Source organism: Muscardinus avellanarius, assembly GCF_963383645.1.
Source record: "Muscardinus avellanarius genome assembly, chromosome: 2".
NCBI lineage: Eukaryota > Metazoa > Chordata > Mammalia > Rodentia > Gliridae > Muscardinus > Muscardinus avellanarius.
The window spans coordinates 86089928-86318983 of NC_137787.1; the positions used below are offsets into that span (position 1 = coordinate 86089928).

The 229056-nt window shown below is 44.5% G+C and overlaps 1 protein-coding gene across 1 annotated transcript; it reads right to left on the minus strand.

Annotated features, from left to right (window-relative positions):
• Nucleotides 1-30416: 30416 nt before the first annotated feature.
• Nucleotides 30417-189778, minus strand: KIF5C (kinesin family member 5C; the record flags this gene model as incomplete). The annotated part of the gene is made up of 25 exons (XM_080689585.1): nt 30417-30523; nt 31609-31825; nt 33688-33792; nt 36571-36642; nt 41699-41759; nt 41982-42083; nt 44012-44121; nt 45128-45204; nt 47464-47581; nt 49787-49975; nt 54673-54819; nt 57279-57485; nt 59597-59665; nt 70079-70254; nt 81810-81958; nt 101415-101563; nt 101914-102018; nt 104488-104612; nt 108963-109050; nt 109857-109912; nt 110181-110229; nt 113686-113790; nt 121452-121525; nt 129974-130064; nt 189653-189778. The coding sequence occupies 25 exons, from the start codon at nt 189776-189778 to the stop codon at nt 30417-30419; spliced, it is 2874 nt and encodes a 957-aa protein (XP_080545711.1).
• Between the last annotated feature and the right edge of the window lie 39278 nt (nt 189779-229056).

The window sequence follows — 229056 nt, forward strand, 5'->3', positions numbered from 1 at the left end:
GCGGCCGCGCGCTAGAGGACAGCGCGGCCACCAGTGCTTGGGAGTGCGAGGAGCCGGTTCCCATTTAGCCTGGCCGGCTCAGAAGACAACCGAGATGGAGGGTCGGACCCGACCTAGCAAGGTTGCGGTGGGGGTCCAAACCCTTGGTTTGTAGGATGTAGAATCAGAGAACAGAGACACACCCCCGCCCCCGGGATGAAGATGACGGGGCACAGGTGAGTTAGTTCAGAACTCAAGAGCTCAGGACTTTGGGGACCATTCCATCTCAGGTCCCCGCCCCTCAAATGACTCCCCCCCCCCTTGAAAATAATGTCCTTGGTTATAAATATTTCAGAGAGTGATGACCTCCTCCGCCCCGGACTGTAACTTCAGGAGCAGCAGGAACCTTGCGTGTCCAGTGTTGAATCTCCACAAAGCTGAACAAACCCAGGGCTGAGCAGGTGCTCAGTTGGTACCTGTAGACTCATGGAGGTGTGGCTGAGTCTCTGGAGTCCAGCCTCCTGCTGGTGCCCTGGCCAGACACCCCTCCTAGCTTATCATCCAGGAGCCCAGAGTCCAGCTGGGGGGGGGGGTTCAATTCACCCTGCCTCCCCACACTGCTGGCCAAGCAGCTGGCTTGAGGGAAGTCCACATTTCCCAGAGCACCTTGAAAAGTAGCTAAGCAAATCTTTAACTTTGGAAAATGTCACCAACACCCATATTCGGAAATAGAACACTGTCCCACCAACCTCACGCTGGTGGGAACACAGCCCAGAGACTGGGCAGTGGAGCCAGGATCACACAGCTGGTTCCAGAGCTGAGCCGGGGACCAGGTGACATCTCTAAAAGGAGCAGAGTGGCCTGGGCCCCCGAGGTGCTAGAGCCCTCAGCTGGGGAAACGTGGTTGGAAGCAGAACACCTGCAAAAACAGGCGTGCATCTGGTCCTCTGCCAGACCTCTGTACCAGACTTTCCAGGCTTCTCAGGTCACAGGTGACCCAAGCCACCAGCATTTACTGAGCTCCCTGATAGTTCCATTCAGCAAACAAATGGTATTGCTACACTACACACACACATGTGCACACTCATGCACACACACACACACACTATACACAGTGAGACATAAGGTGATGTATAATGCTGCCACTCACACATTGGTTTCATTTATAGACTCTTTAAAGAAATCTTTTCTGTACCAGGCATGGTGGCACAAGCCTGTAATCTCAGTACTTGGGAGGCTGAGACAGGAGGGTTGCAGGTTGGTGGCCAGCCTCAGCAACTTAGCAAGGCCCTCTGCAACTTAGTGAGACCCTGTTTCAAAATAAAAAATAAAATAGGGCTGAGGCTGTAGCTCAGAAGTAGAATGCCTCTGGGCATTCTCTAGTAATACACACAGAAAACACACACACACACACACACACACACACACACACACACACAGAAAAGAAGATGAGATGAGATGTGAAAAGAAAAAATAAGGAAAGGAAAAAGAAAAAATTCATTCTAAACCCAGTACAGGAAACTGGACAACTTTGCAGTTGCATGGAGAGCATCCCTGCATTTAGCTCTCAGGACAGATCAGGACACATCTCTCCGCTGAGGTGATGCCAGGGCCCAGCAGCCTGCCCCCACCCCCACCCCACACACACACACACATAGCCGGAGCAGCACTCTCTGTGTCGTCACTGGGTCTTTTGCTTGTTTCACATCTGGTACTACCACTGGCAGCGCACCCCGGGCAAAGCCAGCCTGGATGCCCCACCTAGGTGTCTGCTGCCACAGCTGCTGCTCCCTCCACCGCAGGTGGGAGACTGGGGTCCCAGGGCACAGGTATGGGAGGCCTGCCCTTTGGGACAGTCACTTGCACCAGCAGGTGGGGCCCAGCAAGGGAGTTGCTCGTCACACCCATGCAACAGGAGCCCAGCCCTGCTTCTGTGGTGCTTTCCATCAGCAGAGGACAGCTTGGATTGAGGATCCTCTGCTGTGTGTGTGATCTAAGCAACACCAACCCAGGAAAGCCTGAGACTCATCAGGAAGAAGCAAGTTCTGTCCTGGCGCACTCCCGTGCCTCGGTGCCTACTTACGTGGGCTCTCTTACACTCTGAATGTGCATGTGTCTGTCTGTCTTTCTGTCTCTCTATCCTGGACTTGCCGAATAGCCATGGGCATGTTCCTCAATTGTGCATTTTTCTCTCTTAGAAAACATGCAGCAACAAAATCAGACAAGCCCTCTGCCTGAAGGTCTTTGCTTGAAAGTGGTATCTGTAATATGAAGGCCTGATACCCTGGAGAGGTTAAGAGAAATGGTGCATGCAAAGTGCTTGAGCAAAGCATCAGCACAAAGCAACTGCTCAGTAAACGGCATGCCATTCGTGTGTCTCAGAGCCAGCTCATGCATGCTAGAAGTTAAAGTGCTAGAAAAGCCGGGTGTGGTGGCACAAGCCTGTAATCCCACTACTTGAGAGGCTAAGACAGGAGGATCATCGGTTCAAAACCAGCCTTAAAAACGCACTTAATAACGATTCTTAGTAACCTAGCAAGGCTCTGTTTCAAAATAAAAAGGGCTAAGAGTATAGCTCAGAAGTAGAATACCTCTGGGTTCAATTCCTAGTACCCCTCTCTCGGAGTGCTGGAAATAGGGACTAAACACTGGTAGACTTCTTAAAATTCTAGGTTGAATTAGTTAACTCTTGCAAATAACTGTTTGTTACTGTTCCCTGCTGGTGCCTGGGAAAATGATACTTAAACTAGGAAAACTTCAGTTTCTTCAGCATTTTATTTCTCTGATGATATGGCAAAAAATTATCCAAAGAGAATATAATCTAAAAAATAATGTGCCTGGGCACAGGGTATATATACCTTCCTAATGTTTCCTACTTTTACTTAAGACTCAATTTGTTCATATATGCTGTGTATTAACTTCTGAGCACTTTTTTTCCCCCAAGTACTGGGGATTGAATCCAGGGGCATTTTACCTACTAGCTACATCCCAGCCCTATTTTTTTATCCTTTATTTTGAAACAGGGTATCACTAAGGTGCAGAGGGCCTCACTAAGTAGCTGAGGCTGGCCACTAATCTGCAATCCTCCTGTCTAAGCCTCCCAAGTACTGGGATTACAAGCATGTGCCACCACGTCCAGCTTTCTGACCACATTTTTAGAGACAATGTATATAACATTCCTGGCACACAGTAGTACACAATAACTGTAGCTAATATGAGAGTGTTGCAGTGACATAGCCAGAAATTTGGGGGTGAGAAAAGGCCAAGAATCCAGATAAGAAACTGACAACCATTTTATTAGGCAGCCCAGAATTTAAATTCACTGACTGGAATCAGACTGTTTGATTGGAAATCTAACCACTATTTACAAAGTCTGTTAATCTCTTTATATCTCCATTTCCTAGATAATACTAGCACGTCACAGAGAAGCTGGTATATATGTTTGCAATGATAACCAACCCTAACCATTAGTGAGCAGCTACTTTGTGCCAGCCACGGTTCTAAATGCTTTCTCTTTTGAGCATTGACCTTAGAATAAGAATTCTCAATCAAGACCCTGCTCCCGGCAACTGAATTCAATCTTCTGAAAAATACACATGTTTTTTTGAAAGGGAAAATCTATAGTTGTCCTTAGGTTTGCAAAGCACTGTGGGTCTCCAGAACAGTTCGGAATCACTGCCTCCCAGGCTTAGCTGAAGGTTTTAGAGCAGGAAGACTTGTTAGAGACCATGCAGACCACGGTTCCCAAACAACCTGGAGGAGCGGATCACCATGGCACCTGCTGAGAACACAGACCTCTCATGGAAATTCTGACTCAGGAGCGCAGAGTGGTTTCTGAATAAGCACACCAGTGCTCCTCACCTATAGCCAAGCCTGGGAAACTGAGCCCGTCCACCCTTCAATCCCACAGGTGAGGGCACAGGCCCAGAGATCAGGACAGATCAGACACATCTGTCTTCCTTCTAAGCCAAGCCCAGAAGGAAGGAAGAGAAATGTCCCTCCTCCATCCCACCACGGTTCATACGAAGGCACTTTTACAATAAAAATCAGGCTTCTTTAAAGAGGAAAAACAAAAAGTATAGCCATATCTCTGTTTACCCTTTAAATTTCAAAGAAGCCTACAGGTTTCTTGAAAAATTGCTGACCAGAGAGAGAGAGAGAGAGAGAGAGAGAGAGAGAGAGAGAGAGAGAGAGAGAGAGAGGAGAGCTTTTTCTTTTTCAGTTTTTCTCTCTGTTTTTTCTGTTCTCTCTCTCTCTCTCTCTCTCTCTCACACACACACACACACACACACACACACACACACACACACACACACCACATCCAGTGTCACTATTTGAACAGCTGAGGCTATTCAGCTAACATGTTTAAGTGACATTCTATGAAAATGTAGACTTTTGTCTCACTTCCTTAATTCTTGGGCTGATTAGACACTGAGCGGGGGACTTCACAGGTGTTTCTGTGCATCGTCCTCAAGCCCTGTGAGCCCCACAGCGGGAACCACCTCTCCCTGGGCAGGGGCTGAGGCGGCCACTGCAGCCCTGCTGGTGATCAAAGACATCTTCCAGGGATGCCCAGAAATGCCAGCTCAAGAGTGATTAGACAAAGTCCAGAATCGCCTCTGTGACTCTCCCGGCTTGCCAAGGGCAACGAAGAGGTGTTTGTGTTTTGGATGTTACCAATGAGCATCCTGCTGTAGCAAAAAGTCAAAATAACCTTCCCAAAGGGTTTTGCACACACATCTCACGTATTAAGCCAGCAAGCAGAAATTTCAAGGGGACACAGTGTGGCGGCTCTGTTACCCTGAGAAGAAGAGAGTAAAGCGACACGGTGTCCCTCTCGGGTCTGATCTGACCCTGGGGCTGGGCAGCAAATCAGCTTTCTGCTTTGTATCTAAGTATTATCCTGTACACTCATGGATTGTGTGGGGCAGCATGAATTTTGTGCTTGCCCTCTTTCACTTGGGTTTCAAAGGAGACTGTGAAACTTAGGCTATCAATTTATGTTCTGCTCGCAAAATTGCAGGCTACAAAAATGCCCAAATGTCTTCTCTTGTTGCTGTTTGTTTGTTTGTTTGTTTGTTCACTTGTTTTGTGGTGCTTTAGATCAAACCTAGGGCTTTTCACATGCTAGGAGAGTGCACTGCCACTGAGCTACGCCCTGAGCCCCTGGTGTGGTACTTTTAAATTCAAGAAAGATGTCCTTAAATATTGCAGTTTACTTCTTACTTTCAAAGGCAACTCACACACATATTTGGTAGGTAAATGAGGGGCTGTTTTTCCATTTCTGTGTGGAGGAATTATTTGTGTTAACTAGCTGTTCTATCAATTGGCGCTACAGACCAGGCAAAATCCTTCCCCAGGACCTTTTCACCTGCCATCCTTCCTGATCGTGTTGTCCTCCAGATCTTGGCACAGACAGTGGCCTTCCCTGATCACTCGCTCAAAAGCAGCCCAGCACACTTGTTATTTTCCTCACAGTACTGGAAGGCACTGCATCCTTTTGGAAAGTGCTATTTGCTTGCAATTTGTCTCTGAGGAAGAGAAGACTCTATCTGGCCATATTCTCCACCCCTCCCTAGCTGTGCTGAGGACAAGGAAGGTGTTCAAACACTTATTGAAGGAATGAATGAGCGCCGACACTGCTGAAGAGGCCGTCGGCAGCCAACACGTGCAGATTTCAGCTGCCCTTGTAGGAGGCGGCATAAGTCTGCAAAAAACTCCCGTCTAGGGGCGCAGCTGGCTCTGAGCTCTGTCTCTATGACCCTCTTAAGCCAGGTGACTGGGTATGTCAGCCCCATGGTGAGGACTGTGGGCTCCGGAGCCTGCTCCACCGCTTCCTAGCTCTGTGATGCTAAACTCTCCATGCCTCAGTTTCTTCATCCTGTGCAAGAGAATAACAGTACCTCCCCCCATGCCTTGAAGAAGATTCCAGAATGTGCCCGAAGCACTAGCTATTATTGAGAGCCAATCAGAAAAGTTAGGGAACTTTTTGAGGCTTTGGTTCTTAAGGGAAGAGTGGGAGCTACTTGAACCCCACTTCCAAAGTCCATCCTGGACCACAAGATTCCTGGCACATCGTGCACACCCAACAATAATGGTGGCAAAACCTTTCCACGCCCTCGTGCCAATGCCTGCTCTAGGCACGCACGTCAGAAAGACTTTCGGTGTGGTGCCACCACGGCGCAGATCTTTGCATGCCACAGGCAGATGCAGCCAAATGAGCCCGAGTAAAGGGGATGTTCTGGGCTCAGTCTCTGCTGACAGTAAGCTTGGCGAAAGCAGTCACCTGACCTAACCGTGTAGAATCAAATGGTTCTCCGTGTCACCTTATCTTCTGCTAACTGCCAGATGTTCTCCGTTTCTTCTCTTCTGCTCTAGGTAGAACTCCCCAGTGTATTTGCTCAGTACAGTAAAGTGAAAGCCACCTTAAAGGCTCTATCTATTCACAACCCCTCCTAGGGAAATTTGGGAGAGGCATATGCTAGCAGCGCCCAACCCAGATGTTGAGTCAGGCAGAGGGCACTGATGGGGATGGGGAGCTGTGCTCTGGGGTGGAAACTAGCAATGTGACCTTGGACAAGTTACTTCACCTCTGGGGGTGGACTTGGGGTTTCTCATGGGTTTATGGTCTTAATGATGACTATAAAGCAGAGGCCACGATTATAGTCATTCCATGCTTCTGAGAGCAGGGGCCAGGGGAGGTCAGAGGGGCCAGCGCTGTGCAGGGAGTTCGTGGCGCTGGGGTAAGCTTCCAGTTATCTGGGCTTGTTGAAGAAAATAATCTTGTCTCCAATAGCTGGCAGAGGCTGAGTGTGCTTTTGTGTACAGCTTGGCTAAATGACTCCTGAGCGTCTCTAATCTGCCTTTGGGGAACCTGCTAAGCTCCCACAAAGATCCTACTGGGATTTGGTTTCTTAACATTAACTGTGATTACTGACTTCTGCCTCCATGTATGGGGAACTGCGTGGACTTGATTCATGACCCAGTGTCAGCACTGAGTCCTGCTGAGCCCTCGGTTGGAAAGAGCCCTGAGGCGGTGTGGCAACTAGCCTGAACCCCTACTCACTGCTATTACTCACAGGACCTGGCATATTCTCTACAGATGAAATAGCCCAACAACAGCTTCTCCTTAAGAGAAAAAGGAGAAAGTAGATGCAATGGGTCAACTGTGTCTCCACCCCCACCCCAGACTCATATGCTCAAACCTTTATCTCAGTGTGACTCAGTTAAGAGTTGAGTTCTTTGAGAAGGTGATTCAATCCATAGGGTGGTTCCCTGGAGAATAGGATTAGTGCTGGGTGTAGTGGTAGGTGCCTGTAATCCTAGTATTTAGGAGATTACACAGGGAGACTGTAGGTTCTAGAGCAGTCTCAGCAACTTAGCAAGACCCTGTTTCAAATTTAAAAAAAAATAGAGATTGAGGGTATAGCTCAGAGGTAGAATGCTCCTAGGTACAATCCCCAGTACCCACCAAAAAAGAGTGGGATTAGTGCCTTTACAAAAGGCACCCCAGAGAGTACTCTCCTCCCCTCCACTGTCAGGACACAGCGAGAGGTCAGGAGCCTGCCATTTGGAAGAAGTCCTCACCAGATCCCAACCACACCACCATCCTGACCTTGAACTTCCAGGCTCCAGAACTGTGAGAAACAAATACACTGTCTGTAAGCCACCAGTCTACGGTGCTTTGTTCTAGCAGCTCTGACTTAGACAGTGATAAAAATCAGCAACCTAAATAGAGGGCCACAGAGAGCTGATTTCACTGGGTGGCAATTCCCAATGTAACTTTTTTTCTAAACTAAATATTGGTAGTGACAGGTATAAGGTCCAAGCTGAAAATACCTTCTCCTTGGAAGTTTCTGATAATAGTAATCTCTTATATATAAATGGTACTGTTGTAAAAGGATTTCCTGTGATTCCTCATTTGATCCCCACAACACACTGTGAAGAACATCAGGCAATGGGCTAACTCGGGTGTGCAGATGTCTTATAGTCTCTGCATGGTTCAACTTGACCATGATCTCTTAGCTGGTCGATGGGAAGTTGGGAGTCCAGGTTCCAAGTCCACAGTTCTTCAGCTTTGAGCTTCTCGTGGATATCCCTGCCAAATAGCCCATACACCAGGGTATCTTGTTTTGACACATCCAGAAGAGGGCGCTGCACGGCAGCAAGGACACTGATGCTGGGAGCTGAGGCTGAAGGAGTTGCATCCTTCACCGAGATACCTGCCACCAGCTGTCCTTCCCTGGGTAGCACGTCAGAAACATCCTCAGAAGAGGCACAGAAAAAGGCAGTCCACAGTACAACAGCAAGCTGGCAAGGGACCTCACTTGTCCCCCTCCTTTCCGTGGTTGGACACGCATATGCACGTGTGGTATGACTGGCATGTTTACTTTTTCTAAACCTAAGGCTCTGAATTGAGATTTTATTAATCATTATGACAGGGCCAGTGCTGGGGTAGGGGACAGTTGTTCTCAACAGGGACCCACGAGCAGCCTCCTCAAGGCCTCACAGGTCCCTGGGGATTAGGGGACACTCATTTGGTGTACTCAGACCTGCCCTGGGAGCCCATGGAGGTAGGCCAACAGGGGACCGATGGCTTCTTAAGAAGCAGAGGTGATGTGTTTTAAGATGCAAATAGGAATATGGTTCTGAAAAGAACAAAATCAACAGGAGTAATAAGTGAGCTGCACACAATACACAGTTGGCAAACTGTGGCAGAAGGGGTTGCCGTGTCTCTTCCAAGTATGTTGTGTTTGAACAAGATCTGACCAGGACCAGGGCCCTGCTCAAATACAGAATTCCTTTAGAAGCCCCACACCTGAGTGCTCTCACACACTGAGCTGGGAGGCAGCCTCCTTCACTACAGATTCCTTTCTAGGTCAATCCGATCACCTATAAAGCGATTCAAATATGACTGTCTTAGAGTCCCACAAAAAGTTGCAAAAGTGTAAAGTTTGCTTACATTCCTTATAAAATGGGTAGATTTTTAAGACTTGTTGCTGGCTATGACATTATACATACATACATACACACACAAACACATATGTATACATATACACATATGCATACATATACATGCATGTATACATATATTATATAGGGTAGGTTTAAATCCCGGATCCTCTTCTTATCAGCTGTGAGACTGGACAAGCTACCTAACCTCTCTGTGCCCTTTCCTCATCTGTAAAAGGAAGATAATGGTGCCTACCTCATGGGTTATTAGAAGGATTAGATGGATTAATACATGTAAAGCACTTAAAACAGTGTCTGGCACCTCGCCAGAACAGCGTCTGGAAGTAATCGGCTGCTTGCTGCCACTTTCTGAGAATGTCAAGGTACGATGCTGTTACATGGCATCTGGAACATGTTTGTCAATGTCCCTAATCTCGTTTACATATTCTGAAGGAGTAAGATTGTACCTTAGAGGTGATTGGAGGGGAATCTTTTTGAAAAGCTATACTGTGAGAATCAGCTGCAGTCTGGTTACGGGGAAGGGCGGGGTTCTGAAAAGCACTAGAAGGGGCAAAGAGTCACCTGAGACTCTCAAACACAAAGTCCCTCTGCACAGGGGAACAGAGCAGATGGAGAATTCCAGCCTTTGCCATCTAGGGTGCTGCAAGTAGCAAGACCTCCAACAAGGGTGCCTGCAAGCTTTAAACTTATCTGGAGCCCTATCTAACTGCACAGCAATTGGTGTTTTCTTTGCAGACTGAAGAAAGAACTACCAAATGCCAAAGAGTAAGGAAAACTCCATGGCTCAGGATGCCTCTTTTCAAATGAACCCACATTTTCATCTGATATGTCACCAGAGATGCCTCCGACTTCTGTTCAGTGTCGTGTACATAAGACAAATTACAAGATGTAGCCTGTCATGCATGCCAGAATTAAACCTGCCATACACCTGTCAGTGGTAATCGCCTTTGCAGATTACCACCGCAGTTCACCCTGTCTCAGGGATGCTCCAGTTCAGTGTTTCCCAGGAAAAGCAAGGGCACAAGTCAGAGCTGGGGAAAACGGAGAAGCTCAACAGGCTTGCAGGGACTGTCAAGGCAGTCCTCCTGCACCCCAGAGCTCCCTGGGGCCACTTCCCATTGAGGCTGAGACCATAAGCTAGTTATTTCGAAGACTGGCTCTCCCATCGCCAACAAACTGGCTTAAGCCCAACTCATCCATCATATTGGGAATTTACTATGCAAGTCATCTTTAACAATCTTATAGTTGAAAACTGCCCCCTTTGAGTTTTTTGGAGAATAATTTCAAAAAAGATAGATAAAATATCAAAAAACACACCATTTGCAGTGCCCTCAGTTATACTTATAAACTATTCATTTGCCATCATCCTTCCCATTTTTAATTAACACAAAGAGAATTGCTGTTCTGGCTCTTAAGAAGCATTAGCCAAATCAGAGAGTGGGGGAGGGAAGGGGAGGGGAAGGGAGAGGAGAGGAGGGGAGGGGAGGGGAGGGGAGGGGAGGGGAGAGGAGGGGACTCCTTTTAAGAAATTGAATAAAATAGCAGCACAATTCACAATAGCCAAATTATGAAACCAACCTAGGTGTCTGGCAATAGACAAATGGGTAATGAAAATGTGGTATATATACAGAGTATATATACTTCACTCAGCCATAAAGAAAAACAAAATTATTTCATTTGCAGCAAAATGGATGGAACTAGAGAGACTGCTAAGTGATACCACCCAGTCTCAAAAAGTCACTCCCTTCCTTCTCACCTCCATGTTGTGAGGAGCACAGCTCATGTCCTCTCCCTCTTTCCACATCCTACCACCATGACATAAGATCTGTGGTCCCCAGCCTCACATGGACTGAGCCTGAAACCATAAGAAAATAAATCTTCCTTCCTCTAAGTTACATGTTGAATCTTTTAGCCTAGAGCTGTGGAGAATACTGACTAGAACAGCTATCTTTTCAGAGTTGAAGGGACAAGTGTCAATTTTTAGTTCCTCATTGAAAAAGAAATTAAAAGCATATAGTCAAGCAAAGTAAAAGAAGAAAAGGCCAAAGTCAACTTCGCTTGTGCTGTGTGCTGGAAGCTCTCAGGCCAGGAGACAGCTCCTCCTGACACCTTAAATGAGAGGTTTTCAGGATGATTCAGAGAAGGAAAAACAGACCAGCCAAAGTTTATTAAATTTTATTGTCCATTTGTAATATTTTTTCAAATTGTACAACATGCAGTCTGCCAGAGTATCCATACATCTTCATTTTAGGACCTAGGAGATAACCAAAATTTTCCACGGGCCAGGGGAGGGTTACTTCCAGATCTTTTATAACATGTACTACCATACAGCATTGTTAATTGATACAAACTGCCATCTCCCCCTCAAACCACCAAAACAAGTTTGTCCACAATATTTTTTAATGAAAGCTACTGTACAGATACATAAAGCCCAGAGAATACACATCTGCAGTACATGACACATTTTACAACTAGACAGATAAAATTCTACAGAATGCCCTGTTCCCCTTATATTTGCACACAATGAAAAATACTTAAAATCGGTACACAGTTTTTAAGTAAGCAGACTTCTTGGATTACTGCTTTTTTCAGCAGTTACCAGGCCCATATTCAATGCTCTTTTTAAAAAGTTTAAATTGTTAGTGTTAAATGAAGCAGATCTGGACTGTGATGGTTCCTTTCGCTTGCTCAAGATAACCAGAGTCGGACAATTAAGTGAAATCTTGCCCTGCCCTCTGCCAATGAAAAACTCCCCCCAATGTGTCCTGTACCTAGAGTCTGAATGGCCCCAGCCCTGCTAAGACATGCACTTGAAAGAGGAGCTTTTTAAGAGCGCTTACTTGCTTTTAGTTCTAGAAAGTGGAGCTCACAAGTCCCCCCTCTGAGTTCTGATGATGTCTTGGTCTTATTTTGACAGGAACAGCACTCCCTTGTGAGAACTTGAGGGCATCAAAAAGTCACTAAATGCTACATTCTAAACAAACCTTTTTGTCATCCCAATATTCTATAAATTCTGATTTTCTTTATTATCTGATTCTATTTTCCTTAAAAGTCTTAAGCACTCTAATTGTTCTGTCTCCTACCTGCCATTCAACAAAAGCAAACTGTACAGCATTTGAAGAGATGATGTGCTTACAGAATCCTCTAGAAACTGACCAAAATGCCTTTGGCATTAATATAGCTAAGGTCTCAATCACCTATCATCACATCTCACACAGCATTCCTCTAATTTAGCAATCCTCCATCTTGCAGGTAGAGGTTATCTGTACAAACCATCTGGCTCTTCTCTTATAGCATCAAAGAGTAACTTGCAAGAAGTAGCATCAAACAAAGTTATTCAGAGGAGAAATACGCACGCACACACACACACACACACACACACACACACAAACACACACACACACCAGCAAAATGTAGCATACAACCAAAAATATGACTATAAACTTGGCAGTTCAGACATGTGACTTTTATATTTAGAGTATAGGAGACAATAGTTTAAAAAAAGGAAAATTGGAGCTGGGTGTGGGCGCACACTTGTAATCCCAGTGCTTGGGAAGATGAGACAGGAGGATCACACAGGTTTGAAGCCAGCCTCTGCTACTTAGTGAAGCTCTCAGCAAATTAGTGGGACCCTGTTTCCAAACAAAATATAAAATAGGTCTGGGAATGTAGTCCGGAGGTAGAAAAGTCCCTGGGTTCCACTCCCAGTACCACACATACAAAGGAAAAGTGCATAAATGTTGCATTTTTAAAGTGGCCTAAGACCATCTGGTCCTCATATATAATAATTGGTTTATTATATAAAGTAATATTAGGGATCCATCTGAATAAACTCTATAATCCATTCCAATGATCTGCTTACCTCTTGGCACAGTGTAGAAAGTTAGATTCTCAGTCTTATAAAGACTAAAGCTAGATGAACTGACTGGCTGATCAGCAACTAGCAGAATTGTCTTTAAAAGACATCAAAGCCAACTTTCTCTGTGAATAGAGGTAAAGTGAATTTTGTAAGGCTCTTGTAAAGATCAAGTACTATGGAACTATAAGTGAATGCTTCTTTTTGAAACATGAAAGGGCCAAGTGATTCATCAGAAGTAGAAAAGGGGTATCCAGGGAAAAATTACTTTGAAAGGATCTTGAATAATCTATTTCATGATATATTAACAAAAGCCAAAAAGAAATAAAAAAGTTACTGACCTTTGTTCAACTTCCAAAGTGATACCATTGCCTAATGAATAATACTAAGTACTATGTATGACAATTATTTAATGGGAACCCTCTCCAAGACCGATGTTTTAGCTTCCTAAGTCAGAGGCAAACATGCTAACAGTGAGGTTCTAGTCAGTGGCACAGGTAATTACCTGATAAGGTTTGTAAAACTTGCCCTACAAGGATCCTTCTATCAGATTACAAACAGTGATCAAGCAAATATATTGGAAAGACACTGGCAACTAAGCCCAATAGAGTGAAAAAGAAAATGTAAACAAATGTAAAATGTCATCTTTATGAAATAAATACTTCCATAGAATTCATCCTCTTCTCTTCTCAAGTCTCTCAAAAACAAAGCACATGTAGACAGAAGTAACATTGCTTTGTTAGAGAAATTTGATACAAGATGATTTTTGGAAGTCAATGTACAGTCCTTAGCCCTTCACACACACACACACACACACACACACACACACACACACACACACACTTTAACTGCCTTTGACCCCCAAGGCCATGAGAAGGCCCAAAGTCTCCCCTGGCATAGATTCCATCCCAGCGGCGGCAGCGGCAGGAGACAGCGCCAGCTCACGCATCTTGGACATGTTCGATGGTATGATGGCTGCTTTTATAGAGACGGGTTGTCACTGATGTACCCTCAAATTTGTCAAAACAAGTAGCAGCACACATAATCAACTTACTTTAATCCTTGTCAGTTTCTGTGGAAACTTTACTACTTGAAAATGGATCCTTTTGACATGCCCAAATGGAAGTAAGGGAGTCAGCTTTAGATACGTGTATTTAAATACAGGAACAGCTAAATGTAAAAAAAAAAAAAAAAAAAAAAAAAAAAATCCATTTATACTGACATTTTTAAGTTGTGCCTAAAAGAAGATAAAGCATATTTGGTGCCAAACAGAGAATAATAAACAGTCCGCAATGATGGGTTAAGACAAAAATTCATTCATGGTCACTTATTGATAGACAGGCACAAGTTTTGTCAGTTATTTTCCCCCAAGGGCTTTCTTTTTCCACTGCTGAAATGGTGCTGGATTTCTTCAGCAACATCTCCTCAAGTTTAAAATGGTTCCCTAGAGAAAGAGCTCTCCCCTTCCGGCTCCAGAAGGATCAGGGAGGAAGCTGGGAGGGGGCAGCCCCGTCTCCACTCAGCATTTTCAATACTTCTGGAGGAGTGACGTTCAAATCCACAGAGACGAGTTGGCAGCAGGTTCAGTAGCAAGCAGCTTGGAGGTGAATTTTATGACTTTCTGCGTATACATACATGTGTTTGAATGAACAAAGTCTACATTGCTATTGTCAGATTGTTTTTTTCTGCCTTGAAGAAATTTGCTTTGCATTTGAACAGGTGCCATACTAAAAGGTGTACTGTACAGATCCAAAGATGTGACCAGGATATTTAAAATGCTCTTCTGGGGTAATTTGTTTTCGGAAAAGTGTTCAGAATGAAAATTTTTGAACCCTATAGCAGCACTGTTTTTGTTCCTTAAAAATATAAAGTAGTGTGTCTATTTTACAGGAAACCAGACAGTCGAGGCAGGGCATGGTCACCCGCCTCCGGGGCACTTGGTTGGTCCCCTCTAGGGAATGGCACATCAGGGTGTTCCGATGGGATGGTGGGCACCACAAGAGGAGGCGCCAGGCACCCAGAGGCCACCCCGTGCCCCAGAGGACCAGGCGGTGGCAACGGCTCTGGGTGGTACGCGGACCTTCTGCAATCATCTTCCCGTTTCTCAGAGAGAAAAGACGTCCAAGTACAGATCTGTACACACAGAAACTCTACACAGCTCAACATACCTGAAACCAGTGTACTGCAGATGGCTGGGGTAAGCAAGTGGAAAAGAAAATGGAAAATTGTGTAGGAGGAGGGGAAAAATAAAAGGATTGGTGATTAATATAGTCCTGGACATGCTACGTGGAGTCAGATCTGTTGAAAGAGAAGCAGAGAGAGAGGACACAGGAGTTAGAGAACACAGTAGAAATTCACTCCTCAGAGTCTTATTTTTAAATTCTATATTTTTAAAAGTAGAGCTGTCCAATACAAATATAAGATGAGCCACGTTTTATTTATTTATTTATTTATTTATTTATTTATTTATTTACTGGCACCGGAGGTTAAACCCACATGTATTCTACCTCTGAGCTATATAAAAGGATAAAACCTTTTTAAATTATTTTTTTGAAACAACGTCTCTAAGTTGCCTCAGCTGGCCTCAAGCCTGTGATCCTTCTACCTCAGCCTCCCAAGTACTGGGATTACAGTCACATGCCATCATGCCCAGCTGAGCTGCATATTTAATTTTAGTTTTTCCAGTGTAAAAAAAAAAGTGGAAAGAGGCTGGGCACAGTGGTGCATACCTGTCATCCTAATATCTGGGAGGCTGAAAGGATCAAAGGTTTGAGGCCAGCCTCAGAAACTTAGCAGGATCCTGTTTGAAAATGAAAATTAAAAAGACCTTGAGGTATAGCTTGAAGGTAGACTGTCCCTGGGTTCAATTTGCAGTTCCAAAGAAAGGGAGGGGAAAGGAGTATAATTTATGTAGTTTTATAATTTAGTATATTTTTGTAACAACTCAAATAGTAACATTTCAACATATAATCAACATTTCAATAGGTAATCATTTAAATCTAGAAATATTTTACACTACCATATTACTATTGAGAGATTTTTTTTTTTTTTCACTTTCTTTTTTCCTCCGGGACTTTGTTTTTTCTCTGGGAGTGTTTGCAATATGGTATTTATTTTTTTACTTTCAGCACATCTCAGTTGGGACTTAGCCACATTTGAAATGCTCAGTAGACACTTGTGGCTAGTGGCTAGCTTACTGGATTACACAGCCTCCTACTTTCTGGTTTTAAGTATTTTGTCCTGACAGGCTCAACATTCTCTTCTGAAGTCAGCATGTGCTGGCTTTAGAGCAGCACAACACGCTGTCTGGTCTCTCTGGGATCAGACAACAGTGCTCCTCCCAGCAGGTCAGGTAGGGCCCCTTGCCCAAACTCTCTCTATCCCAAAGGTTCTATTCAAAAGTTCCTCATTCCGAAGGTATATTCCATGCCCATGGGATAATGAAGTTCCCTGGTAGATCCCCTTTGATTTCATCTACTCCCCACTAAAGGATCATCTGGTCGTGGCCGGTGTCCAGGAGAAGAGCCTGGACCAGTCCTGATCCAGACATCAGTCAGAGGTCCCTTCCCCAGCCTTTGGACCTACTCCATAAATTCAGCTTTCAAAACACTGAAAGGTTCAACTCCCCTAACCCCCGCACCTCGGCTGAGAGCCAGGGTCTGTCTGGGAAGTGGGCTGTGGGTCTCTTGAGAGCTCACAGTGTTCTAGGGAGGAAAAGGAGAGGACATGAGGGGCAGCTGCAGCTCATCCCTGAGCAACCAACAGCGCTGCCTGGAACAGGAGGCATCACAGAAAAGCCCAACCGCTCCTTTGACTCCAAAGAACGGAACCCACACACAGACTTCCTGCTGACCTCCAGAGGGCTTCATCCAGCTGATGCTCAACTGTGGCACCTCTCAGACCCCACGGAGGCCCTCTCTCCCTGCTCCCCTCCCCTTTAATCTCCTGGCTTATAATCTTATAAGCAACCTCATATTTTATATAAATAAGCAGGGCATAAATTATAGATAGAAAAGCTCAGGATATAGAAAGAGGTTATAAAAGTAGATAAGAGCAAAGCAGATGAAAAAAAGAGAGAGAAGAAATATAGCAAAGATTAAGCAGGAAAAAAGAGAACAGCACATTCTTTTTAAGAATACCAACCACATACATGCACGCGTGCGCGCGCGCGCGCACACACACACACACACACACACACACACACACACTCCTCAGGGAACTCACTCACTTGGTACCCACCATTCCTGACTCAAACATTATCATCTCCCACAATTACCAAGCTGCCAAAGCCAGGCGTGGCGGTGCACACTTATAATCCCAGCATTTGGGAGGCTGAGACCAAAGGTTCATTTTCCAGCTTCAGCTACTTAGTGAGGCCCTTTGCAACTCAGTGAGACCCTGTTTCAAAATAAAGAATAAAAAATAGGGCTGGGGGTATAGCTCAGAGGTAGAATGCCCCTGGGTTCCATTCTCAGTACTGCAAAAGGGGGAGGGCTTGAATAATTCCACATGGTAATATTCCCTTCATTTTCAGAAATAAGAGAAAAAGATTAGTCTTTGGAAAAAGTGTTTAACATTTAGCCTTTCTGGTGGATTCCATAATTCTTGTTAGGCCTAGCAATGAAGAAGAAAAAGAAAAAAAAACAAACAGCCAAGTATGGTGGCATATGCCTGTAATCCTACTACTTGGGAGGCTGAGACAAGAAGATCACAGGTTCAAAGCCACCCTCAGCAACTTAGTGAAGTTCTTAGTAAGACCTTATTTTCAAATAAGAAAAAAAAGGACTGGTGGTATAGATTGGAGGTAGAATGTACCCTGGGTTCAATCCCTAGAAACACACACACACACACACACACACACACACACACACACACACACACACACAGAAACAAAAAAAACTAAAAGTATGGTCATTTATAATCCACCTTGAGCTGAAAAGCCAGTGGAACTACTTTCTGAATGCCTGCACTGAAGCCCCATTTTCTTCCTTGCAGGTTCTTTTGTTCAAGCACACTGTGCCCTGAGCACAGGGATGGTCTTCCTGTGCCTGGAGGCGGGAGGCTCTGGGCACATACCTTCCATTGTAGGATTATGGCTGGATGTGAAGACTGCAGGCAGGCCGTATTGACACAGTGAGCATTAGACACACAAACTCAACAGCGTGGCCTTAATAGCTCCAGCAGACCATGAAGTGACACGATTTCTACAGAAGGCCTTTCATTCGAGCCCCCTCTCCCCTGGTGTGCAAGATCCAGCATGTTTGGGGCTACCGGTTTGAAAGAAATGGAGAGCCACAGAGCAGCCCCAGCCTGCAAAGCACCTTTAGGAGACTAAGAGAGGAGGTCTAAGATTGTGATGGGTTGCTGAAAGGAAAGGCAGAGGATCCCACCAATGCAGGGTCCTGTCTACTATGAAGCGGGGTTCCTCTTTCTCTGAGTTAAGGATCACACTAGTACTGTCCTATTTTGGTCTTTCCATCACTGCCCCTGCCCACCAAAATGGGTTCCACTAGGATATTCCCTTCTAACTTCCCTATTATATCTAGATGTCTCTTTCCTCTGATAAGTTCAGGAGAGAAAATGGCTATACAATTCAAGTTATAGCCAGGCGTGGTGGCGCATGCTTGTAATCCCAGCATTTGGGAGGCTGAGACAGGAGGATCGCAGTTCACGGCCAGCCTCAGCTACTTAGTGAGGCCCTTCGCAACTCAGCGAGACCCTGTTTCAAAGTAGAGAATAAAAAAAGTAGGGCTGGGGATGTGGCTCAGAGGTAGAATGCCCCTGGGTGCCATCTCCAGTGCTACAAAATTACATAAATAAAGTTATATGGTTTATCCTCAAGAGAAGCCATTTCTGACTGCTCCCATCAAGAGAGGCTGGAGAATCTTGAGAACACTGGAAATCTGCCTCTGCTGACCCTCTCCTAGCCGGTTCAGAGAAGCCACTCGCCCGCCCACCCAATGACAGGGGACCGGACCAAATGACCAGCTAGTGTACTGGTCTTCAGACTTTGCCAAGCTGGGAATGGAAATTCAGAGTGGCAATGTGTGACCAGATGTAGAAGGAAATAAAATCACCTTTCTTTAGAAGGGGTGGGGAAGGCTGCAGAAAGGAGCTAATTATACATACACATTTTACAAGAAGTATTTAGAGATTCCAGCCCCCAACTTTGGTTTTGCAATGCTTACAGTGGATTTAGGCTTAATCCAAACAGTACATAGTTTTCTCATTTCTTTGGCCTTTCTACAACCCAATCCACATATTATAAGAATTACCACTCGTACTTTACTTATCACTGATGAACAGAAGCAGATTCATCTCACTGCAGCTTGGGTGTCTACTGTGGAGTTGGAGCTTGTGTTGCTCAAAATTTATGACTCTGAGAAACATGAAATCCAGAAATAGGAAAGTACAGCAGCCTGGTGCAGTATGGATAAAGAAATTCTTTCTTTTACTTTTTCTGGAGGGGAAAGGTTGTACCCAGAGGCATTCTACTTCCAAGTTATACCTCCAACCCTTTTTACTCATTATTATTATTATTATTATTATTATTATTATTATTATTATTAGTGGTGGTACTGGGGTTCCTGGAAGCCCTTCTACCTCCGAGCTACACTCCCAGACCTATTTTTTTTTTTTTTTTTATTTGGAAACAGGGTCTCTTAAGTCAGCGCGGCTAGCTTCAAACTTGCACGATCCTCCTGTCTCCGCCTCCCAAGCACGGGGATTACAAGTGTGCGCCACCACGCCTGGCTTTACTCATTATTTTGAAATAAGGTCTCACTAAGTTGCTAAGGGCCTCACTAAGTTGCTGAGACTGGTCTCAAACGTGTGATCCTCCTGTCTCAGCCTTCCAAGTACTGGGATTACAGATGTGTCACCATGCCTGGCAAAGTCAAGAGTACTTTCTTCTAGGTGCTCTGTGAGTCCTGGCTTTGGAGACAGGATGCCAGTTTCAGAGTGCCTGTCAGCACTTGTCCCTGACCTCTCTCGCTGCAGTCCCATTTCATCTATATCGTTATCATTATTACTATTTTGGTGGTACTGGAAATCAAACCCAAGGCCTTGTGCATGCTAGGCAAGCACTCTACCACTGAACTACATCCCAGCCCCTACTTCATCCATTTCTTTAGGCCTTTCCCCATGACCACTGTAACATTCATTAGTATTTTATAATTTATGATGGCATGATTTCCACCAGGTACTCTTCTAGGACATTTTTCTCTCGCATTATCTCACTCAATTCCCAGACAAAGCCTCTGACATTAATAATACTATGACCCTAAGTTCTCCATGCCACAGTCTTCTTAGCTGTTCATTGGCCAAGGATCTTGTGTGGGGTGATGATCTGGTTTCTGTTCAGATACTTCAATCAAAATAACACACAACAAGAGACAGCCAGGAAAATCCAGCTGCCACCTACTAAGCCAACATCAAAGAGGTTTGCAAAAATGTAAAGCAATGCCATTTGGCTACAGTTTTGGTTTTTTTAAAAAAATACTTATTGTTCATTAGAATAGCATTTATGGTAACATGTATAGGCTTACTATCTTTTCTAAATGAATCTGGCAGCATTTTAACTTTTGTTTTAATTTTACATGCATATGGATAAGTATAAACCAAAAGTATTAGAGCCCTTTAATGTCACTGATAATTTTAAAAAGTATAAAGGGTGCTAAGGCCAAGAACTTTGAAAACAGCTACACAGAAGACTGGAGATCTTGGTCCAGGATCTATCTCTAACAAGCGAGGGATCCGGACAGCTCCTCCCTCCTCCCTGGGATACAGAATGAGACCAGGTTGGATGATGCGGCCCACAGGGATGAGCACGGGATGAGCTCACAGGGCCCACAGGGATGAGCGCTCATTCTGTGCTGGCATCGTCTAAGCTTTAAGTTTGTACTAATGTGTTTAGTACAAATATAAGTAAAAATAGGTATCGACCACATTTTACAAAGGAGGACACTGCAGCACAGAGAGACAAAATGAATCACCTACTGTGTGAGAGTCAGGACTCAAACCCAAATAGGCCTGCTCCGGACTCTGTGCCTTCGATCAGCCAGCTACCCTGCCTGCAGCCATGTCTTCCCTCTATGCACATGCTTGTAATCCAGCCACTAACTGCTAGGATTTTCAAACAGCAACAGCAGGACGAACCACCCAGTGGTTAGATGTGGAGCTGAGGGCCCCACCGTGCCACTGCTGTCATCGAAGCCACTTGGCCTCAATCCCCAGTACTACACACACAAAACACACACACACACACACACACACACACACACACACACACACACACACACACACAAGCAACTCTTCACCCACTTTCCATGTGTGGTGTTAACCTACTTCTGCTAGGGACAGATGCACATCTTAGTATATATGATATTAATTATTCGTTATTATTTATTTTGACTGGGATGTCAAAACCAGGAGAAAGATCGAGTTGAACCCTGAACAATGGTGCAAGAGAAGTTGGATAAAGGTATTTTTATTTATTTATTTATTTATTTATTTATTTCTCTTTGGTGGTACTGGGGTTCCTGGAAGCCCTTCTATCTCCGCGCTACACTCCCAGACCTATTTTTACATTTTTATTTGGAAACAGGGTCTCCTAAGCCAGCGCGGGGCTGGCTTCGAACCTGTGCGATCCTCCTGTCTCTGCCTCCCAGGCGCGGGGATTACAAGCGTGCGCCACCACGCCCGGCCATGGGTAAAGGTATTTAAAAGAGAGACAAGACAGAGGACAGGGAGTGAGTCAGAGAAGCAAGCCGACCAGGCTCTAAACAAGTGAGTACCAGCTTGAGCCCAGCCTGAACCTAAGGACATGCCCCGGACCGGAGCAGGAAGGGCCATGTTGATAGAGGAAACTCCATTCTGCCTGGGGTGGAGGGAGAGGCATGGGGTAGGATTTAGAAAAGGGAGGAACGTTCTCAGTTTAAAGAAAGAGGAGAAGGCAGGTTAGTGGACCACATATTTAGGGCTTCAGCCAAGAATTGTGAATGTGTCATGATGGCCAGGGGCATTCAGGTGCTGGGTTAGGAAGCACTGACTTCCCTCTCTCCCATATAGCTGGCATTCCTTTGCTTGGGTGCTGCTTACAGTGACGAGATTTTCAGAACAAAAAAGTCATGTGTGCATCCCAAGTACATGGGTCTGGTGGGCAGACCGAGGCTTCTGAAGGAGGCAGACACACGGGCGACACGGGGCCCAGGATTTCAGGCCCTCGGTCACAGCTGGCCATGAAGGCAGCAAAAGGGAACAGGGTGGAAACCGGCAGAGCTTCACTACGTGTGTTTCTGTCCCACCGCTGGAGAAGTCAAAGATGTGATCCATATTAACAGCTGACAACAGAGACTCAATAAAGATCCCGAAGAAGTAAACCCTGAGGAAGGGCCACCCTTCAGTGACAGAGTGGCAGGCCTGGTCCAGGGAATGTCACCCACATCAGAGATGGAGGGTCACAACAGACACCTGGGCTTCTCCTCAGGCTGTGGAGCCCTGGTAACTTGGGGGATCCTGCGCACACTGTGGAAGGGGTGGCCCAGGTGGTTTTATTCATGCCTCAAAGCGTGAAGTCACAGTGGACAGGCACCGATTTGCTTCTTCAAATCAACTGGAAGGTCCTCAAATGCACTAAGTCCCTTTCTTTGGCACTGCTACTGTGAATCCTGATATTTTATCAAAGTTTATCAAAACTTTATTACATATACTATGACTTCTGAGCTTAATAGATGCTTTTTGTGTGTGTGTGTGGTACTGGAAATGGAACCCAGGGGCATTCCACCTCTGAGGTAAGCCCTCAGACCTATACTTATTCTTTATTTTGAAACAAGGTCTCACTGAGTTGCAAAGGGCCTCACTAAGTAGCTGAGGCTGTCTGCAAACCACAATCCTCCTGTCTCAGCCTCCCAAATGCTGGGATTATAAGTGTGCGCCACCATGCCTGACTCATAGATGCATTATTTACTTATTTATTTAGTTAGTTAGTTATTGTGGGTCATAGATGCATTTTTTTAAAATTAAAGTATAGCCGGGCGTGGTGGCGCACGCTTGTAATCCCCGTGCTTGAGAGGCAGAGAAAGAAGGATTGTGCAGGTTCGAAGCCAGCCGCGCGCACTGGCTTAGGAGACCCTGTTTCCAAATAAAAATGTAAAAATAGGTCTGGGAGTGTAGCCCGGAGGTAGAAGGGCTTCCAGGAACCCCAGTACCAAAAAAAAAAAAAAAAAAAAAAATTAAAGTATATCCCTCAAAATATCAGTCTTCATCTACATCAGCAAAGCGGAAGGCAGAATCTGGATCTTTGCTTCCTAAATTTTGTGTTTATCACCCTGAACATCTCAAGCTAGATAATGCGGGTATCCAGCTGACCTCGGTGACCAGGCATTCCCAGGCGCCTACAGCTTCCCACATGCTCTGCCGCGACTGTGTTGGCACAGCTTGTCGTAACTGCACTCATATTCCAGCCAAAGAGGAAAGAGCTGGACTCAGGAAATCGTGTGTTCCAGTCACATGAAGACAAGATGATAGGAAAGCTGCTCTGATCCTGCAGCAGTTTTGAGAGAGAATGGGCGTCAAAGAACTCAGCCCCGTCACGACACGCGGAAGTAAAGACGTGCCAAATGGCAAAGAGCAACATGCCCATCACAGGGCACTTAGCTCTTTGCTTTCAAAAAACGGCCATCTCTCATTAAATTATGCTAAGGTGGGAAGTTTGGGTTTTGGGTTTGTGGTTTTGTTTTCATCTAATTTCTAAGTCTGTGTTGACTTTATAGTTGTTTAAGATCTGTAAGAAGGGAACATAGACTTTAAATTTTGCAAATATTTAAAAATTATAACAAGCCGGGCATGGTGGTGCACACTTGTAATCCCGGCATTTGGGAGACTGAGACAGGAGGATCACAGTTCGAGGACAGCCTCAGCTACTACTTAGGCCCTTTGCAACTCAGTAAGACCCTGTTTCAAAATAAAGAATAAATATTATAATAAAATAATTGAAATGGATTCTGGAAACCTGTGAATATTTTACTCTTTAAAATACTCCAAGTTTGCTACATAATGGTCTAAATACAGGAAAACCAAAAAGAGAGGAGGGCGATTGCACCGCCAGTCTTTGCAGTCAAGGGCTCAGCAATGCCCCCCTGGCGCCATCTGGTGGATACATTTGAACTAGTCCCCATGGTCTGTCAAAGTGCTGCCAGGAAAGGGAGCTGATCTCCAGAGCCCTAGGAACCAGGGCGCTGCACAAATATTTAACTGAGTGTCTACATCAAGTGCAGGGCACTCAGCGGTACCTGAGAGGCCCATTTCACGCCTCCTCTGCTCTCAAGCCTGCATCCCTGCCTCTCCTCCTCCCTCCTGGCTGATAACTGGCTTCCTACTGCACCAGAAAACAAGCACTGTGAGGTGGAGCCCCATCTCAGCGCCCTGCACGCCCTGTCTCCCACCATCCTGCATCTGTACTTTCCACTTCTCCCCTCTGCTGGACCACCACCATCAAACCATTGATAAGCTATTTACATTCCATGTCCTCCATGTTTCTGCTCTCCAAATACGCCCCCCACGTATGTATGTAAAGCTGCCCGCTCCTTCCTTACCCCAACTCTCTAGTCCATGCTACCAGGACCCACTGCCCTCTCTATCGCAGCTGCTAAGATCACGTCCATCTGGCCCCTGTCACCCGGTCCCTGTCATCACCTGGCTTAGCCCACCGGCCTCTTAGGACCAGGTTTTCACTGGACCTCATGTCCTCCTTCCTGGGGCCACCACCTTTCTCTGACCTCCCCACTAACCAGTCCCCAGGCTGGTCTCACTCCCCTCCCACAGCTCCCCATTCTGCTGCCCCCTTCTCTGCATTACCTCCTCCAGACCCAAGATCTTAAACTCAGTCTGTGGGTCATAACCCCTTAAGGCTGGCCCCTCTCCTGAGCTCCAGATTCGTGGGTCCAACCTCCTATCAGCACACCTATTGGAGGGGGTGCTCCAGGGGACCCACTTGGGCAGAGAGATATTCTGCCCAAGAGTACACTCCCTCATAAACCTAACAGAAGCCAAACTCTCTCAGAAAACCTGCTCATCACCCAATTTTCTGTCATAGCTAAACAGAACCAATATTCACCTAACTGCCAGGGCCCAAGCCAGCCTAGGAACCACCTTTGATGACCGTCCTCCTTCTCCTCCTCCTCCTCCTCCTCCTCCTCCTCCTCCTCCTCCTCCTCCTCCTCCTCCTTTCTGTCTTAATCAGCCCTAATGGCGAATCTTACTCTAATACATGTGTCCACTCTGGCCACTTCTCCCCCCTCCTGCCATGACAACCAGCTGCAGGTATCTCCCAAAGTCGACTCCTAGCACTGCCCCCTCATTGAGCCCCTACTTTTATCTCACCTCATATCCAGAGTCCAGCTCACAGTGGCCTGCCCAATCTCAAACCAGATCCCATGCCCAAACCAGACCCAAGTGTCCCCACACATGTAGATCACAATCTAAACTGCTCCCCTGGGCTTCACAGGCCTCACTGATTTGGGCCCAGACCCTGCCCCAACAACTCTGATGAAGATGGTGTGTGCGGCCCACTGCGCTCCACCCAGCCTTCCTCTCTCCCTCGGCGTGCCTCATTCATCCCCCGATGCTGCACCCTGCACCTGAGACACTCTCCCCTAAGTGGTGCCATGGCTGGCGTCCTTCACCATTCTGTTCTCAACTCAAATGTCACCTGCTCTTCTAAAACAGTGTCTCCATCCCTATCGATATCCCTCAACCTGTTCTTTTCTCCAAAGAGCTTACCATTATTTGAAATCACCTGTTTCTTTTCTGTGCTCCCCACCAAGCATATTACTGCATCAGAACAGAGCCATCTCTGTCTCATCCACTGTTCAACCAAGTATGGGCAAGGCTCAACATGCCTCATCCCATTTGGCAGATGAGAAAACTGAGGCTGAAAGCTTAATCAAGCAACTTGCCCCAATGTCACATAGGAGCCAAACACCGAGGCCAGGCTGGAACCCAGGTCTGGCCAAGTACAAATCGCATGTCCTTAGCTTGCTGCAGTTTACTGTTCCAAGTCCAGCTCTGGGGCTTGAAAAAGATGCCTGGGGCAGCCCCCTGGATTTGAACCAGATGAGATCAAAGCCAGCATTATCGTGGACTCTGGATTTTTACATGTTGGCATCTTCACAGACTCTGAAACTCTGAGGATAAACTCATTTCAACTACATTCCTTGAACTCTGCGATGAAGCAGAAGAAAAGCAGAGAGATGCCAGATGCCACCCACATCGGGATACCCCACTCTGGCTCTGAAAGAGGGCCAGGAGAGTCAGCCATCCAGGTGGTTTCTGCCAGAGAAAACTTCAAAACAAGGCTCCCAAAGTTCAGGAAACACGATTGCACAAAGGTTTCAAACTCATCTAAGCACTGAACTTCCCATTGTTTTTTAAAAGAACGGTTTAGCATTTTTTACTTCTAATTATAATTCCCCACTTCATTAGTTACTATCCTTTTTTAATTAATTAATTAATTTATTTATTTATTTATTTTGGTGGTACTGGGGGTGGAGCCCTTCTACCTCCGGGCTACACTCCCAGACCTATTTTTATATTTTTATTTGGAAACAGGGTCTCTTAAGCCAGCATAGCTGGCTTCGAACCTGCGCGATTCTCCTGTCTCTGCCTCCCAAGCATGGGGATTACAAGCGTGCGCCACCACGCCCCGCCCGGCTTATTTTATCATTTTTTATTTTATCTTTTGTGGTACTGGTGTTTGAACCCAGAGGCATTCTACCTCCAAGCTACACCTCCAGCTCTATTTTATTTTTTATTTTGAAACAGGGTTGCACTAAGTTGCAGAGGGCCTCACTAAGTTGCTGAGGCGTGAACCTGTGATCCTCCTGTCCTAGCCTCTCAAGTATCAGGATTACAAGCGTGTGCCGCCACAGACAGCTGCTTTATAATATCTTTAGAAATAAAATAGGCAATACTTAAGAGGCTGAGATAGGAGGATCACAGGTTCAAGACCAGCCTCAGTAACTTGGTGAGTCTCTAAGCAACTTAGTAAAACCCTGCTTCAGAACAAAACATTTATAAAAAAAAAAAAAAAAGGCTGGGGGTGTCACTCAGAATAGTATGCCCTGTGTTCAAGCTCTAATACCAAAAAAATAAGTAAGTAAATATATAAACAAACTGGCAAATGTAAGTACAATGTTTTAATGAGTTCTGTGAGCAACTCTGGTTAACTGAACCTGAGAAGGGGATTGTAGGGACTCTGGTCTGCAGACAACTAGTCAGAACACAGGTCACAGCCTGGGCTTGGATCTGACATCTGAATGGAAGGTGGCTGTGAGGACCCAGCCCTTACCCTGGAGGTCTCATGCTAGTTCCAGGTAGATAGTGTCAGAGCAGGATTAAATTAAAGGAGGTCCAGCCAGTGTATGCTGGAGAACCTCATGGAAAAAATGTTGAGTCATTGTAAGAATATAAAAAACACTTTGGTTTTTCTTATTTCTAGTAAAAAAGAACATAAAGCAATATTTAGCAATTAACTATTGTGTCCCGAGTTCTGTATGACTCATCTACATTACCAACAAGTAAGTAACTGGGTATTGAACTCAGGGGCATTCTACTTATGAGATACACCCCCAGCCCTATTTTTATCTTTTTATTTTGAATCAGAGTCTCACTAAATTGTTGAAGCTGGCCTCAAATCTGCAATCCTCCTGTCTCAGCCTCCCAAGAACTGTGATTACAGGTGTGTACCACCATGTCTGGCTCCGGCATTTACTGAGCACATCTTATATGCCACGTAACTTAGAAGCAGAACCTCATTTAAGTTTCATATCAATGAACCCAGGCCAGAGGTTATCTCCATTTCACAGATGAGGAAACAGACTTAAGTAACTTGAAGAAAGAGGAAGATCTGGCACCTAAAAGCTCAGGTCCCTTGTCCAACGCCAGCCCTCTCAACCACAATGCCCTCCCCACAAGTGTTTCTACTCTGTGACACTGTGAGAAAGTACCCAGCTCTAGAAGCTGGGTGGAAGAGAAAGCGTTCAGAGGCTCCAATTTCAGGTCAAGTAATCAAGACCACTAGCAACACTTTAAGTATATTAAGAAATACATTGCCTCAGTGGGCGAAGCTGGCTCTGTCACTCTGAAGGTCTTGGAAGTCTCACCAGATGAGTGATTTTCTATCTTCAATATGAGAAGAGGCTATACTGATGATAAATGACCAATATCTGATAGTGTGTCCCTGACATAAAGTGTGGGCTGAGCAGATCCTTACCAGATTCCAGGAGGAAGGGAACTGTCCACTACACAGTCTCTGGGCCCAAGAATCTCCAGACCAATGTATCTATGCTCCCGCTCTCTGCGCTTTCATGAAATGAGCTATGTGTACATGGATGCCCAGCCCACTGCTGCATGTTGGTGTTCAGTAACTGCAGAGCATCGATTGCCCACCCCAACATCTGCTCTCCTTGACCTCAGTAAAGCAACATACTCTGCAGCGGTGCAGCTGGCTTAGAGACTACCTTACCCTGTCCCGGCCAGCCCTGCGGCTAGACGTGGCCACGTGTCTCCATTCTGGCCAGAGAATGGAGGCATCAGCTTTGCGGAGCTTCTGGGAAGCCTACTTAGAGGATGCCCACTCAGCCAGGAGGGCTGCAATGGTAGAAGTCATTTTGGTGACTGTGGGGTAACTTCAAGGATCGAAGGCACTTGCTGAAGATAGTAAGTCGAAAGTTAAGAGCTGATGTCGGTTGTCACTGTGGAGTTCTTTACCAATCATTAACAAAAAATCCTTGCCGGCTATGATGGCGCGCACCTTTAATCCCAGTACTTGGAGCTGAGACAGGAGGATCACAGGTTTGAGGACAGCCTTAGCAATCTAGCAAGGCTCTCAGCAACTTAGCAAGACTCTGTTTCAAAATAAAAAAGGACTGGGGGCATAGCTCAAAGGTAGAATGTCCCTGGGTTCAATCCCTAGTAACACACACACACACACACACCCTCAAATTTCCTTTATATGAGAAACATCCATCTTGGATAAGCCCATGGTTACTGTAGGATAGTAGGTCTCAATCTCTGCTGGATATCAAAATCACTTGGGGTTCTTAGTTAAAACATGAAGACCAGGCCCTATCCTGCTCTAGGGCTCCTGGCTTCTGCTACTAGGTGACGTGACAAAGTTGTTTGTCTGGAACTAAGAATTGCACCCAGGGCCTCACAAATGCTAAGCACATGCTGTATCACTGAGCTCCATCCTCCACCAACGTTTGGAAGCCACTGCTTTTAGACTTTTCTGTTTTGAGCCGCCCAACGTGATCTTCTGTACTCTGCAGGTACCAGCCTCAATACTGACAACATCCAAACAAGAGCCACTGTACAGCATCTGATTTCATTTTATTTCAGATTGGAAACTGAGGGTGGGTCGGAATGGTGAAGCCCACTGCCAAGACCACTCCCATCCAGCGTCTAGCTTAGGGCAGCTGGGGACCTGCTCTTGGCTGCAGCCTGCCTCGGCCTGCCCCCTTGTTCCCACTCTTCTGAGTACCCCTTAGCCCGAGGCAGCACAGGTGCAAGTTGTCTGGGCACAGCCCCTAAGTGTCCTCCTTGGAAGTTTTCAGCTGAGCCATAGCAATGCTGCCATGTCACCTGGGTGAAGGTTCCTCACCTTCACCCTCTCACCCTAAGGCTAAAAGACTAGAAGAGAAGCCAGTGTCTTCCTGAGCTGCTCCGGATCATCAAGGCTTCACATCGTGTAAGCTTGCCTGCCTGGTGAGCCAGCTCCCAAGGAGAGGCAGAGAATCCAAGGATAAGATCAGAACACCTCCTCCACTTGCGCACCCAAAGTCAGGATTTCCAATGTTTCCTGGCCATCCACTGTCTCCCAGCCCAAACAGGAACTTCCTTTTCTATTTTATCACAAAGAACATGATTTTGTTCTCCATATCCTCTGCCTTCTTTTTTTCTACAGCATATCACTTTTTGCTTCTTTTTGCTGATACAGGAATGTTGAGCCTGTGGGTTGTGGGCAGAGAGGCTTATAGATCACCACCTCAAAAAAAAAAAAAAAAAAAAAGTGGTCTGGACCCACCAATATGTAAATTGGCACAATTCCTAAGAACTTCATCTGTTGATTTCTGATTTCTGAATTTAAAAAGGTGCTCATTATCTGGTTCTTTCTTTAGAGTCAGTTCCAAAGCCACCTCCGACTTTTGTCTGCTCCGGGTACATGCTGTTGATAAACAGGCAGTGCACTTGTGGACATCAGCTGCAGCGGGAGGCCCACAGACAAAGAAGGTTCAGGTGAGTCACTCACCACACCTCACCTGTTCCTGAAGGTGATTAAGCCAGGCCCAGCTCAGAGTCCCATCCGGCCCAGCTGGCTTAGCTACAAGATCACAGGGCTCCAAACTCAGGTGAGGTTGGCCCCACTCTGCTCACCTGGAGCCCCAGGGCCCATCCTGAAGTCCAGCTAAACGCTTCTTTATTTAATGTCCATATGTATGTGGCTGACATGCCCACATGTGCTCTGGGAAGGCAACAAGGCTCTGCCTTCAAACAGACCTGGGACTCCTCCAAAGAGACACCACCCCAGACAGCAGGACTCACTCTGTATTTATTTCTGGTAGTGAGTGGAGTTTGAAGAGCCGCCTCCTCCCCCTCGGATGGCATGGACGGCTGTTGGAGATGATGCTGGGTAGTGTCCGGGGCGGATGGGTTTTGCTGTATCCAAACAACAGAGAGGGGAGAGAACAGAGGTCAGAAAGAACTGAAACAGTTACCCAGATACCTGTGGTTCACAGCTCCACCAAGAGGCAAAATGCTCACCAGAATTAAATGCCTACCCACCACCAGACCTTTCTGAAAAGGGCAGGTTTGTGTCCCTAGCGGTATAGTTAGGAAACCCAGGATACCCCAATATTTAAGGATAGACAGACACATACATCACCTTACTTCTAAATAATAAAAAATTTATAAGTGAGTTATGGAAAAATTAGAAACAAAAGATTTTGTTTTATGTAAGGTAGACCAATAGGTCCCCTATGGATTTCACAGGGATCTGTACAGACCTGAAAATGGACAAAGAATTTTACCTATGATGAGTTTTCTGGGACCATATGAACCAAAGCTTTCAATCAGTCTCAAAGGGTATGGAACTGAGTAAATGCAACAAATCACTAAGGTATTTTAAAACTAGAAACATAAAGTTGTTGGTTTACATTTGTTCAGCAATATCTGATGGGAAACAGTATCACATGTTATTAGAGATGTTTCAACTTAAAAGAAAATAAAGACTATTCTTAAATCCTTTTATTCCTCTGGCTTTATTCTGGCAACTATGACTCAGTAGCCACACCCTTATTTCCTACATGGGCAAAATGCCCAAATCTATACAAGTCTTGAAGGGCTGGGAACCCCAGCCCCTCTGCCAGCTCCTAACCACACCCCGCTCACTGGTGCCAGCCTGGCTCTTCCAGGTTATTTCCAAGTCCATGCTGGCAAACAGCTTTCTCTAAGGCTCTGCTATATCCAGCCTCCTTCATGGTCCTGCCTGGGGCGGAACACCCGGGGTCTTCAGGCCTTGCTGAGAAATATTTATGTGTAGCCAAAGACCTTTGCTTACAGCACAAGCTGGCTTCTCTGGCTCAGCTCAGAAGCTCTGGGCGCCTGACATTCCCAGTTTCCCAGGATGACCTGGAGTGCTATGAGGGCCAAGTGCTGGGGTCTCCACAGCAGCCCTCCAGATCAGCAGGGTCCTAGCTAAAGCCTCCTCCTGGATCCCGTCCTTCAGCGGTCCGAGCGCTCACCGATCTGGGCCGAATGCGCCCTCCGGGCCATGTTCTTGGCTCGCACGGCCTCCTTGATGCGATCCACCTCCTGCTGGTAGCGCTTGCGGTCACGCATGGCGTTCTCCTTGGCCTCCTTCAGCGCACTCTCCAGCGCCTTGACGCGCTCGGCGGTGGCACGGAGCCGCTTCTCCAGCTTGGGCAGCTCACAGCGCAGGTCCGCGTTATCCCGAACCAGCTGCAGCAAGAGCAGAGGGTGAGCGACGGGAGACTTTGCAGGACTACTGTGTGAAAGGCGCTGGCTCGAAACAGCCGCGGCTGGGCCACCGCCTCTACTAGGTGATCTTTGACAGTCCAGCTGCCCACAAACTCCGTGAGCAGTAAATGAAAAGATAAATGCTGCGCCCTGGGGCTCTAGTTTGCACATGTGAGGCGCGGTGTGCAAGGAGTTTTGGCACAGGGTGGAGGGGGCATGTTAAAATCCATATCTAGGAACTTTTAGTTTGGGGCAAGATTTACTTTTTACTTTCTCCTTTCTTCAAGTGTTTGTTAGGGAGGGTGGGAGACAGCATGAGCAAATTCACTACAAGAATGTCAGCAGGAAAGAAGCTGAGAAATGTGAAGACACTTCGAAAGCATTCAGGGAAACACGAGCGTATTTTAGAGCTCTCTGCAGGCTTCCTTCCCTGCGGGAACCACTGTCTACACTGGCACTGAGTCTGGATCCAGCCTTCAGCAGATCAGAGGCTAATAAAAAACAGGGGGGTGCTGCTTGCTTCCTCTTACCTAAGACCCACAAGTAAGAAACAGCAGGCTAGCCCTGGGTGGAGGGCGCGTTCCTGTGCCAGCACTGTTATTTCTTGCTATCTGACTCAGTGTATGTCATTTGACCACCACAAGCCTTGGGTTTGACATCTATAAAACAAAAACACTCCTCTATAGGGCCATTGCTGGGATCCAGGTGGATCAAAAAAAGTTTGAGAATCAAAGTGCTTAATCAAAGCAGCTACTGCTGAGTCTGACCTGCTTTGTTTACCCCAGCACCAGCTCCACTGCCTGGCAGAGAGTCGGCTTTTAATAAATATTCATTGAGTTCATGAATAAAATAATGAATTGCGAGGCCCTATTTCAAGTTGCCTGCAGTTTCTGCTTCTATATTTCTCATCAACAATTTGCTTGAATGACTTCAACCATGTTTATCCGTCATCCTCCCTCTGGGGGAAAAAATGCATCGCCAGCATTGTTGAAAAACACCTAACAAGTCAAAGAGAAATGACATCCCCTCGGCCATGTGGTCCAGACAGCTGGACGGTTTCCATCACCTCTCAGATCCTAAGGGGGAAAGAAAGCAGTCACGACTTCCCAGCCGTGAGCGAGGATCCAAGACAGATGACCTGCCTGAATCACTGGTGTGTTGGGACACAGTTGTCACTCTGTCTCTCTGGACAAACACCAGGGCATGGCGAGGATCCAAGAGGACACCCAAGATTGCAGGAATGGGGTGACAGAGACCTAGGGGTGCTGGTTTAGTCTCTGTCTTCCACTAGGGAATGGAATAGTCTGTTTCCTCAACTGTAAAAACAAAGGGGCCTGAAACAGCGAGTGAGTCCACATGACATTCTGTGGGGCCTTCAGGTCCACAGAGGCACATCGGAAGCATCAGAGAGACACTAGAGCCAGGTGGGGCCCACGGTTGTGTTAGAAGCAGGATAAAAAACAAAACACAGGATGCTGAATGCCTCACTCCCCAAACACGAGAGCTACTGCTCAATTCTCTACTTCTGGCTGCAAAAGAAAACAAAAAAAGTCTTTTATATATAAAGGAAGTTGAGGACTAAAGAATTTTTTTTTTTAAGACTGAATGTGGTTTTGTTGCCCAGGCTGGTCTCCAACTCCCAGGTCCAAGGGATCCTCCCGCCTGAACATCTCAAGAGCTGGGACTACGGGTGCATCCTAGCATGCCTGGCAAAGACTGCAGCATTTTAGAGAACCATTCCAGCATGCTCGCTCACCTTCTGCCTTCAACATCGGCGCCTCCTCTCCATGCTGTAACTGACCTGGCGAGCTGCTTCCCAGGTGGACGGGGGCTGAACTCCTTACCTGCTTATGCACCTTGGTGAGCTGCTCCAGGTTATTCTCCAGGAAGGAAATTTTCTGCTTCTGGGCAGCACTGCCTCCTCCATCGTCACTGTCCAGCTCCACACTCTGCATCAACACCCAGCAGCCGGTGGGTGCCCGCCACACTGCCGCCCGTCACCCCAGCATCATGCACGTGATGCGTTATAAACCCTCTACCCTCCCCCCACCCCAAAAACCCCTAATCCCACCAAAGGGTAGTCTGAAAGTATTCAGTGAATTTCCCAATTAATTTCTGTGGTTTGCACCAAAAGTGGTCTGAGAAGAAGCCCTGTAGTGGACTGGAAAAAGAAAAATACCTCCAGATCTGCTTCTGAAAGTTAAGATATAAAGATATAAAGATATAAGGATATAAAGATATCCTTATTTACTAACTAGGTATATCCTTAGTGACATATACCTCTCCTCTACAGGTGGGAAATGAGATTTTTTTTTAAAAAAAAAGTGTTTCAGCCAGGCGTGGAGGTACACGCTTGTAATCCCCGCACTTGGGAGACAGAGACAGGAGGATCGCGCAGGTTTGAAGCCAGCCGCGCTGGCTTAAGAGACCCTGTTTCCAAATAAAAATATAAAAATAGGTCTGGGAGTGTAGCCAGGAGGTAGAAGGGCTTCCAGGAACCCCAGTACCACCAAAAAAAAAAAAGTGTTTCAAAATTTAATAAGAAGAACCAGTATAAAAACTTCTAAGGCCCCAATTTGGTTTCAACCATCACAGAGGAAAGTCACCAAGCTTGTAAGCAGATGTCTATGGTCCTGCTAGGAAGTCCCAGTGGTCCTGGTTGTCCCTTCAGCTTCCGACTCTTATTCAACTCCTCAGTGACTCAGCCTTTAACTAGTCACAGCATCCAGGTGCTGGGTAAATCCTTGAAATGTATCAGATTTTAAAACTGGCAAAAACACCCAACTCCTGGCAAGCTGCGTAGCACAGAAAGACTGGGAAATGCATGTGCAAACACATCCTGGAGTTCAAAACTGGCGAAGCACGTTTGCTTCATGTGATTTAAAAGACAATGTTAGCCTTTCTTCTAAAGGTAGTAGCTTTATGATCATCTCTTTGGTTTAAACACAGGATCTCAAATTTGAGCCTATATTAGAACCCCGGAGGAGTGTTTGTTAAAACTCTCATTGAGGAGCCTCACCCCAAAACCTGATTCCCTGGACCTGGGATAGAGTCTCAAAATGTGTGTACTTAAATAAATTCCCAGGTGACACTGATACTGCTGACCAGAGGACCACACGCTGAAAACCACTGGCCTGAAAGTAGGTCATTCTAGAAAGTCTGATGCGATGAGTCAGGGAAATCTGATGTAGCCAGAGCCTCCTATGGCCATGGCCTCCACCTCCTCCCTGGGACTGTCTTCTCTTTGTCCTAAGCTCTGGCCTCGTGCTCTCATCAAGCTGTCGCCTCTGCAGCGGCCTCACTCTGCCTGGTCCAGGTGCATTTTGTTGACTGTGGTCATTGTCTACCTGCCCGACCTACCTGACTGCTGTCATTAAAGCCTAGAAATCCCCCCATTATTCTCTGCCTTCTTCCTTTATTTGCATTTCCAAGATTCTAATGTCACTAGAACCATGCTGTCAGCCCCTGCTCTGTACCTTAGCCGGATGCTCTGCACTGCCCAGAGCCCTGCTCCCTCAGCCCTCGCCAATGCCCTCTGCAGCTGCTCCAGCTCTCTCCTTGGGCTCCTCATCCTCCTTGGACTCCTCATCTCCCTTCCTCCTTCTCCACCAAGGACTGCGCCTCCACCATCACCGAGGATTCAAGCCATGAAATTCACTCCTTTCCACTGTCATACAGTTCTTTGCAAATACTTCCAGCTTTACCTCTTCCTCTTCTCCTCTTCTTCTTACCAAGCCTAGCATATCCATCCAAGTTATTAATTCTTTCTCCTGCCTCAGCCTTCCAAGTACTGGAACTATAGGCATGAGCCACCACACCAGGCTCAGGCTATCGATTTTGTTCCTCACAGACCTGGTTTTATCGATTGCTTCTTTTTACGATATTTGATGTCTTTGTTTTTGCTCCTTCGCACAGATATACACACATGCACACACACTCAGATGTGCCCACATGTACACACATCTCACACACCTCCCCTTAATACATTCTTCCAATCCTGCCACACCTTTCTTTGCTATGGTCCACTGCTCTTTGTCCATCCTTTTACACATCTTGAATGAGTAGCCCTCTGGCTGTCATTACCTCCTATCCCTCCCTTAAGTGTGTGCAAGCTGTCCTGGGGAGTCACTAGTCTCCCCAAGACCAGAGCGCAGCACAATGACCAAAATAACTCAGATGAAAATTGCCCACAGGTCTGGATCCCAAACTATCTCAAGCTCTTGCCAGCAGTATAGTCTGGGGCAGGTCATTCACCATCTGAGCCTCTCTATCTCTGCAGGACTGGAATACCAAGTGCCCATTACATGGGAAAGTAAAGAGGAGAGAAAGGAACTGAGACCTAGTCCCTGGAGGCCTTGTCATGTACAAACGGGAAGATCTCGCCATCCGTGGGGCCCTGCTGTCTAATGACAAGGCCTCTCTGCCCTTTTCTGCGCCAAGCGCAGTGGCTTCCATGCAGCGGGCCCAGGGTGGGGGCAGATAGATGTTCATCTGAAGTGAAGGGCAGAGAAAGCATTATGACTTTCACAAAGAAGGAAAAGTCAGATGGGAAAATGTTCCCAAGTCACTTCTGCCTCCAGCACATTCTTTTAATAACACTCTCTGTCATGAAGTAATTAATTTTTAAGTATAACCAGCCCTGATTTGAGCAAGTGATCTTTTCACTGAAATCTTTCTGGCCATCTTTTATGTTCATCTTAGACACATTCAGATAAAACAGAACTCACTTTTTTCACTCGGGTGGTCAGATCCTGGACAAAGAGTTTGCGGAGGTTATGGAGTGTCTGTAGCTCTCTAGACTAAAAGAGAAGATTTTTTTAAATGCCATTTTAATGAGAGAATACATTGAATTTATGAAACGTTTGCACCACATCAAACTTCTCCAACTTTTTGTTTGTTTATTGCCATCCTGGGGATTGAACCCAGGGCCTGAACATGCTGGACAAGCACTCCACCACTGAGCTCCAGCCCAGCCTCTAACTGTGTTTCAAGCCCACCGCTGAGGCAGTGGGCACAAGTGGTGGCTCTCAAGGGCGCCTCGAGGTGTAGAGGCTGGGGCTCAGACTGTGAACAAAAACATAGCCGCTCCTTTGGGACCATTTTTTTTAATCAATCACAAAAACTAAAAAGTTTTCTCACAAGAATTCTAGTAGGCTATATTGCATTAAAATAGACTCCTGAGCCAGGCACGGTGGTGCACTCTACTCTTGTAATCCCAGTACTTCAGAGGCTGACACAGGAGGATCAGGTTTGTGGACAGCCTCAGCTACTTAGTGAGGCACTCTAACCCTGTGAGACCCTGTTTCAAAATAAAAATACAGCCGGGAGTGGTGGTGCACGCTTGTAATCCCCGCACTTGGGAGGCAGACAGGAGGATCGCGCAGGTTCGAAGCCAGCCAAGCGGCTGGCTTAGGAGACCCTGTTTCCAAATAAAAATGTAAAAATAGGTCTGGGAGTGTAGCCCGGAGGTAGAAGGGCTTCCAGGAACCCCAGTACCACCAAAAAAAAAAAAAAAAAAAAAAAAAGAAAGAAAGAAAGAAAGAAATAAAAATACAAACTATGGCTGGGAGTGTAGCTTGAAGGTAGAATGCCCCTGGGTTCCATCACCAGTACTGCAAAAAAAGAAAAAAAAGGAAAAGAAAAAATAATAGATTCCTTTTCCCTTTTGTTTTCTTTTTATTTATTAAGTAAACATTACACACAATGCCAACGAGTTTAGAAGTTAGTCACTGCCGGGCGTGGTGGCGCACGCTTGTAATCCCTGCTCTTGGGAGGTGGAGACAGGAGAATCCTGCAGGTTCGAAGCCAGCCACGCTGGCTTAAGAGACCCTGTTTCCAAATTTTAAAAAAAAGTATAAAATAGGTCTGGGAGTGTAGTCTGGAGATAGAAGGGCTTCCAGAAACCCCAGTACCATAGAAAAAAAAAAAAAGAAAAAAAAGAAGTTAGTCACTATTTTTTTTTTCACCTTGACTGGCGGACATGTTCCTGCAGCCCATCTGGCCCAAGTCTACATGTGTGCTCACTTTACATCGCTGCCCTCTCAGATGAGGCCGTTTTTGGACTTTCCACCTTGTGGGACCCTGGGCAGGCTACCTAGACCTTCTGTGCCTCAAATTTCTTAGTTGTAACATAAAGATCAAAATAGTGATTACCTCATCGTTGGTGTCAAGAGATGACTCTTAGAAAACTCTTAGATTCTGGTACACAGTAAATGTTACTAGTATGAATTTATTGGTGCATATAATTTCATAATCTATGAGCCATTTCTTCATTGGTTTTTGTTGTTTCCTTTTATTGGTTTTGTTGTTTCTTTTTATTGTTGGTGTAACTTTCCCTGGAATAAGCCTATACTTTTTTTCATTTTTTATTCTTTTTTTCTTTTTTCTTTTTTGGTACTGGGGAATGAACCCAAGGTTATTCTACTACATCCAGCCCTTTTATTTATTTATTTATTTATTTATTTATTTATTTATTTATTTTGTGTGTGTGTGTGTGTGTGTGTGTGTGTGGTGTGGTACTGGGGATTAAATCGGGGCATTCTACCTCCGAGCTAAACCTCTAGTCCTTTTTTATTTTATTATTTGGAATTATTATTTGGAATAATTCCAAATTTATTATTCCAAACTTATTATTTGGAATTATTTCATTATTTGGAATTATTTACTAAGTTGCTGACAACCTCACTACATTGCTAAGGCTGTCCTCAAACCTGTGATCCTCCTGTCTCGTCCTCTCAAGTACTGGGATTATATAGGCATGAACCACTGCATCTGGCTCATTTAAAAAAAAAAAAAAAAAGAACATTCAGAATTAGATTACAAAGACAATGGTCTGATTCAAATCTGATGGTTTTTGCTAGCAAGATGAGAAGATTAAAATATGTTCCTTGGTTCAAATCTATAAGTATTTACTACATGAGATGTGTTTGTTCATTGCAAAGTATTTTTCTATAAGAGATAAAGACAGAATATTTTAATATAAATGTTTCAATTTGTCTAAATTGACCTACTCTACCTCAAAATGTTACGGACGCAGCTCACAATGCTCACATTAGAAAGAAAGAAACACAAAGCTATAGGAACATGAGGATTTTTGAAATGAGAGTTTTCGGTTAATTTTAGATCATATTACCGGGTCCAATTCTGCATTGAAATAAGAAGCACCTGAAGTCAACAACATCCTCAGACGAGATAAATTACTTTCTGCAGGAAGCCAAATGGGTCTGTTATTATGAATAATGTGCCGCGGTACCTGTCAGGGTTGAGTACCTCGGGGTCAGGTGGGGGGCATGTGTTCACAGCCGCGCATGCGCCGTCCCAGCCTGGCCAGAGTGAGGCCAGGCCCCGGGCCTCGTGCCTGGGACTGCTGGGATCTTATTCCTGATGAACTGTAATCACAGACCATGTGTGTCCAAGAAAAACACCAGCACACAAGAGAAGTGAGAAATGGTGCTCGGTCCAAGGGTCAGGCTTTTTTTTTTCCCTTTCTTTTTTTTCTTGGTGGTACTGGGGTTCCTGGAAACCCTTCTACCTTCGGGCTACACTCCCAGATGCCAATTTTTTTAAATATATATTTTTATTTGGAAACAAGGTCTCTTAAACCAGTGAAGTTGGCTTCGAACCTGCGCCATCCTCCTGTCTCCGCCTCCCAAGATCAGGGATTACAAGTGTGAGCCACCACGCCCGGGTCAGACATTTCTTAGTCCTGAGTTTGGCAACGCCCTAGTTTTGAGGAGGACTCAGCGAAGGCTGCCTGGAAGGGGCAGCCAGCCGGGGACCTTTAAAGGAGACAGTGTACATTGCTGCCCTTTATGCTGAGGCCTCACGTGGCCTCCTCATTCTCGCCGTCATACCCCCCTCCCCCGACTGCTCGTCTTCTCCCACTGGAGGCTGCCGCCCTCTCTGCAGAGGCTCGGAGTGGACAGTGCCGCAGTACACAGTGCGGGTGAGGCTAAGAGGTGGCAGGAGGAGGGCAAGGCCCAGCCCCAGAGCCTCACGTCCTGCTGCAGCAAGGACACCTGGATGGCACTCTGCCTGCACACACCATAGTGCCCGATGAGGTCCCACCAGCTCCAGCCCCAGGCGGCAAGCTCCATCCTGCCCCGCAAGCTGTCAAGGAGACAAGCCGTGCACCAGGAGGGAGGGCAGGGGAGGACAGAGAGCCTATCACTGGAGGTATTTGTGGCTCGGGGGAGGCTAAAGCAGCACAGACTGCAGGAGTCCAATTTGGATCCCAACATGTATATGTGCATGTGCGTGTGTGCATGTGTGTGTGTTTCATGGGTGAGAGCAGAGGGACGCTGAGCCACCGTGGCTGTGGGGCCATCCTTATGGGCAGGATGGGCACGTGTGCAAGGAGGGCGGCCTGTGAGAGCGAGTTCCTGTGGGCAGATCCAGATGAGTGTGCAGTCGTGTGAGAGTGTGTGGGAGAGAGGGAGGGGAGGAGGAGGGAGGACGAGTGGCCATAAGAGGAGGCGAGGCACATTCCACACTCAAACATCAGACGCAGCAAAAGAACTCGTTAAATATCCTGCACACGTCGTGCTCAGGAGTGTGAGTGTGAGCTTGTGCAGATGAGAGTGAGTGTGAATGGGCCTGTGAGTGGGGCATGTGTGTGGACAGAGCCGGGGGGTCCATTGATGGAAGGCATTTGTGCTAGGGCACACAGGTGACTTTGCCAGTGGGTGTGAGTGAAGGTGAGTGAGAATAAACTAGTATAGAGTGACCTGCTTAAGTGAACAACAGTGTGTGTGAGAGAGAGGAAAGGTGGGGCCATTTGTGTGCAAATGTACGTGTATGTACAGCGAGAGCATCAGAAGTCCTCGTGCATGGATGGCAGTGCAGGGCTATGTGTGCCTGAGCACACGTGAAAGTGTGGGCCTGTGGGAACATGTGTGTGCATAAGGGTGTGAGCAAGCTGTGGGTGTGAGGGAGACAGAGAAAGAGGTGAAGAGAGTAAAGGATCACAGGGCACAGGAAGAAAACACTTTGAAAGAGCTTTCATCTCTGGCTAGTGGGAATATAGTAAAACCCTAACATCCAATATTTTCCTGAATTTCCGCGGCGAGGGTGGCTGTAGGGGAGCCTGAATGGAAGCCACCGAGTGCTTCATCTACATCTCTTTTACCAGAGAAGTGATACCCATAACTACAGCCAGGACCTGCGGTGGATGCCTAAAACCACAGGTAATACTAAGCATATAAAGCTCACTATGTTTTTTCCTATGCATACATACCTACAGTAAAGTTTAATTTATAAATTAGGCACAATGAGAAACTAGCAACAACTAATGACAAAAGAGAATAATTATAACAATACACTGTAATTTTTTCAAGCCCCAGTGAATGCAGGAAACTGAAACTGTGGATAGAGAAATCACAGATGAGCAAATCACTGCCCACGATTCTCTGCCTCATTGCTACTGTGCCTCTCCCAGCTGAAGGCAAGCTTCCTAAGGCAAGAAACTTACCTACATTGTTTATTGACATATGCCAGCACCTAGAATAATGCCAGCTCTTGGTAGATGCTCAATAAACACCTTTGGAAAGTTGAGCAGGAGCCAGTCACCAAGGGCAGTGACTGCAGAATTACCGCCACTGACTTGCAACTCAGTTTAATTCTCACATGGGGCTTCAGGGTTTCAGCTCTAAGGATTTATTGATTGACTGACTGATTGATTCTGTCAAGAGCTGAGGAATGAATTCTGCAAATTCCACTTTCCCACAGGATGTTTTATGTCTAAAATGATACCCAAGGGAGGTGCATGCTGATAAGATTTGAGAACAAACAATTCAACAAATCATAAACTAATCAGGTCTTAGAGGCTGAAACAAGCCGGGAAACATCCTGACTCACCACCGTCTCCTCCAGCCCCTTCAGGTCCTCTCTGGCTTGCTCCCTCTTGTCATTGAGTAACCTGCAAAGCAAAAGGCTATCATAAGTTGCCAAAGAATTAGGTAGATCCCGTCTGCATCTATGGCAAATCAACAAAACAACCCAACAAGCACACCAGGTCCCGTGGCCTGTTTTTAAATTAGCCCCGTCGAACCATAATATTTGGGTGTCTGAATCACAAAAGCAGAGTTTTTAAGACCTCCCAGGGATGAGAGAAAATAGGAAATATTTAAAGGGTACTCACAGGAGCTTTTCTAGTTTCATCTCCCTCTCTTGGTCCTCTATTTTCAGCTTGTTATAATCAGAACTGAGCTTCTCCTGTTCCAGTTGCAGTTTCTGATTCAAACTGAAATTGAGAGGAAAAAGCAATATATTCCAAATCAGTCTGAAATTCTGAGTCAGCCGGCTAAAACTGTGGTTCTGTTCCAACCCCATTAGTTCAGTGCAATAAAGGCAGCAATTGGAGAGGATTTTGAAGGATCAGAGAACAACCTCACAGCTTCCTCCCTGCCCAAGTGAAAACTAATTTCTGGGGAGCATCTAGGAGGCCTGAAACAAAGGCTTTGAGGGTGTATTTATAGTTTTGCTTGTGTGCAAGAGCTTTAGGGGGGAAATAATGACATTGGAAAAGGGCCGATATTCTAAAATGGAGAAAGAGAGCTGCTTCGGAGGAACCCTGATGCCAGGCACTGGCTCCCGGAGCCTCCTGTGGCCATTTCAACCTTCCGTCCTCTGGTTGGATGTTCGGAAGACGCCCCAGGCCCAAATCCCTGGCGGATCCAGGGACAGTCCCTGCTTGGTGCCACCCTCCAGGAGAGGTTCCGAGAGGAGCCGAAGAGTGGAGGGCTCACTGCATACAGAAACTCGCCATCTGCTTAGTGGCATTTGGCCGGCATTTACACCAGCCCAGTACTCATAAACCTTTTGTACAGCCATTCCCAAGCTGCAATAAGGAAAAGGATTCTACACCACATAATGGGAAGGCCAGGCCCACGTGAAGGCTTCCCCACCTCCTAGCTCGCTCACCCGCCCTCCCTCTTTCTTGCCTCCTTCCTCCTCCTTCCCCCTTTCTTCCAGCTGAATATTTTGAGGGTGATTAATCAGCACGATAAGCATGGACCTGCACAAGTAGCCTGGAGGGTGGCCCTGAAGGAGAAGGGGAGAGGATGCCAAGCGCCTTCCTGGGTGGACAGTGTGCACAGAGCTGGTCACATCATCCGTCTCTGGCCACTTACCACTCTCCTCTCCCAACATCCAAATGCACCATGCAGGCGGCTCCCAGGCATGGAAAAGAGATCTGGATCAACGGTCTGGGGAATGAGACTCCTAACTCCAGAGTGATTTAACAATGTGATTTTTTAAAGTAAATAATTTAACCTTGCTTTCTATATAGAACTCTATTTCTTCATCTATGCAAAGTGGGAAGGGAGGGAACCTTGGTCTGGCACAGGTGGGGATCAGGAGCAGGAAATCGATGGAACCAAGGTATTCCAGTATAATCACTTTCTTTGTAATCCTATGGCTTTTATTTGGAGCTTTTAAAAACATTATTCTGCAGAGTTCAGAGATTGCCGGGAGGGCCCACTGTGCAAAAAAGTAAGACCCCTCCAGGAGGGGACCCCAAAGATGCTGTGGGTGAGGGAGAAGGGAAGGGTGGAAACCAGAGGGTGCTGTGGGGCAGGAGGCTCCCCAGGGGCTCTGACAAAACAAGAGTTTGGACACTCATGAGGATGGTGTCCCCAGAGTTAAACTGCAGTGATGCCACCCTGGCTGTGAAACCACAGGTCCCCAGGTCCCCGGGACCTTGGTAAGTGCAGATGCGATGGTGGAGGTCCCTATAATGTGTCCACATCACCAAGTGACTAGCTGCACAGTGACAGGTATGTATAGGCTAAACCCTGGGTCAGGACGTGTGTGTGTGTGTGTGTGTGTGCGCGCGCGTGTGTGTACTTTCATACAGTCTCCCCATCTCTTGGACCATGCATCTGCCCAGCTGAGTTGCCAACAGCATGATTCTACCCCTGGGGTGTGGGGGAGCAGGAGAGCAGCTGGGCCTGCCTACCACCTGCCCGGCCTGAGCCCCAGGAAGCTGGGCTCCAGATGGGAGAACAGACCTAGGAAGCAGCGTGGCCAGGTCACAGCATCACCAGGGTGGAGCGCAGAGCCACGGGGCAAGGAGAGCCAGCCCTTGGCTGAAGGCCATGTTCTTCCGCATGGGCCCAGGAAGACTGAGCCATGCCCATCCCCACAGCCACAAGCCCTTGGCCCACTCACTCCCGGATCTCATCAATGATTTTCTGCTTCTCCTCAATTTCGTCTCGAAGTCTGGACAGCTGCTTCTGGTGCGCTTCCCGGTGGCTCTCCATCTGCTGTTCCAGCGCCTTCTGCAAGCCAGGCCAGGAGACATGTGTCACCGTTCGTTGGCCCTCAGCCCACTCTGTGATGAGCCCTGGATCTCTATCTACCATCCCTAGCTGTCACATCCCCAAACTAAGGGCACTCATGCTCCCAGCACCCGACCTTGCTTTACTGGGACAACAAAGCCTAGGGACTGTAATAAAACCAAGTGGAAAAATGTATCCAGTGGCTAAAGAGAATGTTCTCCCCTGACCTACCGCCCACCCGCGCGGCACAGCCTCTCTGGCCAGGTCACTCAGAAGGCATGGAACTCTGGCTGCCCGAGTGGACTCAGACAAGCATGTAACCCCTGTGAGCCGCACTTGCTTCATCTGTCAGGTGCAGGTAACAGCCCCTTCTGCCCACTGCACTCTGGGAACAGGGCAGGGACCCACTGAGGCCAGGCGTGACTTTATTCTGGGTCAGGAGTCTGGAGCAGGGTCATGCTATGGCCGTGGCTCTATCTGTGAGCTTTTGTTCAGTGAGGCTCAGAGTCTGCCTCAAGTAGATCTAAATTCTACATTTCACATCTTATTCATCTAAGACTCCTATTTCCCAGTCATTTTTCCTACATTTTCCTCTTCTGATTAAAACATGGCCAGTAAAGATCTATATGCTTAAGATGGAAGCTCAGATTTGGAGCATGTCTTTGCAAAGGCTAAAGGGAGAAGTCTGCTTCTACTTAAAAGAAGAACGGACATTTCTTTACAGATGAACTCTGACAATGTGGCCCACACAGTGGTCTCCCTCTTCATCAGGATAGAGAAAATAAAGGTATTTATGCAACATAACCATCATCTGCAGACACCATGGCTATCTCCTGTCTGCACCAGGCCACACTGAGAACGATGATGAATGCCCAGCACAGGTCCCTCCCCTTTCACTCCTACAAGCCAGGCACAGGTCTGAGGACAACAGACTTTCCCGAACTAGAGAGTGCAGTCCAAACGCACCGTATGCACGCCTGGCTTGGTGGGAGGGAGCTGTACACACCTTCATTTCCTCAGCATCCTGCAGCCGCGTCAGGTGTTCCTTTTCCTTATCCTGGAAACTGACTTCATGCATTTTTTCTGTTTTGAATTTCAAATGATGAGTTAAGACTTAACGGACAGGACTCACCCCCAAGAGCAAACATTAATAAAAACAAAAGACAATAAAGCTGGAAACAGAGGGAAATATCAGCCTCCCAACATTAGAGTGAAACATCAATAGAGTTAAAGAAGTGCTTCCCAAAAGGGATTTATGCTAGAGACGGTGCTGTCCGACCTCTCCTGGAGCATTCCTTCAGGGTCTGGATCAGAGCTCTGGGGGACAGCAGTGACTGTCAGGGTAAAGGGGGGTACTGATTGCAAGCAAGCTGCCCCACCACTACAGCCTGGTCTCATCACCTCACACTTGGTGAGACTGGATTCCGCTCTGGCCTCGGGGGAGCAGCCCCCAAGGCCATGGACATAGAGGTGCTTTGCAGATTAGACAGCACCTCTTGAAGGTTAGGTGGCATTGGATTCCTGCCACTGCTAGAATTTCAAAAGAGCTAATTTACCTCCCATGGGGCAGCTGTTTATTTTCTGAGAATCTGGAGCAGGGAAACAATCTGAGGATGAGAACAAGGAAAATAGGAACATAACATAACACTTCCAGGATTAGACAGGAGGCCCCGCGTGGGGCCGAGTCTTTGCATGGCCCTCAGTGCCAGCACCTGGTGGGATGGGGAGCTGGGAGCAGGAAGCAAAAGGACTTAAGACAGTGACATTTAACTCATTATCTCTCTGTAGCCTGCTTCATTTTCTCTCAGCTCTTCTCCCCTCTGTTTTATTTCTATTCAGTGCTATCACTGCAGAAACCATGCACAAGAGAGAAAACTGCTTTTCTAAGTCTGGTCTCTTCTGGCCACCTCTGCTTCTAGCATTCACTCATTACCACATGAAGAAAACATTCCAAGGTCATAGCAGGATGGGGGATGTTCTCTTCCTTTCTTAATTTGCCTTTGCATTTAAAACAAGATCTATTTAGTAAGCAAGTGATTATATAACAACTACAAAAGAAATGAAAAAAGAATAACATGATCACCAATCCTACAACTCCTATGGAAATCAATTTTATTTTGAATATTAATTTTTAAGAACCCAAAGATCCTTTTTATTTTGGGGGGGTACTTGGGCTCCTGGAAGCCTTTCTACCTCTGGGCTACACTCCCAGACCTACTTTTTTAAGAATATCTTTATTTGGAAACAGGGTCTCTTAAGCCAGCGCGACTGGCTTCGAACCTGTGTGATCCTCCTGTCTCCGCCTCCCAAGCGCAGGGCTTACAAGCATGCGCCACCATTCCTGGCACATCCGTTTGTTTTTAATAATTACATCCACAATAAAGGTTAAATTTTATATTATGGTTTTTAACCTAAATTTACAGCACACCTTTATGCCTTTCATTTCCAAAGTAGAAAATCGTTCTATTAAAGTTTATTTAACTGTTAAATATTTAGGGTCTTTTCTTTCTTTTCTATTTTCATACTTCTGATCTAAAAATCTGCAATAAATATTTGGGATTTGAGGGTCCAAAGGTATGAAGATATGTTACAATTATTCAAATGGCTTTTTGAAGAGACTAATAATTTTCATTTCAAATTGCAATATGCATGTTTGGTCTCTCTTGTTGAATGCATATGTTCTTAATCCTGTACTTTTCTACATTTCAAGTGACTGTTCCCGCATCTCTGCTTCCATTTTTTCATATTTGTTAAGGACCTCTTATGTACTGGGTACCACCTGTCAAAGAAAAGCACTTATTCAAGGGTAAGGGTACCAGGTTAGCCATGGCAGAAGTCCAGACTTTATAGTAAGAGCAACAAAATGCCATGAAAGGGCAGGATGCACAGGCTTGGGCACAAGATAGAATCTGAATTTTAAAATCATCCCTCGGGATGCAACACAGTGGCTGGCTCAGAGGCAACGGGGATGGAGCCCCTTGGTCCATGCATGGAGCCACACTCCTCAGTTAGCCTGGACAGAGGCAACGGACACAAATGAGTAGAAGCAGAGGGGCTGTGGCAGGTGAGGGCCAGGCCGTGGTGACTGACTGGAAGCCAGGCTGGGGCGAGGAAGATGTCCTGACTTAGGTGGCTGAGTGGACTCAGAGAAAATGGAGAGACAAGCAAGTTAGGGTGGGAATAGTCTTCTACAGGGTTTTTCATTTCTTCCTTTTGTCTCTCAGCGATGCTCTTTTCTTTAGTAGAACTAGAAATGCTTTAATTGAGCAAAACTAATCACTGTGACTCCAGCCACTGATTTAGGCCATGTATCTGACATCTGCAAAGTAGTCAAATATTTACCTTGGGCTCGGAGCTTGGCCAGCTCTTCGCTGAGCGAGTCCTGGGACTCTTCCAGCTGCCTCCTCTTGTGTTCCATGTTCTGCATGTAGTCTGTCAAAGATTTGATCTTGGCTTCGTGCTTTAAACAAGAAAACAGAGCAAAAGGAAGAGTGAATGACTAGCAAGTACTCATCCAGGCTTGCCTGGGTCTGTCTGATGGGAGACTACAACGGAGGGGTTGTTCTGGTGTCCCTCTTCTGAGTCCCAACACCAAATGGCAAATATTTACAGAACAGTTATTTTAAAAGAATATTTGTTGGTGAAGAGGATGTGTGTAGATAAAGAAGGAACATTTCAGCTAGAAATATTCTGCCAGATTCCTTAGATCGTGATGTCAGAAAATTTAGAGCCAAGGTTTCAATTACTTTTGAACTCCAGGAAATAATGACTGAGTCTTTGTCTCTGTGTAAATTGTAGCAGAGTATAAAATCACACCCAGAGTATAAAATCAACTGCTCGTTGCTAATGCAGAGCGAGCTCTCTAAACCCCCACACATCCCCATCTTCTTACCTCTGATCTCACATCCCAAAGTTGCAAAGCACAGCATAGTCATAACTCAGGATTCTCATTTTCACTTAACTTTATGTAATTATACTTTCCAAATGGCTAGGTTTATAGATTTTTAAAATAGGAGCTGCATAATATTCTTCCATATAACATTGTTATTAGTCTATCGGTAGATAGTTGGGTAATTTATTTTGTTATAATGTAAAATAATCCTGTATTCAACAGTTTTTGCATATGCTTTTAATATTTTAAATCAGGAAATGTTAGTATCATATGAAAATTTTTCATTTTCATTACCTATGAAAAAGAGTGTAAGTAAAATTACTGGGCCAATACATAGTTTTTATGGTTTTGTATTTCTAAGGTGCCTTCCAAAAGGACTGACCAAACTGTACTTTGATCAACAATGTATGGGCTTATCGACTTCACTGTCAAATAATGGCACTGACTAATCTTTTCAATACATTTTGGCTTATTATGTTAGTTATAGAATAGAACCTGGTGGATCCATTTTAGACAAGGAGATTGGAGATGCTTCTATGATTAGATATTATTCTGCTTAAAAGCATATCAGAATGAAGTGGGTTTTTGTCTGCCTCTCAGTATTATTTGATGCACCAGCCCATGCTGGTATCCATTTCTCCCAAGCGACTGGCTATTTTCATGCCTGGCATGAGGCAAAGAATGGCACACGCCCGTAACACTCAACAGAAACCTTGAACCCAAACAGCAAGCTGAGGCATGAGGGGCAGCCCAAGGTACTGCTGTTTTCAGAAACTGCCTTACTAAAAAGAAAATGGCATGGCTATAGGAAGAAGAGCAGCCTTGCCCACTGAGCTATTGAAACGTGCCCTTGAGCTTGGAAACCCTCCAACCTTCTGGTTCTCACATACTTTGGTTTGAGTCCCAGCTCTCCCATCATTCACTGGCTGTGATGTATTTGGATAATATATTTCATCTCAATCTTAGTTTTCTTATCTGAAGAACAATACTAAAACCTTCCTAGCATATTTTTAAAATCCAGTGAGAAAATGCACATAAAGTGCATAACACAGTGTACAGCACAAGTAAATACTCAGTAAAATGTTTCAGCTGAGCATGGTGGTGCATGCCTGCAATTCCAGTACTTGGGAGGCTGAGACGTCTCAAGGAAGATCACAGGTTAGAGGACAGCCTCAACAATTTAGTGAGACTCTCAGTAATCTAGTGAGGCTCTCTTTCAAAGCAAAACAAAACAAAAATTTAAAAAGGGTTTGAAGATGTAGCTCAGAGGTAAATGCACCTGGGTTCAATCCCCAGTACCACACACACACACACACACACACACACACACACACACACACACGAAGTTTTTTGATACTATTACTAATAGTAGCAGCAGTAGTTTCTGTTTTACCATCTTAAATTGTATCTGAGGTGAAAATTAGAAGATATAGGAATGTTAGCTTAGCTGATAGTTTTAGAGATACTGCCCAATCTCATCTATAAATTACATATCCTATTTATCTCTCCATCTATGAGTAGGTAGAGATATGTAGATGATATATTCTTTAAAAGGAGAAGGGTCTCAGGGAATTCATGTACTTTATATCACAACATCTATTCTTAAGAATTAATGTAATGGCCTGGGGAGGCCATGCTTATGTAAAGCAAACAGCACCCTCTGTCCCTGTTCTACCGACTGTGCCTACTCCACAGCATCAGTGCCCGAGAGGCCACAACGGGAGCAGAACTCGAGAGGGCCAGGTGTGAACGGAGGAGGAAAGGGTGGCCCACCTGGGAGATGAGCAGCTGGCAGGCTGCCAGCTCGCGCTCGCTGGCATTCATTTTCCTGTTGGAATCCATCTGGGCGCTCTCGAGCTGTTTGCTGCGGTTCACCAGGGACTTGACCTCCGACTTCATCTTGCTGATGTACAGGCGCGCCATGGTGAACTCCTCCTCGATGACTCCATTCACATCTGCCAGCTGAGCACAGAAGGGGCACACTCGAATAGCACCTTCAGTTTCCTGGATCCCCTGATGCCTGACCACGGGTGCTCAAGATGTCGGCAGATTTCTGGCTAGGAATCTCTCATGGCAAAGCTAGCTGAAAATGATCTCTGAAAAGGACTATAGACAGATCCAATCCCAAGTTTTCTGAAACCTCGGGTGAAACTTCCAGTTGAGAACCTCTGCCAAATACAATCCTCAGTTAACCAAGTCTTTCATTACAATTGATTTTTTAAGATAAAAGAGACGGCATTAGAAGAAACAACACTGAAGAATTTTTAAAGGAGGTAACTTTGAATAGGTATTCCATTCAGTGCCTTACGCCTTTTATCTCCATAAAGGCAGTGCAGACTGATGTTCCTAAAGATCCTAAAGGCGCACCTTAATTGCTATAAAGATACAAATCAAAATTTTGATTTTGTTCTCCATAGTCTGCTAACTCAGGTACAGGTAGTCTAATCCCTTGAATGTTTCTACAAGCAACACCTAGATAGTCCTCAAATGGAAATTTTAATGAATAGAAACATACCATGACTTTCATTGCTACTAATCTACCTTCCGTGCCCTTTGATGCCTGCCCCTTCCAAGTAGACAGTAATCGTACTCATTATTTAAGACAATCTGAGAACAACACTCTAAATTGTCTAATCCCTTTAGAAGATAAGATGCTGACGGCATTCCCACATGATCTATATTTTTTTCTAAGTTGCAGCGCTCCACTGGAAACAGAAATTGAAACAAGATATTTGGGGACAGAAACCCATCTGCTGAGATGCAAACATGGTTTGAAAGGGCAATTGACCAAGAGTAAATAACTGTGTGTGCTTTGTTTAACCACCAGAGGGCAGCCTAGCACCTTGAGAGAAGACAAAAAGCGCTGTCCAGAATCCAGCCCAGAAAGACTGTCTACAATGATTTCAAGACAATGACCCTAACTATAAATTTGTTTCATGTTCCACTGTGCACTTTTACTACCCATTTGTATCATTACACCATCATTAACTTCGTTTAGCTGTTTTTTTCAGTAAACATTTGAGAGCTAGGAAGATGAAAATCAGGTATCAGCCCTAAAACCTAAAATTTTAGGTTTAGGTAGCAAACCTAAAATGGTTTGCTACCATTTTTTGGTAGCAAAAAATGAAGTACAATCTCCAGTCTGAAGCTTAGTTCTACCTTTCCATAAGAATACAACATCAGTGCTCACTAACAATGACTCTGACATCATCAACACAGTACAGAATCTATGTGGACAGCAAGAAAATCTACAAATATCAGCCATGACTGCAGGTTCCTGGAGGTTCTTGTTAAGCCAGGTATATTTCTGACTGCCAAAGATTTGCCTGTTGGCAGCCCTTCTCACTACATTCCTCTTATAGCCCGAGAGCGTGGAGATGTGCGGTAGAAAAGCCTGTGGTATTTAAGTTAATTTTGTTCCTCTGCCTTTGTCATCAACCCAGCATAGAACAAGGATGAAAAACACCTTTCTAAGCCTGCCCACGGGCATCCCATGCAGCACTCAGCTTCCGTAGGAAGGTAAAGAATGTCCATCTCTTCCATGTGGAACTCACGGTTAGCTACCCAAAGAAAAATGCTGCTGAGTCAAGAGCTCAGGCATCCTGGGAAGAGAAAGAACCCATCTTCTCCTCCAGGTCTGTCGAGGTAGGATACCTCATCTTCTGTGACCAGATACCAGGTAAGTTGGGGGAGTGTGTGTGTGTGTGTGTGTGTGTGTGTGTGTGTGTGTGTGCGTGAGTGTATGAAATGATGGGCTTCCTATAAGTGAGGAACCATTTCTTCTCCCACATTAGACCATAACTTCTGAAGCCTATTCTTATCCTAATAGGTCTTAAAGGAAGATTTAGAGTCCATGCTTGATGAGAATGAACAATACCCCAAATGGTTTTTAACTGTGATGTTTCTCACTACTGCAGAGGTCATATGTTTTTAGTGGTTCCCTGTTCAAGAGTTCGCATTAATTCCAGTACACTATAATTTCAAAAGTGACAACCAGAGTTTACTGCAGAAATGTTATTTATAACTCTCCAAAGGACTGCTGATGCCCGCAGCAACAGACATATGATCCAGCACTAATCACCAATCCAGCAGAAAGAGATCACACCACAAAACTAAACGAAAAGGCACTTACCCCACTTAATCATGAAAACAGATTTCTTTGATCTTATTTTCCTCTATGAAAAGAATGACCATATTAACGGAGTCATGACTAAAAAGAAAAGCACCATACCTATACCAATAAACGTAACTGATAGAGAAGTCACGTAACTTCTGAACTGATAACCTATGAGATTATGTGGGCTCATCTCGTCACTTTGAAAATTAGAGAAATGAAGCCATGGGAGCACAGCAACTCGCCCAAAGTCATCTCACTCCTTCCTTAGCTCTCATTGCACTAGCAATTAAACTAGAAGGGAAAACCCAAGCCAAAATGATTAAGAATAAGAAGCTGCATAAGAGTTATCAATGAAATCAACTATGGCATCCAAGGTCTGGGACCCAAAAATAATCTCAAAAGCATCCAACTGAGTATTTAAAAATAATCTCAATCATACTTCAGACTCCCAAAGGTAAGGACTCTTTTCTTAATGCCAAAGCACCCAGACACTCTTTGATTTCATTAGCATTTTTCATCTGCTCTATTTTAGAACTTAGCATAAAAATACCTTCCTTTATCCTTATCAGCAGCAGAAGTCAGCTTCCCATAAATCAACTCCACCTTCATATTGTGAGGGCCATTTAATCAGCCCAATGTCAGAATTTTATTGCTCAACACCAACATATGGTTCTAAATATTAAATCTTCAAATATAAAATCACCAAACTGGAACTTAATAAGATTAACCCTACAGTACCAGGCAATTCAGTGCTAAAATTAGATTCATTCACAAGGATTTATGAAATATTCTGTTACAATAGGGGTTCCATGAAAGAAAGATGACGTTTCAAAGAGGTCATTCGCTCTAAGCCTAGACCTGTTCTACCATCCACAGGCAGCTTTCTGTTTCCCAGAAATAGTCTATAAAAGGAAACCCAATCTTGGGAGCCTTTTCCAGTATTTAACAATCCTGACTCACAACCTGAGTGTTCCCACTTGGCAGATTGATGGAGAATTCAGGCTTTTAAAGACAAAAATGGTTAAGCTCAAAAAACAGTTTTAGGGATCTGTGCGGTAAAAGTTAAGCAATATGATACCATTCCCCAGCTCGATGAAATCAGCACATTTTTATCCAGGACTACTCTGTACAAGGCGCTGTGTAATTTTAAAGTAATGAGTACCAACATACCATCATGGTATTGACATAAAAATAGATCAATCAAACAGAACAGAGATTAGTATTGGCTCCACACACTTTGGAAGACCGATGGATATGTGTGTAATCATAGGCTTGGTGATGGTTTCAGGTGTGAAAACTTCTCAAACTATGTACTTCAAACATGTGAAACTTACTTTATGGAATTTATACCTCAATAAAGCTATTTTTTAAGATGTGTCTATAGCTTTGGTTAGTGACAAAAATGGCTCCTCAATATGGTGGCACACTGTCATCTGTTCCTAGCTGGTAATATTTTCATTCTCTTCCCTTGATTCCCAGCTCCTGGACCACTTTATACTACCCTCCTTCATTCTCCCCACCTCTCTTCCTTCCTTGATATCAGAAACTCCAATGTTAACAACCCCAGAAGATTAATGATGATTGGTTTAAGTCAATTATGGTGATTCTATTCTTCTTTGCTCTCCCAGCATCCCTTGCCTTTCAGCTTAGGGTGGTCATGTGATCCAATTCTGACCAGTGAGTTATAAGAGTATGTGTAATGAGGACTTCTGGGATATATTTCTCTGCTGGATGAAACTGTCAGTTCTTTTAGCCCAAATCCTGCCTGAGATGTGGTTGAGTGATGATGTAATGATTGGTACTCTGGTAGTTATCCCACTACCATGATACAGAATCCTAAGGATGTGAAAAGGGAACAGGCTGAGGACAGCAGAAAAACAGAGAAACAGGCTGGGTCCTTGCCATTATGGAGACACTTCACCAAACCACCACTATTTGCCTCTCACACCTTAACAAGCATAAGATTGTCCTGGAGGATCTTGGTAAGCTGCTGATTCTGAGTCAGGAGATAGGAGGAAGGGCTTCAGTGGCTGCACTGCCAATAAACTCCTGGGCAGCACCAATCACACCAATGACAAGAATCCTGACTTCTCACATCATGGATGATAAACACATGTTTGTTTCTTGAACCACAGTTAGAATCTTATTACTTTCCATGCAAGGCTTCCCTAATTCAGACTGAGTGGTTGGAAAATGTTCGCTACATTGGGTTCTTATGGGGGGAAAAAAATACTGTTCTGAGGCTAGAATTGCTGCCCAAGTTACTCAGTTCCAAATGTCTGTGACACTGACACAAGTCTGAGGAATAAAACAATTTACATAAAGCCAACCAAGATTTGAAGACATTCTCTAGATGTAAAAAGTGTATTATTTTTCTCCTCCTCACCCAAAGTCATTCAATTCTAATATTTCCGGCACGTGATCGATAGATATACTGCACAGTGCTGAGCACTGAGTACTTAAAAGAATTAAATGAAGAGCTGCTAACTCAGAATCACATCACGCTCTCAGGTAAAGAGGATAAATAAAAGAGCCGGCTTACAGTCTTCACATCGTTGGTGCCGATAATTCCACCTATCTCCCCCAGGTCCTTCAACAGCAAATTCAGAATCTCGGTTGCCCTCTTTTTCTGGTGGTTGCTAAGCTCTTGTAGCTGGCTCAGCTCTCTCTGTGTGGATGTCAGTGTAGTCTGAAAAACAAATTCCAACCACAGATTAAAAGGGCCGCCCATCAATTTCATTTATGCAATGTTGCAAATAATGAACACATGTGAGATGGAGTTCTTTTATCGTTTCTTGTAATGTCAATAAAGAGTCATTTTGAGGCAAATTGCAGAATACACTGCATTCTTTGATATAAAGAACTTCACATTAACACATCATATCATATGGTCTGATTACATGTCTATATATCAGATGACAATTTCCAGGTCAGTGAAATAAATGATTCAAAATAAATAATGCCAAAAATGGAGCCCTTTGATTGATAACATGTAATCACTTCATCCTACCCGCCAGATGTTCGGTTTCAGACCCCCTTGTATTAGCAGGGTCTAAACATATCTCCCAAATGCCATCACCTCCCAAACAAACCCTCTCCCTGGGCCACTTCCAAATTTCCACCTACTTGATAATAATAGATGGATCTAGAATAGATAGCCCAGAGGAACACTAACAAGTTTGAAGAACAACTTAGAAAAGTCTTCTAATCTTCACAGTGAAGCTGAATTAAACACTATATATCTTTCTTCAAATTTAGGTAAGTCCAACAATAGATAGCTTCTTAATATATAGAAAAAGTTCTCTTTGCCAAACTTTAATTCACCTTTTTTCCATGTTTCATGTATGTTACCAAAAGGTACACATTCTTAACTAACTCTCAGTATCAAAAGAATAGCCAACTTTTGGTGTCTTGGTATGAACTCAGCTAACAAAGAAACAATTTCCCTATCCTAAAGCTGTAGAGGTTAATTCAAAGACATTTATACAATTCTCCCACATGCAGTTATTTCACTAGAGCCTTTTTTAATGATCTGACTAAAAATAGCATGCTAAACCAGTCGAATAATACTGTGGTTTGACAGAAAATAAGAACTGTATTATGGAAAATGTTTCATTATTTTGAGAAGAAAATAATGCCAAAGACTAGTTAAAACAATCCTGGAGAAAACCCGAGGCAGAGAAAATTAAAGTCTCTTTCCCTAAGTGTCTCTGGAGAGGGGCTGTTTTGTTTGTTCATCTTGTTTTTTAAATCCACAGAAGCAGGCGTCGCCATCTTGGGAAGCCAGTAGAAAGCTCTCCCTTCGTGCACCTGACTGTGTGGAGCAAGCAGCCATTCCTGTCCGCTTTACAGCCCTCGGGTCAGCGCTTTCCTGTGCCATCTGCTGCCTCTCCTTGCCCAGGAGGACTGGATGTTTTCCACAAGGCGGGCTATCCACAACTCCATGACACAGGCCATTGGGCAAAGGTGCCAAGGGTAGCAGGTGATAGCCTCTCTCCACCATCCATTTTCCCAGTAGAAAAAGACACAACCCAATACCAGCCATCTCACCAATCATTCACTGGCCACGCTACCTGCCACTACCTGCTTGCCGTGCTAAACCTGGGCATCTTTTGCCAGGAGAATCTGAAAATAAGGAAATGTGCAAACTGAAGTACTGGCTTAGAATAGAACAGTAAACAAACAAGGACAGCTTGGTCCTAGACTCCTGAAGGAGATAGCTAGGACAAGAAGCTGAGGAAAGGGAAGGGATTTCATACAGGAATACGTAAACAAGAAGAATGGAATCCATACCTCTGGGGATCCCCCCATCTTGCCTGTTAATAACAAGCTTTGAGGTTTGTTGATATTGTAGGATCTGCACAAGCCCATGCTAAGTGCCGTTCATAAACTGTCGCTAAGCCCTCACGCCATAGCAAGAGCATGTTATTGCTATTTTTATAGATAAAGGGATGAATACTCAAGAAGCTTAAATGCTTCAGCCTACAAATTGTGAAGTCAAATTTTGAGGTGTGTGTGTGTGTGTGTGGGGGGGGGGGTACTGGGGATGAAACCTGGGGGCATTCTACCTCCGAGCAATACCCCCAGCCCTATATTTTTATTCATGTTATTTATTTTATTTATTTATTTATTTTTTTTTTTTTTTTGCGGTACTGAGGATGGAACCCAGGGGCATTCTACCTTTGAGATACACCTCCAGCCCTATTTTTTATTCTTTAATTCTGAAACAGGGTCTCACTGAGTTGCAAAGAGCCTCACTAAGTAGCTGAGACTGTCTACAAACCGTGATCCTCCTGTCTCAGCCTCCCCAATGCTGGGATTACAAGCGTGCACCATCACGTCCAGCTGTGAAGTCAAAATTTTAACTAGGACTTTTCTGGCTCCAAAGTCTGCACTCTGACTCTTCCCACAAGGCATCCTTGCTAATTTTATAAATTCCCTGGGTATAAAACACTTGTGATATGGAGCTCCAAGACAGGTAACTTTCACAAAGTATTTCAATAGCTGGAGGGACCTCAGAAAATGCATCTAACACTGAGGAAGCACTGAGGCACCTGCCTTCCTCTCCACCACCCATCAACAAACATCAGTACAATTTCAGGAATGGCAGCCATGGAAGTCCCACCCCCTAGGCACAAATGCTCCAACCGTTTTCTGGGCCAGCTCATCTGTCAGCTGCTCGTTGGCCCTGGTCTTGTCCTCCACTTCCTGTGACTTCTGGTCATAATTCACAGCCAGCTCCTCCAGGGCTTGAAGAACTTCTTTCACCTCGTCTTTGGCTGCCTCGTTCTCAATCTGCAGGCGCGTCAGCTCCTCCTGTATCTTCTCGTAGTCTCTTCTTGTGGAAGCTAAAAGCTGGGGAAATGAGACAACATGGAACTAGTGAATCTGTTTCTCAAATGCGTGTGGTCTGTGCTTTGTCCAAGATAAAGTAAGTTTAAAACCAGATACAAAAGAACCAGTTGGAAAAGCTCAGGATGACAGGAAACCCCACAGTGTATTACAGATGCTAAGTATCTTTAAATGTTATTTCAAAAATCTGTTCTCTTTCTTTCTTTGTTTAAAGCTATATATGCTTAAATCACAGAATGAATTAAACATCAAAAATCACTACATAGTGTAGCTGGGTGGCTATTACACATGTTAAACAAAAGACAGGAGAATCATTTCCATGAATTACAATAATACATATATAGCTTTAAAATAGCACCAGATTAAGCCGGGTGTGGTGGCACACTCTTTGCAACTCAGTGTGACCTTGTTTCAAAATAAAGAATAAAAAAATAGGGGTAGGGGGGTGGAGCTCGGAGGTAGAATGCCCCTGGGTTCTATCCCCAGTACTGCAAAGGAAGGAAGGAAGGAAGGAAGGAAGGAAGGAAGGAAGGAAGGAAGGAAGGAAGGAAGGAAGGGGAGGGGATCAATTTTTCTTAATGCATGTCATGAATGCTCTGAGGACCCAACCCAAACATTAACTCTTGTTAAAAGCAAATGCCTGGGTTTGTGCATAATTTCATTATATTTGTTTCTATTTTTATATTCTTGGGATTAATGGATATGCCATGATAGTATAGAAAAAGAAAAAATGGGAGCTGGGCATGGTGGCGCACACTTGTAGTCCCAGCATTTGGGAGGCTGAGACAGGAGGATCGCGGTTCGCAGACAGCCTCAGCTACTTAGTGAGGCCCTCTGCAACTCAGTGAGACCCTGTTTCAAAAGAAAGAATAAAAAATAGGGCAGGGGATGTAGCTCAGAGGTGCAATGCCCCTGGGTTCCATCCCCAGTACTGCAAAGAAAGAAAGAAAGAAAGAAAGAAAGAAAGAAAGAAAGAAAGAAAGAAAGAAAGAAAGGAAGGAAGAAAGAAAGGAAGAAAGGAAGAAAGGAAGAAAGAAAGGAAGGAAGGTTAGAGTTTGAACTATAACAAAAAGGAACTTTATCTCAGGCTTCTGTATGTTGGAAATGCACAGAAATAAGATGGGAGGCAGAGGGCAGGAAAACACCAACCAAGTAGAAAGCTCAATTGCAGTTAAGATAGAAATCAATTAAGCATGTGAGTCATTTGATTACAAAGGCAGAGACTGTCTCTCTGCCACGGAAAGTGTTTGAGTAGAGGGCAGAAGCACTGGAGAGACAAAGGGGAAGGAAATGGCTACAGAGACAGGCCCGCCCGAGGAGGCCTGGGCCCGGACATCAGCCCCAGCCACCTGCTAGCATTGCATCTGTGATCCAATCAGGAGCGTCTGAGCAATGGAGCAGAAAGCACCTTAAGGCACAAAAGAGAAAAATACGTAGACAGTCCTCAGCAAGGGAATTTCTAGTGGTTTATGTTTGATAGATTGGCCAGCTGTCCCTTTTTAGGTTCCTGTTTGTAAAATACTTGGCAAAACATAATGCAGTAAAGGCATTTACTGGTGAACTGAACACCATCAGGGAGAGACTGAAAACAATTTGCTTCCTTTTAAGTGCATGAAATATATGCTAATAGAGCACCAGGGCCCCTGTTCTCTTTGTTTTCCTCTTCTCTCCTTCTACTTTTGAATTTGTTTTTGTTGTTGTTTTTGGTTCCCTATGGGACAGCAGGAGGGCATGGTCTATATCAAAGCCCCAAGCTGGCTGATACGCAGAAGCAAAGGGACTTAAAATATCAGGACACCTTAGTGCTGGGGATGAGGAGGTAGAATCATCCTTGCTGGCCCAACTACCAAGACAGAGGTCTCTGTTTTTCCTGGACTAAGTATAACAGGTAGTTACTTACTTTCAAAACTCAGAGATCTACAAAGTCAGACGTTTATTTTCTAAATTTAACCAAAATCGGCTTTTAACAGGCTCTAAAAGGAAATCTACCAAGAAATTTCCACATAATTCAGTGATTATGAAAAATTATTTGCAAATTAAGTTTCTGGAACAAATAGCCACAACAAAGAGTAATAAAAAGAACTTTGTAAAAAAGAATTTATTGTATTCTTTACCTCATCCTGATCCAACATCTGTTGCTTTAGCTTTTCAGCCAGCTGGCTCTGCTGGTTAATTTCATCATCCTGAAATGAAACATCATGTTGACTTTTTTCTTTGTGTTAGTTATGTCATTTTTGATATCCTGGTCTCCCGACGATAGTCAGACCCCAGGATGCCAGCCATAACTTACTAATCTGGTGGAGGGGATAACATGGTGAGGCAGACTGGTTCTGGGCCTTGTTCAGTTAGCATACTTCTTCACCTATCTTTCTCAGCAGGTGAAACATCCATGTATTTTGGGAAATGGGATATACTACACATTCAACCCAAATACTGCTCACCCAGGAATCAGAGATCTATGAGTTGGGAACTGGAAGGGACTTTGGAGAAAACCCTCCTGATAAAAACACGTTAACAGTGCATTCCTAACTCAAAAAACAAAGGAGTGAATCTCTGTCCACTGGCACTGTGATACCTTAATGTCCACATTTTGTTAAACACATCAGTGACCAGCACTGCTGCCATGTGATCGGGAGGAAAGACTAGTATTTCTACATCAAGGTGTTTTACTTAGAGATTAGAAAAATATTGACTAGAGAGTTAATCTTGGGCATTAGCAGACCTTCCTCTTGATTGGAAATGATTTTTTCTTACCAACTTTAAAAAACAACTGAGTAGACAAAAGCCCCAGTGCTAGCTTTCCAGGCAGGCACTGAGGACCTTCACTCTCCTCACTTGCATTCCCTGCCACTGGCTGCTGCTGCCACAAAACCAACAATGTCAACTGCACAAGCAAACTCCTCTGCCTCTCCCTAGACACAGTCCACCCCGGTGCAGGCAAAGCAGCCAGCAATGATGCCTAACTGCGTAAGAAGGTCAGACTTGGCCCAATATTTTCATGATTGCAAATGGATTTTTAAGCACAGCCTGTAAAGAATGGCAACCTCGCTCCACATCTGCCTTCCCCTTAGGAACAAGAGAAAAGTCCTATTTGATGACACTTCTAGGGTTTACAACCCAAGCAGAAACAAATCCAGGTAAGTATTATTAGATTTCTCTTTGTGCCAGGTCCTACCAAGAGCCCATGATGTCTATTCTAAACCAGAGGTGGTGCAAGTCTGTAATCCCAGTACTTGGGAGGCTAAGACAGGAGGGTCACAGGTTCCAGGCCAACCCTGTTTCAAAAATAAGAAGGAATAGGTGTGTATCTCAGAGGTAGAATGTCCCCAGGTTCAATCCTCAGTACCAGAAAACAAAACAAAACAACAACAATAAAACAAACCTCTCTGTGCTGAGCTTTCTGCCTTTTCAGAGGTGAGGTAAGGGGGCGACTGGGGTGCTTGGGGCACAGAACCTCATTTTCCATGAATGGTCTCCAGCCTGTTTGGTGGTGTCTGTGTACGTGTTTCAATCAGGTTAACTGAGTGTTATGATTTGGATCTCGAATGTCCCCCCAAAATGCATGGATTGAAAAAGTGGTCCCTAAATGCAGTAAGGTTCAGAGGTGGGGCTTTCAGAAAATGACTAGATCATTTGGCTCTGACCTCACCAGTGGATTAATCCATTGATAGCTGGATAGACTATAGGAGGTGAAACCTAATTGAAGGAAGTAGGTCATTAGGGTCATCATTGGGAGGGTTTATCTTCTCCCCAGTCCCTTGGACATTCCTAGTATCTCTCTCTCTCTCTCTCTCTCTCTCTCTCTCTCTCTCTCTCTCTCCCTCCCTCCCTCTCTCCCTCCCCTCTCTCCTTCTTCCTCTCCCTCTCCCTTTCCCTATCTTCTCCCTCTCCTTCTTTCATTCCCCTTCTTGGCAGTCAGGAGCTGAGCAGCTCTCCTCCATCACACCTTCCACCATGATGTCCTCCCTCCCCTCAGGCTCACAGCAATGCAGTTGACTGACCACGGACTGAAACCATAGGTCAAAATAAACTTTTCCTCCTTTAAGTTGTCCTTGTCAGGTATTTTGGTCACAGCAATGAAAAGCTAATAAACTCAGCATCACAAAATAATGCTTTTCAAAGAGCAAGAACATTCTAAGATCAATACTACAGGCTATCTCCTTTTTCTTTGTATAGAAAATACTGTGGTCTCACGGTTTTGCTCAAAAAGATCCTATTTCCAATTAATTTTTTACACCAGTGTTTCTTCAATGGTTCTACAAGATACTGTTGAGTTTCCTCCTCAAATCAGATTACTGGCAGGAGAATCAGGGAAACTATACCAGGGTAAAACCAGAAAAAAAAAATGGTAATTCTCCACCAAGTGGCCTATTTTATGGGACATATTTTCTTTTCTACCTTATAAACTTAGCATGTCAGTTACCAAAAGCAATTTTGTATGTATGCTACTCAGCACATAAATATTAAACAACAACATAAAAGACCCAAGGAGTTTAACATCAGGGAGCTACCATCTCTCCCCTGGGGCAAACAAACAACCACTCCAAGCGATAGAAATAAGGAGGGAAGGGAAACGACAGAGTGAACTCTTTGTTCTCATAGTGTGCTCATTTCAAAGCCTGAAGATGCAGGCTTCCTTCCCCACCAGTGACAAGCTGAGATGCAGAGATTTTTAAGGTATAATGAAAAACCAAGGGACCCTAGCCTGACCTGGGAAGGATGAAGAAGAAAGATTGCATTATAAAGGACATGAATCAGTTGCCCTAGACACATTTCCCAAACTACATTTACCCTTGATTAAAGTAAGCTTCTAAGACTTACTATAGTCTGTTGTGATTCTTTTTTAAAAGACTCAAAACTTTCAGAATAAGATTTGCCATGCATTCTATATAAAGTCAAGTGCATCTCTGAGGAGACGTGGAAGCACACACACTCTGTTGTCGACTATAAAGATCTAGTTCATGAATAACATTTCAAAGCACTTTTCAGAAAGTAATTTTTAGTTGAACTGTCTTACATTTGAAACGAGTTGTTTCATCTTATAAACAAAGAACTGGTTGACCCAAGTTGTCAAAAAGTTACTGGTCACCTTTTATTATAAAGGTATTTCTGCTGCAATGGTAATCAGTGCTATAAAGAGTCAAATTATACTTCTACTCCAACCTATTTCCTCCCATAGTAGAATAGTATTGGAAAGGTGGCTAGAAACAGGAGAGAGACAATGCCAGCACTAATTTATTCGTTATAACTCTGCTTTCAGCCCCCACCTTGGCACGACCATCACCTTCAATGCCACAGATGATATGGCTTCTCAAAGCTCAAGTGAGTAAAACCCAGAAGAGAGAGATCAAAAAAGAAGTAACTAATATATATAGCATGCCTGCTTGTAATAGAGACTTTTTAACCCCACTGCAACCTTTTGAAGTGACAAACATGGGCCCTGTGGTGCCAATGAGAGAAGCACTATCAGCAGGGCACCAGCCCAGGGCTCAGCATCACTTGAGTCACAGTTCTGATGCCACAGTGTGTGCCTGCCCACCCCATGGCACTGCCCCAGGGAAAGAGCCCTCCTTAGACCCTTGAAACCACAGCACAGAAGGACAGAGGGGCAGCTGGGAGGAAATTGTGCTGTCTTCTTCCCATAGTACTCTAGGAAAGACTTACAGTTGACCAGTCCTCATTTAAAGAACTCAAGACAAAGTGGGATAATAACTGGACCAGGATTTAGAAGATCTAGAACCTCATTCCATCTCTGAAACTTACAGGTAATATGAACTTGGATAAGTCACATATTCACGCTGGGTTAATGTCTCACCTAGACCCAAACTCTTGAGCTCTACCATTCAATGGTCTAAAAAGATGTCATGTCCCAACTTGTATGTTCTTCAAGTGTTAAACCAGAAGCAAGGAAATATCTTCTAGAACCTTTGAGAGGAAACTGAAAATGACAGTTGATAAGGCATAATCAGACAAGCCATAGGCTGAGTTAGTAAGGCAGACTGCTAGTTTTTGTGCCTCCTAAGGCTGAGGCTTTAGGGCTCAGTTCTCTTCCACATCTCTCTACATTACCCTATGATGGGCCATAAGTGCTAACCTTGAACTGTATGCTTTACCAGGCTTTCAAAGCATATGCTATAAAAAATGACATAACAAAAAAATGCCCTAGGAAAACTGGATAGCCCTATGTATAAGAATATTGAAGTTAGATCCCTTTCACTCACCTTCCACAAAAGTCAAATCAAGATAGATCAAAGATGTAGGAATTAGACCAGAAACTCTGCAATTGCTAAAAGAAAATGTAGGGCCAACACTCCAACATTTGGTACAAGCACTGATTTCCTCAATGGAACTTTTGACTCTCAGGAAATAACGTCAAAATCAATAAATGGGATGGCATCATATCAAAAGACTTCTGCACAGCAAAGGAAACAGTAACATGAAAGCCTAGAGGATGGGAGGAAATCTTTGCCAGATACTCCTCCAGAAGAGGATTAATATCCAAAATATGCAAATAACTCAAAAAACTTTGAGTTCTTTGCCAAAAAACAATCCAATCACTAAATGGGCAAATGAACTAAACAGACATTTCTTAAAAGAAGCACAAATAGCCAACGAATATATGAAAAAAAGGTTCAAAACTTTTAGCAATCAGGGAAATGCAAATCAGAATGACACTGAGATTTTATCTCACTTCAGTTAGGATGGCTGTCATCAAGAATACAAATAATAACCGTTTTTGCTGGGGAGGATGCAGGAGAAAAGGAAATCTTATACACTGTGGGTGGGATTGTAAATTAGTATAACCATTACGAGTTCAGCATGGAGGCTCCTCAAAAGACTAGGAATGGAATCACTATATGACCCAGTCACATTACTTCTCAGTATTTATCCAAAAGAATTAAAAGCAGCATACTACAGCGATACATACATACCAATTTTTATAGCAGCATAATGCATGATAGCCAAATTATAGAACGAAACTAGTTGTTTATCAACAGACGAATGATAAAGAAAATGTGATACAGATAAAAGTCATTTAAAAATTATATCATCTGCAGGAAAATGGGCGGAAATGGAGAGCATTATGCTAAGCAAAATAGGCCTGACTCAGAAAAGCAAGGATTGTATGTTTTCTCTAATATGTGGAAGCTAGAGAGAAAAAGAAAAAAATGGGGGGGGGGGCAGCTATCTCATGAAAATAGAAGGGAGGCCAGTAGAGTAGAGGAAAGTAATCCAGAGGATGGAGAAGGGGAGGTGCTGGGAAGTGAAACTGACCAAATTATGTTCTGTGCATATACAAATATGTAACATTGAATTCCACTAATATGCATAATTATTATGCATTGGTAAAAAAATTAAGGGATAAAATAAAAGCAGATGCCCTCAGCTGGCCATCAAGAGACAGTGACCCCAGTGCCAGGTCTCCAGCCACCAAGCAAACTCCCGAGTCCCAGCTTGGTCATGTCTCCCAGCTCAGCTCTCATCACTACATTTCAGAAGCTGGATTTGAAGACTCTGAAGTTTTCCTCTAGGATCAATGAAAGCTCCTTCTGTCACCAAGGTAAATGATGCCAATTCCAGCCCTGGCAGGCATCTATTCATAGAAAAAAGAGCATGGAATCAGGTTGTCACCCTCAAAAGATTCTCTGTGGGTTACTAAAACTGAGCCCATCGATTCTAAAACTAAAAAAATGACACATGGTCTAACTTTCTGTTTAACAATAGAAGTTCTTTGGAGAAATCTAGAAATTGCAAACATTGTTAACTTACTATTGACCTCCTTCTCCTCCTCTTATTTTGTTTGATGTTTTACATAAAATACCTGGGTGGAAAAAGAAGGGTACAGTATGTCCTAAGTACAAAGGGCAAGTGACTCAGTTCTCCTGGGTGTGAATAGTCTATGAAATGTGTGCTCAGAAGGGCAGGGTGGCCCTGGTTTAATGTTGTGGTTTTAATGCAAACTCTCAGAATTGCTTCCTTAAGGCCACCAGTCACATTCAGCTTGCAAAGTGATAGGAGACTCAGCTTCACCCCCAAGGAGACAGGCCTGGAAGATTAATGGTAATGTTAGCATAACAAAGCTGTTTCCCCCACACCAGAGGAGTCCCCAAGCACACTGAGCTGAACCACAGCAAAAAAGATTCAATCAGACTAAAAATATCAGCAACCTTGATGAAAAGAACTAAAAGAATTTAGAATATTCCAAGGGCAATACGCCAAGATCACATAAAATACCAATTTAATTTCCTATGCCTCTGGGATTCCTACCTCGACCTTTATTGGGGTTGAATGATACATGTTCTTCAAGGTCTCTTTTCCTCTGTTGCAACATATGCGTTGACATGACTATTTGAGTCCCAAAAGTATACCACAAAATTAAACATCTCCGATTAGCATGTTCAAACTACTTCATTCGAGATGGGGCCCGGGTCGCGGGACTCTGGGCCCCAGGCCGAACTGCGAGTAGCACGCCAGACCCCTAGAGAAACCGGGCCCAGTAAGAAGCTGGGTTCTGGGCAGGGGTCGCGCGCGGGGCACGCCAGATGGGGCCCGGGTCGCAGGACTCTGGGCCCCAGGCCGAACTGCGAATAGCACGCCAGACCCCTGGAGAAACCAGGCCCAGTAAGACGCTGGGTTCTGGGCGGGGGTCGCGGGCTGGGCACGCCAGATGGGGCCCGGGTCGCGGGACTCTGGGCCCCGGGCCGAACTGCGAGTAGCACGCCAGACCCCTGGAGAAACCTGGCCCAGAACAGAAAAAGATAAAGAAAAATATCGGAGAGGAGGTAAGAAAGCCGTTATGGATGCCAGGACACTGGAGATGCAGACAAAACTTATCTAAATGCACTGGAACTTATGGAAAAATTCGCCGTGAAAGAGGACTGCTATTTCTCTATATTGTTAAGAATCTCAGACATCACATGTAAGGAGAGAGTTTAGCGGAGACCAAGGAGAAATGCAGTGTTGAAAGAGTTCTCCGCGATGGTGGTGGAGACTTGTATTCAGGAGAAACAGAAACCGGATCTTACCAACTTTATTTTCTTGGAGAAATTACACCAAATGTCGAATGCTACCATCACGCATGCTTAGGAACACTGGACAACATTCAGAGTGGAAAAAGAGCCTGGGAAGGATTTGAAACGGTGGAGGCAGTGGCAATGCCAGTGGCCAATACTCAGGGGAGGCAGAGATCTGATACATTACAACTGGAACCTTTGAAATAACCACAGAGACAGTGATCGGAACCTGCTGAGGGGTTAGGCGGGCGCCGGGGCCAGTGGCCGACATCGGAGCTTGCTGTGAGGCAAGGCCACTACTGAGGCCTCCATGGCCGGGATTGGAACCTGCAGAGGGGTTAGACCGATGCTGGGGCCAGCGAGGCCGGCATTGGAGCCTGCCATGAGGCAAGGCTTGTGTTAGGGCCTCCGAGGTTGGGTCCGGAACTTGCTGAGGGGTTAGGCCGGTGCTGGGGTCAGTGAGGTCGGCATCGGAGCCTGCCGTGAGGCAAGGCCAGTGCTGGGGCCCTGGAGGACAGGACCGGAGCCTGCTGAGGGGTTAGGCTGGTGCTGGGGCCAGCGAGGCTGGCATCAGAGCCTGCCATGAGGCAAGGCCGGTACTGGGGCCTCCGAGGTCAGGATAAGAGCCTGCCGAGGGGTTAGGCCGGTGCTGGGGCCAGTGTGGCCGGCATCGGAGCCTGCCGTGAGGCAAGGCTGGTGCTGGGGCCTCCGAGGCCGGGATAAGAGCCTGCCGAGGGGTTAGGCCGGTGCTGGGGCCAGCGAGGCCGGCATCGGAGCCTGCTGTGAGGCAAGGCCGGTGCTGGGGCCAGCGAGGCCATGATCGGAGCCTGCCTTGAGGCAAGGCCGGTACTGGGGCCTCCGAGGCCAGGATAAGAGCCTGCTGAAGGGTTAGGCCGGTGCTGGGGCCAGCGAGGCCGGCATCGGAGCCTGCTGTGAGGCAAGGCTGGTTCTGGGGCCTCCGAGGCCGGGATTGGAGCCTGCCCTGAGGCAAGGCCGGTACTGGGGCCTCCGAGGCCAGGATAAGAGCCTGCCGAGGGGTTAGGCCGGTGCTGTGGCCAGCGAGGCAAGCATCGGAGCCTGCCATGAGGCATGACCAGTGCTGGGGCCTCCAAGGCCGGGATTGGAGCCTGCCGAGGGGTTAGGCCAGTGTTGGGGCCAGCGAGGCAGGCATCGGAGCCTGCCTTGAGGCAAGGCCGGTGCTGGGGCCTCCGAGGCCGGCATCAGCCTGCCTTGAGGCAAGGCCGGTACTGGGGCCTCTGAGGCCAGGATAAGAGCCTGCCAAGGGGTTAGGCCGGTGCTGGGGCCAGTGAGGTCGGCATCGGAGCCTGCCTTGAGGCAAGGCCGGTACTGGGGCCTCCGAGGCCAGGATAAGAGCCTGCCGAGGGGTTAGGCCGGTGCTGGGGCCAGCGAGGCCGGCATCGGAGCCTGCCATGAAGCATGGCCGATACTGGGGCCTACTAGGCCAGGATAAGAGCCTGCTGAGGGGTTAGGCCGGTGCTGGAGCCAGTGAGGCCGGCATCGCAGCCTGCCGTGAGGCATGGCCGGTGCTGGGACCTCCGAGGCCAGTATCGGAGCCGGCCGAGGGGTTAGGCCAGTGCTGGGGCCAGCGAGGCCGGCACCGGAGCCTGCCATGAGGCAAGGCCGGTACTGGGGCCTCCGAGCCCGGGATTGGAGCCTGCCGAGAGGTGAGGCCGATGTTGGGGCCAGCGAGGCCGGCATTGGAGCCTGCCGTGAGGCAAGGCCGGTGCTGAGGCCTCCGAGGCAGGGATTGGAGCCTGCCTTGAGGCAAGGCCGGTACTGGGGCCTCCGAGGTCAGGATAAGAGCCTGTCGAGGAGTTAGGCCAGTGCTGGGGCCAGCGAGGCCGGCATCGGAGCCTGCCGTGAGGCAAGGCCAGTACTGGGGCTTCCGAGGCCATGATAACAACCTGCCGAAGGGCTAGACCGGTGCTGGGGCCAGCAAGGCCGGCATCGGAGCCTGCCGTGAGGCGAGGCCAGTATTGGAGCCTGTCGTGAGACATGGCCAGTGCTGGGGCCTCCTAACAGGGGAACGGAACCTGCCGAGGGGTTAGGCCAGTGCTGGGGCCAACGAGGCCGGGATTGGAATCCTGCCGAGGGGTTAGGCCGGTGCTGGGGCCAACGAGGCCGGCATTGGAGCCTGCCGTGAGGCTAGGCCGATGCTGGGGCCTCCGAGGCCGGGATTGGAATCCTGCTGAGGGGTTAGGCCGGTGCAGGGGCCAGCGTGGCCGGCATCGTAGCCTGCCGTGAGGCAAGTTCACTCCTGCGGCCTCCAAGGCCAGGACCAAAGCCAGCTTAGGGGTTAGACCGGTGCAGGGGCCAGCGAGATCAGAACTGGGGCCTCCCATGAGGCAAGGCCGCTGCTTGAGCCAGCGAGGTCTGGATCAGTCCACTGAGTAGCCAGGCCACTACTGGGACCATCAAGAGTGGGATCAGTACTTGCAACGCAGCATGCACAGAGAAATATCACAGAAAATATAAATCAGACGCTTCTCTTAATCAGCAATAACTAGGAGGAAAAGGGCAACAGGAAGAGGTTGAGCTATAGAAAGGGCCCTATAGTGAAGCAACTAATGTGACCAATCAGAGGGTATGTAATACTGGAGGACGGAGCCTCTTTAAAACGCAGGAGGTACATAAACAAATGTATCAAAGTAAATCACCAAAGAAGCGTGGGATGGAGGGAGGGGGAGGGAATGGGATGGGGGCTGGATGAGGGCTAATTGGATGATGCGTGCTTGTATATCCTCTCAAGTCTTGTACTCCAATGTGATTGATATATGACTATATTGATATATGACTATATATTTTTATTTAAAAAATAAATTAATAAAAAAAAACTACTTCATTCAATGAACTGCCTCTGAAAAGACCTCCACAGACAAAATGAGACCATCAGCCTACAATACTATTAGTTTCTCATCCTAGGGCCTTAGAACTAGATGATTAAATCACTCCTGAGTTCATAAGTCACCATCCTCGACCCTATCTGGGGCCACTGCAAAAGTTTCCAAGACATGAAGGATAGGCCCAGAAAAGAAAGAGACACATAGACAAAGGTCACACATCCCTTCTTCCATGTAATAACTGGCCCAGTTCAACTTCTAGAAGTGAAGACTCTACATTGAACTGCCTAAGGCTCTAGACCAACACCCTTTGCTTCCAATTAAACTTCCCTGAAAGTTTCTATTCTACACAAATTGACCCTCAAGTTCTCTGAGGGTCAGCATTAGGAAGACATACATCAAGATTGTCCTGCAGCTGGGCGTGGTGACGCACGCTTGTAATCCCCGCGCTTGGGAGGCAGAGACAGGAGGATCGCGCAGGTTTGAAGCCAGCTGAGCTCGTGCTGGCTTAGAAGACCCTGTTTCCAAATAAAAATGTAAAAATAGGTCTGGAAGTGTAGCCCGGAGGTAGAAGGGCTTCCAGAAATCCCAGTACCATCAAAAAAAAAAAAAAAAGAAAAAAAAAAAAAAAGACTGTCCTGCAGCCCTCCATCAGTTGCATGGGACCTGCCACCTTCAGTCTCTGCACCAGAGGGAGGGCTATTAACCTCTGGCTACCGACCTTATCATCCAGTTGTCTGTAGAGACTGGAGATCTCCTCATCATACTTCTCCTTCTCCTCTGTAGAGATGCCAGCCACAACAGGCGTGATGTTGTCTATGATGGGCGTGTTATCACAGGGCTCCAGGTTCTTCTGGTCCTTAGCACTGATCTGCTCATCCTCAGGCACGGCCTCTCCTGTAAAATACAGTCAAAGTAGAGTTGGGCACTAAAGAAATTGAGCATGTAAACCCTCCAGGAAGAATTCCAAAAATAGTCACTCCCAGTGAAAACTACGTAGAAGGTACAATAAATTAAGAGCTCTTTTACAGAGTTACGGTCTATCTTCTTTTTTTTTGAATGAGAAAAGGCATAGTTAATTGAACAAAGTTAGTCTAAGGAAGAAGACTGATCCTCCCTCTTGATGCATCACCTAACTCAACTAGTTCCACTAACCATAGAAGCTCTTAACTAATCTTAGCTCTTACAAGCAATGCCTCCAACTTTTTGCACATTGCTTTTGTTGAAATATGCTGGGGCTTTACCAGAATCTAGAGAATCCTCTCTAGTGACTGATTCAAAGGAAAACAGACCTCTAATGCATCCTAATTACCAATTAATTATGTTACTGTTTCATTAGTAGAAACAGCCAAATCAAGGAACACATTGCCATTGTTTAAACAGAACCCTGTAGGGCCCCAATCCTCCCAACCTGAGAATTGCTAGTGCCTCCAGGAAGCAGTCAGGGCTGCCTGGACCTGAGGACTCCAACTAGCACTGCACAAACACTTTCTACCACTGCGCTCTCCCCCAGGAAGTCAAAATTAATTGGCTCTGCTGGAGAGTTCAAATAGAATAATTTCTTGTGAAGTCAGGTAGTCCCGGTTAAAGAAAAAGCAGCTGATGTAGAATATCATGGAGAGATCCTACATACCACTCCTCAGCCTGCATGGCAGTGTTCTTAGGGCCTTCAGAGGAAGCACTACCAAATTTGACAATGCAAATTAGAAAAAAAGTGTAAGTCTTAAGCTGGCCAGTGGCCATTCCCAACAGCAAAATCACCTTGCAAATAAAGTGCATGAAATGGAGTCTATGAAAAGTAGAAAAGTACCTGGCTTGGGCTGGGCGTGCTGGCGCACACTTATAATCCCAGCATTTGGGAGGCAGAGACCAGAGGATTAGGGTTCGCGGACATCCTCAGCTACTTAGGGAGGCCCTTCACAATTCAGTGAGACCCTGTTTCAAAAATAAAAAGACTAAGCTGGGAGTAGTGATGCACACTTGTAATCCCAGAGCTTGGGAGGCTGAGAGAGGAGGATCATATAGGTTTAAAGCCAGCCTCACTCTCAGAAACTTGGTGAAACCCTGTTTCCAAATAAAGTATAAAAATAAGTCTGGGAGTTTAGCCTGAAAGTAGAAAAGCTCCTGGGTTCCACCTCCAGTACCACCAAAAAATTAAAAATAAAATAAAAAATAAAAAAGACTAAGCCAGGTGTGGTGGCGCACACTTGTGATCCCAGCATTCGGGAGGCTGAGACCGGAGGATCGCGATTCGCTGACAACCTCAGCTACTCAGTGAGGCCCTCCGCAACTTAGTGAGACCCTGTTTCAAAATAAAGAATAAAAAATAGGACAGGGGGTGTAGCTCGGAGGTCAAATGCCCATGGGTTCCATCCCCCAGACCTGCAAAAATAAAAATAAAAAGACTAAAAACTAGGGCTGGAGGGTGTAGCTCAGAGGTAGAATACCCCTGAGTTCTATCCAGAGTACTGGGAAGAAAAAAAAAGTGTACCTGGCTCAACTGAGTCTCTTAAGTATCTTCTTAAAAAGCAAACCAGAAGCAAACACACTTCTTGTAATGTTTACCATCAACTTCTCACTCATTTAATTCCAGCCAGGGAGCGTCTGCTGCGTTCTAAGCTTCCCCCAGGTTCTCAGCCCATAAAATCCATTTTGTGAAAGTTCCTCAGAAAAACTGCCTGGAGCTAGAGAGAAGTTTTTAAAAGATAGAAAAACTGGGATCCTAATCTCTGCCTTCCTTAGCGGTATGCATCATGCCTCAAGAAACCCACTTAATGCTACCCTTTAATTTCAACAAAACACTAAGTGCTAGCTTAGCTTTGGTGCTTAAGATTCCAGTACTTTGCTTGATAATCACAAAATGGTATGTGAACCCCCATGTCTAGTAAAATGAGCACAAATAGCTTCGCTTTTGTATAAGAGATCCACCTGAAGCAGCAACTTGAAGCAAAACCCAGAATAAACTATTGCTTTGCTGAACACAAAACTGAGTCAACCTTTTTTTCTTGTCTAGACTGTCTTACACCTAAGAATTTTCCTAAAATTATCGACCTGAAACAAAACCAGAATATCAGAGTAGTACAGTAGTCCTCTGAACTAAACCTCAACAAAATCAATATTTCCTTCAGTTCCAATTCCTGGCTTAAAACATCCATCAACAACCGTAGTGTGCAGATTGGACTCCATCCAATTAAAGGATCTATATTCCCAACAGCCTGCTAAATCCATGGGCTATAAAAGCAATAAGATGAATGGATAGATGGATACACAAATGATTCAGGATATATTCTCAACATAAACAACTCAAGCAATATGGAACAGACATTAAAACTTTAAACTCCTCCTTCCCCCTCCTTCTAATTCTATTCCTACCCCCAGAGAAATTCACTACTAACATAGCAAATGTCCTTCCTCTACGTGCTTTATGACAGCCAGGCGTGGTGGCACATGCTTGAAATCCCAGTACTTGGAAGGCTGAGACAGGAGGATCACAGGTTCATGACCACCCTCAGCTACTTAGTGAGGCCCTCTGTAATTTAGTGAGACCCTGTTTTTAAATAAAAAATAAAATCGGGCTGGAGGTATACCTTGAAGGTAAAAAGCCCCTGAGTTCAATCCCCAGTATCACACACACACAAAAACACTTGCTTCATGACTGAGTCTCCAATTTTTCTGATATGGCTTCTGAAATTGTGGAACAGAGCAATCCAGTGTACTGTGAATTTGTTCTCCCAGCTTAAGCTGTGCTAAGCCACAAAGCCACCAGACCAGGACCATACTATTTACAGGCCAAATCTCTCAATACAAAATATCCAGGATACAAAAATATCCCCAAAGAGACAAAGGCCCTGTGCTGTTCCAAATGGCCAAAGAAGCAGCGATATCAAAAAGTTGGGGTGAACTAACCAAAGAAGCAGTAATATAATATAGAATGAACTAATGAGCTACCTGCATGGTGTTTGGTGTGTTTGTTTGTTTGTTTGTTTGTTTGTTTGTTTGTTTTTTTCCATTTGGGCAGTCAGGGGCCAGGGATAAACCCCTATGACATTAGCAACAAGTGACCTGTCCTGACCAAAAGTCACAGGCCTGACTAGCCCTTAATCTGTGCTCTTCTTCCATTGAGAAACTATAGCATCACACAGAAGTAGGTGATGTCCCAGGTTACAAGCCAGGTGATTATGCCCCCGGGCAGCCTGAAATGATCAGTGGGCTCTCGTAAACATCTCCAGTGCCTTGGCAGGAGGCTAAAGCCACACCGCACCTTTTCATGGCTCTAATTAATCACAAGCACATCGCCTGCTTAACTTCTCCGGTTGCTTTTTGTAAAGGGGAGGAAATAATAATGCCTTCATTACCGAGTTGCTCTAAAGATAAATGAAGAGAGATGTGTAAAAAGCACAAAAGGTGTTATTGTTTAAAGTCCATCTCCTACCTCTTCTTATCCCTGACAAATGGGCAACATTTTAGACTTGGCAGATAAATAATTTTTACTTATTCTGAGATTAATGTTTCTAGTGTCTCCATAATACCTCTGTGGTTGCAGCTGAGTTCCAAAAATAAAACACAATAGAGTTATGCAAGTCCCTCTCAGATTTAGCTTTATTATTATTAAAACACTATTTGAAGCCCGTAGCCGACTTTCTGCTTTCTCTTGAACGGTCTGAATCAAAGCATCGACACGCCTCCCGCAAAGCTACATCTACACAGTGAGCTCTTGCCAGTTTGTATTCTAAAAGGTCAGGCAATCAGGATTTTTTTTTTTTCATTTGCAGCAGCAGCAGCAGCCATTCAGATTGAGAAGAACAAAGCAGCCAACACACAGAAACAAAAGCAGCAAAGCTCCTGCCCAAAGAGGAGCCCAGAGCCGGCTTCCCAGACACCACTGCCCTTCAAAGGACGGAGAAAATGACTTCCAGAAGCACTCCTGGTAACTGCACTGTCCGGCTCACAAAGACGTCCGGGGACTGTAAATTCCCAACACTACGCTAGACCTGACACCAGGCAATCTGTCTCCATGGCAATCTCACCACGTTCATCAAGAATATTCCCTCTACTGCAATGGACCAAGTCTCTGGAGAAGGCCCCTCGAGGTGCTTTCAGAAAGACTGATCGTAGAGGAAGACTGCTGCAAGCAAACCCCAGGGGAGTGACGCCCCAAGATCTGCTGGTGGGAGAAGAAAAGGGCCACCAAACCAAGATTAGCATCTATTTTTATTCTCCCTCTGTATTAAAAGCAGATTTCTCTTAGCCTGGCCCCTGAGGCTCATACCTGCTGTCTAGAGGGAAAAGCTTATAATACTGCAAAGCATCTGATTTTCTAGACTGAAAGCATCCCCCCCCCATCACAGACCTTCCCTTTTTCAAATAAGCATCCTGGCATTTACCATTGTCAGATGTAATTACCTTTAAGGACTAAAAAGATTCGTGTTTACACAGGAGCACTCATTTGGAGCATACCTCTAAGGCTTGCAGAGCATTCTAGTTATAAAATGAAAACCCCCAGAGAGCATAAGTAACAGTTCTACAAAAAAAGAAAAAAAAAAAACAAACAGAAATCCATCAATTGCAACTGATGAGAACGACAGACTAATCAAAAAGTCTCATTAGGTCTATTAGTTAAAAATTCTAAAATGGGTTTTTGGTTGTTGTTTTTTTCTTTCAAAACCAACCAAAAAAAAAAAAAATAGAAAAGAAAAGAAAACCATTAGACTGCCAGGAATTCATTAAAATTTCACACATGAAATAGCAACAAGCTAGTTATCCGTTTCCTATGTCGAGTCCCCAAAGCCTCGGGAGAACGTAGGAAGGTAATTGCGTTCCCTCTGCAACTCCGGGCAGAGATTTGCTGGTCACACAGCTTCCGCCAGAAACCACTGTAGATCTGGCAAACGAGGTGTTTTGTTTTAATACCAATTAAATAGGCCCAGTAGCAAATTTAATGCTAAGTAATTTCTATATCAAAGAAACGAAAAGGAAATCTTTAAGTTGCCAGATGGGTAAGAGCAGCTGGCTACAAGATGTCGTTATATAAATGTGAGGGTTTTTTTTTTAAATCACTCCTTTATGAGATTATTTTGCATACAAATAGCATCCTTCACCCTAGCTCTAAAAATACTATAAGCAGCTTAAGACCTCCTCTAATCCCTTCTAGAGTAATTTTCTAATAAACTGATCACCCAGGACCCCACACCCTCTTTACATTCATGGTCTCTTGAAAAGGCCACCTGGTTCTCCAAGCAGTCAGCGTTTCTATGTTTCTATTACAGTTTGGTTGTGCTCTCAAATGAAGGACGAGGGGCTAAGAAATTGGGTATCTCCAATGAAAGGCTCATTTCTGTGAATCTGCTATAACTGTGAATCGGAGAGAGGGGTAGCATCTTCTACAGAGTCCAGCCCAAAAGAACAAATGATGTGCCAACCAGAGTGCTCCCAAAGATCCAGAAAGCACCACATCCAACCAGAGGGTACAGATTCTTCAGTACCGAGCTGCGTCTGCTGGTCTGGCAGGTTTTGAACTTGGTGCTTTAGAGATGAACAATTCTCCTGCTCACTCTCATCCTGAGATGAAATAGATCTACATCCACTCTATGATCTATATTTAATTATTGAAGAGAAAGGTGCCTGCACGGACACACCAGATTGTCAACCCCCCACACTAGATTTTCTAGTCCTCCTTTTTCTGACTTAAACTCTTATTTAAAAGTTAGTCTCAAGCCGGGCCTGGTGGCGCACGCTTGTAGTCCCAGCATTTGGGAGGCTGAGACCGGAGGATCACGGTTCGTGGACAGCCTCAGCTACTTTGTGAGGCCCTCTGCAACTCAGTGAGACCCTGTTTCAAAATAAAGAATAAAAAATTGGCCGGGCGTGGTGGCGCACGCTTGTAATCCCCGCGCTTGGGAGGCGGAGACAGGAGGATCGCGCTGGTTCGAAGCCAGCCGTGCTGGCGTAAGAGACCCCGTTTCCAAATAAAAAAGTTAAAAAATAGGTCTGGGAGTGTAGCCCGTGGAAGTGCATCCCGGAGGTAGAAGGGCTTCCAGGAACCCCAGTACCACCAAAAAAAAAGAATAAAAATTTGGGCAGGGTGTATAGCTCGGAGGTCAAATGCCTCTGGGTTCCATCCCCAGACCCGCAAAAAAAAAGTCAGTCTCTCTCTCTCTCTCTCTCTCTCTCTCTCTTTCTCTCTCTCTCTCTCTCTCTCTCTCCCCTCCCTCTTCCCCTGCCCACAAACTGCCAGATTCAAATGATCAGAGCTGAGCATGTGTAAAGATTGGCCTGGAAGCCACAGGAATGACACACTCAGCACCTCTGAGCATCATGCCTGTAAACTCAGCTCTTCTTCCCCATCCTCCCCACAAGACTTTTTCTGAACGGTTGGAGAGACAAGGGTGACCAGGGTGCTGTGATTCACTCTAAATCCGTTCTCTCAATCTATCTCCATATATAGGACAGCTGAAGTCCTTTACACACATATGCTCAGCAGAGAAAGAGAGCTTTAGAAAGAAAAAACCAGTCCATTTTCTGGCCACTGCCCTGCCCCATCTACCGGTTCCTTAAGCAAATAGGTTAACATAGTCTCATGAGACCCAAGTACCAACAAAGCCTCTAGGTTTGATGAAAGTCTGGAGATTGATTGAATGAGGCCCACAAGGCATCATTAATAAATTGTGGTGTACATTTGTTGCTTTTTAGCCCCTGGACACCCATTCTCCTCACAGCACCATGACCACATCTTGAGGAATGACCCCCCTCAATCACATGCAGTCTTCATCAGACAACTTATCAAAGTGTCCTTTCCTTCCTCAGTCAAGGCTCCACCAAGCACACTATTTCTACTTCAATCCTGATTCTCTGATTCTCCAACATTATAATGCAAGGATGGGAAAAAAACATCTGGAGAGGAGCTATTCCAGGTGTGGCCCGGCCTCTTTGATTTGCTTCTGCTGATTTGTTGCTGTTGCCTGGACTAGCCTTAGCTTCCCACTGTCCGAGCCCAGTTCCTAAGCTACTGTTTGGACTCTGAATCCCTCATATCCTTCTAGTGAATTCTCTTTTGTTAAAGCTGACAGGGTAATTCCTATCATTTGCAACTCAAGGACCTCAGTCGGCACACCAAGGAACTGAACCTGGCCCAAGGCTCTCCTCGAGCCTTTTGTCACAGAAACAATGTGTGGCCCTCTGTAAGCACATGCGTGCCCAGAGCTGTCCTGCTTAATGCTGGGTCAGAAGTGGATGAAGGCCTGCTGCAGAGCATTCACTGCAAGTCACAGACCCTGTTCTGAGAATCAAGACTCAACTGTGCCCCGTGGAGGACACTGCCAGGCTGCAGGCTAAAGTGACCTACTGTGTAGCCAGCTGCGGCTCACTGAACACTGTACCGTAGACTGGGCGCTTCTAGAAAACACAGATTTATTTCTCGCAGTTCGGAGAAGTACTGGCATCCTTCTGGGTTGAACAGTCGGGTTCTGGTGAGGGCTCGCTTCTGGATTCGCAGATAGCACCTTCTCGTTATATCTTCACATAGCAGAGAGCAGAGAGAAGCGATGTTTCTTGGGACTCTTCTAAGAACCCCTAATCCTCAAGAAAGAATTGCCTCCCAAAGGCCCAACTTCCTAAAAACATCACCCTGGGGGTTAGGATTTCAACAGAGGAATTTTTAGAGAACACAGACTCTCAGTTTATAGCACACATTAAAACTAGGAGGGCTGAGGATTGGTACCAGTGGAGGTGGGCGGGGAAGAGGAGACGGCCTCTAAGCATGTAATAGACAGAATGACATTTGGTTTTTGTTGTTGTTGTTGTTGTTGTTGTTGTTGTTGTTGTTGTTGTTGTTTGGAATGGAAATTGAACCCAGGGGCATTCTACCTACCAGCTACACCCCCAGCTCCTTTTTTATTTATTTATTTTTTAATTTTGAAGCAGGGCCTTGCTGAGCTACTGAGGATCTTCCTAAGTTACTAAGGCTGACCTTGACATGTAATCCTCCTGTCTCTGCCTCCCAGGGCTTCCAGGCCCTTCTTTCTTTGGGGCAATACTTTTCACACACAACTTCCTGTCCTGCACACATGTCACTAAGTGGTAGCTCCATGTGTAGGCAGCACCAACAATAGAAACAGAATGAACTTGGGAGTCAGGCCCCCCAGTTTTGGTCTCTGCTCTACCACAGACTGATCCCTTAAAGGATCCATAAACTCTGGGTACCTCAAAAGCTTGAGGATAACACACCCCGCCCTGGAAACAGGACAAAAAGCTTGGTGTGGTTCATTGCCTGCAGATGTACGTCCACACATCATGGGATACGCAGCTGGTTCCTGAGGCAGCTCCGCACTCAGCTGGTGAAGGACCACTCCACCTCCTCTCACTGCCCTTCACTATCTTTCTTCCTGCTGAAGTTTATAGCACTAGAGGTACTCTGCATTTAAGAGGTCTCACTCTAAAGATAACCACCTTTCAAGTATATATGTTAGTATCGAGACCCCCACCCTCTCCTCCACTCTTCCATCTCAGTCCTTCAGTGGTGACATGTGATGGGGACCATGGGGTCCCTCAAGTCTCTCCCTCCTCTCTCCATGGTCCGTTTGGGCCTCACCCCCACCCATGCCTTCAATCACTACCTCTAGAAATGTGTGATGCCCAAATTCATTTCTTCGTTCAGGTCGTTCCTGAGCTCCAGAACCTCAGACCTGATTGGATAGGCCCCTGGACATGCCCTGGGAACCCTATTCTTCTCTCACCTCCCTAACCCCAGTCTGGTTCTTTTCCAGTGTTTCTGGTCACAGGGAATGGTTCTGATCTCCACCCAACTTGGCCAGGACAGAAAACTCAGAGCCATTCTTGATACCTCCCTCTCCTCACAGTCAATCCCCACCAAACCCTGATGGTTTTCCTCCTATATACCTCCCAGGTCCATTCATTTCCCTCCCTTCCACTGCCCTGTCTCTCAATTCAGCTGAAACCATCTCACCCCTGGAAGAACACCTGAGTTCCTTCTCTGCCAAACCCAACAGATCTTCAAAACTGCAAACCTTGGCGGGCGTGGTGGCGCACACTTGTAATCCCCGTGCTTGGGAGGCTAAGACAGGAGGATCGCACAGGTTCAAAGCCAGCCTGAGCTGGCTTAAGAGATCCTGTTTCCAAATAAAATATTTTTAAAAAATAGGTCTGGGAGTGTAGCCCGGAGGTAGAAGGCCCCTGGGTTCCATCCCAGGGGATGGAACAAAACAAAACAAAACAAAAAAACTGCAAACCTTGTCATATATTCTGCAGCATAATAAATACACTGAGTGGCTTCTTTTGCTTCCAAAATAATGACCAAAAGCAAGGACTTTCTAGCTGTTTCTAGGACCACTCCTGTCCACCCCTTGGTAGGACCTCCTACCAAGGAGGATATTCTTGGTACCCTCCAAGGACACCTCAGAATAGTGCTCCCCTACCCAGATCTACTGGTATTCACCTTCAGGGCCATTTTAAATTCAGCTCCTTCCACCCTCACCCATACCCACACCTATTTCTCCTAAACTGACTGATGTTTTTCTCAGATCTATTGTCTGTGGTGCTTATTCAAGGAGGCCTACACTGGCTGCTCAGTTGAGGTCAGGGTCTGGTTGCCCTAACTCTTGGCCCAATGTACTTTCCCTTCCTGGTATTCACCGTAGACTATCACCATGCATCCACTGATAGTGACCAGAGGCTACCTCCCTGTTCGGAGCACTGATCACGTCGGACCACCCACCCACCTCTCCTGAATCTCCAGCTCCTACATTACATACACATTTACTTAACATACCTTCCGTGCAGGTCTATGATATGGCAGAAATCACACCCTACTTTTCCCAAGTAATGTAACTTTAAGGGATTGTGCAGGATCTTACCAAAGGGCACAGAAAGCAGTAAACTTCTGAGCGAATGTGCAAGATGAATGAATTAGGACTACCAGTTATAAGAGGCCGAGCAGATCGGCTGCGAGCAGGTCAGAGTGCCCAAAAGACATGCTCAGTGTACAGCGAGAGAGGCAAAGCAAGCCCGGCAGAGCCCAGGAAGCAGCATCGGATGAGGGGTGGAGAACTGCATAGAGTTTGGCCAGAGATGGGAAAGGATGAAACACAATAAGTTTAACTGCCCAGGCCACAGGATTCCTAAGGCCCGCACCCCACACCCTTACCAAAAGGCTTTACTGAATGTCTCAGCCATCCAACAGGGAACTGACCCAAGAGGATTCCAGAAACAGAACAAACTTTCATAGAGCCACTACTCCCCATCTTCCGCCCACCCTTCCCTGCTCCCCTACTCCTGCCAGACTGAGAGAAATTGTCTGTCCCCAGCCCCAGGGGTTGAATTATTCACTTATTCCAGCATCTTTCACAACACATGCGCAGCTAAACTCTTCCGAAATGAGAAGAGTCCTGTTATTTAGGCTACTAGGTCATTTCTGGATCCCCTCTTGAAATCTTGTTTGCCACATAACTGTTTTTTCAATTAAACAGGGGCCCCACCCTTACTAGCAAGAAGGAAACAATCACAAGACGACCTGCTGCTCACTCTGCAGTTCCAAACAGATCCCGCACAACAGTCCCGGGCTCCCACACACACCCAGAGCAGAGGTCTGCTGCAGCACCTGAAATTAGTACTGATGACAGCAGCAGAGGATCAGAGGAACAACTTCCAACCATCCTCCATCCCCTGCGTGTGCACACACCAACCTTATTTCAGCAAAAAAAAAAAAAAAAAAGACTTCTACTTTCTAACCTCCGTCACAAAGCTAAAATCACTAAAATAGTTTGTCTGCACTTGGATCTGGAAACCCCTCTTAACGCCTCACCCACCGCCCGCCCACCTACTGCACGTCAGTTCCCGGAGATATTTTCTCCCAGTAGAACGAACCAAAGAGAATGTTTTGGGGAAAAGGAAAACTAGTCACGAAACGAGCCCGTGAGGCTCCATTTTAGCACAGGCTGGCTTCTCCGGGAGCCTCTATTTCTGGCTCTGAAGAAGCAGAACATGACAATGAGTTGGGTTAAAAAAAAAAAAAAAAAGCGAGTATTTGCCAGAGGTGACTTTTAACCCCAAAGCAACGATAAAATGCACCAGAGAAAATTGAGAGTTTTCATTTGTTAAAAGCAAATCTGAGCCGCAAAGTCTCAGGCCCTGTCCTCTCCACCTCAAGTATGTCTACAGAGAGGGAAGACTGGTGATAGAGGTCATCTCGCCAGGGACAGATTGAGCCGACCTTGTATATGGTCACTTGCCCACACTCCCAAAGCATGCCAGCCAAGTTGTGGGATAGAGGTGGGGCACTGCGCCAGAATAAGAAAAAACCCGCCTGTCCACACCGGCTGTTACGACGAGGCAGGACCATATTCTGCAATCACCTGATTTCCCAAGCACCTCTCAAGATGCCAATAGTCACGGGAAAGAGAAAGCACCATCCGTGCCCCCTTCCTCTCCATCTTCCTTACCGTTCCTCCACCTGTTTAGCTCCATCTCCAGATGCTGGATAACGTTCTTCAAAGTCTTGTTTTTTTCTTTCTCTTTTTCATATTTCTTCTTCCACTCTTCCGCGGTCAATTCCAAGTTCACAGAGACTGTATTCTTGATGGTCTTAGCTCTGAGGTTGAAAACAGAAGGGAAAAATCCAGATAACTACTTGCACTTGCTGAATCAATATAACTAAACCTTGGGTTCCTTTCATGTCCCACGACTGGTAGTGGGGGAGCGGGAGGAATCCTGGGACTCTCACCTTTTCCCTCCTCGCTGGATCAGGGGCCCTGCTACTCCTCGAGGCTCCGCACTCATCCTTTCCTTTCCTCCATCACATCCTGCCGGTCTCTGAATCCAATGGACTTTCATCCAGAGTGTCTCTCAAGTTCACCTGACTCCATTCCCTTCACCCCCATCTCAGTCTGTGTCCTCAGCCTTACTGAAGATGAGAGCTTTTCCCCTACATTCAGCATCCCCCTTTAAGCATCCTCTGCACCACAGATTCGTCTTCCTAGGGAGAGCTCCCTTCAGTTCAATAAACACTTGTTTGTCCTCTTGGGGCTTGGTGTTCTTATACCAGCCATAGGCAATGAAACGTCAGTTATCTCTCCTCTTCACAATTGGTACCTAGCGCCATCCCTGATGTGCTGGACGCATATCAACACCTACCTCATAGGTTAGGTGGGTCCCCTAGCCAAGCGAGGCTGGCCAGGTGACACCAAGCTCCCTGCCAAGAGCATACTGCCATCATAGCCAATCATCGCCATGCCAAAGCACAGGGTCCACTCTTCTCAGACCATCCCATTTTTTTGAAAGAAGCCAGAAATTCAGGGTTTTTTCACTTGTATTTCTCAGCTTAAGACAACTTTTAAAGCATAATAAATGGGATAAACATGTTTAATGGCTACCATTTTGGCGCTTCTAGTGTAAGGGTGTAAGATGCTGTAATCTCCTGGAACATCTAGACCTAGAGGCGGCCACAAGAATGAGACGTGCACAGTAACCGAAGGGCACAACCGGTGAGAGCAAATGAGCAGCGGTGTGCAGTGAGGGTGAAACAAAGACAGGGTTCACCTGGGCATGCACAGCAACAACCTCGAAAGCAGCCTCGTCGGGTTCAAAAGTACACTGATCACGACTGAATTCCACTTTGGCTTACTTCTTTAAAAAAAGGTAAAACTTCACTTAAAACTCTGTGACATCTATTTCACTCACTACTGACTTTTTCATTTTAAGCTCCACACATTTCTTATACTGTCATATTCGGCAGTACGATCTGATGTGTAATCCGGGTTAATTACGGTTTTTATAAAATGCATTCTGGTCATGATTTCTAACCTACCACGAGAAGTGCAGCCATCCTCCCCAGCACTATAGATGTCACTGCAGGAATTAATCCCTGCAACAGACAACTAAATAGCCCAACTGTCAAAAGAGGAGTTAAACGACCTCAATGCAAGATTCACTAAAGAATTAGTAGAATTCTCACTTCTTTTGCCAAGGCTGGAAAGCTGCTGTCCCCAGAAGTGTTTCAACTTTAATTTTTCATATAGCAACAATTTTATTACTACTTTAAAGTCTGTTCCAGTTTGACTCTCACCTCATCTTCAAATGTCCCCGGGCAGTGCTGTGGGGTGGTGCTATGGCTGTTTCTCAGATAAGAAGGGAAACACCAGCATCCATTAGCAGCTTAGTAAGTCAGAGAGTGAAAAATAACTCACAACTAAAATGCTGGTTGTCATTTAAGGATACACTTTGAGACTACTAACTTTATCTTCTAAATCATAAATTGTCCATTGATGATTCCAAATGGTAGCAGAAATTGAAAAGGTGAGCCTCTGCTCAGGCAGGTTTAGCCAGAGGCACATTTGGGGAGCAGACCTGGCCAGGTGGTCATGGGTGTGACTGTCTTCATTCTCAGCACTTTTCTTTTTCTTTTTTTCCCCCCTTTGGTGGTACTGGGGTTCCTGGAAGCCCTTCTACCTCCGGGCTACACTCCCAGACCTATTTTATATTTGTATTTGGAAACAGAGTCTCTTAAGTCAGCGCGGCTGGCTTCGAACCTGCGCGATCCTCCTGTCTCCACCTCCCAAGCCGCAGGGATTACAAGCGTGTGTGTGTGTGCCACCACACTCGGCCATTCTCAGCACTTTTCTAAAAGTTGTCTACAACAGTCTCTTTCTTCTATAGTAATCAAGGTCCCAGCAGGAAAAGATGACCTGCCCAAATTGCATAATTTGGAGAGAGCTTAAGAAAGGTATGGAAAAATGCTGGGAAATAACACGTGATAATGAGGTACCCGTTAGTGAGAGGAGGGGCCGTTATCACCCTACTGCGAAAGGGGCCCAGAGAGTGGGAGCCAGCACAAAAAGCAGTTTGGTGGGAACTCCAATAGCCTCTGCTCTAGGGAGTTGGCAAGGCTTCAGCGAGGGAGCTAGGAAGTAAGCAGCTGAGCCTCACTCTCCTCTCTCCCTTCCGTCCCCTGCCCACGTGCCTGCCTTTCCACCCAACTGGAGGCCAAAGACAAGGCAGCCCGTTGTAGCAGCCCAAACCAGTCATCCAACTAGGACACAGGACAGGGCAGGAAAGGTACAGAAAGACCCAGAAGAGGAGACAGAAGATATGTAGCCCAACTCCCACTGAGAATCTAAACAACAGTGGGAAACAAAGCCTCGCATGGTATTTTTCAAATAGGGCAGAGTGGCGTGCTCTTATCAAGGCAGAACATGAAAAATCAAGCCCACACTGATAGGGAAAGAAGTTAACTCTCTGAAAATTTTTTGCCACCTACTCCTCCAATAGAGGACTAATATCTAGACTATACAGAGAACTCAAGAAACTCAGTACTATGAAAATAAATAACCCAATCAAAAATGTGCAAGGGAACTAAATAGATACTTCATGAAAGAAGAAATTCAAATGGCCAATGAATGCATGAAAAAATGTTCAACATCATTAGCAATCAGAGAGATGCAAATCAAAACTACCTGAGATTTCACCTAACTCCAACTAGAATGGCAATCATTCAAAACACAAACAACAACAAATGCTGGCAAGGATGTGGAGAAGTGGGAACTCTAAAACATTGTTGTTGGGATTCCGAATTAGTGCAACCACTTTGGAAAACAGTATGGAGGATCCTCAGAAGAATGGGAACAAATCTACCATTCGATCCGCAATACCACTTCTGGGTATCTACACAAAAAAAAAGGAAACCAAACTACCAAACTAATGCATGTGTATCTATGTTCATAGCTGCACAATTCACCATAGCCAAACTATGGAAGCAGCCAAGATGTCCATCAAAAGATGAATGGATTACAAAACTATAGGATATATACACAATGGAATTTTACTCAGCCATAAAGAGAAACATAATTATGTCATTTACAGGGAAATGTATGGAACTGGAGATTATGCTAAATGAGATTAGCAACAAAAAATAAGAAATCAGATGCTTTCTCTAATATTCAAAAGCTAGGGAGAAAATGTGTTATAGGAAGAACTCTAGACAAAGAAGGAGATACTACAGATAAGCAAATAAGGTGACCTGAGGGGATGGGAGGGAGGAAGAGGTCTCTAATGTTCATGATGTATATTAACAAGCACATCAAAGTTAATCACTAAGCCAAACATGAGGGGGGAGCAGGAATGGGATGGGAATTGGGTAAGGGCTATTTGGGTGATGTCTGCATGTATGTCTCCACCATCTTGTACTCCATTAAGATGTATGACTGCAATGCTCCAATAAAAAGTTTTTTTAAAAAATCTCTGGAAATTGTCCTATAGATTTAAAATAATATCCCTCCCAATCTAAGGAGGTGTGTGTGTGTGTGTGTGTGTGTGTGTGTGTGTGCTTGTGTGTATAGAAATTAACAAGTTGATTCAAAACTTGGTAGTAGAAATTAAAAAGGCCAAGAATAGCAAGGATCATTTTGAAAATCAGTTTGAGGACAGCAATACTTACAAAGCCACAGTAGTTTAAAATGGTTACATAACCAGAAACTTTGGAGTAGAAACAAAATGGATTGTCCAGAAAGCCACTCAGACATATAGTCATCTGATTTGTAACAAAGGCCACAAAATACAGTGGGAAAGGACAGGTCTTTCAAAATATGGTACTAGGGCTCCATCATATATAGAAAATTCTATTCCATGCCAGGCATAGTGGCGCACACTTGTAATCCCAGAGTTTGGGAGTCTGAGACAGGAGGATCGTACAGGTTCAAAGCCAGCCTCAGCTACTTAGTGAGGCTCTCAGCAACTTAGTGAGACCCTTTTTCTAAATAAAGTATGAAATAGGTCTGGGAGTAGAAAAAGCCCCTTAGTGCCAAAAAAAAAAAAAAAAAAATTTTATTCCAGATGAATCATAGGATAAAAAAATAAAGCTTCTTGAAAAAAATAGAGAAGCATATCTTCAAGGCTTTGGGGTAGGCAAAGATTTCTTTTTTATTTTAACCTGGGGGATTCCATCTCTGAGTTGCACCCCTAACCCTTTTTTATTTTTATTTTTATTTTGAAACAGGGTCTTGCTAAATTTCTGCAGCTGGTCTTAAACCTGCAATCCTTCTGTCTCAGCTCCCAAGTACTGGGATTACAGGTGTGTACCACCATGCCCAGTTTAAGATTTCTTAAGTAGAAAAAAAGAAAGTAATATAAAAGAAAAAATAAGTTTAACTTCATTAAAATTAAAATATTCTCTTTAGCCGGGCATGGTGGCGCACGCTTGTAATCTCCGCACTTGGGAGCCTGAGACAGGAGGATCACGCAGGTTCGAAGCCAGCCTCAGCTGGCTTAAGAGACCCTGTTTCCAAATAAAAAATATAAAATAGGTCTGGGAGTGTAGCCTGGAGGTAGAAGGCCCCTGGGCTCCATCCCCAGTACCACACACACAAAAAAAAAATCTTTTTACTAAATGAGAGGTAGAAGGTAAGTCACACAGTGGGAGAAGAAATGGAAAATGCATATGCCCAACAAAGGACTTACCCAGAACAATTTCCATATTAAAAAAACTGGCAGACTTGGATAGACATTTCATTAAATAAGTGCCAATAAAACACCTCAAATTAGCTGGGTGTGGTGGTGCACTCTTGTAATCCCCACGCTTGGGAGGCTGAGACAGGAGGATCGCACAGGTTTGAAGCAACTTAGTGAGACTCTCAGCAACTTAATGAGACCCTGTTTCCAAATAAAGTATAAAATATGTCTGGGAGTATAGCCCAGAGATAGAAAGTGTCTGGGTTCCACCCTCAGTACCACACACACCAATAAAAGGTGCTTAATATCATTTACCATCAGGAAATGCAGATGAACACTACTGATAACTTTGATACCCAATAAGATGGCTACAATTTTTAAACTATTTTAAAATGCCAACTGTTGGAGAGTTAGGGCAGTGACTATAACACTGAATTGGTACTAAGAGAGTGTATGTTACTACTACCATTTTGGAAAAGTGTTTTGTAGTATCTACTAAAGCTAAAGATCTTATACCCTATGACCCAGAAAATCCACTCTTACCCAACAGAAATGAAAATACATATTCATGATAACAAATGTCAAAGTAATTTTATTTATAATGGCTCCAAAATAAAAACAATCCAAATACTAATCAACAGAATGAAAAAATATATGTATGTATGTATATATATATGTATAAATACATATATGTATATATGTATATATATATATATACATATCAACATGTAACCAGGTGTGGTGGCACACACTTGTAATCCCAGTGCTTGGGAGGCTGAGACAGGAGGATCACCCAGGTTCGAAGCCAGCCTCAGCTACTTAGTGAGGCTCTTAGCAACTTAGTGAGACCCTGTTTCCAAAAAGTATAAAATAGGTCTGGGAGTATATCCCGGAGATAGAAAAGCCCCTGGGTTCCATCCCCAGTACCACACACACAAAAAAATATATGTATGTATATATGTATGTATATAGCAACAGAATACAACTAAAAACTAAACTACGATAGCTAACAACATGGATGGATTTCACAGATATCATGGTAAACAAAAATCAGATACAAAACAGTATTGTGTGAGCCCATTTATATAAAGTTCAAAGACAGACAATACTAATCTACGTTGACTAAAATCAAGATGACAATTACTCTTGAGAGTTGTTTATTGGCCAAGAGGGTGCAAAAAATAGGCTTATAAGACACTGGGTGGTGGTTGCATGCATATGTAGATTTGTAAAAAAAAAAATTATAGGACTTCCGGGAAGATGGCGACCGAGAAAAGCGGGGCTTAAGAGCCCCGCTAACAACAAATCTCCATTACCACAAAATCAGCGCCTTTTATAGCCAGAAAACACCATCACCAGTGAAACAAAAAATTACCAGGCTCCAGAGATAAAGCGGACTGAGAACAGAGCCACAGAGGAGATACACCGGCCTCACGCCCAAGGACACGGCAGATGCGGCAGCAGCGCCATACTGCCGGCGGCAACGGCTAATTCACGGGACGGCTACAGCAAGCCGAGGTGAGCCACTGTGGAACAGCCAGGCAGGATTTCTCCACGCAGAGAGCATCTAAAGCTCCCAGTGGCCGAGCTCAGCACACACTGCAGGGATTCAGAGTGGAAATCAAAACCAAGAAGAAAAACAGCAGCCCCACAGCCGAGGGCGTAGCAGCGGCGCCATACTGCCACCGGCGGCAGCAGCACCGAATTCAGCGAGGCCAGTACAGCTACATCTGCGTACTCAAGAACAGTGAGTCAAATTGCGGGCCACAGAGGAGAAATCCCAGTACTGTACTCCCTGGGTCTTGACCCAGTGGGGGAGGGGCGGTGGCAGAGATATCACACCATAGGAGAACGTGCAACCTGGCACCCCCCACAGTCTAAAGCAGCCTCTATCGACTCTCTGGGTCGGAGACTCTGTGATACAACCCAGTAAAGGAGTAGTGGGGTCTGAGATACTACTGATTCGAGATCCAGAACACCTTAAGTGAAGTCATAGTGACCCAAGGGAAGAACCCAGAGAAGGCACAAACTTCGGAAATCATGGGAAAGAGGAATAATACTGAAGCAATAAATGCCCACAACCCCACAACATCAGAACCCGATAAAACTGAAAATCAGAGATTTCTAGAAGATCAAATCAGGAAAATAACTGTAGAAATAATAGAGGTGCTTTGAAAAGAACTCAGAGAGAGCCAAAAAGAGATAAAGGATGCAATTAATGAAGTAAAGGCCTCAATTCAAAGCACAAACAACCGATTAGACCACATGGAGAACAGAATCTCGCTCTTAGAAGATGAGCAATCCAAAAATGAACGCATAGTTTCTAATCTAGAAAAAAATATCCGACAGCAGGAATCTGATATTGAAGAAATATGGGCCCATTTTAAGAGAGCTAACCTAAGAATAATTGGAATAGAGGAGGGAAAAGAAAGTGAAACCAAAGGGATCAACAATTTCTTCAAGGAAGTAATAGCAGAAAATTTTCCAGACATAGAGCAAGAGGTCGATACACAGGTCCAGGAAACTTATAGAACTCCCTTTAGACAGGATCGGAGAAGAGGATCCCCACGCCACATAATTGTCAAAATGACCAATGTGGAAGCCAAGCAGAGAATCTTAAAGGCAACAAAAACAAAGGGCCAAGTGACATTCAGAGGCAAACCAATTAGAATCACTCCAGACTTCCCAAACCAAGTTACGAGAGCCAGAAGGGCTTGGAGTAACATATTCCAAACTCTGAAAGAAAACAACTTCCAGCCAAAAATTTCCTACCCAGCAAAACTTTCTATCAAATTAGATGGAGAAATAAGAAGCTTCCATGACAAACAGAAACCGAAGGAATTTATGTCTTCAAAACCAGCACTAGAGAAAATACTCAAAGAGATTAACTACAAAGAAGAAATAGGTAACACACTCCAGAACTAGAGAAACAAGATTTTCCATCCAACAGACAACTAAGATTGGTTATCTGTGGAGATTCATTATTTATGTTAGTCTTTTACCTATCTTTAAAGGGTATTGTTTGCCTTTATTGTTGTTAATTTTTAGGATTTCTAGTTGGAATATTAATATACCTTCAGATATAGCATTTGGAAATATTTTATCCCATTCTATCAGTAACTTTTAACTCTGTTTACATTGTCTTTGGATATACAATATTTTTTTATTTTTTAGGGAGTTTGTATACTCCTCTGTTGCCTGTGCCATTGAAATCATATCCAAGAAATCACTGCCAATTTCAATGGTGTGAGGTTTAATGACCCAGATTTTCTCCTAAAAGTTTATAGTCTTAAGATTTATATTTAGGTCTATTATCTATTTTGAGTTAATATTTGTATATGGGATTAGGTAAGGGTCCAATTTTATTCTTTTCCATGTAATTATTATTTTTTAACAATATTTAGTTAAAAGATTAATATTTCCACCACCAAATGTTCGTGGAAACCTTGTCAAAAATAACTTGACAATATAGGGAAGAATTTAGCTCTAGGCTTTTATTTAACTCCAATGGTTTATATATCTGCCTTTAGAATAGTACTACACTGTTTCAATTATTGTAGCTTTATATGGTTTGAAATCAGAAAATATATATCTTCTAGCTTTGTTCTTTTTCAAGATCATTTTGGGTACCTAGAGTCCATATTCCATATTAGGATAGATTTTTTTCTGAAAAATAAATATATAAATATATGATAGTTTCACCTAAAAAATAGAAAAAAAAATATTCTCTGGTAAGAAAGAAAGCAAAAAGAAATATTGAAATGTTATCTTTAAGTCATCAAAAGCTTGATATCAGACAAATGAAACTGTTATGTGAGATTATCATTTTTAATTTTAGATAAATTGCCATAATACTAGATGTCAACTACTAAGCCAAGCATGGGAGGGAGGGATAGGGAGAGAATGGGGTGGGGATTGGGTGGGGGCTGACTGGGAAAAGTGTGCATGTATGTCTACAAAAGTATGTATCCTACTATGATGTATGAATACAGTGCACCAATAAAAAAAAAGGGAAAAAAATTATAAATTGCACACTTAAGTGTATCCTCTTATTATATTTGTTATATTCAATAAAATTAGTTAAGAAAACATTGATATAGAAAGGAATCACATTGTGAAGTAAACTAGACTTACTAAGAAAGATATTAAGTGTCTGTGCCCAGTAGGGTTTTTGTTGGTGGTGGTGGTTTTTGTTTTTACCAAAGCAAATAAAATGTTTTCCTACATAGGAAGCTGAAAACAATCTCGCAAAGAAAGGGATAAGGAGAGTCTCAGTCCCTCCTTCCCCAGAGAAACCTGGAGTAAAAAGATGTAGAATATTTACACTCTCCTTTTCTTTTTCCATGAGCTTTAGCAAATTTAAAGAATAAAAGAGTCTAGTGATTGCTTGCTCCCACCTGGCTTTGCCACACAAAATGAACTTTCCTGCTTTACAAATAATCAGCTAGTTACTATTTGTGTAGGTTTCACAGTGGTCTGCTGGTTTGCTTTTGCCGTTAGAGTGTATGTAAAAATCTTTCTTTTCCCAGGGCTTTTTATTTTGGTATTTTCCATGTACTTGCTGGCTGTAATCAACTGAACAGCATCCTATTGTGACTCTCAAACACAGTGAATCAACATGGATCCTGGCCACAAGACTGCATGTGGACATGATCTGGGAGCTTGTGAACACAGGCCTATGGATGTGCCTTTATTGCTCTGACTGGTTTCCAGAAGAATTTCAGATAGCTCACAAGGAAACATAAAATCAGCAATAGAGCAGAAATTAAGACATGCTCTCAAGGCAGGTTTATGGTTCGTCTAGCTGAAGATATACAGCCGTGCATTACTTACAACAGGATACTTTCTGAGAAATGCGTCCTTGGGTGATTTCATCATTGTGTGACTATTACAGAGTGTGTTTTCTTGAACTAAGAAACCTATGATATCACTAAATGACTTAATCTTCTGAGACCACTGTCATACAGGGGGTCCACTATTGTCCAAAACACCATTCTGCAAACTGTCAGAGCAATAGTGATGCCATCCAGCCAGACAGTCCTGAGACATTATCTCTGCTAGAGCTGAATGAGCCAAGGATCTGCAGCCTTATTCTAGCCAGTGTCCCAGGGTCAAACTGACTGACCTAATCATTCACAAAGGAAAACAAATAGTTCTCGGGTCCTCATTTCTAAAGCCTCTCGGGGTTTTACTAAGAGCCCTCAGTGTCTATACAAAGATAAATGCCTATTCCACATGTTAGAATTCTAGCAGGCACTGAGTCAAAGCCTGACTTGAGACCGTAGTCTTAAGTTTCTACCCTAACAGCAAGATCCACTTAGCAGAAATGAGTCCCAATGTGAGGTACCATTACTAAGGTACCTGCTTCTCAGCCTTTCTTTGCTTTGCTTGCTTCAGAGATTCATGCCTCACCTCAGTGATATGGGATCTAGGCCTGCCCAAATAGAAAATCCTTCTCTTCCCAAGAAGGGAATACGGGTTGAGTTTTTTAAAGACCTCAAAGCTAATAAATCCTAACCCCCTTTGGAGAAGACAAATCAAGCAGAGCGGACAAAGGACAGAGGCCACAGTAACCTTCCACCTCAAGGCTGGGACTGAGCATATTAGAAAAGATGCCAGCTGAATTGAATAGACAGTTTACAAAAGAAGAGATGCAAGCGGCCAATGGATACATGAAAAGATGCCTAACATAATTAACAATCAGGAAGATGCAAATCAGAACTACACTGAGATTCCATCCAACTCCAACCAGAATGACAATCATCAAGAAGTCAAAGAATAAGCCAGGTGTGGTGGCGCACGCTTGTAATCCCAGCATTCAGGAGGCGGAGACCAGAGGATTGCGGTTCACAGACAGCCTCAGCTACTTAGCAAGGCCCTTCGCAACTCAGTGAGACTCTGTTTCAGAAATGAAAAGACTAAAAATAGGGCTGGGGTGTAGATCAGAGGCACAATGCCCCTGGGTTCCATCCCCAGTACCTGAAAAAGAAAAAGTAAGAAAATAATAAATGTTGGCAAGGATGTGGGGAAACAGAAACCCTACTACACTGTTGGTGGGATTGCTCACTAGTTGGCCTCTATAAAGATCAATTCAGTGTGGAGAGTCCTCAGAAAGTTGGGAATGGATCCTTCATATGATCTGACTATACCACTCCTGGGAATCTTTCCAAAGGGGCTGAAATCAGAGAACCACAGTAATATTTGCATACCCAAGTTCATAGCAGCAAAATTTACAAAAGCCAAATATGGAAACAACCCAGGTGTCCATAGACAGATGAATGGCTTGCCAAATTATGGGATATCCACACAATGAAATTCTAGTCAGCAATAAAGAAGAACAAAATTATGTCATTTGCAAGAAAACGGAAGGACCTGGAGAACATTATTAAGTGAGATTAGCCAGTCACATAAAGTGAAGGGTCATTTGTTTTCTCTAATATGCACAAGCTAGGGAATAATTTGGTTGCCAGAGGGACTCCAAACCATGGAGGAAAACCCTCAGTGGAGCCAGAGAAGAGGTCTGAGGGAAGGGGAGGGGGAAGAGTAAGGTTCATTGAAGGAATTACTACCATCGGTTATGTGTACATATGGGAAAATACCAATGTCAATCTTAGTACTTTGTATCAGGAAGGGGAAATGGGGAGGTGGGGGGGCACCAAGGGATGTGTGTATGTCTGTCCCTGTCAACATGATTTACATTATAATATGAGACTACAAAGCACCAATAAAAGTACATTATAAGCCGGGCGTGGTGTCACACGCTTGTAATCCTTGCGTTTGGGAGGCGGAGACAAGGAGGATCGTGCAGGTTCAAAGCCAGCCTTGCTGGCTTAGGAGACCCTGTTTCCAAATAAAAATATAAAATAGGTCTGGGAGTATAGGCCGGAGGTAGAAGGGTTCCATCACCAGTACCACCAAAAAAAAATTTGTTAAAAAAAAAAAAGATGTCCTTAGACAATCCACTGAACAATGTAAAGAACACAGCCACCTTCCCGTTCTGGAGCACCACTCAGCCACTTCTTCGCTATACATGCAGTTGACACATTCAGAAGCACATGCCCAGGCTTCCAAGAGAGCTGCTTACGTCCGTTTCCTTCAGTCAAGACTCTCAGTTGGCCTTAGAGATGGTCCTTAAATTGCTTCTTGATAATCTCTTCTCTGGGATAATTAACTTCACTTTCCTTAACATTCCAAGCTAAGCACCCATACCTGACACCCTGAAGGCACCCTCATAATTTGGCACTTGAAATAAAGCCCTTATCGGAGGCCTACAACCACTATCTCAGATCACTCTATGTCCTAAAAAATCCCGCCCACACCTATTTCTTCTCCTCGTATTCACTGGACATAGTTCTAAATAGTACATGCACTGCCTGTCATTGGGTTTCTTCTAATTACTTTGGCCTCCTTGGAAGAGTCAGAAAGACATTTGTTCTTGGTACCTTCACCCCTCTTATTTCCGCATTTTCCTTTGCTCTCCAGGTGTTCAAGATAGTACTGGCATTTAAATAAGGAGCTCTAGACAACCTCTCATCTTCAACACATAGAACAAATATGTAATGTCTGGTTCTGCATTATGAATGGTGTGTGACAGAGAGACAGAAACTGAGATTCCCCCCAGCCCGCCCTGTGGAGGGCAGGAGTGGGTAGACCAGACAGAGCCAACAAGAAAGAGAAGGAGAGAGAGAAAAGGGAGAGGGAGTAAGAGAGATTGTATATCCTATTATATACATGATCCAACTATAGCTGCAAACTTCCTCTTCCTCTCATTTTTTTATTTTAAGAAATTGGCTCACATGATTGTAGGGACTGGCAAGTCTGAAAGTCACAGGGCAGGCCAACAGGCTGGAAACGAATGTGTGAAAATACCAATGTCAATCTTAGCACTCCATATCGGGAAGGGGGAAATGGGGAGGGGGCACCAAGGGATGTGTGCGTGTATGTCGCTGTATACATCACAGGAGTAGATGTTATATCTTGTGGCAGACTTCCTTCTCTGGGAAACCTTGGTTTTTGCTCTTAAGGCTTTCAACCGATTGGATGAGAGCCACCTTCATTTTCTAAGTTAAAGTACTTAAAGTCAACCGACGGTAGACATTAACTGCATTGACAAAATACTTTCCAGCAATAGCTAGACTAGTATTTGATTAAATAATTGGGTACTAGAGCCTAGCCAAGTTGACACATAAACTAACATCACACCATCTAATCTGTGCTGAATCCTAGTTCTCATATAAACACCTAAATTTTCTTCAGAAAACAGCAGTGCTCCAGAATGCTTCCCCGTTCCTGGGGAAGCCATTTCCCTGTGTGTGAGGGAAGAGGGTCAGGAAGGAAAAGCTAAAACTTTAATAACTTAGATGAGGAGTTGGCATTTAGTTATCTCTCTCTCCAAGAGCCAAAATGAACCCTCCTGGTGCCCCAGCAGCAGCCATTCCAGAAGGGCTGATGTAAGACTTTTTTGGTTTCACAGCATAAGTGTAGTAAGATGTTGGCCTTGGCCAACGCTCTCACTCTACCTCTGAAGCCAACTCGTTCTCATGCCCTTGTGACATGAATTTCATATGCACACTAGTTAGGCTCTGCCTAACCCAGCCATCACCAAAATGGCAGGTGGCACTATTAAAATGAGGGCACAAGCTGAGCATGGTGGTCCAATCTATATGGTGGTTCACATCTATCATTCCACTACAGGGGCATGGCAGGTTTGAGGCCAGCCTCAGCTACTTAGTGAGACTCTGTTTTAAAATAAAAAGTATGGTCAAACGTGGTGGTGCATTCTTGTAATCCTAGTACTTGGGAGGCTGAGACAGGAAGATCACAGGTTCAAGAACAGCCTTGGCGATTTAGTGAGGCTCTCAACAACTTAGTGAGACTCTGTTTTCAAATAAGAAATAAAATTGGGCTTGGGGTATAGCTCTAAGGTAGAATGCCTCTGGGTCTATTCCCAGTACAATACAAAAATAAATAAATAAAAATATGGCTGGGGTGTAGTTGGAGGTAGAATGTCCATGCCCCTGGGTTCAATCCCCAGTATAACATACAACACACACACACACACACACACACACACACACACACACAACATAATTTTTTTTTTTTGGTGGTACTGGGGTTCCTCGAAGCCCTTCTATCTCCGGGCTACACTCCCAGACCTATTTTTATATTTTTATTTGGAAACAGGGTCTCCTAAGCCAACACGCGCGGCTGGCTTCGAACCTGCGCGATCCTCCTGTCTCTGCCTCCCAAGCGCGGGGATTACAAGCGTGCGCCACCACGCCTGGCACAACATAATTTTTTTAAACAGTGCACATCAGAAAAAAGAAGAAAGACCCTTGCTTTTCCTAAGTTATCAATCCTCTTTCCACTATCAACATACAAATAAAGCCTTTGAATTATTCATGCTGGATCAATCAAAACTCTTAGTGCTAAAGACCTGCTGATTCAGGCCTTCCAGAAGTGCTCAGCCTGCCCCATGGGACTCCCTTTCCTTCCTGAGCACCTCAAATCAAGGCACATTAAAGAGCCTTCCAAGGTAACTGGGTGATTTGAGTTCACACTTCTAAAACTTACAAGTATCTTCCTCGCATAGTGCTATAAAAGTACTTTGGAAGAGTAATTAAAGACTAAAGAATAAAAAGCTGGAGGCCAGAAGGGAAAAAAAATCAATGAAAGTGCTCTAATTTGAGCCTGCCTTTTTTATTTTAATCTGCTTGGGGATTCAAGCGCTGCCTCCTCCACTCGCTTAAAGCTCTCTGGGCCACAGAAGCGGTGTCTACCTCCTCCCCAGCACAGTCCTGGGCACTCAGCGTGCTAAAGGGATAAATCTGTGAATTCTGACAAAGCTAGAATTCATCAGTGACCATAGACACAGTGAAATTTTCCCTTTAAATTCCAGTACCTAATCTAGAATGCTGCTGACGGCTGGCAGGACTCTTGGTAGAGTGCCCTCAGGCACCTGCAGCTCTATCTGGTTTCTATTGCTTCAGAGCACATGCTATTGTTTTATTCAGAGCATCAATACAGTCCACCCTAGTAACAAACCATGCCTTCCTCATGTCCTTGAAAGACTTAACAGAGGAATAACGGAGTCACTTTACGCTGCCCCCAGGTTTGGCTACCCCTGCGACGGAATATAATGAACCCTTGCTACACCAAATTTGGGATGAGCACGGCAGCTTTTCTGAGTTTAAAGTGCTTAATCTCATTAGCAATCGGATACCATGTCTAATCCAATGTTCAGACTCAGGTCTGCTGTATAATTGGGTTCGATGGGTATATATAACCATAAGGAAAGTATAAGCCCTATCAAGGAATTCAGTGTCCTTAAAGAATCAATTAATGTAATTTGGGGAGAGAGAGAAAGATACAAAACCTCACACACTGCTAATTATAGGCTGGAAAGAAAACTTGATCCAAACCCAACCCCACTCCCAGGTGTACAGCGGCACAGTGAGCTATAGATTCATCTGCTCAGCTAGTTGTTCCAAATGCTGGACGGGAAACTGATGCTGGTAACAAACTCATTCCCAGCTGTCACGCAGCTTGGAGGAATCTAGATGGCTCTGAGAAAAGAATCGCACCAGCCTATTTCATCTAGAAGCATAATTGACATTACTTCCTCCTTCCTGGAATGCTAAAATATCAGCAGTGTCTTTTTACTCATTCATTCCAGAAACATAATTCTGATTCTACTCCATGCAATATTGTCCTGTAGGTAATACATACTGTGACAGTGCTGTCCCTTACAGTACAACACACCCAGTCTGTTCTTGCCCATGACCCTGACCTTCCCAAACCCCAACAATGTCACCGTCACACTGGATAAGACAGAGGATAGTGGACCATGCCATTGCTGATAGCCTGCCACATGCCAGACCTGTGGGAGGCGAAACAGAAGCAATCTTTGTAACCTTCTCAAACATTCCTGGATGTGGGCATTGTTATCTCTCTTTCTATAGGCGAGAAGACTTGAAGCTCAGAACTGGGCTTACTGAACCAGAGGGCCACACTCAGCCACTGCAGAGGGCTCATGGAGGAAGCCATGGTGTGTATATGGTCTTCCTGTGTCCCCAAGGGTTCATGTGTTGAGAGCTTGATCCTCAGGATGGTGAAGTGAGAAGTGGAGAAACCATTAAGGAATGAAGCCTAAGCCGGGCGTGATGGCACATGCTTGTAATCCCAGCATTTGGGAGGCTGAGCCAGGAGGATCTGGGTTTGCGGACAGCCTCGGCTACTTAGTGAGCCCCTGTTTGAATATAAAAATAGGGCTGGGTGTGTTGCTCGGAGGTAGAATGCCTTTGGGTTCCATCACCAGTATTGCAAAAACAAGAAACCAAAAACAAAAAAAAAGAAATGGAGCCTGTACTTGGGAGGCTAAGTAACAAGGACAGCATCATAGGTCCAAGGCCAGTACACAGTAACTTAGCAAGACCTTGTTTCAAGATTTTAAAAAAAAAAAAAAAGAACTGGGAATGTAGCTCAGAGGTAGAATACCCCTGGGTTCAATCCGCAGTACCACACACACAAAAAAATTTTAATGGAGTCTAGTGCAAAACAATGGGTTCTTGGTGATCCTCCCTCAGAAGGAGTTGATATATCTCTCACAAAACCTTAGTTCTTCTGAGGGGGTGGTTATAAAAGAGAAAGCCCAGAGCCCCCAGCCTCTCTGGCTTCCAGTCTCAACATGTGATCTCTCCTTCCCTCACACATGAATGCCACGGACATCTGCTGTGATGTCCTCACCAGAAACAAGCTGGTGTCAGGACCAAACCACTGACCCTCCAAAATGTGAACTTAAATAAATCTCTTTTCTTTGTGCTGGCAGGTATTTTGTTATAGCAATGGAAAACAAACTAATACAAAGGTTCCTGATCAAGCAGCCCATACCTGAAAAGTTAGCCAGGTTTCAAATAGTGCCGTCTGCATCCAGGACATCCTACATGGTTAGTCATTTACTGTCTGTGCAGTCTCAGGTATAGTATCTAATGGCTTTGAGTCTAATCCTCAATTTCATCCTCTGTACAAAGGCAAAACAATGCCTACCTGTTGGAATTGGCAGGAGGCTATCTGACATGTCTAACACACATCTGGCACTAAAAAATGTGTTAATGATAATAATGATGCTGATGATGGCCTAAGATTAGAAGAGAAATGATAATCACTTGAATGCTTCCTGTACATAGCAGCAGACGCCCACTAACAACAGCAGTCTTCAGATAGCCCAAGGCCCTAGGGGACCATGATTTACAAAAGTCCAGAATAGTTTTGTTCAGCAGGTGAGGACTTTTTAAAGAGATACTTCCTTTATAAACACATTCGGAGCTGGTTTGCTCAAACATGTCTTCAGAGGAAACTGTTAAAGCTCTCGTTTAAGACATTGGTGGGTTGAGGGCTGGAGCAGGATGTATCCTGTTTTCCATAAGCAGATGCTGATTTATCGGTATCCGGGGACCCTTGAGAAAAGTAGGTGTTCCCCTACTGCAATCTCACTGACCTAAGCATTTGTCTAATCAAGGAAGTCATTTGGAAGGAAGTAAGGAATCCAAATCCAGTTTGAAAGATATATTAGATCTACAACATTTCCATGTAATTATTATTTATTTCGACATCCCACAGGTGCCACAACTGTGTAATTCTATGTTTTGCTGAGGACTCAGGAAACGACTGGGGCTTAATGCAGTTTACACAGCATTACGATTTCCCCTGCAGAATGCCCACCCCCATCTGAAACCTTTTCTCCAGCATAACCACCAGCACACACCCCCAGCAGGAAGGAAGGGATCACAAGAGGCATCCGCGTACACGAGGCAGCTCAGGCCCCGGTGGGCAGCTGCTGAAGCTCACAGGGTTATTCAGAATTGAATGGAATGAGGGCAACAGCGTCCACAGCCTCCAACCTCAGCTCCAGGCTCTACTCACAGAGAGCTGAAGATGCTCAGGTCAATCACATCAGCAGCATCCAGAGAGCACGGGAAATGAACACCAAGAAACCCCATCTGAGAGGGTGACGGGAGACAGCGGAAGGGAGGACACAGGACCCAGGAGGTCGGCCTCGAGTGCAGGACACACAGCCTGTGCCTCCTGCCCTCAGGGGCAGTATGGACCCCTTCCCTTCCTACTCTACATTCATCTACAATTCTGGTTGTTCTTTAGCCACTTTGCAATGGATTCCAAATATTGGAGTTTAAGGTGGTTAAGAATCTTGAGATTTATACACTTGAAATTCTATGGCCGGGTGTGGTGGAACACACTTGTAATCCCCGTGCTTAGGAGGCGGAGACAGGAGGATCGCGCAGGTTCAAAGCCAGCATGCTGGCTTAAGAGACTCTGTTTCCAAATAAAAATATAAAAAAAATAGGTGTCTGAGAGTGTAGCCCGGAGGCAGAAGGGTTTCCAGAGAAGTCAGACATTGCTTCCGTGAAAAAATAAAGCAGCACCCACTTCATTACCAACATTTGTATCTACATCTAGAAGCTTTTTTTTTTTTTTTGGTACTGGGAATTGAACCCAGGAGTAGTCTATCTCTGAGCTACACTCTCAGTTATTTTATTTTTAAATTTTGTCTGTTTATTTTTGTGGTGCTGGAGATTGAACCCAGAGACATTCTACCTCTGAGTTATACCCCTAGCCCCGTGTGTGTGTGTGTGTGTGTGTGTGTGTGTGTGTGTGTGTGATGTTGGGAATTGAGCCCAGGGGCATTCTACCTCCAAGCTACACCCCCAGCTCTATTTTTTATTCTTCACTTTGAAACAGGGTCTCACTAAGTTGTGGAGGGCCTCATTATGTAGCTGAGGCTGGCCGCGAACCCTGATCCTCCTGTCTCAGCCTCGCAAGTACTGAGCTTACAGGCATGTGCTACCATGCCCAGCTTGCCCCCAGCCCTATTTCATTTTTTATTTGGAAACAGAGTCTCGCTCAATTGCTGAGAGCCGTGCTAAGTTGCTGAGGCTGGCTTCAAACCTGCATCCATCTGTCTCAGCCTCCCAAATACTGAGATTACAGGCATATGCCACCATGCCTGGCTTGTTTTTATTTTTTCTATTTTTTATTTATTTATTTATTTATTTATTTATTTATTTATTTATTTATTGGTGGTACTGGGGTCCCTGGAAACCCTTCTACCTCCGGGCTACACTCCCAGACCTATTTTATATTTTTATTTGGAAACAGGGTCTCAAGCCAGCGTGTTTGGCTTCAAACCTGCACAAACCTCCTGTCTCCACCTCCCAAGCACAGGGATTACAAGCGTGTGCCACCATGCCCAGCCTTGTGTTTTTATTTTGAAACAGGGTCTTGCTAAGTTTCTTGTGACCCTCCTGTCTCAGCCTCCCAAGTACTGGGATTACAAGAGTGTGCCCCACCACACCTGGAGTTTTTGTTTTTGTTTTTGTTTTGTCTTTTTAAACATCATACCTTTGGCATGTTTCTGCCTATTATTTAAAAACATAATCACTTTGGCCTCAATGGATGATGCCTCATGTTTATAGAGCACCTGCCTGATGCAACTTAGTAACTATCAGTCCTCTACTTTTTCACCCCTGACAGGAGCCTCATACTACTCGTGCCTAAGACCTAAAACCCAGTTCCCAAGACACCACACGCACCTCTGTCCAAACATCAGCGTGGACTTGGTCTCGGCCTCATTGAAGACAGAAGGAGAACAGCAAATGACGATTGTGGTTCTACAGTTTCCACCCAGAGAGTCCTGGAGAATCCGAGTCATCTTGCTGTCCCGGTATGGCACGTGTGTTTTCTATTTAGAAAAAGAATTAGTACTGGTTTTGACAGCCCATTTGAAAGAAAAATACAGAAGCAAGCTCCGGAGGGAGACACTGAACTTAGAAACGTGTGTGAAATACAAATTTGTGGCCAGGTCTTTTGGCTCTTGCCAAAGTTTAGCATGCCCATAGGAAATTGGCATCACCACTGACACTTTTTAATGGACTGGATCTCCTAGCAACAGGCATCCACAACCAGGATTCCCTCTGTCCTTTTCCAAACAGGAAAAAAAAAAAAAGACTCTCTGGGGTATGTGGCAAAGAGAACATGCAAACCCAAAAGGCTACTTCATATTATTTAATAGATGGAGACAGGATCACTTACTGTCCCTTCTGCCAAGGCAGAGATCACGTTTCCAAGAGCAGACAAAGACTTATTGATATTTTTAGCTTCGTCAAGTACAGCTCCCTCGGCGCCAGTTTTGCTGACCTACCAGAGAGAAGAAAAAGCACTGAGCTACACGGACCAGCAAACGCACGAGTCCACACAAGGGCAAAGGGAGAGATTCTCCTGGAAAGCAGAGAAAAATAAAAGTAAGTAAGAACCACGGTGATAAGCGGTCCCTAGAGCTGGAGGCTGGGGATTCCCTCTCCTGCTGTCGTTTTCCTCTCAATTAGGTTTTAGTCGGATGGCTGAAATGCCTCAAGTGGGAGAGCTGCAGATGCTTCCCTGGGGCTCCATCCAGGGCAGCCAGGCTCCAGAAGTGCCGTCACCACAGGCACGCTCAGGGCCCGGGAGACCAGCCCACGCCTGCATCCCAAGGCAAGTCCAGAAAGCGCTGCCCCGGGCCACAGCGAAGGGGACAGTGGAGGACATGTAAAGTCGAGTTCCAATTCAGGCAGAGGACCAACAGGTGATGGGGATGGTTGTCTCAACTGTTCCTTCCCTGCTGACTCCCACAGCAAAGAAAGAAGGAAAGAAAGGCGAGGAGGAGGAGGAGGGAGACATGATATCCCAAAACAAAGCAAGTTGGAGAGGCATGAGAAGTCAAGAGAGCGTGCAGCGTTCCATCGCGAGTGTATCTGCAGAGAGGCCACGCACGGTGCCTCCTCTGCTGTGTTATTACTGGTAATTTCAGATTTATAGCATTTGCTCTTGGTAGAGAGCAGTTTATAGGAGCTGTAAAAGGGGGGGATGATGATGACACAACATGATTCATGTCTCTACTGCCTGGACAAATGATGCAGAGTAAGCATCTGCCCTAGCTGGTCTCTGAAGAAAGAGAAGAAATAACTTTAAACTGCACAAAGATGGATATCTATTGCATATAAAGGAGAAACCCCTGAGATAGAGGTGAATGTATGTCCAGAGAGAGATTTATGCAAATAGGACAGATTCTCATTTCTCTTGGAATCATGTGCATGGCACCCCTGTTTACAGAGAATTCATGTAGCTGATGGGTCACGGAAGATAACCTTTTCACACCAGGTTTCACACCAGGCACAGTGAGCACCCTGCCTCCATGGAATATGTAAGGCAGCTACTATCAATCTTCCTTTTACAAACAAGGAAGTTGAGCTCCAGAGATGTCAAATTGCCATCCTAAAGGAAGCATGGCACTTAGGGGAGATGGGAACTAAAACCCAGACTTTTGTTCTACACTGACACATTTGGATCGAAGGAAAACAGACGTGAACAAAGAAAGCTGTAGGAAGGACACTTTAAAGCGCTCCATAAACATCATTGGCGGTGAGCGCCAGCGCTGTACTGTCTCTGCTGCCCTGCTCTTGGATCTGCCGGCTCCTCGTGGGCAGCTCCAGGGTGTATTGAGGCCCTCGGTGCTCATCTCTGCCCCTAGCAAGAGTGAAGGGCCCTGGGCTGTCTGTGTGGGTGGACCCACAGGTGGCACAGCAGGAAAGTTGACGGCTGGCTGAGAACTAAACGGCACTGCGCTGTTACTTCCACCCTGGTGAATGTCTGTTTACTCAAAGTTACAGCCCACACCCATAAAACCTTAGAATCCTAGCCAGATGGGGCTCTGCTCACGGTTTTACAAGTGCCAGGGAGAAGTCAATTGGAGCCACCATGACTCACATGCATGTCAGTGGCCATGGCTCAGCAGACAAGACCACCGGCTGCACAATGTATGGCGCTCGGGGGTCGGCTGTACAGTCAGGGAGACTGACCAAGCCTCCAGGTTGGCCCTGATGGTGACCACCAGCTGATGTCACTGAGGACAGAGAAAGAAAGGCCACTGTGCACAGGGGCATCTCTGTGATGCTGCCCAAGGAGGTCTGGGCCCCAGCCGGGGTATGGCAGCTGAGGCCTCCTCTGTGCCGTGAAGGGGGCTCGGGGTGCAGCTCCGGCCAGCTTAAGGGGGAGGGAACAGGACAGGGCACAGATGGCAAAAGAGAGTCCTGACAAGCAGTGAGTGCTGGGGCAAGAAGACTGACCACAGGCCTCCTAAGCAGAAGGAATCAGAGCCACCCCCGTGAGACAGTCAGTCCAGGTCCAGTGCTGGAAGAACCAAGGACACAGGGAGAGCCCCGGATCCGGTCCCCTGCCAGCAAACGGAGCGTGCAGAGGCGGGCAGCCGGCAAAGCCCTCCCCTGGCCTACTGGAATATGGTACCGCACCAGGGTCTCTCCTGCGCTCATATCCCTCTCATATCCGTGCCTTTGACCGGCTAAGTTCTGACCAACACTTGCCTGATGTTACAATCAAGGCCCAATAAGCACGAATCAGAGCAGGAGTTCAAAGCACCTGTCTGTGACACAAACTCAGGACCAGAAAAGAAAGAACAGGAAAATAAAGGTTAAATTTAATAACATCTTGGCTCGACATCAGAAACTTTAAAAGCTTTTTAAAACCATGGAATAGAGAGGCAAAAAATTATACCATTGCACACTGAAGCAATAACAGGAAAATTATAGATAATACAAATAAAGAACCAATTACCTTTTCGCTCCCAGCCAAATCAACCAAATAAAGCTTCCCGCTGAGTTTTTTTTCAGTCTCCACATTCTCTTGTTTAATATTAATCAGGAAGATGCTGTGACTTCTAGAGCTGTGTTCATTCATGTCTGAAAAGGAAAACAGTTTACTGCTCTACAAATAACACCTGGACATAGGTAGCAAACCTCTGGTCTAAAAAGCACAACAAATCATGTCTGATGGCTCATGTCTTTGAAATCCAGCCAATTTTAAATATTATCTGAGACCACTGTTTCTTCTTTAAAAAAAAAAAAAAGCTCATTCTAGAAATGAAAGACTTAATGTGTCTTCAAGGAACAAAGAAATTAATCTAAAAAAATCCTGGCCAAGAGTTTAAGACAACAGATTTTCAAGGCATACCTGAAGCCCCATCCTCCAGCTAACTCCCTATGCCAGCCAGCTCTCAAGCTCACTGCTTGTCCCCACCTCACTATAAAAGCCCTCAGACTTCATCATCCTGGTTAGTACCCATGTATTCTTAGTCATATGTGTGAGCCCAGCCTTATCAAGAATATCATAAGCTTTCTTAAGGAAGGATTAAGACTTTCTTAAGGAAGGATTAAGAATAGACCTCTATAACCCATGCTAAGTACACAAACAAGCTCAGAGATTAAACGTGCCTCATTAGGATGGGGCATTAGAGATAAAAATGCTTTCCGTCCCTGGTCTTTGTCTACTAAACAGACACAGAGACCCCAGTGACTTATTCAACCATCACCAGCAATCATTTCTCAAAACCATTTTACCAGATTGTATGTAAAAAATTCTAAAGACCCCATTTAAAAATTAGTTATAACTAAGGCTGGGCATGGTGGCGCACGCTTGTAATCCCCGCGCTTGGGAGGCAGAGACAGGAGGATCGCGCAGGTTTGAAGCCAGCCGCGCTGGCTTAAGAGACCCTGTTTCCAAATAAAAATATAGAAATAGGTCTGGGAGTGTAGCCCGTAGGTAGAAGGGCTTCCAGGAACCCCAGTACTACCAAAAAAAAAAAAAATTAGTTATAACTAATAAATTCAATAACAACATCAACATGCAAAAATCAGTTTTGTTTCTATATACTAACTGCACAATCTGAGAAGAAAATTAAGAAAACAATTTTATTTACAACAGTAGAAAAGAAAAAGGATAAAAATATTAAGACCAAGCTTAGCCAAAAAATAAGACACACTGAAAACTAAAAACTTTTGCTAAGATATTAAATATGACACAAATAAATGGAAATGCAATTCATGTTCATTGATTAAAAAAAAGATTTAATATTGTTAAGATACCAATACCATCCAAAGCAACCTATAAATTCAATACAATCATTATCAAAATCTCTGATATTTTTATAGAAATTGAAAGATGCACCCCTTAATTCACATGGAATCTCTAAAGATCATGATGTGATTAAAAAATCTTGAAATATTAAGAACAAAGTTGGATGTCTCAGCATTAAGATTTCAAAAGTAACTATAAAGCTACAGTAATCAGAACAATGTAAAATGGTGATATGCACCTGCAGCCCCAGCTACTTGGAAGGCTGAGGCAGGACTGCTTAAGCCTGAGAGTTCAAGGGCTGCTCAGTAAAACATACTGAGACACACACACACACACACACACACACACACACACACACACACACCAAACCCACAACCAGAACCAAACAAAACAATGTGGCACTCATGCAAAGACAGACATACAGACAAGTGGGAGAAAACAGAGGGCTCAGAAAAAATCCTTCGCATATGCAGTCAAAATCATTTTAGAGAAGAATGTTAAGACCACTCCAGGGAGGGAAGGGTAGTCTTTCAACAACTGAGGCAGAGAAAACTGATTATCTACAGAGAGAGAAACAAGAAAGAGAGAGGAGAGAGGGAGGGAGAGAGAGACATTGGCCAAGAAGTGAAAGCACTTAAGTGTCCAGTGATGGAAAAATGAGTAAAAAAATGTGGTAAATACATATGAGAGGGTATCATTCAGTCTTAAAGGGACACCTTCAACAACATGCGTGAACCTTGAAGACATTATGTTAAGTGGAATAAGCCAATCACAGAAGGGAAAATACTATATAATTCCACTTATGTGCGGTACCTGGAGTTATCAAATGCATAGAGACAGAAGAATGGTAGTTGGGGGAAGGAGGGGAAGAAATGGAGCCGGGCGTGGTGGTCTACGCCTGTGATCCCAATGGAAGGCTGAAACAGGAGGATCACAGGTTTAAGGATAGTCTCAGCAATTTAGGGCGACCCTGTTTCAAAATTTAAAAAACTATGCTGGGTGTGGTAGCGCACACTTGTAATCCCCACGCTTGGGAGGCGGAGACAGGAGGATCGCACAGGTTCGAAGCCAGCCTCAGCTACTTAGTGAGGCTCTCAGCAACTTAGTGAGACCCTGTTTCCAAATAAAATATAAAATAGGACTGTGAGTATAGCCTGGAGGTAGAAAGCCTCTGGGTTCCACCCCCAGTGCCACACACAAAAAAAAATTTTTTTAAATAAATAAATAAAAATGGCTGGTGGTAGCCAGACATGGTGGCACATGCCTGTAATCCCAGGACTTGGAAGGCTGACACAGAAGTATGGCAGGTTTGTGGGCAGCCTTCACAATTTAGCAAAGCCTTCAGAAACTTAGTGAGGCCCTGTTTCAAAATAAAAATATAAAATAGGGCTGAGCGTATAGCTCAGAGGTAGAATGCCCCTGAGTTCAGTCCGCAGGTAGAAAGGCATGGTGGCCATGCCTGTAACCCCAGGACTTGGGAGGCTGAGACAGGAAGATCGCAGGTTGAAGGCCAGTTCTGCAACTTACCAAGACACTGTTTTCAAATAAAAAAATAAAAACAGGACTGAGGGTAAGGAGGTAGAACCCCGTGGGTTTCAATCCCAGTAAAATACACACACACACATACACACACACACACACACACACACACGAGGAATGGAAACTTAAGTGTTAAAAGGTAGAGTTTCAGATGGAAAGATTAAAAAAAAAGTTCTGGAGATGGATGCCCACAGTGTGAATGCACTTAATATCACAAAATTGTATCTTAAAATTATTAAAATACTAAATTTTATGTCATGGATAGCTTACCACAATTAAAAAAACAACAACAACAGCACTTGTTAGAATAAGAATGACTAGATCAGCAGTCCAAACCAGGAGCCAACGCTAGTTTTCAGGTATGCCATCAGTAACTGAAAAGGCTCAGAGACACAGGAACAATTTCCCCCATGTACACGTGGGACTTCAGCAGGACAGAAAGAAGAGAGTTTGACCTACACTGTACACAATTCCAGGCCCACCTGTTACATTTGCCACATATGACAATATTATATGATACACTGTTGGAGAAGAAAAAGGTGGAGAATTTCAGTTCTGGATCACAGAATCCTAAACCCTTGGGTGAGATAGACGTTAAGAGCCTAAGCCATTTAACCAACCAATGCGGGAATCTCTCCTACCACAGGACGGTGAACTCACTACCTTGCCAGGTAGCAAGCTTCCCTTGCAACGGCTGTAGGCTGAGTCCTTGGAGCAGGTGCTGGTGGTCAGCCACTGAGATGAGAAAGAGTGCGCTGACCCTCCTTCTCAATGTCAGCACCACACACAGGCTAAGAAACACTGCAGTGTCCGCACGCCCTCTGCAGAGGTGCTGTTGGTAGTGGTTTCCCTCCTCCTCCAACCTAGAAGTCCTGTTTCTTCAGCCTCAAATGAATATATTCTATTCTATTCTCTCTATTCTCTTTTCTTCTCTCTCTCTCTCTCTCTCTCTCTCCCCCTCCCTCCCTCCCTCTCTCTCTCTCTCTCTCTCCTCATCCCCTGAATAATATAGATTACCGTAATCTTTTCATGGACTCGCCATTGCTCTAGTACGTGGGCATACACACGCAGCTTCCCTGACACAGGTGTGTTCACCAAGGTGAGAGTTGCCATGCAGACAAGCCGGCTCAGCCGTGCATGCGTCCACTGGGCGCTGAGGGTTACCTGGAGCGCCAGCGCTGCCTTCTGACTCCCGCCCTGCCTTTCTTTCCTGTTATATGGAAGGCAGAAATCTAATGAGGTTTCTTCCCCGTGTGTGTGACTGACATGTAGAATTTGCTGCATGAATTAAATAAAATAAAAAACCTGGACAACAATATGGTGAAAGTAAATAAACTTGGAAGCTTCCTCCTCAGCCCCTGTGGCTGGCTGGTTGTCTGTGTTCGCTGGTATTCAGGCTGAGGCTGTTGGCAGGGTCCGGTGCGTCTCACCCTACACCTGCCAGTCCTCAGGGTTCCGGGGACAGCTGAAGATCCCTTTCCCGTGAGCTGCCTGACACGCTCACAGCACACATGGCTGGTTCCTGCGTCCAGCCTTCTCGTGTGTTGCTTCCTCTGTACCTCATCCCCATAGCTGTTGGTGGGAAGCAAACATCTGCACCCCGAGCCACAGGGAGGGGACGCCAGCACGGCGCTTACTTGTCACGGCCACGTGCCGGTTGGCTTTGCCTTCGTCTATCACGTCCATGACCTCCTCCGGGCTGGACACAAACCGCTCCGTGCACCCCTGGAAGGAAGTGAGAATCAGGTCAGTTGGCCATTAAGGGAGTTGAAAAGCAACAATAACTTTGAGGCAGCGAAACATGTTCCCAATTCTTTCTGAAGGTACAGATAAATAGAAAAGCTGCGATGTTGATCCAACAACTTCTCCTCCTTGCCTGGGGCTTGAATTCTACATTAAAGAGAAGTGAGAGCAAACCCTAGGAAACCTAGAGACTAGCCACAAGAGAAACACCAATTTTCCTAGGATTTTGAGTATGTATTCATGTCCAACAGCCATATTTTCAGGAGACAGAAAATAAAAGAAGAAAAGCCAAAAGAGAAGAAATGGACAAAGCACTCCCTTGCCTTCCACCTTTATCGATTTGCCATGTTATCCATCATACACACTTTGAAGTTCAAGACACAGCACTAAGATAGACTTCCCCTAAGTACAAAGTATAAACTCCTGCACTCAGTACCAAGCCTCCTTAAATATAATTAATATTAAATAATATGTAAGTGATGCTAAGTTGTGTAAAGGAGGCTGAGAGTATGGCTCAGTGGTAGAGTGGGTGCTTAGTATACCTAAGTTCCTGGGTTCCATCCCCAGCTCAAAGAAAATAATAATAACAAAAATAATAATAATAATGTATATAAAGGAAAGATACAATTGAAAAAATAAATGCTGATTTTTTTTCACCAAGTGAATATAAGGAACATGATTAAACATCTATATACCCTTTATGGATGATATTCTGTAATCTTATATAATAATGATTTTAACAGTGACTGAAGAGAAATCAACTGTAGCATCTATCAAGTGTTCATTACCTTTACATATGGGACTCTATTTTTATCTTCATGAACAGCCAAGTTGGTCTTGGATACTGCAGAAATGATAACAATGATGTGCAAAGAAAAAAAAAGTTAAAGACCTTTTATTGGAAGAAAAACAGAAATTGTTGCAGAAGATAGGCAAATCTAATCTTTTTGCAATTTGCAAGTCTAAGCTTTGAGAATTAGCATATGGCCTAAAGGCAGGAAGGCATCTCTATAAATTTTCATCAGTTCCTCAAGCAGAGGTGCTGTGAATCCTTTCAACCTCCCTGGACTTAAGTTACAGAGCAAATGAAGACAAGCATTCAGGTTACTCACCATCAAGTAAGTCCCTTATTTTGTCCAAGTAGATCTCAAAATAGGAAACCTAGTTAAAAAGAAACTGATTTTGAAATTGAAATGCCACAGTGTATTTCAAAAACTTCATTATCAGAAGTTATAAAAGCTTCTGTCCTGCATGGCTAAGAAGAGTAAGAATAGGGGATGCTAAGGGAGGGTTTGGAGTCCTGAGTAAAGAGCTGCAGCCAGCCCTCCTGTCTCCTGCTTCCTGCCTGGCCAGGTTGCTCTATGAATCTTGCTAAGCGTGGACCACTCTCTGTCCCCACACATCATAGCTCCCTCAGTCTCCACTCAAATATTATTCTCGTCATGTCCTAGACAGCCACTTGTAGAACTATAGGTTTTACCTTAGATGAATATTAAAAAAAAACAAAACTTCTATGTATGACAACAACCAAAATGTAAAACATCCTCTGCAAATAATTTTCAAAAATGAGTAGATCTGATCTATTGCATGACTCCAACAACCTCATCAATGTGGGGGAGAACACAGTCCACACATACACAGGAAGGAAGCAGGGAGAGGAGCGGGGCAGTGAACTTACAAGAGTTCAAAAAGGTAACGGGGGGGGGGGGGGGGGGTCCTGGGCGTGGTGGCGCACGCTTGTAATCCCAGCATTCGAGAGACTAGAGGATCCCGATTCTTAGACAGCCTCAGCTACTTAGCGAGGCCCTTCGCAACTCAGTGAGACCCTGTTTCAGAAATAAAGAGACTAAAAAGTAGGGCTGGGGGTGTAGCTCGGAGATATAATATCCCTGGGTTCCATTTCCCCTACTGCAAAACAAATTTTTTAAAAAAAAAGGTAATTGGGTAACTGGGACAGAGCTGCTAGTGGCCAGGTTTGGCGTCTAGGAGAATCTGAGCAAAATGTGGTTTAGTAAAAGATCATCAGAAGCTGGTGGCCTGCAGCCGTAACAACAGTTGCCTACCTGAACATCTTCAATTCCCCTGCCACTCAATCTCTTGCGGACACACTTGACATCCCAAGGACTCACTGCCTTATTGTTTTCTACTTCCAGTTTAAGGTTTTTTGTTGGTTTGGTTTTTTGGCAGAGCTGAGGGTCGAGCCCAGGGCCCCACTCACAGGAGGCAAACATTCTACCTCTAATCTCCACTTCCTGCCCTTCCTTCCTCTCTGTAACAGCTCAGGCTGCCACACTCCCCGTTGCCCCAGTTCTTATAAGCCTATTTGGCTTCTAATTGTAGACATCTCTAACCAGGCCCCCCTGCAGTCAACTACACCACGGTGCCAAACCATTCTACTGGCTTCACAATTGTCTAATGTCCATTAAGATTTTTCTGTTACCTTTGACATCTTAAACATGTGCCTTATTTCCATAGATTCCTGAGGAAATTAATTACATCTAAAAAGCAGTCACCGACCAGATGCTGGCAAATCTGGCAACTGCAATCCTGTTCACATTTACTATAAGTAGAAGCAGAATTCTGGTTTATTAATTTCTGTTGCAGGTGGGGGCTCTAATTTTGCTATCTTGTCGTTTTGAGTATTTTGTGAGAGCAGGCAGAAGAAAAATAAATAGGCATTGTTTGGCATTCAGCAATAGCATGTTCAGAAATAGTGTTCCCAGTGTCTGTGGGATGCATTTTAAGATTTTTCAATAGTCCCTTGCTCAGCCCTCTTTCTTCTGATTCAACCTGTCAGTACTAAGTTCAAAACGGAGTAGTCAGCAGCAACCTTGTCCACTTATAATTATTATTTATGAAACAAGAAAACAAAACTATAAATGCAAAACAGGAAAGTGAACTGTAAGATTTAGCTCTTTAGACTTAGAAAGTGTTGCGCCCCACCCCCCACTTCATGCTAGGACTGTTTTTATCTTAATACGATTCTAACACAAGACACTATTTCCAGGGCAGTAATTGGTTTAACATCTTATTCCAGGATTATCACATAAGAACCCTGCAGTAGTTTAAGGTATTTAAATGCAAACAGCCTTTAAAAAGCACTAAGCTTCTAAATCTTGATCCCATCAAAGCAACAAGCTCTGTAGCCTAAGATGTAAAGCCTGGCAAGAAGGAGAAAAAGGCTTTAGCCAACAAAGGGAACTGTAAGAAAAAGTGATTTGCTGGATGTAATTTATAATTAGGCAAACAGTTCTTGCCTTTTTAAATGTAATTTAGGAGGGGTATATAGTAGAAATAAGTAGGGGGAGAAGTTTAATATAATGGAAAAGGTAACACATATGGGATTGAGACGTCTGCTCTAGGGTCCATGGATACGGTCTCAGGTATCTACCTCTGGGTCTTTGAACTTCAGTTTCCTCATCTCTAAACTGCTGGGTCTGATGTATCAAGGCCCCAGACTTCAGGAAAATCTCTGCTCAGTTCTGAGGCTCACAAAACTGCCCCTTCTGTTCCCCTTCCTGCAAACCCCTCTCTAGTCACAGTGAATGGAGAGCCAGATACCATGTGCTTCCTGGACACAGAGAACCAGGGCAAGGGGGCCCCTTCCCAAGAAATTGTAGGATTAGAAATAAGAAAATATGGACCAGGTGTGGAGGCCCCTGCCTGTAATCCCAGTACTTGGGAGGCTAAGACAGGAGGATTGCAGGTTCAAAGCCAGCCTCAGCAACTAAGCAAGTAGGAGGAGGAGGAGGAGGAGGAGGAGGAGGAGGAGGAGGAGGAGGAGGAGGAGGAGGAGGAGGACTTGGATTTCTGGCTCTTTATAGCTCTTGTTCCAGATCTCCTATCAGATTCTGTAGCTTATAATCATTTTCTCTATTTGCTTCAACTAGTGGCCTTTAGTAATTTGCCAACAAAAGAGCTCTGATGAATACATTTTAATACCAATTTTTATAATTTAACAGCTGTAACAAAGGAAGTAAAATTAAAGGAAGTAGAAATTTCTTTTGATTCAAATTTAAGCCACAACAGATTTAAAACAAACAAAATGAGGAGATAAAGGAGAAGAATTTTCTTCCCCAATACTTCTCAGTGTATACTCTTCATATATATATATATATATATATATATATATATATATATATATATATATATATTTGCAGAGAGCTATTATCCTATAGCATATTTTAACTTGTGATAAATTTAACATTGTTCAACAAATTATTTCCCCAGCTTATTTGGCCATATAACCCTTTTTTCTGGTAGCTCACCTATTAATAATAGGAGAGCTTGTTTTTCATGAAACACACTTTGGTAAATGCTATCCTAATCCAAACTCAGATGTATTCCACACATATCTATAGAAATCCACAGGTATAGAGTAGAATTCAGGAGACTATCAAGATAGTTTCACCCCAAAGAGAGCTTTTAGTTTCGTTATTATCTTGTTCTGTCAAGCAAACCAGCTAGAAGGCTAGGTACTAACCTATGTCATTAAATAGTAAAGAGGGCTGTACTTCCCATAGGAACATCATTTGAATTAGATAAGACCATCTTTTACATCCATATAAAAGGAGAAAGAACAGTGCCTTCTCTTGGCACTCAATCAATAGTACTTACCTTAATGTGAAACTCCAGGTTCTCATCCATGGAATAAATATGGTCAAATATATCGTGTGCAATTCTTGGGATGATCCCCATGAGTTGAGGATCATGCAGCTTCCCCTAGGGTGAAAAATACGCATGCAGGCAGTTAAAGAGTGCTGGGGATGAGAAAGAAGAAGAGCGCACGGAATGGGAGCACGCACACATGGGCTTCCCTGGAGTCTACACCATGTGTCAACAGATCCAGAATTGGCAAAATACAATAGAAAAAATACAAAGCGTTCAGTCTTCTTACCCGGTAGAGGGCCGTTGCGAGTCCCCATAATTTTCCCTCTTGCTACCACTAGGGGCAGCAAATCAGTGTGAATGTGGCTACCGTGTGGGTGAGAAGGAAGAGGAGCAGGAAAAGGAAGGAGCATTTGTGGGTTTTATTTACAAACTGGCCAGATTTTACAAGTTCCAGTATGGTGCTCTCCTTGAGTAAATCAGACCTTGAGAAATCAGACTTAATTTCATTAAAGGCATTGTTGCTCAATAATTTATAGACATCTTATTCTCAAAACGCTTTCAGTATCATTTTACTAATCATAAAAATTTATCCCATTCATTTCTTTTTAAATTTTGTAATTCCCAACCAAAATTGGTCATAACTTCAGGGCTGTTTCTAATACTTAGATCTATTTTAGAATACTGTCAGGTTATTTTTCCCCCTTATTTTCCCACTTCTATTCATCTTACATAAGGGGGAAAGAAATCGATGAATTCTTTGGCTACCTAAACTCTTGACCAAATCCTTTATTTTAGGGGGGAGGGGTGCTAGGAATTGAACCCAGAGACATTCTGAGTTACACCTGAGCCCCAGCCCTATTTTTATTTTTTATTTGGAAACAGGACCTTGCTAAATTACAGAGTTTGGCTTAAAATCAGTAATCATCCCATGTCAGCTTCCCAAGTACTAGGATTACAGCCATGTGCTACTAGCCTTGTTTTATTATTTATTTATTTTACTTTTATTTTTAATTTTTGCAGTACTGGGAATTGAATCTAGGGCTTTCACCTTCTAGCAACTGCTCTTCCACTGAGCAACATCCCAATACAATTTTTATTTTCTTTTTTTTTTTTGTATTAGGGATTGAACTCAGTGCTATTCTGCCTCTGAGCCCCAAACCAGCCCTATTTTATTTTTTATTTTGAAAGAGGGTCTTACTAAGTTACAGAGTACCTCACTAAGTTATTGAGGCTGGCCTCAAACCTGCAATCCTCCTGTTTCAGCCTTCCAGGTACTGGGATCACAGACATGCACAACCATGCCTAGCTCTTTTCTCTTAAGACAAGGTCTCCCTAAGTTTTCCAGGCTGGCGGCAAACATGTGATCCTCCTGCCTCAGCCTCCCAAATAGCTGAACTTATAGGCCTGTGCCACTGTATCCAGCCCCAAATTCATTTTTAAGGTTCAGAATTTGCCACCTCTGAAGACTTTCAAGAGATGGTACAGGGGCTAGAGATGTAGCTTAGTGGTAAGTGCTTGCCTAGCATGCATAAAGCCCTGGGTTCTATCCCCAACATACACGGAGAGGAAGAGGGAGAGGGAGAGGGAGAGGGAGAGGGAGAGGGAGAGGGAGAGGGAGAGAGAGAGAGAGAGAGAGAGAGAGAGAGAGAGAGAAAAGAAGACGAATGTGTATCACAAGAGCTCACCATAATCCCAAAAGAAGGGTTTCTAAAGCATTTAAAACAACACCTTTGGTGTGGCCCTGGGTGCACAGCCTCCAGAGCGCCTTCTTTTAAGCCTGCAGTCAAATGAGCACTCCAGTTGAACAATCCATCAGTGTGCACACAGACTGCAGTTCTACAGTGATTGTAGCAAATGTATTCCCAGAAAATTTCCCAGAACCTTAAGAAGTTATAAAACTCTAGGAACAATTGGAACTAGACACAAAGCATCAAACCCAGTTCTCCCTCCAGTCTTCCAGGGTTGCCTGGAAGCCTTTACAAATGTGACCACACTCTAGTTCTAAATGCCCCCAATGCCTACACGATCCGCTTTGTTTTTCTTGAGTAGCCCTCTTTTCCTTCAGGGCTTTAGCACACAGTACCTCTCTGCAAGGCAACACTGGAGTTAGCAAAAGCAAGAGCTCCCATAACTCAAGGCCGCCACCGAGCGCTGGTGTCCTCCTTCACTCACCTGCTTCCTAGCTTTCCACCCCACTAAAGCAACAGGAAAGTTGAGTTCAGAAAGACTGGCCTCTGCAGCACTGTCTAAACCTGGAAAAATGGCACTCCTGTGCATACCCTCAGCTATTGCACTTAGTAAATCATCTGTTGGATTTATATTGTCTTTTAATTTGACTATATACTACTCCCTAAAGATAGGGGTAGTGAGGGCAGATATGCTTCCCCTACTACTCAGGGAACTTAGTACAGTGCTCACAGCATAGAATTGGTGCAGAATTTAAGTTAGAAAGGATATATGGCTGGATGTGATGGCACGTGACTTTAATCCCAGTACTGTGGGAGGCTGAGACAGGGGGATCACAGGTTTGAGGCTAGCCTCAGCAACTTAAAAAGGCATAAAACAACTTAGTGTGGCCCTATTTCAAAATAGAAAATAGGGCTGGTCAAGCTCAAAAGTAGAATACTCCTGGGTTCAATCCCCAGTAACACACACACACACACACACACACACACACACACACACACACACACACTGCTTAGTGGCACAGGGCAGGCTCAGTAAACATTAGCATTATAATATCCCATTCACAGCAGGTTCTTGTTGAGCAGCTTTGGGGGCCTGAAAACATTCTTCCCAGACCTTATATCTTAGGAAAACAGAACCAAACATACTGAACATCTCCATCTTGGTGACTTTCATTTCACAGAAGCTGTCACAGCCATGCAGCCACTCACGAGCTCCATGCTCTGGACTGTGGAGACTGCCGACGGTGAAAACTGACCTCCTGACAGTCCGTGTAGCCAATCAAAAGAGCTCCCCACCCACGCCTGCGGAGCGATTTGTAATTCATGACAACCCTTCAGCTTCTCCTCAGTATCAACGCCAGAGAAGAAGTGGCAATCCAAAATTCATTTCTAATTGACTCAAATGTATTTTCCTAGATTCCTTCTCTTTCAGTCGATTTGTGGTTTACAATGAGTGGGCCAAAATAATCTGCGTGTGTGTGTGTGTGTGTGTGTGTGTGTGTGTGTGTGTGTGTGTAATATTGTGCACTGGTATGTGGGGTTTGTGTGTGGTGTGGTAGATGAATCTATATGTGTGGTGTATGATGTGTGTCTATCTGTGTGGGCGTGACAGATGTGGGTATGGATATGTGTGTGATATATGTGTATGTCGGGGGTATCTCAGTGTGGTGTGTCTATGTGTGGTAATATCTATGTATGGCATATTTTTCTCTGTGTGTGTGTGTGTGATATCTATAGGGTTTGTGGACTGTGAGTGTATTGTGGTGTGTGTATGAGGTATGTGGAGTATCCCTATGTGTATATGTAGTATATCTCTGTGTGTGGTATATATCTGATGTGTGTGTGTGTGTGTGTGTGTGTGTGTGTGTGTGTGTGACGGTCTTCGCTGCTTCTGTGCTGACTGCCTTACAGCTGAAGTACACACACAGACACACAGTGCCAGTCACCTCAGGCCATAACCGTGGTGAAGAAGCTGAGAGCTAAGGGAAGCCAGGGGACCGAAGGCCTTCCAGCTGAGGTGCGGAGGGATGGCTTCCTTGGGAGACACCAAAGCTTAGGGATGAGTAAGATCACGGACAGGCAATGGGTGGAACACGGTGAGCAGGGACGTAGGGAACAGAGAAAGAGCCGTGTCCATTTAGAGAATAGTGTGGCCAGAGGACTAGGGAAGACCTTGAGCAGCTAAGAAACGAGCCGCTTCATCCCTTTCTTCCGCCCAGAGAGCAAAGAGGAGAACATCTGATAACTGCAGACTGTGTACTTTTCTTAACTTGCCCCACTGAATGTGGCTTTCTAGGAGCAGGTTTGGAAGAAGAAACAAAACCCAGGCCACTGGCCACTGAACAAGACTCTCTTTGTTCCGGTTCCAGAGATTTCCCCGACCTCCTGGGCAGACAGTTTCCTGAAACACTCAGGATGGGAGAGTGGGTGGCGCTCAGCACAGAGCACCGGCTGTGCTGTCTGTGTTCAAAATCACTCGGCAGTGTTTGCCTAGCAAGGACGGCTGCAACATTCAGGTGGCTCCAAGTGTCCCTCTGAGCAGAAGAAAAGAAAAAAACACACAAGGGGTCTCCGACTACCTCCACCAATGGGCAGAACAGGGCCAAGAGACGCCCTTCCAAGCATGGATGCTGAGCAGGAATAGGCTGCGCTCCACCGGCCGCACGGCACGCTAGGAGCCTCCCTAAAGGTGACCTGGATATGCCGCTGACCTGTCCACAGCCCTGGCCTGATGGCGCCGACCACGCTGAGCGATTCTTATTTTGCTGAAAATCTACCTTAAATGCCCCATCATGAGAAGCTCATCTTTCCAATTTTATGGAGGCTTACCTGTTTGTTGCCCTCAACAGAAGGTAATAGAATCACCCTTGGATGTCAGGCCCCAAATAGGGAGATTAAAATGAAAAACAGCTTTAAAATGTGACAGCTCTGTCCACTCAGGGAGTTAGCATCCCCATTCTGAATGCCTTTGAAAAATCACAGTGTATAATACCAAATACACAAAATCCTCCTTTCAGAGGATGTAGATCCTGCCGGGCTTTTTTGACTTAATTGCATTCCAGGATCCTGGATTTCTCGGTCTCCTACGGTCTCTATGACTTTAGCACATAGCTTCTCCTTTTCTCTATTTTCCTCTTAAAATATCCCCTACCTTTCTCCAATCTATAATTACCCTGTGAAAGACTGGGCTGCTGTACAAGGGGTGGGGGGAAGGGCAGAAGAGAGGGACTCCCATCCACACCAGCTCCTTCCAACGCCAGGAACTAGTGATCCGCAGTAAAGAAGAGCAGCTCATCGCTGTCAACCTTTTGAAACTGACCAACATGCAGAGGTGACAGAATTTAGGCAACTGGAGGTGAGACCCGTGCAGAATCCAGCTCTTTCCAGCACCCCCACCACGAGCTCTCTGGGGGCAGGTGAAAGAACCCTGAGCCCAAGAGCCTATCTTTTAATAAAATCTCTCCCATACTAGTATTAAAGGGCTGGGATAGCTCTTCTTCAAAACTCTCAACCAAAAATCCTCTCTCTCTCTCTCTCTCTCTCTCTCTCTCTCTCTCTCGATGTCTTACAGTTTAAATTTCTGACATTTAACTAATACCTACTATTTCCCAAAGATGAATTTATCCCAAAGCTTAAAAAGTCACTTGGGTAGTCATTCCCTAAGAGTTTGTGGGATTTGAAATATTGAGAATTTGTTTTCTAGTTTGGCAATTTTCCAAAGACCTCAAAATGGATGGATTCCCTCTTTGGGCCATTTCTCTTGCACACACATTAAGACCTACAAAGGAGTGTTCTGTCCACAGCTACCGGAGTGGGTGGGGCTCAGGAAATGTGTAGCTGTAACTTTGCTAGAACCTAGGAGGTCAAGTGCTGGAGGTCCAGAAAAAGAAAACCAGGTGTGTGTGTGCGGGGAGGGGCGGGGGGGGGGATTGAGATCGCAGGGCCGGCCTTTCCCAGGGGTGCTGCTGTGGCCTGTGGGATGAGCAGACATGGGCCGTGCTTTGATGTAGCTCACATGGCAGGAAACAGTCCTGCTCCAGAAGAGGTGGCAAATAAGCCTCCTGTGTCTTTAATCTGCACAGCCTCTGAACCACTTTGTCCTCAGCAGAGTGGGTAAAGAGAGTCAACACCACAGACAGGAGACAGCCCCGCAGCGTCCTACCCCACACTCGAATCGGTGTGTGCAGAACATCAGAGCCCTGAGGATTTTACCCTCGAAGCTTTGAAATCTCCTCTTCAATAGGAATGATTCATAAGCAAAACCTATTCTGCATCAGCCCTCTCAGTGTCTTCCCCAGGAGAGCTTGGTAAATGAAAACACCTTGGCTTGAAGGATTAAGGGTTCATCTTTCCCTGCTGCGTGTAAGCCCAATTCCCCAAACTTGCTCTGTGCCATTTCTTGTAATAACCACTTTCTCCTGCTCTCCTCACCTGTCAGGTGGGCCAGGCTTTAGGAGAATTATTCAGCCCTGAAGGCCTTATAGGAGCCCCTGGTAAAAAGCAGGAAAAGAAGTGGTTATGGAGGTGGTTTTGTTTGAGATGTGCCTCGTTTGGAAGACAGCCTAAAGCCACAGAGCTCCACAGGCAACAGTGTGAGCTGAGGTCACCGCCCCGAGTGCCTACAGGGGCCGGATACGTAAGTGAAGGAGGAAGGGTCTCAAAAAAGTCACCAGGTGCACTCTGGGTGTGTGGAGGGCACTGGGGTCCTCTGGAGAACCCAGGCCCATTCACACAGGGCAGCCAGGACCACTGCACAGGTACCATCGTGACAGATGCTCTATGGAGCCTCTTCTCCAGGACAGTTGTTCTCATTGCATAAGAAATGTTAATAGAAAGTGAACAAAGACAGTAAAGGCCCCTGCTGTAAGGGCAAGCTGCATTTTTTTAAAATTTTTATGTGGATCATATTGAAAATGGCATACATTCAGACTGTGCTTGGTGCCCCCACTTCCCCACAATAAGTGTTCAGGTTAACCATGCTACATTCATTGTTTACACATATTCGGATGTAGGTCCTCCGTTTATGCAATGGTGAAATTCACCCAGTGTTGGAAGGTCTTCAGAATGATCAACCCAGGATGGAAAAGTGAGAATTGTGTGAAATCATCCCATTTTAAACACCACCTGCAATTCACACACACACACACACACACACACACACACACACACACACCACTGCAAAAGCCAAACAAAAGTTTGTCCCTGAGCTGAATTTACCCTGCAAGCCAACTTACTTAAATCTGTGACCTACAGATTTTTTCTTATTCTAAAGAGATTGGCTTCTCCATGAGAAATGACTGTCACAGCAGGCTCTGTTGGTCAAATTGAGCTCTAGTCTATAAGGGTCTTTATACCACTATTCAATTATTGATTTTTTTTCTTTTTTTCTTTCAGTGCTAGAGATTGAACCCAGGACCTGACACATGCTAGGCGGGCATTCTAACTCTGAGTTATACCCTAGACTTATTTTATTTTTTATTTTGAAATAAAGTCTTGCTAAATTGCCAAGGCTGGTCTTAAACTTGTGATCCTCCTGTCTCATCCTCCCATGTACTGAGATTACAGGCATGTACTACCACGCCTGGACTGATGATAACTTTTTAATAGAATTTATTATGATGATTTGATAGAGATATCAACAAACAATTTTTAAAATACTTTTTAGACTTTATTTCTCCCTGCTAATTTAAAACTCCTCAAAGACCCGGGCGTGGTGGCACAAGCTTGTAATCCCAGCATTTGGGAGGCTGAGACCAGAGGATCGCGGTTCGTGGACAGCCTCAGCTACTTAGTGAGGCCCTCCGCAACTCAGTGAGACCCTGTTTCAAAATAAAAGAATAAAAAAATGGGCAGGGGTTATAGCTTGGAGGTCGAATGCCTCTGGGTTCCATCCCCAGACCCTCAAAAAAACCAATAATTAAAAAATAATAAAAAATAAAAATAAAACTCCTCAAGGGCATGATTGGCCAAATATGGCTGTTCTATTGCCCAGTAAAGAAAGTAAATGCACCTCAAGTTCCACTGGAAGCCCCAATTCTGCCCAGCCTTCTCTGAGACGGACATTGCAGACCACTGCAATCTTACCTCCATCGTGTGGGTTTTTCCTGACGAAGTCTGTCCATATGCAAAAATGGTCCCATTGTAACCTTCAAGGACATCTGTGAACAAGAAAAGAGAATTAAAATTAACTCATTACTTTGCTCCTACACTGAAGCTGGTTGCCATTTTTTAAAGTTACAGTTTCCAAACGGCCTGTCTCATTTTTCACACAAACAATATATAAGAACTCTGTGTGCCTTTTAAGTAGAACTGTAAGATAAGAACAGAAATGAGGGCCTCCAGTGTTCCTCAAACAGAAAGAAACAGACTCACATTTCTACAGAATCTTACGTGAAGGAAGGACGCAGACACACGCTCTCCCAGCAACATCGAAATCAAGACTGAGGCATCAAAGAGAACACTCTTTTGGGAGAAGGATACTTGGGTTTGCTCCTATATGTTTGATCTCTAGAGAATAGTTGAATAAGAAAAAACATTATCTGTGTTGAGTTTCTGGAACTAGGATGTCCTACCTCAAGACTGGACTGGATCCAGCCTTGCCCTGGCACAGGCCAGTTCCCTGGGGAGGTTTCTCTGGGCCCCCGCCGGAGCTCAGAACAGACTGGACGGGCTGGGGGAGGGTCAAGGCCTTGCGCTGGAAACTGACATCCAATCAGCCGGGAAACCAGCAGGCCCTGACTTAAATTTAATGCTTCTGTTTTTTCAGTGCTGCTGGGGCTAGTAAGGAGGCCCAGGCCCATCAGCATCAGGAATGTCTTTTAATTACACAAGGAGCACACTGTGCAAACCCACAGGCACGACAGGCGGGCTTGCGTTTCACACAGGGACGAGGGGAGGCGTGCAGATGGAGGCTGCTTTCTGCTGCAGAGCTGAAGATTATCGGTGGGAATTCTTTCAAAGCAGCAGAGGTGATTAAAATGTATTCCCTCCTGCCTCCCCCTTCATCCACACAAACAGCACCGAAGTGGAAACAATGCATAATTAATATCCCTGACCTGCAACAAGGCTTCATGTGTGCAGCCGGGAGGGCAGGAGAGGAGCCCACACAGAGGAGTCCTCCGCAGGGAGGACTCCATCCCGCTCCATTCCGCCACTTCAGAATGGGCGAGGGAAGGGGTCTTCTCAGAATTTTATGATGTTGGTTTGTTTTTGTTTTGCTTTGCTGGGTTTTCTTTTCTTTGTTTTTTTTCTTGCTTAATATACATTTTACCGATCTGAGGTTATTGAAGTGTGAACTGTGATTATAAAAGAAAGAGGATTTTCCTTTAGGAAACTAAAAAGAAGAAAGAAATTAAGTGACAATATTTTTTAAATCCTAGCAGCCCTTCAGAGTTTGCATAAAGCTATACCGAGAGAGATGAAAGAGAGAAAGAGAGAGGGGGGGGGGAAAGGAAGGAAAGAAAGAAAGAAAGAAAGAAAGAAAGAAAGAAAGAAAGAAAGAAAGAAAGAAAGAAAGAGAGAGAGACGAAATGTTCACACATATCAGACTTCTGGAAATGGCTTCCCCGGTAATGGCAGAAAGCAAAAAATTGACTAGTCAGTATTAGGGTTAGAGGTTTAAGTTTCAGTTTTCATGAAAATACAAACTTGCTCTGAGAGAAGATTCTTCAGGCTGAGTGCAGCAGCACATGTCTTTAACCTCAGGTACTTGGGAGGCTGAGGCAGGAGGATCACAAGTTCAAAGCCAGACTGGATAACTTAACAAGACCCTGTCTCACAACAAGAAAATAAAAAGGGCTTGGAATCAGTAGTAGAGCTCCTCTGGGTCCAGTCCTCGGCTACACACACACACACACACACACACACACACACACACACGTTCTTCAGCCCTGAAATGACCAGAGCAGGCCTCTCCACTATCATGAGTATGATGTGCTCTGAGGGGTCCAAAGGAAAGAGGTCCTGTCTTTCAGTTGTGCTTTTAAATTCTATATTCAAGACATAAACAACTCTAGACACTTGGAAGGGCGGTGGCCACAATCACAATACTAAACCTTCTACTTATCAGGAAATTAATGTCTTGCCCAGCACAGTGTCACACACCTATAATCCCAGTACTTGGCAGGCTGGGACAGGATGATCATAGGTTCAAGGCCGGCACCCACAACCTAATGATATCCTCAGCAACTTAGGGAGACCTTATTTCAAAATACAAAACATTTAAGAAGGCTGGGGTTGCAGTAGAACCCAGAGGTAAAATGCCCCTGGGTTCAATCCCCAGTACAGGAAGGAAGGAAGGAAACCTCTCCTCCTAATTGAAAAGGCATTTCTTGTCTTAAGCTCCTGCATATGAAGGGCTCTGTGAGCCATGAGCCCAGGTGTTAGGGCAATGCTAAGGACACCAAACACAGGTCCGGTTCCCTCTCCTTCCAGCAGGGTTGCAGCCTGACCTCCATTGGCCACCCTACAAGTGTCCATACATGCAGAACGGGAGGGCCAGGGAGGGGCTTAGAGCAACCTGCCACACCCTCCAGGAAACTCAGCTCAGAGCCCAGGCCCTGCCACAGGAGCAAGCCCTGCCCCATCTCTGGAAACAAGGGGGCCAGCCAGCTGATGTGCACCCCGGAGCCCAGCTCCCGCGGCAGGGTGCTCAGTCCTACTAACTGCCAGGCAGCTGCTGCTCTCTGAACTCCTGAGCTAAGCCTGGGCTGCGCATGTAATAAGGAAAGCTCCCTGGTGGAAACGCTTGTTGGGACTGAGGCGCTGAAGGGCTTGTGCAAGTCGAGAGCCATTTGTCACTACTCTTCTAACACTGAATACAATTCCTTTTTTTTATTGTTTTTAAAGAAAGAGAACATATAAAGCTTTGTTAGACCAAACACTGATAGGCCTTTAAAGTATTTATAGTCAGGTTATAGATAGGTTCTTGTTGGAGAACCTCTCTCCCGTTTTGAGGTTGAGAGGTTGAGCATGGCTGAATTTGCTATTAACTCAATTCTGAACTAGAAAGTAAAAAGACAAAGCTATTAAAAATTGTTTTAAAAGGCATGTCAGGTGTGGTGGTGCACACCTGTAATCCCAGTGCGTGAGAGGCTGAGAAAGAAAGATCACGGGTTCAAGACCAGCCTCAGCAACTTTACAAGGCCCTCTGCAACTTAGTGAGACTGTTTCAAAACAAACACAAGACAGGGCTAGGGGTATAGCTCAGAGGTAGAATGCGCCTGGTTTCAATCTCTAATACCAAAAGGGGGTGGGGGCTGTTTAAACCCAGGGTTTTCTCTTTTCTTCCAAACTCCAGGTTTGGGAGTCTTGTTTGTTCAGCCTGCTTTATTTTTTGTGGAGAAAAGAAACAGGAGGAAAGCATGGTCAGCAGCTGCAGCCCTGAGACAGCAGGGAGAGACGGAGCGCAGGGCCCGTGGAGAGAAGGGGAGAGAACACCTGCTCAGAGCCACACGCCACCCAGCAGCAGCAGCATCGGCCCATGGAGGGACGCGTTCATCATGGAAGGCAGACAGCTCCTGGGCTGAGGGAAACGTTTGTTTTCATCTCTGCCCAAACAGAAAGACTCTTTCCACACAACAGCCAGACAGAACCTTTCTTTGTGATGGGGCCTGGTGTGATGTGACTTCAACTCACGCCACACAGCCTGCTGCACCCCACGAGCCCAGCAGCCAGCCAAACGCCGGGGAGCTTCTCCTACAGATGCCAAGTGCCTGCTCATCCCCCAAGATGGGAGAGGCAAGGAGAGGGACATTTGAAAATACCCACTGCCACCTGTGACAGATTTTAAAGGCCCAGGGGAGCAGTCTGCTTTGCTCAGTTCTGAATCTAGACCTTGCTGGAGTGGGAGAGTTAGTTCCCTCGTTAGGTAAGAATTGGGGCAAACCTACACATCAGTGTTTCTGAGGAGCTGGTGTGGCCTCCTGCCACCTCTCCAGGTGAAATAATGGCCTGTCTGAGGCACCAAGGCTTCTGACAATCGTGGATGACAGGGCACCCTCAGCACCTCCCAGCCCACCAAGGTGTTCAGGCAGTCCACGACTGCAGGATGTGGAGGCCATCCAACTGAGGACTGTGGCCCAGCAGGACACCGGGCCCTGCCAGCCTGAAACACAGTCCTCGTGCCGGGCAAGGGCAAGCTGTGCGTCGGCATGGAGACGTAGCTTATGACTGGCCGGCTGTCAGGGCCACCACAGGCTCTAGAACGGCCATCACCACTCTCTTTCCTCGACTCTCCACACCCACTCCTGTCCCTGTCTTGTTGCAATGCTCAGTTACTAGTCCATATGGCCAATAGAAAAGGAACAACTCACAAAGTAATTATTTTATGATTGTTTTAAAGTGTCCATTGTGGGCCCACCAGAGAAGTAGGGCAGAAGAATCTAAGTCAGTGGGACAAGCTGGGCTTGTGGGGAGTATGGGCCCAGCCATACTCCCCACTAACTGACGTGGCCAAGTGACTCTCTCAAATTCCTCCTTAGTGTGATGAGAACAATGCTCATACCTGCCAAAGTCAAGATTTATGATGCAGTAACGTGAAAGTATATAAGGGGGCCTTGACAGATAATAACTAAATAAATACATTTCTTCATAAGAGTCATACACACAAAATAATAGATTTCAGGATATCATCCTTTGGGGTCCACGCTACCTGCATGATAAAGCCCACTGATTTCTACCAAACTCGGATCCAGCATATCTTTCACAGGCTCATCCCCCATCAGGCAGCACCCCAGGCCACTCCAAGCTAAGTAGGCATGCCACAGAATTTATGTCTTTATGATTTTGCTCCTCCCTCTACTACTGCAGCCCTGTTACACTCTATAGTCCTCAAGACCCAACCTTCCCAAGAAGCCCTCCTTGATTATCCACTGTCTTTCCCACCCACCCCCCAAATCAGTACAAAGTGGTACTCTTCGGGGCTCCCCTAGCATTTGCACACACCCATCTCAAAGCACATAATGCCCTGTGTCTGATAATTATGTACACGGCTGCCTCTTTCCCTATACTCAAAGCTCCTTGCCGACAGTCTATGTCGTGACTCCAGTCCCTGGCAATGCTTACACAGACATGGCAAGTGCTTAATTATGCTTATTTATTGCAAAATTAAATGGGTGAAGCCTAGAGAAAGCAGAACTGGAAAACAAGAAATCATTTTATCAGCCAAGCATGGTGGTACATGCCCATAATCCCAGGAACTGGAAAGTCTGAGATAGGAGAATCACAAATTTGAAGTCAGCTTGGGGAATTTAGAAAGATCCTGTTTTAAATAAATAAATAAACAAACACATAAAATAAAAACTGGGGATGTGGCTCAGTGGTAAAGTATCCCTGGTTCAGGCCCTAGTACTAAAAAGAAAGAAGGAAAGAAGGGAGAAAAAAGGGAGGACGTACCTTTCCAGCATCTGAAGAGTCCCCATTAGTTAATCTGGAAGACAAATGCCCAGTGACCACTGTAGGCTGGGACACAGTTGCCAGGATGTCAACAATAGCATCCAGTAACCATGGTATTTAATTCCCAGGCGTCCATACAAACCTTCTTTTTCCTGCGCTGGTAGTCACAACCCTACAACCTCTTCTGAAAGAAGCAGAGAATTCCACATGCTCTTTCAGACAACATTTTGAAAAACACATCAGACAAAGATGGGAGCGTGGGAGATGCCAGGACTACACAATCTGAATTATTTTTTAAAACCCAGCAAAGCCAGGAGTGTACATGCCTGTAATCCCAGCACTTGGGAGGCTGAGACAGGAGGATAGCAGGTTCTAGGCCAACCTCAGCTACTTAGTGAGGCCCTCTGCAAGTTAATGAGCCCCTATTTCAAAATAAGACATAAAAATTAGGGCTGGGGGTGTAGATCAGAGATAGAATGCCACTCACTGGGTTCAATCCCCAGTACCTAAATAAATCCCAATGAAGTCATAGGGAATGAAAAAAATGCAAAGAAAATAAATTTATTCTTTTTATCTATTCAGTTAAGTGGAGTCTTCCAGTTTCTCAAAACCATTCAGGGTTTAGATGGACCAGAAAGGAAAGTACAGCAGCCTAACACAGTATCGTGAGTCGGGGGACTGAGCTAACCTGCAGAATCACTTTATTCAAGTCTTGGTCTCAACAAAAAAGAGTCCTCACAGCACCACCTCTGGGCCCTGCCTTAGGTGGAGCTCCTCTGCAGCGATCCCTCATCTGCACTCAGTCATGGTTCCAAAGCACTCTTGCTCCTATACCCAGGTGTGACCCTAGTGATAGACAAATACATGGCCACTTCCCTTCACATTAATCTCAGTAGATGTTTTTAAAGTTCATTCAGGCTTCATCACCCCCTAGCCATTCCTTTCCAAGGGAGAATAAGGTATTCTTCATTGCTACTAAGTGAGTATGCTCATATTATATTTATATGCCCTAGAAATGACTGTTTATCACATCATGGCAGAATCTGACTTTATTCTAAATGGTTTTTTCTTGGTGGCTCACCAGATATACGGGGCTTCACATTATCCAGTTATATCGTATCTTCACAAAATCTTCCCAGGAATTGCCAATTTCTTTTCTTCTTCTTTCTTTTTTTTTTTTAACTTATTTTTAACTGATACATAAAATGTCTGCTTTTGGCATTTCATACTATAAAAAATCCAAACATTGAAAGGGGACCAAAACATTTAGTGAATAAAGACTCACAGATTATTACTGTTGTTTGTTAATCACAGGATTAAAAAAAGTGGAATGAATCCATTTCTAATTACATTGGCTTAGAAGGGGTGGGATGTATTTAAATGGCCTGCATGCTTAGCACAGCATGTGGCAAATACTATTTGCTTCTGGTAATGAAGGGGGAGAGAAAAAAGAAGAAAATTCTGGCATATATGTGATTAATCTTACTTTACTAAAAATATGAATGAGTTTAATAATAAGAGGAGAAACAGGGCTGAATAGAAGCCAACCAAGAAAGATACACTGCAAAAGCAGAGAGAAAAATATATCTAGATAAAGAGAGAAATGGGGTGGGGGAAACAAGCATTAGAAAGGCAACAGGGCGGGTAGATACCATCAAGGTGCATGTGAAACTGTCACAATGAAGCCCATCATTTTGTACAATAAATATACACTTATAATTATAATTTTTAAAAGAAGAGAAGCAAAAGAGTAAAAGAAGGGAGAAGACAAAAATTGCCTCCAGCCGGGCATGGTCTTCTAATGCCCCCGCTTGGGAGGCAGAGACAGGAGGATCGTGCAGGTTCGAAGCCAGCCTCGCTGGCTTAAGAGACCCTGTTTCCAAATTAAATATATTTAATAGGTCTGGTTGTGTAGCCCGGAGATAGAAGGGTTTCCAGAAACAGTATCATCAAAAAAAAAAAAATTGCTTCTAGATATAAGCTCGAATTCTTAATTCAGAAAGAGCTCAAATTCAGACATTTTTTCTCTTCAGTTTTCTATCACCATCTCACTGTGAAGACCTTCAAATTAATTGATGTCTGCAACAAGAATGTGAATAACCATACATCTCAGCAAGGAACATTGCATACTGACGTGCGTCTCCCACGCAGGTGTCCGGGGTCAGAATTAATCTACCAGATGTACCCAGAGCTGGTTTTCATGAATTTCAAATCATTTAGTCAGCTTTGCTGCTTCTAAAATCAAGCAGATTAGTACAGCAGGGCTTTTTTTTTTTTTTAAGTTTTGTTTTTACCTTTTGCTTTTTAAATCCAACACTACTTATAGAAGTGGCAGCGTCAAGACATTTGACAGCGCGATTGCCATAGCATTCAGATTTGAAGGCAAGGATTTGATGAACAGAAAAGTAGCAGGAGATGCCCCCCAGCTCTGTCCAGATGGCAGGCTCCGCCAGGCAGGCTCCAGCCTGCCTCTGAGTGGAAAGGCCAAAGTAGAGCCATGTGTAAATTGCTGCATCTCCCTGCTGTTATGTTGACACAAATCCTCCAGGGCCCAGGCCAGTCCCAGAGAAAAGGACTGAGCTCTGAGACATAAATGTAGGCTTGAGGCTACCTGTTTGGAAGAACAAATGTCAGGAACGGGGTGATAGCTGAATGTGGGTTTAGCAAAGTCCTAATTAAGGAGCGCAGAAAAGCAAGAACAGTCGCTAACCAGCGGGTTGGTGTGATTTTATGACACCCTAGACAATTTCTGGATGGCAAAAACTTTCCACACGTAAGATTTCTTTCAGAGCAATATTAGTAAAACAGAGACAGATGCACAAAGTACATCGGTTAAGATACACAACCGAGGCATCCAGATAGATATATATATATATTCTCCTTCAAAGGAAAAAGGAGGTTCTTCTATACCTGTAGGGGTTTAAAAGCATTACAGAAATCATGTGACCAAAGCTTGGGCTTTTAAGCTTTTAGGCGACTGGATAACTATGCCAAAAAGGTGGCACAAGAAATAAAGAGAGGAGGTGTAGAGAGACTGAATGACTTGCCTGACATCACAGCAAAACAGGCCCAGAGCCAAGGCTGTAATTCAATGTTTCTAATTAGCGGCCTCTGCTTATAGTCAAGGCACATTGATCCTTAGACTGCAAATATCACTTAATGTTTCCCATTACTCTGAAAGGCCCAGGAGGAAATAAAGAAATAGCACTTACCTTTGACAATTTGCTTCGCACACGCATTGTAAACCTGCTCCTGGGTTGTGTTGGGCGGCAGCACTCTGTCAAAGACATATGGCTTCCCTTGCTGAAAAAGACAGACAAAAGAAAGACAAGGGCGGAGAAAACACATTAGTAGCTTAGAACTAAAAAGCACTAAGATTAGTAGTTAGACTACAGGCACCAAATCACCAACCCTGTTCTTTCAGGCAGTTAGTTCCATACCTTCCTACTAGTGAATTTTTACAGCATAAACCACACGTACATTGTGTATATGTGTATTGCATATTAAGAACCTGAGAGAAAAATATATTTTTTAAAATCTGAAACACTTTTTTTTGATGAAAGGCATGTTAATGTTCATTTGAATGCGTAATTATCAAGAATTAGTGCTGGACTGGATGCTGAACAAATGAGAAAGAGTCGTGCCCTGGTGAACTGTTCATTAAATGTAGCAGGTAGCTAATACGCAAGAAAGCAAACACAGGGAAATGCAAAACACTAGGTATAGAACAATGAGACTGCGCAGGTGACAGGGCAGCAGGGAAGGCCTCGGTGGGAAAGCTGAAAGAATCAGAAAGATCCCCGGAAAGAGCTGTGGAAGAGATTCCAGGCAAAGGGCACAACAGGCAGCAAAAGGCCTGGTAATGTTCAAGAAACAAGAGCATGGTATGAGACAGAGTTGGCAGGGAAATTGGGAGGCAAGACACGCAGGGCACTGCTAACCCAGGTGGTACACTTGGGTTTATTCAAAGAGAAGACCACAAAATGAGGTTTAGACCGCTGCCCTTAGTATTGCGTTCTGTCCCAAAGAATTCAAGTGTTTTGCATGCAAAAGGGATGCCTTAACTGAGTTGAGGCTTCTGAGAAAAAGCGGGCCCTTCTCCAGTAAAACAAGAGATTTCCCCTGTGCGGAGTCCTGAAATTTGGTTTGACGCTGCACCATATGCAATCCAAGGAAATAACCAGTAGAGAAGGGAAGAAGCTCTATCACTCTTAAGCATTTTCATACCAGGCACGTGTTGGCCATTAGGGAAGGTGGTAAGTAGATAGACGTCCGTCCAGATGGTGTCTCTTCTCTGTTAATACTGCCCAGGCAAGTGGCACCTTCCCCTGCCCTTTCCCACAGCCCCATCCACCCAGGAGGAAGTCCTTTGTCTTCTTTTACCCCAGTGGCAGAGGGGAGGTAGAAGATGGAGGAGACCCAAACGCCTCCTACGGGTGGCTGGGGGCACCCAGAACCACCCAAGGACAGCCTGGCTCCTTGGGAAGATAAGTGCCCCTCGGGGATCCAAGAGCATGGCTTGTTACATCCTGTGACCTTCACACACAGTGAGCCCAGGGCTGTTGGGCTGGCTCACCCATACGTTTATCATTATGGGAAGAGCTGACTGGAGGTAAAATCCCATGCGTTAGGCCTCATGCTTCAGCTTTAGTCTTTGAAAATGGGATTGATCCAACCAGGCAAATGAGCAACCTTCAGTTCTGTCTTAGAAAAATGCAGAATGTGCATGTACCATGAAGTTTTGCTTTTATGCCCAGCAGCAGAGTCAGAGTCATTCAGCTAAAATTATGACATGTATGTCACTGTCAACATGGTTTATATTATGATGTGAGACTATAATGTACCAACAAAAGCATATAAAAACGTACATTTAATTGAAAAAATAAAAGTATGAAAAGGGCTTTTTCTTTGATGTTTTGTTCCCTCCCTTTACTAAACCAAGTATTCCGTTGAATAACCCAAAGAATATCCCTCATCACAATCTATCTCCAACTCTCAACCCACTACATTCTCATTAGTTCTATCTATTTGTAAAATTCAAGTAAATACCAGTAGGGTAAAAGGTAAGAATTAACATTTGCAGAGATTGCCTGAGTATTTGTCGCCCATCCAACCTTATGGAAAGAGAAGGCAGCTTGGCTTAATTTTAAACAAATCCACTATTTCACCAAACTTCATAGACTCACCAGAATAAACCGTCTTGTGGACAGTACAATCCTGCTCTGGTTTTTAGGGAAAAATGTACTTAATACTGCAAGAAAACTAACTTATTAAATAATAGTGTATGGTACAAAAAGTAGGCTCCCTCAATTCTGCCCTTCCATTTAAGATGTTTACTGCAGTGTGTTATACTTTGGCTTTAACAGATATAGGAGAATTTGCTACTTCTCATTTAAATAGTATCATTTATCAGGCGGCAAGCAGATAACACAATACTTTTTGATCTAAAGTTAACTTCTAAACAGAAGCCAGCTTCAAGTCATGACAACTGGATTCATACTAAAAAAAAAAAAAAAGGATAAAAAAATGTAGAAAAGCGATTTGTTATGACATCTATCTTGTCAGAATGAACATGTTAAGTAGTTAAAAATGCAAACATTTTTATATGTCTTTATGCACTGAAAGTCTTACGCAAAATTGATTGGAATTTAGTTACTAAATACTTTCAGAGAAATTGTGCCAGGTATAAAATTGCATTGAAAAATAATAAAAATAATAAACCATATACACACCAGTTTCTCTTTGCTGCTTTAGTAATAGTAGGAAAACCTCACAAACCCTGATCAAGACTTAAACACATGCTCTCCCCACAGCATGCAAGGAGACAAGATTCTCCCTGTTTCTGATGCCACTGTGGCTGAGGGTTTTACAGGAAGACACTGGCCCAGTTCACTCTAGTTTTCATGAGTTTACTGCTATGGAACAAACCTTTCAAATTACAGTTATACTGGTGCTGGATACTAGCACTTGAAACTGGATGATGATGTCACCAATCATCTTCCTCTGGAGACCCTTTTCCTTTTGGGGTGTCTATTCAGCACATGGTTCTCTCCAACTTCTGACAACCTCCATCAGTGTCCATGCTGGCATCTTTCAGGTTTCTAAATAATGGTATATTCAGGGCCCAGATCAAAGCCTCTTCTCTGGTGACACTTCTGACTTTCATGTAATTTATATGAAGATTTTAGGGTTCATCTCTATCTAACCTTCAGGCTCATATGCCTTCTTCCACTTAGGTGTCCACTAGCCATCCCAAACTTAATGGGCCCAAAGAGAACCATTATGACCTCCATATCTGAGTAAGAACTGCACCACCAATCACCCACTCGGACTACAAATCTAAGAATCATTCAGTATGGCCAAGTACGGTGACGCATGCCTGTAATCCCAGCCACTCGGAAGTCTGAGACAGGAGGACTGCAAGTTCAAGGCCAGCCTGGACAAATTAGATCCTGTCTCTGAATTAAAAGGGTAGGGAGGATGTAGTTCAGTGGTAGAGTATTCCTATGTTCAATCTCCAGGTTTGGAGGAGGAAGAGGAGGAGGAAGAGGAGGAGGAGGAGGAGGAGGAGGAGGAGGAGGAGGAAGAGATGATGATGATTCAGTATGTACCACAGATCCCATATCCAAAACATCTATTCCAGATCCCAACATCCATCCCTTCTCCCTCTCTATACACACAAACTCAGTCTGTCATTTCTCCATCAATCTCTTTCACACAACAGCTAGAGTCTCCTGAATGGTGTCCCTGCTGCCATTTTTACTTCTAACAATCCATTTCCACTTAGCAGCCAGACCGAGCTTTCTAAAACTATAAACCAGATGATAACATCTCCTCGCTTAAGACCCTCAATGGCTCCTACTGTACTTAGTCCAGACCCTCTTTGCCCTCAGTCTCCTGCAGTCTCCTCTCTCTCATTACAGCACGGCCCACTGGGCTTCCCCCTCCACTGTGCCCATTCCCTGCTCAAGACCTGTGCTCTTAATTAACACTTTCTTTTTCCTTAGATTTCCCTCAATTCAAATCTTCGTCTGGCTCACCACTGATGGGCTTCACTTAGCTCACCTGCTTGTCTCCTCCTTCCAGGGCTTCCATGATTTTAACTAAAGCAGCCCTACTGCCCCCCTGGCATCCCTGCCACATGGCCCCATCTGGTTTGCTCCACGGCAATGATATGTCACCTATTCTCACCCACTACAAATGGTCCTCTACAAGTAAAGCATGTATCCAGCTAAAATAGAAGCCATGTAATTCCCAAAGCCTGCTATAACTCGCGAGGGACTGGGGATGAGACTCATACACCCGACGTTATTCTCTACTGCTGAAAATGAAGCATGCCAGCATTCCTGACGCCTCCACGTAGACACAGGAGTGGAATAACTACAACTACTAACTCACCAGGATCACACACAAAAAATAAATACCAGCAGATGGTTCCTACACTTACATAGTTAAAATTAAAGACAAAAATCATACCACCAGAATTCCTATCAAGTTGAGAGCAAAATTTCTGTGAACCATATGGCCTGCCTATTAATACACCTGACCTGTTACCCAGCAACTGCTCCCCAGCCTGGAGGAACATCCGCTGCCATGGGAGACAGGAATGCAGAAGACTCACGTGTGTGTTTAGGTGATGATAACTACAAGGGATGCTTTAAAAAAAATGAAATTAACTATCCCAAGAAGAGGTCATCGGGAAGTAATGTAGTAACAATCTTTAAGAACAACTGCGAGTTGTGAACAGAGATTGCCAATGATTTGAATGACTTTTTTTTTTTTTTTGGTCTATCTTTACTAAGAAAGAATAAAATAGGCAAAAGAAAAAAAGCTAAAATTTCCACAGAGAGATTTAAACTCACTCTGTGCACTCAGCTTCAGACCCTGAGGAGCCTTTAGAGAGGAGCTGATTACTGAGACCATCGTTAACTCTCTGTCTTAGGTGCTTGTGTGACTTCACTCCTGAAGGTGCAGAAGACAAGGAGGCCCCTCGGCTTGAGCTGGCCACCTTCTCCTCTCTGTCCACCAGCACCATCCAACCCCATGACACAAACCCTTTTATTCTCTACTCCCTAAACTCTCATAGTCCTATAAGATGGGACTCCATTTCACAAACTGGAAAACTAAGGATGAACCACACAGTATCAGCTCCATTACTTTGGAGAAATAACCTGAAGGCTCTGATTTAAAGCATTCTTCCTTTCTGCCGTCTTGTCTCCCTAAGAAACATGCCATATTTGGAAGAGTAGAAGACATACATGTGAAGACTTAAGTGAAAGTGATTAAGGAGCTAACATAAGAAGCCCTACCCCAGCCCAGAGCAGTTGAGCCATTGTGAACCACAAAGCCACTGAGGCTGGAGATCTGGAGGGAAGAGGGGTTGGCAAAAAGTGGGGCTTTCACAGGGTCATCATTCTTTTCAACAGAAGGGATGATAAATAAGCAAAGGCTGATGGGTGCTAAGAAAAGAAAGATATAAGCCTGCTGTGGAAAGTTGAGTATATTAGAAAAAAATCTTAGTTTTCCAGAGCCAAAAAGTCCTTCCAGGTCACTGCAACCCAATGTCTGTTGTATAAGTAAGATAAGGAGAGAGTGGGTGACTCACAGCCAGTTAGGTAAGAAATGGACAAGTATGTGCCTGGAATCCAAACCTCCAGGCTCTGCTACTGCAGAAGTTCTGCTTTAAAGTCACTTGCTGCCAGGTGTGGTGGAGCACGCTTATAATGCTAACAATTGGGAGGCTGAGACTGGAGGATCTTGGCTCACAGCCTCAGCTAATTAGTGAGGCCTTCTGCAACTTAGTGAGACCTTGTTTCGACATAAAGAATAAAAAATAGGGCTAGGGGTATAGCTGGGAGGTAGAATGCCCCTGGGTTCCATCTCCAGTACCAAAAAAAAAAAAAAGTCACTTGCTCTCTCCAAACATCAAGGAAACTATATGCATAAGCCATTTACTTCTGGATCAATTCTAAATTATTTACAAATGCGCAATTAACTAGTCCAATGAACAAAGAATAGTTGCTATGTGTGCTGTAGTAGTATAGCAGGAGAATTACAACCTCAACGTCCTAAGAGTCGATATGGACATAGTCAGCCATTCAACCTCTGAGCAATGCACAATGCCCATCTCTGTGAACCCTGAGAGGAGTCCAGGAGCCTGCTCAAAACCCCATAAGGCAGACTTAAAATCTATCATTTTTGAGCCGGGCGTGGTGGCGCACGCTTGTAATCCCAGCATTCGGGAGGTTGAGACCTGGAGGATCGCGGTTCACGGACAGCCTCAGCTACTTAGTGAGGCCCTCTGCAACTCAGTGAGACCCGGTTTCAAAATAAAGAATAAAAAGTAGGGCGGGGTTGTAGCTCAGAGGTCGAATGCCCCTGGGTTCCATCCCCAGTCCCGCAAAAAAAAAAAAAAAAAAACCTATAATTTTTGTGATTGAATAATATTCCACTGAATAGATACATCAAATTTTGTATATCCACCAGCTGATGGGGCGTTTGGGTTGTTTCTACTTTGGGGCTATTACGAATGTGGCGATGAATATTCATGTACAGGTTTTTATGTGACCGTATGTTTTCTTTTCTCTTGGGCATGTATCTAGAAGTGGATTTGCTGGGTTATGTAGTAACACTATGTTTAACTCTTGAAGAACTGCCAAATTGTTTTCCAAAATGGCTGCACCATTTTCCATCCCCTCCGGCAGTGTTTGAGGGTTCCAAGTTTTCTACATCCTCACCAACACGTGTTATTGCCTCTCTTCTTTCTCATAGCCATCCTCGGGGGCCTGAAGTGGCATCTGAGTGTGGTGTTGAATGGTATCTCAGGAGAAGTTTTATAAATTAACACTTAACATGTCATAAATTTATTTCAATGTACATTATGGATATAGAGTTATTCTAGGCATTGTAACATTCTGATTGCTATTATCATAACATTTACAAAGTGGCTCCAAATGAGACCTGCATCATGTGGAAGCTGTAAAGCCTATTCCTCTGAGCTCAGCTTCATCTGTTAAGTGGAGCCAACAGTGCCCACTTTCAGGCCATGAGGGTCAGATATACTTGCTTTCTAGATATAATCCTGCAAATAAAAGATCTAGGGCTGTGCCTGGTGTCCTTGCCAATGCTTGCAATGGGGTAAATGTCATTCTGCAGAAAGTTTGGTGACCAATTTATACCAGGCCCTTGTATTACACAAAATGGCAGTGATCCCTTATGGGAAGTGATACAGAAAAGCGAATCGCTCACAATGTACCAGCTCAGAACTTGGCATGCTGCTGCCCTTCTAACACCCAAGGGCTGGATCGCATCCTGGGCTCTTTCAAGCCCTGAAGTCTTCAACTCCTGAGCTCAGCTCCGCAAACTGTGGAGCCACTAATTTAATGTAAGAGTTACTGTTTCAGGATCATCATCCTCTTCTCTCTTCCAAAACAAATAAGGTTTCCATGAATTCCATTCAGGAGCTACATGTGGTACAGGCATGGGGAGGCTCACCAGCTTTGCTACTATAATTTTGGAGCCTTCCAAAAACCCAAGTGAAAATACCCACTGCAAACTTGAAATAGATGTTGTCAGGGACCAACCATGCCCTCCCAACCCTCACAGGCTGGCCTGACCTCCCACCACTGCTCTTTGGCTGAAGGCTCTGCTGGCACCAGAGTCCTTCTGGTCACCTACAGCATGCCAGGGTGCCTTCCAAGCCCCACCTCTGGCTGTTCTCACCATGGGCTAAAGGAGCTGGGGTCAGTGCCTACCTCCCTCACCAGAGGTGGTGGTGGAAGAAAGAGACTCTAGGGCATATGTTCCAGATAGCCCCCAGCAGGATGAAGCTCATGCTGATTGTGGTGGTAGCTCCTGAGATGACTCCTCAAGGTCCCTTTGCGTCCCATCTCACTTTGCTTCCATCAGCGTTTCTCAGGACCACCATCAAAGCAACTTGCACTTCAACCCTGGGCTTAGTGTCTGCTTCCTGGAGAACCCCACAGGGCCAATCTACCCAGAGAATTACTAATTCTTATTTCATGACCAGTTCCAGACAGCCCCGGCCTAGCACAAGTATTTTTACTTCCAGCCATTTTGCTCCCTAAAGAGTCTTTCATTCAGTCAATCTGAAGAGGTTCTAGATTTGTACAGTCAGTATCAAACACGGGGCCAACACTTTGGGAGATGCCCAGCCACTGGGAGAGTAGAAATTAAAATACTTCTTAAATTTCAACAAGCTAAACACTGCTATAGCCGGGCGTGGTGGCGCACGCTTGTAATCCCCGCGCTTGGGAGGCGGAGACAGGAGGATCACGCAGGTTCGAAGCCAGCCACGCTGGCTTAAGAGACCCTGTTCCCAAATCAAAATATAAAATAGGTCTGGGAGTATAGCCCAGAGGTAGAAGGGCTTCCAGTACCACCAAAAAATAAAAAATAAAAATAAATAAATAAATAAACAATGCTAGGCACCGGTATTCCCAGCTACTTGGGAGGCTAAGGTAGGAGGATCACTTGAAGGCATGAGTTTGAGGTTAGCCTGGACAACACAGCAAGATCCCATCTCAGAAAAAAAAAAAAAAAATCAATGAGTTGTGGCCTTAGGACACTGGATAAAGGAATGCTTTCTCCTTCATAAAAGGGTCCTGGTCACTTGCCAAACTGTGGACTCACAGGGCACACCTACCCAGGGGATTACCAGTTTCTAATTTACTGCCAACTCTCGAAGGCCCTGACTTAGCACAGTGCTCTGTACTTAATGGTACAAGGCAGGCGCTCGATGTATGACCACTAACAATGACAACGATTAATGCCTGCTGGATGCACCCCAGGGAGCTTAGAGACAGGGAGCCAGGACACCAGCAGGTGGTGTGGGGTAGCAGGAGACATGTAGATCTCCCATGTGCCAACATCTTACTTGGTGATGACCCTTCTCATTCTCACCTCCAGTATTTTCTTAGTCCTGGAGTTGCCCTGCCTTTCTGCATCCTTGACCCCATATCTCCCCCTCACCTACCTCGAATCTGTCTAGAGCTGCCCTGCAAATTTCCAAGGAAGGAAAAAGACCTGTGTACCTAAGGCAGTGACTGTCAGCTCTCTCCATCACTGGACACCCTCTTCCGAGTCCACTGACCTCCCATGTAACCTCCCAAGGACAGCCTCAGGCATATGACTTCTCCACTCAGCTCCACCTTTTGGTTCCCCTCTGCCGCCTGTCAGTGCTGGGATGAGGCTGACTGGGGTATAAATACCAAGCAGAGAGGCCCCAGGAATTGCCCTCCCCCACACTGGCTCTATACCCCGTGGAAAGCGTCTGGTGCCAAGGCCACTCTGCTCCCAGGAGAATCTGCAGGGAAGCAGACGTCCACAAAGCAGGACTCGCTTCTAATGCAGTTGCCAGGCAATGCCTGCCACTTCTCGATGGAGAAGAACAAAGGCAGCACACAAGAGTGGACCGCATACATCTCTTTCCTGCAGGAAATTGGACTATGATTCTTCCCTTTCTGCCAAAATCCCCCTGCACAGACACACACTCACTCTCAAGATGGTAGATGGCTTTGAAACTATCCTGGGAAGGAAAATTGCCCCAGAGATGTTGAAGAAAGGCAGGGTTATTGCCTGGCTCTCAGGCAGGACGAAGACAGACGCGAGCTCTGGGAACCAGAGTAATGGAAGCTCTGTTTCAAAAATAAGGTTCTTATTTATATGATTTTTACTTCAGATGAAAATAAAAAGAACTCATTTCTCTCTCCCCCCTCCCCTGTAGTTCCCCCCTTAATTGTGCTGTGCCTTAAACCACCACCCCACGGAGATAGTAGCAAAAGTCAGGGCAGCTGATTCCTGCCCAGATGCTTTCTTCCTTAAATAATGTACCTATGAGCTTCTCCCTCTCTTTCCGGCTCTAGCACGCCATGACAATATAAGCAGCCTGGAGAGTCTGCGATTCTCTCCAACGAGCGGCTTCTGCCTTGAGCACGTGCAGCCCAAGAGAAAGTCAACTTTCAGCTGGAGAGCCCGATGCTCTGCAGACTCAGAGAAAAGAGGAAACACGGCTGCTGGGATTATTTTAACAGATTTCAGCACACTGGATGTCAAGTCTCATTTAAAAATAATAATAAAAAAATCTTTCCTCACTGAAGGGAAGGAGAAAAGCCATTTCACTGAAGGTAGAAGGAGGGCTTATGCTGCCAAATGCAAGAAGAAGGAGGATGCTGAGCCTTCTTTCTGGGGCGCGCCGTCCCGGGGCGGCCGCCTGGCGCAGCACTGTGTCATACTGTCATTTGACAAACTTCTCGTGAGGCTGAGGCTTGTGGGAACACGGAAGATGTATGGTGACACATGTGAAGCTCTCTTCTCTTTAGTCAAAAAATTAAAATATAGCTGCGTGTGGTGGCACAGTCCAGGAAACCCAGTACTTGGGAGACTGTGATAGGAGGATCATAGATTCCGGGCCAGCCTCAGCAACTTAGCAAGACCCTGTTTCAAAATAAAAAATAAAATAGGGCTGGGGATGTAGCTTGGGGGAGAATCCTCCTAGGTTCAATCCCTAGTATCCCCCAACAAAAGCCCAAAAACTAAAATATAAGAGCTTTAGCCCAGACCACCTCTTGGATAATATGGTACAAAAGAGCCTTCTGATAAACATATACTGAAAATAATTACTGGAAGTAGAATTAATTTTCTGTTAATGTTTTTCACTCTTCATAAACAACACATATATTCTAATTATCCCATGAATGAACAGTAATTTTAACTTTATGGTATGTTCTGGTCCCCCATTTCCATTTGCTTCTAGGGATTTTGGGGGTGGAACAGGAGTATTAGCTTTCTTTGTGGGGATGGAGAGTAACTTCCCATGGCTACATGGAAGGCAGCAATTGGAACTGAAACAAGATCCAGAAATTCTGGTTCCCAGCCAATCTCTCTACCCATAACACCATATTGCATCTTGTAATTGTTCCTCTGAGAACATATTTATCCCTCAAGTATAGATTTTCTAAGAATTCCACACATTTGATCAAATTTTTGTTTTTAAACAACTATATTTTCTGGGCCTCTCCCTCTCTAGAAAAAATAAAAGATAGAATCTTTCTGGCTCTAACATATTATAATAAAACATGTCACATTTAGAATAGAAAAACTCAGAGTGCAATCATTTGCTTCTATTACAGATAACTCCTACAAATTGTAGAAAAGATGTCTCGCAAAAGAAAATAATTACATTAACCTAAAGCAGTCAACAGGTTCAGGATAGGTATAACATGACTGATGTCTAAGGAGCCACTGCTGCTTAACTAGAGAATATGAGCATTGTGAAGGAAGCGTTGCTGGATTCGAACTCTACGTAAGTCTTCAGCAGCCTACAAAACCTAGGGTGGACGGGCTGGGACTTGGGCTCCTTAAAGTTCAAGCAGCCCAGTGTAGTGTGAGACACAATCCTCATTCCTGAAGCAGGATATTTGACCCACCCAGAGACAACGGTGGATTGCACAACTGGCAGATAAAGTGGTCAAGGCACACACACAAACAAAAATTTGGTTTTTTTTTTTTTTTTTTTTGGTGGTACTGGGGTTCCTGGAAGCCCTTCTACCTCTGGGCTATGAATCTACACTCCCAGACCTATTTTTACATTTTTATTTGGAAACAGGGTCTCCTCAGCCAGCACGCGCAGCTGGCTTCGAACCTGCGCGATCCTCCTGTCTCTGCCTCCCAAGCGCGGGGATTACAAGTGTGCGCCACCACGCCCGGCCTACAAAAATTGTTTTAAAAAGATTTGGTAAGCCAGTCGTGGTGGCACACACTTGTAATCCCAGTATTTGAGAGGTTGAGACAGAAGGATCACAGGTTCCCAGCCAGACTCAGCTACTTAGTGAGGTCCTCGACAACTTAGTGAGACCTTGTCTCAAAATAAAGAATAAAAAAATAGGGCTGGGGGTGTAGCTCACAGGTAGAATATCCCTGGGTTCAATTTCCAGTACTGAGGGGAAAAAAAGATTTGGTATTGCTAAATTCAGTTACAAGTTTTGTATCCATAAAATCCAAAAGAAATGATTTTTAAGTGCTGCTGATACATCAGCTTTTCTTTTTTTCTTTTTTCTTTTTTCTTTTTTTTTTTTTTGTGATACTGGGGTTCCTGGAAGCCCTTCTACTTCTGGGCTACACTCCCAGACCTATTTTATACTTTTTTATTTTTGGAAACAGGGTTTCTTAAGCCAGCGAGGCTGGCTTCGAACCTGCGCGATCCTTCTGTCTCCGCCTCCCGAGCGCGGGGATTACAAGCGTGCGCCACCACGCCCAGCTGCTTTGCATCTTTTAAAACATTTTTAATTTCACCTGGTAACTGGGCACTCTTATTTTTTCAGTGCTTAAGATACTGGCAGGGCTGGTTAGCCACAGGCAAACGAAACTGAAAGAGCAAATTCTGCCAGCACCTCCTTCTGCCTCTTCCTGCCTCCTTCCTGACTTGAAGTTCCATCACTTGAACCGCTTAATGGGTTAGACAACAAAAGGCTCGGGTTTCAGAAGGCTAGCTGGTATAAAAATGAGCTCTCTGGTCCTCTGCCAGGAGCAGCAATTAGCCTATCAGATTCATTAGTTAATAGAACTGGGACAAACCAATAGTTCATTTCCAAGCAATGAAGACGAGTTCCCAAGCCAAGCAGGGGAAAGCAGTGTGTGGAGGGGACAGAGCCAAAGGCCAGTGCGGCCTCCTGCACAGCCAGCGTAGGAGGAGCAGGCAGATCAGCGTTCAGGCTGAAATTCCAGGCAGGCATCTAGGTCAGCTGTGGCTTCCACACCTACACCCAGGATGGGGGCACCTCCTGAACCTTCTCTCTCGCATGTCATGTTCCCTGCCAGGGTCTCTTCACAGCCTCCTTCCTTTTGACATAAAGCGTTTTCTTCTACCATTTTTTTCTTTGTCCTCCTTTTAACAACTGCCGCATCTCTACCCTCTTTCTCACACTACTTGGAAAGCTGGAATTCTCTTCCTTCCTTCCTTACTCCTCCTGCCATCTAATTTTTGCCCTTATTCATTTCATTCTTGAAAGGCTGTATGGCCTCCTAATCTTCAATTCTGAGACCTGAGAACCTGCAACATCCTCTAAATAGACCGTTTAGAAGTGTGTGTGTCTAGCCCAGCTTCGGGCCTCCTGCCCCGGATGCTGCACACACAGGCTCAGCTTCTTTCCTCTTTGATTTCTTTTCTTCCTCTGTCAATAGTTCTTCCTGCCAAATTTTTTTTTTTTTTGGGGGGGTGTGTCTGGGGATGGAACCCAGGAGCATTCAGCGTCCGAGCTATATCCCCTGCCCTGTTTTTCATTCTTTATTTTGAAACAGGGTCTCACTGAGTTGCGAAGATTCTCACTAAGTACTGAGGTTGTCCGTGAACCGCGATCCTCCTGTCTCAACCTCCCAAATGCTGGGATTACAAGCATGTGCCACCACGCCCTGCTTCCTGCCAATTTTTTAATAGTGATTGCCTTTCTCTCTTTTGTTTTATGCACCCTTCTCTTCTGTACTGTCTCCCATGGAAGCACTTTAATGCCCCTGTAGTTTCAACCATAGCCCTGTTGAAGGCTCACAAAACTCTAGCTCCAGCTCTGAAGCCCGGGCCCACATTGTTAGCTGTCTGATGAAAGCATCAAGCTGGATGTCCCCTAACACCCTAAACCATATACAGTCAGCCCTCCGTGTCTGCAGCTTCTACATCCCAAGATTCAACCAACCTCAGATCAAAACTGTTTGAAAGAAATTGCCTCTGTGCTAAACATGTACAGACCTTCTTCTTGCCATTATTCCCCAAATGATGCAGCATAGCAAGTATTTACATAGTATTTACATTTTATTAGGTACTATAAGTAATCTAGAGATAATCTGAAGTATGGGGAAGATTGCATAAACTATGTGTGAATACCATGCCATTTTATAGAAGGGACTTGAGCATCCAGAGATTTTGGCACCTGTGAGGTAACCTAAAACCAGTCCCCCACAGATATGGAGGGACATGCCTTGGAGAGCTCAAGCCTACCTTCTCCTCCCTTCTCCTCCTCCTCCTTCTCTTTCTACTGCTATCCCCAGTGATCTAAGGCTGGAAATCTCAGAGCCGTCTCTCCCACAGTTCTTCACTACATCAGTTGTGGGGGTAGGCCATCACTTCTTTAGTCTATCTTTTGTTCTGCATCTCAGCTTTCTTACTACTTTTTGCCAGGATTCCTGCAAAAGCCTTCTAAGTGGTCCACTTGTCTCTCTTCCCCTCAGTGCATTCTACATGCTCTGCCAAACCCATCTACCTTTGACAGCTCCTTAAAATGGGTCCTTAACAACTGCTAGGATGTCCTCTCAACAAAAGCCCCCTAGTGAAATGCCTTCTACAACATGGGATGCGCCAACCCTCCTGCCTGGGTGCTTCCTACCAAACACAGGTGGCATGCTCACAGGCTCCTGCATCTACCCACTGCTCTCATGGTGCCTCTAACCACAATGGCCACTCAATGCCTTGACCTTATTATCATCCAAACACTATCTTTCCTTCAAGTTCACACCAAATATTGCTTCCAAGATAAAACCTTTGTGTTCTCTCTCTCTCTCTCTCTCTCTCTCTCTCTCTCTCTCTCTCTCTCTCTTTCTCTCCCTCCCCTCTCCATCTCCCCTCTTCCCCTGGCACTTTAACATTATTACCATTATTACAAGTGATCTCTGTTTACCAACTACTTCAGATTACAGTCATCTGGAAGCACCATGCCATGGACAGAGCAGAGGATCCAGGATCACAGATGGGTGAGAGAGGGCTGGTATATTTGAGCATCAAAGGTTGTGTGTTAGACCCTTTGCTTTGACTGAGCATAATAAACATTTCTAACAACTGCTCTCTATTGCATTGTAAAAGTGACAAAGTCGGGTTCAGGAAGGTCCCTGGCTTGCACAGAGTCTCAAAGCCCATGTTATATTCACTACACATGATTTTGTGAACCTGCAACAGAGGGAAAACCTATATAAACCCTCTAGCTTCACCCTAACAAGTACTATGTGCATGTATGTCCCTATCACTCTAAACTACATTATCATATAAGACTACAATGCACCAATAAAAGTATATTTTTTTTAATTTTTTTTAATTTTTTTAATTTTAATTTTAATTTTTGTTTTTTTTTATTGGTGCACTGTATTCATACATCATAGTGGGATACAAACTTTTGTAGACATACATGCACACATCACCCAGTCAGCCCCCACCCGATCCCCACCCCATTCTCTCCCCATCCCTCCCTCCCATGCTTGGCTTAGTGGTTGACATCTAGTATTATAGCAATTTATCCAGAATTAAAAATGATAATCTCACATAACAGTTTCATTTGTCTGATACCAAGCTTTTGATGACTTAAAGATAACATTTCAATATTTCTTTTTACTTTCTTTCTTACCAGAGAATATTTTTTTCTATTTTTTTTAGGTGAAACTATCATATATTTATATATTTATTTTTCAGGAAAAAAAATCTATCCTAATATGGAATATGGACTCTAGATACCCAAAACGATCTTGAAAAAGAACAAAGCTAGAAGATAGGTATTTTCTGATTTCAAACCATATAAAGCTACAATAATTGAAACAGTGTAGTACTATTCTAAAGGCAGATATATAAACCCTTGGAGTTAAATAAAAGCCTAGAGCTAAATTCTTCCCTATATTGTCAAGTTATTTTTGACAAGGTTTCCACAAACATTTGGTGGTGGAAATATTAATCTTTTAACTAAATATTGTTGAAACATAATAATTACATGGAAAAGAATAAAGTTGGACCCTTACCTAATCCCATATACAAATATTCACTCAAAATAGATAAAAGACCTAAATATAAATCTTAAGACTATAAACTTTTAGGAGAAAATCTGGGTCATAAAACCTCACAACATTGAAATTGGCAGTGATTTCTTGGATATGATTTCAATGGCACAGGCAACAGAAGAGTATACAAACTCCCTAAAAAATAAAAAAAAAAATATTGTATATCCAAAGATAATGTAAACAGAGTTAATAGTTACTAATAGAATGGGATAAAATATTTCCAAATGCTATATCTGAAGGTATATTAATATTCCAACTAGAAATCCTAAAAATTAACAATAATAAAGGCAAACAATACCATTTAGAGATAGGTAAAAGACTAACATAAGTAATGAATCTCCACAGATAACCAATCTTAGTTGACTGTTGGATGGAAACTCTTGTTTCTCTGGTTCTGGTGTGTGTTACCTATTTCTTCTTTGTAGTTAATCTCTTTGAGTATTTTCTCTAGTGCTGGTTTTGAAGACATAAATTCCTTCGGTTTCTGTTTGTCATGGAAGCTTCTTATTTCTCCATCTAATTTGATAGAAAGTTTTGCTGGGTAGGAAATTTTTGGCTGGAAGTTGTTTTCTTTCAAAATTGGGAATATGTTACTCCAAGCCCTTCTGGCTCTCATAACTTGGTTTGGGAAGTCTGGAGTGATTCTAATTGGTTTGCCTCTGAATGTCACTTGGCCGTTTGTTTTTGTTGCCTTTAAGATTCTCTGCTTGGCTTCCACATTGGTCATTTTGACAATTATGTGGCGTGGGGATCCTCTTCTCCGATCCTGTCTAAAGGGAGGTCTATAAGTTTCCTGGACCTGTGTATCAACCTCTTCCTCTATGTTTGGAAAATTTTCTGTTATTACTTCCTTGAAGAGATTGTTGATCCCTTTGGTTTCACTTTCTTTTCCCTCCTCTATTCCAATTATTCTTAGGTTAGCTCTCTTAAAATGGGCCCATATTTCTTCAATATCAGATTCCTGCTGTCGGATATTTTTTCCTAGATTAGAAACTATGCATTCATTTTTGGAATGATCATTTTCTAAGAGCGAGATTCTGTTCTCCATGTGTTCTAATCGGTTGTTTGTGCTTTGAATTGAGGCCTTTACTTCATTAATTGCATCCTTTATCTCTTTTTGGCTCTCTCTGAGTTCTTTTCGAAGCACCTCTATTATTTCTACAGTTATTTTCCTGATTTGATCTTCTAGAAATCTCTGATTTTCAGTTTTATCGGGTTCTGATGTTGTGGGGTTGTGGGCATTCATTGCTCCAGTATTATTCCTCTTTCCCATGTTTTAGGAAGTTTGTGCCTTCTCTGGGTTCTTCCCTTGGGTCACTATGACTTCACTTAAGGTGTTCTGGATCTCGAGTCAGTAGTATCTCAGACCCCACTACTCCTTTACTGGGTTGTATCACAGAGTCTCCGACCCAGAGAGTCGATAGAGGCTGCTTTAGACTGTGGGGGGTGCCAGGTTGCACGTTCTCCTATGGTGTGATATCTCTGCCACCGCCACTCCCCCACTGGGTCAAGTCCCAGGGAGTACAGTACTGGGATTTCTCCTCTGTGGCCCGCAATTTGACTCACTGTTCTTGAGTATGCAGATGTAGCTGTACTGGATTCGGTGAATTCTCTGCTGCTGCCGTCGGTGGCAATATGGCGCCGCTGCTACGCCCTCGGCCGTGAGGCTGGCGTATTTCTTCTTGGTTTTGATTTCCACCCTGAATCCCTGCGGCGTGTGCTGAGCTCAGCCACTGGGAGCTTTAGATTTTACCTGCGGCGAGAAATCCCGCCTGGCTGTTCCGCAGAGGCTCACCTCGGCTTGCTGTAGCTGTCCGGTGAATTTGCCACTGCCGCCGGCAGTATGGCGCTGCTGCCACGTCCTCGGGCTTGAGGCCGGTGTATCTCCTCTGTGGCTCTGAGCTCTGTTCTCAGTCAGCTTTCTCTCTGGAGCCTGGTGATTTTTTTGTTTCTCTGGTGATGGTGTTTTCTGGCTATGAAAGGCGCTGATTTTGTGGTAATGGAGATTGGTTGTTAGCGGGGCTCTTAAGCCCCGCTTTTCTCGGTCGCCATCTTCTATATATTTTTTTAAATCACTAATTCTGGAAGTCACAGCTGAGTTCATATATTACCAGTCTCCCACTAGCTCTGCTGTAGATGAATACTTCTGACTTGGAGGTCATGATAATAGTAACCTGGGTTACTTTTGGGGGACTTGAAGGCCACCTTTTTTTTTTTTTTTTTTTTTTTTTTGGTGGTACTGGGGTTCCTGGAAGCCCTTCTACCTCCGGGCTACACTCCCAGACCTATTTTTACATTTTTATTTGGAAACAGGGTCTCCTAAGCCAGCGTGTGCAGCTGTCTTCGAACCTACACGATCCTCCTGTCTCTGCCTCCCAAGCGCGGGGATTACAAGCATGCGCCACCACGCCCAGCCTTGAAGGCCACCTTTGTTGAAACCAACTCTTCACTTGGGCTCAGCGGGGTGTCAGGTGGGTGAATGGAACAAGTCTGATGACACAGATGAGGATGCGAAGATGTTTTCAAGATTTTCCTGTGGTCACATGCATACCAACCACCAGGTGTCACAGTGTCCTATCCCAGACCACAGAGCAGCATCTGGATGTCTGTAGTCTCCAGTCCTTGCCTAAACTTTTTTTTTTTTTTTTTTTTTTTTTTGGAACTGGAGTTTGTACCTAGGGCATTCTACCTCCAAGCTACACTTCCAGCCCTATTTTTTTATTCTTTATTTTGAAACAGGGTCTCACTGAGTTGCAGAGGGCCTCATTAAGTACCTGAGGCTGTCCATGAACCCAGATTCTCCTGTCTCAGTCTCCCAAGTACTGGGATTACAAGCGTACACCACCATGTCCAGCTTGCCTAAACTTCTATTACCCATACTAAAGAATAAAGGAACTTATGACTTATGATGAGTTAAGATGGTCATCTCTAGACATTAGTCCACTATGCCCATGTTCTACTGTCATTGTGAGTAAATCTCTTCCCTTGCTCCAACCTGCCCTCTATTTACTAGGCTCCTGCTCAAGCCATGAGAAGACTTGGATCAAGTAACAAAGCCAATGAAAATACTAATAAGTGGCATATTACAAATTACAAACCATGTTATTAGCAACACAACTTTTATAGATTTTTGTTGTTGTTATTATTACTTAGGGACCTATTTTCTGCCTTACCCATCTCTGGGTAACCTGCAGCATTTATAATAATTACTAAAAGTTTTAAAACATATTTGTTTAATCAAGTTAACTTTTGATACTATGCTTTAAGTCAATTGAACCTCAAAATTTTCATTTCAAAATAAATACTGCCAGTCATTGAACAGATCCTGGGCATAGACTAGCTTGCATTGCCACAGCAAACTCCAGAATTAGTACGAGTATGCCCATTTTACAGATGGAGAAATCGGAGTTCAGCAATAATGCCTAACAGTGGCACAGTGTCAGGTAACTGGGGAGCAGGGTCTTATTTCCCAGTGTTCCAGACTCCTGACCACACACAAAGATCCAATGTGCTGTGTATCTTGACCCAAGCAAGCTTCATTGTCAGAAGCAATTCCCCTCGTTGACATAATAATGTTCCCCTGTCCAACCCAGAGCACTGAGAGCCCCTCTCAGCTTCTCCGTGTGGCGCAGTCAGCAGTCTCCAGGCACTACTAGATGCATTTCGTAGTCTTACAGATTCAGAATTGCTCTTCTCTCTGCTTTCTTCAACAAATACTGATTGAGACTCCTCCCTGTGCCAAGTACCATTCCAGACAGTGACGGTGAAGCAGGGCTGAGACACGCGCGTCTCCTGGTCTCTCTGGAGCTTTTATTGTAACTGAGCGAGAGGCAACGGGCGAGCATCACAAAGATCACTTGGGCTAGGTTGTGACGTGAGGGTCAGGAAGGATGGTTCCTCAGGACGTGACCTGGAGACGGGGAGAGCGAGAGACAGAGCGCCCCAGGTGGAGGCAAACGAGAGAGCAGTCTTGTTAGGACACACTCCATCTGTTGGGAAGTGGGCTGTTCTGTCTGGAGGGAGCAAGGAATCGGATGGTATGAGATGATGTGGAAGAGCCAAGCAGAAATCCGGTTCAGAAAGCCCTGTAGTAAAACACCCAAAATGCACATCTCTAATGCACTTCTTTTTATTTATTTATTTTTTTATTTTTTTTGGTGTTGGAAATTGAAATCAGGAGCATTCTACCTCTAAGCTACACCCTCAGCCTTTATTATTATTATTATTATTATTATTATTATTATTTCTTCTTTCAAAACAGGGTCTGGATAGGTTGCTAAGAGTCTTGCTAGGTTACTGAGGCTGTCCTTCAACCTGTGATTCTCCTGTCTTAGCCTCCCAAGTACTGGAATTACAGGTGTGTACCACCATACCCAGCTCTTGTAAGCAGTGTATTTCTGTGAGAGAGAGAGAGAAAGAGAGAGAGAGAAAGAGAGAGAGAGAGAGAGCGCGCTACTGAGGATTGAATCCAGGAGCATTCTACCTCTGAGCTGTACCTCTAGTCCCTTTTTTAATATTTTGGTTTGGGTCTTGCTAGGTTGGTGAGAGTCTTACTACGTTTCTGAGGTAACCCATTATCAAACCTGATGATCACACCTATGATTCTCCTGACTCAGCTACCCAAGTACTGGGATTACAGTTGTGTGCCACCACACCCGGCCTGTAATATACCTTAGAGCAAAGGAATAGTTTGATCTGGTCTCTGTTTGGGCTGCTCTATGGAGACTGGGTATATTGGAAGGGACCATGAAGGAAGATAAACACAAAGACCAGTGAGGAGGCCATTGGAGAAGTCCAGAAAGGTATAGGGAAGCTTGAAATAAGAAGTGGGCATGGAGATGAAAACTAGAGAGTGGATTCAGGGTTGAGCTGGGAGGAGGAGCCATGGTACAAACACAGGTGACAAAGAACCACACAACAAGCTCCTGGAACGTCCAGGAGTCTGATTCACTGATGCTCATGTTGAGCCACAAGCCATGTTAGCCCCTCCTGAAGCCAGCCAAATATCGGTGCTGACCAGGCCAGAAGGACTTATTTTCAAATCACTCTACAGAGATTGCCTGTCCGTCAGCCTCCAAGTGCAAGCACGCCATCTGTGAAATCATCCAAATAGTCCAAAAATCAAGGTGGAGAGAGGATAAAGAGGTGCCTGCCACCACCCTGCATCTCACAACAATCCCATGCAGCTGATATCATAACCTGCATCATGACAGGGAAAACACATCGACTCCATAATGTCACCCAGCCAGGAGGCGGCAGACTCGGCACACTTGAGCCCAGGTCTGATTCCAATGCCCGTGCTCCTTCTACCACACCATGGTCAAAATCCAAAGAGATGCCCTAAGGCAAAGCGACCTCCATAGTGGCCGGCATGACCAGGAGCTGGCCACACCCACTCCTGAAGCCACTCTGGCTTCCACACTTTTACTTCAGTCTCCCCTATCTTTTTCAAAACGTTCTAGGTAGTAGCTGAGCATGGCGGCACACTGTGGTCCCCGTACTTGGGTGGCTGAGATGGGAAGATCACAAGTTGAAGGCCAGCCTCAGCAACTTAGTGAGGCCCCTCAGCAACAGCAAGACTGTTTCAAAATAAAAAATAAAGCTGGGCGTGGTGGCGCACACTTGTAATGAGAGTGCTTGAGAGGAGGATTACAGGTTCGAAGCCAGCCTCGCTGGCTTGAGAGACCCTGTTTCCAAATTTAAAAAAAAATATAAAAATAGGTCTGGGAGTGTGTAGCCCAGAGGTAGAAGGTTCCATCCCCAGTACCACCAAAAAATAAAATAAAATATAAAATAAAATAAATTTTAAAATAACTGGGCTGAGGGTATTGCTCAGAAGTAGAATGCCTCTGGGTTCAACCTTCAGTACCAAACAAATCAAACGTCCTAGGTAGAAATACCTTCATTTGTTTAACAGATAGTTACTGAGCTTCCTGGTCCGACAACCTGCTAGATTCTAGGAAGCCAATCATGAGAATGGCTCAGTCCCCATGCACCACGCATTTAGGGTCTAATGAGAAAGGCAAGAACACAGGATAGGCAGGCAGCTTTTCTCTCCTAGGTACGTTAAGCTCTAACAACGTGCAGGTGAAAATTCGGCTGTTATTTTCAGGGACTTCACTGCTTTTGTGCCACACTGGCCTCATTATGTAGATAACTTCACAGATTCGTTCCATTCTATAATTCTGTGAGAGTAATGTCTAATGAAAAAAATGTGTCAGTTTAAAAAATGCAAAGTCTCACACGAAGTAACTCCTGTCTATTTTAAGCAAGCATCCAGAACGTTAGCAGCGCTGATCGGCGCCTCACTAGACAGTGAGGAGCGATGCTGAGCGCAGAGCGGGACCCAGAGGAAGGAAGAACATTTACTTAACAGCTGCCAGAACCAGTGTTCTGCGTGTGCTGCAGAAACGACCTCGCTGAGCCCACCGTGACCACATGTAGCAGTAGGATGAGCTGCCCTTCTTTTTTGTACTTAGGATTGAACCCAGGGACATTCTACCTCCAAGCTACAGCCCCAGCCCATTTTATCTTTTATTTTGAAACAGAGTCTGGCTAAATTGCTGAGGCTGGCCTCGAACCTGCAATCCTCTCATCTGACCCTCCCAACTATTAGGATTATAGGCACGCACCACTCTGCTCAGCTTAGAGTGTCTATTTTTTACAGTTAAATAAACAGAGGCTTTGGGTGGTTACATGACTAGAATCAGGTTACCTAATTAAGTGTGGACTGGAACAAGAGCCCATGTTTCTAACTCCTGTTCAATTGTGCTAAGGCCAAGGTGGGTCTTTAAGATGACGACAGGGTTAGAAAGAAGAAACAGGGTAGATAGACATGGCTTTACCTTGTCTGAAAGAGGGAACTCTAATAGGGTAGTTAATTAAAACATACTCAGGCTGTTCTTAAATTACTCTGAGACCACTGTTTCTAATATCCCCTGATGAGAGAAGAAAAGGCCTCACTTTGTGCCTGGCACATGAAGACAGAAGCAAAGGATGTCTAGACAAGCTGGGCGCCAAGGCACAACCGTAATCCCAGTACGTGGGAGGTTGAGACAGGAGGGTCACAGATTCAAGGCCAGCTTCCGCAACTTAGACCCCATTTCAAACTAAAAAGAGCTGAGTGTATAGCTTGGAGGTAGAATGGGTCAAATGCCCCTGGGTTCAATCCCCAGTACCATCCCCTCTAAAGAGAATGTCCAGACACTGGGGTGTTATTGCTGGACCCAATAACTGCCTCACTACAAATGCCTCCTCTTAACCCTATTCTCTCTCTCTGTCCACCTGCTTCCAAACCTTTTTTTTTCCTATTTTTTGTTGTTGTTGGGTTTTTTGTTGTTGTTGTTGTTGTTGTTGTTTGTTTTTTGGGTTTTTTTTTTTTTTGGTTTTGTTTTTTCTGAGTCTGTCTCATCCCCAGTTGGTGGGCAAATCCCAGGGGGGCAGGCGCCAGGGGTTCCCACCCAGCTCCTCCTAATGCATTCTGTGGAAAATGAATATAGTTAGTGCTTCTAAAAGCAATCATCTGAGCTGCCTGGGAAGGTCTACTTTCAACCCTGGTGAACACTAGGATGCCTCTTCCAGATCACTTCACATCTGTGATCAGGGCAGGACTGAAATAAAAGAGAAGCCAGGCTGGCGGAAGCTATTAGTGTCAATGGCAGCAGAGCCACCAAGGAGGCTGGAAAGGCCTGAGATGGGGAGGGCCCGGAAAGCTTCAACAGGGACTCCGGCAGGGAAGGCTGAGACTGCTTTCCAGTTCAACCAAACAGCAGAAATTGCTTTCACCCTGGGAGAGCCTGCGGGAGGGCCCAGTCACACCCAGCCCTTGGGCTACTGGGTAAGGCAGAAGGGGTACGCTCAGGTGTTCTCTCCCTACCCCTGCCCCCTTCTTCCTTCAGGAGCCTTGGATTTGAGGCCTGGAAGCACCAGGCCTGGAGCCTCGCACAGAAAATCCCTTTCCTTTCCTTCCTGGGCTAGATTTGTTCCAAACAACTTTGCTTCCACATGCTCCACGATCCAACCCACACAGGAAGACGATTCAAGCGCCAAGAAGAGGCCTCAGCCTCGGGGTCAAGGAGCAGAGCTTGGGGCTGCCGTGCAGTGCGCTGGGCACTTGCCCTGGCCGTAGTTCCACACCTGGTGCCTTGTGCCACTGTGCCCAAAGCCCAGAGCTTCAGAGCGGATGGGAAGTTCTGGGCGGAAGCCTTCACTGAAGCAATAGCAGGCTGCTGCCCCTCACCCTCACAGGCTGCTCTTTGAGGAGAAGGCTGATTCTGTGACTCATGGAGGTGATTCCATGTACCCCAAGACAGCCGACCAGCCACTGTGAAGGGAAAAGCTCTCTCTGCAACTCCCCCAAAGACGCCTCCAGAGACAGCAGAGGGCCCCACATGGGTGATTTTAGATCAGTCCCCCCCAAGTCTGTCTGAGGACAGCTGCCACCCCCATTGTCCTCTTCTGTTACTGGTGACAGGGCTGCTGAGCACCGGGCCCTTCCCAGGTAAAGCCATCCGTTGGCAGCAGCTCCCTCCCCCAGGACTTCAGTGATGGACTCATCTGTATTGGCCCAGATCCTGCGCTCTACTTTCACGCTTCTCTCCGTGCTCATCCTGGCTCTCCACTCTCCTCCTCCGATGAATTATTCAGATGTTAAAAACTGGTTAAAATTCCCCTGCAGCATTTACTGGTAGGAGAGAAGACGCCTCCCCTCCCCCCTCATCTTTGGCCTCCCTTCCTTCTGGCCCCAGGGAAATCTCCCTGTAAGTCTCCATCCTAAGTAAACCCGCATCCCAGCCCCCTTGACCCGACTCCCTCTGTCTCCTGTCCCAGGCATCTTCACCATCTCCTCTATGATCTAAAAACATGTCCATATTTTTGCTATCCACTGGGCATGGTGGCACACATCTATAATCCCAGTACTCGAGAGGCTGAGACAGGAGGATCACAGGTTCCAGGCCAGCCTCAGCCATTTAGCAAGGCCTTCAGCAACTTAGTGAGACCCTATTCAAAAATAAAAAATAAGAAGGGCTGAGGGTATTGCTCAGAGGTACAACGGTTCTACCTGGTTCAATCTCCAGCACCAAAACCAAAACTGCAAAGCCTCTCATCCACCTCGCCCTGCCATCACCACACACTGAGCCCTTAGCAAAAGGTGGAGAAGGTCGGCCCGCAGCAGCCACGCTGGGCAGCTAGCCCGGTGCCAGCAAAGCCCACAGCAGCCCTGTCGCCCCCACTCTCACCTCGCTGCCCTCACCAAAATAAGCCTGCTGCCTGGCCCCCCCTCCCCCCGCTGCCACTGACGGCTCGGCCCCCTGCACTGCCTTCTTTAAAGTTCCCTGCTTCTTCAGAGTCTTTTGTGGTTGGTTTGTTTTTGGGTTTTTTGGTGATACTGGAGCTTGAACCCAGGGGCATTCTACCTCCAAGCTACACCCCCAGCCCTATTTTATTTTGAAACAGTGTCTCACTGAGTTACATAAGGTCTAAGTTGTGAAGGCTGGCCCCCCGAAGCTGCCCTCCTCCGGTCTCAGCCTCTCAAGTACAGGGATTACAAGTGTGCCCCACCATGCCTGGCTATAAAGTCTCTTCTTTTTCAATACTGGCCTTCCCTAGGGTTAGGTTTTTGTTCCTCTTCCCTCTCTCAGTCAACGTTTCTCAATTCAGGCACTTGGTCACACCATCACAACTTCTGCCACAGCCGCACACGGACATTTCTATCTTTAATTCAATGTTTTTATTTAAATCAATTCATTTTTCCTTGAGCATACTGAAAGGTTTGTTGTTGTTGTTTTGTTTTGTTTTGGAGTATGTGTGTGTGTGTGTGTGTGTGTGTGTGTGTGTGTGTGTTGCTGGAGACTGAACCTAGGGGCACTCTACCTTGGCGCTACTACCCCCATCCTATTTTATTTTTTATTTTGAAACAGGGTATCACTAAGTTGCTGAGGCTGGGTTTGAACCTGCGTTCCTCCTGTCTCAGCCTCCCAAGTACTGGTATTACTGGTGTGTGCCACAAAGCCTGGCTGAAAGTTTGATATTACCACTATAAGTGAAAAATTAGTATCACAGTCTACATAAACAGAAGGCAATGCTGGGTGTGGCAGCACATGCCAGTAATCCCAGTACTTAGGAGGCTGAGACTGAAGGATCGTAGTAGGTTAAATACCAGCCTCAGCAACTACACAAGCCCTTTTTTCAAAGTAAAAAATAAGAAGGGCTTGGGGTATAGCTTGGAGGTAGAATACTATTGGGTTCAATCCTAGAACCCCTCCAAAAATAAATAAAAAGGGAAGGCAATAAAAATGGATACAAAGAAAACAAAGAAACCTTAAGGAGTTCTATCTGGGTACCCTTGCCTGACAATACTCTAAGCCCAAGACTTGATTTTTCCCTTTATTAAGAGAAAAATTCCGAAACAATAAAGTTTAGAGACTAGCACCAAACTGAGACTTTGAAAGAGTTGAGGGACTGAAAGAGAAATAAAAACAAAATAACTTCCACTGCATCATTCAGTGTTTTCTAGGGCCATGACCAGCTCCTAGGCTTAGCTCTCACTCCCCTGTGAAGCTCTTCAAGTGACTTCACCATCATAGCCTCTATGAACGCTTGACCACATCTCTTAACTCCATTCTAATGTCTGTAGAAAATAAGAGTTCAAACCAGACGTGGTAGCGCACACTTGTAATCCCAGTACTTGAGAGGCTGAGACAGGAGGATCACAGGTCCGTGGTCAACCTCAGCAACTTAGTGAGGTTCTCATTAACTTGGTGAGAACCTGTTTCCAAATAAAAACTAAAATGGGCTGGAGTGTGCATCTTGGAGGTAGAATGCCCCTGAGTTTAATCCCTAGTACCAAAAAGAAAAGAAACAAAGTAAATAAATAAAATATGGCTAAGGATATACCTCAGAGGTTAGAATACCTCTCGATTCAACTCTCAGTACCATGTTTAAAAACAATGAAAGAAAATGAGATTACAGATATAAAATTGAAACAAAACAGATCGTGGACATCCTTAATGTCAGAACCAGCACAGAACAGCAACCATCCACCCAGACAGGAATCCAAATCTAGGGGCCTGCACCCGGGCTGGACCAGAAACTTATCCAGAGGCCGCCATTCTTTCTCATTAAGAATGACAGCCGACATCTGAAAGACTTTCACTGGAATGCCACACCAGGCGCCGCACCATGCCTGCACGCCAGTCTTCCCCGGGCCCTCCTGAGCTGGATGCCACTAATATTCCCAATAGGTAGAAGGACACTTAGTGCAGGAAGGGACTTGCCAAGGTTTTCCTGTACGTGGCAGACTAGGGCTTTGCACCAAGTCTGTGTCGGACTCCAGCGCTCATGCTCTTAACTCTTCTGCTTCCCCGACACTGAGACACAAAGCAATTTTAAACCTCACAAACCTCAAAATAATAGCCTGCTGCTCCTAAGCGCAATTAAGACAATGGGTTGACACAACAGGAAAACCGTTCGATATGCAATTAAACATAATTACTGGTGTCCTCTAATTGTTTGGGAAATAAGTCTTTTGCTCTTGACAAGCTATAATTCTGGTGTGCACAGAGAAGGCTCGCGTCCTCGCTTCGATCTCTACACCTCCAGCACGAGCATATATTATTACTCAAATGTCATGGTGAGTACCAGGAGGGCTCAAGGATCTTCAATACGTAACTTAGAATTAAGTAAAAGAGGGCTTGGGGGGACTTAAGCCATCCTGTCCACGCCTTCATTTCATGGATGGAAAGACAGAGGGGAAATGCAACTTTCTGAAAACATGCAGGGATCTGTCTCCTCCTCAAGGGCTCAGGGCACCTTGGGGATTAGACAGGCTAAGTTCAGACCACCCAAAGCTGAAACCCTGGCTTCGCCACTTGGCAACTGTATGGCCCTGGGCAAGTTACCTAACTTCTCTGAGCTGAGGTTGGAATGATAAGAACAGTAACTATCGTGTGGTGTTTTTCAATGACTGAATTACTTACTAAATGTAAAACACTTGAACAGTACCTAGGCATATGCACCTGGTCAATACACTTGGCCATGAACATGGATACTTCAAATCCTAAACTGTACCGGTTGATGGGCTTAGAAATGCTTCACATCAGGGCTGATAAGAAGACTGATAAGAATTGTGATAAAGGTATACTTTGTGTTTTTGTTGTTGGCAGTGGTTTTTTTTTTTTTATCTGTTTTGTTTTTCTGTTTTAATTTTGTAGTGTTAGGGATTGAATCCAAGGGCATTCTACCTGTAAGCTATACCCTAGCCCTATTTTATTTTATTTTTTTTTTAAACAGGGTCTCACTAAGTTGCTGAGGGGCTCACTAAATTGCTGAGGCTGCCCTCAAACCTGCGATCCTCCTCTGTCAGCCTCTCAAGTATTAGAATAACAGTTGTGTACCACCACACCTAGCTGGTAAAGGTATATTCTCATCTGCTACTAGAAGAGATCTCCAACAACTAACACATAGAACAGTGAAGCAAACGAGAAGGACACAGGAATCAGAGCATAGTGCCTTTATCTGCTAATTAAACTGCCAGAATGAGCTCAGTGTCAGCAGCCGGGCTCCTGGGGGTAGACTTGTTGATTCAGAAAATCATGTTCCCAGAGGAGCAAGCTCAAAAAACAATAATAATAACATGAGCAAATATTTATCGAACATACACTTAGCAAAAAGCACCAGGTGCTAAAAGGAAAGTTTAGGGTAGGCCTACCCTGCAAGGCTGACAACACCTAGACCGATGCCCCTCTCCTTGCTTGGACCCCACGGCAGACAGCACTCTTCAGCCACGGCACACACGCTGCCAGAGCCAAGCACAGCCCAGTACAACTGTCTCCACCTGCACTCCAGGAAGCCACTGCCAGTCATGGCGATGAGTTCTGGGACTAAAGTTTTAAGCAGGCAACTAGAGATTGAGGCACGGGACAAAACTGAGAATCAGCCAAGAGTTTACTCTGGTTCCTTTGATAACACATTTTATCTTTTTTTTTTTTTTTTTTTTTTTTTTTTTTTGCGGTACCAGGGATGGAACCCTAAGAAGAGAATGCATAATGTATCTTGTGCATTGCAGGGAAAAGGCCCAAGTTATCATAGACACAAGCAATGTGAAAGCCTCCTCGACAGTGGACGCTTTCTCTTGCAGGGGCCACTCGGGAGGAGAAGCCAAGACTCAAAACGTGACCCACACCTAAGGGAGAGTCTGGAACATGACTGGTGCTTCCACCGGGGGAGCTTGCCTGTAAAAGGTGTCGACCAGTCGCTGCCTAAAAAAGAGGAGCAAGAGGATTTCTGGCCTGTCATGGGCCCGGGCCTGTGACATTAGATCCCATCTCACATGCAAAGAGGCTTCCTCCATGCACAGCCTGACTTCAGAAGAGCTGAGTCAAAAACAGTGTTTGAAAAGTACAATGCTTATACTTGCTGCGTGTTCTGGCCTCGGCAGGGGCCACTGGCCTTTTAAGAAAAGGCTGTAGCTTCAAACCTGTCTCACACAGGCCATCATCAGGATTCCCTAAGGGGATGAAAATAGGTGTTTCTTCTGACCTGGGGGGTTCGCAGGAGCAAGGTGCGAGGGGGGCAGGGATGGAGAGATGGAGCAGTGTTCTTGTTGCCAGAACACTGCTGAGAGGAAGGTGCTTTAAAACATTTAACTGGTAAACATTTAATTTAAAACATTTAATTGGTAAACAGATTGTCATAAAGGATAATTGCAAATTTATTTTATATCTGTTTAAAACTTCCTTAGTTCTGTTGCAACGTGTTTTCTATGTTTTGAATGAGAAATGGGTTTACACAGTTCAAATATCAAAAAGTATTTTTTAAAAATCACTTTTAAAAGGCCATAAAGCATAAAAGTGTGAGAAATTTTGCCAGAGGTAGTGGCACACACCTGTAATTCCAGCACTTGGGAGGCTAAGACAGGAGGATACATCACAGGTTCAAAGTCAGCCGCAGCAATTTAGTGACATCCTCAGCAACATAGGAAGGCTCTAGTTCAAAATAAAAGAAAAAGAAAAAGGGCTGAGGTGTAGCTCACAGGTAGAATTCCCCTGGGCTCAATTCCCAGTACTAAAAAAGAAAAAGCAAGACGTTTCCCTCACATCCCTGCCCTCTATCCACACAGCTGCCAGCTGTTCACCGCCTCCCAGCCTGATGCTGCTTCTGGTTCCTAGCTCACCTTCCCCGAGTTCTTTGTGCACAGAAGATCAAAATACATCCTTCATCTTGCCTACATGTGCTTAAAAGGGCGCATGTTGTATACGCCTGCCTCCACCTTGCTTTTATCATTTAATACATCTTGGCAATATTAGCATGCATACAGAGGTTCCTCATCAATGAATTTGCTAACCCCACATCAAAAATTGTTCTTGCCGGGCGTGGTGGCGCATGCTTGTAATCCCCGTGCTTGGGAGGCGGAGACAGGAGGATCACGCTGGTTCGAAGCCAGCCTCGCTGGCTTAAGAGACCCTGTTTCCACATAAAAAAGTAAAAAAATAAGTCTGGGAGTGTAGCCCGTTGGAGTGTATCCCGGAGGTAAAAGGGCTTCCTGGAACCCCAGTACCACCAAAAAAAAAAAAAAAATGTTCTTAATCAGTGCCTGTACTGAGCATGTATTACTACAGTACAGCTCATAAACACTCCACAAAGGTCCACATGTCCTCAACTTGGTGTTATTGGCGGGTGGTGGAAATTTTTAAGACATAGGACCTAGTGGAAGGTCTTCAGTCATTAGAAGCATGCCCCTGAAGGAGACTGTAGGACATCAGTGTCTTCCTCTCTCTTTTGCTTCCTGGCTACCTGAGGCGAACAGGTTTCCTCTCTCACTCACTCCCACAATGATGTGCTGCGAAAGGCGACTGACCAAGTACTGAAACTGCCAAAATGTTAGAATAAACCTTCCCTCCTTTTAAACTGATTAGTTCAGGTATTTTGTTACCATAACGGAAGCTGATTAACACATGTATAGGCTTTGTTCTTGTCATCATCGACTAAATGATACAGTATAATAGCTACTGACCTAGCAGTCATATTGTGTTAAGTCCAAAATAAGTAATCTAGAGCTAATTTAAACTACACAGAATGGCAAGGGGTGTAACCCAGTGGTATAACACATGCTCGGCATGTACAAAGCCCTGGGTTCGAGCCCCAGAATAAAAAACAAACAAAATAATTTTTTAATAAAGTATATAGGAAGATGCACATAGGTTATATGCAAATACCACACCATTTTACAAAAAACACTTGAGCATCCCCAAATTTTTATATAAGCAGGGGGTGGTCCTGGAACTGATCTACCATAGATTTGAGGGATAACTGTATTTGCACATGAAAGTTGTACCCTATTGTTTTACTTTAAATTTACATATATCTAAAAATCGGAAGTACTCTATTAGATGATTTTGATTACCATATACCCTGTGGAACAGCCACCTAAAACCAATATTTAAGACATTTATAATGTGTTCCTTCTGGTCCATCCCATCCCAGCAACCACTACTTTTGATTTTTGTCGCCACAGGGCAATATGAGTTGTTTGAATTTTGTAATGATGTAATGATGTGGGTGGAGAACTCTGCAGAATCTGATCTTAAAGGGCTACAGAAAGTATTGATTAGACACACACACACACACACACACACACACACACACACACGCTTAAAATATTCTCATTCAATGATTCAATGGGAACAAACCTATTTCTGTTATAAACCAACAATGAATGTTCATGAAGTGTTTCGGCCTTGTATGAAGAATCCTCCAACAGCTCTCCCTGCCCCAGTCCACCTGTCCCTTCCAGACCAAGTGTCCTCCTTGTGCTCCTGTACTTATCCCCCAATATGGAGCCATCATAGCCTCTAAAATGCTCTCTTTCTCCCTCCAGTCTATAAGCTCAATCCATTTCTCTGTCATCAATGTACCTCTAAAAATCTATTGAGAAAGCACCAACTAAATATTTGTTAAGCCTTCTCCCATAGGCAGTTTGTAATTAGAAAGAGAAGGTGTCAATTCCCTGATCCACAGTTGCTATGGCAGTGACCAAATGCAAACTTCATTTCACAATGACAGTGACAGTCAGAAAGGAGCAGGAAGCTTGCAAAGAGAAAGGAGGGTGGCCGAGTTGGGGAAGAGCCATTCACAGGGTTCACTGGCAGACTGGAGGGCCCCGGTGTCTGTTGTCTGCTTCTGATGAAAGGAAAGGATGAGGAACATTTTAAGAGTTGATTTCCAAAGTTTAAAAAAGATCAGAGGCCTTTCATAGGCTTAGCATGAAACGTCACAGAGCAGGCCTTCCCTGCATGACCAAACCACAAGGCTGTGAGCTTTAGATAAAGAACGGCCAGGCCAGGGGAGTTATCAGACAAAGACTGTCCACAGTGATTTGAGTTTAAGAATGAGAGGAGATAAATTATCAGGAAAACCGTCTGCTTCAAGGTCTGAAAAGCAGAAGGCATTGACAAAACAGAGACATCTTTGGGGAATCCTAGCGATGAGCTACGTGGAAGGCAAATGGAGAAAGAAAAAAAATCACAAAATCAGCAGAATAGCTTTCCAAGGAACAAACAAGACACCTGAAGAACAGAAGAATGGTTGAATAAAGCTGAGCGAGCAGCCTGAGTCTGGGGCAGCTGTAAACCCTAACTGCCCTGCATTGCTGTGAGCCAAGTTTGAAGAAATGCAGGGGAAAGGGACTGTGACCCCACTTGTTTTCTGTGGGCTTTGGAACCATCCTGCTGCCTCAGTGGGCTAGGAACACCAGGGCTAGGTGTTCAGCTGTGAGAGCAGGGGCTGCGCATAGGGTAAGGGAGAGAAGGAGGGCCTGGCCTCATAAAAGTCGGGAGAAAGAAATTTCCACAATTTGGGTGAGGAACTTTGTGAAACCTGTTCTTAAAGGGCCTATAGATAAGTGGAGAGTGTTGATTAGACAACTTTTTTCTTATGCCAGGCACACATGCATACATCTAAAATACTCTCATTCAATGGGAACGAACCCATGGTATGATCCAGCAATGCCACTTCTACCCAAAAGAATGGAAACCAAACTACCAAACTAACGCATGCAGATCTCTGTTCATAGCTGCACAACACGATCGACAAACTATTGAAACAGCCAAGATGTCCATCAACAGATGAATGAGATATGTACACAATGGAATTTTATTCAGCCATAAAGAAGAACAAAATTACGTCATTTGCAGGGAAATGGATGGAACTGGAGAACATTATGCTAAGTGAGATTAGGCAGTCACAAAACGTAAGAAATCAGATGCTCTCCCTAATATGTGGAAACTGGGGAGAAAAACAGCCATAGGAGGAACTTTAGATGAGGAAGGAGAAACCATAGATGAGCAAATAAGGTGACCCAACTGAGGGGGATGGGAGGGGGAAGAGAGAAATTTCTTAATGTATATGATGTACATTCACAAACATATCAAAGTCAATCACTAAGCCAAACATGAGAACAAGGAGGAGGGAGGGAATGGGGTGGGAATTAGGGAAAGGCTAAATGAGTGATGGGTGCATGTATACCTCTACCATCTTGCACGCCATTAAGATGTATGACTATAAAGCACCAACAAAATTTTTTAAATTAAAAAAATTAAAATGTTCTCATTCAAGAGAAAAAAATAAGTTCCTTTATAATTTGCTTTATTTATTTATTTTACCTGGTTTCCATTTTTGATTACCTAAAAGCCAGAACTGCCAAGAGAATTTAACAGTGAGGCAGAAAATAATTTTGAAACATAAATATAACTAAAAAGAAACAGTAGATGGCTTTAAATAATTTGTCACTGAAATTTTAAAAAAAAGATTAAAAGGTTTTCCTGCCAAAAGAATTATATAGGTCAATAATTAAGGACTTCTAAAAAAACTATTTAATCAATATTTTACATAACAAGCACCTAATTCAGTTATTTTATTCTACAAATAAAAAAATTGTGTACATAATTCCTCCATTTCATATAAAATTTCCTTCTAAATGTTGGCTATTTGATTGTCAGTGTAAAAATGGGCCCTTCAAAATGATACTGTTTTTCTCATTTGATATGCATTTCTGGTAAATACACATGTGTTCTTGCTTTGTAAAAAAAATTAAATAATACAAAATAGTAGGGTGACATATTAGTTTCCTATTGCTACTGTAACAAAATACTACAAGTTTAGAGTTTTAACGAACACAAATTTATTACCTTCTAGTTTGGAAGGCCCAAAGTTCAATCTGAGTCCTACTGAGCTAATAAAAAGGTAGCAGAACTGCTGTCCCTCCTGGAGGCTCAGGAAGAAGATGCGTCCTTGCCTTGGACTCCGTGGTTCATCCCCCCTTCCCCATCTTTCAACCAGTAATAGCCTCTTGAGTCTTCCTTAGGATGGCTGCCTGATTCTGATTCTTTTGCCTCCTTTATTTCTATTTAAGTGATTGCACTGGACACACACATACAGATAACCCAGTTTAATCTCTTTATTTAAGGGTCACATGATTAGCAACCTTAATTCCATCTGTGATCTTAATTCTACTAGTCCTGCAACATAATATATCCGGGTTCTGGGATTAGGAAGTAGACATATGTGGAGGCCTTTAATTTTGGATGAGAGATGTGTCTCAGGAAATGCTCAGAGCAAGGCCCTGTGACCTTGTGTGTCTGATAAATAGTTTGGTGGTAACATTCAAGACAAGCCTGCCCATTCAACTGCAAAGAGATAGGAAAACTTTGGCCTCTCCAAGTAGAAAGAAAGTGCTCAGTCTAAGCCTTTTAACTGGACTGGACAGTCCACCTAAATTATGAAGTGAAATACTTTTCTTAGGATTTTTTTGTAAAATGGATCATAGTCTCTGGGTTAAAAGAAAACTGAAAACTGCTATTCTAGCAAAATTGTTCTAAACATAAGAATATTAGAATAGGCTCACCTTGCACAGGATGACGGTGAACAGCAAGCAGCTCAGTCCTAAAAGGCTATTGACATTGGGCTTGTTAATTTTCTATTGTTTTTTGTCCCAGACATGTCCAGCAAGGCAAGATAACGAATGAGAAGAGAATAACCTCCCTAACATTCTCTTTCCCAAGGCACTCTCATTCTCTTATCAAAGCACTGTCTGGAATTCTTTTCTCATAGAATAAAGCAAGACATCAGCATCATAATGCTCCAAAAGGAAAGAAGTCTATAAAAATAGTCTGACAGTGTGTGTGTGTGTGTGTGTGTGTGTGTGTGTGTGTGTACTGGAAATTGAACCCAGGGGGCACTCTACCACTGAATTACGTTGCCAGCCTCTTTTATTTTTTATCTTGTACAAGGTCTCAATAACTTGTTGCATGCTGGCTTCAAAACTGCAATCCTCCTGTCTCAGCCTCCCTAGTACTGGGATGAGAGGTATACACCACTATACCAGCCTGCGGAATGCTTTCTCTGCAGCCATCTACCCCTGTGACAGCAGCACCTGGCTCGCAGGAAAGTGTCTCCCAATATTCAGAATTCAGAGACCAACAATACCCACCCTTTGGTGAACGCTGGTGTCTCTCGCATGGCTTCTGCACTCCTGTGGGCAGGCTCAGCTGGGACATGGTTTCCACTGCTCACACAAGCTACTCCCTGGGAGCGCTTACCAAGAGCTTCCCTCCATGGAATCTTGGCCTTGTCATTAGGAAAAATCCAACAAACCCACCATGGGTGGACCCTCCGGAGGATATGTCTCAGTTTGATCATCTCCAAACCTCAGCACAAACTGCCTGCTATGGACTGACGCGTCTGTCCCTAAATGCATGTGCCTAAGTCCTAACCACCAAAATAATTCTATTTGGAGACAGCTCCTTCAGGGAGGAAGTAATTAAGGTTAAATCAGGGTAAGGCTCCTATCAAAAAGGACTCATGTGACTGTATAAGAATAGAAAGAGACATCAGGGCTATATCCCTGCCTCCCCGCTGCCCTCCACGCACAGAGAAGACGTCACAAGGTCTACAGCCGGGAAGGCCATGCTTACCAGAAATGAATCTTGGCATCTTGACCTTAGACTTTCAGCTTCCAGAACTGTGAGAAAATAATTTTCTGTTGCCTGAGCCACCCAGTCTGCAGTAGCTTGTTTTGGTAGCCCAAGCAGGCTGATCGGCTACCCATTCTGCACTGGGTTTGAACAGGCTGTTTTCGACCATCAGAATTTACAGAAACGTTAAGAAGCTAATTTGAAAAATAAACACTAAGAGCAAGTTACAAAGGAATACAGTGTTTTCATAAGTATTTCACAAACTGAAAGTCCAAGCAATATATCATTTACGCTTAAAAATGTTTTTTCAGTAAAACTATAAAGAACATCAATGGAATGATTAGAATAAAGTTCTTGAGAGTGCTGGCTCGGTGGCCTCTTGGCATCAAATTCACTCAAATACCTCATAATTCGTGTGTGTGTGTGTGTGTGTGTGTGTGTGTGTGTGTGTGTGTCTGAGGACTGAACCCAGGGGCTGTCTATCTTCAAGCTACACCCCCAGCCCTTTTATTTATTCATTCATTTTTGTTTTGAAACAGGATCTTACTAGGTTGCTGAGACTGGTCTCAAGCCTGCAATCTCCTGTCACAGCCTCCCAAGTACTGGGATTACAAGCATGCACCACCATACCTGTCTATATTATATACTTTAGAACTGAATTTATAAAAAATTTATTTATAAGATGTTAAAATAATTTATCATTAATCAGTTATTAGTTATAGAGAGAAGGGATATGGGACATTTCCACTTTCCAAATTTCATCTTCCTGAATATGTTTCTTTTTGTATGTGTATGTATGTGGGGGGGGGGTAACTAGAGATGGAACCCAAGGTCCTTCTACCTCCGAGCTACATCACCAGACCTATTTTATATTTTATTTGGAAACAGGGTCTCACTAAGTTGCTAAGGATCTCACTAAGCTGCTGAGGCTGGCTTTAAACCTGCGATCCTCCTGTCTCAGCCTCCCAAGTACTGGGATTGCAAGCATGCATCACCTTGCCCAGCTTGCCTTCCTGAATATTTTTAATCATCCTTAAATACATACACAATATTTAAATTTGAAATAAAAGGTAAAGAAAATTTAGGAAAGAAAGTAAAAAAGAAACTACTGAGCATGTAATACTTTAATACTTTCTTTAATCTCCCTTCCCCATACATACCCGGCTCTCATTTTCCCTGAATAACCAGAGAAGATGAACAAGTGACCACCCACGAAAAGTGCACTGGTTGATCTAACATAATTTTGGGCCTCAGACTCTGGCTCAGTATTAACTTATTATATTAATTTATTAATTCACTATTTATTATAAATGCGTTGAAATGTAAGCTTCAGGTGAAATTAACCCACACTCTTATGAAACGCATAGCTACAGTGTTATAATAGTAATTCAATCACTCCATGGCCTGGTTATTAGGAAAACACCAGGAAACAGCCTCCCAAGGAAGGAGGCCTCTTATTTCTATTCTTTTCGAGGCAATTTAGTAAATTATAGACATTCTCTTTTCAGAGCTGAGAGCTATCAATAGAATTTTAAGTGTGTTTCATTTATACTAATGTCTTCAATTTAGAACTTCTTGGGCCCATCTTTATGATGCCAGCTTTCAGTACAAATTAAAATAATTTTAGAAGACTACTAAGTTGCAAATCAAGAGAAGGTTGTTTTGTGTGTGGCTTCTACATTTTAGTACAAAAGGGAACCATTTCAAAGCCATCATTTTCTGTACCTAATGAATCTCTAATTTCTTTCTTTACAGGCTGAAGAGAAGGTAATAGAGTTTGGATGCTCAATGCAAAGCAATTTTTATTCTTTGAAAAATGAAATCACTTTGCAAAATCTGCCCTAACCTTAAAGATGTTTCATTTTTGTAAGCCTTGAAAATTAGTCAATCATTTATCAGGGATATTGCTATTGGGAGGGTGGGGGAATGTCCTTGTGTTTGTCTGCCTATCTCTCCTCCTAGACAATGACAATGACTTATTTGAGGACAGGTGTGTTCCTCAGCTTTCTGTTACTATAACAAATATATGAGATAGTCAACTTATAAAGAGAAAAGGTTTGTTTGGGCTCACAGTTCTGGAGGTTTCAGTCCATGATTGATTTGGCCCACTGCTTTGGGCTTGTGGTAAGGCCCAAAGCAGCATGTGACAAACCACTCACTTCATGTCCAGGAAGCAAGAGAAATAAAGGAACAACCTCCTTCCAAGGGCATGCTCACAATAATCTAAAACCTCCCAGTGAGCCCCACTTGTCAAAGGTTCCCCCACCTCTCAAAGGCGGCAGGCTGGGACCTCGCCTTTAACACATGCGTCTTTAGAGGACATTCCAAATCCAGACTACAGCCACAGGATAGATGGGTTGTACTCTCTAAGGAAGGCCCGCATCCACAGCTTGGGCCAATTTCAGTGAATTTCCCAAAGAACAATGTGTGGGCAGCTCCTTTAGTCCTCAGATGGGACCAATGGGTGGTAGGAAGCTAATGACTAAAAGAGTCATAAAAGCTGGGTGTGATGGCACACACTTGTAATCCTGGTACTTGGGAGATTGAGTCAGGAGGATTGCAGGATCGAGAGGAGCCTCAGTGATTTAGAGAGACCCTCAGGTACTTGGTAAGACCATGTTTTAAGATAAAACTAAGAAAGGCTGGTGGTATAGCTTAGAGGTAGAATGTCCCTGGGATCAGTCCCCAGAACCAAAAGAAGTTACAGAAATGAGAATGTAAGCGCTGCAAGAAATACTTTTTCATTCATCCATTCCATCATGTGTTATGCACCCATTCTGAATCATATGCTGAAAATATGAAAATAAACAAGCCTTGACCTAAGAGGAACTCACATACCACGTGGGAGAATTCTAAGAAGGAGGGAACGAAGACAAAAGAAAATAACTTGCCCTGAGTTTCTCAGGTAATAATGAATTTCAAAAGGCACAGAAAGATAAGAATGGCACTCCAAGAACAGGGAACCTTATCAACAAGAGCTTGCACAGTGACTTTGGGTACAGTGTACATCAGGTGTGAGAAAGGCAGAGAGCTGAAGGGAACATGAAGAGGTGCTGAATCACAAAACCAAACTGGGGAGTTCACATTTATTTTAGTTAGCAAAGGAGAGACCTCAAATGTTTTTGAGCAAAGAATTGGCATAATCTGGGTGGTACTTCAGAGAGATGAATTTAGCTACTGTGTTCAAGAGAGAGTGGAAAAAACGTAGGGAAATATTTTCCAAGACTATTGCAACCCAAACAAGAATCAACCAGGGTCTTCAAGACCCATTCAGGATTGCAAGCAAAACAAGCTAGGTAGACCGGGTGTGGTGGCACATACCTGATATCCCAGTACGTGGGAAGTGGAGTCAGGAGGATTGCACCTTTGAGGTCAACTTCAGCAACTTAGGGAGACCCAGTTTCAAAATAAAAAATAAAACAGGGTTAGGGTGTAGCTCAGAGATAAATGCACCTGAATTCAATCCCCAGTAACACACACACACACACACACACACACACACACACACACACACACACACCACACATCCAAGCTATATAGATGGCATTTGCTCACCTTGACAGTGGACACCTGCCAAAAACTTTCTGCAAATGTTTTGAAATCAATAACAAGTCCTGCTATCACTGTTTTTATTTAAGATTGACCTGGAGCTCCTATCCAATGCAGCAAGAAAAGAGAAATTTAAAAAGCATATGTTTTGGAATGAAGAAGACAAAACTTCATTATTTGAAGATGAGAAAATTATCCTCATGCTATGCCTTTAAGTTGATCATTTTTAGAAGACAATTTAACAATGTGGTTGAACAAACAGATGGCCTTAGAAATCCCACAAAGCAGAAATAAGATTATCCACTTTGAAGGCACAGAAGAGCCCGTGGCAAACATGTTTTTACAAGAAAAACATCATAATACTTTCTCTGGGGGCATGTAGATAGATAGTCCCTACAAACATTCAGAAGGTAGTTGAAGAGGCGCCCTGGCAAAGGCAGGTGCGGTACGGAGCCTGAGAAGACCCGCACTGTTTTCTAGGGAACAGCCCTTTGGACAGAAGTCACAGTCAGGACTGAGAAGCCAAATCTGACTCCATACCTAATTTGAGATAGGTGCTGAGACAAGCAATGGCAGATGGAGGGCAGGTTAGGGGTGCGTCCGCTTTTAAGTCCAGTCCATATTTACACTACCTTCCCCTAGGGCAGTTCCCAAACTTGTGTCTCAGTACAGTACGCTGCTAACAGGAAACAACGGAGCTAAGATGTTCACTGTATCTACTGCACGATCATTATCCACAGGGAAGGTCTCCAAGAGGCAGAAGAGGTGGCCAACACCTCCCACATGTCACTGGGATCACATTATTTTATCAGGTAATATCTCAATGAACTTGTTCTGCAGGAAAACTCTGATTTACAAACTGCTGTTTATCAGAGCATCCTCAGCCTTGGTGTGAGCCAAAATTTAGGTGCAACATAGCAAAAGGTTACAAGCAAAAATGCTGGAGCCATGCTGCTGGGTTTGAATCCCAGACCCACAGCTTAATCTTGTGCGACTGTGGACAAGTTGCTTCTCTGCAGCCCACTTTCCTCAGTCTAGAATGGGGAGAAGGGTCTGCCAACAGCAGTTAGCTCACAGGGTTATAGTGAAGATTAAAATAAGTGAGGAATATGTACAAAGCACTTAAATTATGCTGCTACTCTGTTAGAATGACTATGTTTTGCAAACAAGCAGGAAAGAATAGAACCTCACTGGACTAAGAAAATTACTTTTCATGAAATGGTCCATAAGGGTCTAAGAGAAGAGTAACAACACAGCTTTGTCTGCACTTCTGCTAATGGCGACACTCTTAACAACTGGTATTTATTCTGAACATGACAAAGTTTAGAGTTGCATTTGGGGAGGGTGGGGGGATATAAAAAGAAGCAATGCCTAATCTTGAAAATACTGAAGAGTTTTCTCTACATACAGTCATTTTCAGCATCCGAGCTGAAAAGCACATTTTCTCTAAGCTCTCACAATCATTTCCCAGACTAAGTCACATCTTTTGGAAGGAAAGTTGGCACCAAAGAAATTCTACCAGGATTAGGCCTTTTTTCCCCCGGGTCTGGGAATGGAACACAGGGACATTTGACCTCCGAGCTACACCCCCTGCCTTATTTATTTTTTATTTTTTATTTTGAAACAGGGTCTCATTAAGTTGCGGAGGGCCTAAGTAGCTGAGGCTGTCCACGAAACACAGTCCTCTGGTCTCAGCCTCCCTAATGCTGGGATTACAAGCGTGTGCCACCCGCCCGGCTTTGATTAGGCCATTTTAGAAGATTATTTTCTGCCACCTATTGTCTCAAAATGATAGAAAAAAACAAAAGAGTGCCATGTGGTACTGGGGTTCCTGGAAACCCTTCTACCTCCGGGTTACACCCCCCAGACCTATTTTTATATTTTTTTATTTGGAAACAGGGTCTCTTAAACCAGCGCGCCTGGCTTCGAACCTGCGCGATCCTCCTGTCTTGCCTCCCAAGCGCGAGGATTATAAGCATGTGCCACCACGCCCGGCACTGTCAACATAATTTACATTATGATTTGAGACTATAATGTACTGATAAAAGGCACCAAAAAAAGCTTATTAAAAATAAATAAATAAGGCCAGGTCTGGTGGCGCATGCTTAAAATCCCTGTGCTTGGGAGGCGGAGACAGGAGGATCGCGCAGGTTCAAAGCCAGCCTCAGCTAGCTTAAGAGACCCTGTTTCCAAATAAAAATATAAAATAGGTACTGGGAGTGTAGCCTGGAGGTAGAAGGTCGCTGAGTTCCATCCCCAGTACCACCAAATAAATAAATAAATAAATAAATAAATAAATAAAATCTTTTTCTCATGAAGTTGGTGAGGCTGGCCCCAAACCTGCAATGCTCCTGTCTCAGCCTGGGATTATAAGTGTACCCAGCTAATTTATCTTTTTTTTAAGCTACAATATAGCAGGTCTTAGTGGCACAAAACTGTAATCACAGTAAGCCAGGAAGCTGAGGCAGGAGAATCACAAGTTCAAGGCCAGCTTGGTAAAACTTCATCTCAAAATATATATTAAAAAAAAAGCCGGGGTGTGCACAATGGTAGCATACCCCTGGGTTCAATCCTCATTACCATAAAAAATAAACAAAATAAAAAGTTGTGACTTAACCAAGGTTAGAGGTAAATTTCACAAATCAAGAAGTTTCTTAAACACATAGTACTCAAGGTGATATTTAGAACATCAAACGGATTCTCCATGTTTGAGTGACTAACCTATGTGATACCTAGCAGCACTTTGTATTCAAAAGAAATTCTGTAGGGAAGGAAAAGTGTCCTGTTGTCCCTGGCAGGATGGGGTAACAAGGGCACCAGGATGGGCCTTCATCCTCCTTTCCTTTTGTTTTACCCCTGGCCTGGATTCCCTCTTCATTTGGCCTTTCTTTATTTACCTGGCTCAGGCTCTCCTGTGCCAAGACCCAGGTTTTCCAGGGACATCACAGGATGACAGATGTGCGCGGGCTCTTCCAGAGCTAAGATGATGGTCCATGCAGTATATGTAGCCAGCAAAACATAAAATAATGTCTTTTGCATGGTGTCACCACATCTCTCAGAAAAAAAGACAGGTTCCTACCAAAAACAGCCCCACATAAGCCGGATATGGCTGCTCATGCCTGGAATACTTGGGAGGTGGCGACAGGAGGATCACAGGTTTGAGGCCGGTCTCAGCAACTGAGCAAGACCCTCTTTCAAAATAAAAAATGAAAAGGGCTGGGGGTATAGCTCAATGGTAGAGCACCCCTGGGTTCAATCCCCAGCACCACAAAAAAAAAAACAAACTAAAAAAATAATAGCAGCCCAGCATGGTCCCAGGATATCTAGCAGAATGCATCCCCCATTGTCGATGTTACAATACATGTCTAAAAAGCCCATCCAATGCAGTAGCCAATGATAGCATCTGTGACCCTGTGAGAAGAGCCCCAGCTAGGTGCAGTCAGTGGAAATCATCGGCTCCAATCGATGCTCCAATCGATTCCTCAGCCAAGTGACAGATGTTGGGAATAGGGTACAGCTGTGCTGCCAACTCCTAACTTCCTCTATAGAGTCCAAGAGACTCCTAACCTTCCAGCCTGATTCTGGGAGTGCCCCGTGGCAGCAATTTTCCAAATTAAAAGCTTATTTTTTTTTGCCTTTTAATCAAATAATTCTTTTATTGTACAACAGGGAAATAAGAAAGATGTAAATTTAAGCACAAAAATATATCCTGACAATGTTTTCTGCAATAATAACTTGATATAAGATCAATATTTCAAAAAATGGAGAAAAAGGAATTAGTTATTATAGCCGGGCATTGTGGCACACACCCCAGTACATGGTAGGCTGAGACAGGAGGATCCCGCAGGTTTGAAGTCAGCCTCAGCTACTTAGTGAGCCTCTCAGCAACTTGGTGAGACCCTGTTTCCAAATAAAATATAATATAGGCCTGGGCGAGTATCCTGGAGGTAGAAAGCCCCTGAGTTCCATCTCTAGTACCACACAAACACACAAAAAGCTTACTACACAGTTATATTATTTATTTAGAATTCATATAAATCAGAGGAAAAACCAGGGGAAAAAAATCCCCAACATAATTAAATCCAGAACCATTGCTCTACAAATTACCTTTTCAAATGATTCACCTTCTTTACTTTAGAAATGGATTCACTGTCAAATGGGACACTGGTATATCCCTGGAGGCTGCAAGAATTCATGCATCCTTTTTGGAAAGCAATAGGATGGTGGTTAATAGGATCACATGAAAATGCTCACAGCATTGGGCCAGTAAATCTGTTTCTGGCAAATTTATCTTCTAGAAATAACTCAACAAAAGGAAGCTGCTCTCTGCATGCAGATGTTCACTAAACCATGACCAAGGAAGGGGAGCCGGAGTTCCAAATGTCCAACGACAGGGTGACAGGGAGGCCTGGAGCAAATTGTTATCTTGTCAGCTCACTAAACATCTAAGCAGCCACGGAAAAGTAGAGCCATGGAGATATTGCATAACATCCAAAACTGTCCATGGAGTCAGTTTAGGTAAAAAGAAAAAAAAAAATTAATCCATGGCTGGATACTGTTTTGTGTGCATATGTGTGTTTCTGAGACTGAAACTCTGAACATTCTACCTCGGAGCTACATCCCCAACCCCATTTTGTTTTTTGAGACAAGGTCTCTCCACATTGCCAAGACCGACCTCAAACCTACGACCCTTCTATTTCAGCCTCCCAAGTACTGGAATTACAGGCATGGGTTATGGTGCCAGGTTGGATGCACATTAAAAAATAATAATAACGATAAGAACCAACCAAGAGCGGAAGGGAGGACAGAAAAAAAAATCAAATGCTGGAGGAGGGAGGTGCGATGGGGTTGATTTTGCTGAGGCTGTGCTTTCTGCTCCTTCATAGCGGGTTTCATCATTTACAAAGGAGAAAAAATCAATTCTGAGCCAGCATTGACAACTGGGACACGAATGGGGGTGGGTAAGAGATTTTCCAGCAGGGAACAAACTCCTCCAGAGAGCTCTGTGGCCTTCACCTGCAAGGCGACCTCTTTCACAGGCAGATGCCACACAAAGCAGATGCACCAGCTAGCCACAGAGGTCGTTTCCTAGGTTTCCCTCCCAGGGCAGGTCCGAGGGCCCCTCCCCACACCCCGCCTCCAAACAGGCGCTTTTATCCTTCCTGCAGGAGGCGAGGGAACCTCATTAGGAGGCTGGTGCTGAAGGGAAATGCATTTTTCAGGACAAGAGGTTTTGTCATCCCTGCATTAGGGACAGAATGGTGACAGAAGGTAAGTGGCAGATTTGCAATCACGGCAGAGCTTCTTGCCTGGAAATTGAAAGCAGCCCTCCCAGGGAGGCTGCAGCTGCCTTGGAGGGGCGAGGCCTGGCCAGGGGGCCACTCAGGCCAGGGCCACCAGCGCAGCAGGAGCTTTTCCCAGAAACACACTCCTGTCACCTTTTGGTGTTCCCAACATCACCTACTGCAAGCACAGCGTGAATTGCTTCCCAAATAGCTTCGGCTTAGTTACAAGGCTCAGAGACACTGTTCCTCCTAGGAGTGTGATGAGGAGGTGAGAGAAGAGCCAGGCCTCCGTGTCTCTTCTCAACTGCATCAAAGCTGAAGTAGGGCCGGGCGTGGTGGTGCACACTTGTAATCCCAGCATTCAGGAGACAGAGACAGAAGGATCTTGGTTCAAGGACAGCCTCAGCTACTCAATGAGGCCCTCTGCAACTTCGTGAGACCCTGTTTCAAAAGAAAGAATAAAAAATAGAGCTACGAGCCAGGTGTGGTGGCGCACATTTGTAATCCCAGCGCTTGGGAGGCTGAGACAGGAGGATTGCACAGGCTCGAAGCCAGCCTCAGCTACTGAGTAAAGCTCTCAGCAATTTAGTGAGATCCTATTTCCAAATAAAGTATAAAATAGGTCTGGGAGTGTAGCCCAGAAGTAGAAAAGACCCTGGGTTGCACCCCCAGTACCACCAAAAAAAAAAAAAAAAATAGGGCTGGAGGTGTAGCTTGGAGGTGAAATGCCCCTGGGTTCCATCACAGGGTTCCATCCCCAGTACCACAAAAAAAAAAAAAAAAAAAAGCTGAAATAGGTAAGGCAGCTCTTTAAAACTGTATTAATAAATGAATTAATAAAATACTATATTAATTTACTAATTCATCTATTAAATTAATTAACACAAAATTAGACCATGGCATCTAAACTTTAGAGCAATGCTATCTAAGGGAAATATTATACCTGCCACAAATGTAAGACATGTGTGTAATCTCAAATTTTCTACCAGCCACATTTTTTAAAAAGTATAAAGGAGGTGAAATTCATTTTATGAATGTGACTTAATTCAATATATCCAAAATAATATTTCAACATGTAATGAATATTAAAAGTATGAGATAGTTTACAGTGTGTGTGTGTGTGTGTGTGTGTGTGTGTGTGTGTGTGTGAACTAAGTCATCAAAATCTGGCCTATATTTTACTGAATATCCCAATTTGGACTTCCCACATTGCAAGTGTGCAGCAGGCAAACATGACTGCTGGCCTCCAGACTGGCCAACTCAGAAGGAAACCCCAAAACTCAACAGCGCATAAAATACCTCTCTATAAAAGAAAACATTTGTGCTAGAGATGTAGCTCAGTAGTAGAGCACTTGCCTAGCATGCACAAGGCCCTGGGTTTGATCCCCAGGAGTACCAAAAAATGATAATAAACAAAAGGAAACATTTTATAGTAATAAAGACACACTTAATTTTAAGTTTTCTATTAATCTGTATATTGCCACTTTAGATTTTTCTAAATACTTTTGTTGGTGCATTGTAATTATACATCTTAGTGAGGTTCAAAATTATAGAAACAAACTTGCTTGTAATCCTAGTACTTGAGAGGCTGAGACAAGAAGATTGCAGGTTTGAGGCCAGCCACAACAACTTAGGGGAATTCTATTTCAAAATAAAAAATAAAATAGGGCTTTGGATGTAGCTTGGAGGTAGAATGCACCTGGGTTCATTACCCAATACTTACAAAAAAAAAAAAAAATTCTGGGTGTGGCAGCACACATCTGTAGTCCTAGTACTCAGGAGACTGATACGGGAGGATCACAGGCTAGAAACCAACATCAGGCACTTAGTAAGGCTCTCAGCAACTTAGTGAGATCTTTTTTCCAAATAAAAAAAATTAAAGATACAGCTGGGAGCCAGGTATGCTTATAATACCAGTATTTGGGAGACAAAGACAGGATGATTAAAGGTTCAAGGACAGCCTCAGCAAATAGTGAGACTTTCATTAACTTATCAAGACCTTGTTTCAAAATAAAAAATGAAATAGGGGTTGGGGTATGTAGTTCAGAGGTAGAATGCCTTTGAGTTCAATCCTCATCACACACACACACACACACACACAAACACACACACAATTTGTTTTTAACAAAACTAAGGAAGTACCAAATAAGTGCATATTTCCTCCTTTGTAAATTTTATTGGATAAATGTTTAGGTTAGAAAATGCTATTTATTATTATTATTATTATTATTATTATTATTAATTATTATTTTGGTGGTACTGGAGTTCCTGAAAACCCTTCTACCTCCAGGCTACACTCCCAGACCTTTTTTTTTTTTTTTTTTTGCGGGGCTGGGGACAAACACAGGGGCATTCGACCTCCGAGCTACACCCCCTGCCCTGTTTTTTATTATTTATCTTGAAACAGGGTCTCACTAAGTTATGGAAGGCTTCACTATATAGCTGAGGCTGTCCGCGAACTGCGATCCTCCAGTCTCAGCCTCCCAAATGCTGGGATTACAAGCGTGCGCCACCACGCCCAGCCCCAGACCTATTTTATATATATATATTTTTTTTTAAATCAGGAAACAGGGTCTCTTAAGCCAGAGCAAGTGGCTTGCTTCGAACCTGCGCGATCCTCCTGTCTCCGTCTCCTATGCACGGGGATTACAAGTGTGCACCACCACACCCGGAAAGAAAATGCTATTTAAAATAGATCCTCAGCCCAGTCTTACCAAGAGCCACATTTACCAAGGAAATTTTAACAAACACAGAGCAAGCAAGTGTTGCTACTCCAGGATATAGTATTTTGAGTGTTTTTCTCCTACTTGTTTGAACAGATAATTAGTAGGCTGCATTGTTTTGTTCAGTAATTATTACCAAAGAGCTAAACATTTCCCATCTAAAGTCTACTATTCACATATATTATATAAACAAACTATTAGTAGTTAGGATTTCCTAGTCTCGTGGTGACATTTGTATTGAGGACCTAAGAATGCCAGAACCTCCCCTAGCAGTCAGCCCACTCTTCTCTGCATGTCTGCTGGGAGGTGAGTAGCTCCCCAGTACAGCTGGGATACTGACCACCAGATATGGAAGAACCATCTGGGTAGGGCACCTGCGTCCATCATCCCCATCCCCAGCCAGGCCGAGGTGCCAGGTCAAGAGGCTCACAGGTTCACAGGCTCTTCCTACTCTCCTCACCTGGCCACCCACCATACTGCAGCACAGCCTGTCCTGAACCTGAGACCCCCGCCCTCGCTGGGCCTGAGGCTGTGGACTGCTTCAGTACCCACTCAACTGCACACAGAGAACAGAGGCATCAGCCCTGGAGGCCAGCCCAGGAAGCCAGGCACCTGCAGGTGCAGACACAGGCCAATCAGAGCAGTCTGTGTGTGTCTCTCTCTCTGGGGCAGGAGGCAGCTAGAAAAGAACAGAAGTCCCTTCCCCCACCACCATCTAAAGTTTTTGATGTCAGACAGAGCAGTTATTTACCCAGCTTCCCAGGTGAAAATCAATAATCTCTGAGGAGTGAGGTACCAGACAGGTCACTTAAAAAAAAAAAAAAAAAAAAAAAAAAAAAAAAAACCCTATGATACAAGGTCCTTGGAGAATTGAAGCAGACAGCTCTGCGTTTCCACAGAAGCTAAAGCAGAGCTGGAAATGGGAAAGATCACTTTGTGAGCCCGGGAGAAAAGAACCCCAGAGCCGTGTAGCCACGCTCTTAAAAATAAAATGCTTCTATATTATTGATCTGAAGCTCTTAAAACCATACCCTGAGTGTTAAATATAAATTATTGAGATTTGGTTTTTATTTGCCCTTTTCCTCCAACCTCACCTTCCCTCGAAGGTTTGTTTTGTTGTTTTTGTTTTTGCTTTTGTTTTTTTCTTTTGAGGTAAGGACTAAGAGAACAAGCCTTTTCCTTCGAGGCTCGTGTTGCACTGAATTCTGTTCTCACATACGTGTTTTCCTCTTGGCCCTGAAGATCCCCTTTCCAATATTCAATTCACATTAAGAATTGGCATTCGCTGCCTGAAAAGCTATTTAAAAAATCATCTAGATAGGTCTAAAAGAATTGCTCCAGCCGGGCATGGTGACGCATGCCTGGAATCTAGTAGTTGTGAGGCTGACAGGTGGATTGAAATTTCAAGGCCAGAGTTGCTGAGAGACTTTCAGCAACCGAGCGAGACCCTGTTTCCAAAAAAAAGTAAAAAGGGCTGGGGGCATAACTCAGAGGTAGAATGTCCCTGGGTTTAATCCCCAGTACCACAAAATAATTAATAATAATAATAATAATAATAATAATAATTAGAAAGAAAAGGAAGATGGGATGCATGCAGGAAGGAAGGAAGGAAATTGCTGAGTGGGCAGTCGGTGCTGATTTCATAAGGGTGGATACTGAAGGTTGGAAGACAAATGACATATCTTTGCCTGTTTTCCTGGACATTTGCGCAAGCCGGCTAAAGCCACGGGAAGTCATAGCAAGGAAAAGCCATACATCATGAAGCCCTTTCTATCGCCTTCCTCTGACACTGCAACGCTGACGTTGGATTGGTAAAAGGATAACGGAGACATGACCTCTGCTGTGGGAGCTGGGTGGGGGATCTCGGTCAGTCCTGATCGCTCCCGGTGTGCTCCTCTCCAGTGACTACCTCAGCCCCTCGCGCTGCCTCAAGGTTAATGCTCACAAGCAATTCTTTTTCCTAGCTGGAAATCAATAGTACCTGGCATGTAGATTTAGAGAAACCAACTGCCAGAAAAAATTTATGAGGCCACGGGTGCTTGTCAGTAAGGAATGAGTGTTAATATTTTAGCTATGATAATGCTTTGTGGTTATGTTAAAAATAAAGTCCTGACCTTCCGGAGATCTATATTGAAGTCTTTTTGATTGAATGACGCGTTATGGGAGCTTTTTGCATCAAAGAACTCTCAGGAGCTTGGGGAAAAGATTGAGAGAACACAAGATATGTAAGAATGGTCATTTGCGGATGATGGTTAAGACTGAATGTAGGCCGGGCGTGGTGGCACACGGTTGTAATCCCAGCGCTAGGGAGGCTGAGAGGCTAAGACAGGAGGATCGCACAGGTTTGAAGCCAGCCTCAGCTACTCAGTGAGGCTCTCAGCAACTTAGTGAGACCCTGTTTCCAAATAAAGTATAAAATAAGTCTGGGAGTGTAGCCCGGAGGTAGAAAGCCTCTGGGGGTTCCACCCCTAGTACCACCAAAAAAAAAAAAAGGCTGAATGTCAATACATGGGAGTACATTTTGTACATTTTGTTATTCTTTCTACTTTGACGTACATTTAAAAATTTATATTAACTTTTTAAAAGAACCAGGCATGGTGGCGCGAGCCTGTAATCCCACTGACTCATGAGGCTGAAGCAGGAGGATCAGTTCAAGGCTAGCCTGGGCAATTTATCGATTTCATCCCTGGTCAGTGCCCCGCTCCCTGCTGTTTACAGTAGCATAGGCCATTAAACACCAGCACCAATAAGAAAGGGCACATCCATCCTATTTTTCTTTAAGAATACAGCCTTGGCTTCTCTCTCTGTCTGCCTCAAGAGAGAGATTTAGCTTTTGATTACCTCCGAGAAACAACATCCTTTGGGATATTGAAACTGACAGGAGACAGCCTACAACACCCTGTGGTTTACATGAAGAGTCTGAAGGCTTTGTTGTTTTCTGGATCTAGGGGTTAACAGTGCATGACGAAGCACACGCTCTTGGAAAGAATTTAATTTAGCACAACCATGGAGGCCTTATGACACAGACTGGCAGTGCCTCTTGGAGAGAGCACGGAGACCGTCAAACAGGACCACTTTCCCTCAAGACTGCGGAGGCCTTGAAATGGCCTCTAACCTTTTACCCAGCGAGCCTAATTCCAGGAATAGACTGAGAATCATTGGGCAAAAGCACAAAAGATGTGCGGTACACCAATGCTTCGCACATCTTTGTTTATAATGGGAGGGGGAGAAAAACCCAAATGCCTATTAGCAGAAGAATTTAAATGAAGTATTGATTAGACACATAATAGAATTATAAGAAATCTTTTAAAATATTGATGTCTGAAGTATACCCTTTAGTAAAATGAGTGTTAGAACCGATCTTATAAAATCAAAGCTTTGTTTTAAAGCAAAGTATGCGTGGTAAAAACAGAAAGGAGTTGTTATTACAATAAAATGTTAACAGTGATTTTCCTTCGGTCAGTAACATTAAGTGGTTTTACTTTCTTCTTCCTGATGTTCTTCATGATCTGGATTTTTTCCAATGGGCATGCAATATATTAGGACACCCCCCCCAAAACAAATAAAAGCTATATTTTTAAAAGATAATAACAACAAAACTATATAGATGCCTAAAGTAGGAGGGACCCATTGGCAGTGCTGGGTAGTGGCCAAGGTGATGATCCAAGCTAACCCTGCTCTGAAAGCCAGAGCGGGCAGCACTCCGGTCTCCTTCCAAGGACATCTTGTACTTAGCAAATAGTCCATCCTAGGCTTTGTTCCAGGCTTTGGAGATGGAACTAATGGGACAAAATTCCCTGCCCTCATGGGGTTCTCAGCCTAATTGGAAGAAAGAACACACTTACCCAAATAACCATAATGCACCCCTGGGGGAATATAAGGCAAGAGCTGATTCTACCCCTGGCAGGAGTTGGGGAAGGCCTGGTCAGAAAAAGGTTCAGAGGAGGTGCTGAGAAAGGAGGGTCTAAAAACGAGTGGGTACTTGTTATAGATGGGGGCTTTGATGACGGTCACCCCAGGCTCCTGAGCTGGTGTGAGAGGCCGGGGGAAGGGTTCAGGCACTGGGCAACCTAATCTTTGGGGAGAACAGAAGCGCGGACGAAGCACAGGGTGAGCAGAAATGGGGTGAGGATAGGAAGGTGGGCAGGCCCAGAGTACAGAAGACTCCGTCTGGGGTCCAACTCAAGGGCATCAGGAAAATGCTGACGGGTCTGGGCTTTCCCAAAATGAGACATCTAACAACTGTGCAGAGAAATAGCAGCTGGTGGGCCTTAGAACAACATGCATTTTCTAAATGCCTACTCTGAACCAGCCACTGTGCTCAGCACTTGACGAACATTAGCTGTTCAAACCATATCCCTGAAGGGGGCTGTTGTTATCCCAATGTTACAGGTGAGGAAGCTGGAACTTAGGATGGAGTGGCAACTTCCGAAAGCAAAGCAGCAACAGAGCTGAGGGCACATACCGGGCTGTCTGGCTAACACACAGGCCTGGCGCTGGGGAGGTGCTACGGTGACTCCCCAACTATATTTTCTCCCAAGCTCTCTATGATAGTTACAAATAACCACAAATACACAACTCAATACCTCTTATAGGGAATTTGGTTGCTATGCATCAACTGGGTTAAGGGGGGAGCTATCTCAACCAGAATAATAAGTCTTTATGAAAAAAAAATCTTGGAAAAGAAGATGAAACTGGATCTGTTAAGGTTTTTTTTTTTTTTTTAACTCAAGAGAAGCCACTAGAGAGTAGGTAATTTTGTTTTTGCCTTTTTAATAAGTAGACACAGGTGAGAAATCTGAGACAAGGACCAAAGGGAAACCACAGGTTGGAGGCACTTTCCAACTGTGTGTGTGTGTGTGTGTGTGTGTGTGTGTGTGTGTGTGTGTAACTGGGAATTGAACTCAGGGGCATTCGACCTCCAAACTACACCCCCAGCTCTATTTTTTACTCTTTATTTTGAAACAGGGTCTCACTAAGTAGCTGAGGCTGTCCGTGAACCCACAGTCCTCCTGTCTCAGCCTCCCAAGTACTGAGATTGCAAGCCACCATGCCCGGCTGCTTTCCAACTTTAAATAGGGGGAAAAGCTGAAAATGAAAAACAGCATCATTAAATTGTGAAGGTTGGACAGTCAAGTACAGGTGGAGGGAGAGGGAAATCTCCAGTGACCTTCCCCCAGGTTATTTTTTAAAGAATGCAGAAACTGGCATTTGTGGAGATGCTATGCCACAGAGCTAAAATAAGATCCCTCAATCAACACTAAACAACTATACAACTACAGTAAACCAGACAAAAACATGAAAAAGCTATTGCCCAAGAAACTTATAATTTACATAGAGAACACGTGCCTGTACACACACACGCACACCATCTTAATACAAAATCTCATTGCAAATAAAAGGAATAGCTAATGTAGTCTAAAACTGTATGTATTATACACCTTGGCCTCAATGCCACAAATAAGATGAAAAGAATGGCTGTTCTAAGCAGAATAGGGTGAATAGGTACCTACAAAATGTGAATGCAGGAAGGGTTCCCAGGGGAATCTAGAGTAGAGCAGTCATTTGGGGGAGAAAGCTAATTCTGGATATGAAGGAAATTATAAGGGGAATGGGAAGCATATGAGATAATTAGCATTTATTGAACATTTGTGCCAGAAACTGTTCAACCACTTCATTTATTTCTTTCTAATGACTCTAAAATAAGTAATTATCTCCACTTTAAACATAGGAAAACCAAGGTCCAAAAAAGCTAAGTACTTTGAAAAAGGCCCCACAGCTAGCTCGTAAACCCCCATGCAGTTTTTGTTTGACTCTTTCAACTGCCTCTACCTGCACCTTCAGTGCTGCAGCACCGACTGTGTGCTCATCGTGGATGCCGAGGGTTACTGATGACCTGTGCTTGGTTATAGCTACTGTTATGTTCACGCATCCCAAGATTTGAGGGTAAACTTACAGGAAAACAATACCCATATTCAGGGGACATAAACAGCTCTGAATTTAGGGCATAGAGGAATGAAGGACTGAAATATCTAGACATTACATGATTACAATGCACTTAGACAAAATGACTGACTAAACTATTTAAAACTTTGGCTTAAAATGTTACTGCTTTTAGATGGGAATGCAAAGTGGTACAACCACTTTGGAAAACAGTTTGGCAGTTTCTTATAGAGTTAAACATATAGTTACCATATGATACAGCAATTCTGCTTCTGGGCATTTACCCAAGAGATGCAAAATTTTATACCACACAAAATATATATGCAAAGGTTTATAGTAGTTTTATTCATAATCACCTCAAATTGGAAACAACTCATTGTCTCACAACAGGGGAAAGGATAAATAAACTGTGGTATATCCATACAATGGAAAACTACTATGCTTAAAACAAAGAACTATCAGCACACACAACAAGCAAACCTCAAAAAATCATTAAGCAAGTCAGGCGTGGTGGAGCACGCTTGTAATCCCAGCATTTGGGAGGCTGAGATCAGAGGATCATGATTCCTGGATAGCCTCAGCTACTTAGTGAGGCCCTCTGCAACTCAGTGAGACCCTGTTTCAAAATAAAGAATAAAAAAGAAATTGGGCAGGGGTTGTATCTTGGAGGTCAAATGCCTCTGGGTTCCATCCCAGACACACACACACACAAAATAATAATAATAATTAAGCAAAAGAATCCAGACTCAAAAAGATACTTAATATATAATTCCATTTTATAGCAAGATAGTTGTTATTGGAAAAGGCAAAATTATATTAAGGACGAACAGATATGTGGTTGCCATAGGGGTCCATAAGGGCTTTGGTCTGTTGTTATTATTGTTGTTTTGACTTACGAAACCATTTTGCATCTTGGTGATGGCAGTGTTGTAGTGGTCAGAATAATGGTCCCAAAAGATGTCCATACCCTCTGGCCCCCAAAACTTGTATATATGTTAATGATACCTGGTAAAAGGGACTTTGCACATGGAATTTCATAAGCAATTAAGATTGTGAATCAGCTGACCTTAAGGTAGATTATCTCAGATTATTGGTGAGGGACTTGATGTAATCCTAGAGATCTCAAAAATGGAAGAGGGAGCCATAAGAGTCAGTGGCAGGAGCAGGTCAGAGCCAAAGGACAGGATCCTCAGCTGCTGGCTTTTTTTTTTTTTTTTCTGTGTGTGTGTGTGTGTGTGTGTGTGTGTGTGTGTGTGTGTGGTACTGGAGTTCCTGGAAGCCCTTCTCCCTCCGGGCTACACTCCCAGACCTATTTTTACATTTTCATTTTGGAAACAGGGTCTCCTAAGCCAGCGTGCGCGGCTGGCTTCGAACCTGCGCGATCCTCCTGTCTCCGCCTCCCAAGCGCAGGGATTACAAGCGTGCGTCACCACACCTGGTTAGCTTTAAAGATAGAGGAGAGGGCCAAATGGCTGGGATCTGAAAGTACCTTCAGGAAGCTAAGAACGGCCTTTGGCTAATATTCATCAAGGGAAAGGGATATCAGCCCTATATCCCCAAGGAACTGAATTCTCCCACCAATCTGAACTGGATTCCCTCCCTGGACCCTGCAGAAAAGAACCCACTTCTGCCAACACCTATATTTTCACCACTTGAGGCTCAAAAGAGAGAAGCCAACTGACCTACTGTTCTTCTGACCTATTGGAGCTATAAGATAATAAATATATGCTGTTTTAAGCCTCTAAATTTTTGGTAACTTGTGACAGCTGCAATAGAAAACTAATGCAGGATCGTTGCCAAACTCTGCATTTATCAAAATCAAAGAACTGTACTCAAAAAACAGTGATACAACTATACATAAACTTAAAAGAAAAAAATTATCGATGCTCTTAACTTTGAAAGATCAGTTACTCTACACCACAAGAAAAGTTCTAGAGTGTAGCCACATTTCTTCACACCTTCAGTTCTCAGGCTCCAAAATGCTAACGCAGGCCTGGATTTGGGCTCTGTCCCAGCCCCTCTTCCCACTGCCCAGAACTAATCTAAGCTTCCCAATCACCGAGGCCACATTCCTCACCACTGACCAGCTCAGAGTTTCAGGCTGATGTTTTGCCGTGGCCCTCAAACAGGTCACAATAGGATGAAGTTAAGACTTAAATTTTCAGGGCTGCAAAGAAGAGAAAAACTGAACCAGGAGGAAACTGAAGTGAGAAAGGCTACTTCAAAGAGTCACTGGGAACTCGCCCAGTCAGAGATCTTCCATCAATAAATACCACTGCTTCTAAAGCACCAGGGAGAGCTCAACATAACCATGACTCACCAGGACTTTTAGCAACTAATGGAGGAGTGGTCTGGAAATGCTGTACATCTGATGCTTTTCTCTGAAGAATTAATTATAGACAGGAGCCCCTTTTCTTTCTTTCTTTCTTTTTTTTTTTTTTTTCGGTACTGGGGATGGAACCCAGGGGTATTCTACCTCCGAGCTATACTCTCAGCCCTATTTTTTTTTATTCTTTATATTGAAACAGGGTCTTACTGAGTTGCAAAAGGCCTCACGTGATCCTTCTGTCTCAGACTCCCAAATGCAGGGAGAACAAGCGTGCATTACCACACCCAGCTCCTCATTCTTAACAAACTGGAATATGGTTCCTTCCCAATTTTCCAATAGCATTTTTAGTATAATATTTATTATTTTCCCAGACCTACTCAGAAGAATGGTCCTTCTCTTTAAAACTGTTTAACTACTCCCCATAGTCTACAGTCAATTAAAAGTCCGCAGAGTAAGCTAAGTATGTCAAAGTTAGGATTTACAGAAGCCACAAAGAGTTAATAAAGAGTCAAGTGCTTTCCACAGAGAAGCCCTGGGAAGTATAAAGTAGTGATACATTGATGGCCTTTGATTCTATGCATGGCTTACAATGGCATTGGGCATATGATTAAAACTTATGACAATCTAAGGAAAAATTAGGAGATCATATACTAAAAATATTTTAGGAGTTCAAAGGAGGGAGAGAGTATGGCTAGGAAGGTCAAGGAAAAAAATATAAAAACAAAACTTTGCATGGTAACAGCAGAGATGAATCTCCCAAAACAGGACATTTTCTTAAGAGGGCAAACAAGCTGGATATGGTAGCTCATGCCTGTAATTCCAATACTTGTGAGACTAAGACAGGAGAATCACAAGTTCAAGATGAGCCTCAGCAACTTAGCAAGACCCTGTTTCAAAATAAAAAGGGTTGGGGATATATTTGGAGGTAGAATACTCCTGGGTTCAATCCCCAGAACCAAAAATAAATAAATAAATAAATAAATAAATAAATAAATAAATGAAACCAAAGTCCCTCCTTTGGCATACAGCTCCATTAGAACCGATCAGGATTTTAAAGAAAAGGAAAGTGAACTTTGCTTCGAAACTAAGGAATTTCTGTGATTTTGAATTTGGACTAATAGCCAAGTCCAGTGAAATTCATTTTTTACTGCTGAGAATAAAAGTGACATTTCTGGATGGTTCTGGGTTCCTTGGTATCCCCACCCAGTGTGCAGCCTGGTAGATGGAACCCACCTGGGACCAGCCCTATCTACAACTGAGCCATGTGTGCTGGTTCCAAACGAACAGATTTGGAGGCTTTGTACCTGGTGCATAAAGCATAATACAGGCTGCCAGAACTGTCATCGATCTACTTTAGTGATTAGGAATGGGAAAGCTTCTAGCACAAGTTAACCAAGTCTCAGCGTCCTTTAACATCTGGCAGTCTTCTGTTCTGTATACTCATTCACCAAGAAATGTGTAATAGAATATGCATGGCGGCACTACCCAGGCTAGCCCCAAAGTGGAAACGATCCAATCTATCAACTGTTAAAGGATTAAAAAAAAGTGTCGTCTATTCATATCATGGATACTATGACACTCAACGATGAATTTTACAAGCACAATGTTTGTTGTAAGAAACTTAAAAGAGAACCCACTGCATCGTGTTATGTACATGAGGTTTAAAAAGAAACACAAAACTAATCAGAAGTCAGAAAAGTGGAAGAGTTACTCTCAGGAATAGGGAATTAGAGTCTGGAAGGAACATTTCCAGGACCCAGAAAGCGTGTTTCCTAGTCTGAAAAGTGGTTACAGGGAACATTTGCTTTGTGAAAAGTTGTGAAGCGGTACACTTAATAACTCTTTTCTGTGTTGATGCTTTATTTCTGAGCCCAGGGATACAGAATGGTAGGGCACTTGCCTAGCATGAACAAGGACTGGGTTCCATCCCCATTGCCACCAAATGCCAAAACCAAAATAACAAATGCTTTATTTCGATAAAAAGCTTACCTTAAAAAAGAAAACTATTATGTTGAAGGGTTTCTAGGATGAGCAAAATCACGTTCCAATTAAAGAACACGTGTCTCCACATCCACGATCTTTTGCTTAAATTTATTTACATGCGTTCATTTTCATTTATTTGCTCCATAATATATATGTAGATGGGAACAAGCCTACATTCATAGTAATGTCCCATCATCCAAGAATGATAATGCTAAGATTGAGGATCTCTGCTCTACACACAAATTTTGGTAATCTATTACCCCATAGTCCTGGTAAGAGAGGCAGAGGGGATGGGCAGGGGGGAGGGGAGGGCAGAGGAGGAGAAGGAAAAAGGACAAGAAGAAGCAGGAAGATGGAGATGGGGTAAGGAAAACTACCCCATTTAAGGAAAACTAAAGGCTCTTCTTTAAAACCTGGGGTGGTGGGCACGGTCCCCAGATCATGTTCTGGTGCTGCACAATTTTTGTTAACATTTTGCTACAAGCCAAAGTAGCAGGGACTAGAAGTCCCCAGCAACCCCCTCACCATGTGAACCACAGCCTGGCTCAAGAAGTTGCACATCAGAATGTGGACGGTCCCGAGCTCTCACCCCCGGGCCACAGTAGGCCCCAGGTACAACCCATGGACATGGCCATTAGTTGTAGACTGCACCTCGGTCACTAACTAGCACACATCCGCAAGTTAACAACCCCTCTTTCCTGCCCTTCTAGGTCAGGAAAGTGCCCATCCACACAACGTTTGGAGGTCAGGATTTCCAGTGAAAGTGAGGAGGGAAGGTGTGGCCGAGGGGAAATGCCATCTTAGAGATAGTTTGAGCCCCAGAGGCTGAGCTCAGCTCCCTTTCCCTGAGCTCTGAGAGCGCCGGCCTACCGCTACAGCTAGCACCTGCTATCTGAGTCCCTTAGCAGGACTGCGGCAGACAACCTTGGCAAAGACGCTGGGGGCCACCGGTGCCAGGAAACGTAGGCCTCTGGGGACTGAGAAAGGCCGGGCGCTTCTTCACTATACCCTCGGAAAATTGTCACCTGTCAATCACTTGACCTAAATACACCAGTCACTGGGGAACGGGCGGGGGGGGGGGGCGTCGGAGCATGCTCAGTGATCGGGATGACATCACTTAATCAATGCTCGGGACGGGAGGCTGCATCAGCAGCCCGGAGCGGGCTGCCAGGAACGTGTCAGCGGGGACCCAGAGGCTCGCTTTAACTCGGTCCCTCCCCGCTCCGCTCGCATACAAAGGGGCACGGTCAGCCACACTCTCCAGGGACGGAGGACGAGGATAGGGCGGGGAGGCAGAACCGGTTTATTTCATTTGACATATTCCTTTAAGAACTGAAACCACTGGTGTTCCCTCCCCCACCCGCTCCTGCGGCCCGGGCTGCAGACCCAGAGCTGAGCTGGGGGAGGGGAAGGGGAGAAAAGACGGGGGCCGCTGACCAAGAGGGAGGGGGCCCTAGCCACACAAAGTAACTTCTGCTCTTGGCACAGAGGGCCTCTTAGGCTGAGCTCTGGGCTCCCTGCCCCACGAATACGGACACAACCCCCCCTCTCCACCCAGCGTGAGCACATCAGTGGGTCTGAGGACGCCAGGTGAGGAGGGGGTTGTCCCTGCAGAGAGGGCGCAAATCCAGGGCAGCCTGGGTGACGGTGAGCAGAAGGAGACCGGCCAGGCCTCCCGGGGACGCCGAGGCCGCTAGGCTCCCCCTCCAGCCTCCACCTTCCGCGCGCTGGGCAAGGTGAAACGTCGGGGGCAGCGGCGTCTACACCGCCGCGGGAGCTCCCAGCCCAGGCTAGGATTTTTCCTGCACCTTCCCGCCCCCCCTTCTTCTTCCGTTTTTGCTAAGGTCGAGAGAAGAAACAAAATGTTTGCTAAATCGAACTGATGGGTGCCTGGAAGCATTTGTGGGTTGCAGACCTTATACTTTTAAGGGGGCCCTGGGCACGCCGGCTGGGGGGAAACCCGAACACACTACTCACGCGGCGGCGAGTGTGGGGAACAATAGGCCCACCCGGGCCCCCACCCCGAGAACAATGGCGGATCTGAGCCCTATCTCGCCCCGCACCCCCACCCTCGCCACCGGGGTCCGCCCCGCCGTCCCCGCCGCCCCTCGTCCGCCCGGGAAGGGGCCACCGCGGGGCGCGGGGGTCGCGGCGTCCGCGGCCCCCGGGAGGGGCCCCGCCCGAGGCCCGGGGAGGGGGCGCCCGGGCATCCCCGCTCCGTCTGGGGCGTCGGGGCGCCGGGCTGCGGGGAGAAGCGGGGGGAGGCCAGCCCCCGGCCACTTACCCCGATCACCACCGTCTCATCGCCTTTGAATTTGGGGATGAATTTGTCCCCCCGGAGGATCTCCGCCTCGTTGAGGGGCCGGAACCGGCACATCACTTTGATGCTGCATTCGGCTGGATCCGCCATCGCGGCCGGCGGCTGGGAGGGGGCGCGGGGACGGCTGGGGGGCCGGGGCCGGGCTCGACGAGGGAGGGGGCCGCGAACCGCGCCGCCCGCAGCGGGGCCGCCTCCCGCAGCCTCCCACGGCGCGGCTCAGCAGGGCATGGTGAGCTCGGGCCGGGCAGCTCCGCCGGCTCCGAGGCCGGAGGGTCGGCAGCCTCTCAGCCCCCCCACCCCGCCGGCTGCAGACCTCCTGCCCCGGCCCTGCCCTGCGCCCCCAGCCCACCGGCCCGCGACCACGCGGCGGGCGGACGAGGCGATGCGCAGGGAGCGAGCCCCGCCTGGCTCAGACCTCCCGGGCTCCTGCGCGCTCAGCCATCCTGCATCAGCACCAGCCGGCTCCGCCGCCTCCCGCCCGCCCCGCCCCCCGGCCCCGCCCGCCCGGCCCGCCCGGGAGGGTGACGTCACTGCGGAGGTCTCCCCCACCCACCGGCCGGGAGCGCGGCGCCCTCCGGGACTTGTAGTCCTGCTCCCCGCAGGTGAGGGGCAAGGATGCTTAGTTAGCTTGCAGGGGCAGCGACTGTGTCCGGGATGTGACTTCTGAGAACTGCAGGCGTGGTCTGGCTGCCCAAGCCAAGAAGAGGTCTGTATCATCTCTTCACATGTTTCCTGATCTGAAAGGAGAATCACTTAAGACGGTGTGCAATCCAACAGTTATTGGTCATCTTCTCTTTGTAGAAAAATTTTGTAAGAGTTATGAGGCTGGGTGGCACACGTGTGTAACTCCAGCCATTTGGAAGGCTGAGGATCACAAGTTCAAGAAGGCCGGGGGTGGGGAATGAGATTTGAATGAGTATTTGGGAACCAGTTATACCTGAAAATGTCTGTAGATAGATGCAGTTCATAACACATTTTTATCAGGGGTTTCTTTAGTATCTGAAGAAAGAGATCTTTTCTATAGCTCAAATCCCCTCCCCCAAAAATAAACCAAACTCATATATACCAACAGGTTTAACAGTCTATTTCTGGAATTTGGGGGATAACTAAAGCCTTCCTGTGAATCCCAGGCTAAAAATCTCTCACACATTATTAATTATAGATCAGTTTAGAGACCCTCTACCTAATGCTTATTTACAACCCTACATTTTTAGCAGAATAGGATAAAGTTCAGCGTTCTTTACAGGATGTACCTGTGCCCTTTTGATCTGATTTTTCCTATTCTGCCCCATCTCCCACTTTTTGTCTTGATGTTGCACTCTGACAAAGAGTAAACTACTTGTGACTTCCTACATTCGCCTCTGGCTCTGTTTGCTTCTAGTATTTTGTTTAGGCCAGTTGCTCCCCTGGAGTTACCTGTTCAGGCCCACTAGTGAGTAAGTATATTAGGGTGCTTACAGTGGAAAGTGATGGAAACCCAACTACAGCCACTACCACAAAAGGAGACCCACCGGAAGAACATAGATCAACCTTGCTTATTCAATAAGTGATTGAATAACTGAGCCAGAGAAAGAGCAGACTAGTATCTGGTAGCCTGTTCTCCTGTGAACTGACCTCCCTCTTTCTCGCTCAAAACCCTTCCTCCATCTATCCAGAAGCCCAGGTAACAACAGTCTCTGGTATCATTCTTCAACATCTACAACTAGATAAGTATAAATTATTATTGAGAGTTTGGATTTGAAAAACCCTAGGGAAAGTGTGTGAATGGCTTAGATTTCATTTGGTGTCTATTCTAGACATATCAAGCCGAATCAGGGTCTTTGTAAGGTGATAAAGGAATCCCATAGTGGGAAGTTTCCTGAAAGAAGACGGTTGCTATTCTTGGAAGGGATGGTGCCACCCAGCAGAATATTAGGGTATCCACTCCACTTTCCAGCACTTTTCCACCCATGACTCAGCTCAACCCTCCTCAACTCTTCTTCTCTGACTCTCTAGATTCTCACATAGGTTTGGCGGGTGCCCTCTTATGTCCCCCAGTCCCCTGTATCTAGCTCCAGTACTACAGTTGGGCAGTGGGATCTGCCTTACCTTTGTATTGAGTACAATATGAGGCAGCCTGCTGAAGAAGGAGCCTGTCCTAGGAGCCCATCCTAGGAGGAAACCGTACCTGAGTGAATCCCAGCTGTGCCACATACCCACGTATGACCCATGGCAAGGTATTCAGTTGCCTTAAGATCCATATATAAGACCTTACTTTCCTCATCTCTGTTACAGAAATAACAATATCATCTCAGAATTTTGTAGCAAATTAAGAGAAGGCTTCTAAAGCAGCTAGTGGGGCCTGACATGTATGTGATAGAAGCTCTTGGATTTTAGAGAGTATTGTTACTACTTGATGATACGTGATTATAAAACAATCGGCTCTTTAGTTGATTTTAGGAAAACATCTGTTGCTTAAATTCAAGTACACCTCAAAATACAAGTTATCTGTCTAGCCGAGAAGACAGATCTAATAAGGTGAACTTTTGTGAACTATTGTAAGTAGTACCAATTTGGTTTCCTCTCCTCCGGTGCAGTAAAAGTACATTTAAGAAGGCCCAAGTCCCATTTTTCTCATCTATTTTCACATTAGATAGTTCTTAGTCTTGGTTTCAGAGAATTGCTACCTTCTGTGGCCAACTTCTGCTACGGTTTGGATGTGGTTTGTCCTCTCTAAAACTCATGTCGAAAGGAGGTTCCCATTGTAACAATGTTGAGAGTATTAGGTCAAGCCGGGCGTGGTGGCGCAGGCTTATAATCCCAGCATTCGGGAGGCTGAGACCTGGAGGATCGCGGTTCACGGACAGCCTCTGCTACTTAGTGAGGCCCTCTGCAATTCAGTGAGACCCGGTTTCAAAATAAAGAATAAAAAATAGGGCAGGGGGTGTAGCTCAGAGGTTGAATGCCCCTGAGTTCCATCCCCAGATCCGCAAAAAAAAAAAAAAAAAAAGTAATTAGGTCATTAAGAGAGATTAATGCCTTTATGGTTCGGAATCTCCCCCCAACTCCCAGCCATGTGTTGAAATCTTGGTTCCCGATATAGCGATGTTCAGAGTGGGGCTTTGGGGCGTGTTTGGATTATAAGAGTTCTGGCTTCATCAGTGGACTAACCCATTGATGGATTCATAGTTAAATGGATTGTTGGAAGATAATGGAAACTGTGAGGAGGTGGGAACTAGTTGAAGGATGTGGGTCCTTGGGGTCATGTTTTTGGGAAAGCTTAATAGACCTACAGGCTGAATAAAATCCTTTTAAAATTTAAAAGGGCTACCAGAAAACAGGCAACAAAATTTAAAAAAATCTATTTAACTATATCAAAATGAAAACATTTGTACATCAAAAATCATGATCACATTATCGACAGAATGAAAAGACAGCCATGTGCTTGGAGAAAATATCTGCAAATCATACACCTGCTAAGAGGTTAATATACAGATTACATAAAGAACTCCTAAATTCACAATCCAAAAAACAAAAAACTTGATTTTAAAAAGGACAGAGTTCTGAGTGTGTATCTCTGTAGTAGAATACTTTAGTGCCTTAGGCACTGGGTTTGATCCCCAACATGAAAAAAAAAAGCAAAGGAATTGAACAGATATTTCTCCAAAGGAGATATACAAATAGCCAATAAATACATGAAAAGATGCTTAAGCTGAGAATGTAGCTCTATGGTAGAGTGCTTACCTAGCATGCACAAGACCCTGAGTTCAATCCCTAGCGCCACAAAAAAGAAAAGATGTTCAACATGACTAATCATTATAGAAATGCAAATCAAAACCACAATGAAATAGCACTTTATTCTCATTAGGATGGCTACTATTAAAACACACACATAGCCCAGCGTGGTGGTGCACGCTTGTAATCCACGCCCTTGGGAGGCTGAGACAGGAGTATCACACAGCCAGCGTCAGCTACTTAGTGAGGCTCTCAGCAACTTAGTGAGACCCTGTTTCCAAATAAAATATAAAATTGGCTGGGAGTAGAGCCCAGAGGTAGAAAGCCTCTGGGTTCCACCCTCAGTACCACCAAAAGACAGACAGACAGACAGACACACACACACACACACACACACACACACACACACACACAATAACAAACATTGATAAGGATGTGAAGAAATTGAAATCCTTGTGCACTGTTGATGGGAATTGAAAATGGTACAACTGTTATGTTAAACAGTATGTTAGTCCCTCAAAAATTAAACAAAATCCACACACAGTGGTGTGCTCCTGTAATCACAAGGCTGAAACAGGAGGATCACAAGTTTGAGGGCAGTTTCAGCAACTTATTAAGCTCCTATTTTTTTAAAAAAAAATTGTTGTGTATGGTACTGTGGATTGAACCCCAGGACATTCTACCTCTATACTATATCTACAGCCCTATTTTATTTTTTTACTTTGAGACAGGCTCTCAGTAAATTTCAGAGTGTATCACAAAGTTGCTGGGACTGGTCTTGAACCCATGACCCTCCTGTCTCAACCTCCCAAGTACTGGGACTATAAGTATGTACCACAATGCCCAGCTGTGTTTCAAAATTAAATAGTGGGCTGGAGGTGTAACTCAGTGGTAGAATGTCTCTGGTTTACATACACACACACACACACACACACACACACACACACACACACACAGAGAGAGAACATAGAATTACATACCATGTGATCCTGTAATTACTTTTCTAGCTATATACACTCATATAATTGAAATCAGGTGCTCAAACAAACATTCATACATCCATACCCATAACAGCATTATTGACAATAACAAACAGGTGAAAGCAACCCAGTGTCCATCAACTGATCAATAAATAAACAAAATAAGGTATATGCATACAATAAAATATTATTCAGACAAGAAAGAAAATTATGGCATATGCTACAACATAGATGAACCTTGAGGACATTATGTTAAGTGAAACAAGCCAGTCACAAAAGAACATCTGAGGCTACCCCTCAGTTCCAGGATTCCCCTGCAGATACCAATATCCAAGGATGCACAATCTTTTGTATACATGGTATAGTGTTTGCATATTACCTACAAGCATCCTCCTGTGTATTTTAAGTCATTTCTGGAGTACCTGTAATACTTAATACAGTGCAAATACCATATAAATAGTTGTTATACTGCATTTGTTAAGGAATAGAGACAAGAAAAAAGTCTGTGCATGTTCAGTATACACACAATACTTTTTTCAAGATGAATCAGTTGCTGGGATTATCTGGCAAGAATTTTAATTATAATCATAAAAGTGATCCAACAGGAATTACATGTAAATTGGAACTAGATGAAGAAATAAAAAGTTTTATTATAGAAGAGATATAAAATAGAACTAAATAGAAATGATGCAAATGAAAAAAAAGCAAATTTAAAACTCATCTGAAAAACTCAATGACAATAAATATGAGAAAAGAGAATTATCATTCTTTAAAAAAATGAAACAATATTTTAAAAAATGATTTCCAGCTGTGTTTGGTTGAGTCTACAGATAGAAAATCATGGACACAGAGCTCATGAACACAGATAGCCAAACTACGACATGCAGTAATGATTCCACTTATATGAAATACCTAATGTAGTCAAATTCATAGAGAAAGGAAGTAGAATGTTGGTTTCCAGGGCCTGGAGAAGGCAGGAATGGGCAGTTATTATTTACTATGAATATGTGAATATATATATATATGTATATATAATCTTTGATAATCTTTGATTTTTGTTCACAATTCTGACTCATCATACCCATGGTCCTTGTTATTTCCTTTTGTCTTTGGGGCCTACAGCAGCTTCTTTTGGAACACCTTCAGAGTAATAAATAAAGGTGAAAGATAGTCTTTCATTACAAAGTTGGGTCATGCTGGGCTTCAGAAGATGGTCTCAGAAAGCAAAATCTCTGTCACTGACCTCCTTGACTTCTTTTCCCCTGCTTCTTTTTCTATCCAAAACAGGTCATAGAAACCATTATTTCCCTTCCCCAAGGTGGGTCATAGAAGCTAAAAATATACTCTCACCTTCTCCTGCCTTTCTGTCTTAGAGCTGGCCACAGAGAAACTCTGTGATGATAAGATTTACATTTCAGAAGTTCTGCCCCATATTCTGGTGGAAGAAATCTCACACAGAGAGGCCAGGAAGGATCTGAACGGACAGGCCTTGCTGGGTTTGTCCCCTCCGTCCATTAGCACCCTTTTGGTCTGTCCACATTTCAACATGGTTGTCCATGCTCCAGTCATGCCAGTGCTCAAATCTCCAGAAAAATCGAAAGGCGTGGTGTGGTGGTGCACACTTGTAATCCCAATACTTGGGAGACTGAGACAGGAGGATCGCAGGTTCACAGCCAACTTCAGCTACTTAGTGAGGCCCTCTGCAATTTAGTGAGAACTTGTTTCCAAATAAAGGATAAAAAAATAGGGCAAAAGGGCTGGGGGTGTAGCTGGGAGGTAGAATGCCCCCTGGATTCAATCCCAGTACCACACACACACACACACACACACACACACACACACACACACTGTAATTCCAGTACTTGGGAAGCTGAGACAAGAAGGATCACAAGTTCTAGACCAGCTTCAGCAACTTAGAAAAACTCTGTTTCAAAAAAATTTTTTTTTAATTTTTAAAAATAGCTAGGGGTGTACCTTAGAGGTAGAATGTCCCTGGGTCCAATCCCAGTACTAGAAAAGAAAAAAAAAAGATGAATGGGATTCAGGGAGCATCAGGATACATAAGCAGATGGAGGCTTATAGGAAAGTGAAAACAAACCCATTCACATGTCAGGCAGGCAGCAACACCCCAACCCCATGAGAAATCCTTCCATGGAGACCTGCCCTCTTCATCTATTTATCTGTATCCTTTCAAGTAACCACTGTAATAAACTAGGAAACATGTCTCCCTGGGTTCTGTGAGCTGCTTTAGCAAATTAATCGAACTTAAGTAGGAGTCCATGGGAACCATGTGGACATTTGGTCAGTCAGAAGCATGGGTACAATGACCTGGATTTGGCTGTTGCATCAGAACTTGGGGTGGGGGGTGGTCTTGTGGGACCGAGCCCCTCACCTGTGGGATCCGTTGCTGTCTCTAGGTAGATAGCATCATAACTGAAGTGAATTAGCAGATTCTCAGATACAGAATTGCTTGCTTCTTGGTGAACATTCCCACACATTTTGGGATCACAGATATCATCTCTGCTGAGAGCATATAGGAGGAAAAACTGAGTGGTTTTCCTTAATATCCATAGAGTATGGAATTTTGGTTCAGAAAGATGAAAAATGTTCTGGATGGACGATGGTGATGATTACAACGGAATATAAATGTATTTAATACCACTGAACTGTACACCTAAACATGGTTAAAATAGTTAATTTTATGTCATTTTACAATAGCTAAAAAAAGATAAAGGAAAAGAAGGAAGGTGTTTTGGTCACTGCGGTTGATTTTCTGAAATCCATTCCTTCCTTCCCCTACTGGGTAACAAGGACTCACTTTGAAGAATTGTCCCAGCTCTGGGGACAGCTCTTGACCATCCTATGTCAAACATGACCATGCCATCCCTTTGCCTGTGTTTGGTTCAGAGGTGATCAGGATGAAATCAAGGAGACAGAAGGAAAAGTTGGCCACATTTTTTTTGGTGGAGGAAGACCTGGGGACAAAACCCAGGGGCATTTGACCTCCGAGCTACACCCCCTGCCCTATTGTTTTAGTCTTTATTTTGAGACAGGGTCTCACTAAGTTGTGGAGGGCCTCACTAAGTAGCTGAGGCTGTCTGTGAACCTCGATCCTCCAGTCTCAGCCTCCTGAATGCTGAGATTATGAGCATACACCACCATGCCCAGATGGTGACATTTTTTGAAAGAAATTCTCTTACCCACCTTTCCCTCCCCACCAGAAACATCCTGTGACTTCATGGAGAAGTAGGCTCAGGATGAGACCAAGGCTGGGGAAAACACACCAAAGAGACTAAAAACCCTGGAACCTTGATTAAGAGACTGAGCCACCGGGATTCACCAAACCCAAAGGCTGCCTTGCTCTAGACTTCTTGTTTGTGAGCCACCAATTGTTTATTCTTTAAATTGATTTTTTGTAGCCGGGCGTGGTGGTGCACGCTTGTAATCCCCGCACTTGGGAGGCAGAGACAGGAGGATCGCGCAGGTTCAAAGCCAGCCGCGCACGCTTGCTTAGGAGACCCTGTTTCCAAATAAAAATGTAAAAATAGGTCTGGGACTGTAGCCTGGAGGTAGAAGGGCTTCCAGGAACCCCAGTACCACCAAAATAAATAAATAAATAAATTAATTAATTAAATTAAATAAATTTTTAAAAATTGATTTTTTTGTAGCCGGGCATGGTCGCACACGCTTGTAATCCCCGGGCTTGGGAGGCTGAGATAGGAGGATTGCACAGGTTCGAAGCCAGCCTCAGCTACTTAGTGAGGCTCTCAGCAACTTAGAAAGACCCTGTTTCCAAATAAAATATTAAATAGGAGTGTAGCCTGGAGGTCGAAGGCCCCTGGGTTCCATCCCCAGTACCACAAAAAAATAAATATAAATAAATAAATTGATTTTTTTGTGACTTGTAGCCACACTTGTGAAGTAGGGAGGGGGAACACAATATGGAGGTCAGATTAATTTTATAAGGTTAAGAATTTTTATTCATGGACTAACCTAGAACCATCTGTAGACATACAGCGAGTCATAATCATGGCAATTACCAGTTGATGCTGCCAGCCTTAAGCCCTCTAGATCTGTACCACAGGTCCCTCTGAGCACTTGACATGCAGCTAATGTATGATTTTTAAATTTTTTTATTTTTAAATTTTTGGTGGTACTAGAGATTTACCCAGGGGCATTCTACCTCCAAGCTCTACCCCCAGACACAGTAGAGGAAGGCAAGCCTGCTGACACACAGTAGACACACATAGTTCACCAGCCCAGCTGCTGCCTCCATTCTTCAGCCGCCAGCCTAACCACACTCCCAACGCCGCCAACATACCACCAGCTCCCACAGCAGCACTTGCACCCAGGGGATATCCTCTCTCCTGTCTGCCATCCCTCAAGAGCCTGTCAACCTTTATCTTTTTTTTTCTTTTCTTTTCTTTTCTTTCCTTTTTAGTACTGAAGATTGAACTCTGAACTACACTCCCAGCCCTATTCTATTTTTATTTTTTTATTTTTATTTTTATTTTTATTTTTTTGGTGGTACTGGGGTTCCTGGAAACCTTCTACCTACAGGCTACACTCCCACACCTATTTTTATACTTATTTATTTGGAAACAAGGTCTCTTAAGCCAGCAAGGCTGGCTTCGAACCTGCACGATCCTCCTGTCTCCACCTCCCAAGCACGGGGATTACAAGCGTGCGCCACCATGCCCGGTGGCCTTATTTAATTTTTTATTTTGAAACAGAGTCTGTCTGAATTGCCCATACTGGCCTCAAACCTACAATTCTCCTGTCTCAGCCTCCCAAGTACTGGGATTACAGCCATATGCCATAGTGCCTTTTTTTGGGTGCTGGGGATTGATTTGATACCAGGGGCATTCTTTCTTTGAGCTACATCCCCAGCCCTTTTTATTTTTATTTTTATTTTATTTTGTAGCAGAGTCTCACTAAGTAGCTGAGGCTGGACATGAACCTACAATCCTCCTGTCTCAGCCTCCCAAGTACTGGGATTACAAGCGTGCGCCACCATGCTCGGCTTTCTATGACACCTTCTGAGCTTACCAAACTTTCTATAAAATCCTCCCACTACAGGGAAGATTTGCTTTTTGGGATGATGAAAAAGTTCTGGAACTAGATAGCCATGATGGTTACGAGACATTGTGAATGTGCTAGATGCCGCTCAATTGTGCGCCTTAAAATGGTCAAAAAGAGCCAAGCATGGTGGTGCACGCCTGTAATCTAGTATTTGGGGGGCTGAAACAGGAGGATTGCAGTCTGGGGTACCAATTCTGTGAGACTCTCAGCAACTTATGACACCCTGTTTCAAAATAAAAAGGTCTGTGGGTATAGCTCAGAGATAGAATGCTCCATAGGTTCAATTTCTCACACAAAATGATGGTAAAAATGTTAAATTTTGATATGTATATTTTATCACAATAAAAAATAGAACTTAAAGAAACTGTCTCGAGTGGCCCTAGCTGCAGGCCTCCCTCCCTTTGGGGCACTGGTGCTCTGACTTAGCGCCCAGTCACTGCCTCACAATAACTCTCATACTGATGCCTAGTTGTTCTTTCTACTCACAGTAACTGTCCTCATGCTAAACGTTTTGTTTGTACGTCTTGCTCCTTTTCTATGTTGGGAGTCATGTATTATTTACATGCCTTTTGAATGACAAACCCATGGCCACCATAGTCATGAGAATGGCAAGCACCAGTGAATGAGTCTATTCACCTGAACATGATATCATAATGTAGATGGAGCCTTGGGTCTGAGATCCTTCACTTGTCATTCCAAGTCAGCTGCTTACAAAGTCTGTGACCACGGAAAAGGTGTTCCCAACTTCTCTGATTTTTTAAACCCATTGTTGAAATGCCGTTAACAATATCATCTATTCTGAATGTGTAAGAACTGAAAAGAAGAAAGACTTGAAAAAATGCCCTGGAAATAAACCCCGGGAAAAACTGGGAAGAGATTGGAGGAATCACTACTGCAAAGAAAAAATAAGAAAAGAGCAGAAAAAAATCTGCATTAATGTAAAATTACATTATTATTCCGAGGCCTGGTGTGATGCTTTCATTCATGAATCATTCCATTCTTTAATAAACATGAGCTTTCAGGTGAAGAAATGAATTCCTGAGGGCCAGATCCCTTCAGTTTTTGTCCATGGCTACATCATGTCGTACACTGTGCTCCTATCCCCTCCTCAGCTTTCTCCTGGTGGCAGAATTTGCTGCTCCTGAGAGAGGGGTTAATGAGGGAAAGAACTCAGAGCTGGCACAACAGAAGAGCCTCAAACAGATTTGAAGCTCTCTGGTTGGGATGTCTTGTTTTTGTTTTTGTTTTTTGTGGTACTGGGGTTCCTGGAAGCCCTTCTACCTCCGGGCTACACTCCCAGACCTATTTTTAAATTTTTTTTTAACTTGGAAACAGGGTCTCTTAAGCCAGCGCGGCTGGCTTCGAACCTGCGTGATCCTCCTGTCTCTGCCTCCCAAGCGCGGGGATTACAAGCGTGCGCCCCCACGCCCGGCTTCTTGTTTTTGATATATTGGTGCACTGTGATCACACAGTCTAATGAAGTTCAGGGTAATGGGAACATATATTCACACGGCACTTGGTGAGGTTCTGCCCAGATTGCACCCTACTTTCTCTCCTTTTCTGTCCATGGCATTGAGATTGGCGTTGATAGTTTTATATCTGTACATAGCAACAAAAGAAACCACTGAGAGTCTGAAAAGAGAGTCTGCAGAATGGGAGACGATCTATCTACTTCTCTGATAGAGGGCTAATATCTAGAATATACAAAGAATGTTTAAAAAGATAGCACTAACAAACAACCCAATCACAGGCAATTGAACTGACCAGATACTTCACAAAAGGAGAACTACAAAGAGCCAAAAAATATATAAAAATATTCATCATTAGCAACCAGACAAATAAAAACTACATTGAGATTTCATCTAACCCAAAACATCTGTCATCTCCACCTGACACGCCTGCAGGACTCTTAAGCATCATTGTTGAGATAAAACAGAAAATGGGGAATTATCTGAATTGCCCAGGCAACAGTGAGCCCTGTCACCTTGACTTGCTTGAAACAGGTAGAAAGCAAGGCCAAAGAACATGAATTTTCCTACCCTCTTTACTGATTTTCTGATACCCTGAGTTATCAGGATTATTTTCCAAGCGCTCTGCTTCCCTTTATTCAGCCCACTCATAGAGAATAGTTTCTGGCCCAGTCTCTTCTGCCAATAAGAAGTGTAAATTGAAGCAATTATCTGGATTGTTCAAGAAAAAAAAAAGACTCAAAAATTCTTCTGCCTGAGTGATCTAGGTAATTGCTTCAATTTTCACATCAGCTTCTGTCTTGGGCAGACCCTGGGATAGCCATTTAACTCAAACTGGGGGGCCACAGGTTACCATGCAGGGCTAATCATTTCTGATTGCCCGTGCCTGGCTCATTCCTGTAAGTGAGATATATATATATATATATATATATATATATATATATTCCTACTGAAGATTAAAAGCCAAACGAGCAAATTTAATGTTTTTAAATATGTTGAAAAATCCCTTTAAAACTTGCAAAAATAATCTGTTGCTGCAGAACAGAAAGCCTGGATGTCTTTGAAAATGTATCGCCTCAGTTCAAGATGTCCAGATAACCCAGTTCAGTGAGCAAGAAGTGAAGACATCCCTTTACATGATGCTGCTGGCTGATCAGAAGGGAAAGCCCTTTCCTTCTCAGAGAACTGACACCACTTGGACTGAGACTCGCTTTACTGGGTTAACTTTCAGAAGGTAACTTTTCTTGCAGAAAAAAAGTCAGATTTCTGTAAGAATAAAATGGGGGACTCTTGAATCCAAGAAGGGAGGGGAAAAGAGGAGAGAAAAATCCAAGTCTTGTGACTTTGGGGGGCAGGATGGGACGCCTGTGAGTGATCTTTGGCAGTCGCAGGGCCGTGGGAGGGTACCGGGCACCAGGCCCACTTAGGAGCTGAGATGCAGGAGGTGAAGGGCATCGAAGAGTCCTGCGCTTCCCAGTACCGACCCAACACAATCTCAGGTAACCTGCATATCATGTATCCCCCCCATCTTCCAAAAGCCAGTCTAATTCATTCAGGCCTCATTTGGATGCAAGAGTCAATACTCTAAGTTCCTCTAAAAATTCGTTCACTGGAAAAGCACTAAGAAGGACATAATGTAAGCCTTCCTAAAATGAACTGAGAGACACATATGAGGGACTTCCATTGCACATCTCATAGTGAGCTACCTAAAAATCACTAAACAGACTTTGTGTCTCCGAAGTCCAGTCTCTGTCACGCACCACACGGGCCCTTTCTCTCTGGACACTCCACATAGCTCCTCTCTCCTGGGTCCCGACTTCCTCATAGCTGAATTGTGACCCTTTGACACAGAGCCGGCCTGTGGTGGTCCAGCTCTCCCCCGGTGTACAGATCAACCCATTCCTGCGCACAGCAAAGCAGAATGGGCTCCTCTAGGCAGCACCCCATCCTCCTCAGAGACTGTGGGAAGGAGAATGAGTGTACTCACATCTTTTTCCAACTACCCACAATGAAGATATACTGCAGTGTCCTCAGCAAATCAATTCCTTCTAAACAATTAAAGATACTCAAGATCACCAAGGGTGATGGGGGATTCCCATAGAGGTTCTCCCGTGTGTGTGTGTGTGTGTGTGTGTGTGTGTGTGTGTGTGTGTGTGTGTGTGGTGATTAAACCCAGGGGCTCTTGCTAGGTTTCTGAGAGTCTCTATATTGTACATGGCTGGGCTGGCCTCAAACCTGTGATCCTTCTACCTCAGCCTCCCAAGTACTGGGATTACAGGCATGCACCACCACACCTGGCTTTCTCTTTACTTTTTTTTTTTTAACTATTGAGGATTGAACCCAGAGGCAATCTACCTCCAAGCTACACCCCAGCACTATTTTTTTATTCTTAATTTTAGAACAGGGTCTCACTAAGTTGCAGAGGCCTCACTAAGTAGCTGAGGCTGGCCACGAACTTGTAATCCTCCTGTCTCGGCCTCCCAAGTACTGGGATTACAAGCGTCTGCCACCACACCAGACTCCTCTTTACTTTTTGAAGTAGTAAATGAGAGGATTTTCCTCACCAAAGTTCAAGAAAAAATACCCCAACACTAGAAGCCTTTGTTCAACATTTATATTTGTTATCCATGGCTGTATAACAAATCAATCCAACTTTTAGTGGCTTAACATGTCATTTGTTTGGGAGGCTGAGACAGGAGGTTTGCGATTCACAGACAGCCTCAACTACTTAGTGAGGCCCTCTGCAACTCAGCAAGACTCTGTTTCAAAATAAAAAGAATATGCCGGGCGTGGTGGCGCACGCTTGTAATCCCCGCGCTTGGGAGGCGGAGACAGGAGGATCGCGCAGGTTCGTAGCCAGCCGTGCTGGTTTAAGAGACCCTGTTTCAAAAAATATAAAATAGGTCTGGGAGTGTGGCCCAGAGGTAGAAGGTTTCCAGGAACCCCAGTACCAAAAAAAAAAAAAAAAGAAAGAAAGAAAAGAAAAGAAAAAAGGATAAAGCCGGGTGTGGTGGTGTATACTTGTAATCCGAACTTTTGGGAGGCTGAGACCAGAGGATCACGGTTTGAAGACAGCCTCAGCTACTACTTAGTGAGGCCCTTTGCAACTCAGTGAGACCCTGTTTCAAAAAATCAAGAATAAAAAAATAGGGCTGGGAGTGTAGCTCAAAGGTAGAATGCCCCTGGGTTCCATCCCCAGACCCCCACACAAAAAATAAATAAATAAAAATAAAATAAAATAAAAAGAATAAAAAATAGGGTTGGGGGTGTAGCTTGGAGGTAGAATGTCCCTGGGTTCAATCCCCAGTACTAAAAAAAAAAAAAAAAAAAAAGTCATTTGTTATTTTACAGTGGGTCAGGAAACTGGGCGCCATGTAGTGGGGGCCTGTGGCTCTGGCTGTCTCTCATGCAGGGCTCTGGGCCTCGTACGCTCTGCTGGGGGAGGATCCACTTCAGAGTTCACTTGGGTGGTTGTGGGCCAGAAGCTGCCCTCCATCCCTCATCACATGGGCCTCACACAGCAGCAGGCATTGTCAGAACCAGCAAGACAGAAGGAACAAGACAGAAAACACAATCCTTTACGGCTTAATCCCATCTATCATTTTTGTCGTATTCCATTGATCGGGAAGCAAGCCACTGGCTCGGTGCGCATCCAAAGGGAGGAGGTTGCACAATATTAGGAGGCCTGGTCACCAGGGGCCGTTTAGGAAGCACCTGCCCCAACGACCAGTTACGTGCTGATCATTTTTACTGAGATGAGTCAGAGAGGAGAGCCAAGGATACAAATGTGGAACCAAAAGACACCCTTTTCTCAAAGAATTTTAATCTCCTTGGGAGATAAGCTTTTGAGAAATTAAGAGAAATGGCATTCTAAGCAAAAACCCAAGACAGCAGCCATCAATGAAAAGAGCAATATACTATCCCTCGCAAAATATAAAGTCTTATGCATCAAAACCCCTACATGGTAATAAATAAAACAACAGGCTGAGGAAGCCTTTTGCAACATAGATGACAAAGAGTCAATATTCTTAATAAAGAATTCTTTCCAATCAATATCACAGTTGTAAATGCACAGTAGAAAAACTAGCCAAGAGCATTAAAACACAACACAAAAAAAAGAATTACAAATTATTCTGAAATGCATGAAAAACGGCTTGGACTCATTAGTAACCAAGGAAATGCCTATTAAATTGACAAAGACGATGAAAAATAGTAGTGCTCCGTGTTGTAAAGTATACCCCAAAGGCAGCCTTCTCTTATCCTATTGCTAAAAGGGTGGATTTTATTGCTTTTTTGCCTTTTGGCTAAGATCAAGTTAAGAAGATAGATTTTTTAAAAATTGGGGGAGAGATAACATAAATCTAAACCTAAAGAATGCACATATACAGACAGACCTCCTGCCCAAAGAGGCAGAGGTGTCAGGTATGCAAGCATGCATGTGCTTCAGGGGACAAAAATAAGGCAAAGTTAGCCACCTGTAACCCCAGTGCTTGGGAAGCTGAGACAGAAGGATCACAGGTTCGAGGCCAGCCTCAGCAACTTCTTGTAATCCTGTAACTCAAAAGTGTAGCTCAACAGTGTAGCTCAAAGGTAGAATGCCCTTATGTTCAAGCCCCAGTACAAAAGAAGAGGGAGAAAGTGCAAAATTGTGTGGAGACATCTAGAAACTGAAATTAGAAAATATGGCCACTCGTTCAGACTTCTGAACAGTAGGTCTGTATTTCTGGGTGTCTTTCAACTGTCAGTGAAAAACCACTGGAGACTCGTAACTAGAGTTCTCAGGTAAAAGAAGAGATCTGCTCATCAATGAGGTATTGAGAATCCAAGGACAGAAGTGGAGAGGCTCTTTCCTTGGGATCGCTGACTCTCCCCCTCTTAACCTCACTGACCAACAGAGGCCAACAGGTAGTCTTTACTCAAGGAGGACAAGAATGAATAACTCCAGTTTTGGGGTTTCTTGGATCTCTGGCACCTGAGGCCTTGGGGCCTGTGAGCCGGGTCTCACCTCCCCAGGGCATGGAACAGGTGTTATCAAGAATAGCAGCAATGGAAGTCCACAGTCCAGGCCAGTGAGTTAGGATTCTTCCAGCTCCAGGCAACAGAAATCTACTAGGGTAGCTATAGCAAAAAGCAAGGAAGGAGTTAATTATAATTCTTTAAGCAATAAGATTGGTCTACATGCCATGCTCAGAAATGCACAGGAATCGGGGACGTCAACTCTGGAAAGCTTTTCTCTTTGTCTTGTCTTTGCTCCTTGATGGACATGCTTTTTTTTTTTTTTTTTTTTTTTTTTTTTTCCTATTGCCTTCTTCAGGCCATATCATGGAATATGCAGCTCTGCCAACTCAAAGAGTTTGTGTATCTAACTCCTGTGAGAATTAGGAAAGCCTTCCCACTCCCAGTTTCCATCTCTGGGAAGTTCTCAGCAGCTCAGCTCAGAATGGGTCACCTCTGTTGGGCAAATTAACTACCAAGAGCAGCTTTGTGTTCAACAAACATAGTTGTCAGAGGTAACCTCCTAACCAAGTGGACTGGGATGGGAAAGGATGGGAGGATGGGTCTCGGGCAAGAGGAGGTCCCGAGAAAACAACCACGTGTTGAAGTCAGTGAAACAGGGGAGTCACAGAAGTCACGAGAGAGACCTCGTCTCTCCCCATGGAATTCTCCATCAGACAGATATTGGTGCTGCACCGCTGAGTACCGCATGGCCTCCAAAACATCACATGCTTGGCTTGAGTTCTAGCAGAGGGGAATGTCCACACATTCAGCTCCTCCCTGCCTCCCCCGCCACACACACACAGATCACCAGGCGACAGGGATGTCCTGGCCCAGTGGGGCCTTGACACGCTGCTGCCCAGCCTGCCCCCAGCTGGCTCTGCCTCAGAAAAGCAATGGTGGCTCACTAGGTCCAGCCGCTCCAAGGACGATTTGGCACAGTGTGGTTTTGTGTCCTTAGAAGATCTGATCCCTACTGGAGGAAAGAAAGAACAGTTGAATCACTGAGGAATTAACCAGATAAGCTACTCTACACTAAGCCGGAAAAGAGATGAATTGGGTATAGTCCTTGGAAAACCCCACCCTACCACCATTAGGAAGCTTCTGGAGACTGCCAGGACAAGCGCACAGTTGCAGGCTGGAGGACAGGCTGGACCTATCTGGCCGACGATTCTCCAGCCCTGTCTGAAGGCTTCTTACTCCTTACAGTACACAGACTGGCAGCATTCAGCCTCCTGATTCGGATTAATAAAAACTAACCGCTCATGCTGTATCTGTGTGCACTTCTGCTGGCATTCACTCAGCCACTGCAGCAAAATGCTGGCACCGGCCTCAAAAATTAAATCCTAGTGCCGGGCGTGAGCACACATGCTTGTAATCCCGGCATTTGGGAGGCTGAGACAGGAGGATCCTGGTTCGCAGACAGCCTCAGCTACTTAATGAGGCCTCTTCTTGGCAACTCAGTGAGACTCTGTTTCAAAATAAAGAATAAAAAATATGACTGGGGGTGTAGCTTGGAGGTAGAATGTCCCTGGGTTCCATCCCCAGTACCACACACACACAAAAATTAACTCCTGGGTTCTGTTTCACTCTGTGTGTGTGTGTGTGTGTGTGTGTGTGTGTGTGTATGTGTGTGTGTGTGTAGATATGCACACACAGATTTAGAGAACAGAGCTCATTGTTCTAATGTTTTGAAATATATATATTTTTATTCATTCCACTCCACTATAAAGTGCCTACTAAGTGTCAAGACACTATTCTAAGTATTGAGGCTACAGAGATGAGACAGATGTGTCGCCAGCCCTCATGTGGCTTACTGGAGGAGGTAGACAATAAACAAATACATGCTGATATGTCAAATAGTAATGAGTACCATGAGAAAAGTAAATATGTAAAGAAGGGTAAAAGACTTGAGAGGCTCAGGGACATCATTCCAGTTCAGGTGCTCAGGAATTAAAAGCAATTTGGAGAGACTCTCCAATTCTTAAATTCTTTTTTTATTTGTGGGAGACAGACCAAACCCAGAGCCATTCCACCTTTGGGCTATATCCCCAGTCCCATTTTATTTTGAAACAGAGTCATACTAAGTTGCTGAGGGTCTCACTAAGTTGCTGGGACTGGCCTAGAACCTACAATCCTCCTGTCCCTGCCTTCAAAATACTGGGATAACAGACATGTTCCACCTCAACTGAACAAACTCCACTTTTCCTTATCTGAAAGTGGGTCGTGTGCTTTGTGACTTCTCTGCAGCTTCCATCTGTGATCAAAGGCAACCAGCCAGGGGGAAGAGAGCACTGAGATCAGAGAGCAAGAAAGCGCCTGGGACACGTTCATTTTGTTCCAAAAATAAATAGAGATGACTTGGAGACTTTCCATGCTGGAGCGAAACAAACTGTGTGGACGTTCTAGTTCCACCTGGAGGAGTCTCCTCGCAGCCTACTTTCTGCCTATCTCAAAACGTCCGTCAAGCTTTAGGAATAAATATTTTAAAAAGATATCTTGGTATTTAATAGAGTTTGAGGACACCTATAGGTCTTCCTGCCCTAAAGTATAAATAGAATGCTCTAATGAGCAAATCTACCTTTCTGTACTTTGACTTAAGTTATTGCAAGATCCTATTTGAAATAAAATATTCATTCACTCCTTTAATAAAACTGAGCATGAGTTTCTCCTAGAAAATTGTACCACATATCTCTAAGGACTCTTCTGACTCCAAGAGTAAGGTAGCTCTTAGTTGTTACTACAGGAGCTAAGACAAGTAAGGCATAGTTCTTGCCTTCCTGGAGTCTACCGTCTAGTGGAGGAGCAGAGACGGGGTGAGAAGTGTGTGTGTGTGTGTGTGTGTGTGTGTGTGTGTGTGTGTGTGTGTGCGCGCGCGCGCGCGCACGCGCGCATCTCTTGCACAAACAGTGGACTTTCTTGTGTTCATCCCGAGTAGCAGACCCAAAGTGGTCACAGGCACAGCCGTGTCCTCACAGGAGGCAGTCAGGGTCTGGGGTCGGCAGAGCAGACATGTCCACCATCAGTACCCTGGAAGAAGGAGCAGGTAGGGGAGGGTTCCAGTTCTCCCCAGGCCTTTCCAGAAGCCTGGATGTCAACAGACCCTGTGGCGGTGGCACTGAGGTTGTGAAGCCCCATTCTTGGAACGTCAAATGTAACTTCAAGATACCCCTCCTCTCCTCCCAGGATTGAGAAGGAGAAGGGAAGCTAGGGATGACGCTGCCTCTGTTCTCAGGAGAGCCAGCTCACTAGCATGGGGCGCGTGTCTTAGTGCCTAGGGTGCTGGCGGCATGGCACCCATGGGTGTCCACTTTGTGGCGCCTTCACCTCCAGCCTGCGGAGCCCCACCACGCCCTCCCCTGCTTCCTCTGTGACGACACACTGCCTGTGCTTGCCAGTCCTGGCACCTCCGGGAAGACCAGGCTCTCTTTCATCTGGTGGGAAAGCTTTGATTGGAGGACAGAGATGTGTACGGTAGATGAGGTCAGCCATGTGTCTTAGCTTGGACTCCCCCACAGCGGAGCCCAGAACGGGACGCCTTTGGCTAGGATTTCCTGGGGAGTGGGAAGCAGGTGCACACGGGCAAGAAGGAGCTCAGCAAGGGTGTGGGCTCCGTGGGACTGGGCTTCAGCCTGAGCGCTGAGGAAACTCCCGCACACAATTGCACCACCTTGAGGCCAAGAGTGGTGGCCCTCTGTCCCCAGGGCAGTCAGTTGGTGGCTATGAGGAGACTCCAGTGTTTGTTCTTTGGAGGAAGGCAATTCTCTAGAGAAAAGAGCAGCTGGGGGAGGGACACACAGTGGCAGCCGTGCTTAGCACAGCCTGTTCAGAGCCCTCGTAGGGGGGATGAACACGAATGAGATGATGCAGTGACAGTATGTCCACCTGGGAAGTGCTAGCAAATGTCCCGTGTCTAGACTTCCCACAGGGCCGACGTGAGGACAAGATGAGGCACAACAGACAGAGAAGTGCTAATGGCTTCAGGTGTTTTTGATAGTCAAGACTACATGGAACACACACTTGCAGATTCTGTAGGATACGCCAGGCCCTGTGGGAGGCACTAGCGGTACCACAGGAATAGAGACAGCCCTGGTGGAGCTTATGGTCTAGTGAGGGAAACACCAGCAGCAATCACACAAACACCTGCCGGCTGCAACCATGGTGAGCACTCTGGCAAGAAAAGTGTAGGATGAGCCGGGTGTGGTGGCTCATGCTTGTAATTCCAGTGTTCTGGAGGCTGAGAGGAGGATCGTGGGTTTGAGGCCAGCCTCAGCAACTTTGTAAGACCCTCAGCAACTTAGTGAGATACTGTTTCAAAACAAAACATAGAAAGGGCTGGGGGTGTGGCTCAGAGGTAGAACGCCCCTGGCTTTAATCCCCAGTACAAGAGGAGGAGGAGGGGGGCAGGATGCCAAGAGATAGCATAGTGGAATTGGTTCAATGGCTGTAGCTACTGGGGAGGACTCCGGGGCAGGAGTCCTTAAAGCAAGAAGGATAGAAGAACAGATAACAGAATTTCAGAAAGCGTTGAGGGTAGAATACTGGTGTTTTTGAAGAACAGAAATGCTTGTGGGGCTGGAGCAGACAGATGGGAGTGGGGCTGGAGAGCTGAAGGATAGAGGGCTTAACCATGAAGGTTTGATTTAAAAATGATGTGCTAATTCTGTCATAAATGGAGACTTGTGATTTATTCGCTTTCTTACCTCCTTTGAGATGACCAGCATATGTTTTCAATGGATGCTAACATCTGCTACAAATTGTCACCCTCACACGGATCGCTAGGCTTCAGGTAGGATTATTTATTTTATTGCTCACCCTCTTCACAACTGCAGTGTTTTGGATCTAGGGCATCTCTGCCATACATTCCTACCTTTTTATATCCTCAGCGATCATCCTAGATGAGGCCATTACGACATCACACCTGAATTACTCCAGTAGCCCCTTCTCAGTTCACTCTGCCCCTGTGTCCTTGTATCTCACATTTATCTTTCCAAGAGCCATGGGGAAATTCAATTTTAGAGTGACGTGATGAGGCAGCAAACAGAAATGGAAAGCTTAGCTTTCCATTTACAGAAAAAGTAGAAACAAAATTACACATAATTGCAAGACAGATGATTACCTCTGCCACTCCCATAAATCACAAGAGTTGGCTCACAGTGAATACAGGAGAACAGGGAGCTCCCAAGGTGACCAACTGAAAGTACATCGAGGACTGTCGCTCATTTTTCTGTTCATCAGGAATGTCAATCTTCATAAGAGAGGTGGAATGTTGGTGACGAGAGCTGTCAGTGCTCCCCCCAGTTCACACTGAAACCTAATGTCCAATGTAGTGGTTATAAGAAGTAGGGCGTTGGGAGGTGATCAGGCCATGAAAGCAGAGCTCTCATCGATGCTTACTGTGCTTATTAAACAAGCCAAATGGCCAGCTTGTGCCTGTAATCTCAGTACCCGGGAGGCTGAGACAGGAGAGCAGGTTTGAGATCAGTCTTGGCAACTTAGCAAGACCTTGTTTTAAAATAAAAAGTAAATAAATAGAACAGGGCTAGTAGTTTAGGGCAGAGGTAGAAGCTCCCCTGGGTTCGATTCCCAGTATGGCAATAAATAAAAAGTAAAAAAATAAAATAAGCCCAAGAAAACTAATGTGCCTCTCTTACCAAGTGAGGACACAGCAGTGCTGCACGGGAACAAGTGGGCCCCCACCAAACACCAGACCTATTGGTATCTTGACCTTGGGCTTTCAAACTATGAGAAATATATTTCTGTATTTATAAGCTACTGAATTTGTGATAATTTGTTATAGCAAATGGTATCAACAAAAGTACTCAGGTACTGACCCAGTGGTGGAGAGAAATGGACATACTTCTGAAGTGGACCCAAATGAGATGAGGGCCCAGTCTCTGGAGATGAACTACATGGGTTTGAATCCTAGCTCTACCTCTTTATACCTGAGTAACCTTGGGAAAACTATCAAACCTCACTGTGCCTTTATTTCCCCCTCTGTAAAATGGTGGTTTTTGTACACCCCAAAGTTACCATGAGGATTGATGAGCTAGTACACATAAAATGTAGAGCCATTTCTGGGGAAATAGAAGCCCCACTTGCTATTGCTATTATTATTATTATTATTATTATTATTATTTGCAGGTCTGGGGATGGAACCCAGAGACATTCTACCTCTGAGCTACACCCCCAGCCCTATTTTTTATTCTTTATTTTGAAACAGGGCCTCACTAAGTAGCTGAGGCTGTCTGCGAACCATGATCTTCCTGTATCGGCCTCCCGAATGCTGGGATTACAAGCGTGCGTCGCCATGCTGGCTAAATGTCATAATTCTTCAATGCCAACAGCCCTGTTGTCCTCTGGCCCCCATCCCTTTGGTTGATGTAGGGGTCCAGTTCAAGTCCTGGGTCCTAGTGCTGTGCTGGCTCTTCCATCATGATTGTCCCCTCCTTAGTTATGAGTATTGTGTCCAAAAGCACTGGGTGCCTGCAAAGGTTTAACTCAGAATTCAGCAAAGACAACATTTGACTATCTTAAATTGATGCATAACTTCTTGGAACTAGTCACAGACACTTTGATTAAGAGAGGATCTTGCTGTACAAGGGCTCAACTAAAATGTACACTTGGATGATCAAAAGAATTACCTCTCGAAGGCAGATTTTATTGCTTTTTTTTGTGTGTGTGGGTCTGTGGATGGAACCCAGGGCCATTCGACCTCCAAGCTATACCCCTTGCCCTATTTCTTATTCTTTATTTTGAAAGAGGATCTCACTGAGTTGCGGAGGGCCTCACTAAGTAGCTGAGGCTGTCCGCGAACCACGATCCTCCAGTCTCAGCCTCCCGAATGCTGGGATTACAAGCGTGTGCCACCACTCCTGTCTTCAAAGGCAGATTTTAAATGATAACTCTAATCTAAAAAAATCTTCTTAATTATCAATCTGGGTATGGTGGCACACACTTATAATCCCAGTACTTACTTAGGAAGCCGAGACAGGAGAATCACACACAGGCTCGCCACCAGCCTCAGCTACTTAGGCCCTCCGAAACTTAGTGAGACCCTGTTTCAAAATAAAAACTAAAAAACAGGTTGTGGGTGTAGCTCAGAGGTAGAATGCCCGTGAGTTCAATCCCCAGTACTGCAAAAAGAAAAGAAAAATCTTAATTGTCAAATTTTCAAAGATACTAGGACATAGGGCATGCTAGATACAGATGGTCCCTACCTTCCTTATTACAAAGCAACATGATTACATGTTCTAGACAGACTGTCGCTAGAATCTGAAGATGACAAGGGGCTGGGGTATCTGCTACCTGGCAGCAAAGGATGCAGCGGGACTCCTGAGCCAAAGATGAGCAGTAAACCAGATGACTGAATGCTATTTTACTCTCTTCCTTTATCTCTGCTTTGTTACCCTGAGCTTTCAATAACCTTTAAAAAAGAATCTTCCGGCCTGTTTCAGCGGTGCCAAGTGGAATTAAACCAAAGGTTGTCCTCATACTTTTGGCTGAACACTAAAAAATAAGCAGGGGTCCTGAGGCCAGCCGGTGGGTGGTAGGAGCAATTAGCGAGAGAGCACCAGGAGGAAAGCGAATCTTGGAGTAAGGGTCAGGGGGTTGAGGTCCAGCTAGCAAGTCCTACTTGGTGATTCCTGCCCCATAGCTAGCCTTAGAGGGTCTGGACTAGATTTTATTAGGCTAGCCATCTGGTTCCCTTAGAGCTCAAGCCCAAATAACATTAATATCAGGGACAGTGTCACGTTATGAACCGGTGACACAGGGAGTCAGGGGTAAATGTTATAAAAGTTTGAAGAAAAGAGAAACCATTTCTAGCTGTCAAGAGATGAGGCAAGATTTCACAGGGGAGGTGACATTTTGAGGGATAAAAAAATAGTGGCTTAAACACGTGAGGAGTTATACTCTTTATAAAAAAGGCAACCCAGTACTGGTACGGAAGTCATCCGGTAATCAAGCAAAAAGGCTTTCAGTGTTTCTGCCCTGCCATCCTCAGCACAGGTCCTCTAGTTTGCCTCCCTGTCCAAGATGGTGGCCAATGTGCCAGCCATCGAGGTCATGTTCTGGGCAACAAGAAAGGCAAAGGTTTATAGTTCTGACTGAACAACTCCCTTAAGCGGCCTTCTCCAGAATGCAGACACCACTTTTACTTGCAACCACCTTGGCCACAACTCATTCCTACAACCAGCCCAAGCTGCTGGAGCCTTTGGCTGCATGCACTGTTGCCTCAAATAAGGCTGAGACTCTGAGGAGGAAAAGGAAACAGGAAGTGAGTACAAAATCTCAGGTAGTGGTTGAGAAAGGAATCCTGAAAGTCTCTAAACTAATAGTATCCCTCCGGGGACAGGATGAAGGGTCGGATGGGAGGTCCGTTGGGATCCGTGGCACAAGGAGCTCTGCACACCCATTCTCCAGCAAAACAGGGTCCACTAAGTAGCTGAGGCTGGCCGTAAATCTGCGATCCTCCTGTCAGCCTCCCAAGTACTGAAGTTACAAGCGTGTGCCACACACCCAGCTCCTGGAAGAAGCTCTACAGAGAGGTCAGCAGGTTGAAATGAAAGGGCACTGAACAGAAACATGGAGGGGTGGGAAGATATAAAGCTCTGCATGGAGGTAAGCACATGGACAGTAATAATGGCTAATATTATTGTAACCATGGTATTTAACCCCACTGTTTGCTTTCTATACAACATCAGGCTTGTGTGTGTGTGTGTGTGTGTGTGTGTGTGTGTGTGTGTGTTCAGAGACAGAGATTTGTTTAGGGAAGCAAGGAGTACACACTGACGGGAGAATGCAAGCCATTTCCAGAGTAAGAGATGTCTGATTACTGGTTTAAAAGCCCATTGTTTTGCAGGGCGTGGTGGCGCACGCTTGTAATCCCAGCGCTTGGGAGGCTGAGACAGGAGGATCGCACAGGTTCAAAGCCAGACTCAGCTACTTAGTGAGGCTCTTAGCAACTTAATGAGACCCTGTTTCTAAATAAAATAGAAAATAGGTCTGAGAGTAGAGCCTGGAGGTAGAAAGTCTCTGGGTTCCACCCCCATTACCACTAATAATAATAATAATAATGATAATAATTCTATTGTTTTTAAACTTTACTCTGTATCTTCACATTTTGTCTTCTATATAATTTAAGACAATATGCACTGAAATTGCCAGTGTTTTGGGGTACACAATACATAAAGGTGGGGAAAATATTCTCTGTAGTTAGTAACCAAAAGACAGCAGGGTCTGTACTAATACCATCAACAACTAAAAGGAGGAGAGAAAGAGCTGTTAAAGGAGCAGAGTTTTCATATGCAGTGAAATTAAGCTGGTATAAGTTCAAATGAAAATTCTACAACTTTAGGATGTTGACTTTATCCAACTTTAGAATGTTGACATTTATGCTGCTATAACAAAATACCACAGACTAATTTGTAAAGAACAGAAATTTGGTTCTTAGGGTCCTAGAGCCTAGAGGTCTAAGATCAAGCTGCCAGCAGATTCAGTGTCTGGTGAGGGTCCGGTCTCCCCACTTCCAAGAAGGCACTTTGTTATAGTGTCCGCACATGGGAGAAGATAGAAGGTAAGAGAGGGAAATCTTCACAGCTGCCTCTTTTTCAGGGAATTACTACACTCAGGAGGTTCTAGTCCTCGTGACTAAATCACTTTCTAAGAGGACCCATCCCTAATTCTATCATAACAGGAATAAAATCTCAACAAGAATTTTGGAGGGAACATGTTCAAACCATAATAGCTACTGTAATGTAATCCCCATGGTAACCACGAGGAAAATAGCTTTAAAACATACACAATGCCAGGCGTGGTGGCACACGCTTGTAATCCAGCATTTGGGAGGCAGAGACCAGAGGATCGCCATTCGCGGACAACCTCAGTTATTTAGGGAGGCCCTTTGCAACTCAGTGAGACCTTGTTTCAAAAATAAAAAGACTAGCAAGGCATGGTGGCGCACGCTTGTAATCCCAGTACTTGGGAGGCTGAGACAGGAGGATTGCGCAGGTTCGAATCCAGCCTCAGCTACTTAGTGAGACCCTGTTTCCAAATAAAATTATTACAAGAGTGTAGCCTGGGGGGAGAAAGCCCCTGGGTTCCATCCCCAGTACAAAAAGAAGAAGAAGAAGAAGAAGAAGAAGAAGAAGAAGAGGAGGAGGAGGAGGAGGAGGAGGAGGAGGAGGAGGAGGAGGAGGAGGAGGAGGAGGAGGAGGAAGAAGGAAAGAGAAAAGAAAAAAGAAAAAGCAAGAAAAAAGGAAAAAGACTACTAAATATTAGGGCTTAGGGTGTAGCTTGCAGGTACAATGCCCCTGGGTTCTATCCCCAGTATTGCAAAACAAAACAAAATACATACACAAAAAGAAAATAGTTACTACAAAAACTGGACTAAATACAAAAAGAGATAGTAATGTAGGACCAATGTATATAAAAAATATAAAAACAGTATCAAAATGACAGAAATAAACTCCTCCCTCTAAGTAAGTACTTTAAATATAAATGCATTAAATTCTCTAATCAAAAGATTGAGGTTGGCAGGATGGATTTTTAAAAATCATGGTCCAGCTAATTATATGCTATCTACAACAGGCTCACTTTAGTTTCAAAGACACAAAAGGTTGAAAGTGAAAAGATGGAGAAAGATATTCCATGTAAATAGCAACCAAAAAACAGCAGGCTTGGCTCTACTAATACCAGAAAAGCCAGGCTTGGTGGCATACACCTGTAATCTCAGTATTTGGGAGACTTAGACAGGAGGATCACAGGTTTGAGGGCAGCCTCAACAAGTAGTGAAACTCCCATCAACCTAGTGAGACCCTGTTTCAAAATAAAAATAAAATAGTGTTGGGGGTGTAGCTCAGAGGCAAAATGCCCCTGGGTTCAATCCCTAGTAACACACACACACACACACACACACACACACACACAATAATAATAATAATAATAATAATAATAGACAAAATAGACTTTAAATTAAATAATTAACAAGAGACAAAGAGCCAGGCATGGTGGAACATGCTTATAATCCCAGCATTCGGGAGGCTGAGACCAGAGGATCACGGTTCATTCGCAGACCTTGGCTACTTAGTGAGGGCCTCTGCAACTCAGTGAGACCCGGTTTCAAAATAAAATATAAAAAATAGGATAAGGGGTGTAGCTCAGAGGTTTAATGCCCCTGGGTTCCATCCTCAGACCCGCAAAAAAAAAAAAAAAAAGATACAAAGAATGACATATTTTAATAAAGTGTTTGATACAGCAAGAAGATATAACAATTATAAATATTTATATTCTAATAACAGTCCATCAAAATATATAAAGCAAAAATTGATAGAATTGAAGGGGAGATAGACAGTTCTACAATAATAGTTGAAGAATTCAATACCTCACTCTACATAATATATCTAACAACCAGACAGAAGGTAAATAAGGCAGTAGAGGACTTGAACAATAAAATAAAACAACTAAATCTAATAGATATGTGCAGAACACTACCCAACACTCTTCTAGACATGTACATGGGCCACTTTTCAGGAGACACTATATCATAGTCCACAGATTTATTGTCAATAGATTAAAAGGTTAAAAGGCACGGTGGTGTATGCCTATAATCCCAATACTTGTGAGGCTAAGACAGGAGGATTGCCAGTTCAAGTCAGCCTTGGCAACTTACTAAGATCCTGTTTCCAAATAAAAAAGGCCTATAGATATAACTCAGAGGCAACACTTCCATGGGTCCAATTCCCAGTGCCATATATACATCTATTGTCATTTATAAATCATATACAATATTATATATAAAATATTTTCCCTGAGAAGATGAAATTAGAAATTAATAATAGAAAGAAACTGAAAAATTTACAAATTTGTGGATATTAACAGTGGACTTTTAATTAATGTATTAAAGAAGAAATCAAAAGGGAAAGTAAGAAATACTTAAAGATGCCGGGCATGGTGGCGCATGCTTGTAATCCCCACGCTTGGGAGGCAGAGACAGGAGGATCGCGCAGGTTCGAAGCCAGCCGCGCGCGCTGGCTTAGGAGACCCTGTTTCCAAATAAAAATGTAAAAATAGGTCTGGGAGTGTAACCCAGAGGTAGAAAGGCTTCCAGGAACCCCAGTACCACAAAAAAAAAAGAAAGAAAGAAAGAAATACTTAAAGATGAGTGAAAGCCAAAACACAGCACACCAAAAAAAATAAAATGTGGCATGGTTAAAGCAGTACAACGAGAATCATAGCTATAAACATCTACTCTACAAAACAAGAAAGATCTCCAAGCAGCAACTTAGCTTTACAATTTAGGGTGCAAGGAAAAGAAACACAAAATTAAACCAACATTTAGCAGGAGAAAGGAAATAATAGAGACAAACAAAATAGAGAATTGGAAAAAAATCCATAAAATAAATAAAACCAAAAGTTGGTTTAGATTGAGAAAATTAATAAGCATTACCTAGCTAAACAGAATGAGAAAAACTGAGAGAAGACTCAAATTCTTTTTTTTTTTTTTTTACAGGTTCCATTCACTTTATTTTTGTGAAAGTAAAAATGAAAATCCTATGCTATAGCCACAGCTGGAGCCTGAAGGCGAAGACTCAAATTTCTAAAATCAGAAGTGGAAGTAGAACGATTAGTACTAAGTCTATAGAAATAAAAGGGATATAACAGGACTGTGATCGTATGCCCACAAAATGAATAACCTAGATGAAATGGACAAATTCCTAGAAACACAAAACCCATCCAAACTAAGCCATTAAAAAAAAAATAAACCTGAGTAGACTTATTACTAGCAAGGGGATGGAATTAGTCATAAAAAAAAAAAAAAATCTCCTGACAAAGAAAGCCCTGAACCCATGGTTTCCCCAGAAAATGAATGAAGAGCTGACACCAACCCTCCTCAAACTCTCCGAAAACACTGGAAAGGTGCCGGAGCCAGCCGGCAAAAGTACGGGTTCCGAAGAGAGGCGTGAGGATGAAGAATTAAACTCTAAGAATTTGATTCCAAGAATTTTAATTCTAATGTGGGGGAACCGCCAGCCTAATATCTCTACTGGTCGACCCCTGCTCCTGGTTCAATATCTCTACTGGTTGGCGACTACTCCTGGGTCAATATTCTCTATTGGGCTGACAATGGGTTTATTTTTCTAGAGATATTTATACAGTTACAGGTCAATCAATATCCTTGTGCTATCGCCACCAGAATACCATAAAGACCAATCCAAAGCACATACATTACAGGTAGGTTAATCAGTACCCTCGTGCCATCACCACCTGATCTTCTCTCAGACCTTTTACTTTGAACTTTCCATGACCCCAAACCTTGTTGACTCTGGGTGAAGGACAGTCAGCTAAGTCAGAAATGTTCTTTTAGGGGAAAACCTTAATGGCTCCCCACAGAAAGGAAAGAACATTTACCAGTTAATTCTATGAGGCCAGTATGACCGACATACCACACGAAAATCACAGACTAATATCCCTTATGATTATAGATGCAAAAAAACCTTCAACAATATACTAGCAAACAGAATTCAGTAGCATATTAAAAGTATTATAAGCCAGGCGAGGCAGCACATGCTTGTAATCCCAGCATTCGGGAGGCTAAGACAGGAGGATAGCAGTTTGCGGACACCCTCAGCTATTTAGTGAGGCCCTTTGCAATTTGGTGAGACCCTGTTTCAAAAGTAAAGAATAAAAAATAGGGCTAGGGGTGTAGCTCGGAGGTAAAATGCCCCTGAGTTCCATCCCCAGTACTGAAAGAAAGAAAGAAAGAAAGAAAGAAAGAAAGAAAGAAAGAAAGAAAGAAAGAAAACTATTATAGATCATGACCAAATGGGACTGACTTCTGGACTGCATGAATGATTTCACATATGCAAACCAATCAATTTATAATAACAGAATGATGCAGAGCCAACATCTATGCACCCAGCCCAGCAATGCCCTCTCCCCAGGAGGCCTGACAAGCTAATTCGATGTGGGTGGGTGGGTGTGGGGGTCTGTTGTGGTTTCTGGAGAGCAGGAGCATGCAGAGCCTATCAACGACTGAGCATTTGCTACATGCTAACATTATGCTATCCTTTGCACCTTTGATCAGAAGTCCAGTGGCCTTGTTTTACAGAGGAAGAAATCTAGGGCCAGAAAGCATGAGTAAGTTGCTGAATGTTCCCGACTCAGTGCTTCTAAGGACACCATGAACCATCCCGGAGGAGCCTGGCCAATGTGCTGCTGCAGCTGCTGCGAAAGACAGTCACATGATGGGAGCTATCCACCAAGAGTGACACTGAAATGAAAGGGACCATCCATCTGTCGCAAGACCACCACAGACACAGCAGCAGTGGCCAGGCCCTCGTCCAGGCCTGGTCTGGGCTCCTTTGTCAGAGGTTGACTGCTGTCTCTCATGAAGGATAGGCGTTCTCACTTCCTTCTTCGCATCTTCGGGGCATGCGGACATGCCTTCACACCTTGAGCGCTCAGTCTACCTTTGCTGTCAAAACTGATGATAGAAGACGGGAGAGATTTGCATAAGGAGTGAGACCCACTAAGAAGGGGTAAACAAGTAGGGTGTGGTGGTGCACGTCTATAATTCCAGTATCTGAGAGGCTGAAAAAGGAGGATAGCAGGTTTGGGGTCAGCCTCAGAAAGACTCTGTTTTAAAACAAAAAAATAAAATTGAGCTAGGGGTGGGCTCATAGGTAGAATGCCCCTGCGTTTAATCACTAGTACCACGCAAAAAGAAAGAAGAAGGAAAGAACAAAGGAAGGAAGGAAAGAAGGAAGGAAGGAAGGAAGGAAGGAAGGAAGGGGTAAACTGATGACAAACTTGTGCATTTGCCTGGAGCAACCCTACCAGTTTGCACTCTCTAATTTCCTGCCCTTTAAATTTTATTACGAAGTATTAAACAGCTTCAGCAACTCTTGGGCTTTTCCAAATTCTCTATCAAGAGCGCTAGCAAGTGTGCCAGCCCTCCACTTCCTTGACCTGAGCCCATCACTTCAGTATTGTGATTGCTGCTGAAGCCGCAGAGGCGTCTCCGCCTAGAGCTCTAATGGGCTTTGGGCAGCTGAGCCCCAGACAATCAGCAAAAGTGCTTTCTGGAACATAGCTGGGCACCAGCACCCAACCCTTTTCACTCCCGACTCCCAGGCTCAGCATCCACCTGCTGCAAGCAGCTGCCAGCTGTCTCTTGTGAGCTACCCAGGACAAACTCCCACCTAGAGAGGTCTCTGTAGTGTGAAGCCAGGCCAAGATGACCAAGGAGCCAAGAACACCAGAGACCTGCAGCACTTCATGCCCAGCCCCCTTCACTGCTAGAGTCAGGAACTTCCTGAGCACTGCCTCTGACTGCAGGAGCCTGCCCCACAGCCTGCGCCCGCCCCTGCAAGGAGAGAACCTGAGTGAGCGCCTTGTCCTGGGCACAGCCCACTCCTCTGCCGCTCAAGCTTGGCTGCCTCCAGAGCCTCCAGATTCTGAATCAGCTCTGCCCGGAATTGGGATTTTTCTGTTGTCTCCTTTTTGATCTTATATTCTAAAATTAGTCCCTTTTACCTACATACCATTGTATAGATGATCCTCGCTTATCTTCAGGTTCTGCATCTGTGGATTCAACCAACCACAGATTGAAAATATTTGGGGGAAAAATGCATCCATACTGAACATGTAGAGATTTTTTCCTTATTAATAAAGTATTCCCTAAACAGTACAGTATAACAAGTATTTACATAGCATTGGCATGGATTACAGTAAACTAGAGATGATTTAGATCATACAGGATTTCAAGGTGCACACAAAATTTCATAGATGATTTAGATCATACAGGATTTATTTTTTTCATTTACTTATTTATTAACCCAGGATCATTCTACCTCCGAGTTACACCCCCAGCCCTATTTTTTTTTTATTTTTTATTTTGAAACAGGGTCTCACTAAATTGCAGAAGGCCTCACTAAGTAGCTGAGACTGTCCGAGAACCCGATCCTCCTGTCTCAGCCTCCCAAATGCTGGGATTACAAGCGTTCACCACCACGCCTAGCAAGATCACAGAGAATTTAGATTATGTGTGTACCTTATCAAATACTATGCCATTTTATAAGGAAATTGAGCATCTGCAGACTTGCGTATTTGAGGAGTCCTGGAACCAATACCCCATGGGTAATGAGGTACTCTACTTCATTCTCTGAGGTCCTGGGCTTTCCAACAGCAACCCTTATTGCTTAAGCTATCAGTGCTCCCCCTGACCAAGTCCAAGTCCAGGACATGGCACAATCCACCCCTGTTCAACTTCTTGGCCAGTGGTTGTGACTTGTCACCCCCTCCTCACCCACACATACCCACAGTGCACTGCTGGTCACATCTCAGCAGAAAAAAAAAAAAAGGAAAGAACAGATATGTGGTCATTCACCTTAAGCTGCTAATTAGGTAGACTTACACCTTGAAAACTTTAACAAGACACAGTCATGAGTACAAACGAACACCTAATCACCTTCGCAGCATGAAAACAGCCCTCCTGGAGGACACCTCTGCCTATCATTTATGACCCAACCAGGAAACGTGACCCAGCTGCCAGGTCAGTCTGCCATACTTTCTTCTATGTGACTTTCCTGACAGATGCACAGAGATGACCCATTATCCCTAAGAGTTTGAGATTTAAAATAGAAAGGTGAATGGAGGTGAGTTGAATAAAGCTATTAGACCAAAGCCAAGCAGCAGGTGAGGTTTGACACTAGACAGTTGGCAGGTATGGTGGGTGGTTGCACAGGGAGACAAGAGTATGAAAGGCGAGATGGCGAGAGCTAGCATGTGACCTGACCTGCAGGATCCTCTCTACCACAAACTCAACAGCCCATAATTTAAAAAAGGATCTTTCCAGGTTACCAAAAAGTCTCACTACCTTGCTGAGGCTGTCCTTAAACCTGTGATCTTTCTGTCTCAGGCTCATAAGTACCGAAGTTAACAGGTGTACACCACCAACCTCACAAGTACCGAGGTTACAGGTGTACACCACCGTGCTGGCTAAATGTCCCCCTGTTTTGTTGGACATTTTTCTTTTGTTGTGACTGCAATTAAGGGACTATAGGGTACATACCTGTAATCCCAGCACCTGGGAGGCTGAGACAGGAGGATCATAGCTTTGAGTACAGCCTTGGCAACTTAGCAAGAAACTCAGCTTAGTGAGACCCTGTTTCGAAATAAAAAATAAAATAGGATTGGACTGGATCAGAGTTAGAATGCTCCTGGGTTTAATCTCCAACACACACACACACACACACACACACACACACACACACACACACACACACACGTGGGGGAAACCATGGATTCCCAAAGTGGATACTAGCGCCCAGTGGAAGGTATTGGAATGAAATATAGATACATAAAAGAACACAGTTTTGTCATTGCATCTTTCTGTTTATTTGTTTAAGGAAGGTAGGTTTCCAGGAATGTGCTGAATTTTATTTGTTTTTGTTTTTTTTTTCCAGAAAAAGGGGCAGTAAGCCAAGTAAGTTTGGGCATCTATAGAACCATCAACACGGCAGCACTGATGATGCTGAATTTGATCATTGAAAGTGTTTGATATCATAACATTGTTGAGAATATATTTCCAAAGGAGGGTCTTAAATATGCTTATTAGCTGGGAGTGGTGGCACACACCTGTAATCCCATTCTTCGGGAAGCTAAGACCAGAGGATCACTGATTCGAGGACAGCCTCAGCAAGTAATGAAACTCATCAAACTAGTGAGACCCAAACTAGTGAGGACTGGGAATATGGTTTGGCTTGGAGGTAGAATGCCCCTGGATTCCATCCTCATTAACACACACACACACACACACACACACACACACACACACACACACATTTATTAGCAGTGTGCATTACCTTTTTATTTTTTAACAAAATAAACACTGAATACATATTCCATCAAGTCTGCTGTAGATCCAGATGCATTGTGGCTTTGAGTCTCTAAGAAGATCAGGCAGAACCTGTGCCCTGAAGCCCCCCAGGCTGCTTCCTCTAACGGTGTGTTCTCCACCTGATTAGGTCATCAACTCTCCCAGGTGGGGCTTCTGCCTTCAGACTGATCTGTGTGCGCTCAGCACCAACCCTGAGCTGCCGGGCACTGTGCAGGCTTCAGGCAGCCAATACATGCCCGTGAAGTAGCCGAGCAGGTGCTTCCCTAATGTGTGGCTGGGGGAGGGCCGGCCTCCCGCCTGGCTTCCTCCTGGGTGATCCTCCCTGTGCTGTCAGGTATGTCTTTGCAGGCGGGGGTGAAACTGGGCTCTTGCTTGATAGGCTGTAACCATCTGCTGAGTGTTTATATGAAAGGGGATGGATCACAATTGTAAATAGGTAGATTTTGCAGGTAAGAAACATCTCTCAAGGACCTGAGAGCCATTCTCAGGGATGTGACCTTGAAGAGCATAAGACCTCTGTCTCTAAGACTCCATGGAAAGATAGAATCCTAACCTTGATTATTAACAGCCAACATAGCTGGCCTAGTCTCATTTACACTAGCTGACCTGTGTACTTTTTACCTCTTCCTTTTTTTTTTTTTTTTTTTTTTGGTATTGAGGATCAAACCCAGGGACATTCTAGTACATTCTACTTTCCAGCTATACCCCTGGTCCTACTTTATTTTGAAACAGGATCTTTTTTTTTTCTTTTTTTTTAAGTGGTACTGGGGTTTCTGGAAGCCCTTCTACCTCCAGACTACACTCCCAGATCTATTTTTTATATTTTTATTTGGAAACAGGGTCTCTTAAGCCAGCGCGGCTGGCTTCGAACCTGCGCGATCCTCCTGTCTCCGCCTCCCAAGCACGGGGATTACAAGCATGCGCCACCACGCCTGGCGAAACAGGGTCTAAGTTGTTGAGGGTCTCCCTAAATTGCAAAGGCTGGCCTTGATCCTGTGGCCCACCTGCCTCAGCTTCCCAAACACTAGGATTACAGGTGTGCACCACTGCACACAGCTTGTATTTTTCCTCCTGACTCAACCCCGTGCTCTCAATTAATGCTTTTAGTTGCCTTTAAAAATCACTAATTCTGAAGGTCGTGAGTTGAGCAGTATATGATTAGTCTCCCATAGCTTTACTGTAGATAACGCCTCTCACATGTGGGCTCTGGTAACGGTTGCCTAGGTTACTTTCAGGGACTTGAAGGCCATTTTTATGGAAATTACTGACTCCTCATTTGGGCCTGTGAGAATGTCTGATGAATTACCTTTTGATGTCAGGAAACCAAGATCTCTACCCTCAGATCATGCAAATGCCACCATTTTCTGGGCACACATCCCGTGAGGAGCCGCAAGGAGAGATCATGTGCACACAAACCATTGGCTCCTTCACTCCCAGTCATCTTCCCCATGCCTTAAATCACAAGGCCTCTTCAACCCAAACCCTGTCCTCAAGGAAGTGGATTTGAGACATGTGTGTCTTGCCTCTACGCCTGGCCACCTTGCAAATAAACTCTCTTTCGCAAAGCTTAGTGCTTCTGTGACTGGCATACTGTATGGTGGACAACAAAGGCCTGGCTCCATAGCAAAGGATGAGAAGGACCTGGGCTCGGGTGCAGGTCCAGGCTGTGCGATTCAGGAAGGATCAAGCATGGGGGTTTGCTGTGGATGGGATGCTGTCAGACAGGAGGAAGTCTGTGATTGGAATATAAAAACTCTTATCCAGTGGATAGCCGACTAGAGTGAGGTTAAAGCCGTAATTAGTAAAGAAGAAGAAGAATCAGAAGAGGGAGAGAGACAGAGAAGAGGTGGCGAGGCTCGGCGTGCCGTGGGTTGCACAGTGACCTTGCTGCTGCGTCATCGTATCATGGTATCAGAGTGACTGTGCAGGACGTTGGTGCTTTCTGAGGTCATTCACACTCAGCAGAACAATGTGGCCCAGCTGTGAGTCTCAGCCCAGATCTTGGGCATTGGGGGCTGCTCTTTTTTCCTTGTCACTTGGGCACTCTTCTCTTCCGAAAGGTCTGCATGGATTATTTCCTTTAGTTCTTACAACCACTCAAAGAAAAGCATTTGTCTTAGTTTGAGCTCCCTGGACACAAAGCCTGGGATAAGAATATGGCTGGAGCCTGTCATGGGAAAATAAAAGAGACAGACAGACAGACAGACAGACAGAGGAGGACTGTCAATCCAGATGCCACTTGCAAGAGAAGCCTGGCTCCAGGACTCAGGAGCATGGATCCCCAGGAAGGAGGTTATCCTCCCCTAGCCGAGCCAGCGGCTCCTGCACCCCTTGCTCTGCTCTGGGCTGACAGGGGCTTAACTTCCCTGCTTCAAGAAAGGCCCACAGCACACAGACTGAGGCAGCCCAGCCAAGAAGCACCTGGCCAGCTCTGGCTCCTCCGCTGCAGAGCTGCTGGTTGGAGTGTGAGCTGTGCTATGGGGAACAGAACGGCCTGCCCACACCAGCTGTGGCTGAAACCAGAGGCAGCCGCTGGGTGTGGGCCAGCGGCAGAAGCGCCTGCGACAGACGACAGACGGCAGCATCACAGCCGGGGGCTGAGGCTTAGGGAGGCCACGCGGCTGCTTAGGTGCATGGCCCAGACCATCATTAAGGTGGCCTGTTTCATTCCTCCTGTTTCTTCTAACCATCATGTCTCTGTTTCAGCTGCCTTTGGATCAACAGCATGTCTTGTTGCCACTCTATGGGCCCTCCTCTTGCTACACTACCTCCTGTTTCGTTTCCCTCCCTCTCCCTCTTCCCTTTGCGCTTCCTCAAGGTGGTGTGCCTGAGGTGTTCCTGTTCCAACCACAACCTCAACCAGTCTAGATACTGCCAAGGAAACAATTTCTGAGAGCCTCGGTCACGGTGCGATGCTTGCCTGACCGTGATGTGCTGTGGTTTGGATCTCGAGTGTCCCCTAAGGCCCAGCCTGCATCGCTACTGGGAGGTGGTGGAATCTTTAGGGGGTAGGGTTGGTGGAAGGAAGTTAAGTGATTGGAGGTGTGTCCTGGAAGGGGGTATTGGGACCCTGACCCCTTCCTGCCTTTTTCCCTTCCAACTCTTGTGAGGTGGTGAGTTCCTCTGCCACATGCTCCCACCATGATGCACTATGTTACCACAGGCCCCAAAGCACAAGGCCAGCTGACTATAGAATGAGACCTCTGACAGTCTGAGCCCAAATAAACCTTGCCTGCTTTTTAGGTTGGTTGATCTCAGCTACTTGTCACAGTAGTAAAATCCTAACACAGCAGGTAGGGTTTCACCACTAACCCTAACACCACACACACACACACACACACACACACACACACACACACACACCAGGGAGTATTTTACAAAATATTTTATCAATACTCCTCAACAATGTCAAGATCAGCCAAAAGAAGAAAAGTCTGAAAAATGTCACAGCCCAGAAGAGTCTAAGGAAACATGATGACTAAATGTCATGTACTTAATGTCATGTACTATTCTGGATGGGATTCCAGGACAGAAGAAGGATACTAGGTAAAAAGCAAGGAAATCTGAATAAATACTGACTTTAGTTAAGGTATCAGTACCGGTTCATTAATTGTGAGGAATGTTACGCTTTGACCTGTGATGGTTTCGGGGGGAACTGTTCCCAGAGACCTCTGTTAGGCTTCTGGAGACTATTCCTGTAACTGGGGGTCCTTGTCCAGACTAAGGATAGATATGCAGTAGTCTGGACTCTTGCTGAAGACTTAAATGAGTTTATTATTAAAAAGATAGAAATACAGAAGACAGTTACAGCACCATGCTATCCCTGGCCCGAACAAAATTACCAGAATACAAAATATAAAACAGCCTTTCATAGCTACAATAGTCCTCCATCTTATTCTACTATGCAATCCTATGACCTAGGCGTAATTCCGCCCCTACCTTCCAGCCTAACCTAGGTTTCTTTCTTCAAACCAGAATGATTCACAAGGTCAAGGGCCATGTGGTATCTGCTCTCCTTTCACAAAGGTCACTCCCCTCCTCCCATATTCTTGGGGACTCCTTAACTCCTTGCTAGATATTATTTTATTATGCAAACCTGTTTTTAGAATGTGAAAGTCCTCGGTGTCAGCTCCTCTATCCACTTGCTAATTATTTTTAGCAAGGGTACTTTGCATTATAATGACTCCTGGCAGTACCCAAGCCCTAACTCCCCTTCCCTTTTACAGGTCTGTGCTCCATTTTCTGTAATCCGATTTTTGAAATATATATTAATAATCAAAGCTTCTTTTTTGAATCTTTTTAGGCCATTTCCTAATACTGGTACAAGGAACACATAGTAGTAACATAGTAACCAGAACAGAAACTGGATGCTAGGTGCGTGGGAATGGGAACTCTGTGGGCTGTCTTTGTGGTAGAGGTAAACTAGACCATCCTCCAGAAAAGTTTGGAACTCAAGGCCATAAGTGGCCCACATTTGTCATTTCTTTTTGATATCTTAATGAATTTCCCCAGACTATTTTACTTTTAAAATCCAAATAATATCAAGTTCTATCAGTCAGGGATCTCCAGAGACAGAACCAATTGGAGATAGATGATAGATCTACAATAGATGGATGGATAGATGGAGAGATAGATGGATAGATAGCTATAGATAGATGATAGATAGAGATAATATAGATAGATAGGTAAGCTTTATTAGGAGAAATGGCTCACCAGATTACAGAGGCTGAGAAGTCCCATAGACCTTCTGTGGGCTTGAAACCCCAGGATGCTGGTAGCATGACCCAGTCCAAGTTCAAAAGCTCCAGAACCAGGGAAGCCGATGGTGTAACTCTGTCTAAGGCCAAAAGCCTAAGACCCCGGGGGACTGCTGGTGTAAGTCCTGGAGTCCAAACCCTGGAGAGCTGGAGTTTTGTATCCAAGGTCAGGAAAAGGATGTCCCAGCTCCAGGAGGGAGGATTCACCTTTTCTCTACCTTTTTCTTCTATCTGGCTCCCCAGCCAACTAAATGGCACCCATCTTCATTGAGTATGGCTCTTCCCCACTCAGGCCAGACTCACGAGCTGATCTGCCCCAGAAATACTGTCACAGACACACAGAGAAATAATGCATTACCAGCCACCTAGGTATCTCTTAATCTATAGTCACATCGACACATAAAGTTATATAAAATAAGATGACAGAATATTCTGTTCCAACCCACATCCTACGCTTTTCTTTGTAATT